This window comes from Siniperca chuatsi, linkage group LG12 (assembly GCF_020085105.1).
Source record: "Siniperca chuatsi isolate FFG_IHB_CAS linkage group LG12, ASM2008510v1, whole genome shotgun sequence".
Taxonomy (NCBI): Eukaryota; Metazoa; Chordata; class Actinopteri; order Centrarchiformes; family Sinipercidae; genus Siniperca; species Siniperca chuatsi.
Genome location: NC_058053.1, coordinates 17,200,494 through 17,438,118, shown reverse-complemented (window position 1 = coordinate 17,438,118; position 237,625 = coordinate 17,200,494). Strand labels below are relative to the sequence as shown.

The following is a 237,625-nucleotide window of genomic DNA, read 5'->3' as shown; positions in this document are numbered from 1 at the left end:
ATAATAAGAAGAATAATAATCAGCACTTTTCAAAACCCAAGTTACAAAGTACTTCACACAATGCAGCATTTTAAATAGATTGAGTCCTTAGTATGTGTCAGGCTCCAAAAACCCTGGATCCTACACTTCCCATAATGCACCTCTATAACATCTCTTCATTGGACCCACATGGTAAACGCCCATGTCAAAACCAGTCAAACTTCATGATCCCTGTTTCCAATACAGACCTTCTGTTAGAAAAACAGGTGATACTCTTTATAACAAGTAAGCTGATCATGTGTAAAATATGTGGAGTGCCTTTTAGAGAAGGTGAGATGTGCTGTTTAAATCAGGTAAACTCTCTAGTGTGAAATATATATTTTCAGCAATCAAGTAATAAAAAAGCTAATTGATTTTTATTCAGCACCAGCTACTTTATGAGTGAAAACCCAATTTATATGCATGTATGTATGCAATAAGTATTGCAAGCTTCTGTTTATTACAATATACCATAATATCCATAACAGAATCCACACAGTCTCCATTTGTTGAATCCAGTGGTGGAAGAACTACTCAGATCTTTTACTTGTAATACCACCGTTTAGAAATACTTTATGTTACGAGTAAAAGTCGTGCATTCAAAATAATGTGTAAAAGTACGAAAGTATTAGCATCAAAATGTACTTAAAGTAGCAAAAGTAAAAGTACTCATGGCCCATTTCAGATAAATATATTATATTATATATTATATTATTGGATTGGATATTGGATTATGCATTAATGTGTACATCACTTTAATGTTGCAGCTGGTAAAGGTAGGACTAATTTAATTACTTTATACACTCTTGGGTAGCTTTATTGATCTCCCCTGGGATGTAGCACGTACACAGCATGTGATTCCACTTAAAACCATGAGATGGCAGTATCAGCACATCAGTGTGTGCTGGCATAAGAGTACAAAAATAGACCATTAAAAAAATGTACACAGTGTAACCACAGGGATCATGAATGAATGCTATATGGGCATTTATTGACTCAGTTTCATGCTGAACCCAGTGTATCTTCACATCAGCAGAGGCATTAGTTGATACAATATCCACTAAGTGTTAGTCTGTTAAGTATTTACTTCATTAAATATATACATACACTCTTTAAATATACACAGGTTCCTTCACTCTGAGCTGAGAGTTAAGCCAGAGGGCTGGATATATCTTCCAATCATATATTATGAAACTGCTGACCAAGACCTGATGAGGCCAGCCAGGCCAATTATATACATACTTACCTTTTAATATTTAATGTAACTGCACACACATTTATTCAACTGTTTATCCAGCATCACTGACATTATGAAGTGAGTCAATGACTCTCCATTCATACTTTTTGTGTCCCATCAACTGTGTCACCTGGCAAGGATTAAATTATTGTAGGCCAGGGAGATGGGCTGCCTGAGCTTTATTTTTCACTTGCAGGCTATATTGCTTACAGACAGGCTTTAAACTCAGTGCTATTGTAATGGTGAATTACAAAACTGAGGAACAATACCAAATTACATATTCATGTTTGCCTTCCGCTCTGTGCCAGTGGCTTCTCCACTCGGATTAAAGCCCTCATTTCTATTTCAACTTGGGGGGATGATGTGCTCAGTTGACTAATCCTCAACTAGCCCGCCAATAGTCAGCATCCAATATTCCATCTGACCACAGACTGTGTGTATCCATGTGTGTATGTGCTATAAAAAGATCATGTACATTTTATAAGGAAAATTGATTGTTATGGTGTTGGCATGCAGCACTACTGATAGAATGTCAACAACAATTCTATAGTACATTATAGGTAGTTTTAGAAATTGGTTTATCAGTATTTTATGTCAGGGGATTGTGAATGTAGTGGGTCAACTCTGTGCTGCCATAGACCCACCAACAGAGGTCAGTACTATTCAGGCATTAAAGGAAATATAACATCACAGAAATTTAGATTGGTCTCATTTTTTTGAAGGGGAAAAAGTCTTTTGCAGACAACATAGCCCCTAGAAACAAAGATTGTTATACAGAATTGCTTCTTATAACTAATAGAAAGCCTATACATGTATTTTTGCTTTAAACCCCAAACAATCCTTAAATCAAAAGGCAGAAACTGGACTGTGTGGCGAGCAGAACCACTGAACCAAGCTGAGCTGAGCTGAGCTTGGCTGAACTAAGATGTTTTTTATTTCTTCTTTCCACCAGCTTGCATGCTGCTGATTGGTTGTAAGCTAATCCTTCAGAGAGCAGCTGTTTGTCAGTTCTGCTGGGAGCTTTCCAGGTGTGAGGAAGAACAGAAATTAATAAACATTTTACACAAGCTTCAAGTCACTCTTTCACCACCCCTAGTTTTAATTTGGCACCAATCACTTAGTGTTTCTCTCATGGAGATGCTGCTGTTTCTTGTGTAGGTTTCTCTTGAGAAGGGTTGAGAAATGTCAGCCTGGTGTAATATTTCACAAAGTTAAAGCTTCTGAAATCCTTATGTAACGGTCCCTCATAACAGTTTTTAAGCCAAGTTTCTGGCACCTCCTCCTATTTTTTACCCACTTGATTTTGCAGCAGAGTGTGTGTACTGTGTGTGTTCAGGTTTTATAACAAGAGGGAGGGGAGGAAAGCAACATTAGGACTACAGGGATTTAAGAAGATAATCTGTCTCAGTGAAAATTCAGACACATTGGACACAGCAGTGTCATTCACATCATTGCTTGACATGGGCAAAAAAAGCTATTGATTGTACTGCACTGTTTTGATTCACATGCGTCAGTTTTGGTCAGTGATAATGACTTAATGGATGAGGCATAATTAGACAGATGCTTAATCATAGGTGATTAGATGAGCAGAGTTGGGCACTGGGTTGTAAAAGTTGCTTACGGCAGCGTGAGTGACATTATGGCAAGTGTTAGTCAAAGCCAAAAACACCCAGTTACAGACTAATTGTTTCTTATCGCCCCTCGGTTACTGATGAGTTGAATCCAATCTGTAGGTCTCCCTGGATTTTACCATGGAAGGAGAGAGAAACCACCACTGGAAGCTAAATGGAATGACCTTAATAAAATACACTTGACAACCCTTGCCATTAAGTTCACCAGTCCATTGTCTCTGTGATTGGGATATGGATTACATAATAATGTGAAATGACAGATGTTTTTAAGGTTTTCTAGGTTCCTAGACTGTCAAGCGGTAATATAATGCAGGAGAAATTAACATGCCTTGCATTTTGCCTGCATGATGCGACAGCAACATCACTCAATATTGTGCAATGCATCCCTGACACCTTCAATCCTCAGTTGAGCTGCTGTGAGCCCTCAAACTGTAGAAATCACAGGCAGCCTTGCAGTTGGGTCTTGGGACAGAGCATGAGAGAGGGGGTACATTTAATGCAGTTGAAATTAAAATACTTCAAACATACAGTCCAGTAAGTGTTCATATCTAGAGTGGAATATATATGGTTGCCAGGCAGAAGCACTCTCTCCAGCATGCATCCCTCTTTATCAGTTGAACACACTCTGCGTAGATACCTCACACCTCACATGTGCCTGCTGCAATCACATATGCCTTTGGAAAATTAGAAGAAATAATGAGAAGAACCCATTTAGAGAATTGTCTCGCTCTGGTGTTCTGTCTTTCTTTCTCTGACTGTCATTCCCATTATTTTCACTCTTTCTCTGTCCTCAATCATCTGTCTCCACCTGGACCAATACATGTATACCTAGGATCAGTGTCAGGAAAGCCAGTCAAAACATCAAAACACACAGGTAAGGGGGCCTTTTCTTGGTTCCAAAATTTGGACACAGGATAGTTTTGCTGTTGTGCTTCATGGTACAAAAAAATAAATACTAATGTCAAAGAAATATGGAGAACAATGGATGTGATGCATATAGCAAGTGGATCTATGATTTTAGAATGAAGTTTACACTGTAATTATGAATTACATAATCTGCTTGGTTGGGAAGAACAGACAGTATCCCCAATGTTGATGTCATTCAAGTGAATAACACCAGCTTCATGAATATACACTGTTCATTAGAACTATCAACCTGGATGGAGCAGGCATCCTATTTAGCCATTCACCTGGTACCATATAACAGGTTTTAACAGGACTGCATTTGTCACAAGCTTACTTTGACATCAAAGAGGATGCTTGCATGGATGGTGTTGATGTGTGTTTTCATATCTGTGCTTGTGCCCTCTACTCACTAGATTGATGGCAGGACTGAACTGAGACAGAGAATGTACTCACCAGAGTACAGTCCTGAAGCCTTTTAAGCCTCCTCTCCTGCAATTCAGAGTTTGCTTGGAAGTGGACCGAGACCCTCCTTTTCAAGCTTCTTCTCAGTGCAGTTGTTTGGTCTGTACCAGAATTTGGCAGCGTTGAAACCAGCCTAAACAACCTGAATCAAACAAACATTTCATTTTAACAGGTTCACCAAAATGGGCATGTGTGTTTGGTTGCATAAGCTGGGAGTAAGAGCAAAACGTGTTTTGGCATATGTTCTGGGTGAGCAACTTTCACTGGAATAAATAAAACAAAATGTACTATTCTAATAATACAACCATGCAACCTACCCAAAAGCCCCACCTCCATTAATTTTAATGAGACCACCATGTTGACACAATAGGGGTGCCGAGGCAAAGGGCTTAGGTAAAAGATGCTTTTGCTGAAACTCAATGTGATGTCATTTGGCAACACGTCGCTTTGGCCGATCACATACAGTGGTGTGCAAAAGTATTTGCCCCCTTCCTGATTTCTTTTTATTTTGCATGTTTGTCACACTTAAATGTTTCAGATCATCAAACAAATTTAAATATTAGTCAAAGAAAACACAAGTAAACACAAAATGCAGTTTTTAAATGAAGGTTGGTATTATTGAGAGAAAACTAAATCCAAACCTACATGGCCCTGTGTGAAAAAGTGATTGCCCCCTAAACCTAATAACTGGTTGGGCCACCCTTAACTTGCAATGAGTCTTTTACAGCACTGTGGAGGAATTTTGGCCCACTCATTTTTGCAGAATTGTTGTAATTCAGCTACACTGGAGGGTTTTCGAGCATGAACTGTCTTCTTAAGGTCATGCCACAGCATCTCAATAGAATTCAGGTCTGTTTCTACCACAGTCCAGGGGATAGTTTAAGTCCAACTTGATGTTATCAAATTCTAAACTGATCTTAATGATACAGTAAATGACGCCTAAGGCTGATGTGTAACAGCGCATGTCTACGGTCAAATAAGATGTGGATGAATAAGTTATGGTTTTGTCAAGAGTTTTTCTTTTCTGTGTGTTTTACATTTTTGGCAAAGCTACCAGAAATAAATCATACAGTAAACAGCAAGGACAGGGAAGGCATAGCTCAAAACACAATAAAACATATTACAGCTGCAACATAACTGCACTCAGTCAACAAAGATGAACCCAATGCTCAACGGCTACTTAATGCACTCAGAAAGTCTGGTAGAATACAGTGTGTGAGACACACACACACAGACACACACACACAATCTTGTCTACCGTTTCATCGTGCTGTTAAAGAGTTTATTAGAGTATGGCTTGTTCGCAATATGCTGATATTTATAGGCAGTTAGATGAATGGAACAATTTTCCATTCATAGTTCTTATTTCCTGTGACTACTGTTTCTGTGACTAATAGCAAAAATAATGAAACACTACATCATATTTGGAAATATGCTTATTTTCTGTCTTACCCAGCTTTGTGATCAATTTTATGTCCGTGCATTAGGTCTAGAGAACAAAGCTTAGCGAAAGACTGGAGACAGGAGGACATTATTATCTTTTGCATTTGTGCACATATGCAAATAACTAAAACTATATACTAAAGCGTACACATTGAGCTATCCTACTGAGTCCATCTTGTGGAAAGTCTTTTATTGGAAAACAAACCATATAAATTCTCCCTCTTCACATCTGTCACAACTGGAAACACAGCAGGAACACCCCATCATAATGAGATACCATTCTGTCCCATTTATGATGATGATAATAATAATAATAATAATAATACTTTGTTTATAGAGCACTTATCAAAACAAAGTACAAAGTGCTTCACAACAAGAGAAATTAAAATACCACAGTGAATGATGAAATATAAAGGAATAAAATACATAAAATACACAAAAGCAATAAAATAAACAGCCAGTTCAGGTAAAATCAGGATATGCTTTCCGATAAAAATGTGTTTTGAGAAGAGACTGAAACGAAGCAACCTAATTTCTTTGGGCAAGTTGTTCCAGGGCCTCGGGGTCCTGATAGCAAAAGCTCTGTCCCCCTTAGTTTTCATCCTGGACTCAGGAACAAACAGAAGACCCCTGCCCGAAGATCTCAAACTACGTGAAGGTTAATAAGGGATTACAAGGTCTAAAAAATAGTCTGGAGCCAGGCCATGAAGAGCCTTAAAAGTAATCAATAAGATCTTAAAATCAATCCTAAAACAAACAGGGAGCCAATATAAAGAGGCTAAAACAGGTGTGATGTGGTCGTACTTCTTGGTCCTGGTTAAAAGCCTAGCAGCTGAGTTTTGTACAGTCTGCAGTCGTGTCAAAGTTTTTGATTAAGACAAGTGAACAGGCTGTTACAATAATCGAGGCGTGAGGAGATAAAAACATGTACAACAATTTCTGCATCACTAAGATTTAAAATAGATCAGATATTTGCAATGTTTCTGAGGTGATAAAAACATGTTTGGACAAGCTTAGTGATATGTTGCTCAAAACATAAATTGCTATCAAACAGGACACCAAGATTTCTTGCAACAGGCTTGATATGTTGCGACAGGTTACTATTAGATGGCAGTATTTGTTTAGTGATGTGTTGGGGCCCAAAAACAAGGATTTAAGTTTTATTTGAGTTGAGCTGAGGAAAATCTATTGACATCCAATTTTTTTTATGTCAGTCAGGCAGTCCTGCAGAGAACTCAGCATACTAAGGTCAGTGGGCTTGACAGAGAGGTACAACTGAGTGTCATCCGCATAAAATAAAAATGTCTGCGGATGACATCACCCAAGGGAAGTATGTATTAGGACAACAGTATTGGTCCGAGAATTGAACCTTGAGGCACACCGTAAGGATGACATGAAGTTATTAATGCTGACACAGAATTTCCTATTGGACAAACAAGATGCGAACCAGTCTAAAGCAGTGCCAGATTTGCCCACCCAGTGCCTCAGTCTATCTAAAAGAATGCCATGATCAATTGTGTCAAAGGCAGCACTTAAGTCCAGCAGCACAAGAATTGAACACATGCCTGCTTCTGCATTCATTAAAAGGTCATTAGTGACTTTGAGAAGGGCTGTCCCAGATTGGAACTTTTCAAAGGTATTATTGTTTTCCACAGCAGCAAGAAGCTGCTTAGATACAAATTTTTCGAGAATCTTCTAAATAAAAGGCAGACGGAGAGTGAGCGATAGTTATCCAGGTGGGTGGTATCAAGCCCAGGTTTTTTTAGGACTGGCTGGACACAAGCAGTTTTAAAGTAATCTGGGATGCAGCCAGTAGACAGCGAGCTGTTAAAAATAATTAGCAATCCACGCAATCCATGACTTCCAATAAAAACCTAGTTGGGATCATCAAGCAACAGCTGGTCTATGGGCTGGAAATCTGTTTCAGCTGGACAGTTCAGTTGATGGGATTATCAAAGGATGACATAGAGTCAATGAGAGTCAGTTATTAATAAACTGGCATGTCATTTGAAGAATCTATTGATGAATAGCTAGGAGATACTCTACATCATACATCATAGATGTAGTGTAAGGAGTTCAGGGTAAGGGTGCAAATGAGAAGAGCAAGCATTCAAAAATTGGAAATCTATACATACTTTTGATGTGAGGCGCCTATTCCCATCTCACATTTTCCTGCAAATGTCAAAATGAGGATTGGGCCCAAAGTTTGCAAAGAAAAAGAAAAACATCTGCCATCCTGCTTTCTCACCCTAACACAGACAAAATGTAGTGAAAAGATGTACTTCTCCAACACCATTTACAGAGCTACTGTGCTCATGTGTATGTTGTTTAGATGAGGTAACCGTGGGGACCAAACATCTCTGTCACCCACCACACACAAACCTGCAGGCCCACACACACATACGGTTTTTGGACCCCATGAATATAGTAAAACAAGCCCACACACACCTGCATGCAGACACACACACACGCACACACACACACACACACACACACACACACACACACAGAACACAATCTGGGTGCCATTCCTCATTCCCATCATCTCATCACCATGGTAGCACTTCAAAGAGCCATAAGAGCTTCTTAGAGACTCGCCTTGTGGATGGGTCACACAAACACTGACACATTGTGAACACATATATGTTTGCATTTTTTGTTTCAGATCTGAAATCTTCCTTATTTTGGACCAGAGTCAAGATTGTGTAGACAAATAAATGGGCACTGCTTCCAGATCGTATGCTTCCACCCTTCTGCTTCCATGCTGATGAGAAGAGACCCTGGAGCATCTTGGAGCTAATGTGGAAGTGAAGGTGCTGGTGAAGGTTCCTGGGAATGAAAGACATTTGGGCTAGTTAGCTCACCCTGTTTCTATGCACTACAACTCTGTGAGATTAGGTGGATGACTGGATGGATAATGCAGGAATGCATGGAAAATAAGCATAATTGTACAATATTCATCTGAGAATATGCATTTCAACTGAACACAGTTTCAACCAAAAGTAAAGAAACTGCACTCTTCTTTATATTGCCAATGGAAAGCCTTTCTGCCATACTTACATTTTAGCTGAGTGTTAATACTATCCTTACAAAAGTTTGCATGTCTCTCAAATTCTTGTCCCATGCCTCTTCAGAGTTAAAATCTTCAAAGCTTGGATAAAAAGCTCTGTCCAATTACTGAGATGTTGTAGACACCCCTATTTCAATCTCTCATTCTCATAATTACTAGTCACTTTTGGGTCACAAACGAACACACAAATATGTGGAAAGTCACGGAGTGAGGCCACAGAATCAAATTGTGTTGTGCTCTTTGAAGTGTCCTTCCTACAGTGCTCGTCAATGAACAAGAAGTTCGAACATCGACATCCAGCTGCAGCTTTTGTGATTATGTTATAGCTAAGCTAGTGTGCACACTATATCACAGTCACTGAGATGGGATGGACAGAAGATTTAAAAGTTAGTGAGTAATCGAGTAAAACATTGTCATCTGTCTAGCTCTCTGCTACAGGATGGCTAGTTTTAGAACAGACTAATCCTGTACACACACACACACACACACACAGACACACACACACACACACGTATGTGTATGAGCAGAAAAACAGACACACTGCCATTCCGACGTAACAAACAGTTTTTAGTCTTAACAGGAGTAGAGGGATTCAATTCACTGATGCATTAACACATGCACATGCATACACAGGTCACATAGAGCATCAGTGATTAGACCCAAATGGAGCTGAACCCTGACTGATAGCATCTGTTTCGAATGCCATCTGGTGCAGACATCTGGTAGCCACTGGCTGATGATGGGCTGACTGTGTCTACAATAAATAGACTGGGAACATTCAGGGTGAGACATTTGTAACATTGTTTCCGCAGTGCAGAAAAATATGAATGGATATTTGTTTTGTTTTGTTAAATTAAGATGCCAATCTGTCAAAGGTGTGATCTTGACAATCAGTAAGCTAGTTCCTAAAGGCCCAGCACCAACACATGGATGGGTTTCCAAGCGTCATTGGCCTTTTTCATTGAAGATATTTTGACATGTCACAATAGGAAGTGACAGGTGTGAATGAGAAAATTAATGGCTGAATTCCATTTAGCCGCTTCAGTTTCAGGGTCCTGGTATTGTGCATGCTGGCGCATGGTCACACTGTCTTGGCTGACTGGGACACTTGAATAAAACATTCATTCAACAGTCATTGATGATTTATTTTTTTATTCACCTATGCTTTTCCTACTATGACAATTTAAATTATTTGCAGTGAAAAAGGCCTGTTATGAGAAGTTCACGCAAGCTAGGTGCCTAAACCTAACCAAACTATGACCGTTTCACAACATTAACCACGTGTTTATTGTTACCTTGACGACGAAGGTCCAGGACGCCTGTTGGTGGTTGCTGGACATTCGTAGGTTTATGCACGAAAAATGGTGGATTACTCTTCGTAAGATATCTACGAAATGTTATATGAGGATACGTTGGTTACTGTGACAGAGTATCTTACATATATAGTGACATATTACATGTTTTCCTCTCAAGATTTCACGCACAAACTCAGCTGATGACCTGAAAAAACTTGAAAATTTGATTTGTTTAAACATACTAGTCAGTACATATGATTCACCAATAGCAGAAGGCTTGATTGCATGCCCGGTGTTCATTAGACAAGCAACAGCTCTCATACTGTGTAGGCTATACACAGTGTCTGCCCAGGAGCACACGTAAGGGATGGCTGCTTCAGAAGTAATCAGCCTCTGTGGCCTCAGGGGAACAATGAATCATATACTGTAAATAACATATCACACCAAGAGTGTAACTAACCATCATAGTAGGAAATGAAACAATCAGTCATGAATCTAATGATTGCTCTGTCATGAACATTTATAATGATTATGTTTATCTTTCATTTGTCATATGATTTCCTTTCAGCATAACCCTCCCCCAAAAAAACCCTTACACACACACACACACGCACACACACACGCACAAATGTATGCACTTTTCAGACTTGTAGACTTCACACAGCTGATAACAGGATATTAACCTAATCAAAGGGGAGGCACGACTGATCCTGATTAACTCATTAGCAAAGGTTGAACCTTCACCTTAAATTGAGTCATGTAAGGTGTACAGGAAGGAGGGAGCATGACTTAGAATATGACAAAATGTGAAGAGCAAAAGACCCAGAAATGTCCTTCTATACAGCTACAGTACTCTGGATATTTCCATGTACCAAGACATGATGTTTGGCCATAGGCAGGGTGTAATCCATAAAGGTATCACATGATGATGAAGCTTGAACAACATTGCAAGTGTTAAATATGATAAATAGGTACTGTTCATAAGGGGATGGGGCTGTGCTGCTTGAATGTCAACATTATCCAGCTTGCTCATTACCGTGCTACGGAATAAAGACTTAAGACAAAGCTAAAGCATGGTTGGTTATGTTTATTTGTGCCATAAAAGAAGCCCCATGCTGTCATGTATTTTATGAGCTCTGACACAACTCAAGTCAAGATGATGATGGTACAATAGAACGCTCTGTACAACAACAGCCAATATTATTCAAAACAGGTTAAACAAAGTAATAAAATACCCTGGTTTGTTTAATCTATTTGTAAGCAATCCAAAATAAGCCCTGCTCTAAAAAATTACAAAGTTGAGAAAACAAAAATGTTGGTAACATTTTCGATTATGTGTACCTACTTGTAGGTACATAGTGTACTGGTAGACTAAAAGTGTAAAAATTGCACTCTAAATATGGAAGAATTATGCTCTACCGTAATCTATACCATTCCAAAAATTTTCAACGCAACAACTAAAGTTTTGTGTAACAATTTAACTAAACATCTTTTAACTTTCGTTAACTTTCTCCAAGTTATAGGTGAACAATGTTTCTATACAACTTGATTTGAAGAGTTAAGTGAATGATCTGTTGGACATTTATTCAAAACATCATTTTAAGTTATAAGACTGGATTCATAAGTTCTGTAATGATTTTAATGTGATCCGTTAAACTGACTTGAAAATTGCAAACATTTCTATTTATTATGAATTGTTTTACAGGGTGAATAAAAGATATGAGATAATATTTGCTTTGTCACAGACCTGACAAAATGGAGGATGTAACAATGTCAGTTTAACTATGGAACCAGAAGTGGTTGCTACTAGCAACAGGATGTTTAACTGAAACTAGCTGCTGCTGGCAGAATAATGACAGGACAAACAATGACATCACACAGAGAGACAGATACTGTAAACCTAATTATTCGGCTTCAATTGTGTCCCTTAAATCAAGTGGAATGATGGTAGTGAAGCATTTTCTTAATGCAAAGAAAATCTAATACAGAGAAAGCAGAGGATGTCCTGGATTCAGGAGCATAAACAAAGCCCTTAAGTTTGGTTCAATAAGCTTGATTGGGTTTCTTGTTTTTCTTCCCATACATCACCTTGACAGGCACCTCCGCTCTATGATGTTTTGATATTGTTATGATACTAGCATTACCTAATGGCAATCAGAAGATTGATATTATCTGATTCAACCAGGTTTGGTGACTTCAAGATTAGTCTGCCAATATCTCTTATATATTTTAAAACAATTTTTATCAGTGAGTCCAAATCTGGGCTTGCCTTGGATGTGTTTAGTATAAGTGGTTTCAAAATATGCTTCACCGTTGTGTCCATGTATAACTCTGGCAAACAAGACAAGATTTCATATTGATTACATGCAGTCCTGTTGTTACATCTTGCGTAAAACCAGTTCTATACACAGTGTCATAAATGTCCGGCCCCACCAAATTTAGTAATTCAATAATCAATAATGTGTGAAGAAGGATTTGTGACAAACACACATTGCTGAAAGCAAGTATGTGCCCTTGCAGCCCATCGCTTACACATGATTTTGCAGATACACAATCATATCAACAGCTGACAAGAGTTAAACATTATTAGAGAATTAAATAATAGCAAAAATTTACTCTTTTGTGATATTCCACAATTTATATTCAGAATGTTATTAGGTGTTTTCACTTAATCTGCCTGATTAGAGCTCTTCTCAGGACTGTGTGAGCATGTACAGAATGTGTTTGATTGACATATCCCAGATCCTCATGTTAGTTATGGTGTCACTTGTCACTTTCTTATTAGTTTATTGAATTTGGTGCTATAACATACTTCGCAGCATAGCTTCGCCCAACATCAGCCTGAGCCTAGGTCAGCCAGAGTAACTGAAAACACTGGTGTGGGACACCTGTGTCAGAATCAGAATCTGCTAGCTGCTAGAGGGCTTCGTCACTTGAACGTTAACATATGACGTTCATCCTGAATCAAATAATTACTAAGATTACAATAATCCTGCATTGTGAAATTGTAGCTAGTACTGCCAATCCCACTGACAATCGATATCCACTTTGTAGATCTTTGTTGCTTTTGGCCACAAAAACTTGTTGTTGTTCGCTGGTGCAATGGTTGCTTACCAATAACCGCCATCATGTAAAACCATGGGAAGTTGTTCTCATGTTGAGTGTATGGTACTGGTCCAGTACAGAATGGTAGCAAGCTCCAGTAAAGTAGCAGGTAAAAAAAGTTCAACATCGAGTTAGCGAAGGGACCCAGGCATTTTTCTCAGGGGTTGTGAACTAAACCAGAGCTAAAATGAATGCTGGTCTTCAACAGGTAGCGAGAAAAAGGACTTATACCCATGCTGTTCTGTTTCTGCTGAATGGGTACAAGACAAAACCTAGCTATAAGGACTTGATACACCGATAATTTTGACTTGTCAAAAACATGTGTAACAAATAACATAATGGCTGATTTCCAATTTTTAAGGGCATTTTGTTAATGTTTTTTGTAATTCACAAACACAGACAACTTAAATGAATTACAGACAATGGGGAAAAATTGAGAGAAACATTTTAACCCCTCTACCTAGAATGCAGCTCATCTTCAGAACCAATTGAATTTAAAAAGACTGAATTAAAACAGATGTTTGCTCAGTGGTATAAAAATATAAACTGATGTTATGAAATACTTCTAAGCAGCTTGGTGAGTAAAAATAGCAACAAGTGTGTTTGCTTTGACCCCTACTGTGCTCAAAGTGCAGTGCTCTCCGTCCCAGACCTTCTAAATATCAGTCCTGACAACACAATTTGGCTCTCTCCTCACAGTTTTCATTCACAGCAAAAGGCACCAAGTATTCAATTCATTACTCCAATGCTAGATTTAAAGTTTTTGTTTTTTGAACATAAATCACTTACATTATTACATTACATAAAGTATTTCTGATTCTGATTATGCTGCTGCTAAAATGGTATTATTATTTAAAGACCGCTTCAAAAAAAAACAGTACACTCAAAAACAAATACTTATGTTTTAGCCTAATAGATTTTTTAAATTTAATTGTCTTTTCATCATGAGAAAAATCATCTCAATGACTCTTTTTACTATACATCTGTATTATACCAACTGCTTTTATTTCCTAGTCAGTTCAATCCAATCAAAGGACATCAGAAATCCAAGTGCTGTGGTCAAGTGGACCTGGCGTCATCTGGCACATGAATTTGAGTTTCTTCATATTCTGAGATTTTTTGTAGCTTAACAAGATAATTAACTCTCTGTGTTACTCATTCTTTTGTGTATTATGAATAGATGTACTTTGTTCAGTCTGTGCCTTTCTGTCTCTGAGTCACTTGTTCTATTTCAGCTATAATCACACATACATTGTGTAATGTGTGTGATTGTGAATGCAATGCAAAGGGCACAGTGGGTAAAGCCTCCTTGACATTTCTTCTGCTTGCTGTATTGAGCCACCAGTTAAGCACTGCCAGATCAGTGCGTCAACAGGGGATTCCAGTCAGTTAAGCTGCTGTGGGTGGACACCTACTCATCAAGGCTTTTCCACCCAGAAGTGGAAACTTTATCACTTATCCAGTCCTTATCAAAGTCTGCAGTGTCACCATCAGTGTTTTCCATCAGCCGATGAGAGGTCTCAAGGCCAGGCTTTTGTTATGGGTAGTAGACAGAAGGCAGAGGCTGTGTTACAGTAAGTCTCCATGGCAGGTGTCTAGGTCACCTGGGACACCCCCAATATTCATGTCCTCCAAAACCTGAACAGTAAAAACATCCATCTACCATTTATGTACATGTAAACAAAAAATAATCTTGAGAATGAAGTCTTATTTTCTGCCAGTCCTCATCAAATTATAGCACATTTATTTTAAGAACACTCAAAAAAAGCCACTGTATCCATAACATTTATAACATTAAACCAGTTGTATTTGCCTCTGTTGATGAGTGCAAAGTTATAGATGTGGAATGCAGGCAAGAACAGGCAGAGGTGAGCAGACAGGTAATGAGCAGACAAAATACAAAATCCAAACAAGGTTCACAGGAGAACAAAGAATCCAACACAACTTAGAGACAAAGCTCGGCAGGAACAACACCATGTGTACAACAATGATCCACACAGAACAAAGAAAAGACCAAGACTAAATACCCTAGGGGAGGTGAGACAACGAGACACAGGTGCAAACAATCAAGGGAGGGCCAACAATCAAAACTGGAGGGAAAACACAGACAGGAAGTAAAAACACAAGACACACAAGGGAAGAAGAATACTACCAAAATAAAACAGGAAGTGATAACACCTAAACTACCACAGTCCTTGAAATTTAATAGTCAATAGAATTAATCCTCTGGAGACCTTGAATATCTAAACCAAATTTCAATGCATGAAAACAGTCCTGAGATATTTCACACAAAATCAAAAATGTGTACCACATGGTAGTGCTAAAGGAAAAGTCAGGGATCAACAAAGTCTTTAGTCTTCATTCTGGAGGAAAGTCTGGAAAGGAGGAAATTTCATGGCAATCCATCCATAGTTGTTGAGATATTACAATCTGGTCCAAAGTGGTGGATCAACCTACATTGCCATCCATAGAGCCTTGCCAGGAGCATGTCAAAAAACAAATATTGTTGAAAACTAAAATATGCAGATTTGCGTTTAAGAAGATCATGACAGTAAGAATTGTAATTTTAAATTTGAAACCTAAGAAATTCGATTTGGAGTCACTTTGGACCATGCTGTACATTTACTGATCTAATGTATTTGGCAACTGGGTGTGGGAGAGTGGCAACAGTGGAAGGACCCAAATGCAGACAGTCGAGACGGCAGGATGCTATCAGTGGTTTAATGACAAAAAGCTTACAGGCAGGCACAGGTAGGCAGACAGGCAGGCAGGTAACAGGTACTGTAGACTGTTAAGGTTCAGGTGACAGAAGCTTGAAAGCAAAAACACAAGGCAAAACAGCAACATAGTAACTAGGACAAACTGACAAAGAAACAAAAGAAGTGGACCCGTGTAAGTAGAGAGTGGCTGATGAGGGAATGAAGTGCATGTGGGGAGAAAAGCTCAAGTTAAGGGAATGAGGTGATTGCAGGGCACATGGGAGTGACAGGTTCTGGAATGACAGAAGAAAGAAAAAAGTCTGAGGGCATCTGGTGGACAGGTAAAGAATAGCGCTGAAGAGACCTGGGAAAGTGGAGATGTGGCTGAAGAGAGGGACAGAGAGGAGAACATTGTGATAGTATTTGTTTTCTGATCCACTTATAGCCCCTGATATTTCTCTATAACATTAAATAGTCATTATCAAATCAATCAAAGTTTTAAAAAAATACATAATCTCTGTTTTTCTATAGAATAGTGAAGCTTCATATAAATAAGCATTACAGAAACCTCAGAGGTTCTCAGTTTTCCAATTACCAAACAATACCTGTACACAGCTTAAGGCCATTCTTATGATGAATCTTGTTATCTGATTACCAGTACCATTTCAACACTTTCAGATAGAAAATTGTAAGTAAAATTCTTTATTTTAGGGGATGTAACTTTTAAATGTAAGGTGCAACAGTTATTAAATGCAAATTAAATGAAGTAGCCTGACGTATAATATCAAGTGAGCAGGTAAACAGGACAAAAGACAAATGGAAGAAAGTGAAAACTTGCAGCAGTGAAATCAAATCAAACAGAAGCAGGAAGTGAGTTCAAATGGGTCAGTAATGGAAAATTCTGACTCCAAAGGTACAAAGGGGAGGTGGGAAGATGAAAAACAGACACCTTCTTAAGCTTAACTGGTGGCATCACCCTTGCTACATTTTCATGAGTGCTCTGTTTTATTCCAGCACTGATTCTACCTCTAGTGAGAGGCACTGAGGGGAAGCCAGCAATTAGTGCTGATAGATTTGATTACCTGAGTTGTCAACCTGCAGTGTGACTGTAAAAACATCCTCCGGTCATCCGCACCTCTAAGCACAAGATGAAAGGGGCGGAGGAGATGAAGAGCTGCAAGGTTAATTGAAGGTTGATGAGATCTTTCATGCCTGATGCAGAAAGCACATATTAATGTTTAATAAAACAAGATACCTTGGCTCAGTCCTCATGCCAGTGACATTTATGGCTGGTCTTTGCTGTAACTACAGACTGAGTAAATTTATCAGGCCATTGCTAGTTCATAAAGCAACATGAGCCACTTGTTTATGCATTGAAACACAACCTTTTAGACTCACATACTGTATCATATTTGGAACTGCAACGTTTTTATGGTGAAGCAGAGTTTGGATCAGCTTTCTGTCACCAGGTATTAGACAAATCTAAGTGTGTTAGAAAATGTTCTCTGTGTTTGTATGCATGCGTTCCAGAGTGCCTGCTTGTGTATTACCTGAGGTGGACAGAGAAGATCCTGAACACATGCAACAACTTTGCACTTGCTCATTCCTCCCCCTTCCTATCCTTTCCTCCTTCAGACTGCATCAGTCATCATTAGGGAATGAGGTGCAGATGACATCAGTAATTACCTTAAACTATTTTGATGAGATGAATTCCCTACTAAAATTAGAATGTCAGTGTGTGTGTGTGTGTGTGTGTGTGTGTGTGTGTGTGTGTGTGTGTGTGTGTGTGTGTGTGTGTGTGTGTGTGTGTGTGTGTGTGTGTGTGTGTGTCTGCACATAAGCACACACAAACATGTAACCATTTTGGTTTGAGCGTGTATGCCTCTCTGGACACTAATTAATTCAATGTCAATTTAACTGGCTGGTATTCGCTATAATGAAATCATCTAGATGAAGGGTCAGTTTCAGTTAACATTTTTGATCTTATAACCTTAAAGTTTGCCTTATTTAATAAGGAACTTGACCGGTCTAACACAGATGTAGGAAATGAAATAACAAATTTGTCTGCTTTCAGCCTAATGTTGTTTGAGCTGCAAACAAAGCAAACAGTAGGGAATGGTTGCCTTCCACAGGACTTGGACCTCCACAACAAAACTGTTAAACTGTGTTTTCATATGTAAATGTTTGTGTAGTATGGGTACCTTAACAAACTATATGCCCTGGCAGAGTCATGCATGATCAAGTAGCTGAATATGAGTAACTAGATACTGTACTGCTGTACTATCAAGTGAAGTTAACCCACCTTCTTTACTCTGGTTTGTTTTACAGTTATCACATTTTTTCTCAGATTAGATTTCTATATGATCTGTCTGTCCTTTATAGAATAATATACTGTATATTATGGTGGTCAGTATGTAGCAACAGGACAGTCATTCACCTTTTACAACTTTTTTTTGATGCATTAGGAGGCTGATTGCTCAGCTCACACTGTTGGTTGATCCATTTTATCTAAAATGTAAAAAGTCAAAAAGCAGCTTTTGGGAGTGGGAAGGCACAAGTCACCTTATTATAGACAAAATTCAAAAGAAACTAGCAGTCTTCAGTGTAGCAACTAGTCTATAATGCAACAAGCATATGCAAATGGGCAAAAACATCATCTGCTTTGACAACACATGCTTTGCATTTAGAAAAGAAATTCTACAAATAAATAACATACGAGCACATTAAGAAACACATTCACCAATTTGCCAACACAACCATGATACATCACATAATCTATGTAAATGGAAAGGAAAACATACCCCTGAAACTGCAAAATATAATAATAATAATGATTTTTTCCAAGCAGAAATTGGTTGTGTATTGTACTGCAACATATGCAGGTTACACATACCATAGTTGACACATGCAGTAAAACATCCACAAAATGGGTTGGAACAGAGAAAAGGGTAAATTGACACAAGCCCAGTTTAATTGTCTGTGGTAAATGGGCAATACATTTCTCTCTCATTGCTGGCCAAATACAATACCTCATAGTGACATTAAATTCAGCATGACTATTTAAATTATTATTTCAAACGAATGCAAAATTAAGATACAAATTTACAAAATGTAGTTGCAAATTAAACAGAAAACAGCCTTATTCATTTAGTTAGTAATTTATTTTACAGTGACTTGAATGTGTGAAAATCATAGGAGCACTGCATTGATGGTTAGATAGAACTACGGGAGAGAGAAGATGTCGAGTTAGTAACATGCAGTAATGGGATAAAAATGCATACAGATGGAGAGGGAGAGAAGGAGAAAGAGGTGCATCATGGGAAGTCTCCCGGCAGTCTAGGCATATAGCAGCAAAACTAAGGGATGGTTCAGAGCTCACCTGAGCCAGCCCTAAATATAAGCTTTATCAAAGAGGAAAGTCTTATGCCTACTCTTAAATGTGGAGATGGTGTCTGCCTCCCGAATCCAAACTGAGACCTGATTCCACAGGAGAGGAGCTTGATAACTGAAGGCTCTGGCTCCCATTCTACTTTTGGAGACTCTAGGAACCACAAGTAACCTTGCATCCTGGGAGCGCAGTGTTCTAGTCGGGTAATAAGATATTATGAGATCTTTAAGATATGATGGTGCCTGACCATTAAGAGCTTTGTAGGTGAAGGATTTAAAATTCTATTCTGGATTTTACAGGGAGCCAGTGCAGAGAAGCTAATATTGGAGAAATATGATCTCTTTTCCTAGTTGTTGTCAGTACACATGCCGCAGCATTCTGGATCAACTGGAGAGTCTTAAGGGACTTATTCGGGCAGCCTGATAATAAGGAATTGCAATAGTCCAACCTAGAAGTAACAAATGCATTGTCTTTCGGCATCATTTTGAGACAGGATGTGCCTGATTTTTGCAATGTTGCGTAAGTGAAAGAAGGCAGTCCTTGAAGTTTGTTTCATGTGGGAGTTAAAGGATAAATCCTGATCAAAGATAACTCAGAGGTTCTTTATGGTGGTGCTGGAAGCCAGGGCAATGCCATCTAGAGTAACTATATCTTTAGATAATGTGTCTCGGAGGTGTTTGGGGCCAAGTACAATAACTTAAGTTTTGTCTGAGTTTAACATTAGAAAATTGCAGGTCATCCAGGTCTTTATGTCCTTAAGGCATGCTTGAAGTTTAGCTAACTGGTTAGTTTCATCTGGCTTGCTCGATAGATATAACTGGGCATCATCTGCATAACAATGAAAGTTTAAATAAAGTTATGGAGTGTTTCCTAATGATATTGCCTTGAGGAAGCATATATAAGGTGAATAGAATTGGTCCAAGCACAGAACCTTGCGGAGCTCCGTGACTAACGTGGGCGTGCACGAAGGACTCACCATTAACATGTACAAACTGAGATTTATCTGTTGGATAGGATTTAAACCAGTTTAGTGCAGCTCCTTTAATGCCAATTACATGTTCCAGTCTCTGTAATAGGATGTGATGATCAATGGTGTCGAACGCAGCACTAAGATCTAACCAGTTAAGTACAGAGACAAGTCCAATGTTTGATGCAATTAAAAGGTCATTTGTAATTTTCACCAGTGCTGTCTCTGTGCTATGATGCACTCTAAATCCTGACTGAAAATCCTCAAATAAACTATTGTTATTTAGAAAGTCACACAAGTGATTGACGACTGCTTTCTCAAGGATCTTAGAGAGAAAGGGAAGGTTAGATATAGGTCTATAGTTGGCTAAAACTCCTGGATCAAGGGTGAGCTTTTTAAGAAGCGGCATAATTACAGCTACTTTAAAGGATTGTGGTACATAGCCTGTTAATAAAGACAGACTGATCATATCCAGTAAAGAAGTGCTAACTAAGGGTAAAACGTCTTGGAATGGGGTCTAAGAGACAGGTTGATGGCTTAGATTAATTAATTAATTAGTTAGTTGAAGAAGGTCGATAGGAGCAAAGCAGTCAAAATATATATCAGGTTTTACAGTTGTTTCTAAATTTTTTCTCTAATAGTTCAAATTTTATTATTGAAGAAACTCATGAAGTCGTTACTACTGAGGGCTATAGTAATACATGGTTCAATAGAGCTATGACTCTCTGTCAGCCTAGCTACAGTGCTGAAAAGAAACCTGGGGTTGTTTTTATTTTCTTCTATTAATGATGAGTAGTAAGCTGCTCTGGCATTACGGAGGTCTTTCCTATATGTTTTAAGACTATCTTGCCAGACTAAACAAGATTCTTCCAGGTTGTTGGAACGCAATTTCCTTTCAAGTTTTTTGTGATGTTTGCTTTAATTTGCGGGGTTGGGGGTTATACCATGGAGCTAACCTTCTTTGTTTGATTATCTTCTTTTTTAGAGGAGCGATAGAATTGAGTGTCTTTCGCAGTGAGCCTGCAGCACTATGAACTAGATGGTCAATTTGGGAGGGGCTACGATTTGCATAGGAGTCCTCTGTTATATTGAGACATAACATTGAATTAAATGCAGATGGGATCACTTCCTTGAATCTAGCCACAGCAATATCAGATAGACATCTAGAGTAAGAGTTTTCGCCTAATGGCGTGTAGTCCAGTAATAGCAGTTCAAAAGTTATTAAATAATGGTCTGATAAAGAAGGATTCTGTGGAAAGACTATTAAATGTTCAATTTCAATGCCATATACCAGAACAAGGTCGAGGGTGTGGTTAAAACAGTGAGTGGCTTCATGTACACTCTGACAAAAGCCAATCGAATCTAATAATGAGAAAAATGCAGTACTAAGGCTCATCATCATCATCATTTTCAATGTCCATATGAATATTAAAATCACCTATAATAATTACTTTATCTGTTTTAAGGACTAAACTTGATAAAAACTCCAATTCAGAATTCAGATAAAAAATCTAAATAAGGACCAGGAGTGCGGTACACTATAACAAATAGAATTGGTTGTCGTGTTTTCCAGGTTGGGTGTGAAAGACTAAGAACAAGGCTTTCGAATGAGTTATAATTTAGTTTAGGTCCACATTAGTTCCACATTTAATTCTCCTATTTCGTTGTACTGTTTCAGCGTTTTTGTTTAGGTGTTTATGTATAACTCCTCTTCTGTTAACTGTTTTATTAATTTAAGTGGTCGGGGGGCAGACATTGTCACTAAGGAGTTTTGGGTGGGTAATTGTTCTGGAAGCGCAGAGAAGCATGTAGGACTGTAACTCGGCCTCCTGGTCTCAACTCTGAGACCAGTGGCCCAAAACCATTGATTGTCACAATAATCAGTCTTTCCATCACATGACGTCTCTGATGATGGCAGCCATGGCTCAAATGCACTTTACCCTCCCTGTGGAGATATCCTGTTAACATGATGAAACAACCTAAAGGTCACCTGTCTGTCTCATTGGCAGGTCTGCGCAAAGCCCTCCTATCTCTGAACCTCAGACAGTTGCCACTGCTCAAATAAGGCAATGGTAACACATGCCATATGTCTCAGATTGAGAGTCACACTGTTTCCTTTTGGGTGACATCACAATTTTGTGGTCAGTGGACCTACAACAGCGATTGGCCGCCACCTGGACTCAAGCTGTCAACACTGATCATACTAATCAGAGTCTGTCTGAATAATGAAAACAAGCAATTGTACTGACGTTCCCTTTACTCTTCCATTTCCAGCTAGCATTTTGACATTTTATAACCATTGTCTGAACATCCCCTGAACGACTTCCAAGGACGCTGTTTAATAGTGTAAAAATTGTTCTTAATAGTTTAAAAAAACAAGATCCTGCGAGCCTGCATTGGGGGATGAACTTCCACAGAAAAGCAAGAGAAAGAGGAAGCTGATGATGGGTGAAATAGAAAGGGAGCAGAGTCTGACAAATTCAAACAGTACATATGAAATCAAGCTGCATAACCAGATTGTGGAAACAGTGACAAAGAGCATCCATCAATGTTATCTGACACATAGAACCCTCTATGCTGACTTGGCCCTGCTTGATCTACTAAACTTTCCTTAAGTTTTTTAATCAGATGCTCTGCAGACAGTACTTTCCAACATTTCAGCAAATGCTTGCTCAGGTTTGACAGCAGGGTGACTGCTGTGAGTGAGTGAGTTGAAGATCCTGGCAGCCCTAGAGCCAAGATTGACAAGGTCTACATTGAAAGGATATAGAGTCAGGACAGTACTGTAAAGGAGGATGTTAATGTTAGGGAAGCAGAGGCTGAAATAAGTGGTGACCAAATAAGTAATGAATTATTATTAATAAGAGCATGATAATTAAAAGCTTAATTTAAGAGTCTTATAAAGCTTAACTTTTGATTTCTGGGATTGCATTACAGAGTCACTTTGCATTTGCTCCAGCACCCATTTTAGAAGAGAAGTTGTCAAATTCCTCAAACAGGAATGAACTATAGTCATTGGAGTATATCTATATTCTAGGCAGGAAATGCAAGGGCGCCGTAATGGATTTTAAAGTAGTAGGTTTGTAAAATAGTAGGTTTGTCTTCTGAGGTAGGCTTTTAGCCATGTGGTAACATGGAACTCCATCAGGTCTGTAGAATTGCTGTACTCTGCATTAAAACTATTTCCATGGCTCTCCAGAGCATTCTGTCCATTTTTCCCATCCTGTCTTTTAATGTGGCAATTAGGTTAGAGGAAATTGGAAAAGTCACTGACCAATAACCTCTACATGCCCCTTTTTACAGCTCTGGCAACCCTTTATTGTAGGTTGTTCTTGGTCGGCTCCCTCTCTCTATTTTCTTCTCTTCCCCACCTGAATTTCTGAGTATGATGGACACGCCAGTCCCTTTGTCACTGTACTGATGAGATGGTCCTCAGTAAACGAATAACTCAAAGAGCCTCAGTTGTCCTTACATGAATATACGGATTTATTACAAACACAAATCTGTTGACAGAGAAGCATTAGGGTTGTCTTAGTGTACGATATTTCGAACACACAGATGCAGAACACGCTAGAAGTCTTTTTACAACCAATTCACACTTTATTTGAATGTCAGCAGGATTAGTGGGAAGGGGTGTAGTTCTTCGGAGCGTAGCCTTTGGCGTTGTATTCTGTAACCCAGGGAAAGTAGCGATGGTTCTGGAGTGGAGACTGAAGCAGCGGTCACCCGTCTGACTCGGGTTAGATGCCGTGTGGATCTGGACAGGCAGACAGGTCCGTGAGACGAGGAGCAGGTGGTGCAGTGTAGACCTGGGCTGGCAGCGAGGTGGAGTTGGTGGTGGGGTGTGGAGACTGACCGTCAGCGGAACCAAGAGCATGGAGCAGGTTGGATCCAAAGGGTCTGGCTCCGTGGTGGAGTTGTAGGAGACAGGTTAGGTGGAATGGCTGGAGAGGCAGGCTGACAGGAATCCAAACGGAGACAGAACTGTGATCACCGGCACAGGATAATCCTGAGGCAGAGCAAAATAGAATTTTTTTTTAAAAATTAGGTAACAAACACGCTAGCAAATAGTACGTGACTTGTAAATCTGCAGTGCCTTAATATAGTGGTCATACAAGTGTACATGGACAATGGCGTTGGTGTTGTGGGAGAGCCTGGTATTTGAGCTGTGGAGACTGATGGATGATTGGAGACAGGTGTGCCGGTGATCAGCAGCAGGCAGGAAACAACGGAGCCAGACCAGAACACATACACTCACATACACACAAACACATCCAGAGATGAGTCGGGGACGTACAAGACACACCAGGGAAGGAGAGCACAACAGAGGACACATGGCTGGGGAGGATAAGGTGGCTGACTACCACAGGGGTAGCATGTACACATGGGCACAGCCCACACAATACTTAGTTTACATCCAAAAAGGTACACTTCTTAGAGCAGAATGGTGGGTGGTGGTTTACAGGTTACATCAGATATCATAAATCAGCAGAAAGATGAGACAAAGAAAGAGATTGTCTCTGTCCCATGTTATCAGTATCAGGTACACCTAACACAATAAACATGTTAGACCACTGTCTGCTAAGGTGTCTGCTTTAGCGGCAACCATGGCACCAACTGGCGCTGTGCTGGTCTAATTTTGGAATGCACTTATTTGGAAAACACAAATGCAGTCATTAACACTTTATACTTAACCTAGCCAATTACAATGTAATTATTTTGTACATAGTTCGGGGTATCAATACAAATACTCGGTACCTACCATGTACTGTCGGTAGAAGAAAGAAGCACAGGGACCAACAGGTGTAGGAAAAGCAGTGCGGCAATACTGATATTCTGAGGTATTTATAAAGAAGATTTAGTATAATTATTAATATTATTAGTATTAAATATTAATTTGAAAATGACAATATACTTACATATACGGCTTACACAGTAGGCTAAGAAAAACAAGAAGGTGTTTTAAATAGACATTAGTGTGCAGATGATTTGTCCTCTTTTCATTTACTATAATATTGCATCCAGTACTGTCTTTGTTGGTGGTAGTGTGAGGTAGGTATTTCACAACTTTTGCAACACATTTTGAAAGACAACTGACAGCTCTTGCCAGTTAACATGACACATGGAATTCCAGTGAGAAATAGAGGCAGTTAAGCTTGAGAACCAGATTAATCTGCAAGCTTGTGTTTTGTTTCCTCTGGCAGATGCATCTGTTCCCCCTCCCGTTCAGACAGATTTCCAGCCGACCTGGCCCCGCCAGGCCAATCACAACCGGATGGGACGGATTTGATACAATGACTGTACAGAGGAGTGTCGTTGAGGCATTTTCATAAACAACCAAAATGGCTGCCGCTGATGTGGAACATTCCAGAATGTCCTCCCCAAAAATACGGCTGTATAGGTTGCCTGTCCAAGCAGTTTATTACGACCCATATTTACCTTTATTATTAGGCAGTGACCACTAGTGGCCGTAGTAATTATGATGGGAGCAAAGGAGGAAGTCAGGTGAGGTAGTATAAAGAGCAGCAAAGTCCACATAGGGATGATGCTGGGGTGCTTGGATGGGCCAAACAAAAAGTACTCACCCAGGAGACTGCTGTTTTGTCCCATGTGAAACCAAAAGTCAACGTTCACTTATTTTAACTTAAGTAACGCCACCTGACTTACACAACGTCTGGTATGCTTGTCGCTGGTACTCTCCAACGGTCATATATGTCGTTTTCTCCAACGGTCATATATGTTGTTAGGATGTGTTGAACATTCTTTTGAATCCGCTATTGCGACAGTATTAAACAAACTGGACCTCTGGATTATGATGACAAAAACAGCAACACTCGTTCACAGACATATCGATGCTACACCATCACAACTCATCTCTGCATGCTTTAGTCTGTTTACATTTTTCTGTTGCTCAGCACTATGTCACACATTTCGTTGTGCTGACTGGTTGTAGGTCTATTGAATTGTGTCCAGAGGCATTTTGGTCTGTGCCTGTTAATAACGCCCCTTCGAAAATGATGGTCTTGTGATGTCAGGCTTGAGGCAATTAGCAGTAATCACACTAATGGGACTACACCAATAAATTAGAGTTGGTAGCTTTTATAACTTTCCAAAATGTTCCTAAATGTTGTTAAATACATCACAGTGCAAGTGGAACTTATTATTAAGGACCTTTTTAGTTAGGTACATAAACCATACACGATGTTGCAAAGATAACTATTTATTATTAACCTAATTGTTTGTTTGTTTATGTTTTTCTGTTTATCATGTCACAGTTACCATACTTTCCTATACTCCAAACTGCTCAGATAAAACTCTTCTCTATCTATCTATCTATCTATCTATCTATCTATCTATCTATCTATCTATCTATCTATCTATCTATCTATCTATCTATCTATCTATCTATCTATCTATCTATCTATCTATCTATCTATCTATCTATCTATCTATCTATCTATCTATCTATCTATCACACAGTGTATGTGGACACTGGGTTTATACATTAAATGCTTATTAAAAATACTTATATATATATATATATACTCTTATACAGTATATACACTCACTTTGAATTGAATGGAAGACATATTACACATGTGCTATTATTTGTTCAAGTCTGGGAAGAAGCTTGCATCCCAGTGACACAAACAAAAGATGTCATGTGCCTCGTTTTATCACAGAGTTAGTTGCTAAGTTACTGAAATCGACTAGAAAAATGTTCCATTCAAAAACAAGTCAACTGAAAGAAAGACTCCCCAAAATGCTTTGTTTCTCTTTCTCTTATTTGTTCTCTGGAGGGTCTTGATGTCCTTACCTCTGTAAACTGCAGGCTGCTGTGCAAAGTGATGTGAGTCATTATGTTGTTACATCTGTCTTTCTACTTGCCTGCCTGTTAGCGTGCAACTGTGTCCATCAGCACGACTACCTGGCTGCCGATGGCTGTATGCCCGCTTGTATCTCATATAGGGATGGAAGGTTTTAACCAACTAGTTGTTTAAACTCTATCTGGCCAACATAAACAGCCAATTGTTTAAACTAAAACTGGCTTCTTGGGTAGACAAAATATGTACAAAAGTTAATGCAAAAGCATTTTTAAAAAGTGCTTCAAATGCACTTTCAACAGCAGCATGGATCTGATGATGTTGCTCTTTCATGGAATAAAAATAAAGGTAATATTTTGTGTTGTTGTCACTGGTAACCTTTAGTAAACCATAATATTATATTATATTTTTATATAATTGATAATTTTCTTGCATTCATTCTCATAAGAAGCTTTTAGTATTTACAATATAAATGTGATGAACACCATTTTGTCAACTGAGGGCCAGTCCACACGCAAAATGAATGATTCATTTAAGTACCTCAGCCAACAAAGCAGTTAGTCAGAAGTGTCCAGGGGCACAAAGTCCCAACAATTTGTCAAAACATTCTCATAGGATCTCAAGTGATTCCTGAGCTTAAATGTCACTTTACAGCAAGAACAAGGGGGGCTGTAGTCTTTTTGTCAGTTGCTCACTTGTGTTATTGCCTTTGGTTCTGTACACATTTTTCTAAGAACACAAACTCTTAACCTCATTCTATAGTGTTCTTTCACAGCTTTCTGAATCAGTACAGGGGACACTTCTTTCATTCATTACAGTCTCTATGTTCCTAACACTAAACGGGCGTTCAGACCAAAAGCAGTCCTGCATTAAAAGAACACAAGGGGCCACGTTGGTGGGGACATTTTGCCTCGGGCATCAGTGAGACAACAAAATATGATCCAGGATGTCCAGTTTGGGTGACAGATCAGTGAATTAGCAGGCTGTCAGATGTATTATTCTCACAAAGGATTTAACAACTCTGGAAGGTTATCACGGCATCAACTGTTTTATCTTTCGTCATGATGATTGCAAAGTAAACAGTGGAAATACTGCATTCTTAATCTACCAGGAGTGTGAGCACTCACGTATTTGATATGGAAATGCCTTTTGGGTGACGCTGCGCTGTACTGCAGCAAAGTTGAACCTGGTTCAACTTTTTCGGCAGACAACCATGCGTTTTTAAGCTGGAGCCATCTGCAGAAAAGACAGAGTTTGGCTAAAGCTAATATGAGGCTCCAGCAGTCTGAGTTAGCAGGTAGGTATCTTCGTCCTGATATTGTGTAGGTTTATTGCCAATGTTGTGTCTTGGCAACAAAACTACATGCCACCATCAGCATGTATTAAAAGAGAGAATTCCCTTTTAAAAAGACTAGAACTTTGGATGATACCCATTTGATTGACTAACTCTTCTGGTATAGAGTAAGGATCCTCATATCTGACAGTGGAGTTGTAGGTAAGAGCCAACAGATGTTGTATTCAGACTAAGCTCTAGCACTTACAGGCTTCTATATTTGCAGTAATGACTCAGTACAAACAGTGAGCTGTGGCAAAAACACTGGAGACACAATATCACACATCCTGCATTTATGTGTTCATTACATATCAGTGATGTGTATCACATGTTTTTTTCATACCGTGTTTTCCCAAGGTGTATCTGCAGCCTTCATTTACTGCCAAGGTGTTTAGTTCATCCTGTCACTGTGCATGCTTTCTTCTTTCCAGAGAGGCAAAAGCTGAAATGCCCATTCAATTCACAATATGCAGCATGTCCAGTGTACAAGGAAGGTTAGGGGGATTATTTCTGTCCCATGACATGCCCTATGGGACACACAGGGTCACAGAGATACATGATTGCTCATCAGCCCCTTTCACACAGAATAATAGACAGTTTAGCTCTTCTATATTTAAATTACTAAAGTAAGGCCATGTTCAGACCAACAATAGCCCATTGACAAATGGTAAATGGACGGTACTTGTATAGTGCCTTTCTAGTCTTCCAACTACTCAAAGCACTTCACACTCCATTCATACACTGATGGCAGGTGCCAACTGCTCATCAGTTGAAAGAAAGAAACTAATTAAGCATTCACACACACTCACACACTGAAGGCACAGCCCTCGGGAGCAATTTGGGGTTCAGTGTCTTGCCCAAGGACACTTCGACATGTGGGCTGGGGGAAGCCGGGATCGAACCACTCGTCCGATTGGTGGACGACCCTCTCTACCACTAAGCCACAGCCACCCCTGACAAAGTCTCTATATCTCTGTGTGGGCGTGTTGCCGCAGGATACCAAATAAAATACAAACCAGGAAGTTAAAGGCTTATAGGACCATGCGTTAATACTCTTTTCAGGCAGGATAGTACATATCTGGAAAATGATCAGGGCATCAATGCTCTCTCTGAATGCTTGTGAGGTCCACAGTCAAATAAGCACAGTGCTGCAAGCTGACATGCTGCATGCTAAGGTATTCAACCTTGTACACATTTCACTGACTAAAGTGCGCTGTTGCTAAATATTGCACTGTGGTGAAGCAAAAATTGAGCCAGGACTAACTTTTTAGCTGGACAACCCTGCTTGTTTATTAACCCCTTGCAGCAGCACCACAACTGTGTTAACGCAGTGGTCTTAAATGAATCAGGGGGTCTGCATTTTTTTAATGCGCTGCTGTTGGCATGTGCACGGTCTTAGAACTCTAAATGTGCACAGGGTCATTGTCATGTCGAAATAGGAAAGAGCCCTAAACTGTTGGAAGCACACTCTTGTACAAAATGTCATTGTATGCTAACATTAAGATTCCCCTGGAAATAGGGGTCAGGGGTGCCGCCTAATTGACTTAATTTTAATTTTTTTTTCAGATGAACACCATCGTAGCATTATGACATTTTTTCCAATATGTGAAAACATACTGGATGTCCAAATGTTTGCTTCTTTGTTTGTGTTGTTCGAACATTATACTGTATATGCAAAGCATCAACACGTTATTGATCTGCTCATACTGTATTGAGCTGCATCAAGGTCTTAGGAGTGAGCCCTCACATACAGAAAACCAGTACATTACAGAAAGCACCACCACATTTCATGTTTTTTCCCACCCTAGTAAAAGCTAACACTCGGGGGAGATCATTCACGCATGATACATGACTCACACTGGTGTTAAAACACATTTGTGCAAGGCAAAGCCAGACAATGTGTTTTTATTAAAGTTTTTTTTTTAAATTTAATTTCCTTTGAGTAATTGGTTTGTATGTGGGTATTTATGTGTATGTAAGTTTGTAAATGGATGTATAATTACATATGTAACATGTATATTTGTATGACCCGATTCAAATTTTTATGGTTTACTGATTTTATCAAAACAAGACTTTGTAATGTCTTGTTTTGATAAGTGCTACATAGATAAACTCTGATATTATTGTTTTGCATGTCTCGTGCATTGACAGAGACATACAACTCCAACCCCCACCTACTTTAGAGGAAAGTTCCGGCAATTTGTGACCTTCCTGACGTTTCATACATCGACTGCACTGAGGTGGTGACTGGAGGATGAGCAGCAGGAGGTAATGTCCATTGGTGGTAATTGCTCCCTGAAATTTACTGGCTTTTAGTCACAAAATTAGCTTTCAAGTTTGATAATATCGGTATTATTGATCCAAGGAGAGATCAATAGTTGTTTATTTCTTTTGAGTTGAGGAAAGTAGCTGCTGCTTAGTACTTTACCTTTTTAAGTCTTTCGAGTGTTTTGTTTTTATTTTGTTTTTATACACTTGGGGCCGAAAGGATTTGTGTCATTATTCACAGGTAGGAATGATGAAATCTCCCCAACTCCACATTGATTTCTGGTCTGAATGCTCATCCATTTATGAATTAGCCAGGCAGTCCTAATCCTCGTCAGAGTCACTGTATTGATAACAAGTACTCCTTTCATCAATAGTCATCCATTACACAGAACCTTGCCATCTAAATTATATTCAGTTTGCAGTGAGTACCTCTTCGTGCACACACTGTTATCCATTACAATTACAATGCTGTCAAGAGATGCCAACTGGAAGGGAATTGTGTCTTGAAGGACAAGCTAACGGTGCGAAATAAGCACATCTTAGCTCTCATGCATGGAGTCTTTCACAACTGTGTGTGATGGAATGCTCAGTTTTTGTATGTTTTATTTTCCATTAAGGTCAAGTGGATATTTTTATAGTACATTATATAGATTTATTTACATATTATCTGCTGTTGGTGTTTTGAGAGGAGCTATGTAAAGAGTAGCTATAAGCCAACATTAAGTTTCCTTTTTATTTCATTAAGACCACTCTAAGCAGAACCACCAACAAGATATCGAGTCAGTGGCAACGCCTATGCACTTTACCTTCTCGAGTTTCAGCATGGCCTACTTCGCATAAAGTGCTCACAGGAGCTGAAACCTCCCTGTTAAATGGTTAGTAAGGTAGTTTGAAATTCATGAAAAGCATCCAAAGTACAAAAAAAAAATCACTTACAATTGCAGCAGAATGTCAAAGAATACAGGGGAAGATTTGGTATAATTTGACATAGAGACTTTATTAGAATTAAATAACATTACACAAAAAAAGCTAAAGCAAAGTACTACCAGCCAGATAGTCACCCAGTTGTACATACTGATTTATAACTGTTTGTGTGTGTGTCTGAGAGACAGAGAGAGAGACAGACATAGAGACAGACAGGAAAACACAAAATGTGCTGTCAGACATGAGAATCGCCAATTTAGTCATAGCAACCAGCATAAAATCTCAAAGCTCACATATAATAAATGACACAAAATCCACCTCTACTTAAAGATCCTGGCTTCTTTCTCTGACACACATACAGTACACACACACATACACTCACACACACACTTTCTAATACTCTTCTTCATACTAAGAATAAACAAATTCTATCCAGATGATCCTCATGCTGAGAGATAGCACATCTCTGCTGTCTGCCAAGTCAGAAACAATGAATAGTGGCTGTAATGACAATCATAATAGCAATGAATCTGCGCTGTCATAAGGGAGGTAGACCTGTTGAACCTCCTCCACCTAGAGCATAAACCAGAACGGAAAACTACACATTCCAAATCACATTTAAACACCTAAGGCCTTATAGCGTCATAGCAGCACAAACATACTTGTCAAAATAACAGCGTGGACAGCAGCCAAGAAAACCACATCAACTATTTTTCAGATTGTTTTCTCAAAGTTGTCACTGTTTCAGAAAGGACAATAGTCAAAGTAAGCTCTGTTCTGTTATCATTTACCCATAGACCCATAGTTGATTAAGTCAAGCCAACCCTGAATATGTCAGGATCAAGAGTGGCTGCTCATATTCTTTTCCATGTATAGGGAAACAGCGCTTCCAAATGCTTTTATCTCCAGTTCTCGTTTTGCCTCAAACAACAGTGACTTCTACACACAGTAAATGCATGAGGGACACATACATGCACACACACACACACACACACATGCACAGACATACAGATACTGTACACTCAAAATGCACTTAAGGCAATGGTGGTCTGGCAACTGTGACTGTTCGAGTAGATCTAAATGTGCCCTCATATGCTTCTCTGACCCTTCATTCTTGTTCTTCCCATATAAGCCTACGGCCTGAACAAGCTGCTTAGAAACATGGCACACTATATATGACTGAAACACAAGATCAGCTCTTTCCTTCACAGAACATCACTAAGCTAATATACAATAGAATATTTTGTTACATATTGTTAACACCTGATTTCAATACAATTCAGAATACTATGTGTATATTGATGAGGATACAGATGGGTAGGTATGGGAATAAATATGGAGTGGATACAATTTATATTTGCATGTTGTTAATGAAGGCTTGTGTCTCCACATATTGTCACTGACATTCACAGCAAGATGGCTATACTAATCCAAAATCCGCCACAGAGACAGTAAACATCAACCCTAATGAAACATTACCCAGATGCTTACTACAACCCTCAGACAACACGGTCTTTAATCCTCATCATTATGTTTCCACAATATTATTTCTACACTCACTCCACATGGATCATATTGATATGAAGGCTGAAATGACTAATACATCTTCATTATAATATAACCCTGAAGACTACATTAAAACATAACTCACACATCTGAACAAGAGCTGTCAGTTCTGCTCATCTTGACGACTCAACAAGAAAGAAGCTTGTGACAGCCTTTAAAAAAGGCTGCATTGTGTTTTTTTGATTCCTTCAAGGAACAATGAAGTCTTTTGTTGTGCCAGAAATTAGATTCTTATTATATAAGTAAATGTGTACAAGTAATTAAAAGAGGATTACCAAACAGGCAAAGCTGGCAACTATCCCAGTGCTTCAGACCTCCAGGAGCCCCAAAAGCCCTAAATTCACTTTGGTAATTTGATTAATTGCAAATTTGTCAGTGAATTTCTACCACATAAGTACAATATCAACAAAGGCAGGCCCTGCATTATTAGCTAATGTTGTGGCCAATTTTGACGGGAGCAGGAGGAAGTCAGATGACGTTAGTAAATGACAAAATCTACATATGAAGGAGGTTGGGGTGGCTGGACAGGTTAAGAAACTTTCCCGCAACTTAAACAAAGTACTTATTTTAACCCAAACCATGATCTTTCCCCAAACCTAACCAAACCTTAACCATAATGTTGTCGTATCATAAAACTGATTTATTTTTCAACAGTGATTTGTAGCGGTTTTATAAGGCGCAGACAAATAATGTTGTCCTGCCGTCAGATCACAAATGCTTCTATGTATCATTCTAGAGGGCATACACAACGTATTTTGACGTTTAATTTGGAGGATTTTTTGGAGACCTCCTAAGAGGTAAATCCAGCAATGTAAAAGGGACAAAGTAAGCTTAGAATCAATATCTCAATGATAAAATATATTAATAGATCTCCTATCAAAATACCTTAGTAATACCTAAGTAATACTAGTCATCGCAAGCCCAACAGTTACAATTCAGTCGGGAATCTGCACTTCTTACATTGCACAGGCAGTCAGAAAGTTGAATTCAGGAGTTTTATTTGTCATTCAGATAACAAAGCTTTTTTATTTTTCATTTTATCACTGCTGAGCAGATTTGTCATGAAAACACCTGGCTATGCAGCCCAGTCAGGGAAATTTGCTCACATTAAGCAACTATGCTCAAACTGCCAACCCCTGTGCCCCAGAGACTCCCTCTGCAACACCTGTGGACGGTGTCTTTATCATTCAGCAGCACTGTGTGTACAGTGTCTTTACTCACTTCTATAGGGCCATTTATTGCAACAAATGGTTACACTTTTAGTGTACAGCTGCACCATTTGTCACTGACACTTTGTCAAAGAATATAGGGCCATTTATTGAAACAAATGGTTACACTTTTAGTTGGATGAACAGGCTCTGCTCATGAGGGTGCTCTGCAATCCAAGTAGCAGTGAGAGTTTCAGCAGAGAATCTAGTGAAGCCCCCGAAACCCCAACTGACATGTCATTGAGATATGAGCACACACATTGCTAAAGGTAAGAGATGCCATTGTCAAGCATGGTAATAAGAAGCTAGAATGGCGGGAGACCAGGGTGGCGGAGGGAGAAATCAATCAACACAACCAGTAACATCTTTGTGTAGTCTTTGTGGAGAGGAAGGGGTAAGGGTAGTTTAACCAGCAGCAGGGGTATAATAATCACAAGAATGAGTGAGGGCTTGTAAATTAATAAAGGCCACCTCATTATCTTGACTGGACATGACTGATTACTTGTGTGAATGTGAGCAGAGTCCCTGATAGTAATCAGAAAACGCACAATTTGTTGTTGAGACACTTTTAACCCTCTTAAGATTTATAGTAGTATTAGCAACAGAGATTTACATTAGCATGTTTGTACTCTTGCCTGAAGTGTCTCATTTATCTCTTTAAATCTTCTGCAAGATTGACATGCTCAGTATGGACAATGGTTGTAATTTTGATGAACAGTCTATAAAAAAAACAACATTTTCTCAATTACACCTGGTCTTATCTAGCCATGCAGATAGTTTAAGTTTTACTTGCCCAGCTTTTGCGATATCTCAGATGTCCATGGTATGTCTGTCTCTGAGATGACTGCTACCATTGCAACACAATGGATTCAAATGGAATTCCACTTGTGATGCTCAAGTAATATTTACCTTTGAATAATTCAACATCAATGTGTTTTTCCTGAAACAATTAAAGGGTAATGACGCTATTTGGAACTTTTGTCACATAAATAGTTCAAGTGAATAGTAAAGTTTTTCAGCTGTCATTTTTCACTGCTTTGAGCAACACAAAAATAAATTCTATTCACCTTTCTTGTATCGGGGTATGAGTACAGCTGCCAGAAGTGGATATCTAAAAACCATTGTATATACAACTGAAACTATCTGTATAGCTACATCTTCTGCAGGTAGGTGAACATTTTTAGTTAGTTTTTTTGTGCATGTGTGATTTGGGTGAACTGGCCCTTTAAATAGCCTTTTTTTTTCTTATAGAGAGTGAGAGTATGCATGCGCTTTATTCAGCAGAGTGCCTGATCAAACACAGTTGTACTATGCCCAAGCACTAGTGGCAGCAGGCCAGTGCAACCCAAACCTTAAAGCTGAAGTAATTGATTTTTTGACCCCCTTTTGGGGGCAGTGGTACAACCTTGAAACACAACATTGACATATTATCACCTTATAAAATTTTTATGGCAAACATGTTAGCAAACAGTTGCCTATTTCCACATCCAACAGAAACTGAGCAACATTAGCATTAATTTGGAGTTATGTTTGTGGTCACCCAATGAATTTAAGTCCAATATTCAGTCCTTTCAGTTCTGTTTTGGTCTCCACCAACTCATGTGGGAAATAGCTGAGTCTTAAGCAGCTAAATTCTCCTCTATGTCCACCAGTTAGTCATTAACTTTGTCTGTCTCCTGTTTGGTGCTTAGCAGGTGGCGTACAGTCGGTTTATTTGCTGAAAACAGCTGCCTGCTGTAGCTGATTAATGAGAGCAGAGTTATTGGCTGGAAAACCAAAACTATGATCCAAAATAGGCAAAAACTATGTGGTGTTCTCTATGATTTTGTCATTACGAGTAACCCTTTTCACATTACACATAGTAGTTTGAGCCATTGTTAATATAAAAAATATTGACTAGTGCAGCTTTAAACTCATGGCCCCCTGGGCAACACTATCTGTAGTGTGCAGGATAGATTTTTCTATGTAATTCAATTGTCACTTTTTAGCATGTCTCTTGCCCTTGACCAGATCAAATTCGTTGATGCGTGACTTTCCTGTATGTGTGATTTTGACGATTTCTGATTGAAGAATACACATTACATATAATATGATGCTTGGTAATATAATCATCAATGGGACATTTTTAAAAACTGACTGAAGGCAGCATTTACAGTAACCTTTAGTACTTCTGTTCACATTGACATCTATCTATACCTTAGTGGAATATGCTAATTAGAGCTAAAATCTAGGGGTGTCGCAATATACCAGTATTGACGATAATCGTGATATTTTAAAATGAAATACTGATATCATGTTAATAATATACATATGATAATATTGAATCCAGCGCCTCTTAAATCATTTCCGTTTCTATCCGTTCTCGCTTTGTCATAGTAGTTGGCGGTAATGCATCTTAACGCTGGTTGCCACCTGCCATAAAACAAAAAAAGAAGAAGTTTTCTAACTTTTTAAAAATGTTCTATAGATATTGCAATAATATCGTTATCGTGAATTCTTTTGGCCATGATAATTGTGTAGTGAAAATCTGACAGTCCTACTCCAGTCACTACCTACTGCATATTTGTCAACATAGTTATTTTTATACTGAACTTTAATTTTCATGGCCAGTATTAATTTTGTGAAGGGGGAAAAAAACTAAATATTGGCATCTGTTTGTAGTTGGTTAAGAGCAAGTGCATAATAACCAGTTTAAGCTGGAGTACTTTGTGTGTGTGTGTGTGTGTGTGTGTGTGTGTGTGTGTTTGTGGCTACTTGATGAGGTGGGGCAGATTGGGGAGCAAGTCATAACGTCAAACAGCCTCTGTGACACCGCAGGGAAATCAGCCTCTCACAGCTCTCCATAAAAAACACTTTCCAAGTGTCACTCATAAAACCACAACACAGACGGCTGGGTTACAATTTTTCTCAAGCTGAAAAATGCTACTGGCAGACACATAAACACTCCCGTCTGCTGTTTACAGCAGGAGAACTTCATGGTAAGAAATGTCTGCTGTTCGAAGGTTCAATAACAAGATTGTGAGATCAGACTGGCATTTCAATTTGAAAACACACTCTGTCTACCGTGATCTCACTTTGGTTTCACTACATGTTTAAGATCGGAGCCATACATACAAAGACCTGATGCCCCTGTGTTAACCAGCACAGGACCATCAAGCCCACAGACAGTGACAGCTAGATGAATGTGTGCCTCTTGTGTTTCAAAGATGATATGGCCTGATTCTGTACAGTGAGACAAGGGGAAGGTTCTGACTGTCACGTTGTCCTCGTCTCTACACTGGACATGAACTGGACACTGGACGCACGTGAAGGTAAGGTTGCGTCAGTGTAGAGAAATAGAAGTAGGAGCATCAGAGAGTAATTTATTAGCACGTAAAATTTTATTGTCCCAGTCTTGGTGTGTTGACGAGATTGTCATTTGCTCAGATCTGTCTTACTGTAGTTTACCCTCCTGCAAGACATCACTATGATTTATATTTTAAACACAAAAGGGAACAGTGCACACAATAAACCACAAAAGCTGCAGGCCGATCTAGAATCTTCAAAAAAAAATGCTCACAAAGGCAGGCCATGCATCTGTTAGATGTGAGACTGACAGCATTGTGCTTTGGTGCACTCAGTGAAATATGCTCATCCGTTCAGCCTGGCAGGGTTGAGGTTGTAACAGAATTAGTGCGAGGTGAGCAGGGGAGCCAGAGTCAGGCATGCCAGACAGGGCCTGACAAACAGAGACCTTCGAAACCTGGCTGCCATTTTGTAGCCTGTAGGTGAGCTCAACAGGGACTGCAAGTCGCTGAACAATCACTGAACTTTTTTTGTATATAGTGTAGTTACTTGATCCTCCTGTTACCTCCTTTAAAACCTACTGTAAGGCTGCAGTGAATTTATTGTTTATAAAAATCACTCTTCCATACTTTCATAAGGTAACATAACATAACATTTACTGTTGTATAAGCTACTATACAACATAATTAACATATGTATGTGAAGCATATGCCTTGTTTTAGCCTAAACTCATGTTTGATGAGTGATGATTATGAGTAAAATGCACTATATACTTAACACAAAGACTAAAAATCACAGTCGTCTTTCAGTCACTGAAATACAAGAGATTAACACTTACCTATTTTATACTATTATTCAGCCGTCTTGGCATGACTAAGGTTAACAACATCCTATCCAGATGTTCCCCACAAAGTCCTGGGTACTTATCAGCCAGTTTGTACTGCCCTCAAACTAGAGGCCCTAATATGAGAAACAACCACAATTCAAAGCATCAAGTCACCCTTCTCACATTTGCTACTGTGTTCACACAGGACACAATACAAACAAACATTGCAGCATACACAGGCAAATCCAGCGTTAAAAACTCAAAAACACAAAGATGGCTAGTATTACAGTTTACAACCACAACACAAGGCATCACCACTGCCCATCTAAGCTGTTTATACCACTGAAGTGTTTTCTGCAGACTGTGGAGCCATGTAGAACTGACTCATTTATATGTTCCCCACTGAAGGAAATTCCTCAAATTCTTCTGAGAAGGATTTTCAGTTTGTTTAGAAGATCTTTTGAGTCTTTAAACTCCACATCCAAACCCCTCAGGTCACAATCTTTCCTGTGATTATGGTTTCCCGTGATGAATGAGGCAAATCAACAGTCAAACAGACAAATATAACATAGTATTTAGAACCAGGCACTTAGTCCACAAGGCAATTGCATTACCATCATTAACACAGATAAACATTAACAACTGACAGCAAATTATAAAATACAATTTAATAATTACATAGCAAATGGCCTTCCTATTTTTATAGCTACATAATGACTATCAAACTGCCTCCCTCACATATCATACAGCCCACCACTACTCACATCCTCTGCACAAACATCTAAGCAAACTATGTGCCTGGGTCCACTGTGACAAGAGATAACTGTATACTCTGTTTTTTGTGCTTTTTCAATATAGCCATGATATAGCTATAGCTATAGCTATATATGTACACTGTAAGACTGGGTTCCATTAATAATCCCTACTTAATTTTACTCACAGTCATGGGTGAAGCTTCTATACTGCTACACTATATGGCCTGTTTTTCCACTCCACTCTCTATGAGCACAAAGTTGGCCTAAAGACAAAGGATGTGGGGTGCTGTGTTGCCGTAGTAACTGTCTCCTCTGGATTGTGCCTGCATTCATCTGTCTCAGCAGGTTCCCATGGTGCTGACTGTAGTGTAACTGAACTTGGACATGGACGCACCCGTTGCCATAACATCCTCCTCGTTGTCCCGTAGCCCACGACGACGAGGATGGCAAGGTGCGGCACAGCACGAGAACGTGGCAAGCAGAGCTTTGCGGAAACGTGTGTTCATGAAGCAGTAAATAATTGGGTTGACGCAGGCAGAGGTGTAGCACAGCAAATGGATAAAAGCGATGGGTGCCCCTGAGAGGGCATGTTTGGCAGAGGTGTCATCGAAAGCCCGCCAGGTGTTGGCACAGTACAGTGGCATCCAGCAGAGAAAGAACAGGACAACAATGACCACCAGCATGCGGATAACTCGCTTCTTGGCCTCCAGCTTGGCCTCAGATGTGTTGCTGCGTGGTCTTTCTGCCTTGATTGCCCTGCTGGATGCAGCCATGGTGGACATCTCCACCGAGTGTGGCCGCTGGACATTGACGTAGCAACCATCGCCTTCATCACTGCCACTAGACACAGTGGAGGTCAGTCCATTCTTCACATCTGTAAGGAAGAGCAGAGTAAAAGAGATAAGTATTTCTATGAATTAAAGGTAACAAAGTGCATACTTTACATACTAAAGAATAATGTACTAGTACTACTTCTGTACTACTAAGTTTAACTAGAACAAGTACTGATAGAACTATAGTCAAACTTTAGTAGAAAATAGTTGTCAATACAAACTGTACATTTTAATGTGGCTGTTTGCTTCTGCTTATGTGATGCTCTGGCAGGGTTTGAGATACACAACATTTAATGAACATGAACATATAACATATTTAAAGAAACATATTCACATACAACTGAGTGCTAATACAGGAGGGGGCTGGGGAGGCAGAGGGAGTTAAATTGCAGAAAGCAGGCAGTTTTTTAGCAAGGATCTAGAGCTCTGTGTTTCTCTATGCAGATAGAGTACCAAATGTTTATATGAACTGCCTAGTGTTGGACATGTGGACATACCGTATATGACTGGATTCTACTGTACTGTATGTGGAACATGTGATTATGAAACGTCTTCTGTAGCTGCCTGACTTATTGTGTCCAGTTGTTTATCTTATAAAATTCCTCTCTCGTAGAGTATTTTTTTATGCGTATTTTTGACTGGATTCAAAAAAAAATAATTTCACAAGGGAAATCATGTGCTGTCCTACAGCTAGTTACCTTAATGGAAAGAAGAGTTACTGGCAGTTCTTGCTGAGCCACAGTAATCATCCATCAGGGGATATTTCAATTTATTGATAAAATGTAATAGTCTAGCTTTCCTTCTACACAGGACAAAGTGCACTGAGTACAGTAATAATAGCCCTAAGGCAAGTAAATACAAACAGGAACTGGTAATGTAGAGAGAGTATACACAATTTGTTAAACCACTCCTGGATATTTAAAACAAACACATTTTCCAAGAGGTTATTTTAAAAGTTCTTTATCCTTTTTTCTCTAATTTCCTGTTTGTATGTTTTTTACCCCATGCTCTTTGTCTCTCAAGCTCTTTTTTTGGACAACCTCTTTCTCTCTGAGTCCAAACAGATGGGGATGTCCAGGCCCGCAGCTGCCAGCCAATTCCATCCTCTAATGGAGCACCAGCAAACACACTCCCTGCTGCTATCACCCCAGACACACTCTCATATGCCCACAAAAGGTTATGTTTCACTTAACCTGCACACATTACTGTGATTGTAGTTCTAATGAAATTCCCCATCATTCACATAAATCATTTGAAAAAAAAATGTAAATGCACATTAGAGCCTGGTTGGTTATATATTTATAGTGTTTCTACATTATTGAAATAACAAGCAAATATAATACTATACTGAACTGATCAGAAAATATCAATGAAAAAAAGGCACAGGCCAGGTTGTTTTCCCTCTAGAAACACAAGTCCTTTGACGGCAATAGAAAGATTGGCGGAGAGTTGAAACCATACTTCAATTTGAAGTTTGGTGTTTTTAGTCATCTAAAATTTAATGACATGTGATACTTGCCTGTTTCCAGAGATATGGATTGTGTTTATGACACAGTTTGTAAGGTTTAATTTTTTTTATTTATTGTTTTTACAATTGTTATTTTTTAAGGTTTCATTTATTGCCTGTTTTATTGGCCCCGTTTTCAGGTGCCTGACTTATGGTCAGCCTTTTATTCATTAATTGATAGATTGTATGAAATACATTGTATTTTTTAAAGTTAGCAGTTAGGCAGGCTGCTGAACAACAATAATGTCCTCTTGGAATGTGTTAGTTTGTGAACTACTGTTGTTGTGGCAGTATGTCTTTCATATGTTGTCTGCTGTGACCTGTCTGATCTTTGTGTCTTTTGTTATTTGTCACTATGCATGGGTGAACAAATTCCCCTCTGGAGATTAATAGTTATTTAATAATCAAATTAATTTATTAATTACAGTATTTATGTGTACACTACCTGCATGAGCCACTCATACTTTTATGAAGTCAAAGTCATATTTTCCTAAATCTTGAAAATTCTTTCCGCTCCCGTCCACTTACAGTACTTCTCTTCCTGCCTCTGAGGTGGGGTTATTAGGTTTAGCTTAGTTTAGTTTATTAGGATCCCCATTAGCTACAGCATTGCAGCAGCTATTCTTCCTGGGGTCAACAAAGAAGCTTTATATTGTGACAATGCAACCATAACAACTTATATCATAACATAACCCATAACATTACAAATAAACAGGACAAAGACTGGAACACACACACTCCTGACAATACAATAATCAAAATATATGAAATCCAATTACTTCAATTATGGAAAGTATCCACCAGTGTTGGGTAAGATTCCTTTAAATACTTTTCCTTACAGTTTACCAATTACCTTGTAATTTTAATTAGCAACATAATTTGTTGGATTACTCCAACACAGTAACGTAACTGATTATATTTGATTACTTTAGGATTACCCAGATATATAACTTGTATTACTGTATTTCAAGTGCAGTATGTTATTCACTTTAAACATTCTGGGTTATCACAAGTTAGTTACTACATTTCTTTCATTATAACGCTGCAGCAAAGTCAGATACAATCTCCTATCCTACCTGGTAGTTACCATAGTCATAATTATGAACTAAAGAATACTTGTGTATGTATTTAACTATATGTATAACATCAATATATGTTCATACACACATACCTTACCAGCTAATGAAAAATTTAAATAATATAATTAACTAACATAATAACAATGTTGTTACAATGCATAAAATTCCAATACTATTTGACTATTTAAATGTAACTCACCTTTACACTCATTCTTAAATCACATTTGGAAAACATGGAGAACAACTCCTCACAACTTTTGTAACTCATTGCAAATCAGAATGCCATCCGTTTCACTCCTGCATCCCCGGACCACAATGCAGAAAGACCCTCCACAACCAAGACACATCAACACAATCAAACTCACATTTGTATTTAGTTCAAAACATGCTTCCATGTCTTCTGGTGTTGCTGGCCTGTCCACATTTGGAATACTGGAACTTTAACCTCCATACATTACATTAGTTTCTACATCTGTTCAAAATCTCGAGTCAAAAGATGCTGTTTGAATTATATTTCAAATAAAATTTTACTGTTTTCTGTTTTCTGTGATATGTCTAGGGAGTAAATTCCATTCATGCATAGTTCGATACATAACTGTTTGTTTGATTGAGTTTGTTCTTGCTTCCGGTAATATAAAATTTCTTCCTATAGCATGTCTGGTAGAGTAGTGTCTTTCTAAACTGAATAATAAATTCTTATACAAAATAAACGGAGTCTATTAGATCATCCCAAATGAATAATATGAATATAAAAAGTAACCCCACCCCCATATGCATTCCTATCCTTCCTAAAAATGCTGTGTCCTTGTATCATTAGTGCAGTCCTTAAATGTTGAATCAAGATGTGTTTCTGTTATTGCTAAGATATGAAAATTGAAATTAATATTTCCGTGATTTCAGTTAACTTATTACTAATGTTACAAATGTTTATGTGGGCTATATTTAGTCCCTTCTTATGTAGTTAATACCTTAACATTGAATGAATTTATAATAATTACTTTGCTCTTCATCTAATAACCGATTAACGTCAGAGCTATAACTAAGACAACATTTATTCATACACAAAACAATCAAACATAGACATACCGACAACCACACGTACATCAAAGATATACACATACAAACACAGTCACTCGCATTGTCACACCAAAAGTCCATGTTTGCAAGCCTGAGTAAGCTGACCTCCACGTTAACCATCTTATTCTAATGATTCTGCTATTTCTATATCCTAATCAATTATTTATGTCCTAATCAGCCCTCCCTAAATGAAAAAGTATTCTAATTTAGTTGAACACCCACGCAATGAATGGGTCATTCTCGAGGTTATACATATTGAAATAATTTAATCTAATTTAATATCTTGTTTCAACACCATAAACATATAAATTACAGTATATCCTATTTATAGACCTGTGTCTCATTAAATAATGAACCCTTTCTAAAACAAAACAAATCTGTCTACTTTAATCTAGACATTTGGTCTCTCCTAGAGATTAACCTATACATATTGAAATACTGAAAATATATCAAAATGTACAACAAAATTAAAATAAATAATATCATAGAAACAAAACAAATCAAATATGCCAATTCACAATTCAATTTAAGTAATAAATCCACACTTTACCTCCAGAACTAGTTATGTTCTAGTCAAAAAGTCATTATTTCCTTGATGTCTTCTCCATCTTGATATAGGTAAGTCCCTTTTCAGCATCCACCGTATCACACTGGTAGAGTGGGTTTGATCAGCTTTCTAAAATAAGTTTCTGCAGCCTTATGATCCTGGAAGTATTTAGTCTCTGATTATGAGTGTGGCTGGATAGATTATCCCATGTTTACTCCCAGCTTCACGTAATTTTGACATCTTGGAATTGGGCTCTTTCTTTTCTCTCATCTCCGCAGTCAGATCTAGGAAGATCCTCACCTTCATTCACTCCCTCCTTCTTCACTATTTTTAAAATAGCTTGCTTGGCCAAACATCTTTGCATTTTTACTATCATCGCTCTGTCTCCCGATTTAGTTACTGACCTGCCTTTGTAGGCAATTTCCACTTCAGGCTCTCATAGGAGGTTTTTATCCTGGAACACCTCTTTGAATAAAGTTGCCATGAAATCGGTGGGATCCTTTTTCAACATCTCGGGCCAGTCCAAATATCCGTAGATTGAACTTTCGGCTGTGGGTCTCCAAAAGTTCGGCCTTTTCTCTGAAATAGTTATATTCGTTGGATGTCTCCAGCAAGGTTAACTGATCCTCCATGCTTGAAAGGGCCTGCTCTACCTCTGTGATTTTCTTGTTGCGTTCATACAAGTCAGCTTTCATGGAGTTAAGTTGAGGCTGTAGTTTGTCTATAGCAGCGTCTCCTCTCTTATTACAGAGTGGATTAGAATGGCCATTTAACGCTAGTCCTCATCTTTAGCGCTTTCTTTGTCCATTGTTCCCGTGAGGATCTCAGGAGAGTGAGCTGGATTATCCAGCGGATCTGTCAGTTCCTTCTTCGTTTTTTGTTGGCATAACCAAACCAAACCAAACCTAACAACTTTTATTTCCTTCAAGTCTTTTATCATAATTGATTGGATCAAAAGTTTGCTGGAGCTCAGCGTTCCTCATGCTCACTCTTTGCAACTGGACATGACGAAATACACATGGGATCATATCAGTTCACATGTATCGACTTACCAGTTCACTAAGTTTAATAACCATCCTGGATGATAATCTTACCTTTGATGCCAACATTGATTTTATTTTCAAAAAGACAAACCAAAGATTGTTCTTCTTAAGGAATCTCAGAAGCTTAAATATTGGCATGTCTTTGCGGAAAATGCTCTATACCTCCTTTATTGATCACTTCTAACATGTGCTATGATCATGGTTTGGTAATCTCAATTTGAAAAACAAAAACCTACTAGGAAAAATTGTGAAAGCATGCATTCATTAAAGCTTTAGAGAACTATTTTCTTTATGTTTTCCACATGTAGTGTACATGGCCTCACCAGTAGAGTCTTTTTTGTGGCCCATCTCAAACTGAATGCCCCTATAAAGTTCCCTGGAGATCAGTCCATAGGCCACAATCATCACCAACCCAGGGATTGCAAACAGCACAAGCAGAAGCAGAATGTACCTGAAAGGAACACAAACAGGAGTTAAATATCCCAGTGCCCGTGCCTAAGGATAATGGTGCATACAGGCACTCATGTAGCCCCAGTTTGTACCCCTCACGTATTAATGTATTACCATTACCTGTACAATCAAGTCACAGAGCTACGCATTGTTTTTTCAGAAAAAAAAAATACCTGGTGATCTTTGAAAAACTCAGAATGCTGTTCACCAAAATGTAAAAATATTATGTTCAAAATACCCTATCCATTGCATGATAAAAAAAGATTTTCAACCCCATTCCCAAGTTACAATTCCTTCCTAATCCAAATCAAAAATGGCAGCCAGAAATGACATATGTCCTTGCTCAGATTGTGCAATGTGAATTAAAAATCACAAAGCTGCATCATCAGTTTAATCTATACTGATATGACTGTCTATTATTTTATATTTTCATACAAAATAACATTTATATTTTTATTGTGTTGTACAAAACGTAATTTCCCATGTCCTGGAGAGGAAATAAAGTTGTAACTTGGAAAACAGGTTAAATTATTTTTTGCTGGGGTGCCCCTGTGGCTTAGGGGTTAAGACACCGACCATGAACCACAATGTCCCTGGTTTTAACCTGGACAGGGACCTTTGTTGTCTCTCTACCTCCACTATTGCATGGTAAATAGACTGCATTTATATAGAGCTTTTCTACGTTAATGGACAAAGCGCTTTATAATTTCGCCTCTCATGCGCACACACATGCAAAAATTTTATGGTAATACACTAGAGACATAAACTGGGTCTAGTACCCATGCACAGATTTATACACCTATAAGCAAGCCTAAAGTCAGATAAAGACATATAATCAAACACAAAAGCATTAAAATGCACACACAATTTTCAACTGTGCACAAATACACATAATATACACACAGTTGACTGAAATTACCCCAAAGCCGGTTCCAAGTCCAAAACAAAAACATACTGAAACATCCAGCTGGTCTCTTCATCTGCTCTGATGTTTCCACGAAAAACACCCAATAGACAGAAAGTGAGAGCTGCTAAAAACAGGCTCCAGGTCTAAACATGGAAGTAAATGAGATGTTTCAGTGTAGCGTGCCTTGTTGAAAGTACACACACACCTCAGACACAGTTCATCTAAAGTTTATTTGATACAAAATAGCACATTGTCTAGATGGCAACTACTGGGAGAATAAAAAAGATGGATGATGTGACTGCAAGTGTTATGTTAAGATGCATTTTATGTGCTGTTGTGTGCTCAGTTAAGAAAAAGAAAAGAAAAACAACTAGTGCTATATATCCAGTTAAATTAACAACACTACAAAAGTGTTTTATTATCTTTCCCATGAAGAAAATCAAGTAACTACTACGCCCTTACTCATCAGCTCGCTTTCTTAGGTCTATTAATCAAAATTTGCTGTCTGTTCGATCCTCTTGCCTTAGGACCCGTGGTGACCGAGCTCTTGAGGCTGTAGCACCATAACTATGGAATGCCCTGCCTGCACCCTAACTGAATCTGTGGACTCTTATAAAAAACATCTAAAGATGTACCTTTTTAGACAGGCATTTGGGTAACCTGTATGTACCAGGCCTGCATCTTATGTATTTATTGTGTATTTTTATTACGTACTATGTATTTATTATGTATTTTTTACATTATGTGTATTTATTGTATGTTCTTATTATGTACTGTGTTTTTAGTTTTTTTTTTCATGTGGCTCGGTTGGTCATCTTATCCATTTCTTTCTTGTATGCTAATGCTTTTGTAAAGCACTTATTGATATATGTATGTGAAAAGCACAATATAAATAAAGTTTACTTAATTACTTACTGAGCAGTGAATGATTTTATAAGACCATGCTGGGATGCACATTATAGTGCAAAGTGTGATGATTAGGGTTAACCAAAAATATTCCTCTACTTTTTCAAATTCATTGCATGAAAAGAATTTTATTTCTAACTGTACAAATGACATGTAAAGGGACTATTTCAACGTTAAAATTACTTTGAATTTGGTTGATACAAAAAATCAGAGAGTAGAGAGTGAAAATAACCTTATGCAATACCCACAGTGTACTTTAATCCGGGAGTCGGAATTTCTATCACGCAGTCTTCTATGTCCTTCCAGTGGATCAATGATACTACATACAATATCTAAGAAGTCAGGGTTTTTTTTGTCTATATAGCCCCATAAATTGTAATATTCAACATAGCATATGCATACTTAAGATACTCTATTGTCTAATATGCTCAAAAATAGCAAAATCTCACCATGTCTCACTCAAAAGCCTGAAATAAAACCAAAATTAAATTGTTTAAATGAGTGATCTCCAATTTCTCTGATATAGACTACTATGGGTTTTCTCCACGCATATTTTTCTCCTCATCTCTTTTATATAAAAGTATATCTTTATAACAATGTCCAAGTTTATTTTTATCACAAATTAATGAGGATAGTTATTTGTTAAAATTAAAAAAGATGGTAATGATGATAATATTCAGAGAAATCTGACATAACATTAAATTGAGACTAGGTTACTTTTGAAAGATAAAATAAAATTTTTTGAAGTTGAAGTAATAATCACTAAAACACACCATTTCCTCAATCCAACACATGGAAGGGGTTTGCTGCTATATAGTCATATTTGGTCTGGTATGACCTCTAGCTTATGGTGGCTAATGTTAGCAAATGTTAGCAAACCTTGCTGTGTAATTGAAATGAATGAGTATAGTTATTGACTTTACGGCTCTTCTTTACTTGTGCTCCTGTTACACTACATTTTATCATGTCACAGATAAACATGATAATATCTATAACGCAACTGACTCAAGAGATTCTTGTGAAATGAAGGCAAATTCAATGTGCCATTATCCTGCAAATGGCTATTCAGCAAAAGTTACATAGTCTTGCTTCTTCTTTTTTCTCATCTGTTATAATCAGAAAAACTAATTGTTATAAAATGTGCTCATTATGAGAAACTGAGCTGATTTTTTTGTCATGGTTGCAGATAAACACTGTCATTCTGGACATAACACGTGTTAAAGAATTAGGACTGCTTTAAGGACACACCATCTAAAACCCAAACACTCACCAGGTCTGCTCTGCCTTTGCGAGGGGCCACTTGTGGCGACACTGGTGAGCAGTGGTGTTGTCAGGACGCTGAAAAGACTCCAAGTGACTGATGATTGGATAGGGGATCATGATGATGAAGGCCAGCACCCACGTAGCAGCAATAACCCGATAGGCATGAGAACGGGTCTGCCACACCCGTGACTTCAGGGGGTTGCAGATGGCGCTGTAGCGCTCAATCGCTATGGCAACCAGGCTAAATGTGGAGATGCTTACTGATATGCCTGTAGGAAAACAAAACAGATTATTTAAAAAGTAAGTAAACATACATCTGTCTGTTCTCAGATATCTTTTCTTTTGATGAATGAGAAGTTATTACCGCTCTGTGCTCAGAATAGAGTTTGGACCCGTAATAAAAACATGTTTGTTGATGTAATATCTGTAATCATAACTGAGAACAAAATGTGGTGCTCTGTGGAGATATGCTTGCAAATGAATATAGTGTGAGGCGGGGATGGTTATCTGGTAGAAGAAATCATGTTGGCCTAGGGCACTGATGTGATCTGCCATCTCCTTCTTGACAGGGCAAGACGGGAAATTACTCTTTACCTCTCTTGTCCATGTCCTCAATGACAATACAAGCTGTGTGTGTGTGTGTGTGAGAGAGAGAGAGAGTCAGGAGCCAGACTATATTGTCTGTACCTATGAGGGAAGCAATAGAGCAGATCCCAACGAAGCAAAGAACAATCAACGAGTCCTTCCCCTGGGTTTGTCCTTTTTTCCTCAGTGCATCGTGATGATGGTTCTCCTTTATTCCATGTGCTTTTTTTCTGAGATGTTTTTTCTTTCAGGGTCAGCACAATGTTCCTGTTCTTGTTCATTTTATTTGTCTCTAACTTTCACATAATCATAATCATTGTGTTGTTACTCTTCGTTGATTCTTTTTTTTAATTTACTTCTCTATTTTTATGCACTCTACATTTTCATATTTGCTTTTATTCCTCCTGTTAGATGAGCGTTTCATTTCTGAGTGCAAGAGAGCATGAAAATATTCCATTACCTCTATTCCAGGGATCTGAGTTTATTTTTAATCTATTACTTTATTATTCTACAAATTAATGAAATGTTTCCTCTCCTAACTCCCTCTCTTTACTTTCCTTGTGTGCTGCAAAAGTCAGTAGTGGGAAGTAACTAAGTATATTTACTAAAGTACTTGTAATTTGCCTTACATTTTATGCAACTTTATACTTCTACTCCACTACATTCTAGGGAGAAATGTTGTACTTTTTACTATATTTTTCTGACAGCTATAGTAACTTGTTACTTTGTATATTTTTACATAAAAAAAACCTATCTTCAACTTATGATGCATTGTTGTAGATTTAACTGAACTTCATCCTTTGAAAAACTGACTGCCTTAAATGGTTGTTAACACAAACTGAACAAAAACTAGTACTAGCAAGAAAAGGCAGAGACTTAAGTCTTTCATTGACAGATACTGAAGATACTGAAGATGAGTGACTTCTTAGATGTAGCACCAAGGAAGAGAACTAGAGCCATGAATATCCCCTTGATGAATTGGAGACTCACTTAAAGTGATTATTAGAGGCACAAACACATCCCATTGAGAATCCACACCAATTAACCTCCCTCAAATGGGGGAGATAATGAAAAAGGTCTGTGGGTGTGATACTGTCCAGTGGCAATCTATACCCTTTCGTAAAGTGGTGGACAGGAGGTCAGATAACTTCTTAACTTCCTAATTGCTGCTTGTTTCCACGGTTGTTGCAGTTCAGGTTCACAAATAAAATAAATCAATACAGGAGCTGCAGCTGAATGGAGTTTTAGTTCAGCAGTAAAATAATGGGCCACCAAAGTCCCACCGACTGTAGTGTTTTTATTGGATGCCAGTCAATAACTTCTCAAGGCAGATTAGCCTGATAATCAGACTGAAATGTCATTTTGTTTCTATTTAAATCACAAACAAAAAATCGAAGATGTAGGCAGCGATTCAGTTTTGTCAGGCTTGAAGGCAGGCTATAATGGGACAGCAGGTGACTCAAAATTGGGCTACAATGTGAGATAAATGGAGGAGTCAAAAGATTTTTCTTTTCGAAAATTGATGAAAGTAACAAAAAAAGAAACATTTACTGCCAGTTTGAGCAATTTTTCTTGGTGCCATTGTGATTCACCAAAAACTGTGAAAGATTTGTGATGTCTTGTTGTGCCAGGAAGTTTTGTCTTCACCAGTTGTGGAAAAATGTCTGTAGAGGAGAAGATTGCAATTTCTGAGATTCTGAGACTGTTGTACGACCCTCATCCCCACAATTGCAAAGATGAACTAAAATGATATGTTGCTTAGAACAAATTCATGGAAAGTATTGCTTATTTCCACAATGCTTCCTATCAAGCCAATAATAGCCAAGTAATGGTGGATCCTCATAATTACAAGATGCTGAGTCATAGTTGTGAAATATGAAAGTCCTAATTGTAAGAAATTGTAAAGAAATGAAATTCTCATTGGCAGACATGCGTCTAACCTCCATCAAAAGGCGACTGACCTCCTGTCTGCAATAGACAATAGACAACATCAACATACATATTATCCAGCAATCATCATTGCATATCTGTATATGACAAAAATACCAAAGAAAATAAGAAATTGAATTGTTTTTTTTTGTTTATTTATAATTTTTATAGTTTATGTAGAATAAGCATACAATTTTGTCATAAATTGCTTCTAACTATTTTACCCAAAAAAGTGAAAACCATGATGAAGATGGGTTTGTCTTTTCGAGGGAATATAGCAAATGGCATGATTTGTAATTTAATGTGAGTTCTTTTTTGAACACAGGCATATTTCTGAGGCGGCAATCTGAATCACCCACGAGGGCCCATTCTTCACTTCCACCCAACACACTGTTGGAGTGAAACCGCACTACCTGCACTGTCTATATTTACACCCCTGTTGATCAGATATGAATGCCTTTTCACAGCAAATTCCACTGAAAAAGATGCTGCAATGAAACAAAGGTTACAGGAAAAGGTTTATCCCTTACATTGTGCAGAAGATACTGTATAGCTGTGCTCTATCAAAAAAGGGTTTGAATACCATCCCTTACCACATGTACCCCTAAATCCTGTTATATAAAGATTATAATGAAGCAGTTGTATTGATTCTCTTATGACTTGAATAGTTTAGTTTAACTCAATAACACCAATAAAAGAGATAGATACTGCTGACCCCTATTAAAGACACTGTTCACCTGTTGAAATTGTATTAACTGTAACAAATAAATTAAGGCTTTTTAGGTTACTAAAATTGGGTTAAATTTCTCTTTAAATCAGTGCAACATATTCATATAGTGAATGCCCCTGTGATATGATTTATGATAGTAAATGTACTAAAAGTCTTAAACAAATGAATGAATGTAAGAATATCATTAGACGTAAAAATAAGAATTTTCCTGCATCAAGACACTTCAATTAAAGTTAACATAGTGTTTAAGGGAGCAATTTTTATATGATTTTTTTTTTTTACGGAGCTCTTAGCAACTTCGTTTTAATATGACTTTGTTCACTTAAAAAAACAGATGACCAAAAGTAAAAGAAACCCTAGAACAAGTGCTTACTTATGGTTGGATATTGACTGATGCTCTGAATAAAGTATTTGTCTATTACAGTATAGGCAAAAATGAAAAAGGGAACTAGGAAGTTGTGGAAAATATACAGATAGAAATTCTTCTTCTTTATTCTAATCTTTATTCTTTATTCTGTATTTTTCACCTCCAAACGTTATCATCTTTTCTTGCCTACTCATCACAAGTCTTTCTTCACCTTTTCTAGACACCCCCCCTTTTCCCTCACCACTCCCCCTTCTCTCACCCATGAGGTAGGACACTATCTTGCACATGGCGGCTCCAAAGATGAAGTCCTTTAGGATGCTGGGGATGAGGGTGAAGGGCATGCAGAAGACGGCCATCATCAGGTCACTGACGGCGAGCGACAGCAGGAAGGTGTTGGTCACGGTGCGCATGCGCTTATTGACCGTCAGCACCACAATGATCAGCAGGTTGCCAAACACACTCAGGAAGAAGATAAGTGAGTAGAGTAGGATCCGCAGTGTGTGGTCCCCATCTGGCACAGAAAAAGACATGAGTAGAGGATATGTTACAGTATGAACATACTATGTTACAAAGTATGTTTGTACTACTGAACCAGTTCATCAGTTCTGTTATACATCTTCTTATGTGGACTCCAGGAAGATTAGCAACCGCTGTTGTGGAAGCTAATGGGGATCCGGAAAAAAATATAGAATAAAGTTCTGTTCTACATAATGATCAATATGATCACGCTGTCTTTATTGATCCAAAGATCGAACCAATAGTGCTGTGTATAACTATTTCTCATAGCTGTGTTTGTGTTTGTGTGTGTGTGTGTGTTTAGTACACATGTTGTACATGCACCTGTATTACTTGATGAACAGTCTTAAAAACAAAAACTTTTCTATTCTGTTACATTCGTCCCTAAAGGGTGGAATGTATGACTGCACTACAGCTAGATGGGAAACATCAATGTCATGTTGTTGCTGCTGTACAGTTGCACAGTGCTTTTCCTGAAAATAATGCACTGCTAGAATTTGCCCATAAACTCTGATGTAACAGTAATAAAATGTCAGTTATATCAGCTGCTTATGAAAGACTGCATGTTACAGCGACAATAAAGACGGCAATAAATTATGACAAGTGTTCTAGTCCAATTTATTGTCAGTTGACATTTTGGATTTTCGCCATGAAGACATAAATCAATGATTCATTCATGATTCATGAAAAGTAACACAATTGGAGGTGGAAATAAAGCAAATCTGGCAACACTGCCTTGGACATTATAGCTCATCCATTGTCGATCAATGAATCAGTTAGTCTTTCTAGTCTTTCTTTATTGTCCCCAAGGGGGAAATTTGGTTTGCAGCCAGGTGACATCAATCAGTCACCAGTCATAGGCTATTCAAATGCCTACATGAATATAAGTCCATGTACTCTTTTCACCCAAAAAATAAATACAAAATCAACACAGACACTTACACAGTACACAGTTAAGTACAACGTAAAACTTTTTTTTTAAGTCACTAGGTGTTTATGCAACATTGGACGACATAGAATCAAGAGTTTATATTTTAAGGTATCACAATGATGTTACAAATAAATTATTTACAATATCTTACTTTAATTATAATATTGTATGCACATGTAGTTCAATGTAGCAACACTCTGAAAAACATTACATTTAGCTGTGATACTGTCAAAAGTCATATCAGTAGCTAATAGCTTTTAGACTGTGATGGAAAGTAACTAAGTACATTTACTCAAGTACTGTACTTAAGTACAATTTTGAGGTACTTTTACTTGAATATTTCAGTTTTATGCTGCTTTATACTTCTACTTCACCTGAAAAGGGAAATATTATACTTTTTACTCCACTACATTTATCTGACATCTGGAGTTACTAGTTACTTTCCATATTAAGATTTTACAAACAAAGCAAATATGATCAGTTTATATAATATGATAGTTACAAATTAAACTATCCAACTGTATATAAAGTATTTAAAATGTGCTTCACCAGCTGTAATATTAAAATGCTGCTAACACATTAAAACATCAGTAATAATGTTCCAAAAATATGATTTATATAATAACTCTTTGAAAGGGACTATTCTGCCCAACAAGTACTTTTGCTTTTACTCAAGTAAACAATGAGTACTTCTTCCACCAATGCATTTAGCTGGTAGAAAGGCAGCCCACCACAGACAATTAGTATTAATTTGCAGCAAGATGTCAGTCCTTCAAGGCCATTTGTACCAGTTCCTCTGCTGTGTATCAAATTTGGGTACCAGCATTAATATTTTCCACCACCCACCAGTTGAGCCCTCCATCTTCAATACAAAATACTGTAGTCTGCAGCCCAAAGCCTGTCTGTGCCACTAGCCATTAGCAGCTTCACTGGATCATATCCTGAAAAGTCCATGTTATCAGCTCTCTGTTATTTTCACCTTACCCCCTGCTTAGACAAAACATGTTTTAACAGGTTACCTACTGCATCTGTATCCTGGGGATTAGAGGCACCCATGTGCGCCACATCCACAGGACACAAATCACATCACACACATAAACCCAAACTTCATTGACACAGTTGTAAAGGTATGTGCAACCAAACACATTAAAGCCTTAATCCCCTGAAAATACACATCTAGAGAGGGTCTGTTAGCTGCAAAACACCAACCAAATGTATTGCTATCTCTGTCAATTCAAGTCAAGTCAGTTTTATTTATGTAGCTCAATATCACAAATCACAAATTTGCCTCAGGGGGCATATTCTCATCTTTCAGGAATCTTTCCTTGATCTTTACCCTTTTTCATTTCAGGAGCCTTCTGCGTTTTGCATTCTTTGCTTTATTTCTCTGTCTTTTTCCTCACCTTCCACTCTCAATTTAAAGTAGAAAGCTTGAAAAAACAGCAACATAGCAGCAAAGCCAACCACACAGCCACATGACTCATATTTGATGAAATTTTTCATCATGTCAAACTGCTTGAAAAAACAGCTTTTCAGTATGTGCAACAGTAAGTAAGAGTTGTGTTTTGACCACAGGCCAGAGGGTAATTACACCATTATTGATTCATGTTTTCTAGCTGATCAGCACCCTCTAGATTATTCTTTAAGGATCATGGCAATCACACCTCACTGACTCTCAACATCACAAATGGTATCAAAAACACAAAACATAATACCCTTATTTCCCTTGGCCTGTGTCACGTCTGTTTAAAGTAATCCTGAACCTGACTTATTGATTTACAGTAATAAAATAAATAAAAATATATGAATTGTGCACAACTGGCTGGGGCACATAATCTGAGCTCCACTCATCTGTCTGTTTATCAAAAAGCAGCGTTAAGTTCAGGTCGAACTCTAAAAATCTCAACACTGCTGCACAACTAGCATTAAGTTAAAGAGGAACATCAAAGACGGGAATCCATATGGGTAGATATGTGGTTCATAAAAGAAAGGATGATGACATGTCACTTAATTGATTTAATGCTCTTGCCACTATGACATGTTTTTGTATAACTTGCAAGCTTAGCGATGAATTCAGGCTCAGCTTAGTCAGCAAAAGTCAGTAAGTCAGTCTGTCTTCCTGTGTCTCTCATCTCTCTCTCAGAAACACACACACACACACACACACACACACACACACAAACACACACACTCAAACACACACACATACAGTCTTCCCATCTAAAGGCATGAGGCTTCACCATCTATCTCACACACTCCTATGCAAATAAAAAGCAATAACCTCTAATATGGTGGGTTCTGTTTTGCTGACAGAACATCAGGGTTTCTTCACCAGAAAAGGCTTGCAAATGGCAGCAGCTAAAAGTGTTTAATTTTGTGCTTGTGTGTGCATGTGGGTGCACATACATCTGCATGAGCCTAATGAAAATGTGCAGACAGATGACTGGTAAGAGAGGGGAACAACACTCTCTCCTTTATTACTCTCTCTCTCTCACTCTCTCTCTCTTTCTCTCGCCTAATGAAATATGTTACACTGGCTTCTGCCTAATCGAAGCCAATTAGCTTTCCTGTGTGCTCACTGGCTGTGCAGTAAACACTGATAACTCCCTCAGCATATTTACCAGTTCCTTCAGGCCAGCACTTCCAATAGCCACTCCTGCTTATCATGTGTGCAGAGCAGAGGTTTTCATATTAATCACCTTGCTCACCACCTGTACTCATTGGCCAATATGCCCCACACATTAATATGTCCGCTACATAAAGTAGAACACTCTTATACTATAGTTTTCAGTTCTACAGCCTCACTGGACTGATTCATTCCAATGCATGAAACTACAGTCTTCAACAAGACTGTTTAAATCCTGAAGTGAATGTTCTTGGCATATAGCAAGAATATTTTCTTTTCTAAAAAGCTGTACAGTTGGTATGATACACACAGAGAGGTCTGCAGATACAAGGCATGATGGCATTTATCATCTATAAGTCATTTTAAATTTTTCTTAAAGAAAGCCCCCCTCTTGCCACCCATGTTAAAAAACATGGGTGGCCCAATGTACCAGAAAAAGTGATGCAATACACTAATGGGTGCCTGAGAAAACATGATGCAGTGCCATGTAAGCTGCCCTATGTGCTAGAAAAGGGGCCCCTCACACAGCTTGAGTCCATCACTGCTTCTATTCCACTTTGTACACATTACGATGTATTATTATAGGTTAAGATAAGACTTCATTGATCCCTGGGGGAAAATTCACAAGCCACCTAGCAGTACATGAAGTAGTTAAAGTTAGCCCCACCTTTAACAGCTGCAAGATTTAAGTGATGCACCAATAATTATAATATAATCATAATACAATACATTATTCTGAAATGGGCCATTCTGCATAATGAGTACTTTTAATTTTGTTACTTTAAGTATATTTTGATGCTAATTTTTAATGCATGACGTTTACTTGTAACAGAATATTTCTACACTGCCGTATTGTTACTTTTACTTAAGTAAGAGATCTGAGTACTTTTTCCACCACAGGTATATGTGTCTGTATTTATCAAATTTAAAAGTATATAACTGTATCTGTATGCAGCTGCAAATGCTTGGATTTTGGTCTAAATTGTTTTCTATTGTTACAATAGTACCCAGTGGCTTCTTCAGTTAAAGTGGAAGACACAAATAATCAATATTTTCTCAAAACTTTTAAAATTACACATACACACACACAATAGTAGTGCTTCATAGTGATGAACCCACAGAGAATGATCACAGACACTGCAGTTCTCCTCAGCTCTAAGGTGCGTTTTAGCTAGTTTTGGTTTTAAGGCCCACAACTTTGCTGTTTTGATTCAGTCTCACCCCTTGCATTTGCATCTTTTCTAGATGCATTAGGCAGCAGTTTACAGCTGAAAAGCTCTGATAAATCCACTGTACACTTCACACCCAGCACCAAACAGCAACCAGACAAATTTAGTGGCTAGCTGGTGAACATACTGCAGCATTTAGCAGCTAGAATCAGATATTTCCCTCAGGAGTTAATGGAGAGAGTGAATATCAGACTTACATTTATCAGGTGGACACAAACACATTTCCAAATGAATGTTAACATTGTTCCGTATCTACTGCATGTGTAAATAAGCAACTGTTTGCTAACAAGTTCATAGTATGAATTGTGTTTACAGCTTGTTTCCGCTGCCCCCAAGAGGGAAAAAGAAAAATATTGTTAATGCAATTTTAAATTCCTAGACCAAACTATGGCAGTAAATACCATGTCAAGTATATTCATTATTTATAAAACATTTATCTACATGATATTAAATTGTAAAAACAATATTAAATAATTATATATTGGACATAATAAGTAATTTCACATTTAGGCTTGTTGTTATTTTCTGTGCTCACAGAATTGGTTAAATACGTCACCCAAAATACAAATTTGACAGCATATGAGACAATTGAGCAAATGATTGCCCTTTTGTTTCTGTCCTGAAGCTGTTGGTAAATCTTATTTGTTTGTCTGGATGCTGATGGATCTTAGTGTTGAACTACAAAATTTGCAGATACAATTGTTAAACTGCAATTATCATCAGTAGATCAGTAGTTGACTTGCTGGTACAGGGCAAACCCTTACAGCTCTTTTTTATTTCTGCCCCACCATTTCAGTGTCATTACCACATCGCTGCTGTTTCTCCCAGCCCACACCTCTGAACCACACCACAATGAAACCAGAGGCTTAATCTTCTTCTTTTCCTTTCAGCTGTTCCTTTTCAGGGGTCGCCACAGCGAATCATGTGCCTCCATCTAACCCTGTCCTCTGCATCCTCTTCACTCACACCAATTAACTTCATGTCCTCTGTCACTACAACCATAAATCTCCTCTTTGGTCTTCCTCTAGACCTCCTGCCTGGTAGCTCCAACCTCAGCATCCTTCTACCAATATATTCACAGTCTCTCCTCTGAACATGTCCAAACCACCTCAATCTGGCCTCTCTGACTTTATCTCCGAAACGTCTAACATGAGCTGTCCCTCTGATGTACTCATTCCTGATCCTGTCCCTCTCGTGAGACCTCAACATCTTCATCCTCCAGCTCTGCCTCTTGTCTTTTCTTCAATGCCACTGTCTCTAAGCTGTACAACATCGCTGGTCTCACCACTGTCTTGAACACCTTTCCTTTCATTCTTGCTGATCTCTTTTATCACACAACACACCTGCTTTTCTGACCCGTTCCAATCTGCTTGCACTGCCTCTTCACCTCTTTTCCACCTCTAAGTACTTAAAGTCCTGCACAATCTTCACCTCTGCTCCCTGTAACCTCACCATTCCACCGGTGTCCCTCTCATTGACGCACATGTATTCTGTCTTACTGCGGCTAAGCTTCATTCCTCTGTTTTCCAGAGCACACCTCCATCTCTCTAGATTTTCCTCCACCTGCTCCCTGCTCTCACTACAAATCACAATGTCATCCGCAAACATCATAGTCCATGGAGATTCCTGTCTAACCTCATCTGTCAGCCTGTCCATCACCAGAGCAAACAAGAAGGGGCTCAGAGCCGATCCTTGATGCAGACCCACCTCCACCTTGAACTCCTCTGTCACTACTACAGCACACCTCACCACGGTCTTACAGCTCTCATACATGTCCTGCACCACTCTAACATGCTTCTCTGCCACTCCAGACTTCCTCATACAATACCACAGCTCCTCTCTCGGCACCCTGTCATACGTTTTCTCTAAATCTACGAAGACACAATGCAATTCCCTATGACCTTCTCTGTACTTCTCCAACTGCATCCTCAAAGCAAATACTGCATCTGTTGTACTCTTTCTAGGCATGAAACCATATTGCTGCTCACAAATGCTCACCTCTGCCGTTAGCCTAGCTTCCACTACTCTTTCCCACAACTTCATTGTATGGCTCATCAGCTTTATTCCTCTGTAGTTGCCACAGCTCTGCACATCTCCCTTGTTCTTAAAAATTGGCACCAGTACACTTCTCCTCCATTCCTCGGGCATCCTCTCACTCTCCAAGATCTTGTTAAACAAACTAGTCAGAAACTCTACTGCCACCTCTCCTAGACACTTCCATACCTCCACAGGTATGTCATCAGGACCAACTGCCTTTCCACTCTTCATCCTCTTCAACGTCCTCCTCACTTCACTCTTGCTAATCTTTGCTACTTCCTGCTCCACACCAGTCACCTCTTCTACTCTTCGTTCCCTTTCATTTTCCTCATTCATCAACTCTTCAAAGTACTCCTTCCATCTTCCCATCACACTCCTGGCACCTGTCAATACATTTCCATCCTTATCTTTAATCACCCTAACCTGCTGCACATCCTTCCCATCTCTATCTCTTTGTCTGGCCAACCTGTACAAATCCACCTCTCCCTCTTTAGTGTCCAACCTTGCATACAAGTCCTCATATGCTCTTTGTTTGGCCTTTGCCACCTCTACCTTCACCTTACGCTGCATCTCCCTGTACTCCTGTCTACTCTCTTCAGTCCTCTCAGTGTCCCATTTCTTCTTAGCTAACCTCTTTCTCTGTATACACTCCTGAACTTCCTCGTTCCACCACCAAGTCTCCTTGTCCACTTTCCTCTTTCCAGATGACACATCGAGTACCCTCCTACCTGTCTCCCTGATCACAGTAGCTGTAGTGGTCCAGTCATCTGGGAGCACTTCCTGACCACCCAGAGTCTGTCTCAGCTCCTCCCTGAAAACTACACGACATTCTTCCTTTTTCAACTTCCACCACTTCGTCCTCTGCTCTGCCTTTGTCCTCTTCATCTTCCTCACCGCCAGAGTCATTTTATACACTACCATCCTTGTCTGGCTACACTCTCCCCTACCACTACTTTACAGTCGCTGGTCTCTTTCAGATTACGTCTATACAAGATGTAGTCCACCTGAGTGCTTCTACCTCTTATATGTCACCCTATGTTCCTGCCTCTTCTGGAAGAAAGTGTTCACTACAGCCATTTCCATCCTCTTTGCAAAGTCTACCACCATCTGTCCTTCTGCGTTCCTGTCCTGAAGAGCAAACCTGCCCATCACATTCTCATCACCTCTGTTCCCTTCACCTACATGCCCATTGAAATCTGCACCAATCACCACTCTCTCACCTCTTTCTCTTCTAACTCACATCCTACCTGTGGGACATAACCACTCACAACATTGAACATCACCCCTTCAATTTCCAGCTTCAGACTCATCAACCTGTCTAATATTCTTTTCACCTGCAGAACATTCCTCACAAACTCCTCTTTCAGGATAACTCCTACTCCGTTTCTCTTCCTATCTGACCCATGGTAGAACAACTTGAACCCTGCTCCTAAGCTCCTAGCCTTGCTACCTTTCCACCTGGTCTCCTGGACACATGGTATGTCCACCTTCCTTCTCTGCATCATGTCAGTCAACTCTCTAGCCTTCCCTGTCATAGTCCCAACATTCAAAGTCTCTACTGTCAGTCCTACATTCTTAGCTTTCCTCTTCTCTCTCTGCCTACGAACACACCTTCCTCCTCTCCTTCTTCGTCTTTGACCAACAGTAGTCCAATTTCCACCAGTACCCTGTAGGTCAACAGCACCGGTGGCGGTCGTTGTTAACCTGGGCCCCGACCGATTCGGTATGGAAGTCATTTTCACGATTTGCATTTTTAATTTGGCATGTGTTTTACATCGGATGCCCTTCCTGACACAACCCTCTGCATTTATCCAGATTTGGGACTGGCACAAGAAGACACTGGCTTGTGCCCCCTTGTGGTTGCATAAAAAGTAAATTACTGGAAAATACTCCTTACATGCAATATATGAAACACTGAAGCTACTATACTACTGTACAACAACTTTACAGGAAAAATTAAGTCATTACGGAAACCAACACAGCCCACTTGGCAATGTTTAGTTTGCACTCAGCTCCACCAATTATTTGGAGCACTACTTTCAGTTTAAAGAGCCAAATGACAGAAGGGAAGCCTGTAGCACTGGAGGTATGGGGAGCTGGTTTCATGAGCGTGTGTGTGCAGTGCCCATCAGCCATGTTTGACTATTTGCTCTGGCACACAGTCTGCTCTCTGTTTACAGACTAAAGGCACTGTGAGCAGGTTGCGGAGAAAATGACTTTGTTGCAACTTCCAGAGGTTTTCTACTTGCAATTATGTGAAATAATCTTGGCATGTCGGAGAATACTGCTTCAGTTTATATCTTATTAGAGTGCATTACCTGCACATACTATCTAAGTAATCACATACATACAGGATGTCTGCAATATTGGACACCCTCGTGCACATACACATTTTACACAGTTTAGTTCAATTGTACAAATGCAAACTCTTTTTTCCACCTCTTCTGTAACATCAGTTCGAACGTATCATTGCTGTTATTTTACCAGCAATTTAAGTGTCGGATGTGAAAGGCTGGTGAACAGATTCCCTGCTAACTAACATTAAAATAAGTCAAGTGAAAAGTTAACTTCAGTGGCAGAGGCTATTATTAGATATACAGTGAAATAGGGGATGAATTAATAATGAAGTTCGTATTCCATCCATTAATATTTAAGGTTTCATCTGTTTCTTTCATTCAGTATATCAGACATTTTATTGGCTATGAATTACTCTCCACCTCTCTGTCTAATACATATGCAGCCTGTGTCACTTTCTATCCCAGTTGGCCCTCGTGTCACTGCACCTATCAGGGAAAAGTCGGCTCTGCTCCTGTAAGACCGAGGTATTGGTAAATGTCACAGCTAGTGACTAATCCAGCATTGTAAATGTCATCTAAGCCTTGTCACTAAGCCAACTGCACCCCAGAACAGTTGATGGAGGCACTGAACGAAACCACTTTCTGTTGACAGACAACACAAGCCGCAGAGCTCCTGGTCACAGTGGTCGGACTACAAAACAACATGTTGGTTGCCCATCACACAGTGCAGGCATGTATTAAACACCTCAGCTCTCAACAGGCAATGAGATGAGAGAGTGTGAGAGATGGAGATAGTAAAATACACACAAACAGGAGAGTGCTGAGAGAAGTGGTGGGAGAGAAGAGGAAAATGAAGAGCAGAGGAGGGTTTAATTTATTTATTTTTGCCTAAAGGCCTTTTGTGAGGAAAAAAACACTTGTGTTCAGGGATTGAAAATGTGTGAAAATGGTGTTTTTATTCCTGGCAGTGAATGATAACCCCTCTTTTGTTGCCATCATCAACATCTCCAAAGTAATGAACTCCTACTGTTGTATGATGAATTGCACTGCAATCAGCCAGTATACTTGATACCTTATAAACATTTTTATTGACTCTATAAATATATTGTCATTCACCTGTATCTTTTGCAGTAAACAAGGTGTGACAGGCTTCCTTTAAAGCCACTATAATATCAAGTCTACAGCAGAGGTGTCAAACCATGTGTCATGAAACACTTTCTGTAGGTTCTGCAGGGTTTTGTTCCAAATCAAAAATAACACCTAAACTTCATCCAATGTGAAAACATTTTGAAAGGTGTTTGTGATTGAGCAATGTGTTTCTTCACAGCGGTGGGCAAGGTTTTCCCTCGCTTTGAGATGCGTTTACTCCCGTTTGGTGGCTGTGTCAGGGGTGGATGCCAGTATCGATGTTGAAACTCTCACAAAGCAGTGATGTATTTAAACACTTAAATGTTTCACAGAGATATCAATAAAAACGTTTTTTTTTTATGTTTTGACAGTGAGGCTATCTGGTAAACTCTTCTCTCAAACTCCATGTCACCAGTTTCTAACTCCTTTAATAAATTGTAGTCTCAGAGCCTAAGCCTTGTGAAATCTTTAGGGTTATTTACTCCAACTTCACAAAGTTCCTCCAGAGCAACAGAAGACGTTAAAAGACACAGGCTGAGCAATACTCCAAATGACTAGTAAACTCATATTGATGTATAGAAATTGGTGGAGTTCCCCCTTAACAAAGAAATTAAAGCTTTTCTGTTTTAAACTTGAGGAAGATAGAACAGCACATTAAATGCATATTGTTGTTATATGTTTCTGCGACTGTCCTCCCACAAAAAGTCATTTCAGCAGGTGCTCTAAAACAACATATGTTTACGTTCAAGTGGCAAAGCCCTGGTCGGCCAGTCGTGGTAATTATTACGCTTGTTCATTGGGAGCAAAGGAGGAAATCAGATGATGGAGTAACAAAGTAGGGAGGAGGTCTGGGTCAACAAAACATCAGACTTTAATATGGCAGCATGGCCACAATTGTTCCCTAACCTTAACCAAGTGATTATTATAGTAACCATGATGACGAAGTTCCCTTAACCTTAACAAAGTCGTAATTTTAACCCAAACCCTCATGATGTTTCTCTAAACCTACACAACCCAAACCACGATCTCTGCCTAAACCTACCCAAGTCGTTTTTGTGCCCATGACTTGGTTTTGTTGGACTTTAACACAGGAGACTGTTATTCGTTTCCCGTTTGCTACCGATGGTTAATGTTATTTATTTTTAAGCATGACCACAATCATTCCATAACCATAAAAACATGATTATTATTGTAACCATGACAACAAAGTTACCCTAACCTTACTACTAAGTACTTATTTTAACCCAAACCACGATCTCTGCCTAAACCGAACCAAGTCGTTTTTGTGCCTAAACCTAACCAAACCTTAACCACCACCATTGTGATATCTTAAAACTCATTTATTTTTCAACGCTGATTTGTAACGGTTTTGGAAGGGACAGACAAATGATGTCATCCTGCCGAGAGGGACGTCAGATTAGAGAACGCTTCTATGTGTCATTGTAAAGGGCAGTTACAAACAACGTATTTTGTTGCTTAGTTTGGTGGAGTTGTTGGTTTTGGCCCCCAGCTGATTTCATTGATTACAAAAGATGTCATCCAGAGAGGAAGAATTAATTTGTGAAATCCCTTTGGTGAGAATGAAAACCTGCAGGCTATAAGTGGGAAGACGATACAGTATGTGGTCCATGGCACATGCTTTGACTTCCCTGGTCTGCAGAAAAATGCATGCGACCAAGTGGGAATCTGACAGCGACACAAATCAATCTGCTCCATAAACACACAACGTCAGAGTGATGGACAGAGAGAGGAGATGGGAGGAATGAGCGAATGTGGCGAACAAGTAATCAAATTCTGGAGTGAGGGAATGAGTAATGATGGTGACAGCAGCTGTACAGGGTCAGACATCCTCATTTTTTCTCTTTTGAAACTGAGTGGGTGGTTCTGTTAGAAGATACAGAATGCTAAATAGAGAGAAATGAGGCAGTGAAAAGCCAAACTAAAAAAGAAGTGATAGTCTGAGTGACAGTGTGTGGGCGAAATAACTTAATAGTGAAGCATAAAAAATGATTAAGCTCTATGCTGCTGCAATTCTCACCAGACACGAGACACAGAGGTCTTGATCTGTACTTGTCAGATGTGTCCTCAGTGGGTTTGTAATTTACAATGTAGCCTATTGATTTAGCTCAGTATAATGGGTCGTACACATGGCTGGGTGCTCAAAATTATTCATCACTGGCAGGTGTAGAAGATGTGAGGCAATCGTGGGAATGACTGAAAGGGGAGTGAAATCATTCAGAAGATAATACAGTGTGTATTAACAGTTGAACAGATATCAACGAATATCTCTTACTTATGTTGTTGAGCTGTCAACACTCAGCAGCATAATGAAAGTGCTCAATCTCTGCAGTGTCCCCCCCCCACACACACACCTCATCAACATAACTGTTAAGGGATGGAGATGAATGAAAATAGCAAGTGTTTATTGATAAAATAGCAAGTGGAGATGGGACTGAGAGGAAATTGCAAGCGCGGTGACGCACATTAATGTTCTTTCTTCTTCACAAGCTCAAGTATTATTAATATAGCCCACCGTCACAAAATGGCCTCAGAGGGTTTTACAGTCTGTACAACGTACAACACGCAGACACATCTTCATACCTTCAATTTTAGTGCTCAGAAATGCTTGGAAAATAGAAACAGATATTAAATATAAAAAAACAGGAAGCAACAGCATGACCATGTGGCACAGTCCAGATATGAAGCCATCTGACTTTTATAAATCCCCTGTGTGGCCAGGATTTGGTTCCTGACTGTGACACACTCTCTCTCTGCTCTCTGATCCCATTTCAATGTATTTGCATTGATTTTCCCTTAAAGCAAAATGGAACATAACAACACAGCTTTACTTTGAAAATGAGAGTCCAGCACATCAGGATATCATATCATAGTCTCAGTGTGTTACTGAAGCATATTCTACTCTGTCATGAACATAGATCACAAAGGTGCTAAATGTATTTACAGAGGCTGTTTCAGTAAGATTATGGCCCTCATATAAAGCTACTGTAGTCCTATAGTTTTGATTAATGACTAAAATCTTAACAGAACTATTGCTTTTTAAAGTAGAATTTGAATTAGGAGCCACAATTTACATAAATTCTTTAGCCTATCTGAGAACAGTGAAAACCATGAGGTCAGTTTACCCTCCTTTCAATTCAGAGATAATCTGCCTTTCAGCCTAACATATGTCAGTAAACCTTCATTAACAACCCAGTGCCAAACTGAGGGTATTTTAAAGGAAAGCTACAATTAATTTTCTTGCTGCACAGTTGTCTCCTTGTGATCACCAGCTGGAAGTAAGTCAAATCCACCTTTTCATAGCAAACGTCGCAAAGTGTTTCACGATAAAAAGGACAAAGTGAAGACATTCGATAAAATCAGGTTATAGTTGCACCTTTTAATTAACCTCCACGTGATAAATGTTGAGTTATCTGTGTGTCCGCTCACCTCTCTGCCTCACACGCTGAGGTATGAGGAGTGTGGAAACGTTGCCGCAGGTGATGTTCGACGTCTCCAAGCTCCCGTTACCAGCTCCGTTCTGTAGCGCATCAGTCTGCGCTCCGACGCACTCGGTAGACGTAGATGTCTCATTTCGAGCGTAGAAATCCATGTTTTTGATTTAATGTTGTCTGTAAGCATACAAAAAGTTCGATTCGGACCTTCTGTCAGTTTTCGTCTGAGCCCCTAAAGTGGTAAAATAACTGGACTCTGCATCCATAGTCTTGCACACACACCGAAAGAAGTTTTCGCTTTCCAACCTCTCAAACAAACAAAAACAGTAGTTTACTTCTTAATCGTTTATTTTTCCGCCTAAGTGTTTCTCACTCGGCATCACACGCCTTAATCAAGGATCTGTGCGCACCAGGAGAGAGGAGGAGCGCGGCGCACTGCTGCGCTTTGTCAACTGAACCGCATGGAGAGAAAGAGTGAGCGCAGAATGAGGTGGTAGACTAATGTCATATAGGGTGTGTGTGTGTGTAAGGGGTGGAAATCATTGGTTTGTTTGTGGACACCCAGTGTTCGCATATATCTAAAATAGCCTATACAATTACAGATGATGATGAGGCAGTTTTATTGTTTTTGTGAAAAAGATGAATAGGCTAATCCATGCATGAAACATTTTGCCCTGTGCAGATATTAGCAATTATGGTGGAAACAATGTTACTAAATCATTCATAAGAAGAAGTAATTAATTTCTTAAGGTATGAAAGAAGAAACAGATGACATTGTGGGGTTAAAAGTAATTAAAGGTTATATTGATAACATTTTTATGTAGACGAATATTTTAAAAAAATAATAATACATCCGCATAGCTTCTAGGAAGGTGCGGAATAAAAGTATCACTTTTCTTTAAAAAAAATATGATTGTGAATTAATAATTTTAAAAATTCTGATGGGTCCAAAACGAATGTCTTGTTTCTGTGTGAGATGTCTGACGTTTGGTTCCTGCTTCTAACAAGACTTGTGAGCCAATAGTATAACAAGGTTGGTATCACATGGTATAGTTGCCAGTTAGTGTGGAAAAAATGGACACTGACGTTAGCACATATTAGCAATCTAGCTCAATTGTCCGAACAATAATAACCCATAAAATTAGTTCTGCATATTTAAACAAAATAAACAACAACTACCAACAGTCCAAGTCCTTAAAAACCAAAACCAAAACTAATGTGTTGTCACCTGTTAGACTGTCAACATTAGAAAAATAGCAGCTTCAGTCCCTGAGGTGCTACGTTAGCATTAGTGATGGTTGCGTCCAGTTACCTAACGGTATAGTTCCCTCAGACAATGTAAAGTTATAATGAGTATCAGAGGGGATTTAGAAGTGGGCCAGGGTCCAACATAACCGACGGCCCGGGACCAGTACAAGTTTATGCAGGACAACTTAACTGACCAGTCACTGGTCCGTTGGACTGGTCCGCGTATGAAAAGACGCTGGTCTTTAAGAACGGAGTGTACATGGAATCCCAAAATATTACCAATGTGTCATGTCAAAGGTAAATTAAGTTCAGAACTACTGTAAATATGCTCATTATAGTGTTTAGACCCATATCCTATGTTATCCATAGCACCTTTAAGGAGTATAATGCCAAGTTAATACTTTGTATTTTGAGTGACAACCCCACCACTATCTGCCACATGCGTCTAATACGCTGTTATCTTGTCATATCTAAATAGTGACAGGTAACGATAGGATTTATCGCTTCAATTTTGGAGTGACAAGATTAGCCTTGGATCTCTGCAAGGCTATTTAAGTGAATGAAATTGGGGAGAATTCAGAGATGAGATTTGAACACAGAGTGAAAAAATATGGTGCACTGTGTCCAGGCATTATGATCATTTTACAGTCTTCAGTCACATACATTGGTTTGTAGGGCATTGTAGGTCAAAGACGTCTGACACTTTTGTTTGCAAATTAAATTAGGTGCAGGGCCATTCTTGCCACATCATGTTAACTTTGATAATTTGATGCAGTGGTTTACACTGGGGTTGTGGGTTTGAACCTGTTGGCCAGCAGCTTCTGTGGGTTTCCTCCCACAGTTCATAGACATGCAGGTTAGGTTAGGCAACTCTAAATTGCCTGTAAATGTGAGCGTGAATAGTTGTCTGTCTCAGTGTGTCAGCCTGTGACCTAATATGCACTAGCGTCAGCTGGGACTGGCTCCTACCCTCAAGTATAAGCTATTGATGGATGCATGATCTCATGCCCCCTTAAGTATGACTAAAAGTGCCTGTAGTGGTTTTACATGCGCATCACTGCCCTCATGTGGCATGTGAGTGCACTTCCTGTCTTTGCCAGTTGGATGAAGGATCAACATGTTGTTACAGCGCTGATGAAAAAGATTTCTGGTCTGCAGAATATATAAATTCATGTTACATTCTTGTCTAGGTCCTTTGCAAGAGCATAAACGTATTATGGGAATCATTGCTTTTTTAAGCTACTGTCCTACTTATTATATCTTGCTTATCATAATCTAAATTATCATAATTACCCCATTAACCCCTCCTCTAGAAGAAAGTGATGAAATCATGTGATATTAAAATGTCTGTTGGTTCTTCCACATCCCTTTTCTGTGTTTTTACCATGCTGCCCAACCACTGTCATCATTAGTCACTTGGTTACTCAGTTGCTCACTCAGTGACTTCTTATGGATGCTCTATGTGAGTGAGAGCATCAGTTCATATATGAATTCTCATATTTTGACTATGATTGCTTTTTATAATAATTTTGTTACATGAGGCAGGTATTTCTGGTACTTTGGGTACCGCGGCCATAAAGACATTTAGACTTAGACTTTATGACTGGCATGCAGTTTGCATGACTCATTCAAATCTGTCCAATTTCATAAAAATGATAATAAATATAAAGTCAACAGTGATGTCACTGGGCTTCATATTTTGGGAATGAGCAAAAAACACACAAAAACCACATCTATAAATATTGAGAGGAAGCAGGAAAACACCAATAAGTTCTTAGACATGTTCCAAGTTCTAATTAATGATAGATTTATTTGATTATTTCAGTTTTGGTTACAGTACTTTTGCAGGTCAAGGCAGATATTTATCCAGAACCTGATTATTTTTGACTTCACATTTTTATTCTGATTAAATTTAGTTTTTGTGTTTAAAATTCTGAGTCTAAATTACTGTTATGATTAGAAAAGTCCTTTTTGTAAAGCCATCATCATCAATCATTTCATTAAGGTTTAAAATATCAAGATAATATGTTTTAGTCCAGCTGCACCATTGTGCTGTATTGAGCTGGAGATGAGCCATAGACGTAATTTGTGCCTTGGGCCTGGACAGGTTACATGCTTGTTTTTCCTACAAGGCAATGGAGAGGCTGTCTCTTCCTTGCCACCTGTGCATTTGGGAGGTTGAAATGTCGCTGCTTTCTGAGGCATGTTATTGCTGTGGAGAGTGGGGACCGTCTGCTTGGCCTCTGAATGCTCAAATGACTCCCAGAGAAAAAAAAGGGGGCAATTATTTCAAACGGCCTATGTCTAATCTTTCTCCTGGTCTAATTAGCTGGCTCAGGCAGGTCATGTGCAGAGCCACTTACCCCAGATAAACAAGCCATGTTAGGATGCCAATCAAGACGAAGAGAGGGACTAGCGCTCCCAGTTGAGTGCAGTAATCACAAACTGGCATGACGTGTTGATTGCTGATGCTCCACTGCTGATGAAGACAGGTTGGAGATAATCACTTCTGGGGAATGGCACTTTACAGCTCGTGTCTGTATCTTCTGGTTCTACAGTATATGCATACTTTGCTGCCATTACTGTAAACACCATTGAGATTAGGTTTCAGATCAAATAAACAACTGCAGCTCTGGAGGATTCATCAATCCAGGCAGCGAGCATCACGGAAATACTCTTTTTTTTCTGGCAAACACAAGGTGATGACTGAGGGTAATGGATAGTGAATGCATCAGTGCTAAGCCGAGCTGAAGAGAATTTGTGTCTCTTTCCACTCACTTCATCTCTCCTTTGGTCATGGCTCCTGGACCCCTGGGATCGATTGTTCAAACATGGCTCCAGGCCAGTAGTGAGTGTGCGGCTACAGGGTTGAAGGTGTGTTATCATGGGGGTGCTCAGAGCCCCAAACCATCAGCAGTCATAAGTGCCTGGTCTGGAGGTACATACGTACCTGTATCTGAGTGTCTGTGTGCACAAGCCTGACGCCCTCAAGCCTGCACAGATTCTGCCATTTCCTGTTGTTGTTCTCAATTTGAGGCAGACAGTCCTGCGCCATCATGTTTTTCACCTGAGTGCTGTGTGAAAACATATAAATTAGACTAGAGATACTGAATTTACTGAATTTACTCTTTTCTTAAAACAGCAATATTTTTATATCTTGTTAACGTATCAAATGACAATGTGACCATGTGAAAGGGGTCGCTTGTAGTGATGAACCTACAGAGAATTATCACCTGAACCTCCAGTTCTCCTTGGCTTTATGGAGCTTCAGCAAATTTCAGCTCATTGTTTAGCTGTCTGGCCCACATTACGGTTTTGGTTCACTCTCAACTCTCTCATAGTGTCATTTTTGGACACAGCAGGCAGATGTTTTCAGTGAAAAAGCTCTTAAAACCCACTGTTAATTACCTGCTCAGCACCAAACAGCAGACAGGCACAGTTAGCGACTAGCTGGTCAACTAAAGCCAAGTGTTTACCAGTCAGATATTTTCCTCAGGAATTGGTAGATACCAAAAACAGAGCTAAAAGAGTGAATTTTGGACTTACATTCACCAGGTGGCCAGAAACACGACTCCAAATGAATAATAAGGCTGCTACATAACTGCTGGATGTGTAAATAAGCAACTGTTGCTGGTGATGATATGTCAATGTAGTGTTCACAGCTTGTTTCTGCTGCCCCCAAGTGGCCAAAAATAATTGTTATTGCAGGTTTAAAGGGGTGGTGCTGTTTAATGAGAGGGTTCCTTGTTGTTCATTGTTTATATCACCAATTCTACAGAATATGCAGTGTACAGCATCAGCATGGGGAGACTTGATACACATTTCTGCAGACTGTAGAGAATGGTAATGCATATCTGTCGATCTTTCCACCAACAGTAATGCATATCTGTCGATATGCATTACTGTTGGTGGCGGACGATAATACACTGTAAAAGGTAGCAGTGTGCCAGAAAGACTAATGCAGGTTTCAAAGCATCGACTAAAAGGCTTTGCAAGTGCTTTATGAGAAAGTCAACGTTTGTTAGGTCTCACAGATACACAGAATCTTTTATGAGAAATGCTAACTGTAAATGAAACCATGTTTTTTTGCAAGGTGCTCTTAAGTACAATTTTGAGGTGCTCAGTGTTGGAGTATCTGGATCTTTTACTTGTAGTTCTACCTACAAGTATTGCCCCTGAGTGTGAAAATATTGATGCATTAATGTGTAAACATCATTTAAATGTTGCAGTTGACCCAGGTGGTGCTATATGAGTCTGACTGCTTCATATGCTATTAGGCCTTATATTCATATATTCATCATGTAGTTTTTAACATGTGTAAATGTTTATCTGTGAAGTAGCTAGTGACTATAACCAGTGGAATATAAATAAAGTAGCCTAATATGGAAATACTCAAGTAACATATGTAAAAGTTCTTCAAAACTGTACTTAGATACAGTAGCTTAGTAACTTAGGAGAGCTAATATGTTTACTCTGTTACACATTTCAAAGAGAAATGTTCTTTTTACTTTATTACATTTATTTGACAGCTTTGGCTACTCAAGAAAGATTTTACACTCAACATGAGATAAATTGTTACATGTAATTGTTGTTGGGTTAAAACTAGCCTCTTCAAAATGTGAATATTTCAGGAACTATGAAAAACAGCTTGAGGATTTGCATAACAAAATGAAGAACTTTAAAATGGTTGAGGTTATATTTTTCCAACATGTCCACCCAGTCTCTCATCTTGATTTTTTTCCACCTGTGAAGGAGCATGTTATTAATGTGACTAATCTGAATGCATTCAAATCAAATTAGGAGGATTTTACCCGACAACATTAATATGACGAGTTTTAACAGTCTCCACCAACAAAAAAAAGTATTGCTTACTGTGCATGTTAATACATCAATGATTTAACACTCAGAATGAGTACTTATATTTTCTACTGAGGTACATTACTGCTTGTACTTGTGTACCTTAAATATACACAGTTTAAATACACACACACAATAAAATGTACATGTTGCATTAGTGCATACAAAGTAAACACATTGCACCTCTCCAACATAATAATGTATTTCTCCCACTCAGGATGCATTGTTGGAGAATGTCCAGAAGTAATCTTAATGACAATAGTAGATGCCAGCACCATGTTTGGCAAAGCACCCCGAGTGAGTCTCACTCCAACAGATTGTCATCTTGTGGGTTTTTAAATGGTGTTGCTTGGTTATGTCTTCTTAGTCTACAGCAGTTACATCTTTTGTTTTGACTCGGTCTACTTACAAAATGATTTTTGTTTTAGAAAGGGAAGGAGAAGAACTGCTGATGACCAACTGGACCATAAAGTGTTGTTATCACTGTGTAAATTAATGGCGCAACCCTAACTGAGAATTACAGTCTCCCTAGAGGCTGTGAGAAAAGAAGGATAATATCAAAATCATGTTGATTGAATTCAGACTACAATTAATAAACAGAACCTTTCAAGAAACAGTCTTGCTGTGTAGACATCAGCGCAGCAATGAATTAACCTTTACAGTTAGCACATTTGTTTTGCTTGGCTTTGGTTGAGTTGTTCACCTTTGTCCCATCCCCAAGAGAGCAGTATCATAAGACTTTTATAACCAAAGGACTCTCCCATAGTTACCAACTAAAGCAGCAACCATAAACCTGGAAAAATAAACTACAGCCCAGCTTTCCCTGAACTTTGTGAACATTGTGAATGTTGTTCTGAAAATAAATGTACATGTATTCCACTCAAGTAGAAGGTTGTTCAAGTAGACTTTTATTCTTACTATTTTATCGTATTAACATGGAAAATGATTTTGCAAGTGCTATAAGAAGACAGTAAGGTAAAACTTTAACCTGTGGTGACATCAAGGTGCAAATCGTGGAGCTGTTCCTTAGAAAATTAGCTAAAATAACAAATTTTACAAACTCACTGAACTCTTATAATGTTTATTGAGGCTTTTATACAAGTTTTGACCCACTGTAATGCTGACAGATGTGAATGAGGTGCCCATTTTTGAGTAAAATAAGGAGGACCACCACTGTTTCTGAAGTCAGTGTCTCTACATGTTGTCTCAAGCGGCCCTTAAGTTCCATGTTTTAGGAGAAACATTTTCATGTGGAACAGAATAAAAACCACAATTAGATTTTTAGCATTTTTTTTTAACACTTTTGTTGTTGTGGCTGTTGAGTTGCATTTGAATAGTTTTTGCTTATACTTAGTATATATTTATATATAGTTTATACTGGGGGACAATAAAGATCTAATGAAGTGAATTGAAACATAAAGTATAACACAGTACAATTCACAAACTACACCCTCCTAAGTGACCATAAAATTGAATCATCACCTTATTTCAACCGTTAAATAAAACATTATAACCTTCATGAAGGTGGGATTTATTGCAGGGCTGTTGAGTTAGACTGCATCAGTTTTAGCTAGGTGTAACTAATAAACTGGCAACTGAGTCTACAGGTGTCAAAAGACAACATATGGATCAAGATTTCTCCAAGGTGTATAAATGGGTTGAGCAGTGGATTTTTTTTCTTTTTTGAGGTACCATATTTCCAATGTAAAAAAAAAAGTTGTGTTGTCATAAGTTTGACTATTTATAAGTTGTCGTACATAAACCAGTACGTTTTATTTCATGTTAAGAAAATATGTTTGTTGGTGCACCAAGAACACCCAAAATTATATTGTTTTTTTCTGTTTTCAGGTAGCTTAAAGTAACACGATCCTGACAAGGTAGATTTAACTGTGCACACTGATTTTTGTTTCACTAATCAAGACGATTTACAGCAATAATATTCATGTGAAGAAGTACGCACATGATACATTTCCCTTGATGTCATGCTTACTGTGATGTACTATACGTACTATAATGATTCCTGATGTTGCTGATTTCCACCTGCGTCATGTACCTTTGACCACCAAACAGATGACTGTTTCATGGTTCCATTTTCCTTCCTGAGGACAGATTGCACAGGGCCATCGCCTCCTGAGACATTCCAGACACGAGACACTGTTAAATAACTCAGCCTTTAGGCTCACCTTTGGCCTGTCAAAGTCCCTGCAGAGAGAGGGAGAGGGGGAGGGAGGAGGAGGATAGGTTGAAGATACAATAGATAACAGCTAAGCAGTGACAGGTGAGCTCCTCCTTTGGACTGGGACACTGAGCAGGTGAGTTTAATTTCAAATCATAGAGCAAAAAATGTATATAAAGGCCAATTTCAGATTTCTAAAAATATCCATCATCACATACAGCAGTGGTTTCTAACCTCGGGGTCGGAAGCCTCACAAGGGGTTGCAAGATAAATCTGAAGGGTTGTGACACGAAAAATAGGCTAGAAACCAGAACAAAGACATTGTTTTATTTTTTCAGACTTTCCTCTAATCTTAATTCTTGTAAATGACTGGATAATTTCACCTCTTTAGGCCTCTAAAAATAAAGCGAAAGTTCACTTTTTGGTTGAACTGGTCACAAATGGTGATAAGGGGTCGCACGTAGACATAACTTGCCAAAACGTTTAGGAACCACTAACATGAAGCACAAAATAAATTATTGTACTATATAAAGTGGATGAGTTGATTTGTTGAGGTTGAGCTGTGTTGCTTTTGTTAAATAAGGTAAACTTTTATGAAGGCAACATAGTTAACTTGAGGTGTGTTTATATTATCTCAACTTGTAATTCTGAACTGGATCTATTAATTTTATAATCTCTGAAGTGCCCTCTTGTCGGTGCATCTTTGCATTGTGCAGCCAAGCGCAATTTAAACCCACAGAACTATAGAACAGAACTTTTAAAGTCGAGTGGATATTCCAAAGTTTCCAAATATACAAATATGGCTCCATTTAGGGGAATTGTGGGTAAAATTATGTATAGGACATCTACATTTTTGTCATAAAAACTTTAGGGTTTGAATATTGCTTTCAATGTAAACATCAATTAGTTTCACTGCAGGGAAATGTTATTTTTTAAATTTAAACTAACTTAAGGAGAATGTTAAGTGGAAAATCAAGGATTTAAGGTTTCAAGGTTTGGTAAAATGGCATGAACTGTACTCTTGTAAAAGAAGGAGTGTAATTATGTCATTATGCATCACATGAAGGTGCAAGGCTGTTGGAAAATAAAAAAGTAACCACTGCATACTGATATCAAACCACAAATTGTTTGTTGTTTGACCCGTCTGTTTAAATAAATGTGTTGTTTGGAGTCAGTGTGCAGGCATTACTGTTTTTGGGTTTTTTTACTGTTCTCATGTTGATCACTGAGTATTTTACCCTTTATATACAGTTTATCCAGTGGACTACAATAGTTTCTCTTATTTCTGTTATTTTCTTGACAACTTTTGATGGAGATGTGTTGTGTTTTTCAATTACACATCAACACGCAAACATACTCAGAGACAACACAGGAAGAGCTGTATGACACTAACAGAACATACAGTATCCTACATTAAACATGTCGTTCAGTAGGCACATACACATCAGCGCACACACCTGTCCACACATGTCCTTTACGACCTTCCCATATGGAAATAACAGTCTAACATTGCTGTGCATTCAAAGTCTAGGCTGTCTTTTAAAGGAGAGTTGTCACCACAGTCAGCTGTGCCTGCAATTAACCATTAACTGCCACTAGAGCGCTGACATGAAAGATTAACTTTTGATCTGAAGCTATCAGCACTTCTATGGCTCCTTTAGGTCTAGGGTTATGTGCTATTAAATGACTATTTAAAGACTGACAGTAGTGACAGGAAAAGGGGGAGACAAAGGACACATTTTGACGGTTATAAATAAATCCAATAACTACAGCTACTCCTATACTGAAGGGTTACATTAACAAAGTGAACATAGCACTTTCTGTTTGTTTTTTTTATCTTTGTATATCACAGCCTCAAAGCATCAAGATGTCTATAGTCTACATAATATATCTGTATTTTCTGTATCATTACATTGATTTTGCAATTGATATAAACTAATTTGGTAATATTTGGAGATAAATGTAATGACTAAAGACAGCAAATTGTGTTCACTTCAATAAAAAATCACATCTCATAAAGGACATTAAAAGATATAATATGTGATTGTGTGTGTGTTATTAAACCTCTCCTCCATGTTAGGACATGGCCGGGTACAAGCCAAGGGTGATTTCTCTAACCAAGAGGCCGGGTCACACATTTGGCTTTTACTTGAGGGTGGAGCGTGGTGAGGAGGGTCACCTGATCCGCTGCCTGGAAATGGGAGGTCCAGCTGAACTTGCTGGCATGAAAGATGGAGACCGCATCCTGCGGGTCAGTGGAACATTTGTTGATGAACTGTCCCATTCAGAGGTAAGTAGGATGTGAAATTACTGCAGTGCATTAATTAAATCAATAATAACTCCCAGACTTATATGGAGCCCCAGAAATGACAAAATAGTAAAAGGTTATCTGACAAGTCAAAAATATAACTGAATACATCAATAAATAATAATGTTAGTTAAATGATCAATTAAATGGAGTCTAACAGGAAATATAGTGCTTTACACTTTTGCTTTGACCTCCAATCAGTTGGTAAAAAAGCAAAATGGTTTTTATTTGTTCCTTAAGCACCAATCACTTGATAAAATAAAATAAAGTAAAGTAAAATAAGATCTCGGCACACATTTAATCATTTATCGATTCCATATTTCCTCCATGCAACATTTCCTTACCCAATTTCAAATTTGCTTACAGAACTGCTTACATGTGATAATGAGATGGACATAACCAAGTTAGCTAATTAACACTACTTAGACCTTTTTAGTTTAGTATATTTGACATAATGAGAAGAGACATTAAATCACACAAATCTGCTAAGTTTGACATGGATGACACAAATAATCCAAGCCTTATTTCCATTGCGGTACTTGAAGAAGACAAGAGACATGCACTTGAAGATGAAGACGATGTTACAAAGATAGAAGCATGGTGTCTGTGAACTTCCAAGTAGCGTTAGCATTAGCTTGCCATTGCTAAAAAGTTTTAGCTATTGTTACAAGAGTGGTGAGGAAAATTTTAAATGTTGTGTGGGGAGACTATAGAATAGATAAATGATTAAATGCGTCAAGACCCCCAAAAATAAGAAAACTAAGGGGTTGAAAATAAAATGAGCTAGTGAAATATAGATGGAAGTGTAAAATAAATTAAGTTTTAATTTGTTTATCAACTAATTGGTGGAAAAGGAAAAGGTATAAAGCTTTATTTTTTAAATTGTCTGATAACCTTTTTTTAGATTTTTGTCAGTTTAAGGGCTCCATAGACTGAAGGCATTATGCGGTGACAGGCATCTTTCTTAAAACCCTTCTGCTATGTATGTGTTCCCCCCGGGACAGGTCGTGGACATGGTGAGAAACAGTGGACCATCAGTCACGTTCCATATCCTGGATGAAGCTTCCTACAAGCAAGCTAAAGCACAGGGAGTGAACCTGTCCGACCCTCAGAGCACACCAGTTGCCAATGGTGTGGCCAAACAGGCTCCAAAACCCAAACTCAGCTATCTGGTTAAGTCCAGCTCAGGCTTTGGGTTTTCTCTTCGCTCAGTCAAAGGTGAGGTGAGGATGCAGAGTTAGGGAATTGCAACTGATGAAAAAAGAGACCCTTTGAAAAGCACAAATTACGAGCCTGTTTAATTCATATATCTATGTGGGTGAAACTGGATGATAAAAAAGACAGTTTGATACTGAGATTTTATAACTGTCTAATTTGCATCACTTTCTAATAATCCTTTGTAAAGGGCTTGTAGGTTGTAACTAATGCCTTTATTAAAGGTTAAAACATTTTCCAGTTTTATAGATCAGTAACAAGTCATTAATAAGAACAACTTTTGCATTTCATTGGTTAGTTTACATCCTCCTCCAGAATGACACATTCTTTGTCCTACTGCATTTAGGGCTTTAACTCATCAGGAAGCGTTTTGCTGACCTCCAGTGGTTTACTTCTAACCTTGCTACAGTGATGTACAGGCGTACTCCAGGACCCCGTGACAGCACTATTGGGTGTGGTTACAGGTGCAACAGAGCACACTTCTGATTACACCCAACCACACCCGAGGCTTAAAACTTTCAACCAGAGGGCAGTGAAACATTGCTTTACAGCCTGGTGTTAACTTAGTCTTTAACTCCAACTTACTAACACTTACAACTAAAGACTTGATGGATCATTGTTAAAAGCCTTTATTAATGACATATTAGCATTTATAAGTCCAGACACACCATTAAAAAGTGATAAAACCCAACAATAATCAATCACTGCTGAATTGTACTCCTAACAATGTCAGACTCACGAAGGATAGTTTTTTTTTATGCAGAGATAATGTCTGTATTTATTCCACGCATTCATCTTCCTTCTCAAAACCTGGTGCCTATATACCCTATATATCTGAAAGGAGGATGAAAACCAGCCAAAGGGATTTGCACAACCTGGTGACCAAAAGATGCTCTTATTACTGGCTTGTAACTAATCTATAAAGTATTAGTAAATGCCTTATTAATGGTGCCTTATTATAAAGCGGTACTATTATTTTTATCAGACTGTAAAGAACTATCCTTGTAATCCCAGCTGAAATATTTCTATGTTTGAATATTTTTGCTTTTTTTCTATAACACCCTCTCTAGATGAGCAGGGTTTGTTCATGACAGAGGTGATCCCGGGAAGCATGGCTGACAGGGCGGGGGTCAAACCCAACGACCGTCTGCTGGAGGTCAATGGGGAGAGCGTAGAAGGCTCCACACACGAACAAGTAGTGGACAAGATCAAGCTGGCTGGCAGCAGCATAATGTTCCTGTTGGTTGACGAGGAAACAGACAGGTACTACAAGAACAAGCATACAAAGATAGGAGGATGGTTAGCTACAGTCAAGTATCTTCCACACAAGCCACGCACCGCTCACATAACCAAAGGATCTGATGGCTATGGCTTCCTGCTCAGGGAGGAGCCCAAACAAACAGGCAAGGCCATAAAAAATGTTAATATTACAAATAACTGGTATTTTAACAAACATTAAACCGCAGCGAGGAGGCTGTGTTTTGACAGTGTGCTCATTAACTACATGCAGGTCACTTCATAAAGGACATAGACAGAGGCAGCCCAGCAGAAAAAGCAGGTCTGAAGGAAATGGACAGATTAGTGGCTGTGGATGGCGACGAGGTGGACGGCTGCAGCCATGAGCAGGTGGTGGACAGGATCAGGCAGAGTGGCAACAAATGCTGCCTCCTAGTGGTGGACAAAGACACAGACCAAATGTATAAGCTGGTGAGTCAGGGTGCCACTGACAAACTTTAATATAGACTGCAGACAATCTATATAATGTCATTGTTGTGTCCCTCATAGGGGAAAGTATCTCCTATGCTTTTCTGGGAGGAGATGAAGGATTCCAACTCACCGCCCAGTTACACAGAGGCCATCAATTTCCCTGCTCCTGTCCAACCATCCACACCTGTTCAGAAGAGGGAGGAGGGACTCAAGCCTAAACTGTGTAAAATGGAGAAGACCTCAGCTGGCTATGGCTTTCACCTAAATGGCATCCAGGGGGTGTCTGGACAGTATATCAAGGAGGTAAGAATTACAGGAATGCCTGCCGTTTAATCATAACCATTTCAAATCAAAGTAGTAAGACACACTTTGTTGCAGGTGGTGAAGGGTGGAGCCGCTGACAGGGCGGGTCTGGAGGATGACGACATCGTGGTGGAGGTGAATGGAATAAATGTGGAGCAGAGCAGCCATGAGGAGGTGGTGGCAATGATCCGCAGCAGTGGCAGCTCTCTGGAGATGCTGGTGGCTAAAAAAAACGTCTACGACCAACTCAAAGCTCAAGGAGTGACCATCACACATCTGCTACTCGGCGAAACATCTTATGTTCAGGTCCACACTGCGGACACTCCAGAGCCCAGCACGGAGAGACATAAGGAGGAGGCCAGACCTGAAACTCCCAGTGAACCAGCAAGAGAGAGGGTGAGTGGTGCTTTTAAAAACTTCATAGGTAACATTTTTTGCTAGAGAGGTGTGGCTATAGGGATAGCTATAGGAAGGTTGGTTTGTCAGTTGGTCCACCACTTTAGTCCAGACTGAAATATCTCAACAACTACTGGATGGATTGCCATGAAATTTTGTGCAGATGTTCATGTTCTCGATGAATCCTAATGACGATGGTGATCTCCTGACTTTTCCTCTAGCGCCACCAGCAGGTTAAAGTTTTCACTTATCCAGTTAAATATCTCAACATCTACAGATAGATTGGCACAAAAGTTTGTACAGATATTCATGGTTCCCCAACAGTGTGTCCTATTGACTTTGGTGACCCACTGACTTTTCCTCTCGCACCACTATGAGGTTGACATTTGTGGTTTTGAATGAAATGTCTTCCCACCTGTTGGATGGATTGCCATGAAATTTCGTAGACATTTATGTCCCCCTCAGATAAATTCGAACAACTTTGGTGATCCCTAGATGTTTCTTTGGCACCATCATCACGTCATAATTTTAATTTGTTAAATACTTTTTAGCTGAAAAACTAATGACATTCCAATAAGCCTCAGCTGTACTTCGTGTTTAGTGCCAGTTAGCAAATGTTAGCATGCTAACACAATAAACTAAGATGATGAACATGTAAACATATCTGGTAAACATCAGCATGTTAGCAGTGTCGTTGTTAGCATGTTGAAGTTAGTATTTCGCTTTAAGCACTGCGCTAGCTTGGCTAAAAACTAATAATCTTGTTTATAGGTGGCCATGTACTTGCTGCATATTTACTAAGGACTAGAATCATTGCAAGTATCATGTAATTCCCTGTTTATCTTTTCAACTAAAAGCTGACATGAAAATGTCAAAAAATGTTCAATGTCTAAAATAATTGTGATTATATTTTCTTTCTCTTCTAGACCTCATCTGCGTCATCATCTTCATCTCAAGAGAGTTTCTATGTGAGAATCTGAGAAGCCACTGAAAGGACCCGTTTCCTGATTTGGCCTTTGTCAATCAAATGTTGATCCATCATGTTTTTAAACAATCAGCTCTAAGGGCTTCACACATCCAATTAATATCAGGGGAGACAAGAGTTGAAGGAAAAAACAGAACAAGGACAGTAAAGACTTTTGAAATCCAATATCTCAATCATAGCAGAATAGTTGCATTTATGAAAGGGCTGAGAACAAAACTGTTCCTGAATACTTTTGTCTTCCTTTGATGCAAACAGTAGATCTACTCGTAGATTAGCCTGTGCAATGATCTGAGTAATGTCTTTACCAAACCTGAGATTACCAATGTTACCAAGATAACTACAGCCTACAGAACTTAAGCTAACACTATTAATACTGCCAGTAAATACTGTGGCCTTTAATGTATTTTTTCTCTATGCAAAGACTGCTGCCTTTATTTAATTTTCTTAAAAAAATAACTTTATTGTACCTATTTCTAAATAAAAGTAAATGAATGAAAATATCCATGAACACAAATAAATGAACACATACTATCTGAATTAAGCTTACTTTATGGGTATTTGTTTTTGTTCCTAATTACGTGACTTACATGACATATTTTGTTAAAAATAACAGCTGCTTCAGGATGGAGATCATGAGTGACATCTTGATCTTTCCATCATATAGTCCATTTACACCTCAGTGTAGGAGGGAAGCATGGATGTGCCGTGAACAGTACAGCTCCAGTGTGTTCAGACAAAAGAATAATTTTGGCCAACATAATAAAAGTTGAAGAGCACAGAGAACAAAGTGTTTGCATTTGCAGGTAAAATTAAATTCCTAATAGTAATGTTTGTTCTGTAAATACTTAAATTCAAGAGAATCCACTTCAAAGCTGTTTCCTCATGTGCTTCCCCATCACTTGCATCTAACAATCAGCCATTCCTGATTCAGGAACAGGCAGTCCAGATAATTATGTCCTATATAAAAAAAAAAAAAACAACGCAATTTTCTGGATATCCCTAAATTCCAGATTTAAAGTCACCCCAGGGGTCAGGAGTCACGTCCATGTGAGAAGAGATGTAGAGAATCAGAGGGTCATGTGTTTCTCTGGTGCCTGCTTGTGGGCGAGATAAAGGAAGAGGATGCTGGACAGGGCGCTGACCAGGAAGATGACATCAAACCAGCGGTGGTAGAAGTTGAACTGCAGCTCTCCCAGAACCTCTGTCACAATGGAGCGATACTCCAGCGGCATGCTCATACGCATCAGCAATACGGATGATACAAAATACATCCCCTGGTGGAGTGAGACACACAGAGAGAAAACGTTTTGGTTTATCTGTTGTTTGTAGGCTGTGCTCTGTGTTACAAGACAACTATAAATCAACACACTCACCATGATCTGAGCGAGGACGAGCACAATGACATTGGAGGACTTGCTGCTTGATATTGCATAGAAGAACTAAAAACGAAGTATTAAATCTTTGGATAAATAGACGTACCATTCCAAAAACAGATTAATTAACCTCAAGATCTGTAGCCATTTCAACATGTATCATTTTTTACCTTAGTGAGGGTGATGAGTAAGCCACGAATGGATGTCACGATTATTATTCCCACCAAGATGAAAGAGATGTGTTGAGACCAAAACTTTACCTGAGACAGGGAATAAGAGAACAAAATAATATGAAGAGCAAAGAAATTAAAAATGAAATTAGAGTAGGGACAGAGGATAACAACTTTCAATCTGCATTTATCATTTACTGATTTAAATTTCAACGTAATGCCATGCTCTATGAGTGTGAACTACGAGAACTCAATCAAATAAACTGTCTACGTGAGAAAAGATTGAAAGCGATCATTACCAGGTTCACTGCAGAGAAAGCAGGGAGATAGATTATAATGAGCTGGTAATTATCTTTACAGGAGGTCATGCAGTATGACACGTGACTATTTCTGCAGGTGTGTGTGTGTGTGTATGTCTTACATCAAACTGGATGCCCAAGTAGTTAACTGTAATTTCAATGCCCCTCGTCACTGGATCCGTCTTTCCAACTCGATCAAACACAATGTTTATAGTGGCCTATGATAGACAGAAGAGGGATTTTAAAAATAAATCAAAGTACTTTTTTTAAAACTACATCTTAAACAATCTTAAAAAAACATCTTAAAACATCTTAAAAAAAAAAAAAATGTGATTATGTAACTAGGCCATAGCACTCACAGTATCTATGTGTGAGTGTGAGGGAAAGACACAATGCCAGAATACAATTGTGAATGTTCTCACCATGAAGATTTTCCAAACGCAATAGATGGAAAAGAAGTAGCCGAGGAAGTTGAAGTATTTCCCCTGGAATGTCTTTGAGTACTCAATTCGCTCCTAAAGAGAATGAAATGCGGTGGTAAAGAATTAGATGTGTGTCTGTAATGGCAGTCAGTGGCATAGCCTAGTGGTTCTCTAGTCCAGGGGCCAATACTACGAAGCAAGTTCAACATACCCCTGGTCTCTTTTCGTTATCTGGCTTCACTAACCCTAACAACTGCGATCAGGATGAGTGGTCACACAACACTAGTTATCAACTCGGTAAGTCAACCCAGGTTTTCCCAATCCAGCCATGAGTGCGCTCACATAAAAGGGGTGGTGTCTGCAGCATATGACCAATCGCAAACATGGACAAGTCTACTGGCAGCAGAGTGGCATATTTTACAAATGAAGTAAAGACATAATCCAGGCTGAAAGCAACACAGCTGCAGCTACCAAATGCAGGAAGGACAGCTGGCAAAAATAAGAAATAAAATAAATCGCCGGACTGTGTGAATGCATAAATTAATTAATAGGCTTATAATATCACTGCCGCATCATTAAGGCATGAGATCTGACTATAATTACATTTATAATAATAATAAAGTTTATTTGTATAGCACATATCAAAACCAGCATTACAAAGTGCTTTACACATAAGACACAACAATAAAACACACAGTGAATAAACAGCCAGGCATAGGGAATAAAAGTGGAATAAAACTTAAACACAATAAATGATTAAAAACTATAAATAAAACACCAAGGATAAAATGTAAAGACAATGGCTGAATTAAAGCTTAAGGTAGAGCAGTGCAAGACTTAAGTGCAATGTCAAGAATAAAGTATAATGTAACTCAATAGTTAAGAATTAAAATAAACTTAAAGATTGTAAGAAAAAAATATAGAAATGTAGGAAGATTTGTGTATTCCATTAAATTAATGTGTTGCTTAGATGTACCTATTCTTATGGCGTGTTTATGACAATTTTGCCAATCTTACTCTTTGAGCTGCAGCAGTGTGAAACAGACTTGGGAGCAAATAAAAGATAAATATAAAAATATAAATCAAAGTGTTAAGTGACTTTCTTTAAACAAGTATCAGGCTTTAGTGCTCTTTAGTGCTTCAATCAGTCTCTGTTGTAGGATATCGGTTTACAAAAGCACAAGGGTTTTGTCTGTCTCTAGACTCTTGCCCTCCTAAGAGACTCTCTCACAATCCATGCACCAAGCTTTTATTTTTTAATTCTTTTTTTGTTCCACGCACTGATCTCCACATGATCTTCTTTGAATGGTGATGCTATTTTCCAAGAGAAAAGATTAGTCAGTAGCCTATATTGGCATTGCTTTTATACTCATTGATGATCTGTTATCTCCAACATGACCTGCTCCGGAGCAGGTGTTCGGCATGTTACCATGGTGATCTACCCCGGTAAGAAGTGAACCACCATTGTAGGACTGAAAACCCAGGGTTAAACCTCAACTTACCTCGCTAACCCCAAATCCTGCTTCGTTGTATAGGCCACAGGTTTCAGAGACTCCTGGTTTCAGTTTAAACAATGTAATCAGGCACTAATTTGAGTGAAAACCATGGATATAAATGATATGGGTAGCTGCAAATTACTTTTTCTATCTGATCTGAATCAACCATGTGATTATCCAAGAGCAGACCATAGTGGAGCAGACCTGACGGCATGCTGTCAAACATTTATAAACACTTTATTTATTGACTTTCTTTTATTAGGTCCTTTGATGTAATACTGCATGTGATAACATGTAGTGGCAATAAGCCTGGTTCAAATTACAGCAAGGGAAATTCTATACATGTTATATAGAGACTGATAAGTATCATATTACAGATGTTTAAGTTTAGGCATATGCATGGAAAATGCTGTGTTTAGTTATTGGGTTAGAGATCGCTATGTTTAGGCAGGTCTGGTGTGGTTGAAACAGTTAATCAGTATTATTGATATGATCCAGGAGACAAACCAGAGCTAAAAGGCCAGTAAATATTGGCCTCTGCTATGGCTTTGTATGTTATGGGTGTGATAATATTAAATTCTTTGCTGACACCTTAGCCATAACAACTTTATGAATAGGTGTATCTAAAGGCAGAAGGTAAGGATCTGCAGAAATTGTCAGTTATGTCCCCTTTACTTTCCCCCTTAGGACATACGCTTTTGACTAGCTCTGTAATCTTTGACTGGCTCAGGCCTCCCTCAGCAGCACTGACCACACTACCCACTGTAATAATCAATTGAGGGGTGGGGGAGGGACAAATTTCAGTGCATAGTCACTGAAAGGAAACACAAACAAGCATCCGCACCTGTACCCACATTAACAGGTGATAAAGCTCCAAACTGATAACATTCAGCAAGCGAGAATTTGTTTTGGGAGATGGGCCTTTGTTGACTGACTCTCAGGAGGGACAGACGGTTCTTGGTAGTCAAAGAAACTGCACCACAGATTACACTTCAACTAAGCCTTCACAGGAGTCATAAAATAGTCAGAACTATCACCTGTGCAAGTCAAGATACATACAACAATTAAAGTACAATTAAACCTGTGACTAATATTTTTTGGCTACTTGGGGTCAACAGAAACAAGTTGTGAACACAACATTGACATATCATCCACCATTGAAATTGATATGGTGAACTTCCTAGTTGTGTATTTACACATACTGTACATCCATCCATTTGAATAACTTCATTCAAGACTATAGCCTGCATTTCCTTACGTATTTTTGTTTTTAATTCACTTTGTGTCTCTCGTTAGTTAAGTGGAACATAGTGTGCTTGCGTGTGTGTGTGTGTGTGTGTGTGTGTGTGTGTGTGTGTGTGTGTGTGTGTGTGTGTGTATGTGCATGAACGTGTGTTACCTTGGTGGCTTGCAGGTCCACAGTCTCAAGAAAGAGTTGTCGACTCAGCTCCTCTAGAGCATCAACCTCCTGCTGGATCAGAGACAGGTCTGGAGGGAAGTCAAGGCTGACATACAAATACTGTAGACAATTAGTACATAGTTATCTGGTAACAGCTAAAAATCTTATCGCAATCATATTCAACATAAGTATAAAGGATACTTTCGCTGCCTGTTTGTGTGGAGGTAACACTCTTGATCATGCCCCAGAATCCTGTCTGTTTGTTCTGGTCTTCCCCACGCTGGTACATCTGCCTCCGTGTCATGGCAATTCTACACACAGAACAAATTGTAGTGGCATAATAATTAGTTTTATTCATTTTATAAAAAAGTTGTTTTTTTTTTTTTTTAACTCACCGTTTCTTCTTGCTGACAATCATGTCCATAGTCTGGAGCAGCCGCCTCTCCAGAGCAAGGATGTCACTGTCTGTTACATTTCTGTGAAAACAACAAAGCAGGAGGCATCAAAGCAATGGCGGCATGTGTCATGCAAACATGGATGCAATTCAGGATGGTAATGTCTGAGGCATAAACAGACTCAGATTAACAGGCTGTGTGATACAATCTTACCTGAGGAAATAGGACATGTACGTGTAGGGACAGTTGACCGCACCAAACCCGGACAACAGAGCCATGAGCGTGACTCCGATCACACCAACACGACTGATTAGCTGCTCAATGGACAGGATGCCTAAACAAAAGACAACAACAGACTGAAAACAGCAACACCATTGTTTCACTTGCCTTTCAACACTCATATTATGAGAAAAAAAAGGTATCCACAGTTATATACTAGTCATAAAGGTGCCCAACGAGGAGAAGGACGCACACTCACCATGTTTTGGACTCAGGATGGGGAATGGGTCTCCCAATTTCCAGAAGAAATACATGAAGGTAAACCACACCATACAAGCAAACAGAAGCCTCTGTCTCTGCACTACACAGACACAAAGCAGCTTTCTGTTACATAATGTGTGAAATAACATCTGTCACACAGCATTATTTATTTTTAGTTACAGTATTTTATTTTCAATACTCAGCTAATCAGCTACACTTACAGAGTCGTATGTTGCTGACAACAAAGTAACCAATGTAGAAAGGCACCACAAAGATTAGAACCAGCAGTATCACATACAAATTCAGCTTCCAGTGGAAATACCTAGAACTGTGGCAAAGACATGAGGGTTAAAATTCTTCATCCGCAATAAGCAGCAATAAAACACAGTTATATTCCACAGAAAATTTACTTACCTAGTACTTAAGGCACCCAGAATCTCAAAGATGATGAGCTCAAACATTGTACACGAAAAAGCAAACGTGACAGAGAAAACCACCTGGACAACATACTGCCGCACCTACATCAACAAACACAAAAACAGTCAAGACTGTTAGCACAGTGGACTTCCTGTGATTGATGTAGGCCTACAGCTCTATCGGTGATGACCAGGTCGAAATGCACTCATGTGTTTTTCTCACTGGAATCATCATCGTGCCTGGGCCAGTACTCAACACATCCATTCTAATGGTTATTTGTAAATAAATGCTTGTGATAACACTGTACCTCGTAATCTTTAAACAGCCGCCGCATAAAGAATAACCAGCCAAATCCAAAGAACAGCACCTGTGTTGGATTAAATGGGAATTATTTGGAGGAAGGTGACAAGGGGAAGATTACATCATCGTATTTTCAATTAGGAAATGCTAAGTAGAAAAACTACACTTTTTCTGTCTGAGTTTCAATAAAGCTAACAAGCTTGAGTAAAGTGGGAAACCAAATTAGATCTTATCTCAAATCTCAAGTCTATGAATTAAGAATTACAGGTTGTTGTTTTTTTTACTACAGACATTTTTCACAGACATGTCACTGTAGAAAAAGCCCAGGTTTACATAATAAAATTAATGATGGCTGAATTCAAGGTTCAATAATGAATGCACAATAATGAAACTTAAGTTATTCTAGTAAACCTGTTCATATACAAGAGAAAGAGAAAAATATAATAGAAAACTGCTGTCTAATTTAATTTAGAGTTATGTTAAGTTATAAACTTAATGTAATAATGTCTAAAATTGTATGTAAACATGTGGGAAATATTCACAGTATTGATGGTGGTTGAGTTTGAGTAAATAAACAATGAAACATGAATTTATTTGTGGTCAATGAATACATTTTGTGTCCAGTGAATAAAGTTATTCACAGTTTACTCCACATAGAGTGCTGTTGTGCTGACTGTGTAAAGAGTTTCGAAATAGTGACCTCAGTATTGAGAAATGGGTGTAATCAACTGTAAAAACGGTACCATGTTGACTGTTTTCAAGACGTTTTCAGCCCGTTCAACTAAGATAGAAGACATTAAAACCTCTACAGGACGAACAAGAACGCTGCAGTTCAAGATAGTCACAGAGCTAAGTAAATAATTAAATGAAACGTTAGCTTACAACATGCGCTGGATATTTTTTGAGTGAAAGAAATACGCGGTGCAACTTGTTGACTTTACCACCTCGTCATTAGCTTAACGTTACCTGTGAGGTGAACATGATGACTGAGTCCACCAGAAACGACATGACGATGTCTGTAAAACAGCCTTTAGTCCGCAAAAAAAAAACTGACTGTACAGGTGTAACAGGGTCGAGGACAGCTTCAATTCATGCTGATACAAAAAAAACATCAGCTTTAAATGTTTAAAATGTTTGTTATGTTGCTAATGAGCCCATTGTAGGCGCATTTGTTGTTCAGCTGTCAAGTTACAACGGTAGCCCAAGTATGTACGTCACCAAGATGAGTCCGATAAACACACTTCCGTCGCAAAACTGTGACGTCTGATAAAAAAACCTGAAAAGTAAATCACAAGATTGATAGATTTCATAATACTTTAAAACATTTCTAAATATGTTTTTGATAGTAAATCATGAACTTGGTTTCTTTATTTACAATGAGGATTTTTGCAGTGTCGTTGTAATTTCATGTTTACCTTAAGAGGGCGACAAAACAGCAAACTGCTGTTTTTGAATAGCAGTTTTGGTTATTTCACATTATAGTTTGTATTTTTTGTTTGATCTGTAGACCTACTCCTCTCAATGCTTTGAAATTGACAGGGCTCAGATGGAAAAAGGTGATATCATGAATTCCCATTCACCTGATGACAGTTTGTGGGGTTATTTGTTAATGTTACCAGGCCACTGTTATTCAAATGTGATCAAACTCCTATCTGGGTTTGAGTGTTAAACCCCCACATAAATAATATCTAAGACTGTTTTTACTGAAAATTACATTTGGATGTTTTTTTATTTGGTCATGCATAGGCCTAATTGATGTTACAGAGAAACATTATTTATTATAATTATTATTTTGTTGTGGTGTTTTTCTTCATTGCGTGTTGTAGTTTGAAGGTTTTGTCTCATCTGAGAGGTGTTTTTGTGTTTTAATGCTTTAACATAATTCATTTAACTTCACAACGTGTACTGTTTTGATACTGAAGTGCACTACTTGTTCAATTTTACTCAAATGCTACTACGATAACATTTTACTAACATTCTGAATGCATGCATTTGACATATTACACATTTTTGAAATACTTGTTTATTTCATAATGATGTTCATGTCTACGACAGATTTCTTCTTCTGGAAAATAAGAATAAAGTTGAAAATGAAAGTTGCAGGGTTTAGTAGTCTAATGAACTATTTTCTCCTGTGGGGTTTCTTTCGCTACATACTGCAACATGAGTCTAAATTTGGCCTGAAGCCATTTAGCCACAAGGAAAACATAATTAACATTTGGAAATAACGTGGCAGGGGAAGGCCAAGAAGGCCGCATCCACAGAACAATTACTCCACGGAGACTTTTAAAAGCGTAGAAATAGGAATCAAATTTTGCACCGAAATCTCCCACAGAGAAATTCACACTTAGTGACACTAGATGGCGCTGTGAGCCCAATACTGCGCTGTGACTTTGCCTCCACGCAGAACTCCAGTAAACTGCGGATTTGAGCCGCCGCCAGCTGGTGTTCATTGTGCTGGTGGTGCGCAGAATAGAAAACACTCGGATGAGTAAAAATTGTTTCTCGCTCGTTCTGGAGTGATGTTACAAAGGACTGCTGGGTCGTAAGGACGAGCAAGATGTTGCAGAGGTAGAACATCTTCAACTGTTGCCTTTTACCTTTTGCATGAGGACAAGTAGAGGTGAGTGTCTCAGTCTCATGGGTGTATAATTTGTATGACACAGGGAATAGAAAACATATGACAGATAATTCATTTCTCTTGATTAACTGCAGATTATCTTATTTAATCAAGAATTGTGAGACTTTTATGTAATTGCTGTTTATCTTTGGTGTGTAAGTGGCTATAATCGGTTATAATAGATTTATTTATTGTATTATTATTTATTGTTGACTTGAATCCACCCTAGAATCGAATCAGTCAGTGATGTGGCATAAAAATCTGTGCAAATGTTGAAAGGGCTCTGATAACTTTGGGACCTACTGATAACTTTTTTTTAAATCTGAAAATCGTTGTGCATTGGATGTTACAGCACCTGAAGAAATTATTTTGCATTGCATCCCACTGAATAGTTTAAATGTGTTGGACAGAATCTAGTGACCACAGGAGCCGACTTGGCTCTGGTAGTAGAGAAAAATTAGGTTAGCAAGTCTAAATTCTTTCTGCATCACTGTTGGATCACCAGTTGTATAAATTGTTCATGTTGGGCTTACTATGATAACTTTTTCCACATCTCAGAACCACTCTTCCTCCTCCCTGTTAAATGAGCAATGAAGAAGATGATGATCCAGGCCTCATGTAGGAAAGGTCTGCAGGTGTGTTTACTCATACTGATGGTGGGGAAACTGCAGGGTGAGTATGCCATGCTAAAACAAAGGGATGGAAAAACCAAAATTGAGAACTCATGTCACACCAAATCATAATGTTTTTTTTATATTGGTGGATGTTTCAGGGAAGGTAACAGCACCGGAGCGTCTGGAAGCTCCAGTGGAGAAGCCCTTCACTCTGACTTGCATTGTTTCGAGGGAACGAGGTGAGTCTCTCAGGCAGGTGCATTGGCTGGATGTCCAGAACCAGACCCTGCTGAGCTACCAGCCCGGTCTCAGAGACAGCGTGAGTGGACAGCAGCATGTGGAGCTCGCCTCCTCCCCGAAAGACACCTCAGCTATTACCATCCGCAGGGTGGGCTTCCGTGATGAAGGCTGCTACACCTGCATCTTTGACATGCATCCTTCCGGTTCAAAGCAGGGACAGACTTGCCTCACTGTTACCTGTGAGTAAGGCCAGCAGCTTTGATTTTATGAACAAGGATGCAGTTTCTGCAAATACAAGAACACTAATTTGTTACAGTTTAGACAAAACTATGTAATTCTAACCCAGAGAGTCCATAGGATCGCTCTGGTGGGTGTAGTTCAGCTTCATGCAGTGTGATGTACAGATATACAGTTTTAACAGATAATGATGTGAGAGGGTGACCTCTTTTTTGTAAGCACAAATGAATGACTACTGAGGAAATGAACTGCTTCTCTTTTTATCATAAGCATTATTAAATGTGGACAAATAATTGCTAGATCATGAAATTACTAATGTACTAATTAATGTATTACACAGCTGGTAAATGTAATTAATCAACAAACGCATACTGTAAGACATTATAGCATTTAAAAAACAGGTTAAAAAAGATACACTAGATGCTTAAAAACCAGTGTGGGACAAAAACCTTTTGACACACTTGAAAAATCATTTAATGTGTTTGATTACTATTATAACTACACACTCTAATAATTAGGTAAGGTATATTAGAGGAGCCCTGGTGGCATAGGGGTTTAAGGCGCTGACCATGAACAATGTCACTGGTTTGAGACCTTTTCTACATGTCATTCCCCATCACTCTCACACCTCATTTCCTGTCATCCTTCTACTGCTGACTCTAACATAGGCACAAAATGCCTAAAAATGCATTTAAAAACATATAGTATATTAATATCTACTCTACAGCAATTGGATTTTTTATGCATTAAACACAAGTAAGAACACATCTATTTAGATGTTATTTAGAATTTAGTTGGTGCCTTTAGAGGCCTTAGAGAGCTTAAAATGAGTATCAGTAGAATAAGTTTTGGTTCTTTGATCTCAAGTGACCAATAGTAAGGAGCTAAGGGAGAAAGCCATGTATTGTAATGACATGGTCTGTGAGAGAGCTAGAAATGCAGTGGTAAAGCAAAAACAACAAGAGAGCTCAGATATCCAGAATCGGTCCAGTAAAAATTGATAGAAACAAACTGTTTAGCTCCTTTTGAATTAGCTGAATCTATTGTATTAGTGGTAATATTGGATTTTATTTTGATAACTTTGAGAACTGTGGGGATTTACAGAGAAACTATGTGAATACAGATGTCCTTAACCACCCCTAACCTCTGAGCACAAGTTGATGAGCCTGTTGAGCCTCAGCCAGTCATGTTAATAAAGAGCTGTGGAGCAGTGGGAGAAGGAGGGTTTATTTTTCTAACCAGAAACAGCTGTTGCAGATTCCAGTGACTGGTTTCTGTCTGGGTGCCTCATATTTTGGAATATTGTCCTGTTTTCACCCTCTATTTTCTTATCTTTTCTCCTTTCTCACTGCATGGTGGGCTCTTTTCACACACAGCTCAAGTCACCGTTGACAGTAACAAGACAGCAGTGAGCGGCAAGAAGGTTTCCCTCTCGTGCTCCTATGGTTTGCCTGAAAAGGTGCAGCAGATCATATGGAGACACACTTCTGCACAAGGAGACTCCACAGAGGTGGCCTCCTTTGCAAAGAAGAGCGACCCCATGATAGAGCCACCATACCAGGGGAGAGTCTGGCTAAGTGCCTCTATGTCCAAGAGTCAGCTCACCATCCAGCCTGTCACTATCCAGGACGAGGGCTGCTACACCTGCCTGTACACCACACATCCTGACGGGCCGAAGAGCTCCACGGTTTGCCTCGCCACCTATGGTAAACATCTTTTTCCCAACCAAAACTTGAGCTCCACCTGGGAAGAGCAGGTCACATACAATAGTGTTGATACTATTTATTAGTCAATGCAGTGATGTTATAAACAGTGACATTTCTGTTTACTGTAGCATCATGCAATGTAGGAATAAGGCCATTAGGCTGGTTTAAAGGATATGTTATATTTCTTCAAGACTACTTACTGCTTAATACAATACTCACATGCCCATATGTACTCTGAAAGAGTTATTGGTTGCTGTAATCATTCCTCCTGCTCATACTGGCTGTGAAGTGATCCCTTCCTAGGGAAACGTCAATGTAAGAGATCGGGGACAAAATTCACAGTCCTCACTGCAAAAATTCTCTCTTAAAAGAAGCATTCAATATTTTGGGAAATATGCTTTTTCGCTTTCTTGTTGAGAATTATAGAAGAAGATTGACACCACTCGCATGTCTGTACGGTAAATATGAGGCTACTGCCAGCAGCCAGTTAGCTTAGCTTAGCATAAAGACTGGAAATGGGGAAACAGCTAGCGTGGTTCTGGGTTTAAGGGTAAAATTCCCAAAATGTCGAACTAATCCTTTAAATTCAGATGAAAGTAATACCGGTATGTGTCTTTTGCAGTCTGAGTTAGCCAAATCAAGTCATTTTGGCAGTCACAAGTAAGTTTATTGCTTGTGTTTTGTCATGTTTTGTACATGCAACTATCAGAACATATCACTCTGTCTGTGGAAACACAAAGAGGGAATTTTGTACAAAAAAATACTGAAGATACCCACTTGATTTGGCTGACTCAGACTACTGAAGCATCATATTAGTTTCCATATTAGTTTTAGTGCTGTGCAATATCCTCCGTCTCATTATAATCCTAATAACTATACTAACTATTACCTTATACCGTATTATTATCATCAACCAATAAACCCACTTTGTACTTCACACTTATTTTATTTTATACTTATACCCACTTGGTACTTAATTTATTTTCTGACCTGTATTATAGTGTATTATATTTTTTTGCTTAGTACTTATATTCCTGTGTGCACTGACGTGATAGTGAGCTGCTGTAGCAAAAGAGTTTCCCCTCGGGGATCTGATTCTGGAGAGAAAAAAACATAACCCATCCTTTAATCTCAAAATTCAGTTTAAGCTAATGTGAGTTCAATTGTTAGTTTTTGAGTGTTGGACAAGTGGAAATTTTGACTTGTTGGATGTTGATGTTAGATGAATTGTCCAGGGATCAACAAAGTTATTAGGGGTCTTAGTCTGGGGACCATGAATGTCTGTACCAAATTACACGCCAATTTTAGTGTCAATCCATCAAATTGACATATTTTACAGTCAGTTGGTCACTTCCATCCCTATAGCCATGCTGCAAAAATAGCTACAAATCTATCATTCAGGGCATTTTTTTTGTTGTCAATGCTTTTGTTGTTATGATAGTCATTAGTCTTTTGCTGCTTTGTTTCACAATATTGTCACTTTTGTATTCACCTTACTGGCAGAATTTTTCTTTTTTATGAAAAATAAGTCTGAGTTGTTCGGATGCACATTTTTGGCAGGGCTGTAGTTGTGAGTGAATCTGTCCTACAGTAGATGTAGGAGCTGGGAAGACAGGATCCTGTGGGGAGCATGAAGGAGTCAGACATGTGTGCATGAGTGCAAAGAGAGAAACATAGACTTTGAGTTTGGAGGAAAGACAGGTACCCCTGGGAACTGGACAGGGATGCTGATCTTTTCTTCCTGAATGTAGCTGCTTAATGTTTTCATGATACAGTAAGGCTAAGCTGTTGGCTGATTTGTTAACACACAAACACAGAACAGTGTGTCCATGTAAAGAATGGACCATTCGAAAGAATGATGGAGGCAGGGAGTGAGGTCCTGATGCATGACTATGTCAGTGTTTGCAGCAGACAGTGATTCCCTCTGTGCTTTGTCTCTTTCTCTTTTTGCTCATTTGCTTTCCCACTTTGGTCTCGCTCCCTTTCTCTCTCAGTTATCTCAACAAACAGATGTGCTTTTGTTTGAAATTGAACTGTACAGTACAGTAGGTGTTTCTAGCAGTGAGGCACAATTAGCATTAATGTTTTTTTTTTCTTGCTGTGTATTGCTGCCAACAGTCTTCCACCCCCATCCCACTCTGGATGATGTGATGCCCCCTCCTTTAGTCCCACTCTCACACACACTGTCCACAAACAGTGATAGCTAGGGTGATAAAACCACTTTTACTACTGAAGTAAATCAGTAATGGAGTGAAATTGTTTTAGAGAGCTGCAAAACATTATTACATTTCTGAAAAGTTATACTAGGTTTAACATTTTAAAAACATAAATTGCAGGGGCACTTTGTTAAAATAAGAGAGAAGTAGTAAAAATGAGTAATCTTGAAATTGCATTATAATGGAATTGCTCTGCAGAAGTTAAAGTCATCAAGCCACAAATAAGCCAGTGGGTTAAATTTTGCATGGAATGAAATGACCACATTAGATGTATGTGGTGGAAAGAGTATTCAGACCCCTTACTTAAACTGGCTATAATCTATATTTCTATAATAACAATGTTTCAGCTTCACGGAGCTTTATAGTGAGTTTCAGCTCATCAGCTCTCACCACTCTCATAGTGTTGTTTTTTGCTGCAGCAGACAGCTGTATTCAATGAAAAAGCTCTATAAACCCACTGTGCACTACCTGCTCAACACCAAATGGCAGACAGACACAGCGACTAGCTGGTGAACATAGTGGAGCATTTAGCAGCTAAAGATAGCTCAGATATTTCCCTCAGGAGGTGGATATAACCAAAACCAAAGCTAAAAAAGAGTTAATATTGGACTTACCTTCCTCAGGTGGCCAGAAACACGACTCCAAATTAATGATAATGTTGCTCCATAGCTGCCAGATATGTAAATAAGTAAATCACTGTTTCCTAACAAGTTCACCATATCAACTTAAAAGGTGATGATATGTCAATGTTGTGTTCACAGCTTGTTTCTGCTGTCCCAAAGTGGACAAAAAAATAAATTATTACAGGTTAAAGTATAAGTAGCATTGCAACAATGTAAAAATACATTGCATTAGAACTAAAAGTCTTGCATTCAAAATTTTACTTGAAGCACATATTAACATCAAAATATACTTAAAGTATCAAAAGTAAAAGCACTCATCATGCAGAAAAATGCCCCGTGTGAGTGAATGTCACAGTATATGTAAGCAGTATTTTAAAGTTGGTCAAGATGGAGCTAAATTGAACTTCTTTCTATACTGTACAGTTATAAAAATATTTTATGAGCTCATTGTTGGTTTTGTGTGTAAAATATTATTCTGCAAAGTAATTAGTAACTAAAGCTGTCAAATAAATGTAGTGGAGTATAAAGTAAAATATTTTCCTCTCAATTGTACAGTTCTTGAGTAAATGCATTTAGTTGCAAAATGTAATACAAATTAAATAATTCCTTTGGTGGGAAGTTCTTGATTCACATTTTTGTTTAATTAATTTGTTTATGTATTTTAAAGACATAAGGTCTTTTTAAAGTTAACATTTGGTGGAAAATGACATTCTTTAAACTGTGTTCATAATAAAAATAAAAATGTGTTTAATGGCTTTCTATATGTATGCCTTTTATATTATATCACAGTAGTACAGAGTATTACAAATTTGGTATAAAGATATGGGAAAGCTATGGAAAAAAGGTGGGATTTAAAATTAAATAATAGCCCAAATGTCACAACAGCTTTATGCTCGTTCACAGGGCATTATGGTTTTGATTGTTATAAGAATTTTTCCTGTTGCGGTTTGACCCACCCGAAATCTGATACAATCCAGACGGATGGTGGTTGAAGTTCACCACCTAGAAATCTGAGAAGACGCTGAAAGTATGAGGGCCAAATGTCTGTGGCTAAACGTGTTCTTGCCAACAAAAATGTTCTTGGTTCCAGTGCATCACATTCCTCGCTCAGCCCCTGGAACAGAGAATTGAAAACAGCCAGAGATTTACTTATGGATCTTACAATAAGTGTGCAGGAATTCACATACCTTAGCTGATCCAAGGCTTCAAGGTTTTTCCCAGGTATCATTTTAGCAACTTACCAAAAGAAGAAATAGAAGATATACAAATAAAAACTAAACTACAATCTGAATTTTGGCCAATTTTTGGTTTAAAATAATACGCTTCATATGCCAGTCCTCCCACAGCGTACTTTCCATATTTCACTTTGTGTTTGATCATTATGTGATAACATTTCCAGAGACTACAAAAGAGAACAAAGGAAGAATAAATTAATAATGCATTTCAGTGAACCTATCATGTGTGCCACATACTGTATATCTATCACAGTATGAGCTTGTTTGTGTGTAAATGTGTCCAGTGTGTTGTGATGCTAGTTCTAGCTGATTCTGTTTATTTTTCCAAGTGCTGCCCAAACCTCAGGTGAGCTACAAGACCACCTCTCCAGGTGTGATAGAAGCCAACTGTACCTCAGTGTCGCGCCCCCCAGCAGAGATAGTGTGGAATGTGGAGAGGGATAACCGCACCATGGGACCCCCTGTGACGACACAGCTCCCACAGGGAGACGGGACCACTCTGGTCATCAGTACACTGACTGTCCAATCAGCGCTGCTGAAAGACGTGTCCGTCAAATGCTTGGTCCACCACAAAGGGCTTGAGTCACCGATTGCTGTGTCCATGAACACTAAAAGTGAGTTGTTGTCAGTGAACCTTCACCTCAAAATGTTTGATAGCATTGTGTCTTTATTTTTCCTGGCATACTCCAAAAGTACTTTATGTCATCATTACTTGAGATGTTTTTGGAAACCTACTAGCAAACCAGGCTAACACCAAGAATACTAGCATCTAGCAGCAGAGATTGTTGGAGACTATAGAGGACACAGAGTGTAGACCGTGCACATCCAAACAAGTGCTGGATTGAGAAACAAACTGAAAACATAAGATTTGCATATTGTACTGATAGCTCTTAGTAAATGTAATTTAAAAGAGCAACATTTCAGCTCTTTGTCAGGCATTGTCAAATGAACATCACAAAGATAGAGTGTAATGTATTACATTTTACTGAATCTTTCAAAATGTTCTTGTATAATATATATTGCAGTGTTGGCATGCTTTGTCCTCTATGTAGGAGAATCAGACTGTGTAATCCAGCTCTGCTCTGATTGGTAGATTAGTAGATTGACTGAAGAGATCATGTAGACTGTAACCAATTAAGTGATGTTTATGTCTATGTTGCTTGTTTTGCTTTATGATGTTTATTTGACAGTTACTGACGAAGATCTCTGTTAGATCAAAATGTTTCTTTGTTAAATTGAATTTATTGGGAGCTATCGGGACAGTGCGTGGATCTTCTTCTGACTTTTGCCTTCAGACTATAAAGGAGAGCCATGGTTACAGAAGTTCTTCTACTTCTCCTATTTCACAAATGTACAATTTCCCCCGTACAACAATTTCTAAAATATACTTTGTTTAACTAAATAAAAAATCTGTATTAGTTTGAATGCAGCTAATCATGGGCAGTAGGGATTGTTATAGTGTTAGCTTGCCGATAACCTTTAGTTGACCTTGGCTTCATGGGTCAGTGTCCAATGTTACAAAAATCAGATGGTAACACTATAAATTAAATTTCAAATCTAATCAGTGATGGTTCATAAAAGGGAAGCAGTGTCCAGACTAGCACAAGCCTTACAGTACACAGACACAAATACCAACACATACATTTTGCCCCTCATGACATTTAATCTGGCTTCTGCAAGGCCAGGATTTACACACTGTAGTTATTTATTTATTTTTTTATGTGTCTGTCTTTCTCCCTCCTAGTTGGGACGGCCCTCACCATCCTGATCTCAGTCACTACAGTGGCAGCCCTGTTGGTCATGTCCCTCTGCTTCTGCCTTTGGAAGTGTTTCTTGCACAAAGAAGGTGTGTGTGTGTGTGTGGTATGCCTATAGTAGATTTTTATGTTTGTCAATATCAAGGTTTATATCAAGAATTATGGGGATACAAAGTCTCTTACACCTGATGTCTATACACCCTTTGGGCCATTTAGATACAGAAGTTTTTGTCAACTGATATCCAAACAAATACATGTTATCATTTTGCTAGCTACTGCCACCCACAAGCTAATGGTCAGTTACTATTTTAAATGATGGGTGGGGTTGGCTAGTCGGCCCAAATCATATTTGATTGTATATATTTATATATCACACCCTGAGTTCCAGATGAGTTATGAAGAATATTGTAATGTTTTACAGGAAGAGAAAAGAGAGACATATATTAAGAGACAAATATATTAAGAGACAAATGAACAATAAACCAAGGGACACAGGATTATAACTTGGAAAATGTATTTATTTCACTTTAAGATGATTTTAAGTGACTTAATCAGGTAATGGTTATAAAATTACATTGGGAATGGAAAAAGCTTACTAGGAGAGGCAGGGGCATGTGTTTGGCTGAAAGTTGAGGTGACGGTGACTAGTGACAACTCCACTGTCATGAAAAGTGACATTATGAAATAAAATGTGACATGAAATAAAAGTGAGATTATGGAATAAAAAGAGAGAGTTAAGTTATATATTTTACACAGTTTATTCATATGATTTTTTAAATAATGTTTTCTTGATTTACTTAATTTTGAACACTTTGGGGCTCAATAGATTAATGGCAGGATGTCATGCTTATGTCATCCACTAATGAGAACATGACAATGCCATTTCAACATAATTTGTTTTGTTACCTGCACTCCATCTGCACTTTATTCGCATGTCTAATAAGTGTTTAATGTCTGCGCATTAAGGAAATCAACAATGGATCTGTATAGTAGTGCTACTAGTGCAATATCTGTATTGTACACAATGAGGAAATATATGCACAACAACTGAAGCAGAGCGGCTTAATAGACAGGACAACTGAGACTGGATCTGGAGTGATAAGGTCTGGTGCACATGGTTATTAGTTGGTGATTTTTATAAGGTGCAGGTGTTTTTTATGATTATGTTTTATAGGGAGTATTCTATGATAGTTCCTATGTTCCTATGTTATTTATGATATATTTACATTATGCTGTGACAATATGACAAGAACCTGTCCATCCAATGAGAGACAGCTATTAGCTGGACACAGACAATTTACAGTAAATGTCTCCACTGCCCAAGAGGGTTCAACTGCTAACTTCACATCTGGGGACCCTAGGTCTGCGAGGCTATGAGAAGAGAGTAGGGTCCACAGGCATGTCACTTCCTTTAGCCGTCTTTTTATTAACCATATTTTAAAATGCTCACCTTTATCTGCTCAAGTCTTACTGTTAACATAATGTTTTTGTCAGGTAAAAAAACTAGCTAAACATTCTCCCTTGTAGTGTGTTAGATGTGAAAGAAATACTATGCTAAATTACCTAAAGAAAATGCACTGCAGATGATGTTAGCCTGTTGGAGAAGCTAGCATTTGTGTTGTGTGCCCTATAAAACCATGTGAAACACATTCATATAATATATTCTCCAGAATATAGTTAAAAAAACATAAACCTCTCTTGTGCTGTCAATGTCAGTGGTTAATTTTAATGAATTATATGTGCCTAAACTCAGCCTGTCTTCAAAACATATACACTAAATATAGAAATTTAAATAAAACATATTTTTCAGTATTTTTAATTACTTACTGACTTTTGTGGCAGAAAAGTGATGTACCTCATGCCTGGAGACCTCTTCCCATTCGCTCACAGACCTGGGGTCCCCATACGTGAAGTGTATCAGTTGGACCCTTCTCCCACTGCGTCTTCTTACGCTGCTATATGTTGAAAAATGATTTGCTGCACCTTTTTGAAAAGCACGAACTATAACTTTACTATATAACTGTGTGATCCAGATCATGTATTGTGCAAGCTCAGACACTGTAACTATCACAGTTTTTTTTTATAATCCTACAGGTGAAACATAATATTTTGCTATACCAGAATGAATCTATCTACTGAATGTGCAGCTGTGTTGTCTCTATGTGTGTTTCTTTGCACTAGTAGTTTTTCTATGTTGAACAGTTTCAGGTTTGGTGAGGGATCTGAATTGAAATGCTTTGATGGTCCTCATTACTAACCTTGTCATGCTGTCATAGCAGCACCAAGTCAGATTTGAAATCACATTTTATTTTAATGGAAAACATAAATATAAAAAAACATATATTGCATTCTTCCATTTTGTGTCATTACTTCTCCTGTTCTCTCCATGCATTCCTTTGCAGCTGATTAATCTTTTAGATGAGACCAGAGGCTGAAAAGAAGAGGCAGTGCTTCTCAGAGCCAACCTTGCAGAATTGTTTCCCTGCATCATCATCATCATCATCATCATCATCATCTTGGTAAAAAAAAGGGAAGATGTTCTGGCAAACCTCTACAGGATGTCAAATACAATCCTATGTATGAGCGCCAACTGTACAACGACATTCATTCTTCTGCTTCTGCACCGGACTCTTATATTATTATTATTATAATCTCTAAGCTATCCTCACATGAAGTCAGTGAGGAAATGTTGAGTGCATAATTTTTTTTCTCTCTGGCTCTGTAATTGATTGAGTCGATTGCCACAACACACAGCAGAGTCACTTAAAATACTTTCCTCTGTTTGTCTCTATCTTTTACCAGGTCCTTAAAGGATAAGTCTGGTGATTTTATATTTTTCTTATACAATAAATCCCATGAAAAGACTAAAACCAACAACTGATTCTACTAACAACTATTGTCTGTGTAGCCAAAGTCTGATACAGCTTATTCCTCTGTGCCACAGCCCTTTATTTTAAGTCGATCCCATATACACCGTCCTGCTTCCATAAATACTCACTAGCGCACCAAATGTGTATTAATCTGCAATTTACTCCTGTTTGAGTAACATTTACTAATAACTGCAGTGCCCATCTGTTTTAGGAGATTATTTAGCCTTCTTAGTTAGTCTCAGTTAGTTCCCTAGCTGAACCAGTATTTTTTACATGGGATTTTTTGAAAATAGGAAAAAATATATCAAGTATCGCCAGCCTAACCTTTAAATAACACAGCTAATTGGCACTATGAGCTCACCATTAAGGTTTTACTTCTTGTGCCTCAGTCGAAGGCCTCCGTCACTTCTGTGTGTTGTTAAAGCTGGGTGGGGCCAGGGGTGTTCTTCATTAGTTCAACTAAGAGGGCTGCATACTTGCGTCTTGTATGTGTAATATCTATTTTCAAAGACAGTTTCAAAGTCTGTTTGTGTGTGTGTGTGTGTGTGTGTGTGTGTGTGTGTGTGTGTGCATATTTGTTAGAGGTTAAATTCCATGGTCAGATAGCTTGAATTAATTCTCTGAAGAAGCAATGCTGAAACCCTTTGGTGCCCCTGAAAGGAATGCGTGTCCTGTTGCCTGTCTACAGTTAGACAGAGTCAGGCCAGTTCATGCGTGTGATGATATGAGTGTGAGTGTACAGGTTGGGTTGTGGTGGGGTGGCTTAGTGGTGTGATAATGGTCATGCCTAGAAGAGCCACTATGCTGCTGTGAGTGTTCTTAAAAAAAAAACAAAAAAAACATGCCTGCTCATTTGTTTGTTGCTCTGGATTGAAGTGGAACCTAAATGCCTAAAATATAATGTTATGAGGCTTTTGGGATATATCATGTTTGCATGTGTACAGAGGCATTTAAAAACTTAAGCTTTACACTGAAATAATCTTCTATATCAAAGCATATGATTTGAATTTGAGTCAGTTATCAATGGTGTGCAGGTTATCAGACTTCAAGATTCATGCTTCAATCGGGCACATCACTTCTTCACCATTAATAAGAGTTTCTTCTGTCTGCATAGTTTCACTATATGCACACAGCACTGATTATGAGCTCAGAGCTTACATTGGAATATTTTTTTAAATAAATGGAAATTTAGCATAGTATCCAACCCTGTACAGAGCAACTGTAAGCCTGTAAAAGAAAAAGAAAAAAATGAAACAATGCATTATGACCAACTATGTAAAGTTGATGTAATAATTGCACCAAACAGAATAATAAAAATATTAAAAATGCTACGTTTCTTGATCAATTTCAAATCTTTCAGTGGCACACTTTCAGCTTTTTCAGCTCAGCTTTATACCCCTCAGAAAAACATGAAATTCCTTTCTGGTGTGCCAAACCTGGCTTCCAGATGCTCATTTTTTGGGTCCTTTTTCATCCCAAGCCAGGCTTGGGTTATGGTGGACCTCACAGAGCAAAAAAAAAAACCCACACACATGCTGTGCACACATTCACACACAGAGCCTGCAGCACATGCCAATTCTGTTCTGATGTACACATAAGCTCTGGGATAACATACAGCATTTATTGATTCTGTTATACATATGTTTATGTATTTAACTCAATATTTATACACATCCATATATATATATATATATATATATAAACATATATAGGAGTGTCAGAAGGTTTTTAAGCTGCAGTGCTGTAGACTGAGGCCACACACTCAGACTCAATCAAATCACACCAATCTCAAACATTTCTGTGTGTTTCAAAGTCTGTTTGTGTGTGTTGTAAGGTCAGAAAGTTTGAAGTCTGTTCCCTAAAGATGCATGCTGAACCCTTTTTTTCATCTTGTCTGCTTATCTGCATTTTACAGTCAGTCGAGTTCATGTGTGTGAAGGAAAGTGTCCTTAAAGTGTCCTTGAACAAAACCTAAAACCCTGCCTGCTCACTTAAATGTTGCTCTGGATCAAAGTGGAACCTACATAATGAAAATATGTTATTGTAGTTTAGGCAATAATTAAAATTAAAGCTGTTAAATATGAATTCCCAGTCGCTGTTCATTAAAAATACCTTTCAGATTTTTACATTTGAATAACACGCATGTCTTCTTCATAAAGCCCAACTGAGCCACTTCTACCTCTATTTAACCATCCTCCATATACAGCATCTGTACACCTTGTCAGTCGCAGTGCTGCAGAGTTCACACACTCTCTGAGTGACCTCAGGCTCAATCTAATCAGGCCTGTCTCAAACGCTGCCTTCACACAAGCCTCCACGCTCCCCATCTCTCTGCCATCTGAACCAGGGCTTTGTCCACCAGAGAAATAACACAATTACTGATGTGTGTGAGTGTGTGTGTGTGTGTGTGTGTGTGTGTGTGTGTGTGTGTGTGTGTGTGTGATAGAAAGAGAGAGAGAGAGAGAGAGAGTGATAGACTATACAAGCATAACTTGTATGTGGGCTGTAACTACCAGACACCGTTGTTGAGATGAAAAATGTCCACTCAGACAGAAAAGAAGTTCACCGACTCATTTCACATAATGTTCAGTACTCACGTAAAGCCTGTAGACTACATTTCAACTTTTCACCTTACTCTCCTTAGAATGCATTCCAATGAGAATACTGTAAGAAATATGAAACCCTGGTCACATAATTCAGGAGCATTTCATGACATTTTCCACATGACATTTTTTTAGTGAAAGGACCTTTTGTGAACATCTGCGAATGGATTATCGTCAGGATTTACAACTCAGGGAACGCTGTGCTCCACTCGACATCATCTAAAAAAACTGAATTAGCATGTAACACTCTGTACGCATTCTGCATGATGAGCAGTGATGAGTGCTTTGTGGATTTAGGGGTTAAATAAGATGAGCAAGGCAACATGGGAACAGTAATCCCTGCTTTTCTGATTCCATTCTGAATTCTGTCGTCTTTTATTACATTACATTACATTTGCTTTCTGACTGTCTAAAATCAGAGAGATTCATGAAAATCAGTCCAAGTACAATAGTATTCAGCAAGATTTCACCACTGATAATGGTAAATCATGGAAGAAAACAGGTTCATATTTCATCATTTCATCCAGACTTGACATAATAACATTTTCAACACTTAACCAAATAAGGCAAAGGCCTATTAGCACATATTAATTATTGATTTCTGAATATTGAATTGTGCATTTGCTGATGGTTTTATTGAGTGCAAGCTGACAGCAATGCTTAGATATAGTCGTCTATGTGGTTCCCAACACAAGGGTCAGAACCCTCCGAGGAGTCCCAAGATGAATCGGGCTCCTAAATAAAAGGGGTCACAAGATGATTGAATGTATAAGAAAGATAAATATTTATTTATTATTATCATTTTACTTTTCTGTACTTTTCTAGTGAAATACTTGATGTGTTCACCTCTTTCTGCCTCTTAAAATCCTTCAAATCGAACAGTCTGTGAAGGTAAATCACTCTTTAGTTGAACTGCTTATAACTCATGTCCACAGTAAGGCCATAATAATATTGAAGGTTGTGGACCACAAACCCATGGTCTTCTGTGAAATTTTATTGTCTTTAATAAAATATTAAATTGGTTTTGGAAAATTCTTTCTTCCTCTCCTCTTTTTGTTTCTGTTAAGTATTTATGTCTGTTAACTTTCACTTTTTTTCACTATCAGGCCAATCGATACTTCCTGTATGTTATTTAACTTGCTGAACTTGTGAGAATGATAAGACCACTTTCCGACTTCAGTATGTCAGTATGTAAACCATATGTGGTTGTGAAGAGGCAGGGTGTCTGCTACCACAAATTATGTCAGTGTCGATCCCCTCTTTAACTTCCTGCACATTTAAACTAAATCACACTAGTGTGGTCGACATACCAGGTACTGCATTTCCGCCGGTGGCAGTGAAAAACGTGTGAGATAAAATATCAGACTCGTAAATTTGTATATATATATATATATATAAAGTACTAAAAGATGAGCAGGCCAAATGATTCTTTCTGTAAAATGGAATGCAATAAAATAAAATAATTATTGAGGACACAACATCCATCTTGGATTATATTACAACACTGAACTTTTTTTTTTTACAAGATATAAACGCCTCCTAAACTACAGTCTTCAGACTACCAAATCAGACATAAGAATGCACAATAAGTATTCAGTGAGTCTGCACATGACAAATCTACTTACCCACTGGGCTTTTTTATGTAAGCTGCCAATGCTTTAGCCAACACAGTCAAATCAGTCAAAAAAAGCCCTCCAAAAAGCCCTGTGCTGCTTCTGGTCTAGTCAGTTTAATTCAAGATGACTGTACTGTGCATCTGCATGACCACAAGCCTCCTCCATTCACCTCTTCTGTTGTGTGGTTTATCGCTTAACTTCCATGCCTGTTCCGTGACACCACCACCTACTTGTGTACATTTTTCCATCCATGTTTTCATCTGTATGTGATGATGCGATGACAAATCAAAAATGTTCAGGAAACATTGATGGCAGCATATTCTGTGTTTTTATTTTGTTTAGTCACAGTATGCTGTTCTCTGGCAGGTATCCCAGGCTGCCGGTGGTTGATGACAGCATACACTGCACGGTCTAAAACTTGACTTTTATCTGCTGTGTTTGCAACAGCAGGCTGGTTCTCAGTGGTCATCAGCGGAGGTTGCGATAGTGGTTTTTCTGCAGTATTTGGAGTGCAGATGTCATTCAGGATGGAGAAGTGGGTTTGCAGGACATGAGTGGAAGGAGCACTCCTTTTGGGGAGGTCGGGTATCACATGAGTGGACATTTCCTATGACACCAAAACACCAGAAAAACGTTCAAAAAGCAAATCAAATACTCTTGCTTGACACCCTTATGACTATAGCATCTGGGTTAAAGGAATAATTCTAAATAGTGGGAAATTTGCTTGTTTGCTTTCTTGCCAAGAGTTAGATGAAGATCAATACTCGCAGGTCTATAAGCGTAATATGAAGCTAAAAGCCAGCAGACAGTTAGCTTAGCTTAGCACAAAGACAGGAAACAGGGGCTGTCTGCTCTGTCCAAAGGTAATCACCTATCAGCACCTCTGAAGCTCACTAATTAACCCTAATGGATATTAAGCCATAGATCATATTGTTTGTAAATTTTTCTGAATGTATTATCAACAATAACAAACACACAAAACATATATTTTTGCCATTTATGACATTTTTACAATAATTTATAGATGTCAGAAATGTTTTTTTTGTTCATATATTTCAGCATAGCCTGTTAGATTTCATGTTTATACTGATCTACATGACACATAGGCTACAGTAACTTCTCAAAGACTGGCACCTACCAACCCCAAATTACTGAGCACAGTAATCACTTGCTTGTGGTCATTGCAACATGGTTGTGCGCACACGTTATATATCGTTTGTTTAATCCATGCAAAAACTGAAGTGTAAAAACAAGTTGTGGTTTTACAGGTGCTGAACTTCTTCTTGACTGGGCGCAGTAACTTCGAGTCGACACTGGTTGACTCGCTAACTGGCTTCTGCCTGTAGCTTCATATTTATCATACAAACATGAGAGTGATATCAATCGACTCATCTAACTCTCAGCAAGAATGCGAGCAGGTTTATTTCCCAAAATGTCAAACTATTCCTTTAAGTTAGCAACACTGCATCACATTACCTGTCCCTTTGTGTGGTTGCGGGTCAGTTTTCCTGTGAAGAATACATAAAACAAATGCTGCACTGTTAGGTGGTAAGCTCTAGAAATTTTGTCACAGGAATTCAGAACACATTTTAATGTTCTTACCTTTCCAGCCATAAAAACTCAGGAGGGTTAACACTGTCAATGTGATGACCAGAAGAGCTATGCTAATACAGATGTAGAAGTAGGGCAGCCAGGACACATCCTCCTCATCAGCAGTGCTTGCTAACTCATCTACAAAAGAAGAACCAGATCAGTAGTCCTAGTCTGTATCCATTCAAATGTATGTATATAATTTGACAAATAAAGGGTCTTACCAGCATTATTGTCAGAGTTTTTAACCCCCTGGTTTAAGTCTGTAGATTGATAGAAATAATATACAATTAACACTTGAAACTAGACATTTTATGTCTATATTTTGGCTCTGAGGGAGAAAAAAACTGCCTACCTGAAACTGAGATGTTGATGATGTGACTGACTACCCCATATTTGTATCCTTTTAAATAACATCTGTAAAGGCCGTCATCATGAATGGATATCCGTTTGAAAGTCAAAAATGAGGTAATTCCATCCTTAACATGTTTCTGTATTATTTCTACATTCTCTGTATAATTAATCTGTTCACATTTGTTTGTGTCAAGCAGTTTACACCAGGTAACATTGAGTGATTCTCCACAGTGTTTGACAGGACATCTGACTGTCAGAAGTTGTCCTGGGCCAGTTTTCCATGCCGTGCCTCTCCGCACCATCAGCCCAACTTCACATGAAGGAAACAAGTCTAAAAAAGAAACAACAAAAAAAAATCAAATTTCACTCAAAACCCATCCACGGTCTTGTCTTGAATCATTCACAACAATAATACAAGACAACAGAAACATTTCTCATAATACTATAGTAAATTCTGACAAATACGTGCAAGAAATGTAGTAACATTTTCAAACTATATAAATCTAACTTAATTTAATTGCAACATCAACAATGCTACCCTGTTTACACAATTTTCCTGTTATGTATCAAGTCCCCCTTGAACACATAGTTGTTATCCCCTTATTCCCTAACTTTTAAGATCTTCTTCCCTTGTACTCACATATAAGTAAGTACCCAACACATATTGTATTGATAGCTCATAGAGATTAAATAATTACAATGTAAGTTACGGGCTGTAATCTCAAATTTAACTGTTTTCTCTTGTCCAGTTAATGACTCCAATCTATTCAAAATGTTCCCTCATGCTCTGTTGAAAGTCAAATCACAAAATATAAGAGTGTTAAGGCTTACCTTGAGCACTTCCATAGGTGCAGACTAATGTAAAACACATAAATATCAGCAGATAGATGTACGACAGTCTATCCATTAGGCTTGACGTGTTCATTACCTAAGACTTTACAGATGATCTAAAACTGTAGCAACTGCATGGGCTCATTCCGCTCATGACAAGCTCACCACTTCCTGACCTTCTACATACAATATATATTCGAAGACCCTCCTGCACGTGTGTATTTCAATGTGTCATGAAATAACACAGTTTACAATGTGCACCCATGTGAAAATTGCACATTACATTAAGGTTATTAAGTGGGCTTGTCACTTCCTGTCAGGGGGCTGTTCACAGATTCATCATCTCAACCAACAACACTCCAATGTTGTTCTAAAGTGACTCAGGAGCCCAGCAGCCCAGCAGGAAGTTGTGACATCCTGGCTTCAAAGTCAGACTGAGCCCTTGGGTACATATCATTCCAATGAGTGCTGAAAAGGGGATTAAATCAATTTTAACACAAAAAGTATTACTGCTATAGACAGGCTACATGCATGCTTGTAAACAACTTATATTGGTAAGCAGTGATCACTAGAGGCCACTTGAATGTTCTCATCATCTTTATGAAATAATAAGATACTTGTTTGCCTTCCTTATTCAATCTGTGCAAATATCTGCAGCTCCTGCAGATGGAGAAATAAAGTCTGCCAAAGTGCAGTCACAAGCGGTTACTGTGACTTGGATAAACAATTTTTAACACAGGACTATTTCTAAAACAACTAAACACATACATGGCAATTACTTGTTTTGGTGGATGTGGATGTACTGCATCATCTTGTGTATTCTCACTAGACATGTTACTGTACATATCAAAAGTGGGTTTTTTTTAATTTCTTGTTTGTGTCAACACAACCAGCAGATGGCGTAACATAATCTCTTAGTGGTATGTGAATCACCCAGACTGAGCCAACAGCACCCTCCAGTGTATAGCATAATATTATCTACTGCATATGAATACATGGTCTCGAATGAATTAATATACAATGTAAGTATTTTTAAAAATCTATCAGATCTCAAACATCAGATATTTGACAGCTGAAACTGATCAAAACTTTCAGTACAGTGAATCATCTTCATTTTAAGTTGCTGATTTTACTGCATTGAGTATATTACAGAAATATCTCTGAATGATCATTACATCCATAATGATCATTCAGAGATATTTCTGTAATATACTGCTATTTTTATTCTTGACAAAGACATAGATTGTAAAGTAAACTGGACTTTCCACTGAATGTGAAAAATAGATCATTGACTTCCTCATATTACTCATCAAGAAAATTTGCACAATCATGCAAATGAGACAATACAACAACAAGAGCAAACATAAGGGTCAGCTCGCCTCACCTAGATCTATATTTACCTCCTGCGGTATCTAGTAATGCTGATAGTTTTAGTTTTATTTGCAGATCTTTTGAGATATGTGCTGGACTTCTGCCACCATTGAAATAATGACATTTGAACTGTGTCTTAATTTATTTAGTAAAAATTGTTTGTTGTGTTATTTTTTAGATTATGATGAACTGAACCATTAACGTATTAAGGTTTTCTCCTACATCAGTTTATACGTGTGTGTGTGTGTGTGTGTGTGTGTGTGTGTGTGTGTGTGTGTGTGTGTGTGTGTGTGTGTGCGTGGTTTTAGAAACCATCTTACACAGGAAATCAAAATAGCACACAAAAAGGCCGTTGTATGGTATCTCTCTCTCTCTTTCTCTCTCTCTCTCTCTCTCTCTCTCTCTCTCTCTCTCTCTCTCTTTCATCTCTGTCTCTCTACTGTGGCCTGTGTGCACTCAGATACAGCAGTAGAGAGATCAGTGAGATCATTGTCTACCAAAGTGTGAAGCTTGGAGTCGTTCTTAAACAACCAAGCACCAGTACCTGCCACCTGCTGACAAATACAGTGTGAACATCCAGATTCTGTGGGCACATCATGGGAAACTGCACTTCAGGGTAAGTATATAAGACATGCACATAACGCACACTCACATGCACAAAGCAGTTTGTCAGCATATTGTAATTACCTTCTAAAGTTTTCCTGAAACTGCTGAATATACAGAAATACAGAAAACTTCTTTAAAACAAGAGTGATTAAATTAGAAGAAAATGTGGGCAATAACATAAAAAAAACAATATTAGAGAGCTGGAAGTACTTGTTTAAATGAAACAATGTTGCATTTTGGACCTATGGCAAGCAGCTTCCGCTTTTGCTACATCAAAAAATAGTGGTTACTGGCTAAGAATAGACTCAGTTTCGGCTAGTGTTTTTTGACAACAGGTCAAACATAAAGAATTAGCAGCTTTTCTGTGTATTACAGTATGTATTTATTATAACATGATGTGAGATGTTGACCTAGAAGCATGCAAGTTCCACGTCCTGTGCTGTTAGTCACTGACACAGACAGTTGGACATAGACAGATGTGGGTTGTAGGCATATGTAAAGTGTTTCCTGTTGCACCAGACATTGTCATCTGTTAAGCTGTCAAGGAAATACTGCTGTGTGTCAAAACTTACAGCTCTAAAAAGCTGTTGCAGATATTATATTATGATTATATTTATATATTATATATATTTTAGATATTTTAGGATGTGAACAACATGAATACCCGCTAAGTGTAAGTTAAATTACCATTACCAGTCTTTTTATTTGTCCAAATCCCACACTAATTGGGTGTTATTGTTCTGTGTTTAATGCTATGTTGATCTGAATGATTGTGTCTGTGTTGTGGTCTCATAATTTCAATTTGTTCTACTGTCAGGATAAAGAAGAAAAGGAAAGGTAAGACTATGGTATTTATAGCATTTAGTATATACAGTACATAAAAATCTCAGAGTTTTGCAAAATTTTATATATTTACATTCTCTTTCAGGGGATTCTGGACCAGATGGTAAAAACAGCACAGATAATAAGGTAGACCTGCCCATATCAATGATGAGTCTATTTTTGCTGAGCATAAATCTTCATAGTTATCAGTTCCAGCTTTTCCCTTTTCATGGGACAGGGTATGTTTCTATGCTTTTATGACAACCCAGTCAGAGGTATTGCCTCGTTAGATTTGCATACTGAATGAACGTTAGTGTGAGGCCTCTGTTGTAAAAGAAACTATGGGGCTGTGTATTTCATCTGCAGGAAGTTATAACCACTAGCCACATCAAAAAAACATGCTGGTTGCAGTAGCACTGTATGAAAAAGTAAGATAAATTAACATGTTTAGGACTGAGAAATTACTATCTCACTCTGTGTTATTATCTCATGACAGCCTAACGAGGATGTAACGTATGCCTGTATTGACCACAGCACTGGCAAAGGATCAAGAAGAACTAGAGCTACCACTGACGATGATTGTGACTATGCAACAGTTAATGTCCCAGCAGCACTTCAACCTAAATGCGAATCTGAGTGCTCATCTAAAGACGAATGTGAAGACGATTATGTACTCATGGGGTAAACAGAAACAGAAGGAAACGTTCATTCAGTCTATTGCAAGATGCAGATGTAGTAGATAATATCACAAACAGGAAAGTGTCTAATATTTCGCAATGACATCCAAGAACTTGTTTGCAGTTGAACTGCCGAGTTTTCAGTTGAACTGTTCATCAAATCTTGATTGTCAATCAAGAAACTGTGACAAAATTAAAAAAAAGCTGCTTGTGGAAATGCCAAGCCCCAAGATGTTTCTCTCTACTTTTGAGGTAACCTCAAGCCTGAACACAACTGTGGCGCGCCTTCCACAAGAGGACAAACATTGTATTTGACCTCTTTACAGAAGACACTCAACCTCAGGAGGAGAATCTGTAGCTCTTTAGACCGATATGCCTGGATTCTTGAAATGTCATGACATTAGCACATTATTTGGAATTAGTAAGTCAAAGGAAACTGGTCTTGGTGTTTGGTTTGAATAATTTTTGCCAATCATACAAAAGGTTTGAACAGTTCTGAACATCTTCAAGAATAGCAACGTCTCCAAATCCAGTAGCTTCTGACATAGATCATACTACTTTCACCATGACCTGAATGACAGAAGCCACCGTGTGTCAAACTTTTATGTGATTGTAGCATCTTCTAAATAATTCTGATTGCATACATTTTTATTTGCAGAAAGATTTGTCAACAAAATTGGTGTAGTCAGTGTGCGTTTATACTACAAATAAATTCCTGAAATGTTGTGACATTAGCAGTAAATCTGAAAGATTTAGGCTAAGTCAAATGAAACTGAACTTGCGCCATGTCCCAAATTCATTCTACAGGTTCTAAACAGGTTTTTAGTGTGTAGTGTGTTCACACTGGAAAAGTGACAAAATGAAGTATACACAAAGCAGGCAGAAGGCATACTAAATATGGTCCATTTTTGAGTGTGCTGTTGATAGATGCAATGCACAAAGGAAATGGAATTTAAATCTTAGGAAATCATCTTGCTTTGTCTTGATGTGATGATAAATGTGTGTGAAGTTTAATTGGCCAAATAGCTTTCCAAAGTCACAGTTTAATTAATATTCGACGTTGCACGTATTGTGTCATTTCCTTTTAGTACAAAATGGTGAAGTATGTTCACATTGTTGTATACTAACTGCTAAAACAGTATTGACTGATTGATTGATTTTATGGATTATCGGACACAAGAAAAAGAAAAAAAATCTTGAGGATAACATGTTTAAGCAGTATACTAACTGCTAAAACAGTACACTAGATGATTACATACTGTATAGAATTAGTATGTAGTATGAATTTCGGACATAGCTTTGGTGTTTGGACTTGAAGAACTTTTGCCCGTCATGCAAGAGGTTATGTCAGTTGTGAATGTTTCCAAGAACAGCAATGTCTTCAAAACAGTGAACCCAGTAGCTTCTGACAAACTACTATTAGTTACAAGATGACCTGATTGACTGAGAACATTAATGCCACTATGTGTCAAATTTTATAATTATTGTGATGCTGTGTGTTTTTGTTTGTAGGAAAATTAGTCTTCAAAATGTATTCAGTGTGTTACTTTCAGCTTTCACACAAGGGGTGTATGTGATTCAAAAGTGGGAGGACTGTTGTTTTTTCTACCATGAAAGGAAAAGAACAGTTCTGTAACCATGTAAACGGAAAGTCAACACTGAAGTGACTTTGTAGTCAGGCTGGTTATTGTGAGTACATCTGCTGTCACTCTATGATTTTCTACTGCAGATAAAAGTTTGATGTTTATCTATAGTCTGTTTTTGTTGAAACAGAGCCAAAGCTTTGCTTCACCTTAAACCAAAGTATGTTTGATGTGCCGAAATTTAACCCCACATTGAGCTGTCTCAGCCAGCCTTTACTAACAACATTTATGTGCCCAAACTTAAAATCTAGCACAAATGTTTGCATAATAAAATGGCTAAATTGTGTGTGCAATTTATGCCATTGCCACATCATCCAATCCATGAAAGAAGAATGTAATGTTTATATAATTGTGTCCTCAATTCATGCCTAAATCTGCATTTCAGAGTTTGTGCTCATTTTGCAACATAGTGCTCCTGAGAAATGCTGCACACCACCCAAGTATACTACAAACAGACATTTAAGCTTGAGGATTTATATTTTTTATGTTTTGTATGTGTATGCAGAAAATGTGTACATTTTTGTCTATGCTTGTATCTACCTAAAGAATTATTTATGTTTGACTGGATGCATATGAAATGGTAGAGTAGTGTAATTTATTGCAAGTTGCCTTTGTGTCATTGATATTTTTTACTGATTAAAAGCTTACAGAGTACCACTTTTGCTCATTATTCTGCTCCGTTAATCAACTGCACTCCTGAAAACATTTGACAGAGGTCATGGCAATAATCCCTTTGATTTAAGGTCAAACTATCAGGAAGGTTCTTTGCTACATTTACATCATGTCAGTGTGTTCACATGAAAAACAAGTGTGTCATGTTCTGTGGAAAGAAATACATTTGTGAGATTTCCTCTTTTCTTTTCAATTAAATAATCAATGTGAGGATAAGACTAATGCTAGTTGCTGCAGCCTACAATTTAATAGCAGAATTCAAACAGAAAGTCTAGACCCCGGCTGTGTGTTAGTGGACTGTAGATTTTGTCCCCAATCGGTTACATTTGAAGCATATTAGGGAGACATCTCTTGATGGCCAGTGTGAACAGGAGGAATTATTACAGCAACATCTGACTATTGTTTTAAGAGGGACTTGAAAACAAACTAACCTTTCAGCAGTTCTAGAAGTATGTATTATTAGCATTCAGACATTTTATCATATACAGATGATGATGATTATGATGATGATGGATTATATTCTGATTTCCACCAGTAGATGGCAGAACAGTTCCTCAGGTAGGGTTAGGGTAGGGCTCCACTTCCTCCACATCCTCTGTCTGAATAAAACAGAGAGGTGTCGTGAACAAAACTTAACAGTGTGCAGTAAAACACAGAACTATAAACTGCAGAGTTACAGAAAGATTGCCTACCGGTGGAGATTTGGATGGGGAGCTGTCTGACTGCTGGCATCGCCTGACAAAAGGTGGATGCACAAACCAGCTCTGTGACTCAACAAAAAACTTGCTAGTACGCATTGTAATACATTTTTCATGAAATTAAAATTCTTACCTCAACGTTATTAATTTCTTTTGTGCAAAAAATAACACTCCTGCCAAAAACACAATGATCACCACAACAATAAGGACGACGCGCAGCCAAGGAATATAACCTGCAGAGAGAGAGTGAAGATTAAATGTTTGTTAATAATCTGCTGGACATCAATACAACACATCTATTTACAAAGTTATAGCTACCACTATAATATAAAACACCTTGTCAATGTTTACCCAAAAAACATAAAACTTTACTTTATTTTTTATTTTTTATTTAAATATATTGCTTCTGCACTAACCCCAGATCTTAAATCTTTTCCCTTGTGCTGTCTACTCTGCAAAAGCCTGACCTTTTTTGGGCTCTGGTACCAAAGTCTTCTCCCTTTTCCAGTACGGGTGCCTGATAGCACAGCTCAGGTTTACTGTATCCATTCCCTCTGGAAGCTCCAGAAGACTCTCTACTGTAAAAAACCCATGTGAGTCAAGTAGTGTTTCCACAGATGATGAGTTTCCTCTATGACTCCAGCTGATGTTGGCAGCAGGTTTTCCTCTTTCAGCTTTGCACACTGCCACCATCTTGTTGTCCTTACGCTCTAACCAGGCTGATATACTGGGAGGAACTGAGCCAGGGAAGACAGAAAAGGAGAAATGAGACTCGCTGAATACTTGAGCTTACTGTATTAAAAGGTTAGTTTCAACAAAATCACCCCCAAAAATGTATTGGCAGTTTTAAGTTAACCTTAGTGATCACATGTTTTTATAAATCAGCTATCCTTGTGAGGAGAAAGGTCCTACCTGTGATAGCCACGTGGATCTCATAGTCTTCGTTTCCTCCAGTGTAAACGGACTCACACTTGTAGACCCCCACATCATAATTTGAGAAGTTTGGGATGTGCAGGTATGAGTGCTGGATGTGTTTCGGAGTGCCTTCCCATCATTGCAGGAGTCCTTACTTTGGCCATCATTGCTAAAAGCTATCTTACAGGTTTCATTTGCTTTCATAATCTTCAAGGCTATTGTCCAGATAACAAAATATTGTTGCATTATTTTTGCACTTAGTGGTGCAATGATTGCGCTGATGAAATGGTTTGGGTTTATTCTGTTATAAAATAATATATATACACAGAAAAACATGCAAAACCAAATGAAAAAAAAGATTCAATTCTGCATGGCAAAAAGACATGCGAAGACGAAAACTAAAAAATTAATAAAATATAATAAAACAAACTATAAATAGCGCATAACACAGATATAACTAGGCATGAAGCATGGGCGCTGGAAGTAGGGGGGCCAAGGGGCTATTGGCCCCCCCCACTTTACACCCCTTGTCCCAAGTCACGATTTACTGTATCCCCACAAATGCCCTTATATTGCAACACTTAGAGGCCATTCAGATGTCGCGTCTAAAATCACATGGAAAACAGCATCCGCAACGCTTTCATGCTTTTATCCAAGGTGCTTGGGAGGTTGCGCTACGGTCGCACCTGCTGTTACTAAGCAACAAGTCCAAATCATAGTCAGTCTGAATAAGTACATCAGTCGCTCTTCCATCTTCAGTTACTTCAGTTTGGCTGACCTTTCAACTGGATGTTGTGACGTGCTTGGACGGAGGGTGAAGCAAGTAATGTGAAGCTGATTGGTTAATTCTTGTCTCAAGACCTGCGGTGTGCCAGCTGTATTCGAAAAAGTTGAGATTTTCCATCTCGGTGCACCACGCCCCAAATACAAGAGTGTCGCGACGCATGTGTGCCGTAATGGTGTCTCTTTGAGCACCATTGTCGCGCCTCTCCATTGAAAATGACGAATTTGTGCGAGCAAAAGACGCAACATCTGAACGGCCCCTTACAGTAAAAAGACATTTCAATCATTCCCATCCACTCTAAGACATTAGGTTAAATAAAGCAGGCAAAAACAAATCCCTCCAACATTTAATCCAATCAAAGAGTGAATACATAGTGACTCCACCTCGCTGTCTGCCATGGTTATTTTCTTGCTAACGCCGACTCCGGTAACACAAAGGAAACGAGCAAAGCATGCCAGTTTCTCTGTTGTTGGCTGCATTATCAACACAAACATCTTCATCTACTCCCACCACCAGAGGAAGCGAAGACAGAGTGGATAAACTTTATTTTTGATGGAAACGTCCTGACAACAACTGTAAAACTTATAAATGTGTGCGATAACCATTTTGCTTCGGATTGTATTCTCGATGAGGGCCGGTAATGTTAATTTACAAACTAGGATTCTTGAAACTAGGATTAAAACTTAAGCTCAAGGATGGATCGATAATGTTATCAACGTTAAACTTGGAAGCTTTACATTATGCCGTTTTGTGTTGCTTTACAGTTTATTATGCAGGTTAGCCCTTGCCCCAAAGCATGATACAGTATAAAAACACAGTTCTAAAATAAATTATATAGTTGCTTTATGTTTATAACTGTAAATATGCCCATACAGAAAGATGTAATGTAAGATTTGTTCCATGAGGAAACCTTCTTAGCAATTATTTTGGATTAAATATGTGATAACAGTCTAAAATTATAATAATAAAATTTCATTTGAAATAAACTATGACCTTTCAAAATAAAATTACCAAGAACAACAATGCAAAGCTAACAAAATCCAAACATGTATTTTAAGATATACTGAATGAAAAAAGTTTTGTAATAATTTTTAAAGTGGCAAACTTTGAATTTGGTATAGCCTCTTAATAATTCACAATTACATTTCAAAATAAACTAAAAATAATGACTAAACCTTTCTTCTTCAGAAATAACTTGTTTTAAAGCATATTTTTATATTCTTTCAATTCATTTCAACAAAAAAGTGCTTGCATGTCTGAAATAAGGAAAGGAAGGATAGAAATGTAAATTGTTGTGTTCAACTTCCTGTGCCTTCACTCATCTTACTTAATATAAATAATCTTATTTCATATTTTACTCATTCTAATAGCTGGAGAGAAAAAGGGGGAAATGAGTTTACCATAAACTTTAGGAGGAGGAGAAGTGGTAGAGTTGTCAGAGGTGTAACTGCTTTGATTAGTTCCTAAGAACGATGGAGATGGATGTAAGGAAAGCGTTAGTAAAACAGATTCAGAGTCAGATTTTTTTTCAGTCACAAAGCAGCAGTCAGTGATTTATTGTGAAGTGTTCAATCAGCAGAGCAGCAATCAAGGTGATTTAACTGTTATTCATTGTTTAAATTAGTTAGTTGAGTTAGTTATTTAAGTTGTGTTTTAAAAGTTTATGCGATTAAAACTAGTCTCACATGACCAACTACAGCAGGGCTAAATCACAGACGGCTGTGACAGAAACTGCATTATTTGCTGACAAAAATAGTTTATTTTTTCTTGCAAAACTGGAGTAAGGAACTTACTGACAATAAAACATAAACACATAAAACAGGCAAATGTTATTGTCATCTCCCCCATTTACTTGTCGACTCTGTGGAAGAAGCGCATGACATTAGCGTTGTTATTTCAGAGAAATAAATCAAAAAATTGAGGGTTCATTGGCTGGCATTTACTGCAGAGGGTACCCAATGTGTATTTTATTTATACCTCGTATAGATTAAATAATTGCAATGTAAGTTACGGGCTGTAATCTTAAGCCTTATTGTTTACTCTTGTCCAGTCAATGACTCCAATCTATTCAAAATGTTCCCTCATGCTCTGTTGAAAGTCAAATCACAAAATAAAAGAGTGTTAAGGCTTACCTTGAGCACTTCCATAGGTGCAGACAAATGTAAAACACATGAATATCAGCAGATAGATGTACGACAGTCTATCCATTAGGCTTGACGTGTTCATTACCTAAGACTTTACAGATGATCTAAAACTGTAGCAACTGCATGGGCTCATTCCGCGCATGACAAGCTCACCACTTCCTGACCTTCCTGCACATGTGTATTTCAATGTCATGAAATAACACAGTTTACAATGTCCACCCATGTGAAAATGCACACTATATTAAGGTTTTGAAAATTGCATATTGTGTATTATCTTTGCAATTTAATTCTGTAATACACCCTTACAGAAACACTTATTTTCACAGATGTAGGTCATCCTCAAAACAAATCTGAGAGACATAGTTATTAAGGTTATTAAGTGGGCTTGTCACTTCTTGTCAGGGGGCTGGGGTTCACCTTTGTAATTTGCACAGATTTATCATCTCAACCAACAACACTCCAACGTTGTTCTAAAGTGACTCAGGAGCCCAGCAGCCCAGCAGGAAGTTGTGACATCCTGGCTTCAAAGTCAGACTGAAAACTTGGGTGCATATCATTCCAATGAGTGATGACAAGGGGATTAAATCTACATATTGTAAAGATTAATATGTTATATATTTACATTTTCTCTTTCAGGGGAGTCGGCACCAGATGGTAAAAGCTGCACAGATAATAAGGTAGACCTGCCCATATCAATGTTGAGTCTATTTTTGTTCATTAAAGCCACTATGTGTCAAATTTTGTAATTATTTTGATGGCATACGTTTTTGTTTGTAGAAAAATTTGTCTTCAAAATGTATTCAGTGTGTTACTTTCAGCTTTCACACAAGGGGTGTATGTGATTCAAAAGTGGGAGGATTTTTTTTTTTCCACCATGAAAGGAAAAGAACAGTTCTGTAACCATGTAAACGGAAAGTCAACACTGAAGTGACTTTGTAGTCAGGCTGGTTATTGTGAGTACATCTGCTGTCACTCTATGATTTTCTACTGCAGATAAAAGTTTGATGTTTATCTATAGTCTGTTTTTGTTGAAACAGAGCCAAAGCTTTGCTTCACCTTAAACCAAAGTATGTTTGATGTGCCGAAATTTAACCCCACATTGAGCTGTCTCAGCCAGCCTTTACTAACAACATTTATGTGCCCAAACTTAAAATCTAGCACAAATGTTTGCATAATAAAATGGCTAAATTGTGTGTGCAATTTATGCCATTGCCACATCATCCAATCCATGAAAGAAGAATGTAATGTTCATATAATTGTGTCCACAATTCATGTCTAAATCTGCATTTCAGAGTTTGTGCTCATTTTGCAACATAGTGCTCCTGAGAAATGCTGCACACCACCCAAGTATACTACAAATAGATATTTAAGCTTAAGAATTTGTATTTTGTATGTGTATCCAAAAAAACATTTTTGTCTATGCCTTTATCTATTATGGTTCAGTTCAGGAGGTGGACCCAAAAGCAGACAAGACGCACGGGGACTGGTTAAATAAACAAAAGATTACCTTTATTACTTACTACGGAGAAACACGAAACAACTGAGGGCGGCTGAGAAGTCCAGGTAAGAGTCTGACAAAGAGTAATCCATAGGGACCCCAAGAACGCAGGAACACAGGGAGGACATGGAGGCACTGGAAAAACATAGGACTGGGGAACAGATGCAGAACTGGAAGGCATCTCTTGATGGCCAGGATGGACAGGAGGAATTATTACAGCAAGCAAAAGTTGTTTCAATGTAAATGTGGGCACCTGACTATTGTTTTAAGACAGACTTAAAAAATCCTTTCAGCAGTTCTAGATTTAAGTACGTATCATTAGCATTGTTCAAACATCTTATCATGGACTGTGATACAACACAGTCTCCACTCCACTAGTAGATGGCAGTACAGTCCTTCTTTCCAGTTTCCATTTCCTTTCCACCCCCAAAAAATGTGGGTGTTCAAGTAAGTATTGGTTACCTTTCTGCTACATGTCTACAAAGGATGTAAAATTCATCTCGAGACTTCAGCTTTTTAAACGTTAACCAGAGTGAAAAACGATGTAATGTAAACAACTGCTTTTCCCACTTTGTGTCACTCTAACTACTGGCACATATTCAGTATTGAAATATTCCAATTGAATCTAATCACCTGTTCTTGTGATCAATTTTATTTTAGGGTTTTTTTGTAGAGCTTACAAACAATGAGAACATTTTGTGCAGAGATGTATGTTTAATACATGCAATAACATAATTATACATTAAGACAAAACATGAATACTTCACATAATATTGTCCACATTACACCTGTGTTCTCTACTTGGCACTTTTGCTGGGTTGACTGCAGCAAGTATCCATTAGGAGGTGAGCATCTCTTTACAGTTAATCTATAAATATGTGTAATACTACTACTAATAATAATCATCCTCATCATCATCATTATATAATTGCAGCCCATGTATTTCATGACAGCATGAAAGTCTTTAGTTCTGTTGTTTTGGCGTGCTGTGTGAAGCTGAAGGCAGTATTCTTTCCAAATTCAGCTGTTCACCGCATTTGTAGTTATCATAAATTTTCTCCATGAAACTCACACACAGAGTAGTGGGCTGCATGTACGGTGCATGGGAGCCAGTGTGTGACATTAGGTACATCCCCTGTTCCATCAGTCAAGAGTTTAGGACAGAGAGGTTTCCCTCTCTTATCGGAAGTCTTTCATCTCACACGCTTCTGTCTTTACTATATCACTAGTTCTCAGTTTCACAGCCTTCAGTTTCTCACAAAGAGCCATGTGCATTTAAGTGTGCATGTGTGATGCATGTGCAGGATTTTATGTGAACAGATCTGCAGATGAGTTATAGATAGAGTTCACACGTTGAACATAGCTGGCATAGGGCTCCACTTCCTCCACATCCTCTGTCTGAATAAAACAGAGAGGTGTCGTGAACAAAACTTAACAGTGTGCAGTAAAACACAGAACTATAAACTGCAGAGTTACAGAAAGATTGCCTACCGGTGGAGATTTGGATGGGGAGCTGTCTGACTGCTGGCATCGCCTGACAAAAGGTGGATGCACAAACCAGCTCTGTGACTCAACAAAAAACTTGCTAGTACGCATTGTAATACATTTTTCATGAAATTAAAATTCTTACCTCAACGTTATTAATTTCTTTTGTGCAAAAAATAACACTCCTGCCAGAAACACAATGATCACCACAACAATAAGGACGACGCGCAGCCAAGGAATATAACCTGCAGAGAGAGAGTGAAGATTAAATGTTTGTTAATAATCTGCTGGACATCAATACAACACGTCTATTTACAAAGTTATAGCTACCACTATAATATAAAACACCTTGTCAATGTTTACCCAAAAAACATAAAACTTTACTTTATTTTTTATTTTTTATTTAAATATATTGCTTCTGCACTAACCCCAGATCTTAAATCTTTTCCCTTGTGCTGTCTACTCTGCAAAAGCCTGACCTTTTTTGGGCTCTGGTACCAAAGTCTTCTCCCTTTTCCAGTACGGGTGCCTGATAGCACAGCTCAGATTTACTGTATCCATTCCCTCTGGAAGCTCCAGAAGACTCTCTACTGTAAAAAACCCATGTGAGTCAAGTAGTGTTTCCACAGATGATGAGTTTCCTCTATGACTCCAGCTGATGTTGGCAGCAGGTTTTCCTCTTTCAGCTTTGCACACTGCCACCATCTTGTTGTCCTTACGCTCTAACCAGGCTGATATACTGGGAGGAACTGAGCCAGGGAAGACAGAAAAGGAGAAATGAGACTCGCTGAATACTTGAGCTTGCTGTATTAAAAGGTAAGTTCAACCAAATCACCCCCAAAATGTATTGGCACTTACACATAGTAGTACCATGCAGATAAAGTAGTTTTAATTGCTTGCCTACGCTTTACTTTTTCACAGCTTCACAATTTCTTATATTTAGTATGAAATAGGTCCAGATGAAAACAGTAAAGGTTGGTATATTATCCAGAGTAACAGGGACATAAAACAGAACAGAAAATATCCCCCACTGTGTAGTGGAGATAAAAGGGAAAGTAGTAGATATTTCAAAATCTAGGCAAGTAAAACAAAAACTATCCACAGTAACATATGTCACTAGAGGTAAGCAGATTTAGCTGTTTTATTAATTTTTTGCAAGTGTGATTTGGGTGAACTGACCCTTTAAGAAGTTAACCTTAGTGATCACATGTTTTTATAAATCAGCTATCCTTGTGAGGAGAAAGGTCCTACCTGTGATAGCCACATGGATCTCATAGTCTTCGTTTCCTCCTGTGTAAACCGACTCACACTTGTAGACCCCCACATCATAATTTGAGAAGTTTGGGATGTGCAGGTATGACTGAGCGCTGGATGTGTTTCGGAGTGCCTTCCCATCATTGCAGGAGTCCTTACTTTGGCCATCATTGCTAAAAGCTATCTTACAGGTTTCATTTGCTTTCATAATCTTCAAGGCTATTGTCCAGATAACAAATATTGTGTCATTCCATGTTTTATCGCTGCATGTCAGGTTAACATCACTCCCCACGTTGAAAGCTAAATTTCTGACAACTGAAAAAAAGGAAAGAATAGTTGCATTATTTTTGCACTTTATGGTGCAATGATTGCGCTGATGAAATGGTTTGGGTTTATTCTGTTATAAAACAATATACACAGTAATATACACAAACGTAATATACACAAAAAAACATGCAAAACCAAATGAAAAAAAAGATTCAATTCTGCATGGGATATGGACATGCAAAGACAAAAACTAAAAATTAATGAAATAAAACAAAATAAAACTAACTATAAATAGTTTGCTTCATGTTTATTACAACAAAATATGCCCATATAGAAAGATGTTATGCAAAATTTGTCCCATGAGGAAATCTTCTCATCAATTATTTTGGATTAAACATTTGATAACTATCAGTCTTAAATGATAATAATTAGGTTTCATTTGAAATAAACTGAAACCCAATAAACTATGATCTTTAAGAACAACAATGCAAGGCTAACAAAATCTAAACATGTATTTTAAGATCTACTGAATGATAAGCTTTGTATTAATTTTTTTAAAGTGGCAAACATTTGGTATAGCCTCTTAATAATTCACAATTACATTTCAAAATAAACTAAAAATAATGACTAAACCTTTCTTCTTCAGAAATAACTTGTTTAAAAGCATTTTTTTTATATTCTTTCAATTAATTTCAACAAAAAAAGTGCTTGCATGTCTGAAATAAGGATTAATAAGGAAAGGAGGGAAAGAAATGTATATTGTTGTGTTCAACTTCCTGTGCCTTCACTCATCTTACTTAATATTAATAATCTTATTTAATATTTTACTCATTCTAATAGCTGGAGAGAAAAAGGGGAAAATGAGTTTACCATAAACTTTAGGAGGAGGAGAAGTGGTGGAGTTGTCAGAGGTGCTTTGATTAGTTCCTGAGAAAGATGGAGGTGGATGTAAGGAAAACATTAGTAACAGTCAGATTGTTTTCAGTCAGAAAGCAGTTAGTAATTCATTCTGAAGTGTTTAATCAGCAGAGCAACAATCAAGGTGGTTTATCTGTTATTCGTTATATAGTTTTGTTAGTTAAGTTAGTTAGTTAAAGTGTGTTTTAAAGGTATATACGATTAAAACAGATGTTTGTGACAGAAACTGCATTACTTGCTGAAGAAAATAGTTTCTTGAGCTTCTGTACGACAAAAAACTTATATGAAGTAAGGAAATCACTGACGGCAAAACCTAAACATATAAAACAGGCAAATGTTATTGTCATAATCTCCCCCATTTACTTGTCTACACCATAGACTATGTAGACAATGTAGACCATAGACTGTATATAGTCTACACTGTAGAAGAAGCTCATGACTTCAGTATTGTCATTTCAGAGGAATGAATCGGAAGATTCAGGGTTCAGGTGCTGGTGCTTTCACTGCTAAGTATTATGGGGGCCTGAGGCTTTTTTACTTCTGACAGGTGTAAACAAACACCACGCATGGAGTGGGATAGTAAAACCATAGACCTCAAATAGAAGTTTCTCTTCCATCTTTCAGTGACCCCCCAGTGGAAAACAGCTGCATTATAGTGTTACCCTGATCTGAAATCATGATTTCCACTGCAGAAACAAGAGGCAGCGTGCTGCTTGTTCATTCAGAAAGTATGGGGCCATATTTTCATACATCTTTTATGGAACAATTTTCTCCATTGTCAGCTTCTGCATTACCCCACCTCCATGCATGTTCTTTCCACTGACTGTCTACACCGTGAGTCACACCACAACAATTTAACTGATATCTCAGAGTGGCTAACCACTTACATTTACAGTTCACTACTGTAAACCAAATATTACCAACATGTCACAGATTACACAGTAATGAACTATATTATTATGGCTGCATGATATTTGAGTTACAATGCATGCTAATAGCAATACATTCACAAAACATATTTACATACAGTATAAAGTATCACAAGTGACAGTATAAAAATTACTCCATTTGTAGTAGTAACATATACAATTTTGCTTAGTATCTATGAAGACAACTCCTTACGAGGTCATCTTTGTGGAGGTTTTGTGCACCTCTAAAAAAACATGTTCATATCTAAAAACTGTATCTCACCAAGACTAAAAAATATTAAGTACTAAAACCACATGCGAGTAAAATGTGTTAATGCTCAAACCTGGATGGCTCCATGCTTCAGGCAAAAAGAGGATAATAGCGGCATAAATCACCATCATGTCCCTCATCTCCAGTTGTCTTCAGGTCCCTCTGTAAACTGACTACCACAATGCCTCTCACACCAGTAAGAAAAACATCAAGTCTAGTCTCTAATCCTCAGTCCTGAACGTTGTCTACATTAACGTCAAACTGAGTTTTGCCTGGGTTATCATGTTTTTTACCCTAGTTTAGCAATTTCACTTTTCCTGTTTATGCCCAATAAGGCAGGGTTTGCATAAAGCAGGTTCTCCACCCCATCCAGACAAAATGAAAATCCTTGACACCCCTCATGATAAAGAAATATAAAAGACATGTGACTAATAAATCCCTCCCTTCTTCTTTCTCTTCCCCCTCTCCAAACCGCTTTCCACCCAAACATCTGCCTCTTTCTCCTACACAGAATGACGTCTGATAAGTCAAGACACCAGTTTCCTTTCTTGCTAGTCACCTGATCACCCTCTTTTTTTTAAACTGTATGTTGGAACACTCAGAGCTAGACAGCATTATAAAGCAGACACATTAGACACATCAGAAACACCTTTCATGACAATAAAAATGTAACAGCAGCACAAACTTTCCAGCCTCCAAAATGACCATACAGTTTAATCAACACCTCTCTAAAATAGTTTATAACCAGAGTAGGATTTATTGCAAGGTTGTTTATTAGAGTGCATTAGTTTTAGCTAGTTTTTAGATAATAAACTGGTCACTAAGTACATAGTTATTATAGGTTTCAGAAGAAATCTTTCATGCTGAGTAAGCCATTGTTTATGGTCTCATATCTGCTGGTATAAGAACTTTTTGATGTCTGAAGGTTACACAGTTGCTTACATGCACTGCTTATGAAGTGCTAATGTGGGTGCGGGTGTTATTACTGACTTCATCCCCAGTTTGCATAGATTAGCTGACACCAAGGTATTTGGTAGTTTTCGCGTGTACATGTGGTTAGATCTGCAGGCTCTATGGGGAGTTTGTGGTTCATGAGTACATCTTGCAATGAGACATCTTGATATTAACTGTCCCACATAAGATGAGATAGGGCGGATGAACCATATAAAGTCTGCTTTTCCTTTTCTTGTCTGCACTGTCACTCTGCCTGTGTATGCCACAAAAAAACTATGAAAATGCACATACACAACTTGTGAAAATTACATAAAATCTTCTGGTTATACACTGATATAAATGAACCCACAACTAGAACACACTGACTTATTTGCATGTCTTCATAAAATCTACAGCTGATGGTTTTAGGCTGTCAAAAACTGTACTGACTTAATGTGAGTAATCTAGGCTTTAACCAGGCACAAGGCCATTAGGCTTTTTTCTGAGAACTAATATTAGACAGTGTTTATTTAACATATAGGCAGCAGAAATTCAGCTGACTATGAGCTGGCACAGTTGGCACTAAAACTAGCTTTTGCACAGAATTGCAAAACCTTCCAGCTGTGAAGTAATGTTGCTTTGGTCAGCTGTGTTCCTCAAATCCAGAAAACCTGACATGCAGCAAAATAATTTAATAACTCTGAAGACTTTCAAGAGGAGAAAAATACTCTCTGTGCCCTTTTTGTGTGAGTATATATGTGTGTGTGTGTGTGCTGTTTCCTTTTGATAACACAGACTTCCTGTTGATGTCAAAATCAACGTTTTTGGCTTTACCCAGAAATATGCTCTGAAGGGTAAAGAAAAACACGAGATGTATGAAGTGAAATAATGAATATGTCTTCTGGGAATTAATAACAGCCAAAAAATTTAATGATCTACATTTGTACCTAGTGGAGCAATGATTTTAAGTATTCCTCAAGAATAAAGTACCTGCTGAAAATTTGTGAAAATAAATAAAAAAAATGTTACTTTACCATTAAAATCGACACCTGATTAGTACGTTAATAAAAGTAGGATTAATTTTCACATATACAAAGAAACACAATATTCTGCCCTCTGGTCTAACTGCAAAACTATGTTAGCCTACATGATTCAAAATTTGTATGTAGTTGATGAATTTGGGGGTACTGTAGGCTACTAAAATGTTGTGACTCTCTGCAAGTACTAATAAATGTCAACTGGATGTACAAATATAACATGTAACAAATTCCTGACATTTTCTTTTATTGCTCTAGAGTTATAATTATATTGTAATAACATAATAATACAGTATAGTATAGCATCCCTAAAAATTAAGGCGAATTCGGAAGGGGGAGGAACCATCATGGATGTATTATTAGAACCATCCATGGGAGGAACCGCTGGTTCCGGAAGTATACTTTTCCCACTGTAATCCTCATTTGAAAGTTTCTTTTCCTTTTCCCATAAACGTTAAGACCATTGATGTTAATAATCTCCTCTTTGTGTCTGAGAAATAACTGTGTTTTTTCCCCGTCAGTTTGATGCGCAGAATGGCTTGAAAACTACGATACCCATGAGCCTCAGACACCGTTGCTATGGGGAAAAAGTCAGTCAGAGGCACTAGTGATGGGAATTCCGGATCTTTCCGAGAGCCGACTCCCAAACGGCTCTTCATTTAGTATCACTTCTGCTGGTCACTGCCTAAATTACTTTCATATTTGTTGCATGAAATAAATACGCAAGATTCTTCATCTGCAGTACATTGAAATGTATGTCAAAAATAACTATCCTAGTTGTATAACCCTACTAATGACATAGTATGTTAATAAATCATTACACAACTCTATACAGACACATACAGTATATTTCAATTTCATTTCTATGATATAATATGAAACAAAAAAATACTTCTGCTCCAATCGGCTTTCAGTCGGCTCCTTGAAATGAACGATGGGAGCCGACTCGTTCGCAGCCGACACATCACTAAGAGGCACGAATCAGAGCTGTAGCAACGGAAAAGATGCTAAAATTGATGTGTGTTATCAAGTTTCTACCGTTTCTACAAAACAGAATTTTTAGCTTCAACTTGCCGTTAGCGGCGCACGCGACTGAATTGTAACTTTAGTGATTGGATGGATCTTACCGAAATGATCATTGAGAGTCGTAATTGACTTCTCCCCTTGCGTCGTTCGGTACAGCGTGTAACTTTGACGTTTTATTAAAGAACCGCATATATTCAAACACAGCTGCTCATCATCTGTAGAGTTTCATTTCCATCAAGCCTTAGATTTTCCAACTGCAGGTCGCCTAACGTTCTATGCAGGAAAGGAACGGAGTGGGGCTCCGAAATAACCCCTCCCACTTTCAAACAGTCAGTTTACCGTTTCCATGGTTACATTACTAAATACCGCAGAGGCCATTGATATTGCTGTCTGTGGGAGAAATTCGTTGGAACATTAATTTTAACTGAAATAAATAAAATGAGCTTATATGTCACTCGCACAATTCCTAAGAAAAATGATGCTGACAAAGCTGTTAGGCGGCAGCGGGTTTATGACTACTTGTATGGTAAGTAAACTTTACTAAACTCTAGTTGACGCGAGCTAACGATAACATTTGAAAACGTGCTAGCTAGCTCACTTGGTTGACATTAACTGAACTGTTTTGAACCACAGATCCAGTTTATACAGTGTCATCGCAGGTAGACCATGCCAGGTCCAGCGTCAAGGCCTATGCGGACCGAGCAGTAAGTTGTGTCCATATTTGTTCTACAGCTAAATATTGGTTGTGTAGCCGACATAGGTAGGTATAGATAAGGTCATGTCATCAGATAACGTTAAGTTATAATTAGGTTAAGCCCTAACAAGTTGTATCTAACTTAGTACTAAGTCAAAAGCATAATTTCGGCTTGGTAATTCTTAAACACAAGACATTATATCGGGGTAACTGTATTGTTACTACAATAGATTTTGTTTTGTTGAGGTTTTGCTGCTTATAGCTCCTAAGAATGGACAGAGATTAGTTAAAAATGACAAGGTGCTGTCTTCAGTTGTTTACAGTATAAGGTAAACCCATCTAGTAACTTCACCCACCATTTTATTTCCAGAATAAGGCTGACCCCTCTTTTAAACTGACAAATACATTTATTAGATAATAGCATGTATAGTACATTTTTACTGATACTGTAGTTAAATTATTATATTTCACTTTCACACTTTGAACACTGAGTGTAACTCAGGAGCACATTATAATTTACCCACTTTCTGTTTACCTCTCCTTCACTAGGCACAAGTTGTTCCCCAAAGTGCCCTGTGGTCAAACTATGACCCATGGCCAATATTATTTCTCAGCTGTTACTGTATACACATGAGATCAAAGAAACTGACTGAATGAATTGCACATACCGACAGTATTTCTCTCTGCCTTAATCAGAGGAGAGTGCCTGAGTTTGGGTCTATGTTCAGTAACCTGTCCCACCACCCACGGTATACTGTTCAGCTGGACCCTGTAGACCCAGTACCGGCCTCTATTGATCGTCGTTGGCAAGGCTACACGGAACAACGCAGAGAGGCACTGCAGCAGCTGGCTGGGTAACACAAAGAGACACCATTTTAATGAGCAGCAGCAGTTACCATTGTATTAATTAAAAGTTAACTCTTTTACTCATTACAAATATAAACTGTGTCCCTTGGCATATTTATCAGTTTTTGGCTGTGATTCTTGATTACCTTCTTGACAGGGTTATTCCAAATGCTCAGCCATGGCTGAAAAGGGAGGAGTGCCATGTGACCGGAGCTGATCGCTGGAAATACTTTAAACGGTTTGATTAGCCAGTGTACACTCTTAATATGGTGGAATACAATCATACTAACTTCATTTTGCAGCACTTACCTCAGCCTGATATTATGACCTTTTACAAAAGATAACTGCCATGCTGCCCCTGTTTTCTACATTAAATATTGACATAGTCTCTGATGTGGTGTACCATTCTGTCTCCTTTAGCCCTCTGATTCCCTTTGCACAGCAGGTTCCCCAGGATGTGATTTTTGCTTTGCCTATGTGAGTTCAACAGGTTTCTCGCATTTCTTTATTTGCCAGCCTTTTTTGTTGTGCCTTTTTGCTGGTAGATGGTACATACTCTCTTTTTGTCTCCTCAGAGAAGACTTTGTATCCACTGGTGGAAACAATGCTGAACAACAGCCCACTCACTTTACTGTGGGGGTCCAGACAGACTACAGGGAAAGTGAAGCACAGACAGACCCGTACAGCCCTGAGTATGTAGTACAACCTGGGACAAGTCCCTCAGAGCTCCTGCAACTGGCAGCTTTGACTTGGGGTACATGATCAACTGTTCAGATCTTAACCAGTTACAGACTATAATGTATAATTACCTTGTTAAAACTATACATCTCCAGCCTTCCCACTGATGCTCTTAGCTGAATACTCTACCTGTACCTACCAGCTGAATAGTCTACCTGTATCTTTAGTGCCTTATAATAAGCTTACCAATGCCTCTCGTCACCTCTGCAAATTACATTTAAACCCTCTCTGATGACAATTCCCCTCAGGTCATGGTCTGCCTGCAGGCCTGGCAGAAGTGGAAGTGATTGAGCGGGCACGTGCCAGACGAGCTTGGGAGGCCACCCTTCCTCCATTGGATGACCTTAGTCAGCTTGACAAAAGGAGACGTTTGATGGAGGAGATGGAGGCCAAAGAGTGGGCTTTCAGAGAAGGAGAAATCCAGAAGTGAGTGGTGCTGCACCTCAACCACTATTAATTTACTTTTTATCCCTAACTGGAAAACACAAAAAGCCACTACTTACTACTATATCTTAAGCCATCTGCCATCACAAGTGCCCCACAGCAAACCATAAAGTCCCTGAACTTATGTAGCATCGTGCATTGCTGTTTTGTTTAGTTTTTTACTACCACTGGGGACACCAAACTTGGAAATGTTCAAATTTTACATATACTGGCTTTAAAGCAGCTATAATCAATACTGTTTATATTTACAATGGATCAAATTACTATGCGTACATTAGAAAGGGGTCGCTTGTAATGAACCCACCGAGAATTATCACCCGACACCACAGATCCCCTCAGCTTTACGAAGCCTTTTAGTGTCTTTCAATTCACTGTTTTGGTTTTCCAGTTGTAGTCAACGTTGCTGCTTTGGTTCATTCTCACCGCTCTCATCAGTGTCATTTACTGTACACTCAGTGTCAGTGTTGTTCATAGCTTGTTTCTGCTGCCCCCAAGTGGACACAAAATTAGCTATTGAAGGTTTAAAGGGACAGTTCACCCCAAAATCAAAAATACATATTTTTCCTTTTAACTGTAGTGCTATTTATCCATCTAGATTGTTTGGTGTGAGTTGCCGAGTTTTGGAGATATCGGCTGTAGAGATGTCTGCCTTTTTTTAATATAATGGAACTATATGGCACTCAGCTTGTGGTGCTCAAAGCACTTAAAAATACATTTGGAAAAACTCAACAGCGATGTCTCGTTCCAGAAATCATGCCCTGCTTACTCATGATAATCCATAGATTTGTTGTGAGCAGTTTCATGTAGGAATTATCGGTAGAAAGAAAATAGTTCCTACATGAAACTGTAAATAGTAAAGGCAGTTTCTCTCATCAAAATGCCACAACCATATACTACTTGGGACTAAAATATGTCTAACCAAGAACGATATGTCGGACATATCCAGTTCTTGGCTTATTAAGCAATCTTGATGTTCCTGCTGTCTTTACCAAGCAAAACCTGCCCTTCTGCAATGCTCTCTGTTTCTGTGGGTGGTGGCCAGGTTGCAAGAGGCTCGTCTCGCTGTGCTGAAGGACCTCTTGAAGCAGAGAGATGAGGCCCAGAAAGACGTCACAAGCGAGAGACTGAATCAGATATATTCTAAGCACCAAAAAGACAAGGGGACCAAGCTACACAAGATTCACAATGACTACATCAGGTGTAAGATAACCTTTGCCTCTGCTCTAACATAATATTAGGATCATAAATGTATTATTCAAGGCTTCATTTCACTCCTTCTCATCTATCTCTTCTTTTTCATTGTTGTTTTGTCTGTAGCAATGAGAAAACTGGAAGCTAAGAGGAGAAGTGTGGAGGGGAAGCTAGAGCGATGTGGCATTGTCAATACAGTTTCTCAGACATATGCCCCTCGGACCCGCAGAGACATGTTCACCAACAGGAACACTTGCAACAATCAGTTAAAAAGCCACTACTTAGACACATATGAAGGTCTGAATCTAAATGCTTTTGGACAAATAGAATTTAGTGGGTAATTCGTCCATAATAGCACCTCAGAGACAACAGTATCCCTTTATTGTTAAGGTAACATTAAATTTTTTGTCAATCATAGGCTTGCTAGAGCTAGAGGCAGGACTCTCTACCTCAGTCCTCAAGCTGCGGGTGAAAAGACCCAAGCCCAAAGTCAGCATCATCAAGGATGTAATCAAGCCCCCTGTGAGCAGAGCGGTCGAAGTGATGAAGAAATACAAGGTAAAGCAGAAATAAATGTGTTCATTAAGCATATCACTTAAGTTCTAGATACACATGGATTACCAACTGTTGCTTCACAGGCCCTGAGGGAGGAGGAGAACGAGCAATTGACAAGGAAGTCCTTGCGTTTTCTTGTCAAGAAGGAGAAGCCTGTTCCTCGTCCTGTCACTCCCAGAGTGGAGGAGCCACCAGAGGTCAGCTAATGTTTCTGACTCTAATTGACACTGACCTTGTTCAACCTACATGTATTTGAGATGCTATTGTTAATTCATTTATATGTCCCTCGTTAGGGGGATGAGGAGATAGAGCTTGCAGCCATCCAGTTGCAGAAACTACTGAGAGGAAGAAGTATCCAATACGAGGTCTGAACATGTCTTCATGCATGTGTGTGTGTTTACCTGCATGTCTTTGACCTTTTTTAATGCCTGAAGTGCCTACAGAAATGTTGCATGTGTTTCAAGTTGTAAGGACATCTCCTCATTCATTTCTGTCTGTGTTGTTGTACAGATGTTTAAGGGCAAGGAAAACCATCTGGAGCTCATCCAGGAACTAAGGACTGTAAACGCCCTGCAGAGAGAGGAGCAGGAGCTACAGAAAGCTGACAAAGGGCTCGTAATGACCCTGAAAAAACAGAGAGAAAAACATAGACACAAGGTGAAACACACAGACAAATTCACATGCAAACTCTGACAAACTCCAAATAATCTCATTACGCCTTCTCTATCCCCTCCCAGACCGCTCAAGAGGAGGCGACTCACGCCAGAGTGGTAGGTACAGAGCTTGAACACTTGTTTGACACCTTGTCCAAGGAGCTGATTCATCTCCAGGAAGAACGCAGGATCCATGCTTTTACACTACTGGCTGAGAGAGACCGTCGCCTACGAGAGGCTGAGGAGAGTGGGAGGAGACAGGTGGAGGAGCGCAGACGCAGAGAAGAAGATGAGATCTTCAGACAAGTGCGTACATGTGTACATTTAGTGTGCTAAGGAGATAGTTATAAGAATATGTGTGTGGTGCACATGTTTTAATGCTTAGCATATGTGTGTGTGTGTGTGTGTGTGTGTGTCTTTAACACTGTGTCACAGGTGGTGCAGGTACACCAGGAAACTGTGGATTTGTATTTGGAGGACATCATCTTAGGGACCTTGGAGCAGACAGCTGACCAGCAGGCCAGAGAGGAGATCCGCAGGAAGGCAAAGGAGGTCAACGACATCGCTTATGCCATGGAGGAAAGGTAATGTATACCTCAGCTGATGCTTTGTATTAAAAAATTCAAACCCAAAGATAATGAACACATAATCTCTGTGTGTGTGAGTAGCCGGAACAATCTTCAGTCGGAGGAGATTGTGTCAGAGTTGGTGTACAGTTTCCTTATCCCAGAGGTCAAGAAGATCAGCGTCAGACGAAGAGGTTTGGGAGATTTTTCTGTTTCCACTGTATTCACACATTATTATCATAGAATACAAATTCAAAATTATAGAGTACAGTATTTGTAGCAATAATTAAAAATGCATGAAAAGGCACCACATGTGTTTAAAGTAAGAGATAAATGCCCTTTCTAAACAAAAACAAACAAAAAATTACAATTGAATGATGAATTTAAGTTGTGATTTCTTTCTACCAGTGCACCAGAGGCAGCATAGACACTTGCAGGCAGCTCGGAGTATCATTCAGGGGACTGCAGAGCATTCTGGGATCCTTCCTAGTACTCCGGGGACCTCGCAGTCGACCTGTCCCTCTGAGAGAGCCTCCAACCGAGTCCTTGAGGAGATGATCAGCCAAGTGGAGCAGGAGCAAGGGAAGGAAGAAGAGCAGCACCACACTCAAACTGAGTAGAGGACTAAAAATATAAGTGTACTGAGATGCACTCTGATGTCTAAACTTGTTGTTCACTCCTATTAGTAAAGTATAAGTTTCATAATCATCATTGTGGGTTTATGGGTTAATTATAGCCTTTTGATTATTGCTACTTACATAGGGTCTCAGTAAAACTGCTTCAAATTGTATATAGTCAGTGTGATTCTTAAATTCCATTAATTGATTTTCAGAAAACCTCCTAAGGAAAGTTAATATATGAAGGAATATCCTATGTGTTACAATCCATGTTGACTTTGGATGTGACTTTCCCTCTAATTTTCTCAAAAACTGTACACTAGAATGACTTGTGGAATTTTATTTTTTTTTATATTTCTGCGAAGGGCATTCTGAAAAGAAATCTACTGGGGTTCTCAGCAAACTTGTGGGAGCAGTTTTATAATAGTTAAAAAATATGGAATTTTCTATATACTACAATGCGTATTTACAGTGGAGGTGAATATAGACATATTTCATCAAATGATGTGTTGTATCATTTCATTAGGTAGGGCCTATGTGATTGTGAAATGTAAGAACTCATTGCAGTTTGCATCAAAGCTTCAGGAGAGTCTTTAAACGTCATTTTCGGCCACTCCCAGCACCGGTAACGTAAATGCATGAATAGACGCGCAAAATCCAAAGGCGGCTGGTTTTACCTGGATTTTGCAATCGACGGTTCACATTTGAACCCACCGCAGTAAACATTCCTGCTACAACAGGCCTGCAGACAAATTAATACAGGCCACCATACAGAATGTTATAGGAAACCATCTGGAAAGTTCCTCAATAATTAAAAGGAAAGATGTCCCGGGTGACAGGGACCCGGAGAAAAAAACAAAAAGCAATTTGCACAACATACCTCACCTGCTGCAGCACCTCTCCTTTCCGCCGTGCACGCAAGGCGCATGAATCAACAGTATAGTGAAAACTTTCCTTAATACTCAATGAATTTTCACACAATGCAATGCAGGTGACAATCTATATTTTTCTTTTTACTTTTAAAGTGAAAGTTGTGCAATGCGCCATGGGCGGGCATTGCACACACACACACACACACACACGGCTACGGACTGCAGCCAGAAATACCTGTAGCAACGAGCAGCGACACGTCCAGCAGGAAGGCTAATGCGATACTCGTTCTCACCTGTTGAGTGTTAAATCAAAAATCCACCAGGATTAATCGCTGCGAAGCGAAACCTTGTAGATTACAGACATCTGTTTGGACATCTGGAATCACCAAATCAGTGAGTTGAATCATCTCGATCACCGGTGTTTGATTAAAACTTGACCTTTAACCAGGTAAAGGAGAGGTAGGAAAAGTATGTCTTTTCAGATTATTTTGAAGTTGACAGAGTTTATTACACGTTTTGAATTTATTAAAAATGACAGTTTGCTGTGTCATGAAGTTACTGCTGCCTGCCAAGTCAAAGGCATGACGGTAGAGGTGCGTTGCCCAAACGTAAATTTGTTTTACAGGCTTGGGAATCAACATAATGTTTTCCCCGGTGTCCAATTACTGTCACACGGCTGTGGAAGTGAAAGAAATGGGTAGGCTACTGTGGTAGTTGTGCACGGTTTAAAGACACATACAGTAGTACATAAAATACACATTATGACTATGGTTTCAGAATTATGTCATAAATAGTGTGCAGTGTAGAGGATTCCTGATTTGATTGATATATTTATTGACACTGAAAATACATGTCTTTGTGATAACTTTCTTTTATTGGCTTGAAGATTTGAAACAATATTACAGTTATAGGCTACTAAATGATTAATCCAAACCTCTATTAATTGTCATATTTCTACACAAGTTTTCAGTGGTTGATAAAAGCCTTTCAGTAAAAATGACAACAGTGTGAGAGCATGGGGCAATTTTATAATTAAGTGTTGTTGTATAAGTAATAAGAGTCCCTATAGTGGTGCTGAGTCCTGTTGGAGGCTGAAAACTGTTCTCTGTCCTGCTTCGCTGCAATTTCCGGACACTTCAGAGCACTATGTCGTTTTATACTCTTTGATGGAGTTTGAAATAGTTCCTCGCGGTGGCCATTTAGTCACAGGGAATGGATTAGAATTAAAGGCTTTTAATAGACTTAAAGGACTCCACTGAGCCTTTATTCATACAGAGTTATGCCTCACTGCACCTTTATTAAAAAAATATAATAGAAGAAAGTGAGTCAGCCACAAGATTTTTGTCTTATATTTGAAGGCAAGATCATCACAGCACAGTATTGCAGATCTTCTGTTAATTAGCTGTGATATAGTAAAAAAAAAAAAAAAAAAAAACACTGAGACCTCACTTGATCTCACACTGTTGTTTGTGCTTGTGGTCGTCAGCACTAAAACCTCACTTCCTTCAAACCCTGCCACTTCTTACAAAAAACAATATTGTGCTTGAAATGAATCAAGATGAAGTTAGTGATGCCAGAATCATCTAACCATCCCTCAGGTGAGAATGAGCAAGAAGGCCAGTGGAGTGCAGACCATCCGAGAAGCGCTCACAAGGCAAATTGAAGAGGACGAGGAAGGAAAGGTGACAGAAGAGGAAGAGCCCAGAGCCTGCGGTGTGTGTGGAGATCTGGCCAAGGGTTACCACTTCAACGCCTTGACATGCGAAGGCTGCAAGGGCTTCTTCAGGTGAGGTTGTTTCACTCACTCCCTCATCCCCTCGTCAATGCTCTATTTCTACTTCCTAGTTGTGACATTTATAACAAACAACATGGACATCTGTGATATAGGAGAGAGGTGACAAAATGCTCCTCACTTTTTGTAAATATAATAAAAAAAATAAATATAATAGTTGCTTAAGCACCTTTTTCTGAAACACTGTTACCAAAAAACAAGTATAATTGTCACATGAATTTATATTTATACTGTGCCGCACAACACTTCATTTGTCCTGTAAAGCCTTCTCTCGCTCCAAACACTCATTCATGTTTGAAAAGTAAATCAATTCATCAATTCCATTTAATCCAATTCAATACAGTTTAAATGTATGCAGTTTGCCACCCAGATCAGCAGATACACACACAGTAGTTAGGAGAAGAAAGAAAAAACACGGTTAATCACAAAGCTCCAAACAATCAAAGGTTGTAAGCGTAAAAGCTATATGTGGAATTGTTAATAAGTACATTAATGTATAAATGTAAATATCAAAAAAATACACAAAGTAATGAAGCCATACAAAAGCAGAAAAAATTACCTATAAGGAATTGACGGATATCAGTGGGGATAAAGGACTTAGAGTAACGATCACTGAAGGCAACAGTGATGGTGCACCTGCTAATATGTGCTCAGTTAGGATCAATATGCTATTTGTAGAATTGCAGAGTTTGGTTTGTTACTACAAACAGCCCAGTTTCACATTATCTGGTTTGGGTATCTGGTTTTCCACTCAGTTACTGTCTCCTGAATTATTTCTGGGCTGGTGCATTGCTGTCACATACATACTTGTCACACAGTAATACTATAATATAATGTGTGTTTCAGTGCATGCGATTTCTAACTTCAGATTGATGTTTGTAAGCTGTTACTTAGTGGATTTTTAAATAAATTCAGACGTGCCATAAAGAGGACAACGCAGCTTCACTGTCCGTTCCTGAATAAATGCAGTATAACCAAAAACAACCGGCGGTCGTGTCAAGCCTGCCGCTTCCGTAAATGCCAGGCCATAGGCATGCGCAAAGAAAGTAAGTAACATAAAGATACAACAAATGATCCCTTATTATTTTCTTTACTCCTTTATACTGTTTATTTTTACATAAAAGTGATAGAAAGAAGTATGTGATGTGAGGAGCTCATCATTCAATTGCTAAGGTGCTGGCCATACATTATTAAATGTGCATATTGATATGGAATTCATATTATATTTGATTAATTATAATAATAATTGAATTAATATAATATATTATATTAAATTTATGTTTGCTTTGAGACCATTCTATTTCAACACAATCCAGCATTAGAAGTTAAATCAGTATTTCCATGGTGACATACAGTATGTACAGGTATTTTTTGTGTCCTTGTAGTGGTCATGTCTGAGAAGGAGGTATTAGAGAGGAGGATCCGAATCAAGAAGAAGAAGATGCTCGACGCACCAGTACAGCTTTCATCCCAACAAGAGGAGACCATTCAGGAGCTACTCTGTGGCCACCGCAGCACATTTGACTCAGCATTTTACCGCTTCAGTGGCTTTAGGGTGCGTGAATGCCTGCAAGCATGTTTGAGGTATTGTCATTGTTATAGCTTGTCTGACTATCTTTTTTTCAGCCTATGGACAGAAACATCCTTCCTGTGAGTGAGTACAACCAGTCTGCAAGCAAGCCCTCGGATGCCTGCTCCCTCTCCTCGTCATCCTCCAGTCTCTGTGGTACCAGTGTTTTCACTGCTCTTCCACACGTGACTGACCTCACAACTTACATGATCCAGGACATCATTAGTTTCTCCAAAAATCTCCAGGACTTCCGGTAAATGTGTGCCTTAATGCATATTCAAATATGTCTCAGTGGGTATGTTCTTTATGACTAATATCTATTCGGAAGAACTTATTCACCATTGAGTGTGTGTGTCACACCGGTCTCTTAAGGTCTCTAACCATGGAGGACCAAATTGCTCTGTTGAAGGGAGCCACATTTGAAGTTATGCAGATCCGCTTCAACATGGTGTTCAACGCAAAAACAAGCATCTGGGAATGCGGCCATATTACATACTGCATAGATGACGCTGTACGAGGTGAGACCAGTTACACAAACAAATGCCAAAGCATGCTTTGCAAAGGGAGATGCTTGGCTGTTTTTACTGTACAGTGTGAAAATGTACAGATGAGTACATACACATCACATCATTTGCACGGATACAGATAAATAACATCCTGTGCAAATTTTACTAATATCTATTTATCTACTAACCTTTGAGGGAAGGTTGCATGTCTTGTGTTTATGAGAATGACAGACAAGTCATATTGAAACCCCAAACCCCTGAGGGAACTATCCTGCATTTTAGCTGCTAAATGCTCTGCTATGTTCACCAGCTAGTCGCTGATGGGAGCTGCAAGACTGAACTGCAACAGTAAAGTTGGGGGCTGTTAAACCAAAACAAGGTGCTGAAAGGGGCTACAATGCTCCATAGAGCTGAGGGGAACTGTAGAGTCGGGTGACAATTCTCTGTGGGTTCGTCAATACAAGAAACTAATTTCACATACAAGTAGTCATTTGATCCGTTGTTGATATAAAAATATTCATTATAGCAGCTTTAAGGAAAGGGGTGGGATCATATGGTGGCACTGGATTTGTCAGTGCATAATTATAATCCAGTCTACAGTACTGTACTTGATTAATACAAAATTCATTCAGTGATGGTTGTAGCTTAACTAGCATGGACTGGAAATACAAAAGCATTGGATGGATGGAATTTGTGAGACAGGATAGTTAAGTGTTTCAAAGGCACAAATATGATCTGATGCTGATTAAAGAGTCAGCAGCTCTAAACATGTTTATAGGTATTGTATCTTTTATTTGTGAGCTGTCAGACGTAATAAAATGGCTCATGTTCTCAGAGGTGTAACGTGACTCGCCAGAATGTTGTCAAACTGGTGTTGTTTGCTCCTTTTCTAAAGATCGAGCAAAATTCAGTTGGCATTCATTTATTGTCTTCCAGCTTTCTACTCACTGCCTTTGGCTGGCAGACAGTCTTTAACACTGTGTCTCTCAAAATGTTTATGGGATATTTACAGTAGGATTAGGAAATAATTCAGGCCACACAGAATATTATTCTGATTGGCCGGCAGGTGTCTGTTAAAAATTCATATTAGGACACTTCAAATAGAGTGCAAGGTATATTATACTGCATGTAACCATAGCAACAATGCTTGTTCTTCTTGCTACATTACCAATGAACTCACTAGTCAAAATAACCTAACCATGGGATAAACTGACAACAAACAAACTTAGAAAAATGGATGATGATGTAAATACAGCCTCTTATTTTTTCTTTTTGTAAATAGTCCTGGTATAATGATGATGATGATGCACTCCAAGATATCCTGCGATATGAAGTAATTGACTGGCAGAGGATACAGGTACTCTGCATTATATTATCTTGTTCAGTTGAGCTTACTTACCACTCACCATATCTTCTCAATGAAATCTTATCTTATCAAGACAAAGTTTTCACATTGAGATATCGTGGTTTAAGCATGTCATAGCTTGAGAAAACCAAGGGCATGTTTTTTTATTTTTTAAATGAAATGTTCATGACCAAAATGTTTCATCTTTAAAAAACGTCAACCTTTTCTTTCACATGATTCTATCTTCCTATGCACCTGTCTACTAGGTTTGCATAAGATAACACTGTGATTTTTGATACTTTTGTGAATACTGATCTTAAGGAAACATTGATGTGTTGTGATAATAATCCTGATAATACTTTTATCTATATTATCCAGCCTTTATTTATAGTAAATATTTATAAAACTTTTAAAAGGATTAAACATCCTGAAATGTTCTAAGAAAAGCCTGCATTCACATAATAGCTGAGGCTGCAGACTGTTGAAACATATACAGGCTGGAAAAAAGAAAACAAATGACCTGTAATGACTGTCTTGGTAAATTTAGCATGATGTACATTTCCACAGAATTAAGTTCAACAACACAGTCATGCCAAAAAGGCTGTTCTCACTCAATCAAATTGACTCCACTTTGGTGTTTTTGTGTTAATGAAATATTTCCACATTTCTTTAAGATGTTTCACAATAAAAGCCTTCTGGGAAGAATGTGTGGAATAAAAAGGACGATATCTCTGGTTCACCAATTATTGTTTTCCTAGTCTTACCATCGCTGTCATGTCATTGATCTCTGTTCACCTGTGTTTTGTAGCGGGCTTCCAGCCGCTCCTGCTGGAGCCTCTGCTCAAATTTCATCACACACTGCGCAAATTGGGCCTGCAGGAGGAAGAGTATGTTCTCATGCAAGCCATGTCCCTATTTTCTCCAGGTAGCAGCAGGTCTTCATCAGTTCATCCCAGTTCTTGCTAATCAATCATTTATGAACCCTGTTAATATTTAAACCCTAGAAAACAGTGTGCATTTGTACCCAGCCAAATATAAAAATGCATTTTCAGAAGTTCTCAGGTACAGGTTGCTTTGGATTAGTAGAGATTTATTTTTTTTCGATCTATCAGACCGTCAAGGTGTACAGCAACACAGCATGATTGACGAACTTCATGAAAACTTGGCGCTGACACTAAAAACTTGGATTGACTGCAAGAGAACAGGACCAAAAAAACAGTGAGTACCACTCTCTGTACATTCAGTCTGAAACCTTTCACAGATTGAACCTCCTTTGTTTCCTTTGTGCCTCCAGCTTGCTGTACCCCAAAGTGATGGCCTGTCTCACCGAGATGAGAACAATGACTGAGGAGTACACCAAACAGGTTCTGCAGATCCAGGACATCCAGCCTGATGTTCTCTCTCCTCTCATAATGGAGGTGGTCAGTAAAAACCCCTGTAATGACTTCTAATACTGACTGTAAATGGACAACTCAAGCGCTCTGGGTCCAGCTTTGTTAATTAATAACAGAGATCCTAAACTGAAAACCAGCTGGATGTACTCATTGATTTAAAGCAAAGTATTCAGTTTTTGTTGTTTACAAGTGTGTCAAAATACTAAAGAATGCATTTCTGTCATGTAATAGTCTTGAGCATAGACCGCACAAAAACCTGATCAGATGAAGATGATTGTAAACCTCACAGTCTGAGTCATTGAAGTCCTGCTCAAATGTCTGTTCTCTGCACACTGCCTGCAAGTCAAAGAAGCCATGAGTAAGACAGCATTAAGTTTTACAAAGTTTGTTTTGTTAACAGGTTACAATACTGGTGGATTATGGTGTATTTCACATGTTAATTGTTTTGCTTACATTAAGTACATATTGTGTCTATGAATGAATGTTGAGGTAAAGTTGTGAGGTTTAACGTTTTTCAAAAACGTTAAACCTCACAACACAAAACGTTGCACACAGAATTGTCAGAGACCATGATGTGTTTTCTCAGAGAATGGAAAGAGCTATAGTTGCAAAGACAGTCTTTGGGTTTTGTATATGTTGCCTCAAGTTGTGTTTAGTTTTGTGTTTTGATGCCATCATGTGAAACAAAAATACTCTACACTACTTTTGAATAAAACTGACTAAAAGTACTCCTTAGATTGAAGTGTGTGATTGTGCTTCTAGGGTCATTAACAGCAAAATAGGACAAACACTGCCCCACTGTGGTCATATTAAGACAAAGGATAGCTGTAAAGAGAATGATCTCTTGGTGCAAATGCTAAAATCTTGTGTGGTATGTAGACGTTTAAGAAATGGTCTTAACATTTGACCTATAGGCCAAAAAGTAGGACTCATAGGCTTTGTATAAAAAAGGTGAAACTAACTTTTAGCAAAGTTTAATAAGTGTGACTTTTTTTAAGGCAGACTGCAGTGACTTCTAAGTGTAAAATGTAAAATAAGGATTACCATTATAGCCGTGTCTGAATTCCATACTACATACTGATTCTAAGCAGGTTTTTAGTATGTAGTGTGTTCACACTAGAAAAGTGACATGATGATTAGTGTGCAGTACATTCTGTATAGAAGTAATATGTAGTATGGATTTGGGCTACAGCATATGTCTACCCACAATAAAAGCACTGAATCAGCCAATAGCAGGCCTCCAGGAGTGATGTGTCAGAGCTGCATCACAGCCTGTCATAATTAAGACTAACCCTCTTTCATTATATCCAACATTATATAAGTTTCAATATATTGAAACATGCAAGAGAACAGTTTATATAAGATATTTCCCCTTCAGTTATGCTGGCAATATCAATACATGCTATATGGGATACTATTTATAACATTGTTAAATGAGTTTAATGGAATTCATGTTTAAGGATATAGTAAGCAGTTCAGAGAGAACTATCTGTGGAGGTCTTGTAAAATGTTTGTATGTTAATCATAGATATGTTTTAAGTGATTCCTCCCCAGAGAACATAGGCATCAACCTAAAACGTTCCATAAAATGTTTACTAGCAAGTTTATATATTTAGAATCATTTTAATTTGTTTGTGTTCCCCTGACCTTTCCTCTAGTGCCACCATGTGGTTAGTATTTGTGGTTTTGAGTGAATGTCTCCACAACTATTAGATGGATTGCCATAAAATTCTGTGCCATCATCAGGTCAAAATCACTTTATTTGTAATGGCATTACCATCAAGCTGTATTTTGTGTTGCTAATCAGCAAATGTTAGCATGCTAAGATGCTAAACTAAGATGGTGAACATGGTAAACATTATACCGGCTAAACATCGGCATGTTAGCATGCTGGGGTTAGCATTTAGCTCAAAGCACTGATGTCCCTAAGTACAGCCTCACAGAGCTACTAGCATGGCTGTAAACTCTTCGTCTTGTTATAATATATAATATTAATAATAATAATAATAATGATAATAACTTTATTTATGTAGCACCTTTCAAATCAAAGTTACAGTGATTTACAATAAAAACAAATAAAAAAAGTAAATAAAATCCAAAACTCAAGATATACAACAATAATTTAAATAATTACAACAAAGAAAACCAGTTAAGAAAAACCCATGAGGTAAAAGTGAGTTTTAAGAAAAGATTTAAAAGAAAAGGATACTGAGTTTGCCTGCCAGAGATCCCCAGGCAAATAAATATATTTTTTAATGTGAACATTTGGAAGAATCACACTCATGCTGGAGCCATGATCTCATGAACTTTTTCATGTTGTATAAGTAGTGAGAGTATTTGTATCTTTTATCAACTTTTCACAATTTTTCAAAATATGTTGTGTGTAGCTGCAGCCTCTGCAATTTGGCAGCTGAGACCAAGTCTTAACACTCAGGAACATTTATGCATTGCATTCCTTTATGCATTTGTTTCTAAAAATTACATCATTCTTAAAATATTGATGATTTAAGACCAAAACTCAGAGCGGCTTCATACATACTGGCTCTCACATCCATTTTGCTTTCCAAAGTTAAAAAAGTTTTGGCTATGTGAAGAGACAACAGCGCACTCACTAAAAGAAGACGGAACAGACAATGAGCTTGATCATTTCCAGGCTATCCTACTCTTTATTTAATGCAAATTACAGTACCAGGGAACTATTCCTCAGAGCACGCAGAGGGAATATTTACAGAGGTGCACATTTAGCATACCTTCACAGAACAAAAGAAAACAAAAAAACAAACTAACAAATGAAATAAAAATTTCAGTCACAAACAGAGGCATTCAAGTAGTAGTACTGTTATACAGGATGTTTTTGTAGTATTTTCTATGATTTTTCTTTTCTTTAACCCCAGTTAAACCCAGTTAGCATAGTAAACTAGTATATATGCTCGTATACTATATTATACTAGCATATATACTTGGTTGTCTTCTTTTTTGGTAACCTTTGTGGTGTTTTTATTGAACTGGAGTTAGGGGTAGGGTGAGGTGGTCAAACTTTCTGGTGGTAGCAACACGTTCATGAATGCAAAATTACAGCAAGCAGGAGACAGGAGAGAGGCTACATGACTCGACCCCTTAGGTGCTACTGAATTCCCCCCGAATATGCAGACAGGGGAGGAGAACAAGCAAGAGGACAGAGAAACAACAAAATATCCAGAGAGAGAAGAAGAGAGACAGAATACATGACTGCCTCTAAGGATGGCTCATCACAACTACATCTTAGTTTGGCTTTGGTAACAGAACCAACACTGTGAGCAATACAGAAACTGTACTGTATATATACAGTATATGAGGCCTTTTTGAACCCCTGCTGCCATCCACAACGCCCCCCACCCCACCCCCGAACCCACTTCATGCCCGGAGTCCATGCTAGGACTGTAGTATACATGTTTGTGCGTGCATGTGTGTCCAAGATAAAACATCTATTAAAATAAACACTTGTCTACTGTATTTTCAGTTAAGGAAAATATCCTTACAATTAACAATGTCTGTATATTACAGTAAGTGTGCAATGAAAAAGGGAAAGCGGTGCAGGTGGAGGGGACTGAAAATCAAGTGGAAGAGTGTGATTGTGTGTGTGCATGTGTGAGTGTGTTGCAGGATAGCAGGACATTCAACAGCACCAAAGGGAGAGTCACAATATTGGGGTGGGGGTGGGCGGGTTGTTAGGGGGCCTGGTGAGGGGGAAACAAGGCGAAGGTGTATGAAAGCAAAGGCACTCCAAACTATAGTTACACTATACATGACTAGTTCTTGTTACAATAATACAGCTGTCATCTACTGTACAGGTAAGATTGAACATATGGCTGGATAAAGCTGATCATCATCTACAATATCCATAAACAACATCAGTTTTGCCCTGATTCTGTGATTTTTTTTTGTTTGTTTTTTTAATCTTTTTAATTTCTTCCCCTACCCTTTGTCATCTTTGTTTTTGCTCATAAACAGTACATGGGTCTGCATATATACATACCTTGAACACAACATGGAAAAAATAATCAACATAACATAAAGAACAACATACAAGTCATACAAGTCAGAATTTTGGTGAGGAGCATTTATACTGTATATACAAATTCTGCTTTTCTCTTTTCTTTCTTTCTTTTTTCCCCCTCAATGTAGTGAATATTCTCTGTAAATAAGACGCTTTGACAGACTGTACCGAGTGGCTCTATGTGCGGTGGAGGAGAAAAAATGCTAGGGTAACACTTAAGTCAGTGGTCACAACACAGGAGACAGTTGGCGGTGAGCCAAAGACCACTGCAGAGACTTCTCAAGGAGTCGCGGAAAGAAAATAGTTTAGAAACATCTTGAATTCTTCACAGAGACGGAGAGAAAGAGGAAGAGATAGGCAGGGGAAGATGTTTGTCTAGACACTGCACTGTCACAGAAACACTGTTACAGACAGAGTCGGTACAAAGACAGGGAATAGAGCAATGCCCTAAACCCATCTACAGCCTTAATACAGACAACACGGGAGAACAGGGAAGAGACTGCTGGAATCTAACCACACTCCAGCAAAAGAAACAAAACACCACCATATCTAAATCTATTGTCTTTAGGCAGCAGCAAATATTGCCGCTGCTCTGCCAGATATGAGCTCACCATAAATGATTTCTGAACCATTGTAGTTAATATACATATATCTATATATACTTTTTATACATAAGGAAAAGTAATATATAAACTGTGTATGTATGCATGTTTGTTTTGTATTTGTATGTATATATTTTACAAGCACACAGGACCAGATACATGTCACATCCATCGCACATGGCAATCCAAAAACATCTGCCCAGGAGTAAAAAACAAAAATTAAAAACAAGGTTGAGTAAAACGGCTTTCTAACCATTTAAAAACAACCCCAGGCAAAGAAACAAAAAAACCTGTCCAAACACTACGCCCGCAAGTGGACCGCTTGTTTCCACATACATCAGGATCATCATGCATCCATGTGTGTGTGTGATGATGTGGGTGTGTGTTTATGAGTGTGTGTGTGTGTGTGTGTGTGTGTGTGTGTGTGTGTGTGTGTGTGTGTGTGTATGTGTATGTGTGTGTGTATACCCGTGCGCAAGCCTCATGCCTTGTCTGCGGAAGTGGAGGTGAGAAGTGAGAGAGCAGGGTGACCCCACAGGTGATCCTAACCATACTCAGGCCATGCACTACAGGAGGAACCAAAGGGGGGGATCGGCCAGGGGACACAGGGGTCATACGTCAAAGGATGAGGATGCAGAAAAATGGGACAATGTGGAGGAGGACAAAGGGGGGAGGCCAGATAGGGAGCGGGCGGGCCAAGGGGAACAGCTTAGGACTTTTTCTACAGATTGTCCTCTTAAAAACATTAGCAGGCTAGCTTTGTGTATACATGTACAGTGTACTTTTATCAATTGTACAGTCGACAACACCTCTGGCCCTGCACTTTGCTTCCCCGTTGAAAGGGAACGGAGAGATGTCTTTGATGGAGGATGGAGTAGAGTTCAAACAGCTGGATGAGGGGCCAAGTCAGGGATAAAAGAGGCAGATTAGGGATGCTTGGTTTGTGGTTGTGGCACGGGGCTGTTGGCTAGCTGTTGAATCCGGACTGCGTCAGCATCGCTCCGCTGCTGTCAGGGAGGAGGAGCAGAGCAGAGCTGAGTGGAGCTCACCCCCTGGCCGGGGCAATGGAGAGGCCGTGGGCTGGGGCTGAGACCGGAGCAGGGCGGGTGGTCTGTGGGCTCAGGAGGTGGAGTTGGAGGCCGAGGCAGAGGCGGTGGTGGTGCTGGGACCTCGATCTGTGCTGCTGCCATCTATGGACAGGAAGGGGAGATGATTATTTGCAAACAATTACTTATATAAAGTTTGTTAGAAGTTTGGTAGATAAAGCCAGAGAGTAACAGAGAAAATAACGGTAAACTCCCTTTACAGCACCCGCAAAGTTGAAAATATAGGCAGGGAAGGTGAATAACTAAAGCTCCTCCCCTTCCTCACTACTGCTATGAGTCCAAGCAAGACCCTTAACAGGAGACGCTTAGTGACCAACAGTTACAGGTTGTACTGGGCAGCTCCCTGGTGTGAATGTGTGATGTTGCAACGTTGTGCAAAAGGTAAGCGGTCAACTCTCTCTGATCAAAGCAACAACTTGCACAGCAGCGTTTAGAGTTTAGAAACATTTAGAGTTAAAATCTACAGAACTTGAAAAAGAAACATATTGACCATTAGAGCTTAATACTGTTTTTCAAGTTAGCAGCAACTGAAGTCACAACCAGTACTTCTAACAGATAAATAAGACTTGCACTACATAAAAGAGGTGCCTGTTGGAGGAGGCGTGGCTCTAACCTGTGGTGGCAGAGGCGTTGGTTGGGGTAGAGGCGGCGGCCTGGCTGCGGGCGTGGGCAGGGATGAGTATGGAGGCCAAAGAGGGATTACTGGATAACTCTGAAAGAGAAAGAACAAGTTACCAGGTCAGTTTCCTGCAACTCCCGGATGGACAGCAGTGATCACAATACATGTCAGCCACCAATGGAAACTTCCCAGCGGTGATATGTACTAAAAATAGGAATATCTTGTAAAGTGAGGAGGTAATAATGCTAAATGGAGGCAAGAACATTTTTAAAATTTCAAGATCTACTTATGTGTTAATACTTGATAATGTGATGGCAAAAAAATGACTACACACTGCGTTTGTCAGATTTACTCTTTAACAAGTAGGGCTTTAAATACTCGCTTAAAGGGTATATAAGCTAGCAAACAGCAGAAGCTCTGTCAGTCATTTGTGTTTGCCAATACAAATAGGATGACTTCTGAAAAATTGCATTTTTTAAAAACATACAAGGATACTGATACCAGTATTATTTACTAACACCAATATGTTTTGACAGATTTAGAGCTGAAACGATGACTTCATTAAACGGTTAGGCGATCAACAGAAAATGTATCGTCAACATTTTCATAACAGAGGGGGGGTCTTTTATTTTTAAGCAAAAATGCCAAAAATGTTGGCTACAGTTTCAGTTTTGGTTCCAAATGTTATAGAAATGTAGAAATATTTTCTGGTTTACTTAGTCTTCTATAATAATTAACAGAATATCTATGAGTTTGAACTTTTGGTAAGACAAAATAAGACATTTGAAGACTTCCCTTTGGACACTGTGATGGACATTATTTACTATTTTCTGACATTTTTTAGACCAAAATAATCAGCAGACTAAATGCTAATGAAAATAATCATTAGTTGCAGCCCTAGACTGATTGTCAAACAATTAAAAACATTCAATGTTTCTGCAAGAATTTTATTTTATTCTTATGACAAATGATTTAGATATGACCCTTAAATCCTTTTGGGGTTTGCATCTGGTTAAGGAAGAGTGAGGCAGGTTTACAATTCAAAGTGTTTCAGGCTGTCACCTGTAAAGCTCAAGACCATATACAACCAATCCATTGTTGAACAAATGATTTGAGCTAGCTGTAGTCAGGGAGTGAGTGAGAGGCATCTCCATGAGGTAGATGATGTGACAAGTTAATTCGTTTTTCGTTAATGGCCAGTAAATATATATTGGTAAACTGATGGAATCATTTTCAAACTTGAGAGCACTCAGAGAATGCATACCTACAAGCCTGCATAATCCTCAATTAGTTATTTTAATAATAGTTTTTAAATTATATTTGCAAAAACTACAGAGCATGCTTTTGCCTCTGAGCACAAGTTAATGGATTTTGTTTGAGTGACACTTGTGTGTGCATACCCTGGGTGGTGAAATTGAAGAGGGAGGGCTTTTCTCTCCCGTTGGGCAGTTTGACGTTGGGGTCGCGCAGCTCGTCAAAGAAGGAGTGTGCGCAGGCCTCTAGAGGGGTGAGACGGGCCGTGGGCGTATACTCCAGCAGGCGAGAGCACAGGGCGATGGCCTCCGGAGGCGTACGCGGCCGGAACACCTGACACAAAGACAGAGGTCAACAGTGATCACATGAAGTAAATTCTTAAGTGTCAAACAAAAGAAGATATTCCAATGTTTTTAACACACACATACTCACACACAAAATGAACTTGTGTCCTCCAAATTATCTAATGTATTTTATGAAACCTACTGTACTAAGTCAAATGTAATTTGCAAGTTTATATGTAGGGGTATGAATCAATGAATGAATGTCTTTGACTGCTGCAGGAGTGAACAGCAGTACTGACTGAACGTAGTTGCAGGGAGCAACCACAGCAGGGTGCCTGAGAGGCCAACAGGAGGACCTGCTGGTGCCTGCTGATTGGATGACTCTGTTATCCAATGCAAGAGCTGTGGTTGGGACTGCTGAGGGAAAGTCAGGAAGAGAGAATGTCCCTTTACTATTTCCCACCACCTGTTTTATTTTCACTATGACTTAAAGCATGCACCAAGATGAGAGCATGAAGAACTAATGTGACAGTTTATTAAAAACATGTTGACTTGTCAATATCAGTCAGACAGATAAAGCAGAGCAAAGTAAGGACTGACTGAGCTGGATGGACTCTTTGGTCAGTTTGTGGTTCAAGACACTGTGTAACTGAGAAGACACAGGGTCAACATACTCAACCAACCCTAAAAACATGTTAACAGCCAGTCAAAAACATCTGCCAAGTCAATGTAATGTGTTTAAACTCACTTTGAAATGTAAAACAAAAATGAATATAGCATGCTACTGTTGAGGTGTGCTAAGGAACTAAGGAATAAACATATTTTTAGCTTGATACTCATTTTCAGTTTAAACGATGGGATGGGAAGTCTTTAAAGCATTTTGTGGCATTTTGTTAACCCACAGACGGCTGAACAATCCTAACCTAATATCAGCTACTTTTGAGTTCTCAAGCCTATTCAAAAAGGAGCAAAATATATATTGCATGGGCAAACACTCCTCAAATTATTTGATAGCAAGCTTAGAACACTTCACATTCAAAAGAAAACTACTAAAGAGGAGAGGTTGAGTCTTTAGACTGGAAGTTGCCTATCCTTTTCTTTGTATCAGTCATTCTTAATAGGGTCTAAAAAGCTCAGAGGAGATATGGGGCTAATAAGGCCTCATGCAGCTCTGTTGGGTGGATGTGATGAGGTTGGATGGCTGTGGAGTGGCATGTTGGCAACACAAGCATGGAGACAAACAATGCTGAAGTAGTAAAAGGGCTCCTGTACCTGTTGACTCACCTTAGTCCATGGATGTGCCTTGATCTGGGGGAATTTGAACTCAGTGTAGTTGGGGTTCATCTCACGGATCTGCTCTCGGGTTGGGGTGCCGAGAACCTGGGGAGAACAGAAAGATTTGAACTTAAACTCCTTTTCACAAGAAACAGAACCCTTAGTGTCATATATGAAGACTTTTACAACCTGTGGGTCACCACAGTCGTTACCTTGATAATTTCAACCAACTGATCTACTCCACTGTCACCGGGGAAAATTGGTTGTCCTAGCAACAGCTCTGCCAGCACACAGCCGGCAGACCACACATCTAAAAGGAAAAGGAAGGTCATTAAAATAAAAAAAGAAGTCGGAATCAAGCAAAAGAGGGGCAGATATGACCATAATCCACTGGTCTTATGCTACAACTGCACAGTCTGGATGAGCAGCAAATAACATCTGAACATCTGATAATATTCAATATGCGTTTATCTTTCACAATCAAATGAATCATGAGTAACATATAAAATCATGTACAGTATGTGCTGAGGTTAAGCTTATTAAGTGGCTTATGGGTTAAATGGTGACTTCTACCTATGCTGGAAGTGTAGTCAGTGGCACCAAAGATGAGCTCAGGAGCTCGATAGTAGCGAGAGCAGATGTAGGACACATTAGGCTCTCCACGGACCAGCTGCTTGGCACTGCACACAAAATCAAAGCACATAATCATTATCATTATTTTTATTAAAGCCTTGTGATTAGGATTTAATACTAGGATGATACATGGGGATGAACACTTTACAGCGTCCACATGTCTCTTTAAAGGAATAGTTTGACATTTTGGGAAATACGCTTATTCGCTTTCTTGCTGAGAGTTAGATGAGAAGACCGATACCACTCTTATGTCTGTATGCTCAATATGAACACATACAGTCAGCAGATGATTAGCTTAGCTTAGCATAAAGAATGGAAAAAGAGAGAAACAGCTAGCCTGGCTCTGTCCCAAGGTAAAGAAATTTACCTACCAGCACCTCTAAAGCTCACTAACACCCTTTTTACACCAAAAATAGCGTAAATATGCAGTTGTTTTTTTTAAAAATAGAAAATTGACTCCTTTCCCATTGCCAGCAGACGAGTTTGCCTTTCTGTTAGTTTTCTGATGTGTCGCATATGGATGAAACCATATGTTTACAGACATCCGCAGATAGGCGGAAATTAGTTTGTCCACCTGGGTGCCATGTTTCCATCACTGCCGATCGGAGCTGGAGCCGATAAATAGCAGTGACTACTGCAGAGTCATTTGACCTGGGAATGAATGCCGATTGTACCCTTTCCCACTGAAGACAAAAGCCAGATGTTAGTGGGTGTTACTGGGGTTTTATCCAGGGTGAAAGGGGCTTAAATTAACATGTTATATCTTGCGTGCTGGCTGCAGCTTCATATTCTCGGCAAGAAAGCGAATAAGCATATTTCCCAAAATATTCCTTTAATTGGCAAAAAAAAACTGCTGTCAAAACTTGATAAAAAAAAAAAAATGGTTACTGCGTCTCACCTGCCAAAGTCGCAGAGCTTGAGCACGGCGGTCTCTGGATCCAGCAGCAGATTCTGGGGCTTGATGTCCCGATGACAGATCCCAAACGAATGGATATAGGCCAGGCTCCTGAACAGCTGGTACATGTACAACTACACGAAGAAACACACAGAGGTTACGACTATACAAAGAGCAAGCTCAGCTTTCATTACAGGGTTTAACTCCGTAACAACCACTCGTCTCACATTGCCTCTTCAAACCCCTGAACCTTGGTAACAACAGACTTTGTAGAGATAAAATGTAACATATTTCTGCAACTGCAAGGCCTGTTTCTCCCCTCAGATTCAATCAGAAACTGGTGATTTTGGTGGATGGTGAATGGGTATGTATGTACACAAAAACTGATTCTTATGTTCTGTCTTGCAACACATGTTTAGCGATCATTTACCTCTTTTAAACTAACACAATTTAAAATAAAAGCATGCAACATCTTTATACAATTCAGTTATTCTCTGAAGCATCTCAGTCAAGGTCATTATTTTTTTGTGAGATGACAAAAATGGCTTCTTTGTGTTAATATGGTAAGCCAATATGTCCAAGGTCTTCTCATCCCACATTTCCTGTGCTAATGAATATTTATATTGGTGCGTGTAGTTAAAAAAGGTAACTGAGTGCTACTTCCGCTCTGTGGGACTTATTAACTGTAGGTGTTTCGCAATTATTTCACTGAAATAGGAAAATCATTTAGACTGATGAGTGTGCAATGAGTTTTTTGCCTTTGCAATTATTCTCACATTTGTTTCACATTTCTGTCACAGCCAGAGAAATACTTGAAAAGTAACTGATCTGTGCGGATGGCATGCAAACAAACAAAACAGACAAGTTTTACACAGTGTGGAACAGAAAAATCCCATTAGAGGCAGAGGTGGGTAATATACAGTGCTGTCTGGTCACCCCCTTACTTTTTGCACATTTTGTTGTACAAAATTTTAAGATATTGTGACATTTTATCATAGATCTGCACAATATTTTCTTTTACATTCAAGCAAGAATAATCTATTTATTTTTACAAAGTTAATGAAACTCAAATAGATGAAAAATAGTGTAAGTGAAAGACAATTCACCCTTATTTACGCAGAAGCAGTATTGATAATGAGTAAATCGCCTGATGAAATAAAGTAAACTGAATTGAGAAATAGGTAAATTGTGTCAGTGAGAAACTTTTAATCATAGATCATTTTACATCTTATGTTGCTTATATCTAATTTAATCTATAGGTGCAGGTGTTGAACTGTTTAACTTAAATTACTACTCAGAATAGTACATTTAACTTTGTTTTTAGCAAATAAAAGCTGATAGCAGGTCTCAGAGGAACCTCAGTAGATTTTAGGGTGTAGAACAGATTTGGATTTAGAAAACAAACATAGTATGGAATGTGTGGTACGTTTATGGATGCTTTAGGTTCAGGTCTTAGTAAAATCATAAAATAAATGATTATACTGTACTTAATCCAAAAATATACATGGCATATACAGGTGTCTGTCCTGTCCAGTGTCTGGGAAAATAAACCCACTTAAACGATCCTGTGAACCTTAGTAAACCTCACATTCAACGCTATGCTCATGTTTTCTGAATTTGAATACATCCTGCACCTTGAAATTCACTGAGACTCTACTCAGATCCATTATCTGATGGCTAAAAAAAATTAAAAAAGCACACAATAGCTACAATGCTACAATACTGAGAGAAAATGAATGTTATACATATGAAAGTTCCATCACATATTTTCACTAAGACAATGAAGCACAAATGATACACTTTTGTTTATTATATACTTTGGTTAAAATATACTTTACACTTTAACATACTTTTACTTTATTTTTTGATTAAACTTAACTTCTTACTTTAGAGTAAATAAATCATTAGATATAAATAAAATCTCAGACAAAAAACATTTAGTTGAACCAAAAGTTACAAAAAACTTGAGGGGTGTCCAGACATTTTCATGGCCCTCTACTGAGATAGTGGTGATACATATTGTGTGGGAGTTTGATTGATTAAATATGTTCTTTCCCAGGTCTTGTTAATAAAGTGGAGCGCACCACTTCTTGTCATGATGGTTAGGGACACAAACACACTTCTATACCTTAACATAAACCATGGGCAGAGTCTGTTTGGCTCGGCTGTAGTGTCTGGCCACTCTGTAGACAGTCTCAGGAACGTAATCCAGAACCAAATTCAGATACACTTCATCTTTCTGTTGGAGAGAAGCATAGACAAGTCAACAGAGGTAACACATGCACACACACACACACACACACACACATACATACAGGAGAAGAGTATTAAAAAATCTACTATAGTTTGCAATGTCAAGCAAAAGTTACCCTTACAAGACATTGAGTATCACTAGAAAAGCCCTGCAATTCCCAACAATAAAAATCCTACAAAAGAAATAAAATAAAAATCATGTTCATGACCTATAAATGCACACATCCTTGCACATGCCAGCTGCACATTATGTCAATTTATTTTGGAGAATGTTTTCTTCCCATTCCTTCCTCTTCCCTCTCTGTGTCTGCCGTTTCTCTCCTTAGCTGAAAGAAGCTGTTTGTGAGCTGATGTAACTGATGTTTTTTCACAGTCTAACTGGGGATCCATTGTATAGGACTCTTCCCCCAAGGGCAGGAAACACACAACTGTGCGTCATAACGGCCTGTACTCCAACAGCAGCCATAGACAATGATATCATTTCCTCATTTCCTGGTTGAACGAGGCCTGTGTTGGAGGGCGGGGTTGTGCACGTTCAACTCTGGAGCACTCTGACCCTTAAAAGGATGCTGTGTCTGAGGCTTCTCCACCCAATTATTCTAGACTTCCTTTTTCCTTTGAATCTGACCAGAGTTAGCAAGCACTGAGTCATCGGGTGTTTCTTGTGAGTCCATTGTTTGAGACCAATTGCAAATCACACTCATAGCTCTTACTGAAATTAAACAGTTTGTAAATATTTTTTAGACACAAAGCACCTTATAAATTCACAAAGGATCTCAATCACATACTCATTCATGCATTCACAGCTAGCCTGCCGGTCCATGATGGTTTGTTAGGAGGAACAGCCGGGCCTTCAGATGACACACTTTGGCCTGCTTTGGGTTGGGTTAGGGTTGGGTGGTAGGACAGCAACAGGCTGAATCTATGACAGTAGTTTTTGGGGCTGATTTAATCACCATCTGATCACCAGAATAAGTGCCTCAATACATTTCCCTCATCAGCATTCAAAGGATAAGTCTGGCATTATTATAGATTTTTAGCTTCTGTCCGCAAATCTCATCAAAATACCAAAACCAACAACGGTTTAGTCCATCTCTCAATACTTTCTGACCTCCGTACTCTGTCTGTGACACTCAGACCCAAGCCTATTGGTTTCACGTGAGGACAAAATGTTTTTTTATTCATTAAAAATAAATAAATAAATAAAAAATTTAATAGTAGTAAATAGTGCATTTGTTGGGGACTATTTTCAGCGGTAGGACATGACTGACTTAAAATAAACTGCAGTGGACATGGTCATAGTAAAAAAGGATCCCAGTAAAGCGGTGTGGCTCATTGATGTGTTTTTTTTAATCATTTTTGGAAAATAATGGAGTTCTATGGCACAGAGGAATAAGTCGTATGAAAATTTGGATACACAGACAATACTTGTTTATTTGTTGACAATAAGAAAATATAAATTATCGCCAGCTTTAAGGTTTCAAAAGTTACCTGCACAAATGTCCTAGCTCACCTGCAGTGCTTTATTGTGGCTTTTCACACATGGATATTTAATCTATTTATGTGATTTTTAATTCAGTCATAAACTGTACTTTGTAGACCCAACATGATGAATTCATCTGCTATCGCTGATGATGTTGTTAATTGGTTTTAAGTCATACTGGCACATAGAAAACATATTTATAACATAATGTGTTTTGTGGTCATTTAATGTTTCAGAAGATAGCACTAGAGAGCTGGACATCACCAATTGGGAAATTAACACCTAGTGCCTCATGTAATAGTGTCATTGACCAATACTCTTGACCATTGTCCAACCATTAAACACACATATGTGGCAGTATGTGAGAGACGTATTCAATTCAGTTAAATTTTATTATTTATATAGCGCCAGTTCATAACAGAAGTTATCTCATTGCACTTGCACATACACACACACACACACACACACACACATATATACTGCCTTAGGGTAATATGGCAGGGCTTAAATTAATAAAATTATTCTCTCCCTTTTGCCTCCTGTCCCCCATCTGTTAGCAGTGTTAACACTCTGCCCAACATGCAGCTTAGGCGGTGGACAAAGCTTGCTCCCTGCAGGTCTGCAATGCACAATGAGTGAGCTAGGCCCATGAAGAGCTCCCCGCAGACTGTGTGGTACACTTCTGTCAGCTCTATGCCCTGCTTTGTACTGACTGCTCTCTTCCGCTCACACTCAGACGATTAGACACATTATCGGTGACTAAGTGAAATACAGGGCCGGGGAGACAGGTTAACACAAACGGGTGCAGATATCTATGATAGATAGATAGCCATGTGTGTGTCTCCACTAGCAAAACTCCCATTGATAACATTTCTGACGACTAGAGGGCCCACTCCACCTCCTGCTAGCGCCACCAAAGCTATATTTAGCCTAGCAACAGCGATGACTCACTTCCTGCCTCATTACAAAGCCACTTCCTTGGCTTGTTCCCAGATGGGGATCTGATTGGCTCCTTGCTCACTCCCGGCTAAATAATTCAGCTTCTAATTTGCTGAGAAAACCTGAACAACTGGCTCAGCTGTCTATCAACAACAATCACCACGCTACATTGTGTAAGAGACGGGGATTGATGAAACTTTGCAGTATGTAATATAAAGTATGCATGTCCGTTTCCACAAACTTATATTAGCATGTGGGTTTGTGCTTCCTGGTCATGTGCCCCTTGTCGAGTATGGCCATCATACTTGACATATAAGTCAGCACTTGACATAATGCATATGTAAATCCATATGATTAGAAACATTTACATTTACACAAAAGTCAGTGTTAATGAATCTGTAAAATCAAGGAACACAGACACAGAAAGAGGTAGAGGGACATATGGTGAATGAATTATCCTTATTTTGACACACACACTAATGAACACAGTTGCAACTTGGCACTAGATATATGTGCAGGGGCCACAGCCAGATATATGTGAGGCATTAGCATTTCCATAAACTCTCACTTGTCTCTCACTGGCAAATTCTGTAGCTCTACCGACTACACACCAGACCTAGCTCATTACTCAGAAGCAATGCTGTTCAACCACAGTCTGTCTGTTAACATCTGTATCTGTGTGTGTGTGTGTGTGTGTGTGTGTGTGTGTGTGTGTGTGTGTGTGTGTGTGTGTGTGTGTATGTGGGATGGTGAGGGCCCCTGGGGCAAAAATAAGCTGTGGGCCCACCCAACCCCTACTGTCGTCTTCAAGTGACCATCATGTGAGCTAAAGTGCAACAAGTAGACTACACATGGAAGCTTCAGTATTTTTGCATAGAGCCCCAGAAACCAACCAGCACAATTAGTCTGGATTACTTTTCTGCCCCAGGCAGGATACAGTGTGAGGTACTTTGAGTTAACATACATTTATTTAGAAATATGCACCATGTAAACACAATATAAACTGAAAGGATTTAAGACTAGATTTTAACGGGCATTAGGGCCTTAGAGCCCTTATAATTTCAGTTTATATTATGCTTTAGTAGTCCATATTGTCAAACACATTAGCAATTATCAGTCAAAAACAGCTCAGGCAGTTCCTCCCTCCACTCAAGGTTACCAACAAAGTGTGCAGCTGCCTCAGGGCCCCATACCTACAGGGGCCCCGAAAGCCCCAAGTAGTATGTGTGTCAGTTAGTTGCACATAATTGCAACAGCAAGGTGCAATACCAGTAGGGTTGCAATGGTATGAAATGTTCACGGTACGATAACTGTCTCAGAAAATATCACAGTTTCACTGTATTACACAATACAATATTGGCAGTATCACCTAATATTGTGGTCCTGTATCAAAATCTAGTCTAGAGCTTTTATTTTATATTTTGCTTTATATTATTGCATATTCCTAAATATAGGTGTATTTAATCAAAATTACCACGCAAGTCATTACCAGTCTCACAAAGGAAACCTGGGGTCAGGCAGTATTATTCCAGCATAGGAGGACTGGTTGGTTTCTGGGTCTCTGGGCAAATACCTGAGCTTCCAATTGCAGTCTGCTGGGTGCCCTGGACTTGAAGACTGGTGGGGGTCAGTAGGGGCCTGACAACAATTTTTGCCCTGAGGTCCCCTAGTAGGTTAATCCTGCCATGCCTCCAATGGTTTCTGAATTTTGTAATTCATATTGGTAATTTGTGTCAATGAACTGAATTTTAGTTTTTATGATATTACAACTGAAAAAAGCCTGTAGCTTCATAACATGCCAGCAAGAATACTGATGGTATGTATGTTTGTACGTCAGAGAAAAAACTGAAGTTATTAAAAGCAATTGTGGGGTTTTTTTTTGTATGTGTACACAGATGTGATTTTGAGAAGCAACCACGGCGGAGAACAACTCTATGTGAGCTGAACGTCTTAGATGCACTATCTTTGCAACTGCATATTTTGAAGAGGTAAAAGTCAAGCCGCTATTTGCCTACGCTGTTTGGACCTGTGGCCTTCTGTTTGAACAGTATTATACAAGTGGTTAAAGGGTAAAAGCAAAAGCGCACTGTGTGTGTCATGCACGCCACATGCCAGCAGTTACATAAGACTACCTGTGCACATGCTGACAGCTACAGTAGCAGTAGTCTTAGCCTGGCTCACAGCTGCACCCAGCATGAACCCTCCTATTAGGACACCAACAGCTCCTACACACACCTGACCTGACCTCATCTTATCTCTGTGTCACCCTCTGCTTTTATACACATCTGTCATCTATCCATCAACTTGTCTGCAACTGTCCATCCATCCACTAACCTCCCTATCCAGGTGACATTACCTTTTGCCTACTCTTCTCACTCTAGGCTCTATGGGGGTAAATCCCCATACCAACAACATGGTGCCAGTCTCCATAATTAGCCCGGAGTGATATGGTGAGGGGGGAAGGAGGAGGGAGAAGACATGGATACATGGAAAGGGAGCACGGGGGGGGGGGATTTAAAATGTGTAAAAGGTGAAAGCAATAAAAAGACACAAACAAAATAACTAAATCCTATGATTGCGAAAGTCAAGTTGGGAAGGTGTAGGGTCATTTCTGTGACAAGTCACCGCTGTCAGTGTGTCAGTATACCAAGAATTAGCGGTGGTTCCCAGAGCTCAGTGAGCACATGGATATGAGGCAAGAGGTGGGAACTGGGTGGAGCTTACAGCACGGAGGGGAGGGCTCGAGTGAGTCTATAATTAACAGATACCCTCTGGTCTGGCAAATAGTTGCCCCCTATCCATCTCTCAGTTGTCGCTACTCCCACCCGCCATCACCATCACCTCTCCCCTATAATCCTCTACAGCTTTCCTTGGCCTCAATAGGTGTGCAACATGGATGCATTCCTGACTGCAGTGTCATGGTATAGTCCCAACAGCGTGTGTGCAAGGTTCACGTGTGTCTATATTTGACACATGGACCTCTGCCTGCTTGTCAGCTAGTTGAATTACATAGTCCAGCCTTGTAGTCTCCAGGGGACCTCCAATGGTGGACAGAGACAGACAGCAAGGCCAGGACCACATTCAGAGAGAGGGACTTCCCTGTCACAATGTACTGTATGTAATAATGAATTTATTACAGCCCAATAGGCCAGGAGGAGAGAGTTCAAAAGGCAACACAGGCAACATAAAAAACTACAAGAGGCAGAAAAGTCCCAGGAAAACAAAAGACAGACTATGGCTGAACAGCAAAAATGCTAAAGTTAATTACTTTGTTAGATATTGTGACTATTAATAGTCATTACAATAAGTCTTGAATATGGGAGAAAGCTTAATTTTTTTACTACTCTGATTGAAGCCAAGTGCTCAATCGTTTAAACACACAATAAGCCCCGGGAACCTTAAGTTGCTCTTAAAGATGAAAAAGCAAGAACTAAAAAGAAACATTCTTCAAGCACTTGTAGGCAGAGCAAGGAGAGACATACATTTTCTGCCTCCTTTCAGGCATTCAAGAAGAGCTGCGTGAATTTAACAGCTATTTAAACTGTAATATGCCAAAGAATCGATTAATTGTTCAGATTTGACAGTACATAGAGGAGAGGACAACGATCTCCACCCCACTCTTTATTGTGAGCCAACTAAATGCAACTATTTGATTTGATTTGATATTATGATTAATTTCACCCTTTTTATTTTAAAAACAATTGTGGCTCAGGGGGTGGAGTGGGATGTCCATTGATCACAGGCTTGGCGGTTCAATCCCCAGCTCCTCCTGTCAACACGTCGCAGTGTTGCCTGGTAGCTCGCTGCCATCAGTGTGTGTGAGAATGGGTGAATGTAAGGCACTTCAGATAAAAGCAGCATATAAGCTATTTACCATTTACAAAATACGATATGGTCGATTTCAACAGGTCAGAAGAATTTGTGATTTGGAAACAGATTTTGATTCGCAATTTAGAATCATTTTTAGATCTTACAAGCAAAGTGTGTTTGTTCTCTGCAGCTCTAAAAGAATCAAGTCCACACAGCACAGTTACATAAAATCAAAGAGAAATACTAACAATAGGTCTGGTATGTAGCTAATGATGTGTTATAGTAATCAACAAAATCATTAATTAGAGATCCAATTGGGATATTCTCAGAAGTGACCACATGCTTAGGATAGTTTTTTTCTGAACCTCTCATAATGTCTTTTAGTGTATCTCTATTTCTATTCTATTATCAAGGACAAGTTGGGCCACAGTTACCTTCCACCTAAAAAGAGAAAACGAATGGCTGAAAAGACCCATAGACACCTATAAATGTATGAATGAGGTATCCAGCCCTACTATATTACAAAAGACTGATTTCTTTATGTATCATTTCGCCTGTCCTTGAATATGTTTGCTGAACGACTTCCAATGACAGTCTTTTGAGGGTGGAAGGAATAGAATATGTTGAACAGCCAATCGGAGGGGATGACCATTTGAAAAAACTGGTGGAAAGGGAACTCGATCTCATATACATCTTTGGATCTGTGGCAATTACTTTACATGATGAAATAATGTTTACTTCCAGTGTAATGTCTATATAGTGTACTAGGTGTAATAAACATGTTATCTGTTTATCCCTGATGAAGACCCTGTGAAGTCAAAACAGGACTATGTTTTAAATAACGTATATGCACATTTAAATAAAGACTTTTAATATACCCTTTCCTTGTTCTGCCTTAGAGTGTCTGAAGAACGTTTCATTTTGGTGCAGTCAAAAGCCCAAACTCTCCACTAACGCCCTGTTTGTTGAAACTAAAATTGCAGTGTGGCATTAAGCACAATTAATTATGCAGCCCTAAGACAAACCTCAGACAAGCAGATGAATAAGAAGAAGCACACTCAGCCAACTGACCTTGTCTCCACTGGAGTAGAAGAAGTAGCGCAGGCGGACTATGTTGCAGTGGTCCAATTTCCTCATGATCTGCAGCTCACGGTTCTGAACAAAACAAAAACATGAGTGACACATTACATTTAAGTTTCACGTTACATCTAAGTTTCATACTCATGGTTAAAGACGTGAGTCTGTGGACCTTTTGGAGACCTTGAAAGCTTTCTATTGCACCCACAGCACAATTAGGGACAGTTTACTCAAAGTGTTATTTACCTGACTACATGTTACATGTCACTAGCATGGTTCAACAGTAATAGCCATACAGAATAGTGCTTAAAAAAAAAAACACACAATATCGCTGTGTCTTATGACAGAAAACACATATGCCACTAATCATCTCGAGAAACAATCATCTCGTTGTCACCCACGTCACAAGCTCAATGCTCCAGTTTGTCAGGAATCAAGATTTGAGAAAATTGGATGTGGTAGCAGCAAAAGAATGCTAATAAATAGAAAAAATGGACATTCATTCCTTCACTGAGGGATAAATCCCACGGGCAAAAACATGACGACACAGTTACGTATTGCGTGGCATGCTGCCTGTTCCCATGAAAGGCACCAATAATTACAGAAAAATACCCCTGGAAAGCAAAAAGAGATCCCAACACAGAGCTACAGCAGAAACACTAAATGTGTTCAAGTAAAAATTGTCATGGGGCCTGTAGTGTGATGAGCCACAGGCTTTCACAAGGTCACTATAACAAAATGTAAGCACTGAACCCTGGTAGAGCACTCCATCTATATTCATATACAGTGTGTCCATGCAGAAAATGGTTGTGCATATGGATTTAACACAAAGGGTGGGCAATAATTCATGCATTACATAAAGCTTTAACAGCTCCATTATAGTTCATATTTTCTCCCCTTCTCCAGTTTTCCTTCCATCCCTCCTCGTCTTTATCACAGTGCTTTGTGTTGACTTGATCTAAAGTGCTTGTTTAACATTCAGAGAGTGTGGACTCCACTGTAAAAAGTCAGACTATGGCAGAGTTGTCGAGTCATTACATAATAATCTGACTTTTGTTTTTGAAGTCATGACCAGCTTGAATAGTAGAATAAGGGTTTGTTTTTTTTACCTTTGACTGTTGTACAATAACAGCACAGGGCACTCATACTGACTGCAATGACATGCATACTAATATTCTGAATATGAGGTTTATTACAGCAAGTCAGGTTTTAGTCAGGATGTGGGATTTAAATAAAATGAACACTTGTTTCTTCCTCATATTTGCATAAATGGAAATAACTATCAGCATAATATGTAAGCTAACATTTTCAGGTTTTTTGGATTTGGTATCTCCAATTCATCCGTTTCTGTAAACAGCAAGGTATTTACATGTAGAAACTCAGTGGAGTGCAGAATATAAATAATGAATATAACTAAAATGTAAATCAGCCTGCATTTATTGAAACATTTCAGTTGTATATTTCAACTTAGTGAGAATGACTAACCAACAGACTAGCTCGCTGATTAATTCCCTAGTTGACAGACTGAATACCAAGCTAATTGGCTGACAAAATAATAACACAAACAGGCAACTGCATGATTGATTAGCTGACTAATAATCTTACTGACCAACTGTCTTGCCTCTTCTACACCGACAACTCAACCTGGGACAGTGTGTGTGGGTTTCTGGGTGGAAAAGGGTCGATGGGGCTCTTGCGGGACATGCAATTAACTGGTCGCAGCCTGATGCACCATCTGACCCGCATTTTATGTAAACTCAGGCTTCAGGTTTGGTGTAAAACAATACCACACAGGTCGGACTAGCTCATGAGCTGCTTTGACTAACTGAAAACACATGACTGAATGAGAAGCCAGTGGCAAGCTGGCTGACTGACCAACTAACTTTGCGTTTGACTAACTGTGCTTTTATTTTTGTGACATCTTCTGCTTGTACAGTAATGCATACTTAAATGCTACACAATTTCTCCAGTATCGGAACAAATACAATAGACTGAAAGTGGAAAATACAAATCATAATTTGATATCAGCTGCTCATCTGTAACACAGTTTTTAGCTTTGGGTCAAATTGTTTTAGAATCAGTACTTAAGTTAAATGATTAATTATGTGGTGCTGCAACTAACACTTATTTTTCATTATTGATTAATCTGACGATTATTTTATTAATTCATTCATTTAGAGTTGAAGTGATCAGTTCATTGACCGAAAATTAAAAAGAAAAAAAGCCAAATATTCCCTCGTTCCTGTCTCTAAATTGTGAGAATTTGCTGCTTTTCTTTGTCTTATGAGATAGTAAACAGAATATCTTTACGTTTCAGATTGTTGGATTTTTCACAATTATCTGGCATTTTAAAGATGAAACAATTAAAAATCGACAAAATAATCTGCAGATTAATAGATAATGAAATCCAAGTCCAAGGTGATGTCTTCATATTGCTTGTTCTAACTAACCAACAGTCTAAAACCCAAAGGTATTCAGTTTACTATCATAGAAGATTACGAAAACCAGCAAATATTCACATTTGAGAAGTTAGAACCAGTACATTTTTGGTATTTTGCTTAAAAAATGACTCAGACTATTAATTGATTGTAAATAATAATATTTTAATTATAATCAATTAGTCGGATAAATGTTTCAGCTCTGTAGCTATGAGACTGATTGATAAGCTGCCTGGTGAGCCGGCTAGCTGACTGTCTGAATATGGTTGACAAAATAGTGACAAACTGGGCTAGCTGACTGACTGGATGACTGGGTGACTAATGAGATCCCCTATTATGTGGGTCAGGACCATGCTGGCTGGCGCAGGGAGATATGCTGCTGTCTTTCCACACTTTTCTGCCACTTTATGAGGATTTAATCCCCTCTCATTCATTTTTTAACAGAGCAGAATGAGCTGTCTGTCCACAAAACAAGACCTCATCATCTCAGCAGCAGCAGCAGCAGCAGCACAGCATCTTGTAGCTGAATAGCCTGGCACAGTCTAATTCACATAAAGGCGTTCCCACAGCTCTCCCCCTGCTTTTTCACCCTTTACACAAATATTACCAACACACACACACACACACACACACACACGCAGACCCTACATCATAAAGTGACATCATAGCGTGCGGGTCACAGACCAGCCATCGAACCATTGTGCACTGCAGGCAATCCACTCGTCCTCTTGCAGTGGCTTAGTGGGAGTGTTTTAGGGTGTGTCTGTGCGTGTGCGTGTGTGTGTGTGCATGTGTGTGTGTGTGTGTGAGAGAGTGTGTGTGTGTGCGTGTGCGTGTGTTATGTGTGAGAAAGATGGTACCATATGGAGGAGGAGCAGACAGGCTGTTCAGTAAAGCCCTGCCCAGCTCCAGTTTTACTGCAGTCTTTCCTGCTGACCTGTCATCCTCCAGTGTGTCAGCAGCCCAGCCAGCAGAGACAGAGAGAGACAGATGGAAAGAAAAAGAGAGAGAGAAAATACCTCAATTGTAGCTGCTAGAAGCGATACACCTTCATGGTGCTAATGTATACAGTCAGACAAAACCACATCCAGTTTCCAAAAAGATTAAGAGCACAGAGCAATCGCATACCACCCACACAAAGACACACACACTGTTTTACTGTTCTGCTTAGTTGACGGCTTATGGATGATACTGAATGTAGACAGTGGATCAAACCTGATAAGGCCAGCGTTGTTCTATATTCTATATTCACCAAACAACAATATGTAAAGCCCTGGTCACACCAGAAAAACTGAAAATATGTGATTCTAGAGGCTTGGTAATGCAGTGACCACTTACAGAGATAGCTGGTGAACCACTGTAGCTAGCGAGCTAACGGCTAACACGCAAGCCTGCCGGGAATACGTTAGGACTAGTCAGAGTCACAATGAGCTTCTTTCTATTTTCTCTGTACTGGCCGTTTACTCCCCTCTGGCATTTTGTTCTCAGGATTGTACATTTAATTCAATAAAGAGTTATTGAAGAGGGGGAAAAAGCTCACATGCTAGCTAGCTTTCTAACTGTCAGTTAGCATGTTTGTTAGCTCAGTCGCTAACAGGGCAATAAGTTCAAACAACTGATTCAAGATGCATTTGTACCATCAACTCCTGTCTCATAACAGTCTGTAAACCAGTCTCTTTAGTTGAGAAGTTAATACTCTGACAGAGAAGGTTAAATAAAACTGAATGGCACACAGTTAATGTTACAAGACAGCTTATAAGTAAACCCTGTAAAGATAGCCAGCTATTGGTGATTGTCGCAAATTCACATATCAAATTCACCAAAGTTGAACTTAACGAGAAAGATTCTTGCAGATTTACTTCATGCTCACAAGCAAACCCACCAAATCACAGCAACTTCATTGGAATATAATGATTTTGGTGCAAGATTTTGCCATTTTAAATGTTGGTGTAACCAGGCCTTTAGTCTCTAAATACTATGACTTCCCTACCCTGTCTGTGATCAGTCTCAAGCCTGTTTGTTGCTACTGTTTATGTAAATGTTTAAAAAAAAAAAAAAAAAAAAGGGGATCACAAATAAATATTTTAATTTTCATAAAAGGCAACAACTGGGCCCTGTAGTTTTTAATCAAATGTTACAGATGTAAATAGTGCATTTATTAGGAACTATGTTCAGTTGCAGATTAATACACATTTGGGTATTTACTGCAGCAGGACGGTGTATGTGGGACTGACAAAAAATAAACTACATCTTCATCATCCATCTTCATCGTAATGAAACATGTCACCCGGTGAAATGATGTGGCTCATTGATGTGTTTTTAATGGATTTTGGACAACAATATGACACAGAGGAATACATTTTATCAGGCTTTTGACTACACAGACAATACTTGATAGTCACATAAATTGATTGGTGGTTTCAATCTTTTCATTGGATTTGTTAATAATAAGAAAAAATACAGAAAATCACCAGACTTACCCTTTAATAACTTTGTGTAAGCGCTACTACCACCAGACATGTCCCCATGTCACTCTGTGTGTGTGTGTGTGTGTGTGTGTGTGTGTGAGAGAGAGAGAGAGAGAAAGTGAGAGAGTGTTGGTTCTAAAGCGAGCATCCATTTTCCAATAGGCTGATATGTGAGCTGTCTGATGGGAGTGGAGGAGGACCTATTCCATAATGCACCAGGAGCGGATTGTAAACCCACCAAGATGTCTCACACAGCCATCAGCTACACCTTTACACAGAGCCTAATCACATGATTACCCTGTTTGACTTGTGTGTGTGTGTGTGTGTGTGTGTGTGTGTGTGTGTGTGTGTGTGTGTGTGTGTGTGTGTGTGTGTGTGTTTGTGTGATAGTGAGAGAAAATAAAGCCTTCACACATGTTGGACTAGCGAGGAGGATGTGAGGAGTCTTAGCGCTCATTTGCTTCATTTTTCATAACAAGATGTTCACAAGGAAGGACAGGCTGGGCAAGTAGAAGCAGTGAGACTGAGACAGAAAAGGAGACAGGCAGAGCAAAAGACAGCTGGAGTAGAGGGTCCGCTATAAAGAGGACACTGAACACCAAAAGAAGAAAAAGTGTGATCCTTAGCTGACCACTGTTTAAGATGCAAGCTGCTGGCATGTCATGCTAACCACAGGCTTACCACGGCCTAACAGGAAGAGCAGGATATGACTTCATCATAGCCAGCATGCAGAGTCACAAAGAGTGTGCGTGTCCCGAACAAACATTGTGGATTCTGTGACAGATGGTCGACCCCCACACCATTAAGAGACATCATTTATCTTGTCTTTGGGTAGCAAAGGACTAACACCTGCTAAAAAACTGTGCTGAACCTCCAAAAAGGTTAAACCCAGGGCACTGAGCTGCTGAAGTATTTAGCTGAACCGGTTGGCTCAGCACAACAGTCCCAGGGCGAAAAAAACACTACAGGCATTGACAACATATCTGACTAAACTTTGACTAAAGTTCAGTGACTCTCACAGGAGATGGAGCTGGAGGTTGGCCGTCCAACCAAGAACAAAGACAATGTTGCCCCTGCCGAGGAACAACAAACCATCAGTCAAATCTATTCAAAGCACAGAAGGAAGATTCCAGTAGAGCTTTGCTTGGAAGGAAATATGACATTTCCACGGTGGCAACTGAACTAAACTTGACAGATGAATGAGTATTACTAGGTTCAAGTTAGGTTGTGGGAGAAAAGACCTTCCCACCACTACCATGCACACACTTCCTGCAAGGAAATACACACATTAAAGCAAGGATGTGTCAAAAGCAAAACGCTAAGAAGTTTTGCGTTTGTTTTCTCTTTTTTCACAGCTTTGCTGATCTCACTGTTCTTGTGAAAGATCACTCCATTCATGTCTCTTTCACAGTTAGTCAGTCACATTTATTAATGCAACAAATCTCTACTTTGGTTCCATTGTTAAACAAAAAGGATGACAAGGAGAAAAGAGAGAATGAGTTTGCATGCATCATCATCATTTATACATGCTGCTTTTCTCTGACCTTTTTGTTTCACATTGTGTTTGTGTGTGCACATGTTTTACCTTAAACCTCTTGTCTTGCAGGACTTTCTTGATGGCCACCAGCTCTCCTGAGTCGCAGAGTTTAGCTTGGTAGACAACGCCGAACGAGCCGTTGCCGATGACCTTAGTGTCTGTGTAGCTCACCTCTTGTGGCCGGTCAGGGCCTTGGCCTGGAGTGGCCACGACTGTTGTTACCTTGCTGCCATCCTTATCCCCTTAAGAGAGAGACAAAGGCACAAGAGAAATGCAAATGCTTAGAACAAAGTAGTGATATGCACAAATTCAGCACTGTACATCAAGGAGTAGTGGTTACGTTACATAACAAGATGTTACAGTTTCTAAGGTGGCATTTTCTAATTGCTTGTAGTGTCCAAACAACAGGCCAAAACCCAAATATATTCAATTTACAATGATATAAAACAGAAAAGCGTCATAAGCGTTTATAGGTTGGAACCAGCAAATGTCATTTTTACTTAATAAATTACTTAATCAATTATCTAATTATCTAAGATAATTATCAGTGAAAAGTCATAAGCTAATAAGTTGTATCCGATGCTAAGGCACTATAGATCGGAATGTGCTTTCACATACCCCTCCTCCCCTTTATGCCTTCCTCTCCAGTCAAACAGGAGCTGGCTCTGCTCCCCTGAGACCATGACGTGGAGGCGTTTTCCTGTTTAAGTTGGTTATCTCCCACTGCCTCACACTGCTTCCCCCTCTGCCTCCCCACAGAAGTGTCAGGGGGCAAAATTCACATTTTCTGGCAGTTAAAGAACAAGGGTGTGTGTGTGTCGCGTGCCACAAATGTGTGCTTGCTCCATTCTTGCAATCTCTGACAGCCTCTCAAATTAACCCTAAAACTTACACTTAACCTATGCGACCAAATTCCTACCACAACACCTGCTCTCCCCTCTAAATCTACTTATCTCTCTTATTAGCATATTCCTCTTTGACACAAACTGCAGCAGAAAAAGGTTGTATATGAGCCCAAAGAACCACACACCGAAACAAGTCAAAATATCTTTGTTAAATTTTTCTAATTTTAGGTGAGTTGCTGAGACAGTCAGCCGCAAACACATTTGTCAAAAGCTCACAGTGGGTACAAAATCATGTTGATGGGTGGATTAGTGCTGCTTAATAAATGTGACTGTTCCAGATGACGGTGTTATTTAATAGAAACTTCACTACCAGAGTGTCCTCTCCATATGAGGAGGAAGTGACCATCTAATGCTGACTTCTGGCAAACTACCAGCGTGTGACTAGTCTGTGTGCGAGTTTTAAATGAACAAAATTGATTAGGTTAATTAACCCTGCATGGCTTGAATTATTTTAAACACCAGAAAGTCGACGTTTTGACTGAGACAGTAACACAGAGTGCAGAGGTTTATTGGTCCTATCCATTTTCACTGGCTCGCTGGGCTTATTTTCTGGCAGGGTTATTGAGTTTGATGCAAATAGTGCCTGCATAGACGCACACTCTCACACATGAGCAAAAAAAAAAAAAAAAAAAAGAACTACCCCTCCATGGTCCAACCCAGACATAAAATAATCTTTTTATATATGTGTGTGTGTTCGTTCCTGTGTGTTTCCTTTTGCCACTGTGTGACCAGTGAGTGGTCCAATTACTGAAGATGTGATTAAGATCAAAGAATAGGGAAGGGAGGGGGGAGTAGAGAGGGGTCTGAGAAACCATCAGGCCTTCACTCTCCAGGACTGAGTCTAGAAAGAGAAACTGAAGACGGATTCTGTAATGACAGAAATAGGCTTTCCAAGATAGTGTGTGTGTGTGTGTGTGTGTGTGTGTGTGTGTGTGTGTGTGTGTGTGTGTGTGTGTGTGTGTGTGTGTGTGTGTGTGTGTGTGTGTGTGTGTGTGTGTGAGAGAGAGAAAGAGAGAAATATGACTGCCTACACATTCCAGCAGGGCCACCGCTATGACGCCTCTGCACTTCCTCAAACCGTGAGAAAAGTCTGTGCACACTCACACACATACAAGATGAGATCTCACACTGGTGCAAATAAAGAATGACCAAGCAATCAGATTGCAATTGAAATGACATTTTCTTGCATTTTAAGTGACTGACTGGAAGCCTGTGTAAAGCACGACACAGATTTCCCTCTATTTTGTACTGGTATACGACAAGTGAAAGATTTTTATTTCACATGTCAAATTAAATTTCACTTGGTTTCAAGCTAGAAGCACCTTTCCATTAAAATAAATTATCCCCAAGTGAACCATCAGAAGTGTTAAAAATGTCCCTTGGCCCCTGTTAAAAATATAATGAGACAAAAATTCAAATCACAGCCTCTACAGAGAAAATAGTGGAAGCACAAAGACCTTGCAACGTCTGCTTGTATCATTTCCATAGTTACTTAGTCAATCAGCTTACCACAAGAATATAATTAGTGTGACACATCACAGAGCATGATGCCATGTACATATGCTGTATTACTCAGCTACAAAGTGACACAGGAGACTGAGCTGCTGCAACTTTTAGCCAGAGGCGTCAATAGTCAATTCAGGTCACAAGACTAGTTCAGGCCACGACTGAATATGGCTAACATGTGTACACAATGGGGCCAACACAACTAATGGTGAGCAGTTACAGGACACATGTGGGACTGGGTATTATTCAGTTTTGTCACTGATACCAAAATGTGTAAGCATGTTTTACTTTTGTCTACAAAAGCTGTTACAAAACAAAATGAGCAAAATTGTATCAATTTCATCCATCCACATGGATATAATTGATACAATTTGGATGAAATTGATACAATTTATGTATACAATTTATACTAAATTATGCATTAAATCAAGCAATGTGACCTAACATTCACTCCCAACTCATCAACATAATTATTGCCGGACACAATGTTGGTAGTGGAAAGTTGGTGCATTTTCCTGACTGTAATCGAATGCACTGATGATGGTGCCATATTAATGAGGATGACAACACAAACCCCCAGCTGACACATGACAAATAACAGATAAGGTGCTGTGCTTTTATGAAGCTTATTATGGGGTGAATTTCAAATGATGATCAGAAATAATCATTTTGACCCTGTGTTTTTTCTGAAATGCAGATGTACATGTGTAGTGCCAGTGTCACACACAGTGTGGGAAGTACTGAGTCTCACTAACAGTTTTCAGCTTTGAATCTGTGCTCAGATGTTCACAAAAGCATTTCTTTATCCAATTTATTTTTGCCAACAGCAAATCCTTTCTTCACAGTCATTTACAAACCAGGATTTTACGTGCAGCATTTTTTTTTTATTACAAATTTACAAATTGTGATATACAATCACAGGCTTTGAGATTACTGCTCAACATCATTTCACAACCTCAAAATTTTATTGAGCTTTATTTGATCCTATACATTTTCTGTTACTGAAAGTAGACTAAAAGTAACACACTGACATTCTGGCATGCATACAGTATGCGCTCTGTTTAAGATGTAAGAACAAATAATCCAACATTATTAGGAAGTTTGATTGGGTGTTCAAGCAAACTACAGTGTATTAAAAAACTGACTTGAGATTGATACCCGATATCATAGGATTGCTTAATACTGAGGCAAAGTGTTTGCAGCAACTCAAAGTCAGATACTCTGCAACCTGTCACACTAGAATTAGAAGGTTCTGAACAAGATAAGACTTTTCATTTATATCCAGAGGATGATTAATTGTATGGGTGCAATTTTTCCCTTATTTTGTCTGACATAGGGGCCTAACAAAAAAAATGTATTCCAACAATTTAATACTTGAATCCCCTGACAATCCCCCCTTCGAGGTACTCTAGGGGTAAGAATTTGCAGTGTTAATCTATGAGACGCTATCAGGTTGTAGTGGTAACATCATTCTTGTATTTACTGCAGGATGAGGGATCATTTTCACACTATTCATATCGAATCGCTTCGAGTGAATGTCACAGAATTAGCACCTGCCAAACTGTCCATGTGTTCATTCCTCTCTGAAATTTGGCAAACACATACAATCATATTCATATATACAGAATGTATTAACTGTTTGGCTAAATGATCATATCACACACACTGATTTCACACTAAGGCTGATTACTACGATATTGAAAGTAATATCGTATCATTTAAAACTGTCAAAAGCACCTACTTACTTGGGTTATACAGTAAGTAGGTGCTGGACATATTAAAAGCTCTCAAAATACAAAATGCAGCTAAAATGGTTTCAGCTCATGGCAGCTGTGGACTGCAAGGCAAAGTGACATTTGTGAGGAATGTATGAAGAGATTTGCTAAATTCCTGGACAACAAAACGGACAATGCCACGAGCAGATGCATGCACGCACTGTGTTAATGTGTGCAGGTATACACACTCATGCAAGGTGTAAAGTGTTCCACCACTGTTGCAAGGCTGATGAGATAATTCACTACATTCCTGGAACATCCAGTCACAGGAATGTCACCGCTGACACAGAGACATTTGGTTAAGCAATGCTTAGATCAAGACATCAAGGTATCAGTGAGTTTTTGAGCCGACACGAGGGGGGGGAATAGATTTTAGATATCAGAGTGGTGTGAAGCCTGCAGAGCCGTGGCTGCCCTGTCCTGCCAGCACACTGACTACACCCTGAACTGCCCAGAGAATGATCATCATGTCTCTTTACCTCAAAACTCAGCTCTCTTTTAAATCATGCAAGTGATTCTGATGGTTCTTGTCTTGTCTGTAAGTCTGTTCTGTTTCATTTGGAATCAAAGAGTATAATTAGTTCATTTTGTTCACATCATCACTTGCAAAATGTGAGAGAGGGACAGAAAGGAAAGGGGAGAAAAGAGGGAAGGGCGGGGGAGCTGCAGCTTTGAAATGCTAAACAGGCCGCTTGTTGTTCTTGGCCAGCTGTCTCACCCCAAAAAACAAAACCAAAGAGTGCTCATGTGGATGTGTGAATGTGTGTATATGTATGTGAGCATTCTCTACAGGATCATACACACTAGCTACAGCTGCTTGAGATAATCAGCCGAGTTATTCACACTCATATGAGTAAGTGTGTGTAAGTGTAAATGTGTGTAAGTGTACGTGTGTGCGCACGTGTGTTCATGTGTGCGTGCGTGTATGTATTGGGATGGTGGAGGTCAGGTTAATGGTAGATGACATACTGGAGAGGAAGATCCTAGGTAGATCTAGGTAGATCCTAACAAGGTGTTATATAAATACAGTGCAAAGTACAATCATGACACAGCTGACGTTGCAAATCGTGTACCTCTGATTTACGAATCAGATTTTTGATAAAAAGAGTCTATATAAATTTCTGTAGTCACTTGTTGATATGAAAACTATTATTTTTACCAAAGCAATCCTTACACTTCATTTGAGTAGAGCTGAAACAATTAGTTAATTGATAAGTTGACAGAAAAGTAATTTTGATAGTCAGTTAATCATTTTGATAAGTCAGTTTCATGCAAAACTGCCAAACATTTTTTGGTTCCATCTTATAAAATGTGAAGAGTTACTGCTTTCCATTGTCTTGAATGATAATTACCTTAAAGTATTTGGGACAAAACAGTGAAATTGAAAACGTCACTGAGTTTTAGGCGTTTGTGATAGACATTTGTTACTTTTTTTTTCTTTTCTTTTTTTACATTTTATACACCAAACAATTACTGATCGCCGAAAATGAGGATTACCTGATAATGAAAACGTAACTTGCCTAAATTTGAGCTGGGCAACATCCTTCAGACATAATCTCACAATATTTTTAAATTAGTACTTCAACAGCGATAAGACAATATTTATGTGGGTATGATTATTGGTGCATTCATGGTGCATTTAGACTAAGGGTGGGTGATATATAGTATCGGAAAAAAAATCTTAAGTACTATGGATATGATTGCCAGGAGGAAAAAGGCAGTCATTGTCATTTTACTGAGAATTGCAAATATGTCAGAACAACTACATATTTAAGTGTAATTCAACCTTTAAGACCAGGAAAGGACAACATTTAAAGTACATTACATCTATATATCCTCAAACCCAGAGGATCTGTGCCGGCCAGCATAGCAGACATCAAGCCAATTCCTGAAACCTGTTCCTCAGCTGGACGCAAGATAGAAGGAGAAGTCATATTATTTCAACAAGTACCTTTTAACCCAGTTCTTACCATGATAACAATGGATTGTGTTAAAACATGTTATTTAACCACTTCACTCCATGGATGTGTTAACAGAACTGAATAACGTGATTGTGCCACATTCAATCCAATTAAAGTTTCTCACCAGGCAGAGTTTTTCTGGTTTCCTTGTCTTTGGGGGGTTGCCTCTGCGCTCTGACCAACTGGTGCGTTATCCCAGATACATGTATCCATATAAAGAAGAGAGGGTCACACTCAGAAATATATCATTCAATAAGTTTACTTAATCATCTGTCTAGCAATACAGAAGCCTGGATGGCCAAAAACGTTTTGTGTATTGTCAGACAGATTAAGTAAATTTACTGAATGATATATTTCTGAGTGCGACCCTCTCTTCTTTATTTGGATTCTTTGTTTTAGGGCCCATAGAGTATCCAATTAGAGCCATTCTCTGGCTGAATGTGGATGTGAATGGCACAAAACCAATACAGCTCTCAGCTGTAGGGAACCCACCAATGTCATTAGCACAAGGTATCAACTTTTTCAATATAATCAATCATTAGGATTCCAAATAGCAGGCAAAGAAAGCCAGTCGAAACTTAGCAGACTTGTCCTTTGAAATTTCAAATTTTGAGTTTAACTAACTTCTTGCCCTCTATTACATTCTCTCATATGTAAAATGGAGCTGGAGAGATCATTCCATAAATGCTTCATGTACTGACTGATGTCACAGGGGACATCTGCGCAATCAAATACTTTCCTCTATAGGGCTGAACACCACCTCCAAGTAGAAATCTAATTATTTAACAACCAATTAATTGGGCGACTCCCGCTTCATCCTTTAATGACTGATAATAAGTATTAACTTACCAGATGAGTCTCTTGGATAAAAAAATATTTTCAGGTTGAGCAACCACAGCCAAACACTGGTGTGAACTCATGTAATGTTAAGTCCACACGGTCAGCCTCGCATTTGGTGCTTATTCAGTAGCTTATGTCTGAACAACAATTAGGCCAAACACTTAGAGTCCTCTAGTTCTTACATTTAGCCGACTTATTGACTAGCACAAGATTTCTTAAACTTAAAGCATTTTCCTTTTAACAGCAACATAACTATGAACATTACACACTGACAGGAACACACCAATGCCTCAACACCCATATGTGGGGCAAGATAAGTATTAGATTAGGGATGGGAGTGCATCTCCCAATGTTTGTGCACGTGTGTGTTTGTGTGTGTGTGTGTCCCAGTCCATTGAGTGGTTTCCAGTGTTAAGGCCCAGCGGGGAGCCTCAGCCTCACCCCACTAACACACATCATGATCACATCACAGCCCTGACGCACCACCGACACTCCTTAACAGCCTCATTTTTTCCCTCGCACACACCCAAATGTGTGCCTACATGCAAGATAAGAAAGGGGTTTAGTACAGTAGATGTCTCCAGCCAGGACAGTCAGTCATTAATAATGTGGATATTATCATCACAAATTCATTTCACTAAGATAGAACAGCCTAATAAACTCGTTTTAGACTAGGAAAACAATAATGTAAGCTATATTATTTTAAAATAAACTCCAGAATCTAGATATCCAGTCTCATATCACCATATAGGTAACAGATTGTCATATGGTCCAGCTCTAATAAGGACACTTGAATACTTGAACTAGTTGTATCTGCAATCTATGACACACATACACAGTGATAAAAATGCTTTAAGTTTGTAAAGAGGAAATTTGACATAAAACAGGCAGTGGAAAGGTGAGTGAGTGTGACATGCCTTGAAATAGTAGCAGAGATCATATGAAGCAGAAATTAAAGGGGGATATGTGTATGGGCAAACACTCTGCAGCCAGTCTATAACCAGCCTCCGGCATGGTGCCACTGTGGCTTCATGAACAACCGTGTCACACTCCCTCCAGTCGTCGCGACGTCTGATTTCGATACGGCCCATAGACTATAGGATCAGTGAACCAGCCCTCTCCAGGATCACGTCAGTTTTCGAGTCAACTATGGGCCCACCTTCCGCTTTGACAGTTGCGTAATAGACCGGCCCTGTCGTTTTGACTCTATCACTCATACGGTTGGTGCCATATAGTAATACCGCTATGACATCTAATCTACATTCAAATGGACAATAATGAGACCGGATCTGCGGTAAAAGGAGGAGGCTTGGTTTTTGATCTGGGCCGGTGCCAACACTACCTTCCTCTGGCCCGGCCCTGCCCGGCGCGGCCTGCTAACCGCTGACCGGCCCGGGGGAGGCGCGTCAGAGCGCAGCGATGTGTGCTCACACAGAGGCAAGCAGTGTGTGTGTGTGTGTGTGTGTGTGTGTGTGTGTGTGTGTGTGTGTGTAACTCAGCACCGGCCAATCTCAGTCAGAGAAGATATATGACAGGGCTAAGCTATCCGGAGCTAACGTCATGCTCGCTTGACACATTTTCAGCCTGGTTAGTGAGGAGACATGTTGCGAGGATATGTAGCCCACACTGGGCCTGGTGCATGCAGAAAAGGTAGGCTACTCTAGAATTACAGGGGTGTACTTACTGCTGACTTTCATGCTGCCGAAAGCAGAGGGCTGCGGCACTGGTTTGCAGCTCTCCGCGAAGGATGTGGTCCTGGGCCGACCCGACATGATCCAATCCCTTTGATTCTCTCTCGACTCGGAGACTGTGACTTGCTAAACGGCAGGGCTGGTCGCTTCGCCGAACCTTCTCATCCAAAAAAGGATGACAGTAAATTAATAACACTATAATTCACAGGGAAGACGGGCAGAAAGCGACCCCTTTATCCCACGATCCTTCACTCTAGTTCGTATCACCTAATAAACTACCCTTTCTTTCCCACCAACGGTCAATCAGAGCAGCATTTCTTCCTTATATTCCAGGTTTTCTTTCAGCGGGCCTTTGAAGACACTTCTCCGACTAAAATAGTCATGAATCTGGCCTCTCCCTGTGGCCCCCCGATTAAAACCAACTGAGATTTCTTTCTGGGAGCAGAATCAATTTCACAAAGATGAAGAAGGGTGATATCAGATGTGAAGAGTGCCGATCCGGTGCGGATCAAAGGTAAATGCGGCGTTTTCTTGACAATTCGGGGCACATGCAGTTCCTCTTCATATCCCGATGTGGAGGCTCAATGATCCGACTGCCATGGCGGCTCCCTCGCTATACCCTAGCCTACAGATAGTCCAACGGAAAATCTGCCAGTTGACACAGTCTTCTTCAACGAATTCACTGGCTCTGCGCTGCCTCAAAATCCGCCCTCGTCGCCGTCAAATTTCGGTGTCTTTACCGAGGTTCCGGGGCAGCGACCTCTTCAGAAAATGATGGTCTTTAGGTACAGAGTGCGACGGTACTGAATTTCTTTTTTTATTCCTTCCCCATAGGTTTCAGGCTCGCTGTCTTTGTCGTTGCGCACGTTAGCTACGCTATTTCCGTAACGGGTTACAGGGATTGCTCCGCTGTCATGGAAGAAGGTTCACGCTGTTGACGTAACCCGCGACGGAGAATAGGAAAACTGTGCACGCGCAAACGGCGAATCTGGGGTGGCAGATTTAGCCAATCAGAGAGGGTATCCTTCAGAAATGGGCGTTGACCGTGTTTCTGTGGTCCAATGAGAACGCCGCTCTTGAGCACCACATGGCACATTTTGCTTGGCACCGCCCTCGCGACTTCAAAGGCTTTTTCCCATGCCGCGACGGGGGACAGTGGGCGTATCTGCTCCCAGGATTGATGACTTTGTCGGCCAATGGACCTCCAAAATCAGACTGTCAGTTCAAATGGGCCCAGCTGTCACAGAGCACCGGTGGTCACACAGCACTGTTGCTATGTTAGTTACAAACGCCCATCCTTTATCCCTCTTCCACGCTTTGTTAGACACGTGGCCGCCTGGCACATACATTTAATTAGAGTCATAATGCTTAGTAATTGTAATAATGTGTATGTGCATATGTGCACGGCTGCCTTGTCACTATAACTTTTCATTCAGGTTAATTTCACCTCTATGTCTTAATCCTTTAGTCGGTAGCCTACTTTCTAGTAAGGTACTCTTTTATAAAGAGTTTATAGTTGTAACTAATTTCTTTATTAATGGTAAATGCATTTAATACATCGAACTAAAATAAATGTATGCTTATGTTTTTTTTTTTCTTTCTGGTCTTTTGCACAACACCATATCACTCCCTTTGCACTAGGTTACCCTCATTCCGACCATGACCTCAATTCTTTGCACCACAGCTTACAGTGATAGAGTAGGATACATATTGCAGTGATGCTGTACATATTGTATATATATACATAACTGTATATTTTCCTTTGTAAATAAAGTGCAGTTTCTTCTTTCAGTGCTACTATTACTGTTTTTTAAACAACCTTGTTCTATTTTATTTCTTATGTTTTGCATTTTGATTAAATATATTTGACATATTTGTATGTTTTATGTGTGTGTAGCATGGAGGGGGCTACAACAGCATTTCACTGTGCATTCCTGTATTGTGTTATGACAATAAAGCTGAACCTTGAACCTTTACTCACGCATTATAGATCAGTTATACGATGTTAATAAGAACACATTTTGGTTCGCCAGGTTATGAAAAATCCCTATGGCTGGTGTTTCTTCATTCTGTTTGGTAATAATGTAGTTGTAAATGTTGGTAAGACATTAATAGATGCTGTTGTTAGTAGCAAAGTTGTTAATAAATTAACTTTGGCCCAGATCCTCTGTAGCCCTTTATGCAAAGTAAGTGGTCATACAGTCGGTCCAATTAGTCAGACGGATTTTTTAAAATCTGGCAACCCAAAAAAATATGTTATTAATGGCTTTTAACTGAACAACAAAGCATTAGTAAATGATTTGTTAACATTAATAAAGCCATTAGTTACAACTTATAAAGCCATTATAAAACGTGACTCATTAGAAAGTGGTACCCGTTATGCTTCTCTAGTGACATAAAATAACTTGTGGTTACCTAATCTCCCTCTATTATTAATTTTGTAATAAATGTTCAAGCATGTAGTGGATAACCATGGACCATTGTGTTATTTTGAGAAAGAAATGTATGTATAATTGATTTATAAATATTTTTAATCCACAATTCCTCAATATGTCAGTATTCCTCATCTTGAACAGAATACAGGTCACTCGGCAGGAAAGTCTTTCCTCCTGCACAGTAATGCTGGTAGTCTGTCTTTTGTGCGATTTATTTATACTTTGTTATGCTCTATCAAAGGGAATTTCTCCCAGGCTGCCCTTCAATGGTTCATATGCAGAATAGAGAGCAATAGCGTCTCAAAAACAGGCAGCAGAGCAGAAGTAATGCGAGACACACACTATTTTCCCTTCATAAAGCAACACATCCCTGGGCAAACACACATTTTGCCATTAATGGAAGAAAGAAATACAGAGACAGAGAGGAGATAGTGTGAGGGAGGGAGTGAGTGAGAGAGAGAGGGGCCAAGACAGGAAAATGCTCTGTTTTTGTCTGTGTTGGAGGAATATCATTAAAACTCCTCAATTTACTCAACTATCTCAACTATTTTGATGATGATTAAAGTCCCATTACATTTAGGCTGGAAAATATTACAATCTTGGGAAGCTGTTGCTTTTACCATGGAAAGACAAATGAACATTATGTTTAGTGCTGTATTTAACATCAAGTCAAGGCTGGATTACCAGACGGGCAAAGCGGGCAACTGCCCCATCCACAAGTTCCATGTTGGCTGTGTAGCAAATACTTAGTTTGATTAATTACAAATTTGGATGGTAGTATGCACTATTACCATCCATGGTATATTTGCACTATTTGTATTGTTTACAACTTACAGAAACACTTGACTTGTATAGAGACATTTTATTTTGTGTTGTTGGTCACTGGTGCTTTTTATTTATATTTATATATTGTAAACACATATTGTTTTCACATACTTGTGTACATAATAGTCCTTTCTATTCTTTACCTTTATTTGTTCAGCTTTGTTGTTCTTGTTCTTAGCTGTCATGTCTAATTCTGTGTAAGAAAAAAACTGGAGTCAAATTACTCATATGTGTACTCATACTTGGCCAATAAAGCTGATGCTGATTCTAAAGTACAATTATAATGGTACTAAGAGCATTAAGGTGGCTCCAGCATTTTGTCTGCAGCTCGAGGATCTGTCTTATAGAGGAGTCTTATGCCAAAATCTACTCCTCTTATCTGATATTTCAGTTGGTGTTATGCGCTAAATATATATATTATAACAAACTAACTGACATACAGCAAACCCAGGGCAGTTCCAGCACAGAAATACTGGTTGGTTTGTGGGATTGTGTGCAAAATGGGTTGGGGGATGAGTGTGAGGGCGTAATAGGGGCTCATTTTTGCCCCATGACCCCCTTGCAGATTAATCCAGGCCTACCTACATCAAGCCAGTGGTTTAAATATTTTCTGTTTGGCTGTTAATGCCGTGGTGTCTCTGAGTCCCAGTAAGAAGATGCAGAATGAACACGAAGTGGTGTGGGGTTTCAGAAACATGCTAGGGCTTGAAAATTGAAGGGCAGCAGGGCACTGTCTCTTTCTCACACACACACACACACACACACACACACACACACACACACACACACACACACTCCAGATAACTGTGACCTTTGCACATTAAATACTCTAAATGAGTCAGGACAATAATACCGATAAAATAATTAAGTCTATAAAAGCAATAGCAGGAACCTGTGTGACAGTGTGTGTCTCGTAAACCAGCTATAGATGGGAAGTACCTGACAACAAATGTAGAGCATTGTATAGACAATGTAGGTGATTTGAAAATTACAGCAATGCAGACCATACAATAAAATGGCATAGAAAGATTTTAAGGAATGTGTATGACAATGTAAAACGGTAAAAAGGAGACAGAAAGTAATTCTGTACACAAAAACATCTACTAATAAATATAAAAATAAATACAACATTTGCACAATAGCTAATATAGCACATTTCAACCTTTAATTTTGCTTTGTGGGTTTATTATTTGTTACTCTAGATGTCAGACTTAGACATTTTTGGAATGTTTTATCTGACAGCAGAAATGCACAAATAATGCCATAATGCCATCAGTAATAGTACAAAGTAAACAGCATGGTGTGCTTTTGAGCTACACTAGTTTTCACAAATCTAATAGTCTCATGAGTAAAAGAACCACTCTGTTCCACAACGCATTCCTATTGAAAGCTAGAGTCAAATTATCTCCCATTATAGATGCACAATGAATTCTGTGCCTGCTTTATCCTCAAAGCTAATTTTGTATGACATGAATACAAGTGGTGGAAATTGATGAACATGTAAAGTGCAATAAACCTGTGCTTATACAAAGGTGGGTTTGAGGTCTTCTTTGAATACCACAGGGTGTGGGGAGCGATACAGGCTGGTGTAGCCTTCATACTCGCTGTCAGAGGAGTCTGAGGAGCTGTCTGTGGACAGGAGAGAGCCTCGCTGCTGGCAGGAGTCACAGTAGGGACGGTGGTAGTAACAGTAGTCTGTTGAGCTGCTAGAATCAGAGTACCCACAGGAGTCTCTAATGTGTCTGTGGTGCTGCTCATTATCACCTCCCACTTCCACATCAGGTGGAGCTGTGTGATTGTATTCTGCACAGGGCAACACTGAACATCTGTGGGACCTTGAAACACACCTCCGACATTTTCTTATCGCTTTATTCCCTTCTGCATCCTCCTCCTCCTCTAGCTCGAGGTCAGTGTTGTGAACCTGGAGGAGGGTACCATCCACAGTGACCCCATTAGGGTGCATGCCTGGATTTTGGTGTTCACAGTTGTCCCTCATCCTCCCACAGCCAGCAGCCACTGAACCTGCGTAGAAGCAGGGAGGGGCCAAACCCCTTCTGGAGGAGTGGAAGGGCGGCCGACGTTTCCTCATCGAATAAGGGGAGATGCTGGGGTAGCGGAAGAGAACAGGTGGATGAGGGGAGCATGGTGTCCGCAGGGAGAGAGGGGAAAGTGTGGAGGCTTTGGTAAATTTTAGCTGAGAAGGCGCTCTTGACGTTTGACCGGGAGATCGAAGTGCGGTTCCCATGACTGCGTCCACACTCAGCTCCTGGAGGATCTCCTGCAACTGTTCGCTGCTAATAAAACAAGTCGGTCTGGCATTTGGTCCCAGCTGGGATGTTAGGCCACTCTGATCGTTGAAAGTTTCAACCTGAGAGGGCTTTAACCCTCTATGGGATTGTAGGGAAGTGACAAAGTGAACTGTCTCTTCTGCTGTTCTGAGAAAGCCAGGGGACAGGAGGGACGCAGGCTGTTTGAGATCCTCCCCTGTTCTGGACTCAGCTGTGTTCATGCCCGTAGCGCCAGTGGTAGAGACACCTCTCTGTTCTTCACTCACATTAATATCATCGGGGAGAGGAGGGGAAGTAGCAATGGGGGTGGAGGAGTTTGGAGCAGAGGGAGGCTCAGAGGACGGTGTAACAGCAGATGATGAAACAGCAGCAGCAGTGAGGTGAGGGGACAGATGTGGCGGTGAGAGTCTGGATTTAGTGTCTCTCTGAGGTAGAGAAGAAGAAGAGGGGCCGTCAGACTGAAGCTCTGTGGTCTGAGTGGAGGAAGAGTTGAGGACAGTGTTGGAGGAGTCCATGTCCTGGTCCTCGGGGGGCCGGCTGGCTGACATGAGTCGCAGGAGTTTATCCTTGGCGTTGTTCACCTGCTCCTGCAGACTGTCAATCACAGCATTCTTCTGAAAATTGTAACAAAAAACAGCAGCTTAAACACTCTGACACATAGAGAAAAATAGCATCAGAGAAATCACGTTTGCGCACGTCTCCTACCTTTGGATGTTTTAAATCGACACAAACAGCACAGTCAAGCTCTGGGGGGAAAGTGTTAACATATAACAGCTGGTGTCATTTAGAGTTATTTTTTGACTCATTTTCTCAGCCAATTTCCAATGTATGCTATTGCAATTTCATGGTTAAGTGCATGTCCCAGTTAACAGAGACACCCTTAATAAAGAGAGAAAAGAGTGAAAGTAAAATCTGTCAGGCAACATGTTTTTGAGGGATTATTGCTGGTTTGAGACCACTGTTGGCCTCACTTGGAATCACATCTAAATTAATTATCTAGCTGAAGTTTGGAGAAGTTTATTGAATTTATCTGATGATTAAAAATACAGAATAATTCTGCAGTTGTTACAATCGCGGAGGATTAAAACACAATAAAGCCTAAAAGGCTTCTTTCCATTGTGTTCCTCCAACATACAAACAAACAGCACAACAAAAATCATAAAACTGTAAAAGTTATGTTTTGTATTTTCTGAAAATTTGTGTTTCAGAAAGCTGAAAGTTGGAAAACAAAAGCTCTGTTATTTCCAGCTTTGCTTTATATGTGCAGAAAACACCAGAAATAATAATTAGTAGAAGTGTAACCTAGATCAAAATAAGACCTAGGTCCATAAGATAGGCCCATATTAATTCTATTGAATATTCTACAGGATTTTCTTATTGCATGGTAGATTTAGGAAAAACTTTAAAAACAACAATGCAGTACCTCATTGAGGAGTTTTTTCATGGAGTTGTTCTCCCCCAGCAGGTAGTAGATCTCATCCTGGCTGTACGCTGAGGGCTGGCTCTTACTGGGGCTGCTGAAATACTTGGCCATCTGACTCGGGTTCTTCTGATCCTCTTCAAACTGCCGCCACTGGGTCAGCTGCATGATGGTGATTGTGATATTTAGAGGGAGTTAAAAAACATATGCTAACGTTCATCTACAGATACATCACACAGACTAGTAGTAAATGTTACCATCTGACATGGAACCTTTTGACCAGGTGTGTTTGAGCATGTTGCTCACTGTTCAGATATTTCCTTCCTTTCCACTGAAGATGCATTCCTTTATTGTAACATAAACCCCCTGCCAGACACTTAGAGAGTCATAAACCTGTTTGCAACAGCCTTCGTAGTTTTGACTCATAAACACCTTCTGTGGTGAGTCACACTCCACTGACAGACATGGCAAACTGACACGCATATGGAAAACGGAGGTGTGGGCAACACAGTAACTCACAGAATTTACTACTTTTGTCAAAACAAAAAGAGAAAGTCATACAAGCATCTCTCATTCATGTGTCTGTCCATCATACGTCTGTACAGTTTCTGCCTGTCTGACTGTCTGTTTTTAATGCTGGTTTCCAGACATAGTATCCTATGATTAGATGACAGTTCTGCCTAAGAAATAAAACCCCCTCCCTAGTGGTTTCTGCTTCAGAGATTCTACAAACGTGCAAGTGCCATCACCAGAAACAAGGAAATGTCAAGAAGAAATCCTGCACTTTCTCCAAATCTTGAACTAGAAACTTTTTTTCATGCATCTTGTATGTGAAACTTGAGCTGTTTTTTCTTACCTGAGGCACAAACAGCATGCAGTTGGTAACCAGTGTGCAGATGAAAATGGCTCCAGCCACAGTGCTGTAGACCAGGTTGGGCCAGGCCTGCAGGAAGATGGACATGGGGACGGCCACAGCCGAAAAGAGGGCGACCAAAGTGACGGCTGTAATGATGGTGGGAGACTGGTTGACAGGAGGGTGGCTGACATTGCTGGTCAGCCCGGCTAGATAAGTCCCATAGAGGAGAAGACAACCCTAAGGAGAAATGCAGGGACAAAGTAAAGATAACGGGCAAAGGAAATCCATCTTTTTGTTAAAATGTTGAGTTCTGTTCTGTCTCTAGTAACTACTAAAGATATCTTTTGTCTTTAGACTATGAATTAAGTAATAGTCCTCTGTAAGCAATACCACAAAATAAAAGTTATTCGGTTGTAGGACCTCAAACAGTTACACTGGTCCAAAAATGCATTCTTGTATTGTATTCAACCACTGTCATTTCCAGTAGTGGAAAGTAACTAAGTAAATTTACTTAAGTATTGTAGTAAAGTACAAATTTGAGGTACTTGTACCTTTCTTGAGTATTTTCATTTTATGCTACTTTTATTTCTATTTCTACATTTCAGAGGCAAATATTGTACTTTTTACTCCACCACATTTGTTTGACAGCTATAGCTACTAGTTTTCAGATTAAGACTTTTCATTTTTTTTAAAAATTGATAAGCTTATAAAATTAATTAATTAAAATTAATTATTAATTCATATTAATATTAAAGACTAAACCAGTGGCTCCCGACCTTTTTGACTTGAGATGTCTATGAGTTGTTAGCAGTTCCAACAAAGAAAGATTGGCCCTCTAAACTTTTCAGATGGTTTAATTCAAATAACTGTTTGAGCCCCACCTCGACCAACTACAACAGTAAAATGCTGCTTACACATTGTTGCATCAGTATTAACAATATAATAATGTCATATATAATAATATATCACTCACAGGGGCAAAAACAGAGTACTTTTGCTTTTGATACTTTAAGTACATTTAGCTGATAATACTTCTGTACATTTACTTCAGTAGGATATTAAATGCAAGACTTTTACTTGTACTGGAGTACTTTCACATTGTGTAATTTGTAGTTTTACTTAAGTACAGGATCTGAGTACTTCTTACCTGGTCATTTAATGCAAGAGATATGAGCCTACATATTGTTTTTGATCTTGGGCATGCAACAGTTCACCTCACACATATTGAATTATCTGAAGTCCTTGTAATAATATACACCCAGTATAAGTCATGTAATATGAAGAAACCTCTCTTTCACTACAGAGGCTGCCTCTCAAGACTGTTATCTCTACTCTGAAACAAAGTACTTTTGCATAAAGAGAACACATGAAATAAAATGTAAATTGATAAATAATATCACCATAACAATGAAGGAACTCAAAGCAGTCATTTATTTCATCATTGCAATTCAGCAGAACAGAGATTACTTACCTTCTGAACAGCAATAATGATAACCCACAGATCTGAGTATACAGAGGAACACGTGTCCATCTGAGACAAAGAGTAGGAAATGTCTCTCTCTGTCACCTAGATCAGCAAAAACATATAGTATCAGTGAGTTGAAACCTAAATAAATGTGTCATGTCAATATTTAATTACATTAAGGTAGGAGGATGAGATGAGAGAGTTTGTGACTTTGCGATCACAAAATCAAACTTTCTTGCAATTTCATACAAATCAACCTGCACATTGCACCTTTAAGCAATTAAAGGTGCAACGTGTAAGAATTGCAAGATTTTGGCCACCTGTCGAATTCATATTCCAAACAAACAGGAGACAGCATATCACCAGAGTAACCGCTAACTGCTCCTAACTGTAGCTGCTAACTATCGCTGCCAGTTTGACGACAGAGAATACAGTACCGGCAGGACTCTGACTCCGGGGATGATGAAGACACAGTGGGTCCAGGCAGGGACAGGAGGGGCGTCAAGCCGAGAGGAGCATCAGAGAGGCAGCGGCGAGCCAGAATTTTTTCTAATATCTAACTAAGAATTAAGGGTTTATTTTTATTTTATTACCAGACAGGATGGGCCAGGGCTAGCTCGTTAGCATGCTAACTTCAGTAGATATCTATGACAATACATAGACGTCTTTGACTTAACGTTGGAACTGTTACTTCTTCAGATTCTGTTGATAATGTTAGTACATTTTTTTTTATGTTTTAAACTAAAATTCTGGCCATATCTTACGCATTGCACCATTAAGTACTGTGTGCCATAGTCCTCACACTGTTCTGTAATCATTCAAAACAAAATCTCAACTTGTTTTATAACTTGCTTTTCAGCCCCACAAAATCACCATTAAATTCTACCTTGACAACAGCTCCGACAGATCGTGAACACTTGATGGGGTCGGTGAGGTTCCAGACGGTGAGAACCAGCATGTCCACCAGGATCAACATAGCAACCATGCCCATCAGCTGGATGTCTCGGATGATCTGAGACAGAAAGTAAAGTCACAAATCACAGCAATGTCATACAGTTGCAAGACAAATTTAGTCATTTTATAGCATTTTCATCCATGACTCTGTCTTACACTAGCCAGATACCAGTTAGGGAATACTGTAAGTCTCTTTTAGAAGTGATACATAAAAGAAAGAAGAAGAAAAGAATAAAGCCCTCAGAGACCATGTACCAAGGTTTAACAATCCTCTAAATTTGTAAATCCTCAAAATTCATAGAAAACAAATTCATTATGTATGTGGATCCAGCTTTGCATCAAAATACTCGAAATACATGTGCCAGAATTTATGTATTTAAATGACACCAGTAGTTAGTGAGGATATAACAAAAATGTTCAAAATGAATCATTCAATGCTATGAAATGTTTTCAAAATTTTCTGAATCCACACCAAAAGCTAATGACTTTTTTTATTACATATAATGCTAAGTATTAAATAAACAGACACACAAACAAGCAGGAATAAAATGTGACATCTTAGTTGGATGTAATAAGTAGAAGATAAGAACATTTCATTTAGGAACTGTACGTAATACTGTTGACTAAGGAAGCTATGAAAATCAGCAAAAAGAGATCTGGTCAGTGCATGTCATGCATCATCTTCTGCTGTTTTTATTCAAATCTTATCCATCTCAAAACATGTGTGTGTGTAAAATACCAGCTGCATTTTAAGACTGTTCATTGTACAAACACATAAAACTAGCCTCTGAAAAACCCATTTAGAATGTAATTAATGCATCCTGGAGCGACTGGATTACAAAAATAAACACACGAGAAGAGAAAGAAACAGACACAACCACCAGGAGGCCGGTGGAGCATGCCTACCACTCTCTTGTCAGGCACTCGCTGGGTGAACACTCTGTATAGTCTCCACGTCTTCCCCAAAATTGGGCCAAACACCAGGGTACTGCCAACACAAAGAGTCCACATCCGAGCCTGTAGGCGAGAGCGTGGCATAATCATCCTACAATGATTTATCCAACAATATAATGGTGGATTGAGGGAGACTGTGGGGCTTACTTGTAGCACAGCTGTAGATGCTCCACCTTGTGAGTGTGTTCGTTCATCAACGGCAAAGAGGAATCCGCTGCTGTAGGTGAGGACACTTCCAAAGAGAGTCAGGACATTCAGGTTGGGACTGGACATCTTCACTATCCTGATAATACAACATGCGCAAACATACACACAGTTTATCAATTAATTCCTGTAAATATCTCTTTGATGGTTATATGTGTTTCACTTTGTAGTCTACCTGTTGTTTTTGAAGCGCAGGGTGAAGAGGAGGAAGCAGAAAGCCAGCAGGATGCCACAGGAGAGCAGCATCCACACCACAGCACTTAACACTGGGGAGAGAGGCTGCTGTGGGAGCTCCAATGCTATCTGCACACACACATGCACATGCAAACCCCTTAAAATCAGCTCATATACATGTGCACTACTTGATTATTGTTTTTATGTGTTCTAAACTCTCGGTTTTGTCAATAATAGATGTAAAAGCAACAAAAAGGAGTACACAGGATTCAGATGAGTATACAAACTTTATTAAGGAAAACAGAGCCACAAACATCACGCTAACTATTGCTAACTTTAATCTGAAAATTATGATAAAAAATGATTGAATAATACAAGAAGCAGGAAGAGATGAAATTTTGTCAGATTTTAGACATTGACAGGCGAGATGATAATAGGAGCAGAGTTGACCCCGCCATGATTACGCCGGGGGTTAAAGTAGGGAAAAAGTCTTTCATTGAATGAGTATCCAGTGAATGAGTAGATATGAGAAGCAGAGTCCATGTTGTAAAAAGAAACCTGCCCCCACTCCAGATCCACATACACCCCGACTCTCTGGGGCTTCTCGACCAGCGGCACACAGATAGGAGTGTTGCTGAGGGCCCAGTAGTTTTTATCCTTTCTCATCCCCAGGGTCCAGTAACCACTTTCAGGGTTTAGTATATTTTCTCCTTTTCTGTTGACGGATTCAAGCCCAACTCCAATATCCCACTCTGTCTTCCCTTTCACCTGGACCTCATAGTAGAACCTACCCGAGGAGAAACCCTCCTTTCCCAAAACGCTGACACCAGGATAAAATCTCTCTGGGTTGTCTGGGAGGCTCAGCGCTGCCTCACCATGATAGACCTGTTTCTTGTTTTCAGACAGCACCAGTTTGGGATGAGCTGTATCGGGGTCCATAGTCACATCCACAGCCCACTGCTGAGCCCTCTGACATTCGGTCTCACATAACCTCTTCACCTCAGCCTTTACTGTCTCCTCCAGCTGACATGCTACTCTCCTGACTGCTCTCCTCACCGTGCCCACATATACAGCACTCTCTGCGTAGGTGTCAGACCAGTCTTTGGTGGCTGGCAGTATGGAGAAAGCTGGAAAGCTTTGGAGAAGGTAGAAATCATCTTCCGTGTGTGAGAGCTGCTCCAGCTCAGCGTTTCTCTGCCTCAGCTCATCGATCTCCTGCTCCAGCTCCATAATGAGTCCGCTGGCCCTGCTTTCAACTTGCCTCTGCTTTGCACCAATCACCTCCACCAGCTCAGCTTTGCCTCTCTGGACAAAGTGGAGCAGTTTGTTGAAGACTTGCAAACTCTCATCGATCTCTCTTTCTGTGTTTCCTCTGCTGAGCTGAACGGATTGATTGATTTCACTGATTTTCTGCAGTCGACCGTGGATCATTTCTTCCACTTCTGCATTTATCCTTCCAATTTGAGCTCTCCTGTCTCTGCTCTCATCCTCTATAGGTACAGTGTGATGAGCTTTGTGGTCTTTCTTAATGCAGATCTGGCACACATACGTCTGGTCAGTGTTACAGAACAGGTCCAGGAGTTTCTCGTGCTTCTTACATACTCTGTCTCGCATGTTCATCATGGGGTTCATTAGGTGGTGTTTTTTGAAGGTGCCTAGAACATGATGGGGCTCCAGGTGAGTCTCACAGAAGGAGGCCAAACAGTCCAGGCATGATTTAAAAGCCTTGACTCTTTTTCCAACACACACATCACATGAGACTTCTCCTTTATGGCCTGAACATTGGTCCACAGAACTGACTTCATTTTCATCTTTCTTTTCCAATGACCTCTTGAACTGAGAAGCCACCTCAGATATGAAGGTGTTAACTTTGAGCTCAGGCCTCCTGTAGAACTTCTGCTTGCACATGGGGCACTGCGACAGATTAGCGCACTGCCAGTATCCTTGTATGCAGTCCCTGCAGAAGTTGTGCCCACAAGGAGTGGAGACTGGTTGGTTTAACAAATCCAGACAGATGGGGCAAAGAAGCTGCTCCTCAGACAGCACACTACCAGCAGTAGCCATATCTGGGAACACATCCAGAAAGAAAAGCAGGTGGGATTTTATGGAATTAGTTGGCTCCAGTCCTGGTACTTTTTTTCTTTCCACTACACTATTAGATTTAGAAACAGTTGTGCCTGGTGAACTGTCCATGTCCACAAATAGTAACAAATGGTGTTACATTTCATCAAAGGATATTTCATTTTAGCTGAACAGTTTTCATGTCCACTGAATTCAACAGACAATAATAAAAAGATATTGTTAGGACATTAAAATAAAATAAAACAGTACATTAAAATACAATCTTGTCACATAATCCATTACCGCAACAAAGCAAACACAGTGTCGCTCACTATTCCCTTCCCCTTTGGTGAAGATGATATCTGAACTTTAAGACCGATGCATGCATAAATTAATATCATAAATCAAAGAGATAACTCACCGTGCTTCTATAGGGTGTAGCATGGAGAGGAAAGGAGTCTGTTGGAGAGTGTTTGTGTTCCCTGACACAGTCTCTCTACTACTTTAGTTTCTATTTGGAAAGTCACATTAGATTTTCTTATGCCCGCCTCATGTTGCTGGGCTCCACTCACTCTCACTCACTCTCTGAAAGGCACCAGTGACAGAGACGATGCTAAACATAGCTTCACTAGTCCATCAGCATTACCAGTGCAGATCTCTACTATTGAACTGACTTCTCCAGTTGTAAATAACATGTTTCTAGTATGTTTTGTTTTTTTGTGTGGATGTTTTTGGTGAGGTAAGACAGAAATCCACCAAATTTTAAGCCAAATTTGTGCCAAAGTTTATCAATGGCAGTGGATGTGTTGACAAAAACTGCAAACAATTACTTTAAAAGTAATTTCAAAATACTGTCTGTAATTCAGCCTTGTGTCGTTAATCAGTCTTGTGTCATAATTGTGACTGGTTTGTTACAAGCGCTGTCAAAATGATAGACTACATATTCAACTGAAATACCTATAAGTAGACTATAGGATATCTTTTTACCCTTTAGCCTCTTGGAGGGCCAAAAATAGTCTGCTGGTCAGCCATGCTGGATTTCATTAAGCTACGTCTGCCAACGTGGCTGCATGTATGAGCCTGGACATATGTCAGCACTATGTGGAATTGCCATTTGTGTGTCTATATATATATATATACAGGCATGCACCATGTATGTGTGTATCAATTGCATTTGCATACTTAAGATATGTGTATTATATTTCTGAACCTGCTATTGTTGGATTAGCATATTTTGAGCATTTGTGTCTATGTGCATTGTGTGTGTGTGTGTGATTACCGTGCTGAGACTGCATAGTCTCTGCAGAATGTCGAGGCCCTCCTGCCTGTTGACTCCTGAGTGGATGAAGCAGAGTGGGGAATCACACTGGGAGCTGCAGTTCAGCTCAGGCTCCATGACTGACCCCAGTCTGTCCACTTTCACACACACATCCTAAGGAGCAAGGTGATATGACAAATATGATGCCATATGAAAATTAAACACATTGCTCTTTGTAAAATTGACCTACAACCATTCAGAGGCCAAACCCATAAATTCTGTCTCCAGTTTGGTCATAACATTTTCACCGCACCTATATATATCTCAAACATGAGAGCACTCACTGAACTCCTAAACAGAAGGCACTGGAGACCAGGGAAACACATTTTATGTGAAGTCCTGCTTCTATTTCCAGGTCTATAATTCACTAAATAGTTGTAAGACTTGTAGCCACCACAGTGTGGTGCTCTGACAGAAACCTCTGAGAGGAGGAGTGAGGGGAGCATGGATGTTATTTTGTACTATATTGATATGTACCAAGGAAAATGCTTTAGATCATAAGTACAAATAAACCTGCCACTAAGGTTAGGATGAAATTAAGGCTAGAATAAAAATTCCCAAATAAAGTGCCAATTATTTACCACCAAAAAACAAACGGAGAAGCCAGGACTCAGCCCGTGTGACAGGAAGCCTGTGCGTTTCTGCTTATCCTCAATTTCCACTAGCACTACATCATCACTGAGGTGAACCAGCCAACACAGGATCACACTCTGCTGCGACACACATCTGTGCAGAAGGCGAAAGGCAGAGCGAAATGAAAGAAAATTTAACTATATACCAAAGCTATCATTTGCAGTTTCACTGAGGGCCACATCATCTGCAATCAGCCCAGTTATTTAAGGCATCTGAGACTGAAGACATAAACTTTGGAGAGCATCACCAAACAACTGTTTGTCACTCTTGCCACAGGGATCTTTATGAGGCTATCCGTGCTGCACTGACATGTTGCAGATTTAATTATGCGGCATGGTATCACCTGATACTCTGAGCTGTAACTACAGAGAGTCTGATCGCTGTAAAAGCTGCAGTGACTCAGCTACATGTTGCTGAGACGATGTAAGACCAATTGTATCAATACAAATTGGTAGACAGGTGAGTAGCTGTTATTAGGCAACACATGTCTCGTCATTGTCTGTAGAATGATTAAGGTAAGCAAAGGACTAGTTGGATTATGGGATTCAATCAAAACAGAACAGTGTGGGAAATCTGTGTTAAAAAACTAAACTGGATTTGAATATTGGAAGGAAACTATACGGTAATCCACCCAACATGAGATGAAGATATTCTATTTGAAAGATTTCCTAGGTGTAAGTTATTAAGTGAAGCCCACAGTGACCCATTTCCAAAAATGAATGGTGTCAACAGAACAATGAAGCCCACTGGGCAACATATCTGGGAAATGTCTGGAGTTCCTGTTCATGTCCTTTCGTCACTTTCCAAGTTTAGATCACAGTTCTGCTGCTTCCCGCAGGAAAGGCCGGCAGAGAGAGGCATTTCCACCAGTTTTTCAAAATCCTGCCTCTGTTTCAGTTTGGGAGAAAACCCGCCACCCTACAGAGGTCAACAAAGGTTGCCCAACATCCAGCCTTGGGGGTCACTGTGTAAGCAGCAAGAACAGGGCCCTTCCCCAGGCTGAGTTTGGTTTTATGGACATGTTTTGACAGTTCAGAATAGTCATGAGGAGTGTCTTTTGAAGTCCTGAAGGCTAAACCGCAAGTAATACCTGAGCTACCTGTGGCCTCGGATGTCTTACTTAAATGGGCGGGCCTAACCTGTGTGCAGCTTAGCTTTCACTTGTGCACTTCCCCTTGGGGCTCTCTTTAAGTCCCATTTTTCTCAAATTTATTGAACAATCAGTAATATTTCAACAATTTCTGACAGGCCTCTGGGCTCAGAGATATAGTTTGAGTTTTACATGGTAATTTTTTACATGGTAAAGAAATTTCAATGAAACATGGAATAAAGCCCATTCATTGTCCTGTCAATCTCTCTGTTTCTCTTTTAAGATTAGAGGCTGTAACCATGGGTGCTGCCAGATGTAAAGCCCGGTTCAGGGGCCAATATTGAAACATTCCTCCTCAGTCAGTAATCGGTTTATAAATTTATTCTTTAAGCTGAGTTAGAATGCAATTACTGGCACTGAAATCCCGCGCACGTCTTTTCTGGGCACATGGTGCATTTTACAGCCCAGTTCTTCCGTAGAAATTAGTCACCCCAGTATCTATGATCTAAACTGAGGAGCCTGCACCGGTGCTGAAACCATGTGACCATTTCAAGCAAAACAGCTGACGAAATGCACCACAGTGGAGATGTAACTTTTCGGATGGTGTACATAAAATATTAGTTATTAGTCCATTAGTGAGAAAGAACACGTTATAGGGAATGCAGGATTAATACAGAAAAGTATTATAAGGGAAGATGACGATGCTATTTTGTTGGCTTAATGATGTTATGAAGCATTACATTGTACTTTTTGTGACTTATATAAATGTGTGATCTCCACCAGCAGCGGTTTAACCAACTGTTAATTCAATCGATCCTGTTTGGTGTAGGGGATGCGTAAAAACGGCTGCAGCAATGCAGTTGCACGTAAAATAGCAAACTTGTCAATCAAACAGCTTGAGAAGAATTTAAGACGTAGGCCAGTAAAAGAAGAAAGAAAAGAAACCATAAAAGAAAAGTTTAAAAGAGCAAACCTCGGTCTCCAAAGCGCATGGAGGATCCCGTCGCCTCGTCCCACTCCAGGCTCCATCGACTCAGAAACGGTATAATAAATATGGAAAATGAGCACCTGGATAAGATGCTATCTAACATAGCTACAAAGGTCCCATAGCTACAGACTTGTAATGAATCTCACGACTTAATCTGCCCGTCAAACTGTCAGTCCACAGCCCGAGAAGATCCTGTCACTCAGGGAAGTTCACCAGACTGCCGGAGTTTTCTTTTGAGCATTGAGCGAGGGAGGCGTGTGTGTCAGGCATAGGAGGTGTGTGTGTGTGTGTGTGTGTGTGTGTGTGTGTGCGCGCGCGCGCGCTCTCTCTCCCTCTCGCTCTCTCACACTCTCTTTTGTAAGCTTTCCAGCTCCAACTGCCCACCAAATGGGTGTGAATGTGATGTGACCCATGTGGTGCAGGACGGTTGTGGCATTGTGGGTGCAGCATGTTGCAGGAGCCCCAGGGGACTGGGTGGCATATGGGACAGGGCGGCACACTGTGTCCACAGTGCAAATAAATACACTGAATAACAGAACTTGTATTAATGGAAAGATAAACACACATCATCTCTATTCTGTTTTTTTTTTCCATTAGAGATGGCAGAGAGATTGTCAAAATACTTGCTGGCTGGTAAATCACATCAAAAGACAAAAAAAGAGCTTCTCTCTGAGTGCAGTGAGCCAGCAGACATATTTCTGCATTTGTTCCACCAGCCATAAGAGGCATAAAGGTGTTATTAAGACGTCACAGAGATTTACAGTGTGAGCCTACACACAAGGTCATTCCTGATGAGGGAGTGTCATCACCACTAACAGCTGTAAGTGGGGAGCAGAGACCATTCAGTCACTCACACACACACACACACACACACACACACACACACACACAGTTTTCTTTCACCTGGGTGCAGTTCAGATTGTACTAAAATGCTGTTTCCTCGCTTTTAAGGGTTCGGTTTTGAAAAAAATGTGGAGCTTCTCCCTGGGCTTAAACCCAAAATCCTTTAGGCATTAAAACACTACAATAAATCTTATTTTCAAAATCTGGAGGTTCACATTATAGTCAACCATAAGTTTCACCTATAAAGAGTCACAAATCATGCTTTCTATCAGGTTTGACTTTTGCACAAATTCCAGTTTTTGGCGATAAAAGCCAGCATGGTGTGCTTTTTTCATCACTGGAGGAAAACTGTCTGCCAATCCTCTGAGCTCCCTGTTCTCTAAAAGAAGATTTATCATATTATGTGTTTGAAGGTCTAAATCATAACCCCATATAACTGGGTTTAAGCCCAGTGAGAGGGTTCAGCAGTATGCAAAAAAGTTTTTCAAAACTGAAGCTACCTGAAGCTAGCCTGTAAACTCAACATTTTCACTTGTGCGTTCAGATCAAATGACACCACGTTAGCACCCCATTGAAGGACTGGAACACTGTTGCCAGCTTTGTTACACCCAAAGCATGGCAATCACTCTCAGGTTTCCCTCAAGATCAGGTTCAAGATAGACTGCACCAGCAGCAGGTGGACTGCACCGATGGTCAGATTACTAGGAGCTTGAATATTTCATCTGAAGACACGAGGCTGTTATTCAAAAAGCAGGAGTCAAAGAGGAGAAGCTGGCAGGCAGGGTGAACTGGAAGAAACATGACACATGTCGTTCTACTGAGGTTACCAGGGAGCGATTTTAACATTAACATGTTATAATTACCAAATACAGGTGCCACTAACAGTCTGCATCTTTTTCTGGACTATCATATTGTGCACATGTATCAGCTGGAAGTCCACCAACCAAAATAAATAACAAGCAAAGCTTTTCAACCAGTGACACACTATTTCCTGTTGAACCACTCCTGACAGGCAACACCAGCGTTTCCTGACATGGAAGCATCTGCAGCTGTAGTATTTGAGACCGTGTGGGTGTAAATGCATTGTTCTGTGTGTGAAACATCACCAACCCCTTCCAGCCCTACACTGTCCTTGCCAGAGCCTGGACGCTCCCCTGTGACATGTCCAGGTTTGCCCACTAACATACCCAAAGAAAAATCCTTCTCTGGAACGCTGCTGCTCCCCCTGCAGTGTTGCTATGGACCTGGATTAGCAGCGCTGGATCAAAGCCCCAGCAGGCTCCAGTCATGTCCATGGTGTTTCTACTGAAAGCAGTGATTATGATAAACATATGGGGGAACACATCAGTTTACTCACTCTATTTTCAAAAATGCCTGCCAGATAATACAGTATAATAGGTGAGCCTGTGAATGAGTTGAAAAGGCTGCTGATGTTGAAATAAGCTCATATGCAGTTTAGCATATTACACCACAATTTATAACATATAATAATAATTTACTTAAACCTGCTTTAGTTGAGTTTTTGGCCACTTGGAGGCACTGCAACAAGCTGTAGACACATTGACATATTGATATTATGAATATGGCAAACTAGCAGCTTTAAAGTATTTAAATTGAAGTTGTAATAATAATATCTACTAACAATGTGACAGTAAACCTTTGCATTTTTAAATTTTTCAAAAGTTTAACAATGACTTTAAAGTTAACAGTAAAAAACCTAACTCATGGTGCTCTTACTTACTTTTTTGAGAACTTTCAACAGTAGTTTGACAAAAAATAAAAAAATTCTTAAATCAAGGTCCACTTACAAGCTTTTCCCACAGCTTTCAACTGCTTTTTGCAGTTTTCCTCAATGGATGGAGTTTGATGTGTCATCTCCATGACAATTGAACGAAGAGATGCAATTAAACTTCCGGGAAAAGCAGAGGAAGACTGCAGTTGAAAGCTCAGGGAAAAGTTGAGTTACAATTTCAAATTTTGTTTTTTACAACCTGGGTGTCACAGAGGTCCAGGGACTAAGACACGTCATATATAAACTGCAACATCTCGGGTTCAATTTCTAGCTGGTCATCCCCCTCTTTCTCTCCCCACATCTTGTCTGCCTCTTTACTATCACTATACATTAAATATAAAAATGTCCAAAAATGATCTTTAAAAAAGTTACACCTTTCATGAGGCACAATCACAGGTTCATGTGATAATTTGATGTTGTTACACTATTACATCATGGTTACTTTGCATATTCTGAACAGCTGGAGGAACCTTTTCTTACTGTGGAGATGAATGGTGTAGGGTCAAGAGTGACAGTGACAGCATACATGATAGAGGAAAAGAAAAGGGAAGAGTGAAGTTTCAAATTATTCACCATAGCAATCAAACATTGTTACATTGCAGTGGATGATTATTCGCCCACCACTTGCTTTCTTTCCCCTGTAATCACCTCCACCTCCTCCCCCTTGCTGTGGGCTCCAACCAGACGTTCTCCTTTTAGGATTAGCAGTGTAACTCTGAAGACAACGTCTGATTGTTGTGAGGGTGTCTGCAGTGTGTGGCTGTCGTGTGTAAAGGCTCAGCTGAGTGTAAATTTGAAACTCGTCATGTTTGAGGTCTGGCATGCCTGTTAATGCACACTGGCTATACTGTGAGCTGATATGAGTTGGTATGCTTCTGACTGAGGGCGATAAGAGGCTTAGAGTATCAAACGCCCCGTATGTCAAAGCACTTTACTCTTTGATCTTTTGATCACCTGCAATACTGTATGTATTGTTCACAGTCACTGTCAAGAGACTGGTGCCCCCATGAAATTCAGCAACCAAAAAAAAAAAAATTTAGATGGAATTAATCCTCACATACGACAATGCCAACAAGACTTATGAGAAATATGGCCACACAGAGACACACATTTACCTTGCAGAGTTGCAGACGGCTAAAACAGAGGCAGCTTCTTCCTTCTTTTTGATCAATCCCACTTCAAATCCTACTTTTCAACGCCCAAATTCAAGACTCATTTTATTTTGTATGACTTTCAGTGTGACCTCAACCGAAGCTGACTTTACTCCTGAGAGTTGGTGACAGCTACTCTCCTCATCTGCCAGTCACAGCTCATCGCTTCCACTTCACCGTGGTTGCATCACAGTTGCATCTCAGGTTGCATTTGTGACAGCATCCTCTTCTCTAACATTCAAAGCATGCAGAGTGTGAGCGCATGTGCACTGCACACAAGGCTTAGGTGTAACAGAACTCCACACAATGTGCTAGAGAGTTTCCTAGGTACTTGCTGTTGGTAGATGGGTCCTATGTGCACTTGTGTTTTTGAAAGATAGTGGGGGGAAAAAAGGGGAAAAGAAACACTGCAAAAACACTAAAACCCAGCTGTGACTTGGTCAAAGACCATTCAAAACAAACAAAATATGTGAAACTCAAAACATCACTCTTGCCAGCCAGGCTGAAAGAAACAGTGAGGTGAAAAGAAATTAAATGAGGCGCTGAGATAGGAACAGAAAGTGTGAAAAGAGACGAGAGAAGAGGAAACAAAGTAGTAAATGGCTCTTGGCAGGTGATGTTAAAGGATTAGCAGATTGTGCGAGGCAGAATGCACTCATCCTGGCATCTCTTGGTTCTGGGTTACAGAAAAGGTCTTTCAGTATTCAGCCTCGAGAATTAACTCACCTTCATATGCAAATGAAACCTGGACACATTCAAACTACAAAATGGTTGGATTGGTTCGTGTCAACATACACACAAAAACACACACTTCAAATTCTCCCTATGGTTGTTGTGCATCTTTTGTGCACAAAAAAAAACACATTCTATGTATAAATATCTTGCCTTTTAGCAACTTAAAAGAAATTTAAAAAGGTAAAACAGTATAATGAAAATGTTTTATACATTCTCCAAGCCGTTGTTCTAGATAAACTCACAAATCGAATCACAAAAGGTCACAATACAAACACATTTGAAAGCTATTACAATCAGTCTTTATTATTGTAATGATATTCTGTACAGTCTACTTACATTATCTGAAGGGGTTACAAGTAAATACAATTAATATATCTCAATATATTTTCTGTTTAAGTGCCATCTATTCTGCAGGTCATTTAAATATGTAGTATTTAAACATTTGAAAACAGATTTCTATAAAAGCAGTTCATTTTGTTATAAAAAGGTTACTTTGTCTCTTTACTGTTGTTAAGCTGATGAGTACAAAAATCACTCAAAAACAGGACTTTATAATTCATAATGTTAATCTTGTCACATTTCCGGGTGCATATATCACATTTCTTCATATTCTGTTTCACTGTGTTAGAAGTCGCCATTATAAAATACTCTGGTATAGGTGTTACTGTAACAGAGGAGAGGTCTTCTGTTTTCTAAACACAAGTCTAATGTGAAGCCATGGGGAGTTTTTCCTCCTCACTCATGGACACAAACTGGGAGGCTATAAAATCTCCCGGCCTTCCAAACAAGCAGGGAGATGAAGCAGAGATGTAATCAGGAAAAGAAGTGGTTTCCTGTTAGAAATGTAGGAGTTTCTGTCTCATAAAAAATCAATTCAGAAGATAACTCTCTCTGATCCTCCATTCACACACATCTATATTCTTAAGCCCAGAGAAAACAGACAGCCCTCAACATAAACATGAAGGCTGCTACTGTGTTTTGCTGAATAGCTATTGTTTCTGTGCTAGCACAGTGAATGGTTTTCCCGGGTCCACCCTACATCCACTTCCTGTGAGTACGCCTGGACAAGCTTTCTTCCACATACTCACATATCTCATACTCTGGGTTAATTTAAAACAACTAGTTTTTCAAGGCTGGTGTGCAATGACCACGGTGCTAACAAAAACAGATAAACCTTGATCTTTTGATATTGTGTGGGACAGCTTTACTGTACAAAACCTTCGCCCAGCAGGACCACACACAGTGTAAATAAGGCCATCTCACACATCTACTCAATCAATTTAGCATACTGTAGCATAAAACTAATGTTTCTGTGACATACTTCAAAAATCCCAGACTTTTTTCATAGTTGGCATAGCAGCATTGATGCTCACCTAGTAAGAGAAATTTAAATGAAACCTGGCTTGTGTGTCACTAGCAGTTGGACAAAAACCACATTGTTCATATCCAAACTTTCAGAAAATGCAGAATAATGTGCTGTAGCTAATAAAAAGCACCATGTATCGTATGAAAGATAAAGTATGTTTCCCTGAAAAGGAAAAGAATCCTGCTACTCCTTCAGTCTTCATTGAGTTTTACTACTCTCCTATGTTCGACCATGAGACCAGCACTTTCATGGAGTCATGACTGACAGACAGTGGATTTGCATGGCTACATGGGAAATATGAGGTTTCCTTGACTCATGTTATGTAGAGTGATGTGTGGAGAGACAGGGAACAGATTCCTTTCCAAAAAAATGTGTTCAGGGCTACAGTAGGAAGGACCGCTGTCTCACATTCTGTGCGTTATATACAGCCACTTAGGCTGTCTGTAAAACGGTATTGGTGTTTGTGTGTGTGTGGGTATGTGTGTTTATGTGTAGTAAAGTCTGACAGCCAAGTTCATCTCTGTATAAATGTTGAACACAGTGACAGAATGAGAGGGCCGGGCTTGGCCAGAGGGTGAGAGGCTCCTCTATGTCGTACTATCCCAGGAGCACCCTCTGCAGGCGGTAAGCGGGCACACTGCTCTCGTCCTCCGACTCTGCGTCGCTCTGGGGGTTGGAGCTGCAGGGAGAGGTGCACTCTGGGGAGCACAGGTAGTGCATGAGGGGCAGCCGGTACTTTCCACAGAAGTCTACAAATTTGATCTGGCGCACACATGAATCAAAGTAGACACCTGGAGAAAGTTGAGAGTGACAGGAAAAACAAAGCCAGGTTCAAGTGGCAGGTCAGTGACTTGTATTGTTCTGTGAAACAATATTCATACATTAAATCGATGTCATAAACTCAGATGTAAGGAAGACGGTACAATTAGGCAGGAAACAGTAAAGGAAAAAAAACAACATATGTTATATATTACCTGGGGATTGGGACCCCACACAAGACAAAATTAAGGAGTTGCAAGATCAAAGATCATGGATACTTTTTACTTCTTCAGGCCTCTAAAAAGTATTCAAATAAAACAAAGGGAAAAATCTGTTTTTGTTTGGATTGGTCACAACTGGTAGACACATGCAACCGGTAAAGAGGGGTCACAAGTGGACAATGCCTCATTTTAAGGAGTCACAAGCCAAAAAGTTTGAGAACCCATGTGTTATCACATATTGGTGGAATTTTATAAAATAAAGAAAAGTCCTAATATTTCATAGAATCATAACAACTCAACATCAATCCATGCATTTTCTTCACATGCTGTGAAAAAGTGTTTTACCGGCACACTTGGGGTTGGGGCACTTGCTAGCCAGGTCTAAGTAGCGCAGCAGGTTTGAGGGCAGGTCACAGGGGTAGTAGGGAATATTTCTGCTCTTAACGGTACGTCCTGCCAACTCTAGCAGTGATGGGGGGTCATAGGTCATCTCCTTGACAAAGCGCACCACCAGTGGGTTGCCACGGAGACTGAGCTCTTGCAGGTGCACCAGGCAGAGGATCTCCCTCGGCAGGTAGGTGAGCAAGTTGTTGTGGAGACTTAAAGATCGCAGCGAGTGGAGCCTAAAGGGAGACAGAGAGGCACTTTGAAATGCTGTCACCTACAAAACATGACTACAGGAATGTGCAATTAATCAGATCCATGCAGGGCAATTGCACATACACATTTAGCTTCTATGTAATCTCTAAGGATACTGTTTACTGCAGGTTACACTGGAAAGATACTGGTGGTGTATGTGTAGTTACCTGGTGAGCTGCGGGGGGACACTTTGGATGCGGTTGTCACATAGGACCAGGTAGCTGAGGTAGGGCAGGTTAGCCACTTCTGGAGGAATGGCTGAGATGAGGTTTCCACCCAGATACAACAGCTCCAGACTAACAGAAAAAAGAGAGGAAAAGATTAAACTTGCTATGTTTAACTCAAGTACTGTATAATATCACGCAGTCCCACAGTCCCACATCTATTATGCTTAATGCTGTTCAATTCAAATAAGCCCTGTTTGATTGTATTACTGTGGTTTGGCTGTAAAGCGACTTAAACAGATGCCAAGACATTCAGTTTGTTTTAATGTAAACTAGAGTTTGAAAAAAGAAAAACACATAACTTTACAGGCCACAGGGGGAGGAAGATATTTTACTGTGAGGTACTTAATAGTCGACAACCATGGTTAGAAGTTAGCTAATAATTTTGTACAACTGACATCTTGGTGAGTCTTTCACAGTCTCCCATGACTGAAGGATGGGTCAAAGGATAAACTTAAAAACAGTACTTTGCAGTATATAATCCTATATTATTCAATACAAAAGGTTGTGGCCATAATTTACCAATGCATGGTTTTTAGAGGTTTGGCTTCAACATTTGCAGTTTGTACTTAAATTTGCTGCAGTGTCAAAGTCAAGGTAGCCATGTTTATACATGAAAGGTAACAATGCTATAGGAGGGAATTTCTCTGGTCAAGAAAGCTGAGTGATTAAAACTAATACATACCACAAGGGGGAGCTAAAGGTGCATGGGTTCACGCTGAAGAGTTTGTGCGCATGCGCTTGTGTTTCTGTGTGTTGAAATTTGTTTGTGGGGCCATGCTTACAAATCATCAAAAAGACGAAAGACAGAGGTGAACAGATACAGCAAGAAGTCCAAAATGATCTCTGATCGTTAGGACATGTTTTGTACAGTACGCACATTTATGCATCACCCACTCACAGCAAGAGTGTCCGTTTGAAAAGGTAATACATGGAATAAATTTACATCTGTATTAATTTATTTTCTTGATAAAGATAAACTTGATTACATATGTGAGGACCAGAAAACCACTGCTTCCAAGTTTAGTAGACAATTAAATTGATATGTACATGCACATTTGTTGTATTAAGACAACAAAAGGACCCTGGTAGGTTAATGGAGGTATGGAGTATACAGGGGGTAATTGCGAGTGAAACAGAGAGACAGGGAGAGTGTAATGGATGGCTGGTCAGCGAAAGTAAGCTGTCAGGCCATCTGCCTGCTGGAACTGATGACACAGCGACTGCGAGACAGGAAGCCATTATACTGTCCTTGGTGGCTGAGCACCGACTAGCACCCTCTGTGACGGGAACTGAGACATTCAGGGTCTGCTTACTACCCTCACTGACACAGTGGCACAAATCAGCCACCAGATATTGGAGAGTGGTTGAGTTATGGTGTGCATCTGGGAAAAAATACAAAGCTCACAATTTTCACAAGTAAGCAAAATGTAAGCCTTTTTCCCGGGTCATTCCACCCATGAAACACAGGGTTGAGGTTTCTTCTCTACACACATCAAGACATATGGCAAATACATGTTTTACAGTTTTATAGTATTTACCCAGGCTTAGACTGTATGTCTTAGTGTTTTCTGATTCACAATTAATATGCTTTTTGACACTGACCAAGAGAAAAACTTGTTAATGTCAAAGTGAAAATAATCTAAGTTATTGGAATTACATGCAAAAAGGCCTTTTTTACAGCAGATGTTGTGACTTGTCAAAATGGAAAAGTAGGAAAAGCACAGGTGTTACTAATAACATAAACGATGGCTTAATTCTGTTCAAGTGTCCCAGTAAGTCATGACAGTGTGACAGTGAGCCAGCATGCACAATACCAGGACCCTGAAACTGAAGCAGCTATAAGTTTCTTGATGTATCTGTACTTCTATCTGTCTTTGTGCTGCTGTAACACCTGAATTTTTCCTCTGGAGGATCAATAAAGGATTATCTTAATAATTTGACCCATCACTGTAGCCTCTTTGTGACAGAAACATTATCAACATTTGGTCTCACTTTAAATGTAATGTAAATAAAACTATAGGAAATTAAACATTGGTGCTTGTTTAATGAATTAATAATTCAAATCTTTTTATAGGAAATTCAAGCCAAACAACCAGTCTAAAGGGTATTTAAATAGTATTTCCATTATATGGAAGTTGTTGGCATAATAAAACTAATAGTGAATTTTAATTTCAAGAAAAAATATCTTGTTATAAAATACATTACTTGCCTATGGTCCTGTTTGATACCTGTCAATTGGCCAGTTCCAGGCAGCAAAAACGTAGGCTATGTAGAGAATCAGGATATCCTCAAATTAATATATAATATTCATTACTGAATGAGCCACACTAGTGTGTTTGTGATAAAGTGAAGAGGCTCAGATGTTTGATCTTTGGCCGGGACAGTGGGTCACTGTGACATGCTACTCTTAAACTAAATGATAAGATAGAAATAGCTCTCATAGCTCCCCCTCTTCTGCACCTCCTTTTCTGTCAATATCTTCCACTCTAACAGAAAACAGCAAACATACATCTTCCTAAAGCTTAAACTGACTGCTGCTGCTAAATGCACACAATAACTGCACTGTATTTTTTGTCATGAGTCATGTTCTTTCTCCATACTTTTTATTTTCTTTACAGAATTAAAAACAGTCTGGAATAGTTACTGGAATAGCGCAATTATCCTGCACACACTATGAATCATGGTGTTTACAGGATAAACTGACAGGAAATGAACATGACACATACAAATAGACGTAAAAGCGGTGGTAAAGTGGTAAATACCATTAAACCCATAAAAACAATAACAACAACGACAAAATATAGCCGCAAGCAGCAATTCTGGGGTTCGAGCCAACACAGACCATTAGAAGTTTAAAGCTTTTGATTCTGGACCTTGCATTTTGGGCCTTAATTACAACGTCACCATGTGGCTGATTGGGCTCATATTTCTGTGGAAGCACATACACATCATTTCTAGTTATTGGGCCAAGTTTCGTATTTCTAGCTCATTCCATCTCACGGGAATTTTAGCCCAAGCGACAGACAACAAATAATAATAATAATAATAAACCAGCAATAACATAGAAGGTTTTCAGCCCTGAATATTTACATATTTAAATGACACTTTCAAAAATGCTACAGGTTGCCTGGGTGTGACTGTGTAATGGATACTGTAAACAGTTTTACAAATATTGTTGCAAAGTTAAATAAGTGGGTCAGCTCCTCTGACTCTGTGGAACAGCAAGTTAAGTGTGACTAAAGTGGGTTTACAGTCATTTTTATGACCCAACTGATAAAAAGGGATTCCAAGTTTTTTTTTTTTATATGGAGCACATGTGGATAACAGCTGCAACAGATAAAAACTCTGGCAAATGCAAACCAAGAAAGTACCAAAAATTTTAAATGTCAGGATGAACTTTTGCAATGAACAGAGCATAGGGACTAATGTTTGGCTTCTCACTGTCACTTAATCTGCTGATTATTTTCTCAATTATTTAAATAATCATTTTGTCTATTAACTGCCAGGTATTTGAGAAAGATGCCAATCACAATGTCCTTAAGCCCAAGGGAACATCTTCAAATTGCTTATTTTGTTAGGTAATTTTGCTTGAAAAAAAAAAGTAAAAACGATTAATCACTTAATTAACGACCAATAAGTTCAGCTGTACAGTTTTTGTCACATAATAAATACAAAGGAAAGCATTGTGACAAAAACTGTACAGCTGAAATTATTAATGATCAATCTATAAATTGATCTTGAACAGAATAATTACTTATCAAATCAGCACATTTATGTTCTGTCAACTAACTACTCGATTAATCAACCAGTAATTTCAGCTCTTATTTGATACTCATTTCTGATTGGCTGGTAGTTGCCTGTTAGACGTTCCAATCAACAGTTTTACCACCATTCTAAATCAGTGTATAAGTTATAACAGCAGGTAACCATGGCGACAGCACTTCCATGCTATGTACCAGTTAACTGAAACGAGCCACAGGCTAAACCGACTACAAATAATCTGAACAGCAACAACTGACATGGGTATAAACTCGATAATATACTCCGAGGTGTCCCAATATGGAAAAATAACATACTCGGAAGAAAGCTTCGTTGGCTCCTTCGTCTCCACGCCGTCCATTATTATGATTTATCAGTATATCTTTAGTTATAGAACATCGTCGCTTAAATTGCCAACTGACCTAGCTAGCAGCTAGTTAGCTACAAAGAGAATGTATGTATAAGTTAAGTAACTGTAAGATACCGGGCCTTGCTAGCTACTTATTTGAACTTTTAACAATGGTGTTAGCTAACCATAAATGTTAGTGGTATTGCCCTCCATTACCTACCTGGTTAGATTTTCTATCTCTGCAGGTATACTTTTCAGTCTGTTTCCGCCGAGTGAAAGCGACTGAAGGCGCAGCAGTTTCATACACTGAAGTGGGATCTCCTCAAATCGGTTCCCACTAAAGTTCAACACCTCCAGCTGCAGAGAGCCGAACTCTTTGGGCAGCGAAAACTCATCCAGGCGGTTGTTCTTGGCTATCAGTGTTTTCAGCCTGGTCAGTCGCGTAATGCCCTCACAGATGGCCGACAGTCCGTTATTGCTGATGTCCAAAAACTCGAGGTTGCAGAAAAGGCTGACTGACGAGGGGAGCAAGGCTAGCCGGTTGTAGTTCAGGTAGAGCTGTTTGGTGTCCCTTTTCCTCTCGTCGCTGATACTTTCAACGCTAAAAGTGTTCAGACTCAAACGGGAAAAGTCAAGCACGCTGTCGCCTGCTGTCGCTGCCCCTTCCTGCATCTCCATTTTGGCAATTTTAGCGTGAATTTTAAACTCTGAACAAAGTCCTTGCAGAAGTTTTACTGTAGGCTGAACGCCCCCGTGAATCGCGAGTTAGCTCCAGGACTTGTCGTCTGTTTTTGACAGGGAGAAGGGAGAGCTCTCTATGCATCTGCCCGAAACATTTAACCACATCTCTAGTGAAAATCTAGGTCACTAATTTAGTACTGACGACAAGCTACTGTGGCTACATGTAACAACACCAAATGCAGTGTCGCTCTCCGACAATACAGCAGCTATTTGTGTGTAATATTTGCTTCCATGTTTAGAGATTGGATAATTCTTGACGCAAATCCCGCCCACGCAACCGTTGATTGGTTAGTCTCCCAGTCTGTCATATTACAAAAGTATTAATTAAGGGATTGTAACACGTTTATTGCTCAGTTTATTGACATTTTATAGATATACACTACAAAGTTGTGTGTAATTGCGCTGATTACATTTTTAAGTCTTGCAACAACGTGGTGGCCTATGATCCATCATGCACAATGCCCAGCTCGGTCTGCCATTATGCAACACCCCTCTTCGGTTACATTATGCAATACTCTGCTGACTTAGATGTGCATAGATTGAGAACTAGGTACAGGATAATTGGATTCCTCCCACTGTGTTCAGATCTCTCTATATGACTGTCACAGCTCTATTCTGTTCATGTTTCTTTATGAGGAGAATTAAAGCAAATCCTAGTGGTGGGAAGTGAGATTTACTTAAGTAGCCTACTGTATATGTACAGTTTTAAGGAACTGGTTCTGACTGCTCTAGTTACTAGTTAATGTGTAGACTAAGATTTTAGATTCAAAACATGACATGTCATGTCATACATCTTATACACAAGTATATGTATATACTTGTGTATAAGATGTATTGTGATTGTTAAAACGACCAAACAGTATATGAAAATAGACTCTGTGCCACCTGGACTAGCTAAAACACTACAATATTGCTTACACGATAAGCCTGAAAATGCATTATGCCACTGACCCTTACATTACCCCTACAAAGTATTTTAATAGATTAAGAATATAAAGGTGTATCTATTTTTCACTTTTCCAAACAACATTTCAAAGTGCTTTACAGTAAACAGCATTTAGCACAATATCAAACAGGAAGGATAGTAATTCACACAAGAGCAACAAGAGAGAATTACGCTGTGGTGGAAGTACTCAGATCTTTTACTTAAGTAAAAATAGTAATACTACAGTGTAGAAATACTGTTACAAGTAAAAAGACCTGCATTCAAAATTTTACTTAAGTAAAAATACAAAAGTATTAGCATCAAAATATACTTAAAGTACAAAAACTAAAAGTATGAAGGCCCATTTCAGAATAACAGCTATATATCATATTATTCGTTTATAATTATTGATACATTAATATGTACATCACTTTAATGTTGCAGCTGGTAAAGGTGAGGCTAATTTTAATTACTTCATACACTGTTAGGTAGCTTGTGAATTTCCCCCCGCGGATCACTAAAGTCTTAACTTAACCCATAATAATACATCCTAATTTATTTGTTGATTATATTTTGTATTAATCTGAATCTGCAAAGTAACTGGTAACAAAAGTTATTAAATAAATGTGCAGTAAAAAGTACAATATTTCCCTCAAAATTGTACTTAAGTACATTACTTGAGTTAATACTCTTAGTTACTTTCCACCACTGGAATCAAGAAATAACAGAAATAGCACAACAAAAAAGTAAAGGACAAAAAGTAAGAAAAGCAAGGGAATATGAGTCTTGGTAAGTTTTGTTTAAAAATGTCAATTAATTTGAATAATCTATTAGTGAGAGAAACTGTTAAAGTTTAGAGGCAAAGACAGCAAATGAGCTGTCCTTTTAAGTCGGACCTGGGAACATCCTGTAGACACTGATCAGCTGACTTGAGAGACTTTAAGTTACTAAACGGGCACAACAATTCAGAAATGTACTTCACCGTGTAGTGCCTGATAGGTAATAACAGCATTTTTATATTGGATTCTTAACTCCACTGCAGCCAAAGGAGAGAGTCCAACAGTGACATAACATGTTCCCTGCACTTTGTATTTGTTAGAGGATGGAATAGCTTTATTTAATACTTTTTAATTCAGGCTTCTTTCTAAGTAAGACAGTTATTTATTATTTTCCAAGGGAAACTTCTTCTTTCTTTCACTCACAATATTTGAAATTGAAATTTGGCAGATGAAAGCACACACACATACAAAGTGACAAAGCTGTGTTGTGGTGTATGGACTTTATTTGCATTCATACAGATTCCTTACAGTCTCTGCACTTTTAGTGTTATATAAAGATTTAGCTTGAACCTAGTAATGCAACTTTCACACAGACATTGATCAGGGATGGAGTCACAAAGCACTAGTTAACTGCTAAACTTCAGCAAAGCACACTCATTCTTGCTATGCCACGTGGCATAATAGCCTACGTGCAGGCAAAGGTAGAGACCTATACTGTTTGCAGGTCTAAGGCACTGATTTTTATTGTCAAATCTCCCAATTTTGATACAGGATTTTAACAAATAAACACAATTAACAAGCCAAACTACTCTCAGCATCACACTTTAATAATACACACAATCACGCACACACACACACACAATTTATACGCACCCAGTTAGTGATGCATCTAAGCTACTTTAGCTGACAGTGAGGCTAGTCCTTCTGTTAGAGTGATTTTGAAAGCACAGGTATAGTGTTGTTGCTGGGTCCAGAGTAATGTTTTACCTGGAGAATCATCATTCAAACATTTCATCAAGACTTTGGTTTCAGTTTTCACCACGCTATATTCAGGTCAGGTCTCACCTGGGTGCAGTTGTGCTGATCCACACCGAAAGCTGGACCACTATGTCTTTGTCTCAGAAATGTAAGACACAGACAGTGAAATGTTTAACCGAAAAGCGCCAGAGAAGACTTGCCTGAGCATAACATGGGAACAAGATGAGTTTCAACTCAAGCCAATAACATACTGTACATAGAAGCAAATTTGCAGCAAAATTATTTCTTTAGCAGTAAGATACAAACAAATTTCAGGCTTGTGATAAACTAAAGCCTAAGAGAGCTAGGGAGAAAGAAAGAGAAGTGCATTGGTCAAGTAGTGGCCTACTGTGGCAGTTCTAAATGGCATCAAAATCACTAGTAGCTTTACCCACTTATTCCAGCTTCTTTAACCAACCTGCTGACTGTAAAACCGATGAGGGTGTGGAGAAACATGCTGCACCAGGTGTCAAGTAGTCAGCTTTCTCTGTACTGACACAGCTCCCTCATTTCAACAGGTGGATTCTCTAAGCTCCCAACCTCACTACCGTCTCAAAAAATGACTTCCATATTCCAAAACAGTGACAGCTTGACAGTTTTTTTCATAGTAACTGTAAAAATATAAGGATTGTAGTAAAAAGTGTAGCCCCAGGGCTAGTGTAGAGGCGCAGTAATACAATCAAATATGACAGTACTGATCACGAGGGAATCCTATAATACTCTTTGATTGCCCCTGAATCTAACAAACATCAACACAAACACTTAAACATTGTAAAAAATGTATAATAATTAACATAGCAAAGAAACATGAAAAAGTCAGTTTAATAACAACACATGGCCGCAAGGTAAATCAAGTATGGATGAAGGGTAATGACGTGCATCCTCTCCTTCATTGCGTACTTATTTAGGCCTCCTTTGTGCTGGTCTTCATCTTCTCAACTGTTTCCTGTATTTAAAACAATGAAAAGATTTGACAGAAAAGTAAGATATAGTGTATAATTTAACATAATGAATAAATGATGGGAGTACATATTTGTATGAACATCTATAAGCTTTTTTTGATTTTTTTCTTAACATGTTTGGAAGTACACATATCACTTTAATACTTTATTCATTAAAAGCAACACTGTATTTTGAAGCAATGTCCTCATGATTGAATTTAGCGCACAGCTGGTCACACCAAACTTGTACCCACAGAACCACATTGTTTACCGTGGCATTATAAGCTGCCCTTCTGGAGTACAGAGTACATGACCTTGCTGACTCAGCCATGGCCTCAAGCCAGAGCCCTAGACCTTGTGAGCCTCATGCTCTCATACGCATTATGCTATGTGTGAACTGACAGTAATACCAAGCCCTTTTTTTGTAGCAAAGTGTTTCTATCATTGTTCTACCTCATAATAGGCTATGTAATTAGAGAGTACTTAATCATTTAAGAGTACTTAAATTAATTTCTATAACATTGTTAGACTCACGATGGACAGTTGAAAAAAATATCAAAATTGATGCAGCAGAACCAGAGATATCGTTTTTTTGGTCAAAACCTGGCGCCTACATTACCCACAATGCAACTCGACCGCGACAGTTCAGTCTGAAATTCAAGTGTGTTATGCTAGTGTAGCCTTGAGCCGCTAGCCAGAAGCATAGATGAGGAGCGGGCTACAGAGGTCTGGTAAGCTCACTTCTTTCTAACTCCACACCCCCAGATTTGTTTCATTTTCAGACTTTTATACCCAAATAACACTGACTCAAGTGACATCACTTGAGGCAGTTTGTCAGACTTTGCACAGCTCCCTCGCCTGGAACCACAAATAGCTAAATACAACCTTTTTTTACATGTGCAGTAGTACTCCCCAAGACCTGTTAAGTGACTTTGATGTGTAAAATTGGTGGAGTTCTCTTTTAAGACGGTCTTTCCTAATTCCAGCAATGTATAGTAAGCTACTTGATATTCACTCTTAGGAACAACTAACTATATAGCTTGATGATTCTGAATCACCCACACAAAATTTTAGTTGAGGACATCCCTACCCTTCTACAATCTATAATAAAAAGGAAAATGTTCATCACTTGGCTCTTTTTTTCTGCCATCCGCCCATCTTTCATATCCACGGCCATTTCATAGTTTTATTGATCTAATTTGGAAAACATTTCTTTATTTCACAGCTTTTGATTTATTGTTTCACTTTTCATGCCAGGAGTCATAAAGCTGCTGATACCCCGGCTCACTGAGCTGTGTTAGGTTGGTACACAGTCACATAAAAATGTACACCTACCAGTTCCTCTGTGAATTACTTTGTGCTGGCTGAGCAGTTTGATTTCAAATGCTCTTTATCTAGAAACACATTGGAAGTAATCAAAGGTTATATATATCCTGCAGGAATCTGAAAGCAGACACTTGGGTTTTGGCTCATGTCAGCGATATTTCATGTGCCTTATAAGTGGAATCCTATGAACTGTGGGCAGTGATGGAGCTTTAAAATGCACTTTAAAAGTTGTGACTATGGCCAGGTTATTTGTCCTGTTCTGTAGAGAAATTCTGGGATGCGCTTGATTTATCTTGATATTGATATGAATGATTACATTACAATTTTTATTGTATTTAGGTTTTTCAGATTGCAAAGACTGACCTGGTGCTTGTTGAGCTCAGCCACACGGAGGTTCCACTCCTCCTCAGTCATCTCTGCCCCAGCATCTGCTGACTCATCCACAGCTGCTGTTTTGTCTGGACAGACAACAAAATAGTCTAAATGGTCACAGGGCATTTGTCTTAATCTGTGAGTTGATTAAAATTATCAAAAGAATCAATAGAATAAAGATAACCTCCAGTATTTTAACTTACCAGTGCAGGTCATAGCAGTGCAGACCCAGTTGCCGCATGCACAAACACAGCGGTTACACTCTACCTGGGTCTCTGCTCCATCCTCATATGTCTCATCCTCCAAGGCACATTCTGCAGAATGACAAACTATTCAGCCAAGACCACAGATAATAGGCTGTAGCAGAATGATAATAGAAACATCATTACACTGTAATCAATTTCCATGACCAAGACTTGTCAGCATTTCAAAATGCCACATAATTCATCCAGTAGCCTTAATTTTAAAGTCGCATGCCTTTGGCTAGTTTTATCTTACTAATGAAAAGTCAGCAAATCTGCCAACACCCTCGCTAAGAGATTTGTCTAAGATTTAAAAAATAAAAAAGGAACCCTGTATATGTGGTAAACTGGAATTTCAAAATTCTGTGTGTATGTGTATGTGTGTGTGTTTGTGTGTGTGTGTCCTTAAGTCTGGTGAATCTCCAGGGTTCAGTGCTCCGTAGTGAATGTTTTTCTCTGCGCTTCCTGTGAACTTTATCCTATATATATCGTCATCACATGACTGAGCAGAAATGACTACCACAAAACTCTGACTGTGTCTCTACTATTCAGGAAAGGCTGAAGGAGAAGGCTCATTTCCACAGTTTGCTGGGTGTAAGGATTGGCTGCTTATGTCAATGCATCCATATACTGTATCTACCGGTGTGTAACTTTATGTGACATTATGTCAGAGTATACAAACTATCACTTTAAGCTCACTCTTCTCTGGTGGATTGAAGCCAGGCTTCAGGCAGTTGAGGAACTCATCAAAGCTCAGCTTCCAGTCGGCGTTCTCATCAGAGAGCTCAATGAGGGCATCAACACACAGACTCCTGGGAAGCACAAACATATATTATACTCCATATATATTTTAGCTGCTTCATACAGTGACAACAGAACATTACAGAAAAAAAATAAGCATACTGTAGAAATTACAATTAATTAAGAGTGTCTTACTCCACAGAGCACAGGTGTTTATGTAACGGCGGGCTCCCACAGGAGGCCTTCAGTAAAGTTTGCACTGGCTAGATAGGGTTCACTGACTTACACTGCCTAGCTTAAAATAGCACCACAGCACATAGATATGGATCTGTATGTGCAAGCATTACCACAGAAGAAAGTGTTCACAGAGTTTGAAGGGAAGTGAAATAGGGGCAAAACATAGAATGCAAACAGTAGCCATTTTTTCCTCCACCCTGACCTCATACACACTTGTGTAAGCATGCAAACCCACAAACAAACACACTGACCTCAGCAGCTTGTTGCTCTCCTGGTCTGCGTAGGACTGCAACTCCACAACTGAGTCATTTTGCTGGATGAATTTGAGCAGCTCTGAGGAGTCCAGCTGAGAATCACCATTGTCATATGACTGCAGGAACATGGACAGACACAGGAAAGGCACAGTTAATGCCTATGTACAGTGGAATATGAACAATAAGGCTAAATTTTCATACTGAACTTTTAGACTGCCTGATACAAACATTACATCTTCAGGGGTCACACTATATTTAGATCAATCTGTGTCATGTGTGTACTGAAATTATTACTCTGAAAGAAACCATTGGTGTTTCTGAGAGACAGGTCAGTCCAAGCTGCCAGTAAATTCGCAATCACTGCCACAAAAAATACCAAGAGTACACCAGTTGCCATGACAATCATCCCGTAACTCTGTTGTTAAATAATATCAATTTGACATGAGCACCTCAAGCACCGGCTGTACTTAGAGCATGTATTTATTTTTGTCATATTTTAGGAGCAGATATGGGTGTAAGAGCATGAACAATTCTATTCATATAGTCATTTTTGGCATACATCTTAATATGAATTCATTGCTCACATTGAATTAACATTAGAACTGCTTGTTAACCTACAGGATCTGTAATACTGTCTCTGCATGGCAACTTAACAAAGCCTTTTGAAATAGTTTGGCATTAATGGTGGTGGACCTTTCAGATTATTAAAGACCCATTATATGACTATGTGGTGTGTTTGTGGAAGACAGATGAACTGAAAACATTCATGAGATGCTATATAAAGTTAGCGGTAAGTACACTCTAAAAATGTGCAGTGTATTTTTATGATGGGAAAGACCAGAGAAATAAATACTGCTGCTATAGTGGCAGGGGTCCTCCCCCTGCAGGACAGAGATCCTCTTTAAACTGAATTAAAACCATCAGCTGACATGCCTGGTCTGTCACATGAATAATTAGACACAGTGAGAAGCTTTAAGGATCAGGGTGGTTGGAAGAGGCCCACACGGATAAATAAACTGGGGTAAAAAGAATGCTGTAGGAGCAATTGTGTGCACTAATAGAGACTAAGGCCCATTCTGTCTTTCTGCAGTCTAACAGAGAAATTAAGCCCACCTTGAAGTATTTGAGCAGGATGTCAGAGAAGTTGGATCCCTTGACAAACCAGCCGTCTGGGACAACCTCAGTCTGCAGCCACTGGATCACACGACTCCTCAGCTCATTGCGGTCAGCAGCATAGCATACCACTGCAGGGGTGGGAGCATTTCCATAGGTAAACAGCATTAATAAATAATCCAAAACATAAAATCTATCTTGAAACCTATTTCATGATTGACCCCTGTCCTTATGTCAGTATGTTCATTATGTCCTTTCCATTAGATCATAAAATAGTTACTGTACAAATATAAAAGCCACATCTTACCACATGACCTAAATCTAAGAATAAACCTGAATTTATGTGGTTAAAGTGAACACCAATGAAAACTATTTATATTTGGAGTTTTTTCTTATCTCATTAAAATTGTAAACACTTTAAAAGGGACTGTTCACCCCATAATCAATAATTTTTGCTGTGAGCAGTTTCATGTAGGAACTATCGGTAGAAAGAAAATAGTTCCTACATGAAACTGCTCACAACAAATCTGTGGATTATCTTGAGTAAGCTGGTCATGATTTCTGGAAAGAGACATTGCTGTTGAGTTTTTCAAATGTTTTTTTTTTTTTGGTGCTTTGAGCACTACAAGCCGAGTGCCATATAGTCCCATTATATTCAAAAAAGGCAGACATCTCTACGGCCGATATCTCCAAAACTCGGCAACAATATGACCAAGCGTGCACACACACACACACACACACACACACACACACACACACACACACACACAAACTGACCTGGGCTGGCAGCTGCCTGTTCTGTTTTCTTCTCTAAAGGTGATTAAAAAAAGAGAGAAAGAGTATAACATTTGAGGCAAAACAAATCAATTGAACAGCGTTGACTTGAATCAGATTAATGGAGATAAACTTGGCTGTCAATGAGCACTTGGCCAAAGGTCTGTAAAGAGGACAGTGTGACATAACTTTTTTTTCTGGACTACCTTTTCTGCCACAGCTCTGATCAATGTTCAGGCCAGCAGGTTACAAAGACTGCGACATCGTCAAGTGTGCGCAGTGAAAGTTCACTTAAGATAAGACGCTTACATTAGATGCATTAATAGATAAGTCAAGGCCAGGAGTGTGAATGGAACGGCAGACTGTATCAGTGACGTGCGGATGTCCTTACATGGTTGACTATCAACCCGGTCACCTCATCTCACATATCAGTTCCATGAATATGGGCTAGTTCAGAGATCACACACTAATCAGTCCAACTAACTATATACAGTATTATCAGCACAGCAGGGAGCAAAACTGGCTTTTTCCCACTCTACCTCACACCTATTAAAAATCAAAGTCTAGTGAGAATTTGAGATTCCCAATCTAATACTTTAAGTGCGGTCTGATGAAAAATGATTGCACTATGGTTTACGGTCAGGAGAAAGTCCAGGTGGGATAACAAACTTAAGAGCTTACTGTCCATATTGGGCCAACACTGAAATACTCAAGCAATAACAAAGTTAGACTATAATATTTGACCTTCCACCCTGACTCCCCACAACAGAAAACTTAGGAATAGGGATTCACCGATCTGATATGCAGGATTGGTGTCAATACTGACCTTATTATACTGGCTGATATACAGTAAATACAATTTCTTGGTCAAATGCATTACAAAATTCATTTTTTTCCACTGCCAGTGACATTAATTCAGTCATGGCCGGCTCCCAACTCGTTTTTTAGTGCCACAGCAGTCCCTGGTCTCATATTATCTTACATAAAAATTATTCCATTGCGTTCTAAGCAGTGAAGTATTTTAAATTTGGATAAAAGAGAGCACTGGTTTTGATCAATGTAAAATTGTAGGCATATGGTTTCTAAGAGAGGCCCTCTAGTCTTCCATTCTGTTCAGATTTGGCACCTCCTCTAGACAAAGTACCCCTGACTATCAGAACACTTTATTGCCCTTGATAAGAACATCTCTTTAATTATTAATGATAATATTATTATGGACTTAACCACACTTGGGGATTTAATTTACTGGGATTGTAAAAGTCACTTTGGAAACAACAGTTGATGATACTATCACCAAGGTTAATAAGGAACTTTCAATCTCAACTTTTAAGCCAACATGGACGAGAAGTTGTTAAAGGAAAAGGACATTTTAACGTCTACAATTCTATGATAACTGGGCAAACTCCATCTGCTCAGGAAGATTGTGTGATACAATAGAAAGCTCCAAAACAGCTACTAATGGACCCTGTGGTGAGATCTTGTGTTGTGGTGTCATGTGCTGGTGCTCGTACCCTGGCAGTGTCCATCGTGGGCCACCTGGATCTTCAAGCCAGTCAGACAAGCATCCCTGTGGAGCTCACAGTGATTCCTGTAGGTCTTACCATTGCTGCCACACACTGACCTCTTGTGGGGCTTACAGCTCTGGAAAGAGAGAGGGAGACAGTGACAAGCAGGGGAACATTTTATCTCACAAGTCTTTTTTTTCTCATTTTCTTACATTACTACACTACTCCTTTGTTGTGTCGAAGTAAAGTCACTTGGTCACCCAACACTCACCTCTATACACAGACAGCTTGGCTCCCCCTTCTCTGTAACAGCGCACTCCCTGCCAGCCCCACAGAACACATTGGCACACACTTTGCTCTTGCTCTGCAACTCCTGAAAGAAAGGAAACACATTGTTGGTACTTTAGAAATACTATTGGTTTCCACAGATTTCACACACAGGGCGGCGCTGTTGCCAAATCTGTCACAGACCTAAAGAGACTGTTTCCGCTTCACTGCATTGACAGTATAGAATCTCTTCCCTGATGACATCCAAAATAAAGGCACACTGATTTAGTACTACTTTTTTTCTGTTTGTTAGTCAGCAAGATATCTCAAAAACTACTTCACAGATTTCAAAGATATTCAGTGGAAAGTCAGGCCAAGGGCAAAGGACGAATGCTTAGTCTGGTTTTCTGTTGCCATTAATAAAGAACTGCATGCTTTGTCTTATAACTCTGTGAAACTGTGAAATACAAAGTTATTCTTCCCCTGAATACCTCGGTCTAACACATATCTATCCATAGATATTCAAACTTGTTTTGTGTTATTATTTTACTTACTTATTTTATAACTTACATATTTGGTTAACCCCAAATCCAACTGTAAGTGTGGCCTATTTAACCTAAGCTGCTTCTTGAACACACCATTTAATTTAAAAGACTGCAAAGTTTGATGGAATTTCCCCTCTAGGTGGCGCTACCTCGCCAACATGATAAATTCAATTGGCCATAACTTTGTGGTCATGATTCTGACTCACTTTAAATTTTGCACATTTAATCCTTGTACAAAGTCCTAATATTCCTGGGCATGATTTAGATATTTTCCAAATAAATATGACAACAATCTCTCAATCAGCAGATCTGATTCAGATTGATTCAGATCTGGACCTAGTTTATGTTTTAGTGTCTGCACACTTATTTAGGTCTCTGGTCACTTATGCTTACCAGTATAGTTGCCATGTCAACGATGGCCAGACTCAGCTGACAGCTGACCACTTAGAAAAGAACTGAAGTAGTGAAGATGATATGTTTTTAGTGTAGATTAAACAAGGCAATGCTGCAGATTAAACAGCTGGGATGTTAACAACAGTATTATCTGTGTGTGAGTGTTATGGGAACAAAGAATGAAGACAGAATGAAAACCACTCAAAATTTTCTCTTCTAGTACATTTAGTCAGTCTCATTTTCTCTTGTTGACACTTTCATGCCTTTGTTTCTTTATCTTTTGTTTGTTTGTTGTAGAAGATTGCCGGTGTATTTGCCAAAAGAATTAGTTCACTGGAGCTACAAACCAACCAATCACAAGACGCCAAGCGGAGCTCCAAGAGCTTCTTTATGACCCTCATTACCTCCTCCTTTCCCTATCTGTGTGTTTTTGTATGTGTGTGTGTGTGAGTTTGTGTGTGTGTACAGGGTGTTTCCACATCTGGAGTCTGAGCTGTGTTTTCCTTTGGGCCCATTCCCATGCTCTGTGAAATCTTTTCTCCTCCCTGTTCTCTAGACTTCCCTCCTCCCCCTTAAAGCTGCTGTTTCCTGTAAGAGCGAGACAGAAAGTTGGTCTCCTGTGTATGAGCGCACGTGAGCTGGCTTCCAAGCTGCTGTGTGTGTTTGTGCGTCCAGGTTCTGGTATGTAGGTTAAAATGAAGCTGGATTCTTGTCACCAAACTCTCATTCAGTCACTAATGATAGAATATAACAAGCTGGATGCAGTCACATGCACGCTTCACAGTCTAGTTGCTTTAACCCCAAAGTGGTGAGAGGAAAAGAATTGTGGGTTTTCATTTCATTTCTATGCACGATTTAAAGACACACACACACACACACACACACACACATACACTTGCACTCCAACGTTGAGGTCATGGAAAAACTTCAAAGCAATCCCTGTGGCTTTGAGCATGTTGGACAATTCCGTTTGTTAGACACAGATGGGCTAGAAGCCTGTTGAAACCTGTAGAAACCTCCAATGAGAACATGAATAATGGATGGCCTCCTTAGATGAACCTGGTATAAATGTAGAGCTCTGTCTGTCCATCTCTCTCCTAGTGTAATCAGCAGAGGATCCCTGACATTTAGCTAATGAATACAGAGGCACATAGCTCTTTTTTCAGCTGATTAAAGTGGATTGTTGCTATGGTGAGAGCATGTAAAGGCTCCTGTTGTGGCAAGATCACATAAGTGTCGATCAAAACAGGCAAATGGAACCAAGCCCCATAATGAGATCACAGCAGAGTGCGTTGTTCAGCTATTATAATTGACACAGACTGTAGAAAACTATGGACAAAGCGACTGTAATGTCACCCAACCAACATTCAACAAACCAGGGACGTGAGACTGCCTTATGTGGTCATAAATCATGCCTGCATGTAGCCATCATGAACAGTAGTGGGAAGACGTGATCCATTACATCCACCATCATTGAGTACAGTTACATGTAGTATCCTTGTTTTGAGTCTTATCCTACTTTTGATCTTAGTTAAGGACATGGAACCTAGAGAAAACTGGTTATTCATCTCCTTGTATACATGACTAGAGCTAGACCAATAAATTGGCCAAGCTGATATATTAGTGGATATTAGCTATTAAATCTTTGCTACTGGTGTCGATGTATATGGCTAATAAGTAACAAGAAATTGCAGTACAGAAATGTAAAAGGTATGTTTTAGGTGATTAAGATTACCTAAAGTTAGATGAGAAGATTGATACCTCTGTGATGTGTACGCTAAATATGAAGCTAAAGCCAACAATCAACAAGTTAGCTTAGCTTAGCATAAAGACTGGAAACAAGGGGAAACAACTAGCCTGGCTCTGCCCAAAGGTAAAAAAAAATCTACCAATACCTCTGCAGCTCACTACTTATACCTCATTTTTATAGCATCTTATAGCATGTGCTGCACTATTTCTTTGCAGGAGCAGTGACTTCCTTCCTTCCTTCTCTGCTGGTTTCCTGGTGACTGCACAGTGACTGCAGTGAGTTTTAGAGGTGCTGGTAGGCAGATTTTGTTACCTTTGGACAGAGCCAAACCAGCCGTTTGCCCTTATTTCCAGTCTTTATGCTAAGCTAAGCTAATATTTACTATTTAGTAGCTTTATATTTACTGTACAGTCATGAGTGGTATCGATCTTCTCATCTAACTCTTGGCAAGAACGTGTTTAAGTGTATTTACCAAAATGTCAAACTCTACCTTTAAGATGACCAATTTTAAAATGTAATTTTATTTTAGTGTGTAGATCATCATCATTGCATCAGTTACCATTATATCTTTTTGTTTTATTGTCTAACTACTATGAAATTCGAGTTGAGAACACTCCTGCACACATGGCATACAGTGATCAGAAAACTGGATAATCATAGTAAAAGATAGCATATTGAGCTTTCTCAAAACCAATATATGGAGTTATTGACATAACCAGGATTCTCCACGAACCCCACCGTAACAAGGATACTAGAGCACATGTAAACACACTCATTAACCCAATCACTATCAGAGACATTAGAAAAATGTACAAATTCAGCACAAACAAAACAAACACACCCACTGTGGGTGTCCTACTTAAATGATTTTTCATTGCAGCCAACAAATGCTGTCTTATTTCCTTCACTCCCATTTAAAACTAATCACTGGAGCCCACAGAGCTCTAATAAGTGACTGGTGAATCCTAACAGATTAAGGCCTTAATACATAAGCCACCTCGAGCCTAAAACTGATTGTATATACACATTTCACAGCTAGTTTTCCTCGACTCCTGCCCATTTTTCTTCCATCTTTTTCTGTTTCAATCTGTTCGTCAGGAGCTTAAAATTATTTAAAGGTTTTAGGAAGATTTAAGTGATATTTCTCAAAACCCTCAGTGCATAATTTCCATCTTCCTATCTCTGAGTGGTGCCTCTCAATTCAAGTCTAGTGTACTTTAATTTGTCCGCTGCTGTAATTCTCTTTGTCTTGTCATCTTATTCCCAGTGCCATGCCCTTTTACGGCTGCAAAGAGACATGCCAGTGAGCCGAAACCTGCTTTGCAGAGCTAGATGAAAGTCGGAGGAGGAAAATAAGTGAGCAGAGAGAGAAAGAATAAAAGGAGGAAGCTGTGCAGAGAGTCTGACTATTAAGAAAAAGGTAGATGATGAAGATACAAAAGGAGAGGCGGGGTTGTGCTCGCTCTGAAGTCAATTTCTCCCCTGCCACGTGTTGAATGGCTCCATCCTGAGGCAGACTAGAGTTAAAGGGCAATGTATTCTCACTTCAGTTGTCAAAATGTAAAAGCCTTTTTCATTTTCCATAGCTGATAAGGATGCCGGCAGTGCAGCAGCAGCTAGGCTAAATCTGCACCCACTAACACATAAATAACACATAAGAACATCTATCTGCATGTCTTTCTGCATCTGTCCATACACACAACAGTATGAGTAATGAAGCCTATCCGCCTTTTGTGTTTTGTGCATACATCTGTTTGTGAGTGTGTATCTCGGTGATGCTCCATTGATCTAGCAGGCCAGTCAGTGCTTCTCTCCTGTGGGTGTCACTTTACAGCCAACGTGAATCCATTTCCACAATGCACCCTGCCCCTCATTATCATAGAAATCATCGATTTTACGGATTGTAAACACCCTGCTATGGATATGCCTAGTGACAAACAGCATAATGAAAGTTCCTTGAAAAAATAAATGTATTAAATACTGAATTTAACATTTCCGTTAATGAATTATACAACAATATGACTTTCTATAGCAATCAAGATCAGTTTAATCAGCCGAATCAGTTTATTGGGCACGCAGAGCTTCATTTAATGCAATTCAATACAACAACTCGACATTAAATCTTTTTCATATTGAGCTTTTGTTGAGACCGAGTTAGAGAGATGTTGATTCAGAGCTATGCTCATTGTAGAGGTTAAATCTTCTGATGCTGTTGAAGTGCACTGCATTACAAAAAGGTGAAAGGTGGTTCAGCTTGAGTTGCATCAGTTTCAACAATAACTGAATATGATAAGCTTCATAAAGATAGGATTTGTTGCAGGGATATTGTATTGGATTTATTGGATGTAGCTAGATGTATCTAGTAAGCTGGCACCTCAGTGTAAAAGATACAAACATTTGACAAAACATTTTCCTTTTTCCCCTAAGGTACAGTAACTCTGGTAAGTTTTTATGAATAAAATATTATGCTATTTGACAACTTGAAATATTAAAATGAAATCGTCCCAGAAGGGTGCAAGAAGATGGACAAGTAATGAAATGTTTCTTCATTCTGGTTACTAGTATATAGTCCCAGTCTGTATGCCACCCAAGAAAAAAGGCTCTTGATTTTATTCTCAGACCTGCTTTGCCCCCGGACTTTGTCACAGCAAAAACAAATCTGAATAAAAAACAACAATCTGAATGGAAGCAGTTAATCATGTTTTAATTCGATACTACTGGAAAAATACTGCCGAAATAATGACTGTTGAATTGAGAAAAACAAAAAGGGTACATGATTACAAGACCTAAAAACTCCTCAGATGTTTTATTTGACAGCTTCCTCCCTAAAACTCACAGTAATTCATCTTTCAGTTATATTTCAGAACTCATTAGGGAGTTATAACAATGATGCTGACATGAACAGATGAGGCAGTCAAGTCAAGGCAGGCATTAAAGCTTACAGCTGTGTCCTGAAGGCATCAATCTGACTCTATTTAGAGACTTTTTAGCTGGCATTTATAATCAGCAAAACTTTGTGCTTAAAACAGAATTGTAATACTGAATATTTTATTGCATATGGTTGTCTTTAGAACTATCGGGATCTTATGTACAGAAGGCATGAAAGGAATAGTTCAACATATTTGGGAGATAAAAATTTTCACTTCCTTGCAGAGAGTGACGAGAAGATCAGTACCACTCTATAATACACATGAAGCTACAGCTAGCAGCAGGTTAGCTTAGCTTAGCATAGAGACTGGAAATGGAAGAAAACAGCTAGCCTGGTTCTGTACAAAGGTACGTACAAAAACCAAAGAGTAAAAAACGACAAGCAGTAGTTTTAAGGGACGTTATGTGTCACATAAAACAGCACGTAAAATCACAACTTGTAGTTTACACTTTAGTGGTGCTGATCTTGTGGATTTTGTTGCCTTTGGACAGAGCCAGCTTGCTGTTTCCCCTTGTTACCAATCTTTACGTTAAGCTAACTGGCTGCTGGTTGTTGCTTCATATTTAGCGTACAGACAAGACTGTGGGGTCGATGTCCGCATCTAACACTTGGCAAGAAAAAGAATAAGCATGTCTCCTTTGAGTAAACATACTGTATTTTGATTTTTAAGGAGTCATGTGTGTGAAACTTCATGCGACTGAAAGCAGAACACTAATATTATTTGTTTCATACCAACGACTCCATTCCCTACATAATGTACTTCCCTAGCACAACAGAGAGCCTCAGACTGACAGATGGACGGACAAATGCGCTCACAGCAAGGAAACTTCTCCCTCGCAACCTCAATATGCAACCCAGTGTTTTACAAGCCTGTTTTTAATCACAAGGAGATGGAATAATGGAGTGAGAAAAAGATGTGAAAATGAGGGATGTAGACAAGAGACAGAATCAGGCGGTAGGGGGGAACATTCCTGAGCTATGTTGTGCCTCAGCTGGGGTCTGACAGCGTTCTTGAGCCTCAGTATTTAGGTCAGAGAGGTGGCCCCTGCTCTCCCCCTCTCCAGCATTTTCCGCTTTCCCCCTGTGTTGTCTCTCCAGTTCTAGGTTGTCCAACACTCGTCAGCTTCATGAGATGTGGGCTCATGCCAGGAGCGAAAAGGACAGTGAGGGCACAAACTGAACAGCTTGTATTCTGCTTCTGCCCATAAAGACCTCCCTCTCACTTCTCTTTCCCTCTAACCAGGCCTTTACCAGAGGAGAAGTGGAGCACAGCCAAAGAAGAATGAAAACCACTCTTATTCCGCACGCTGTACGCTAACTATGAACCAGTTTCCTCCTTTAAGGAATTTATTTCACAGGGGAAAAACATAACAGACTATCATCATCGGTTTTCTGTTGCATTTGCCCTCAATAATTTAAATGCCTCCATTCTCAAATCTCTAGCCTTTTCTCCCTTCTGAATCTATTCAACTGTATCTTCTTACATATCAAATCAGATTCAGTCTCATTTCTTCTGTGCTTGACAGCCTCTTGAGATCAGACATACAGTAAAGCCTCCACTGAGAAAGTATAAGTTAGTATTTGATGGATTTATTTGAGAATGAGTTGATAGTGGAACGGGCAGGATGTGACCTTGGAATAATGAGGCCAAAGTAAGACTAATTTGAGTGTGTTATAAAGATATGAGCTCTTTGTAAGAGCTCTATGGGTGGTCTCAAACACTCTCTAGGGGGCCAGGTCTGAGATTAAACCTGCAGAAACAAAGGGACCCTTGGTAACGACCAGTTTACACTGATCTGCCTGTTATTCTTCTCCCTGTTTCTTATTCAGTGTGAAAGGAATGCACCAACGGACAGGATGATGTCACCCCAGTCTGTAGCCTCTTATTTTACACCCAACAGCCCCCGTCGTTCAAGAGCTGAAATGTAACAACTATACCCTGACAGAAACAAGAAGAAGAAGAAACAAAAGGAAGAAAGATGTACAGAAAAAGACAGAAAGGAGAGAGGAAGGAAGAGAGAGAAAAAAGAGAAAGTAAAAGAGAGAAAGAGAGTCTAAAGAAAGGCAGGAAATAAGTCATGGCCTGGGCAGAGGCACATCTGCTAGCAGTTAAAACCTCACCAGAGAACATAAAATGCTATGAACACAGCACCACTCTTGGCCTCCCCTCCCCTATGCACCCTGTTGACATTGCTGGGACAAAAGTGTCCCCTGACCCACGTCAGTCCTATACAGAACTATCCCACTTCTTTATCCATCCGATCCTCTACTCTACATTTCTCTCTTGTCATCCTTTTCTGTATAAATACAGAATCTGTCATCTCTTTCAATTTCGATGTTTCTCTTATTCTTGATCCAATAATCTGTCCTAATTTTCTCCAAATCCTTTGCTCTCTTTTTGTCTCCATCCATTTTGCCACCTTTCTCTTCCCTCTCTCCCACCCCTGCTCTGTTCTTGGCAATTTTCCACTGCCAGGAAAGGAGGGAGGAAGGGAGCGAGAGAGGGTGGGAGGAGGGTGCTAGGCTCAGGCGGGAGGAGGGTGCTAGGCTCAGGCCAGAGGAATGAGTAGATTCCCTGCCCTCTTCTCTGCTCCCTCTTTGAGGCCAGTATTGGGGCTAACTGCTGAAACATGTTTGTAGATGGAAGAAGGACGATTTTCAGACTACATGATGTGTTTGCAGAGTGTGTGCAGCCATTTAAAATCTGCTCTGATACCACAACCTTTATCATGTCAGACGGTCAGTGGGACCATCTTGATACATCCATAGAATTCAATCTGGGACACAGAGCGGGTCTCTTATCTTATTTTCTCCATAGTTCATAGATGCATTCTCACATGCCCGGTTCAACTTTGACAAATAAACACAAGTTAAAAAAAATCAGAAATAAATCAGGATTTAATTAGAGCTAAAACAAATAGTCAATTAATCAATTCGTTGATTGACAGAAAATTAATCTGCAGCTATTTTGATAATCAATTAATTGTTTTTCAAGTAAAAATGCCAAACATTTTCTGGTTGCAGCTTCTCAAGCGTGAGGGTTTGTTGCTTTTCTTTGTCATGTATTACAGTAAACTGAACATATTTGGGTTTTGGACTGTTGGTCAGATAAAACAAGCTATTTGATGCCACCTTGGGCTCTGGTAGAGGGTAAATAATGCTAATTTTTTACATTTATAGAGAAAAAGATGAATCGATTAATCAAGAAAATAATCAGCAGATTCATCGATAATGAAAATACTTGTCTAATCTGTTTCTTTTCTTATCTAATTAAGGATTTATCTCCATCAAACCAGATTTGGTGAATGTTGGAACAGACGGTTTTGGTGAATTTTATTGTGTTTCTGTAGAGTTTGAATGAAGCGTGTTTTAAGATGATCAGCGAGGTAAAATTACTGTTTTTATCAATGGAGTCTTGTTGGGAGTGAGCGCGCTATAACGGCTGTTTCTGGTTAAACAAAAAGAATCTTACCCTATAACAAAAGAGGTCTCTGTAGGGATCCTTTCCATAATGTTGTCAGACACTTAGAATAACAATCTGAGCCTGTCAGTAGCAAAAACAAGCACTTTTAGTGGACGTACTTGGACAGGCGCAATTTGTCCCAAAGGATTACGTTGCAGCCATCGCGCCCCGTTTCGCGGCTGACTTTTCACATCTAAATTGGTGAATTAAGGGTTTATTTTGACCAAACCTGAGTTGGTGATTGTTGGAACAGTGGCAAGACTAACAAAGATGGGTTTGGCGAGTTTTATTTTGTATCTGTCCAGTATGAATGCTGATCTGCGAGGTAAAATTACTGTATTTCTCAATGGAGTCTGGTGGGCTGTAGCTCTAGTGCGACATTTAGTGGCAGATAATGTCACATACAGCTCCTTTAATGCATCAATAATAATAATCCAATATTATATTATGATAGTATAAGACTCACAGGAGCCATTTTTCTGAATTCTAAATACTTTCACTTTTGATACTTTCCATACATCTTGTTAATACTTGTGTACTTACTAAAAACATTAGAAACATTACTAAGTACTTAGCACTTCTTCCACCACTATCAAACAGGACAAAAAAAACAGCAAGTCCTCACAATTTGGAGACTGAAAATAAGGAAGTGTTTGACATTTTTGCTTGAAAAATCACTTTAACGATTAATCGATTATCAAAGTAGTTGCCGATTTATATCACTCTATCTCACCACCCCCAACAATCCCTGCGCAGGATTCATGACTGGATGTTGGGCTACAGTAATTAGAGCAGGCTGATACAGACAGAGGACACAGTGTCCCCTCATGCTCATGTTCTCTCCACCTGGGCAGATATTTTTAGCCCACCTTGAATGAGAGAGAACAGGCATCAACATGGCAACATGGCACCATGGCGGGGTGCCTAAGAGGCTGTGACTCAATCAGTCTGCTAGAGATCGAGGGCCTCAACAAGGGAACAACCTTTTTCTTCTTCTCTTCAACATGTCTTCTTTATCCTTTCAACTCTGAGGGGAGAGGAGAGGAGAGGAGAGGTTGTCTGGTTGCCTTGTTGGGCTGACCTCCTCTTGACGTCTGTATTTTTCAAGATCCGGAGCCGGTGCCGATAACTAAATTAACCGCTGTGTCATTCCACCCCGTCACTGCGGATGATTCAGGATAATACAATAACACTGCATGCCATAAAAACTGAAATATAAACACTCTCTCTCTCTCTCTGCTTATATGCGAGTGTGTGTGCGCACACGTCCCCCGGGGCTGCAAACTCTTATGACTTTCACTATGCCTGCATCTCGACCTCCTTTGCATACCAAGCTCCCGGTGTGTTTGAGTAAGACTTCAACATTTTATTCACAAGATGCATATCGCGTTTCCAGCCTTGCGCACACACACACACACACACACATATAGTTTTCCATACAGAGTCCCGACCCAGGCCGCCCTGCCACACTACATCTCTGAGCTGCTTGTCTTCAAATGCTGCAATTTCTCACCTCAGGAAGCACACAGCCTTTCTCCTTCATAATAAATCAGGTCCAGATTTTAATCCCCTACACTCATGCCAGAAAATAAACACATCAATTCACAGAGAATCCTGTTTTTTTCAGTCTTCCCAGCTCTTTTACGCTGTGTATACAGTAAATCTACCACACATCCCCTCAGCTAAACATAACCTAAATACACACCCTGTAGGCTCATGAGATCCACTCCTCTGATAGCTTTGCTGCAACTTGTTGACCTCCTTCAAACAGCACACTGGAATGCCAGTTCAGGCCCTTCCCACGGCCAGTCAACAGGCCATATGTTATCAGGGTAATTACCTTTGGAGAATAGATGCCTTTCTAAGGCCTCCCCATTAACTTCGTGGGTACGCTCAACACACTCTACTGTGTGCTCTGACTTCACCATGACATACCTCACAGATCACGGCCATGAATCCAATAAAGGCACGCACAATGGCACATTTTCCAGCCAGCAGGCAACGGTAGGGGCAGCAGTGGAAGGTCAGCGTGGAGGGCCTACATGTCAGGCTATGAGTGATGTTGAGACAGTAATGCCCATCTGCGTGAAGCTATAAAGACAGACTAGGCAGCAGACAATTGGTTTAGCTTTGTGTTTCACATCTGTCGTAGCTGCAAGTGTTTAAAAATCTATCCTCTAATTAGGCTACAGCTATTCCCCTGTTTATTTCCTCAGCCTGCAACTGTTGTGCAGCGCAGCAGAGGAGTCAACACAAAGCCAGGTGTTCAACAGCTGTGTCCGGTGAAGGTGAGGCCATCAACCACCACCTGGTGTGTGTGTGTGTGTTTCTATTTCTTAAAGGAATAGTTTGACATTTTTGGGAAAGTTAGATGAGAAGATCGAGGTGGTCGTCCCTCTGTGCCATCAGGCCAGCTAATTTAACAGCACATTATCTCTGTGTTTACTCAGAGGTTGGGCTACTTAGCGCTGCAGTGCGAGACCCATAAGGTGAGTATTCTCACAACCCTTGAACACACTCACCACCCCTGAGTACCCAGACAAACACACATGCTCTCTGACTGACCACCCAAACACGGTGTTTGTATGCCATTAGGACAGCTGCCAGTCGGCAGAGCGTTTTGCACCGAAGCATCCTACAATATTGATGATGAGGGCCATCAAACTCCAAGGCCAGCAGGACTTGTGAGATATACACAAACACCAGCCCTCCCTGCTTGTCTTTTCACAGCTGTCTGTCACTCTGGCAGCTTTTGCTGTGCTGTTAACTTCACAACTCCACAAAAAATAAAACTGAGACTAGGAAGAGTATTGTGTGTGTGTGTGTGTGTGTGTGTGTGTGTGTGTGTGTGTGTGTGTGGTCCAGCAGGATGCAAAATGTGAGTGTTTGTTTCAGGTTACAAATATACATACACATGCCTGCCTATCAAACTGCCTTATATGTGCGACTATTTTTAGGAATACGAATGATGTCCCTATTGAAAGAAACAGTCTCAGAGGCAATTTAGTTAAACTGTGAGCCTGACTGGCTCCACAATGAAGCTCATAATTGCGCCAACAATAATGGCATAATTGGTTCTCCTTAAGAAGATGAAAACTGTAACAAGCTATAGGCTCAGTGCAACCCAGGCGTACATGTCTACATTTCACCACAGCACCGTGTTGTGTCTGATAACAGACTGACTCCGACCCTTTCCAGATGTTTTCTGGCTCCTCTTTGTGAACAAAGCTGCTGTGTTAATGTTACTCCAGACGGACAGCTTCGTGAGGAAAGGTTAGAAAGCGTTTAGTACAGATGTAAGGCAGCATTTGGTACTCAATTGAAACCCTTCAAAGAAAATGATTTTAGTTTCAGAGTATAAATATAAAGCCGTCTTAACCAAACTTACCTCCGCGTTGCAGACAGCCACGGCTAGCAGCAGGAGCACGGCGACACTTCGAGACATCTAGACATTTAAAAAAAAAAAGAGAGAGAGAGAGAAAAAGTCAGGTTTAGCGAAGAGGGAAAGGTGAGGAGAGTTTAACATTTCCACACCAGTTCCTCAGCAGGTAGAGAAAACTTGCGGAAAATGCTACTTTTAATGTTACCATTTGGTAAAAAAGCTGCTCCGCTCGGAAGTCTGCTCGGAGGAGGGGAGCTGGTCTGAATGTTTGTCGGGACGGAAGCGAGCAGAGGAGGTCCGTGATTTCAAGAAATCTGAGGAGCGCTGAGGAATTCGTGCCAGTCCGTCAGTCTCTCCTCCTCCTCTCTCACCGCCGTGGCCAATGAAAATGTCTGTTGTCCTCGTTTACAGAAGAGTAGAAGAGGGGGAGGAACCGAGGAGAGTGTATTGTGTGTGCACTGTGCAACCGTAGTCTCCTAAAAATTATACTATTAAATGGTTAATTGCTGCTGCGTGGATTATATTCACTGGCACTGTGTGTGTGTGTGTGTGTGTGTGTGTGTAGGTCCATCACTACCACATCATCCACCCTGATCCTATAGAGGACCATTTCAGATTGTTTCAAGCCTCCAGTAGTCCATTATTTTCTACTGTATGACCCAAACAATACAGCAGTAATCAAATTATCAGGTAGTTTGTTTTCTAGTTCAAGTCACTAATGGTCAAACTGATTTCACCTGTTAGTTAAAGCTGTATTAGTTGATATTTTGGTCACTAGGGGGCAGAAGAACTCCAAACCAAGCTGACAGATACACCCTTAAATAAAGTTGTTATAGGTAAAGTAAAAATATGTCATTATTTCATTAGATTTGCATTTCTATAGCCACCTGACAAATGTAAGTCCAACATTCACACTCCTTTTAGGTCTTATATCTGGGTTTCCAGATGTTCAGCTTTCTTCACCAGCTAGTCATTGACTTGCTGTACATAAGGTATGTACAATGCTGCTACTGCTGGAAATGGGGTTAGTGAAAGCTGGACTGACTCATGTGGTAAATATGTGGGCCATAAAAGTAAAAGAGCTATAAAAAAAAAGAAGAAACAAAAAACCACACACACATACAACAAAGGCCATGTTCACATTAGATCTATTGCATTTAAAAGGCATCTCCTTTTGCAATTTTTTATTTTGCACAGACTTTTGGAAATTGTGTCGAAATCTTTATCAAGGTTGTATATATCTCTTCTCATTTTGGAAACCATTATAATACCATTATTAATCTATGTTTATTAACAGAGTGACTTGATTTTTTACATTTACTGTAAAATTTACTGTTTAATTGTATATTATCTGAATTTTGAATAATTTAATGTGGAACAACAAGAGATTGAGAAACATATCTCCATATTCACACTGAATCGTGATAATGACACTTGACTATAATAATAAATTCCTCATAAGCCATAAACTGAAAAACAAATCATAGTTTTGTTTCTCACAAATTGAGTGACTTGTTTTGCTTATAACACACCAAGTGCATTTCCTATGCTTTTATTATGAATTAAACAAATGTCTTATTATATTACTTAACTGAAATACAACAGATTTACTAATGCTGTAACTAATCTTTTGGTTTTTTAGATAAAATAAAATTTCATCGTTTCATGACTGACTTTAAGTTTTTATTTACATATCGAGATCCCAATAAAATTACTTTTCAATATGAGTCGTCATGACTTGCAGCACTAGCAAAAATAGAGTTTGATCAGACATCTCTGTCTAATGCCTAATGCTAAATCTTTGAGCCGTTTAAGTTCAAAATTTGTAAAAAGTATCTGTATTGCTGAAAAAACAATACAAAACTCAAAACAAAACAAAAAAGGTTAATTGCAGCTATAGGTTTATTATAATATAATAAAGAAATATCCCTGCTGTGACACTGTTATAGCAATTAAAAGGGGTGCAGTTGAATGGTATTATAGTGTTAGTGCTACAAAATGGGTTTTTGTTTGAGTTTTAACACAGATATTTTTTTTTTCAGTTTTACTTGCCCAGGTTACCACACAAATGTGAATAGTATAAACAAAACGGTCAGGAGGAACAGGTATGTGATTTTAGTTTTTAGTTGTAGGCCCTTCATGTTTCTTGCTATGTGATTTCAGCTGTAAATAGGCAGTTACATCATTGATCTGCAAGAAAATTCAAGCTCATGTCCCTTTATACCAGTGTCCTTCAGTCAGATCCTACATCCACAGAAGCCCTGTGCAGAAAGACCCTTTTCCCCTCATGTACTGAAAGATTAATGTTCAAAGGTTCTTAGAATTTAAGTTTTTCAGGATTACAAACCACCATTGGTGTGCATGCTCCAGCAAGGAGTAATTAAAGAGTGATTAAGAAGGACAGTCTGAGACATTGAACACCGCAGCACACTGTATTTTGAATAGAAAGGAGAGGATGAATGAATTTTTCCCACTGCAAGTCATCAATTATATATAACTTCATCCCCTCTGAGGAAATCTACCTGCTTAAATAGATGCTGTGATTATTTGACACCCCCGGGGCTTTTTGTATGAGTGTGTGTGTATTTGAGAGTGTGTGTGTGCATGTGTGCGTGTGTGTGTGTGTGTGTGTGTGTGTGTGTGTGTGTGTGTGTGTGTGTTTTCTGGTGTTTCTGGTTCTACCTGCACTGATCTTGAATAACAAGCAGTGAAAAACATGCTGTATTCAGTTTTATGTTCTTAAGATGACCTCATGCATAAAATTGTTGTCAGATATTTTGTCTATTTTTCCATATTGTCTCACTTATTCAGTGACCTTTGTTTGCCTCCCTGCTTTGCTGGCATGCAGGAAACTGTGTGAAAGGAGACGTTTTTTTGTGTGCTTCCTATTGGGAGTAGCAAAACAAAACTTCAACTGTGAAACAAGGCACCAATGCAACAATGACAAACTTAATTTCGCATGTTGTTGAAATGACTAAACTGTTGCCACTTATGCAAAATGTTAATACTTAAAGGGGAACTCCACACATTGCATTGTGGGTAATGTAGGGGCCAGGTTTTGACATGGAAGAAGAATGCATGGAAAAAAGACAATATCTCTGCTTCTGCTGCATCGATTTTGATTATTCTTTTAAACTGTGTATTGTGAGTCTGAAAATGTTATAGGAGTGCAATGCTAAGTCTGTGGAGTGCTCTTTTAGCATATTTGCAAAGCGTTCTCTGACAGCGTATACCTAACCACACGTGCGACTCAGAAGGCAAAGTCCGGCATCTAGTGTCCTGCGCTTTGTACGTGTCCATCATAACGTATTTGTCAGAAGAAATTTGTAGTATACAGTATAAACATCATTTCTGGAAGACAGGGTTGGGAAAACTGCACCACAATATGCTTTTTTTCATATCAAGATTAACTGAAATCAACAGTAGATTTACACATTCCTAACCCCCCTGACACACCCGTTAATACACTTTTTTTTTTCCTATTTATGTCCATCGCAGACAAAAAAAAATCTGAATGTTTGAGCAGCTCGAATGATATGTAATGCAAAAGCTGATAGACAGTTCATCCTGTCATCTGCTCTCTCAGTTTTTGCCACCTGTTTAGCTTTCTTCTAATTCCTTGCCTGTGGACTTACGCACACACACACACACTCAGAAACACATACAGATACGTGTGAAATATTAAACACAGACTCGCAAAAGGACAGACATTTACAGCAGATTTGCTTTCACCATGTTCTGCAAGCAGCTGGGAGAAGATGAATACTTAATCAGACAAACTGTTTAATCTCTCTTGTTGCTGCAATGTCCAACAAACAATACATATTCTGTCTCCAAGCTACCCTTGTAAATGCTATTCTCTGCTACTACTGATTTAAATTCATGTACTGTGCAAGTACATGCGAGCAAATCATACAGTATTCAGGATGGAGAACAGAGGTATTAGCTCATCTGAAGTCTCTCTGTGTTCTGCTAGGGGCTTTACAAGAGGCATCTCAAATACTCACAAACATCCATCAATGCCTCAAAGGGTCAGAGACTGGCCACGGTCACACAGAATCAAACTCACACACACACACATACTCGCAGGCAATAAAACACACACACACACAAACATAGCATACACATTCAATTAGTTTCTTTTTTGCTCCTGGAGTTTTCTTTAATCATGGTTTTTCTATCATCTCTTTCTCTGAGACCTGCAAAAGAAGTGTGAGTGTGATTTAGAGGCACGTGTGTGTACGTGTGTACACCCATATATGTGTTTTATAGTGTGTGGTTAAGGTTTGACGGTTGAGGCTTCCTGTAGTATTAGGTGCATTTGTGTGTGGGAGTGCCCTGCAGAATATGATCATATGATCATGCTTGAGGACTCCTGTTTCACTTTAGTGCTCACAATATTGCTCATAATTTACCAGTTGCAAATATCAAAGAGAAGGAAGGAGGGACAACAAATGCAATCAAAACAGCTAATCTAATTTCTTAAAGTGTTAAGAAAAGACAGCGGGTTTGGAGAGGGTTTTCTTATGTTAATGGAAACAAATGAGATGATGCGGAAGGGATTCATATGTGAAAAACAATACTCTCTTTTCTTACTTGTTAGCTTGGCCTCTTCTCACTCAGTCTCTGGTGCCAATGGCGCCTGCTGACTGCTATTACCAAAGACCTTATTCATTAACCTGGCATTTGGACAAAAACAAAAACCTTTAGCATGTGCACACACACATATTTGCACACACAAACACGCACCGTAACAACAAACAACAAATGCGCTCAACAAGTTATAGAGAGGGGACATGTGTGCAGACAAGCATAGGTATTACATCAGATGCATAACATCTGGAAACACTAAAGTGTTCCCATACAAGCTTCTTCACTGTCATAGGTCTTCATAGCTTGCTTTTTTTTCTTTTCTTCTGGCAGTCCCAGCGCTCTGCAGACCTTTTGTCAACCTGCATCCTTTAAATAGATCTTCTGCCTATAATCAAATTCTGCACCATCAGCCCTGCATTAAGAGAGAGAGAGTGAGAGAGAGAGAGGAAGACCTATGACAGTGAAGAAGTTTGTATGGTAACACTTAATAATAAAGGCTTTTATAACTTGATTTAATCTGGGTGATATGTCTTGCATGTGGGGTATTTATGCGTATATGTTAGTTTATATGTGTAACACGTATGTTGTTCTTTATTATTATTATTAACATTATTATAGGCTATTGAACCTACCGGCTTTCTTTGGATTAACTACAGTGTATGTGCAGCTCCATAGTATAGTAATGGACGAAGTACAAAAAAACTAAAGGCTTTGGCCTTTTGCTCATGGCAATTATTCGGTAAGGTTGCCCCAATCTGACAAAAACTGCTACAGAGATATTGTAGAAAAAGCTCTGGCAGTGTGCTCGTTAAGGAGTCAAATAAATCACCAAATAAATCACCACAGGGGATTTCTGCAGCCCAGGCAGGCTGCAGAAATCCCCTGTGCCACACAGTCACCCACAGTTTGTCACTATGAAAGGAAAACCACACACACACACACACACATATAAAAACACAAACATCCACACCCATGCATTATACCAAACAGATGGATATGATTGAAAGACTGTAAGCAATTCTGC

General features: G+C 39.1%; 15 protein-coding genes and 1 long non-coding RNA gene across 27 annotated transcripts; 5 read left to right on the top strand and 11 right to left on the bottom strand.

Moving 5' to 3' along the window:
- Positions 1 to 37,646: 37,646 nt before the first annotated feature.
- Positions 37,647 to 70,741, bottom strand: LOC122885383 (cholecystokinin receptor). 4 transcript variants are annotated; one of them, XM_044216382.1, is made up of 7 exons: positions 70,676 to 70,741; positions 70,261 to 70,373; positions 66,645 to 66,826; positions 52,693 to 52,944; positions 48,830 to 49,091; positions 45,620 to 45,747; positions 37,647 to 40,084 (listed from the first exon to the last, which is right to left on the bottom strand). In XM_044216382.1, exons 3-7 carry the CDS (start codon positions 66,805 to 66,807, stop codon positions 39,549 to 39,551), a joined length of 1,341 nt encoding a protein of 446 aa, XP_044072317.1. In that variant the 5' UTR covers positions 66,808 to 66,826; positions 70,261 to 70,373; positions 70,676 to 70,741; the 3' UTR covers positions 37,647 to 39,548. The 4 variants fall into 4 exon arrangements, with proteins under 4 accessions (XP_044072317.1, XP_044072315.1, XP_044072314.1 ...); XM_044216380.1 differs by lacking the exon at positions 70,676 to 70,741 and having other exon boundaries at positions 70,261 to 70,557; XM_044216379.1 differs by lacking the exons at positions 70,261 to 70,373; positions 70,676 to 70,741 and having other exon boundaries at positions 66,645 to 67,110.
- Positions 70,742 to 74,938: 4,197 nt separating this feature from the next.
- Positions 74,939 to 82,390, top strand: pdzk1 (PDZ domain containing 1). The gene is made up of 8 exons (XM_044216376.1): positions 74,939 to 75,066; positions 77,011 to 77,220; positions 78,243 to 78,456; positions 79,524 to 79,856; positions 79,964 to 80,160; positions 80,239 to 80,463; positions 80,539 to 80,859; positions 81,786 to 82,390. The coding sequence occupies exons 2-8, from the start codon at positions 77,014 to 77,016 to the stop codon at positions 81,837 to 81,839; spliced, it is 1,551 nt and encodes a 516-aa protein (XP_044072311.1). The 5' UTR covers positions 74,939 to 75,066; positions 77,011 to 77,013; the 3' UTR covers positions 81,840 to 82,390.
- On the bottom strand, positions 82,376 to 89,841 carry si:ch73-390b10.2 (Golgi pH regulator). 2 transcript variants are annotated; one of them, XM_044216378.1, is made up of 14 exons: positions 89,562 to 89,841; positions 88,603 to 88,662; positions 88,293 to 88,396; positions 88,100 to 88,206; positions 87,877 to 87,978; positions 87,612 to 87,732; positions 87,399 to 87,479; positions 87,205 to 87,314; positions 87,004 to 87,092; positions 84,109 to 84,201; positions 83,809 to 83,904; positions 83,388 to 83,477; positions 83,218 to 83,223; positions 82,376 to 83,118 (listed from the first exon to the last, which is right to left on the bottom strand). In XM_044216378.1, the coding sequence occupies exons 1-14, from the start codon at positions 89,601 to 89,603 to the stop codon at positions 82,912 to 82,914; spliced, it is 1,308 nt and encodes a 435-aa protein (XP_044072313.1). In that variant the 5' UTR covers positions 89,604 to 89,841; the 3' UTR covers positions 82,376 to 82,911. The 2 variants fall into 2 exon arrangements, with proteins under 2 accessions (XP_044072313.1, XP_044072312.1); XM_044216377.1 differs by having other exon boundaries at positions 83,218 to 83,283; positions 89,562 to 89,839.
- An 844-nt stretch (positions 89,842 to 90,685) lies between these two features.
- zgc:113337 (uncharacterized protein LOC503741 homolog) lies at positions 90,686 to 104,041 on the top strand. 2 transcript variants are annotated; one of them, XM_044216385.1, is made up of 7 exons: positions 90,688 to 91,218; positions 91,774 to 91,887; positions 91,988 to 92,308; positions 93,683 to 94,012; positions 98,416 to 98,700; positions 99,831 to 99,932; positions 102,246 to 104,041. In XM_044216385.1, the coding sequence occupies exons 2-7, from the start codon at positions 91,806 to 91,808 to the stop codon at positions 102,251 to 102,253; spliced, it is 1,128 nt and encodes a 375-aa protein (XP_044072320.1). In that variant the 5' UTR covers positions 90,688 to 91,218; positions 91,774 to 91,805; the 3' UTR covers positions 102,254 to 104,041. The 2 variants fall into 2 exon arrangements, with proteins under 2 accessions (XP_044072319.1, XP_044072320.1); XM_044216384.1 differs by lacking the exon at positions 102,246 to 104,041 and having other exon boundaries at positions 90,686 to 91,218; positions 99,831 to 100,570.
- Positions 104,042 to 104,168: 127 nt separating this feature from the next.
- si:ch211-214p13.8 (B- and T-lymphocyte attenuator) lies at positions 104,169 to 110,851 on the bottom strand. Its single transcript, XM_044216386.1, has 6 exons — positions 109,708 to 110,851; positions 108,878 to 109,207; positions 108,747 to 108,785; positions 108,535 to 108,663; positions 108,409 to 108,440; positions 104,169 to 107,539 (listed from the first exon to the last, which is right to left on the bottom strand). Exons 1-6 carry the CDS (start codon positions 109,799 to 109,801, stop codon positions 107,228 to 107,230), a joined length of 936 nt encoding a protein of 311 aa, XP_044072321.1. The 5' UTR covers positions 109,802 to 110,851; the 3' UTR covers positions 104,169 to 107,227.
- A 628-nt stretch (positions 110,852 to 111,479) lies between these two features.
- On the top strand, positions 111,480 to 115,480 carry si:ch211-214p13.7. The gene is made up of 4 exons (XM_044216807.1): positions 111,480 to 111,694; positions 112,502 to 112,521; positions 112,613 to 112,653; positions 113,003 to 115,480. Exons 1-4 carry the CDS (start codon positions 111,675 to 111,677, stop codon positions 113,189 to 113,191), a joined length of 270 nt encoding a protein of 89 aa, XP_044072742.1. The 5' UTR covers positions 111,480 to 111,674; the 3' UTR covers positions 113,192 to 115,480.
- A 450-nt stretch (positions 115,481 to 115,930) lies between these two features.
- Positions 115,931 to 117,325, bottom strand: LOC122885559 (cell surface glycoprotein CD200 receptor 1-like). Its single transcript, XM_044216806.1, is given in 6 exon segments — positions 115,931 to 116,097; positions 116,191 to 116,233; positions 116,330 to 116,429; positions 116,664 to 116,933; positions 117,109 to 117,222; positions 117,225 to 117,325. Coding segments are annotated over 6 exon segments (663 nt in total). The 5' UTR covers positions 117,316 to 117,325; the 3' UTR covers positions 115,931 to 116,052.
- Positions 117,326 to 117,953: 628 nt separating this feature from the next.
- On the bottom strand, positions 117,954 to 120,166 carry LOC122885561. The gene is made up of 2 exons (XR_006380139.1): positions 120,028 to 120,166; positions 117,954 to 119,756 (listed from the first exon to the last, which is right to left on the bottom strand). It is a non-coding gene; the product is annotated as an uncharacterized LOC122885561 (long non-coding RNA).
- A 1,356-nt stretch (positions 120,167 to 121,522) lies between these two features.
- On the bottom strand, positions 121,523 to 129,730 carry si:ch211-214p13.9 (cell surface glycoprotein CD200 receptor 1-A). Of its 2 annotated transcripts, XM_044216804.1 has the most exons (7): positions 126,714 to 129,730; positions 125,414 to 125,470; positions 124,274 to 124,591; positions 123,502 to 123,771; positions 123,168 to 123,267; positions 123,029 to 123,071; positions 121,523 to 122,935 (listed from the first exon to the last, which is right to left on the bottom strand). In XM_044216804.1, the coding sequence occupies exons 1-7, from the start codon at positions 126,778 to 126,780 to the stop codon at positions 122,846 to 122,848; spliced, it is 945 nt and encodes a 314-aa protein (XP_044072739.1). In that variant the 5' UTR covers positions 126,781 to 129,730; the 3' UTR covers positions 121,523 to 122,845. The 2 variants fall into 2 exon arrangements, with proteins under 2 accessions (XP_044072739.1, XP_044072740.1); XM_044216805.1 differs by lacking the exon at positions 125,414 to 125,470 and having other exon boundaries at positions 126,714 to 129,729.
- A 243-nt stretch (positions 129,731 to 129,973) lies between these two features.
- On the top strand, positions 129,974 to 136,113 carry cfap91 (cilia and flagella associated protein 91). The gene is made up of 17 exons (XM_044216797.1): positions 129,974 to 130,162; positions 130,270 to 130,340; positions 131,027 to 131,184; positions 131,334 to 131,414; positions 131,597 to 131,653; positions 131,752 to 131,930; positions 132,163 to 132,340; positions 133,401 to 133,558; positions 133,676 to 133,846; positions 133,968 to 134,107; positions 134,188 to 134,301; positions 134,398 to 134,469; positions 134,615 to 134,761; positions 134,842 to 135,063; positions 135,193 to 135,341; positions 135,426 to 135,517; positions 135,732 to 136,113. The coding sequence occupies exons 1-17, from the start codon at positions 130,075 to 130,077 to the stop codon at positions 135,941 to 135,943; spliced, it is 2,289 nt and encodes a 762-aa protein (XP_044072732.1). The 5' UTR covers positions 129,974 to 130,074; the 3' UTR covers positions 135,944 to 136,113.
- Positions 136,114 to 136,266: 153 nt separating this feature from the next.
- On the top strand, positions 136,267 to 144,147 carry nr1i2 (nuclear receptor subfamily 1, group I, member 2). 5 transcript variants are annotated; one of them, XM_044216798.1, is made up of 10 exons: positions 137,257 to 137,260; positions 137,368 to 137,405; positions 138,411 to 138,598; positions 139,520 to 139,650; positions 139,990 to 140,159; positions 140,231 to 140,427; positions 140,547 to 140,692; positions 142,834 to 142,950; positions 143,138 to 143,243; positions 143,320 to 144,147. In XM_044216798.1, the coding sequence occupies exons 2-10, from the start codon at positions 137,394 to 137,396 to the stop codon at positions 143,474 to 143,476; spliced, it is 1,224 nt and encodes a 407-aa protein (XP_044072733.1). In that variant the 5' UTR covers positions 137,257 to 137,260; positions 137,368 to 137,393; the 3' UTR covers positions 143,477 to 144,147. The 5 variants fall into 5 exon arrangements, with proteins under 5 accessions (XP_044072736.1, XP_044072737.1, XP_044072733.1 ...); XM_044216801.1 differs by lacking the exons at positions 137,257 to 137,260; positions 137,368 to 137,405 and adding an exon at positions 136,267 to 137,205; XM_044216802.1 differs by lacking the exon at positions 137,368 to 137,405 and having other exon boundaries at positions 136,267 to 137,271.
- A 1,911-nt stretch (positions 144,148 to 146,058) lies between these two features.
- gsk3ba (glycogen synthase kinase 3 beta, genome duplicate a) lies at positions 146,059 to 179,839 on the bottom strand. 2 transcript variants are annotated; one of them, XM_044216464.1, is made up of 11 exons: positions 178,800 to 179,839; positions 170,177 to 170,370; positions 163,680 to 163,763; positions 156,252 to 156,362; positions 154,127 to 154,257; positions 153,169 to 153,275; positions 152,808 to 152,905; positions 152,593 to 152,700; positions 151,183 to 151,369; positions 149,777 to 149,875; positions 146,059 to 149,247 (listed from the first exon to the last, which is right to left on the bottom strand). In XM_044216464.1, the coding sequence occupies exons 1-11, from the start codon at positions 178,885 to 178,887 to the stop codon at positions 149,177 to 149,179; spliced, it is 1,278 nt and encodes a 425-aa protein (XP_044072399.1). In that variant the 5' UTR covers positions 178,888 to 179,839; the 3' UTR covers positions 146,059 to 149,176. The 2 variants fall into 2 exon arrangements, with proteins under 2 accessions (XP_044072399.1, XP_044072400.1); XM_044216465.1 differs by having other exon boundaries at positions 152,605 to 152,700; positions 178,800 to 179,786.
- Positions 179,840 to 181,319: 1,480 nt separating this feature from the next.
- gpr156 (G protein-coupled receptor 156) lies at positions 181,320 to 196,714 on the bottom strand. Its single transcript, XM_044216462.1, has 10 exons — positions 196,457 to 196,714; positions 193,722 to 193,874; positions 190,383 to 190,510; positions 190,151 to 190,286; positions 189,956 to 190,066; positions 188,982 to 189,107; positions 188,102 to 188,197; positions 186,631 to 186,867; positions 185,778 to 185,936; positions 181,320 to 184,968 (listed from the first exon to the last, which is right to left on the bottom strand). Exons 2-10 carry the CDS (start codon positions 193,836 to 193,838, stop codon positions 183,589 to 183,591), a joined length of 2,490 nt encoding a protein of 829 aa, XP_044072397.1. The 5' UTR covers positions 193,839 to 193,874; positions 196,457 to 196,714; the 3' UTR covers positions 181,320 to 183,588.
- LOC122885417 (nuclear factor 7, ovary-like) lies at positions 190,650 to 193,693 on the bottom strand. The gene is made up of 2 exons (XM_044216463.1): positions 192,864 to 193,693; positions 190,650 to 192,447 (listed from the first exon to the last, which is right to left on the bottom strand). Exon 2 carries the CDS (start codon positions 192,443 to 192,445, stop codon positions 190,790 to 190,792), a length of 1,656 nt encoding a protein of 551 aa, XP_044072398.1. The 5' UTR covers positions 192,446 to 192,447; positions 192,864 to 193,693; the 3' UTR covers positions 190,650 to 190,789.
- Positions 196,715 to 201,268: 4,554 nt separating the features above from the next.
- LOC122885837 (leucine-rich repeat-containing protein 58-like) lies at positions 201,269 to 209,269 on the bottom strand. Its single transcript, XM_044217532.1, has 4 exons — positions 208,533 to 209,269; positions 204,145 to 204,273; positions 203,684 to 203,961; positions 201,269 to 203,149 (listed from the first exon to the last, which is right to left on the bottom strand). Exons 1-4 carry the CDS (start codon positions 208,988 to 208,990, stop codon positions 202,956 to 202,958), a joined length of 1,059 nt encoding a protein of 352 aa, XP_044073467.1. The 5' UTR covers positions 208,991 to 209,269; the 3' UTR covers positions 201,269 to 202,955.
- A 1,971-nt stretch (positions 209,270 to 211,240) lies between these two features.
- On the bottom strand, positions 211,241 to 232,366 carry LOC122886144 (follistatin-related protein 1-like). The gene is made up of 11 exons (XM_044218132.1): positions 232,214 to 232,366; positions 232,015 to 232,071; positions 219,551 to 219,652; positions 219,286 to 219,415; positions 217,778 to 217,810; positions 217,001 to 217,131; positions 215,885 to 216,003; positions 215,355 to 215,467; positions 214,617 to 214,727; positions 214,405 to 214,499; positions 211,241 to 212,720 (listed from the first exon to the last, which is right to left on the bottom strand). Exons 1-11 carry the CDS (start codon positions 232,214 to 232,216, stop codon positions 212,679 to 212,681), a joined length of 936 nt encoding a protein of 311 aa, XP_044074067.1. The 5' UTR covers positions 232,217 to 232,366; the 3' UTR covers positions 211,241 to 212,678.
- Positions 232,367 to 237,625: the final 5,259 nt, after the last annotated feature.

Bases quoted from the DNA above. Each gene is read 5' to 3' on its own strand.
- LOC122885383 (XM_044216382.1), bottom strand. From the start codon at position 66,807: ATGGATTTCTACGCTCGAAATGAGACATCTACGTCTACCGAGTGCGTC. The intron at 52,945-66,644 runs GTGAGCGGACAC...TTTCTGTGCCAG, and splicing joins TCAGCGTGTGAGGCAGAGAG to ATGGGGACCACACACTGCGG. The intron at 49,092-52,692 runs GTGAGAGAAGGG...GTTTTCCTACAG, and splicing joins GATAGTGTCCTACCTCATGG to GCATATCAGTAAGCATCTCC.
- pdzk1 (XM_044216376.1), top strand. From the start codon at position 77,014: ATGGCCGGGTACAAGCCAAGGGTGATTTCTCTAACCAAGAGGCCGGGT. The intron at 78,457-79,523 runs GTGAGGTGAGGA...CACCCTCTCTAG, and splicing joins TTCTCTTCGCTCAGTCAAAG to ATGAGCAGGGTTTGTTCATG. The intron at 80,161-80,238 runs GTGAGTCAGGGT...TGTCCCTCATAG, and splicing joins CAGACCAAATGTATAAGCTG to GGGAAAGTATCTCCTATGCT.
- si:ch73-390b10.2 (XM_044216377.1), bottom strand. From the start codon at position 89,603: ATGTCGTTTCTGGTGGACTCAGTCATCATGTTCACCTCACAG. The intron at 88,397-88,602 runs GTACAGTGTTAT...TTGTTGATGTAG, and splicing joins GGCTGTTTAAAGATTACGAG to GTGCGGCAGTATGTTGTCCA. The intron at 84,202-87,003 runs GTAACACACGTT...CATTCTCTTTAG, and splicing joins TGGACCTGCAAGCCACCAAG to GAGCGAATTGAGTACTCAAA.
- zgc:113337 (XM_044216384.1), top strand. From the start codon at position 91,806: ATGAAGAAGATGATGATCCAGGCCTCATGTAGGAAAGGTCTGCAGGTG. The intron at 92,309-93,682 runs GTGAGTAAGGCC...TTTCACACACAG, and splicing joins GACTTGCCTCACTGTTACCT to CTCAAGTCACCGTTGACAGT. The intron at 94,013-98,415 runs GTAAACATCTTT...TATTTTTCCAAG, and splicing joins GGTTTGCCTCGCCACCTATG to TGCTGCCCAAACCTCAGGTG.
- si:ch211-214p13.8 (XM_044216386.1), bottom strand. From the start codon at position 109,801: ATGAACACGTCAAGCCTAATGGATAGACTGTCGTACATCTATCTGCTG. The intron at 108,441-108,534 runs GTAAGAACATTA...TATTCTTCACAG, and splicing joins GAGTTTTTATGGCTGGAAAG to GAAAACTGACCCGCAACCAC. The intron at 107,540-108,408 runs GTAATGTGATGC...TTGGTGTCATAG, and splicing joins GCAACCACACAAAGGGACAG to GAAATGTCCACTCATGTGAT.
- si:ch211-214p13.7 (XM_044216807.1), top strand. From the start codon at position 111,675: ATGGGAAACTGCACTTCAGG. The intron at 111,695-112,501 runs GTAAGTATATAA...TTCTACTGTCAG, and splicing joins ATGGGAAACTGCACTTCAGG to GATAAAGAAGAAAAGGAAAG. The intron at 112,522-112,612 runs GTAAGACTATGG...ATTCTCTTTCAG, and splicing joins GATAAAGAAGAAAAGGAAAG to GGGATTCTGGACCAGATGGT.
- si:ch211-214p13.9 (XM_044216804.1), bottom strand. From the start codon at position 126,780: ATGAGGGACATGATGGTGATTTATGCCGCTATTATCCTCTTTTTGCCT. The intron at 123,268-123,501 runs GTCAGGCTTTTG...CTCTCTCTGCAG, and splicing joins GGTACCAGAGCCCAAAAAAG to GTTATATTCCTTGGCTGCGC. The intron at 123,072-123,167 runs GTAAGAATTTTA...ACCTTTTGTCAG, and splicing joins AAGAAATTAATAACGTTGAG to GCGATGCCAGCAGTCAGACA.
- cfap91 (XM_044216797.1), top strand. From the start codon at position 130,075: ATGAGCTTATATGTCACTCGCACAATTCCTAAGAAAAATGATGCTGAC. The intron at 130,341-131,026 runs GTAAGTTGTGTC...TGCCTTAATCAG, and splicing joins AGGCCTATGCGGACCGAGCA to AGGAGAGTGCCTGAGTTTGG. The intron at 134,302-134,397 runs GTCAGCTAATGT...GTCCCTCGTTAG, and splicing joins GAGTGGAGGAGCCACCAGAG to GGGGATGAGGAGATAGAGCT.
- nr1i2 (XM_044216798.1), top strand. The intron at 138,599-139,519 runs GTGAGGTTGTTT...AAATAAATTCAG, and splicing joins GGCTGCAAGGGCTTCTTCAG to ACGTGCCATAAAGAGGACAA. The intron at 140,160-140,230 runs GTGCGTGAATGC...TCTTTTTTTCAG, and splicing joins ACCGCTTCAGTGGCTTTAGG to CCTATGGACAGAAACATCCT.
- gsk3ba (XM_044216464.1), bottom strand. From the start codon at position 178,887: ATGTCGGGTCGGCCCAGGACCACATCCTTCGCGGAGAGCTGCAAACCA. The intron at 170,371-178,799 runs GTAAGTACACCC...CTCTCTCTTAAG, and splicing joins CGGCAGCATGAAAGTCAGCA to GGGATAAGGATGGCAGCAAG. The intron at 151,370-152,592 runs GTACAGGAGCCC...TCTTTGTGTCAG, and splicing joins GGACTAAGGTGAGTCAACAG to GTGTTCCGGCCGCGTACGCC.
- LOC122885417 (XM_044216463.1), bottom strand. From the start codon at position 192,445: ATGGCTACTGCTGGTAGTGTGCTGTCTGAGGAGCAGCTTCTTTGCCCC.
- gpr156 (XM_044216462.1), bottom strand. From the start codon at position 193,838: ATGGAGCCTGAGCTGAACTGCAGCTCCCAGTGTGATTCCCCACTCTGC. The intron at 189,108-189,955 runs GTAGGCATGCTC...TTTCTGTCTCAG, and splicing joins GAGTGCCTGACAAGAGAGTG to ATCATCCGAGACATCCAGCT. The intron at 188,198-188,981 runs GTAGAATTTAAT...TTGCTGATCTAG, and splicing joins CTGTCGGAGCTGTTGTCAAG to GTGACAGAGAGAGACATTTC.
- LOC122885837 (XM_044217532.1), bottom strand. From the start codon at position 208,990: ATGGAGATGCAGGAAGGGGCAGCGACAGCAGGCGACAGCGTGCTTGAC. The intron at 204,274-208,532 runs GTAGGTAATGGA...TTTTTCTGTTAG, and splicing joins GAGATAGAAAATCTAACCAG to TCTGGAGCTGTTGTATCTGG. The intron at 203,962-204,144 runs GTAACTACACAT...GTCTCCCTTTAG, and splicing joins GTCCCCCCGCAGCTCACCAG to GCTCCACTCGCTGCGATCTT.
- LOC122886144 (XM_044218132.1), bottom strand. The intron at 217,132-217,777 runs GTCAGTTTGTGT...CCACCCCTGCAG, and splicing joins ACAGGCAGCTGCCAGCCCAG to TGGTATGCTATGCTGCTGAC. The intron at 212,721-214,404 runs GTCAGTCTTTGC...TTTTAAATACAG, and splicing joins CTGAGCTCAACAAGCACCAG to GAAACAGTTGAGAAGATGAA.